This window comes from Typopeltis vanoorti, chromosome 24 (genome assembly GCF_054136105.1).
Source record: "Typopeltis vanoorti isolate ZY-2024b chromosome 24, IOZ_Tvanoo_1.0, whole genome shotgun sequence".
Classification (NCBI taxonomy): Eukaryota; Metazoa; Arthropoda; class Arachnida; order Uropygi; family Thelyphonidae; genus Typopeltis; species Typopeltis vanoorti.
The window spans coordinates 22,893,776-23,182,133 of record NC_143572.1 but is presented as its reverse complement, the minus strand read 5'-3'; the positions used below and the strand labels follow the sequence as shown (position 1 = coordinate 23,182,133).

The window sequence follows — 288,358 nt, the reverse complement described above, 5'->3', positions numbered from 1 at the left end:
TTTAAGACAATTTGGTGAATAAAGTTACCTTTGGTGTCTTCTTACTTTCCATACATGGAATGAAATAAATAAAAAAGAAAAAATGAAATAAATAAAAATAATAAAACGACATGTTCACTGAGCCCCCCCCCCTCACTTTCTAAATATCTACACATCATTCAGAGCAATCTGACAATAGAAATCTTGAATTTCATAATATACCATATTTCAGCAGTGAACCTTAGACGTCATCATAGCTAAAAATTCACTCAGCCTGATATTTAACAATTCAAGCACCAGAGAAGAGAAACTATATCAGAATCATTCTTATATTTCGGACCATTCCATCATTAAAACAATAACTTGCCTTATTCTCAAAACTAGTGTTCAAGTTGCGAAGTGTTGTAGCTGTAAATCATACTCTATGCATACTTAAAGGAAAAGCTTTTAATGTCATATGATCAACTTTTGAATCAGTCTACTTGGAATCTCACATTGTCATAAGATATGTGACTCTTATCTTCTGGAATAATGTGTTATATGACAGTTGATCGTCTCCACCACGCACAACAATTATAGGCATGGCTGGCACTATCATCAGATCACGACATACGTAAACAAATCTAGAGCAACCAACCTCTCAGTCATTCTGCCGCATAATTGCATAAGAAATACCGACTATTAATCTTATTCCTTACTAGGAAGATCGATATACCTATGTCTCATGAGGACCTCTTCTGCTGAATAGATTGATGAGACCTAATTAATAACAATCATTCAAAAGCACTTTTAGTAGGATGAAACAAGAATACTTCTTTGAAATCTTGAGAACATTTGAACATGATCCTGACATCTTTCTGATGCCAATCTCTATTATAAAGCAAGCCCTGTTCTTTTTTATACGAGCGGCATGATTGCTTACTTTTAAAGCACTCCTTCAAGTACGTCACCCATCCTTCCTCCCTTCCCTTCGTTTCGAAATCCACTGCTAGATGAGAAGAGCAACAAGAGACTATGAGAGTGAGAGAAAGGGAAGACAAAAGCGAACGAGTAGTGTATGTGAGTACTATCTTGGTACTGTATTATGGAGATGTAAAGAAAGGAGATGATTATAAACAACATGATCGTGAGAATGTGTAGGAAGCGAAGTCCGGAATACGAGAATGTTTGGCGTGCATTTGATGGCAGAAGAGAGCTATATCCAAAGGATGAGTTATAATTAATATGGAAGGATGCAAGGGTTTGGAGGGATTAGTGTATTCAAAGCAAGAGAACAGAATTACTTCAAACCCCCAACAAGTGCGAGCGTTGGAGGCAAGGAAACTGGAACTAATACGTTGAAGGGTAGTAGGGATAGGCCTCGTGTGTAGGAAAGGTAGCTTAGGTGGAGAAGACTATAATACATATGTGGCCAATGATGTGTACTGGCAGAGCTAGAATCGATATATAGGGAAAGCAGACAATGCATTGCTTTTCCTATATACAAATCCCAGAAGTATTACTAATAAACGGAATGAACTTCGAGCGTTGATTAATTCAATCTATCCTAAGATTATTGGTATTAACGAAACATGGCTGACTTAAGGTCCTTAGAGGAATAGAAATGGAAGAGTAATGCTATTTTTCGAGAGAACGAAACCAGTTGGTGGTGCGGTTGGTTACTTATAATTGTTGACGAGCTTTGATCTTTCAGGGTTGAGAACCAGGAAGGAAATGATATTGATTAATTTTAGAGTATGTTTAGTTTGAGATGGAGGTATTGATGGAACCAGATATTTAGTAGGATGTTGCTATAGGCCAGGGAATGTAGAGGATGAGGAGCAGAAAGTGCTTAATAAAAGCGAATGATCATTATGGAAGATTTCGCCTATGGCAATGTTAGTGAACAGAATACGTAGCATGTCACAATAAAGAAATAACCTTACTTTGTATAAGTAAGGAATATAAGTGCCTACTTATATTTCTTTGTACACTACACTGCAGAGTCTAATAGCTAGAAGGAATATTATAATGTCTTTCTTTCTTCAAATGGAACAGGCAGAACTCTTTTAGCCTTAAATAAAATTTTGGAAATCGGTAGGTAGTCACTCTCCGCCCTCATCATCAGCAGTGGAATTCCACTAGCATCATCAGCAGTGGAATTCACAGTAATTGGTGATTTGAAGATGACTCGTAAGATAGTGTAGTTGACAACTGTTACTATCCTGTATTCTTAAACCTAACTGTAAATTAATGTGTAAATCTTTCAGGAGTGTGAGTGTACAGTCGATTTTTCCAAGTTTCAATTTTTGAAACCTAGTTTCCAGGGGGAAAGATCCTACTTCCTGCGAAAGATCGAATACCTTGAGAACCAGATTAAAAAAGGTAGCATAGTAAACGTTCTTGTAGTCGCTGACTAGAATCGAACCTATAACGGCCATCCTTCTGGCTGTCTAGCAATGGGAGAGTTACTAGAAGACAACATGGGAAGTTTTTATTATTTTTAAATTTTATATAAATATAATTTTTAATTTATAATTATAACTGAAATTATTTTGTAATTTTAATATTCACATAATAATATGAACTACATCCATATAATCCTATTTTAAATCATAACTAGATTATGTATTCTGAACCATTTTTTTAATCTTTCAGGTTTTTCTATATATATTTTAAAATGATATTGAAATGTTTTAACACATAAAACTGACCTCTACTACCAGAAGAGTGTTACATCATTTAACTATGTCCCTTATTTATATAAAACTCAGAAAATTCTCACAAGATAATAGTAATTAAAATTTGTGAATTAGCCCCATCCATTTTGAAGTCATACATAGTACAGCATAATCAGTAAAAAAGAATATACAAAAATGAGGATAAATGGGGTGTTTATAAAATTTGACTAAGGAATACGGAGAATGGATTTTGGCTTCTGGCCTTATGTTCAATCCTCACCTTCATCTTGTGCATCCCATTAGTAGGGATCTACTGGATACTGAACGAACGAGAATTGGCCAGCAATGGGGACATATGATACTAGTAAATATAAATACATATGATATAAATACATACAAATACATATGATGGTACAACATGATGAGTGATCATTCTCTCTGGTAAGGAAGACTAAATATTCAAGGAGAAAAAACCTCTTGGTGAAATATCTTATGCAACATTAGAGAAAATATTATTGCAACCACTTTCTAGATACTTAGAAATAAATAATAGAACTAACTTACCCATTGATTTTCCATTCATTGGCCTTCTCACACTGATGTTTCTTTGGTCCCTTAAGTCTGTAGCCAGGATCACAAGTATATATGGCTGTTGTTGTTCCGGGCTGATGTTCCACAACTACTGTTGAGTGTGGCAGAACAGGTGGTGAACCACAAGTCATTTCTTCACAATGTGGAATTTCTCCTTCCCATTCTCCTTTGTGTGTGCATTCAAGTACACCTGTCCCTCGCAGTTCATATCCATCTTCACAACTAAACATTGCTTTGCTTCCAAATGTAGTACTTCCAGCATGATGTAAAGTTCCATTCGCCAACTTTGGAGGTGATCCACAGTCGATAAGAATGCAAGTAGGTGCAGAACCATCCCATTTTCCTTCTTGATTACACCAACGAGATTTCTTACCTTGAAGATGATAACCATTTCGACATTTATGCAAAATTTTCTGTTCGACAACGTATGGTCCCAAAGGAACTATCACATTCTTCATAACTTCAAGAGAGTCGCATAAATAGCGTCGACATTTTGGAATTTCAGAAGACCACTTTTTGTTGGCCTGACAACGAATTTCATCTGCACCTTCTAGCTTGTATAATGAATTACACCGAAATCGGATCACGGAATCAAAAACAAAGCTTGACCCATCTACAGAACCATGAGAAAGGGTGTTAATGGGAGGACAAGAAATTACTTTGCATGTTGGAGTTTTTAGGCTCCAAGATTGATTTGGTTGGCACGTGGCGTTTGCAGTACCATCGACCTCATATCCTTCTCTACATGAAAAATGAACAGTGCTACCTACTGTAAGAGTGCGGAAAAATACAGTTCCATGGGAAGGAGCCACAGGTCGTGTGCAAGGAAGTGGGATGCACTTAGGAGTATTTCCATCCCAAGTTCTACTGTCAAGACATTTACGTTGCGATCCACTTCCGCTTTCAAGTTTGTAACCTTCATTGCAGTGATAAGTCACAGAGTCCATAAACCGAAAGGATGATCCAACGAAATATCCATTGTCCAATTTAGGTGGTTCAGGACAAGAAAGTTTTTCACACCTTGGAGTACTGAGACTCCATGTTTCATTCAACAAACACGTTCGGACGTTAATGCCTTCTATTTCATATCCGCTGTTACAAAAATAATTCGCCATGGCTCCAATGAGTAGTTCTTTTGTCTTTACCCATCCATTATCTGGACTTGAAGGAGCTGGACATTCTGCTGGCTGACATACTGGTTCCTCGCCACTCCAAAATCCCTCCTGCACACACATACGACTTGATCCTCCCATGAGTCTATAACCAGGTGAGCAAGTGTAAGTAGCGGTGGCTCCATAGCGGAGAGAATTCCATTGGACATGCCCATGAGGAATAGGCTGAAGAGCTGAACATACCACTGGAACACAAGTAGGAGGGGAGTTCGACCACGAGCCGTTTGATAAGCATTCTCTACTCATAATTCCCACGATATGGTAACCAGCATTACAATGGTAATTAACCCGTGATCCAAATGTCACAGCTGATCCTATCACTTCTCCTTGAGTAAGCCTTGGCGGATTTCCACACGAAATAGGATTACAGGTTGGAAACTCATTTGACCATTGTCCGTTTTCTTGGCAGTTTCGTATTCGAGGTCCTTCCAGTTCGTATCCTGTAAAACACCGGTATAGTATTCGGTCATCTAGGTGAAAAATATCTGCTCTTGAGCTCTCTAGAATCATTTGTCTGTTTACTGTGATATCTCCTCTAGTATTAGCTGATGGCCATACCCTGATTTCCTTGCCGTCTGATCCTTTTGGTCTGTTGTGAACTATGATTTCTCCATATAGTAGTGGTTCTGGAATGGGACAAGATACCCTTTCACATATAGGAGGATCAGCAGACCAGTTTCCATTTTCTCTGCATTCAATACGTTGGGGACCATGCAATAAGTAGCCTCGTTTACAGACATAAGAGACACTGGATCCAAAGTGAAATAGGTCTCCATGCTGAGTTCCATGACTTATGTTCTTTGCCCTCGGACATTGAACAGGAAGACACTGCGGTTCTGTTCCACTCCACCTATTATCTATCTCACAAGTGCGGTTTGGTTCTCCTTGCATATAATAACCACGATCGCAAGAGTACACAATTACTGCCCGATAACGAAAAGTAGCAGCAGAAACTTGGCCATGAGGAATGTTTTCCGCATGTGGGCATGACGTTCCAACACACGATGGATAAGGTGCATCCCAACTGCCATTTTCTTCACACGTCAACGTCGACTCTCCAATTAGTTCCCATCCAGAATTACATTTAAAATTCAGATTGTTACTAAAAGTGAAATTATTCCCAAGTACCTTACCAAATCGTAATGAAGGTGGTTGTGGGCAAGTGACTATTTTACAGGTAGGAGCATGTCCAAGCCACTTTCCATCCATACCACATTTCATAGGCTTTCTTGGGTGGGCCACTAAAGTAAATCCTTGGTCACACTCATAAGTTAGATTGACTCCTGCTGGGAACACAGAACCCATAGGATGGCCATATGCTACTCTAGGAGGTTTGGGACATGTGATCCTTTCACATTGTGGTTCCCTATCACTCCAAGTCCGATCTGAACGACATCTTCTTCGGCGACTTCCAACCAACCTGTAACCAGGATCACAGGAGTAATCAACTTGCACATCAAATATATACTTCGTTGTGCTGATCTTTCCATGTTCCGGTGTAGATAGCTGGGGGCATTCGACAGGAACACAAAGAGGTTGATGACCTCCCCATGTACTATCTGCTAGGCAGGAACGTGAAACATCTCCAATTAGATTATAGCCTTTGTGACAACTGTATGTTACAGTGTCATCAAAACTGAAACAAAAATAAAAATAAATAATGAGAATTTATCTCTGGGATTAAACTTTGTATTGTAAGAAATATACACTAACGGGGATACATTATAATTATTATAAGCACATGAAATATTGCTCAACTACTAAATGGCAGAACTGAAACAATATGACACAGAGGTCGGAAAGACATCTAAGACTGTATACACTATTCCATCTAATCATCAGCAAAGTTCGCAAATCTAGAAATGGTGTTGTGAAGAGCAAACGGTGATTAATTTTTTTTTTTTCCCAGTTCATGTGACGGATGTGCAAATGGAGCGAAAAGTAGCTACTGAACAAACTGGCAAATGATTGAGTTGCGTTCATAAGATGGACGAGAACATCAGCTCAGCAGAAGTTACCTGACAACATCGTGAGTTTTATTTTTCATTTTAATTCAATACAAAAAATATTCAATTCAAACCAAAAAAATGTTATACCAGCAAAATATGCCATATATTATCATTCTTCTCCTGCTTTCATTCGAAAGTCCACAGCTTTGTGTGCTTGCCACTAAAATTTAACACTTTTGTTCCTGCACAGATATACAGAACACGTTATTTGATATATTTCACTTAATTATCCAATTTTTGAATTCCTCAATACTGAATTTTTCTGTATTTTAATTACGAAAAGAATTGCTTCCTTTTGTAATTTCTAGACACTCCCATACATTTCTAGACATTTTAACGACACATAATATTGCAGTCTTCAGGAGTATTATGAGGAAATATCGAACCAAGCAAGTATTTCGAGGTTTCCGTTTGTTCGTTTGTTTTCATTATTACTAACATTCTTTGATTTCAATTTTCTTGTAAAAGAAATTAATAATATGTAATGGTCCAGAAGTGGAGAGTTCCCCGCGGAAACTGGAGTTTTTCAGTCAGAATACAAGATTTGTTAATCCTATCTACATATTCTGTTATATGACTATCAAATCCTGTCAATATTCACTAAGTACATATGAAGGCAAGTTACTTCTCCATAATAAACCATTCAACCTAAGACATTAAACGAAAATTTGGAGTATTATGGCATCGGAAACTATTAAATGAGTGTCTAATGTTGTTCGATTACCTCATTTCATTCTCTACAAGGTTTTTTCAAGGGACAAGTGTTAATTGTATGCTAAAATCTAATGCTACTTTCAATTACTCTATTGCTTGTGGAGATAATTTGAAGTTCCTCTTTGAGTCTTCTCCAAAATTTCCATTGAGAGAAACAGCAGTTTATTTTACAGTCGTCTTGTTGTCTACTGAATACGGTAACCGGTTATTTTGAACAAAAATTATCATAACAGACTTTGTCACCATATCACTTACTAGATATGTACTATTTATCACATCTCTTTCGAATTTTATGAGATGTCATATTTTTCATTTTTCCTGGAACAGTTGTACTTTGCATATTTAGATATATGCAAGTAAAAAGTGAGCATGGCGACATTCACTACATAGATATGTTAATGAAAATATTGCACACACAAGTAAAGTAAACTATCAACGGAAGTTTACCACTTGCTTTCCAGGAAAACATGGCTGGCTGGTCGATTGTTTCAATAATGGTCGAAGCTACTGAGGATGAGACCTGTGTCTAATTGCCTTTGTTCTTTAGTAAATTTGATTGTTCTGCAGAGGAAAACCTGGCTAGCTCCATACGAAACCCGCTAACTTAGCTTTAGTAAAAAGTCACTATAAAGTTCTTTTGCATCCTAGATCCTAGATGGGATTTGAACCCAAATTATTCCATTCAAAGGCCATTGTTGTTACTGACTGTACTAAAGACTTGGAAAAGATAGCAATTTGACTTTCTTGTGTAGGAAGTGTAGAGATAATCTCTCTTTTTCAACTGATGAAGTCATAGAATAATTCTTTCAGATTTGATGAGCCATTTTGAATGTATTTATTTACAGTAAAGTAAAGAGAAGCAAAAGTAAAGTAAAGAGCAGTCCAATGTTGGAACCACCTATTTCAAGCAGACATTAAAGGGATAGTTCACTTCATTAAAACCTTTCTAAACACCTATCTAGTGTAAATTTGTACCAGTGAGAATCTGTTCTATAAGGTATTATTGTAATATTCATACTTAGCTGCTGTCTTTCACGTATTTGTAGAAGAATAAGTAGCATGGAGTGAAGTTGGGGATTTTGACTACGCAATAGATATCCCGATTCCTTTACGCCAGGTAGGATCTCACCGAAATAAACTTGAACAGTCAAACCCCGACGGGAACAGTGAAACTACACCCCATTTTGCTAGAAAATATAGTATTATGCGCAGTGGTGTAGCTAGAGCTTTTGCCGCCCGGGGTGGTCTTTGAGTTTGCCGCCCTTCTCAATACACTCTAAAATTACTACAAAAAGTCAAAATGACATATAGGGAAATAAATTAAAACGCTATGTTTATTTTTGAAGAAACTCTAATTTCAACATTCTAAAATGTTATATTTCTTGCTTTTCTGTTAGCAAAATCATCGATGACATTGGCGAGGTCTAATTCATAGTAATGTAGGTAATTCTTAATCAATTATATTTATAAAAACTCCTCTCACAATTAGCAACACTTACAGCAATTGTGAGGAAAATTCGAAGCAGTATTACAATATTTGGAACTGAGTTCTCTCGAGACTGTATTTTAGAATTAACTGTAAAAGGTCAGAAAGGTTCAAAGTGCCGCCCGGGGCGGACCACCCCCTTCCCCCCCTCTAGCTACGCCACTGATTATGTACCTGTGTAGCTTAGGTGTTTACACTCCTCAACGCTAAACCGCCTGAAGAAAGAGCGTCACGAGTTCGATTCTAGTCGCCGACTAGAGGAACTTTTTCTAAGCCTTTTTTCGACTAGTTCCCGAGTTAGTCGGTTTCTGGCACTTGCAAGCGGTTTTTTCTCTCTCTGAAACTTGGGTTTTTCGTCCCATAAACTCAAGAAAATCGGCCGTAGAACCTACACTATTTTCAGACATTAAAAATATTGTGTTAGGGTTAGGTACCACGAGATGGCGGCACTTATTGGCCGTCTCTTCACTGCGTGCCGCTTAATTAGTGATAGCCTTTGGACAGCTATCTCTGATTGGCTACCAGTGGAAATTGAACTGCCCACTCAGTTTCCAAACGTTAGATTGGGCTAAAACTGCCTCGCTTATCCCCTATATGGGAATAAAAAGGCGTTAGCTGATTTTATATATAATCAGTCTTCAGGAAAACCTCTTACAAACAGCCAGCAGTTTACATTCACATGGATTCATATGGTGGCTTCTTAGGATTTGCCAAACAGTCGACTGTGACATCAGCAACTTTCTATTCGTACGCACTGTTGATTTTTATGAGCAGGAGATAAACAATTTCCGTACACGCTTGATATTTTAGAATATAAGCTATTTTGGGGTATGTTAAAATAAGTTACATTCACAAAAATTGTTCTATGCTTCCTTATCGATGGCCAGGAAGATGCAGTTTTTTTTTTGAAACTCTCAGCGAAAGATACATTGCTAATTTTGTTTCATTAAACTGCAAAAGATATCTGGCTTTCTGAATAAATTACCATGGTAGATGAAGCAAAAAAAAAAAAAGTTAAAGGTTGATCCACTCAACAGGTGGCATCTTACAGTAAACGTACAAGGTATAAACGATCGGACTTTTTCCCTTTCAAATTTCCACATCACATATTTTTCCGTATATTAAATAATAAAATGGAAAGGCTGTAATGAATAACCATTTATAGCTGTTCGAGTCATATGATTTTTTCTTTTTTTTTTTGCTACGTAATTAAGTAGCTTTTAACAGATCACAGTAAAAGAAGGTTAGACATTCTATTTTGAATGAATACAAAGTCTATAATTTTGTAATAATTATAAAAATATATATGTAAATATTATAATAAATAGCTGGTAGTTTCAGAATTAAATAATTACAAAAATGATTTCGAGGATTTCGTGTATTGGTAATACAATGTGTTCGACTGGCTTCGCACACACGACAGTGTTAAGTACGGAGTATATTCATTAAAAAAGTAACCGATGCGTATTTCAAGTGTGTGCTACATATTTAAAACAGCAGGTTTAAAAAACCACTGGCTGCTGGGTTGCAGTCAGTTTGCTGGTTTGACATGAATAGTTTTTTTTCCCCCTCAGGAATCTCGGCATTTGTTTTTTTTTTTTTTTAATTTCCAAACAAAACAGAAGAACACATGCAATTAATTGACACACTTACACTGGATTTGTAACATTAGTTGTTTCTGTCGTATGCCGTAATAACAAATAACAACAAGAAAAGATAGGTAGTGTGAGTCAATGAAGGTAAAGTTTGTATTAAAATGGTGTTTTAAAATTGTCAAAAATAACTGGTGAAACAAGATTTACTCAAAACAGCACAGAGTCTATGTAAATACTGCAAAAGTCTTTCAATAGCTCTGTCCATTTAGAGCTATTGAAAGACTTTTGCACTTTTTAAAGAAGGAAGAATTTCAGTCGAAGGTGATCCACTCTGGAGATAGTAAAAGGACAAAATAGTGGAAACGTTTGGAATTTAGTTTCAGATGATGGACAAGTCAACTGTAGACTAGAATGCAGATGGGTAGTACTGTAACTACGCTTTTCTCCTCTGTTGCATCAAGCCTTAAGTGTTCTTCTAGAGAGCTTCATTAAGCCATTCTAATTTTCTTAGGATTCCCTGAATTCTGTCATTGGATCTCTCTCTCTCTCTCTCTCTCTCTCTCTCTCTCTCTCTCTCTCTCTCTCTCTCTCTCTCTCTCTGGGTGTTGCAACTTACAATTACGCCACTACCAGGGAAACTGGAATTTCTACTGTATAAATTCTTGAGATAATTTTAACAAAATATGTGAACATAAAGTTCATCCATGCGAAGTTCGTGCAGCATCCAGCATTTTTGATTAAAATAAATAAATAAATCAAACAACTTAAGTAGAGTAACATGTCGAAAACTAATTGGCATGCATCCGGAAAACTGAAAAATATTTCTGATAGCGCAAAAACAAAGGACAAATTGCTTGTTGAAAGTGCAGAAGGGGAAAGGCAAAATCTTTGGAAAAGGTTCAAGGACGAACAATAAATCTCTTATTCTTGGAACATTCGAATCATTTGGGGTACTTTTTTTAAAAAAAAACAAACGTCCTATATAATAATAATAATAATAATAATAATAATAATAATAATAATAATAATAATAATAATAATAGAATCTTACCTGTGACCTTTCCATACCACCTCACCATGGGCAGGGGAAATGGGAGTCGGACATTGAACTTTTTCGCAACGGGTGATCGTCCCATCCCATTGTTTATTTTCACGGCAGGTCCTTGATTTCGAACCTACTAGTTTATAACCTGTATCACACTCGTACTCGATTACAGTATCCATCAGGTCACTTTCTCCGATGAAATGTCCATTAGCCACATCTAGACCGCTCATCGAACAGCGAATAGGAAGGCAACGTGGTTCTGAATCGCTCCATGTCTCATCTTGCTGACAAGTTCGGTTTGCTGGTCCACGAAGTTCGTATCTTCTGTGGCATGCATACATAGCTATACTCCCGTAGACGATGTCTTTAATGGCTACATCGCCGTATTCTGGTGGGACAAGCATTGGACATTTAACTCTATGACAGCTAGGTTCTTCTCCTGCCCATTTACCGCTTCCTTGACATAACCGTTGCACAGGTCCGTGTAGACGATATCCTTCATCGCAATAGTATTCTACTACCGATCCGTACCTGCAAATAGACAAATGAAAATCACTACCATGCGGCCTTATATTTAAAATGAGAAATTCAATGAAAAATATTTCCACATTTCTTTAAACCTCTTGGTTTAAGCTTTATTTATAAATAAAACAATTTGTTTTATTTTTCATAAATGCATTTCTCAATAGCATTGTTATATATCATATAATGATGCTATAGGAATCATTGTCATACCAATTGATCCGTATTGCTTGTATATTCTGCCTTATTGTGTCACCTATTCCCAAGCATTTTAAAATATGGAAAACAAGAGTTATTATATGCGTTTGGATGGACAAATTTCTTTAAAAATAAAAAATAAAAAAATAACTAGAAAGCAAAAAGATGGCAGTGTCTTCCTTAGTCATCCTTGAGGTTGTGATCTACTTTGCCTATGCTAATGAAGTGTAACAGATACCGTATCCTACGACTAACAAGATCACAACCTAAAGGGTGACTAAAAAAGCCATTGCCATGAAGGATAAGACTCGATCCTTCAAAGAGTTGATCAACATCGTTCGGAAAGTTTCCCACTCCTTGAAGAGTACAAAGAACTATGGAGAAAAGCTAGATTCTTCTTCCTTTCTAACACCTAGTCATCTTCAGGAGTATTATCAAGGTCTAGTGATGGCATCCATAGATAGCTATTCACATATTGTAACAGGTTTTTTATATGCATTTTAGTTAAGCAAAACAGGATATTTTTTGGACAAACCCAAGTCTCTTGTTATACAATGTGTGACGCATAACACACATGGACCGTTCAATCAAACGAGATGACCGCAAAGCTTACTCCTTGATTACAAGCTATACATTTCGGGAATAAAAAAAATAATCATGAGGTATGTAAGGAGGTATGTAAGGAGAAATATATTGTGCCATACATTGCCACGGAAACTACGTAAATGCGGGGAAATTTTTACGTACATTCTTTCAGTTTCCAGGTCACAGAAGTTGTGAGAATTGGGTTAATGAAGACATGTACAGCCTGTGTAACGAAACACTAACTTCATTTTTACAAAAAAAAAAAAAAGCAAAGAAAATTTTATTGCTACCTGGTATCGGAGTATATGCGATAAGCATGCTGAACATCAAGAGGATCAGGACAGCGAATGATTTCGCAGCGTGGTTCTTGTCCACTCCACGTACCATCGTGGAGGCACGTTCTTGCTATATTTCCTTCTAGAAGAAATCCCTCCGTACATGAATAAGTTGCGACTCCGGTGAAGGTATGATTCGTTGATGATACATGGCCATTTTCTATCTAAAAGAAAATAAGTAGTAAATATAAAGAGTGCGCGCGAGCGAGCGCGCACACACACACACACAAAGAGAAAGCACTGTACTTTTAAATCTTTTTTTTTACAATTCATTATACAAATTCGTCCCTTTTGTGGATGAACTGAATGCAGTAACCTACATTTTAGTGACTGAACTCAAGCAAGCACAAGCATGTAGTTATCGTGTTATTATTTATTCTTTCGTTTAAATTTAATATCACAATTTCGCACAAGCAAGTAGGGGAACCCTGCTTGCTTGTGCGAAAGATGGACTAATTGGGGGACCATGGATAAAGTACCAAAAAAAAAAAAGTCCGTATAGTTGGCAACTATAACCTATAACTGGTTCCTTTGCAACGCCATCTCTACTAAGAGTATCATATTTCTATCTATCTATTCCTGAATTCTTTCCTTAACACTTTTACAGTACTTCACACCACTCTTGAAGTACTAATCGATCTATAATTTTCTCTGTCTTATAAATGCTTTAATGTAGCGAAACTATTTCTCTCTCTCTCTCTCTCTCTTTCTTTCCACTCCCTTGAGGCCCTGCCGAGGCAGAGACCTAAAATTCAACAGCCTGTTCAAAAGCAATACCAATTCTCTTGCACCTTTTCTAACAGAAGAGTCAATATTCCCCCCTTTAATCCCGAATCAGCATTCGCATTTAGATTTTGTAATATCCTGAACACCCCCCACTTCATCTATCCCATTTCTCACATTAGTGCCTGTCACATCTATCATTGCAATATCTTTACTTGGATATAAATCATCGTAAAGTGATCACTCAGTAATTCCATAAACCAAAGACAAATAATTGGAACTGAATTTTTATTTCAAGTTATCTATTACTAAAATTAATTTAAAAGCAGACAAGCTGATGATTTTTAAATTGAATGTATTAAAATGACTTAATAATTAAAATAAAATGATAAAACAACTGGGACACAAATAACTTTGTTATTGTTATTATGTTCCCCCCCCGCACTTTCGTAAAATTAGAATGTGATTTTACGAAGACCATAATTTTAATTTTACGAAATAAATCATGTTACATCGTTAGTTATATTAGATTTACCTGTGGAGGCGGACCACAGAGAACTGGCTTACATATAGGGGATTCAGGACTCCATCTTTGATCTTCCATACATACTCGCACAGGAGGTCCAACAAGTTTATATCCCGTATTACAGCGAACGGTCACTCGTTGACCAAAGCGAAAATCTTTACCTTGAATGACAGCATTATTGACAGACTCAGGAGGAGAACACTCAATGGGTTCACACCCCGGGATCTCATGAAGCCAATGTCCACTTTCTAGACAAATTCTGTCTGCCTCACCTACAAGGATATAGCCAGGATTACAGGAGTAAGTGACAGTGTTGCCCACTGTCCAGTCGCTTCCTATATATCTACAACAAAGAAAAATGGTTGCGCAATGAGTGAGAAGTCTGAAAAACTTCAAAGATTTTCATGACAAACACACGCAAATAATAAAAAATAAAATAATTCCGATAGTAAGTCTTACCTTCCATTGGAAATAGATTCTGGCTGGCTGCAGCTTACTGGGACACAAATAGGACTTTCTCCACTCCATTCTCCTGAAGGTCGGCACTTGCGAGACCGGATACCCTTCGAAGGAGATTGAAATATTTAGTATTTGATGGAATTGCTGTTTAAAGCAACAATATTAGCTCTTAAATTGATAAAGTAAGGGTTTAATATTCATATCATATCAATAATAAGGGAAGTATAGCCTCTGCAGTCGGTATCGAAAATATCCTTCGGTTGTAGAGATCTGGGTTCAAATCCCGTGTAGAACACGAAGAGGTGGAAATTCCTTTCCTCTCAGAAACTGAGGTTTTCATCCCGCCCTATATTTCTTAATACAAGAATATATTTATAGATATAAGGCTATAAATATATTTTTTTTTAAATTTAAATATCATCATTTATCAGATCAACGAAAGAGTAGTCGGACAGTTATCAGAAAATGCCAGTGAATATGGAGGTAATTTAGCTCCATATTCATACTTGGAATGTAGCTGTTGGAGAAACAACGGATACTGTACGCCGACAGATACGAGACCCTTCGGCACTTCTGTGCATGTCAGAAGAAGGAGAATCCATTCCTATAATAGGGTAATCAATCCGTCTTGTGGGATGAGTTGTTTATTATTACGCATCGGAAAATTAGCTTTTCTTTTATGAACATTCTAGTTTTTAAACTAGTAACTATTTTGCTTGAATAACAGTTGGAAAATTTTACGTATAAAGCACGCGATTTTGCGTGTTGATGACCAATTTGTACATCCTTTATTTCTTTTTTCCCTTCAACATGAATTGACTCTTCTTTGCAAGTTACCAGACTAGGGTCTCGGATCTGTGGTGGGACAGTAAATGACAGCAATAAAAACGCATCACAGAGTGAACAACGACCACTGTTATTTATTAATCATGTAAAGGTAGATCATACAATAATAATCTTCAACCACCTGTTATTCGCATGAATTGCCTATGATTTCGCTCATTACCGAGGAACCCCCCCCCCGAATCAGGGGAAAAGAGTTCTACTTTTCCCATGGTAACTCAGTTCATCTTAGGGCATCACCAGCATCCATGCTCAAAGCGGGTTCGAACTCGCAGACTTCCTGCGGAGAGTGGATACGTTCGGCTAACCCAGGTCGACCTGTTATTCACAAAATGGCTTAATTATTACAAACGGGGATGACACTATTTATTATTATTTTACATCTAAGAAGGCAAACAAACGTTTGCCTTTGAAACTTTAAAATCTCCTAAAATGATGAAGAACTTACAAAAATGCAAACGACTGGTAGTTATTGCTTGGTATTTCACCACTTCATCAACCAAAGTCATCAACTCTGCTCAGGACCAGTTTATTCGCTTTACTTTTAATAAATGATAAACTGAATTTCATAATTTATCATTTCTTGAATGAACTAATCATTAATTTAATACAGCAGTAGCTCATGTTGGAAAAGTTGTGTATGTTTCATAAGTGAACTTATGTAAATAATGCTTAGAATAAAGTCTAAACGACATCAACCTAACATTAAATCTTATTAAAATGAACAACAAAAATCAAAATATTTTTTATCTTCGGATTTTAATGAAGTTGAAGCCAAGTTTAACCCTTTTAAACCCCTTTCTTTAATGAAGTGACTTAACTTATTAAATTTCACTAAGAGTTTATTTTTTTTTTAAACCTACTAATGACTTACATTGTCAACATATGCTCTCTTCTCTTCTTAAATAGTAGAACTTACATTCGTGTAAATGGTGAACAGTGCTTGGAGCGTTTTAATAAGAATAAAACTGATTTTGTGCGTCGATTTATTACAATAAATGAGACTTGGATTTACCATTACACACCAGAATCCAAACAGCAGTCAAAACAATGGACAGAAGCCGGTTGTTCAGCTCCAAAGAAGAAAAAGTCAGTTCCATCAGCAGGAAAGGTCATGGCAACGGTGTTTTGGGATGTTAAAGACATTTTATTTATTAATTATCTTGAAAAGGGTAAAACAATAACCGGTGAATATTATTCCGATCTTTTAACCAGACTAGACGAAAAAATTCATGAGAAAAGACCCGGTTTGCAGAAGAAAAAAATCATCTTTCATCATGACAATGCACCTGCCTACAAAGGTGTTTTGGCAATAGGAAAATTAAGGGATCTGTACTATGAATTGTTGGAACATCCACCCTATTCCTCAGATTTGGCTCCCCCTGACTTTTATCTCTTCATAAAACTGTCCCTCGTTGGTCAGCGTTTTTCTTCGAATCAAAAGGTGATTGCAGCTGTAGAGGGGAATTTTGCAGATCTTGCTGAGAACCACTACAGGGACGGAATAAAGGCACTGGGGCATCGCCGCTGGAATAAATGTATTTGTCTTAAACGGAGATTATGTTAAAAAATAAAAATAATTTTGATATTATAAATTCGTTTTTTCATTGTTAGGCCGAGAACGTTTCAGACCATCCTCGTAGTTGACGAATCTATTTATAGAGTCAGCTTAAATTCATATATCATTCCTCAAAAAAAAAAGAAATTCAAACAAGGCAAAATGAAACCACAATATATCGTTTTAGAGAGAGAGAGAGAGGCTTTTCTCCAAATACGAATAAGTTATAAAGTAAGGAATAATTGTAGATAATCAAAAAATCGTGCTTTTCATCATAGCATTCTTGTATATCCACATCATGCATTATCACAAATTGAACCCGAAATCATCTTTGGCATTATGTATTGCAGAAATTAATGCAAATTTTAATAGTTATCCTAAATACTTAATTTGATCAAGTCAGGAAGGAATTATTATTATAATTTCAAATAATTTTGCGAATGAAAATGTTCAGTGATAGAAAAAAAACCATTTGATATTCCATTTTCAATTAAAACGGGGAAGAAGATTATCTTTAATCAAGCAGTCTTCGACCTAGGATTAGTTTAACAGCGAAAATTGCTAGAGTGAAGCGTACGGAAATAATCAAGTAGACCTTAGGCTTAGCAGCGTCTTACAATAATTTACATACAGTACAGTTTGAAATCATTCGGTGATTTCAAATTGACCCATATGTAACCCATATTTAAGTCTCTTTTGTAAACACCTATTAAGAATAGTTTTGCGGGCTTATGTATTTTAATTACATATATAATTTTCTTATGCCTAATTTTGCAACTACAAATGGAACCATCGAAACTAAAATTGAAACGATTCGACTAAACTGAATGGAAATGCTAAATACGACATACTATTAAAATGTGTTTAGGGCGAAACTATTAATATCATTTCGATTCACATGGGCACCTTACTGGTTTCATTCTAAATCCCAAATTTTATGGAGTTATTTTTATATACAATGTCAGCGCTGTGTGTGTGTGTGTGTGTGTGAGAGAGAGAGAGAGAGAGAGAGAGAGAGAGAGAGAGAAACCACAATTTTCTATAAACCAAAATGTTCTAGAAAAATAAACGAAAATAATTTGTTGTTTTAACATTGCAATACTTCTTTAGTTTATTATCTATTAGCCTTTTGGAGAGTGCACTAATATTTCGTGTGTTTTTTATTTATTTATTTATTTTTAATTAGCCTCGAAAACGAGGAACATTACCAAGTAAGATACGCGCCGAGTATTTTACCACTGCAAAGCATATCACGTGTCCTTTCGACACATGTTATTATCCATCATTGGTATGATGATGATGATGATGATGATCATTGGTACGAAAGATAATAACTGGTATAATTTAGTTTGACATATTAAACGCATAGTTAGAAACAAAATGCATCCACATCTAAAAAAAGTATTTTTCCAGTAAAAATGAAAACTATTATTTACATTAAAATTAATTAAAAACTGTATATAGTTACGACGTGTGATTATTCCGATGCCTGCTTTGAACAAAGATGTACGCTAAGTTTATTTGCTACATCTAAGAATATACCAAAAGAGATTTACATACCTGCAGCTCGTAACCCATATGACAGAAATATTTGGCCACTGTGTCAAAGATAGTATTGGGATATTCCACATCTCCATGCTCCGGGCGTTCTAAGGGTCCGCAACTTATAGGAACACACTCGGGAATGGTACCAACCCATGATCCATTAGAATGACAAGCCAGCTGACTATCCCCTTCTAGCTCATACCCACGTTCACATCGATAAGTGACAACTGCTCCATACCGAAGTTCACGACCTTCCACGGTGGCTTGAGGAACTTGGGGTGGTTGTCCACAAGAAATGCGTTCACACCGTGGTAATTCGCCTTGCCATCGATTTTTCAATGCACATAACATCTCACCTGATCCATGCATTTCAAAACCTTCATCGCAGCGATAGTTGACAGAGATTCCAACGTCAAATACTTGTGGTTGAGCAATGACGGTTCCATGAGGCACACGAGGAGGAGATTCGCAAGAACGCGGCTGACAAACGGGTTGAGACTGATTCCACTGTCCGTCGCTTCCACATACCATGACCGGTGAACTGTCCAGTCGATATCCATCATCACAGACAAACTGGGTGCGGTGTCCAGGCCGATATTTTGGAAGAGAACTTACAATTTGACCGTTCTCAACAGATTGAGGAACTTCACAAAGAACCTCTGGAAAAAAAAAAAATAATAATATTTATGCTGTGCAAGCTGCAGATATGAATGCTATTAGGCATTCATTTATAGTATTATGTCCAGGAAATGATTATCAGTTTCAATATAAAATATGATGATACCAATTATTTATATGCAGAGGCACAGCAAAACATCTTTACACCTCAGATATTAAAAAAAAAAGCATGGAAATGAAACTGATAAAAAGGTACAGTTTGCAATAGCATTCTCATATTATGTCACCATTAATTATTGTAGCAGTTGATCCAACGGCATTTTGACTCTTCAAAAATACTTCTACGTAAGTTGAAAATTTCCCTTACCTTCGCAGTGGGGATTGTTTCCACTCCATCTTCCATCCGATTGGCATTTGCGAGTTCCCTCTCCGATTATTCGGTAGCCCGGGTTGCAAGTGTACTGAACAGCATCCTGGTATAAATACTGGCGACCACTAATGTAACCATTCGCTATGTATCCTGGAAAGCCACAACTGACACCTATCAAAAGAAAGCAGAATGAGAGATAATATGGAATTTCTTCTTCGATTAAGATATTGATATAAGATTTTGAAGACTGATTTAAGAAAGAAGAGTAATTAAATTCTATAGATAAAAAAAGAAATCGTAAATTTTAAAGTAACATAATAATAATAAGAAGAAGAAGAAGAAAGAGGAGGAGAGATGGACTGAGCAAAGGCATAAACATGATTAGTTCATTACACAACTTTTGAACTTGCTGTTCAGGTCTACCTTTCTATTAGAGATAACACGAAGTCAAGTCAAAAAAACGGCTTCTTCAGGTTGCTTCGAACAGAACGTTAGAGGGAAGATGAACTTTTATGTTCTTTCTTTCCAACATTATTATGATATTTTAGTGAAAAAACTATTTTTTGGCATGAAGAATATCTTTATTTACACCTATATATATATATTACAAATCAACTTACGTTTGCACTTCGGATTTGGTCCCGACCAGTTTCCGTAGACTAGACACCGGCGTGACTCTGGACCATCAATTTCGTAACCGGAATGGCACATATAAGAAGCGACTGCTCTGGTCTTTACTCCATTTACCTCAAAATCTCCATTTTCTAAGTTCATGGGAGGCTGGCAACCTGAAAGATTAGTTAAGTTGAAGATATTTTAATAAAGTAATTTTTATCTAATAATTCACATTTCTTAGAGAGAGAGAGAGAGAGGGAGAGAGAGAGAGAGAGAGAGAGAGAGAGAGAGAGAGAGAGAGAGGGCTTTTCTATTTATTTGGTCGTAAATTGTATTATAATAAGAAGCACAGCTTTTAAAAAAATAAATAAATGAAAAGCAAGAGATTTTTTTTTTTTTTTTTTTTTTTGTTAGATAACACTGGCCAACAAAAAAAAAATTCTGCTGATTATGATCTGACACTTGTTTTTTACTAATTTGGGTGAGCTGATTTCAAATATCAAACCCATTTTTCTCAATCACGTCAGTTTTTTCCTCTATGGCATTTTCTTTTTGCTAATTTGTAAGTTTTTGATAGTTTTAAGGAGGCAGTACTATTTAGAGGATCAAAAAAATCGACTTTTTAATATTATTTTCTGAAAGTATGTACTTTTAAAAATCTGTTCCTAACTTTTTATCAAGAAATTCGAAAAATTCCCGAAGATATAGCCTATTATTCAAAGCGGTGCGCAGATCAGAATCAGAGCGCTCACCGCTCTCGCTTGTTAGTAAACGAATAAATGCGTAAGAACCTGCAACGGTACGTACTGGCGCTTTGAATGCGAGAGAGGCCGATAACCGACCTAATACATTTAGGTGATGAAAAGTAGGCGATGACAAACAAATGAATACTATATGCGTCATAGCGGACAAAGAACGAAAAAAAAAGAGGAAAAGTCCATACATTGAGTATAATCAATGTATGGACTTTTCCTCTTTTTTTTTTTTTTTTCAATTATATTTTCCTCTTCTTAAGAAGCATTAAATGTACGATGCGGTGAGAACTGAAACAAACTAAACTTGCTCGATTTGGGGTTTTACAAGTCGTACACTAAGACTACTCACGTACAGTTCTGCAATAAAATTTTCATTGAAAATGTGTGAATCCGAAGAAAATGTCGCGTGCTGTATTACCTAATTTCCTAATTAACTCAGAACTTGAGTATAACTTTCACTTATTTGTCAATGCTTTGCTATTTACTTGCTTTGAAGACCATGAGAACAACTCATGCTATTCCTCATTGGTTTTAATACGTTAGCCGTACCGCGTTTCCAAAATAAGTGAGGACATCTTTTCAACATTTTAACAAAATAAGTGAGGATATCTAGTAATGAATATATAAATACATTAAAATAATAACTATAAATCAATGTTATTAAACCTTCTTACCAGTACAGAAATGAGAATCGCGTTTCTCTACACGTCCTTTTATTCCCACCAGAAAATCTGGCCATGACCAGATATTTCCATGATATTTATCGCATCGTGTAGAAAAGAGAGTAATATCTTCTGGTGTAAGGATGTAGTCCCACAAGTTTACTAATGCTAGAGTTCCAAGAAAAGATTCCGGGGTGCTAAAACCTGCTCCTTTCGTATCCTGCTCCTGACCAAGCACAAAGATGCCATCAGCTGAAATATTACGTTAGAAAGGATAAAAGTCAAAAATTATCATAATTTAAATAATTTTCTACATTGAAAATGCATATAAGTAGTATAGAGTAGATTTAAATAATCATATTGCTGCTTCTCTAACAAGCCCAGTATCTCCAACTTCACCTATCTTCGCAAGACAAATTTTGCTCTTCTAATATGTGTATTTCAAAATAAATGTTGCAATCTCTACGAAATTTCAGAAACTGACGCCAATCTCATGTTAATTTGCCTTTCTCTACTAGTTTAAAATTGGAAAAAAGACACATAAATTTCTATCGCAGTAATACGCAGGAAGTAACGAAACCAATAGAATGAGTATGGAATGTTATGTTTAGATTTTTAACACTCTATTCTACATTTAATTTTTAAATTTGCGTTTTCTACATTTATTTGACTTTCTTTTTCTTTTTTAAATTTACGTTTTTATTTACTAAACAAAAATTATTTACATTGATTTCCTGATTTTTACCAATTTCATTTAATACATGACAGTATGCTTATTTTCGAATGTTCAATCTTGCGAAACAAATTTTATTGCTTAGTAAAAATTCCCTAAAAGTGCCTGAATAATTTGAACTCCCAGAAATTTTATACTTCTGTGAATAGAGTAAATCGTTACCGTGGTATACATGCTAATGTGAAATAAATTTAACTAAATTTGCCTTTTGATTCTCTTGCATTTTTTAAAATCATTCCAGATGTTGAATCGTTTATAGCGAATGTCCATCAAAACGACATTTTCAACATTCGTGAACTCTTGTTGTAATATAATGGACTTCTAGTGCAAATAGAAAAATCTACCTTACCTTTATACGATAAATACATTTTCAAACGCTATTGTATTTTAAGAAATTGGAAAATAAATGAAGCCATATAAACAAGCCAACTAAATAAAAATAATAATATAAAATAATCAGCTAACGCCTTTTATTCCCTTATACGGAATAGGTGGCCATCTTTTGGTACTTAACGCTAACAGGATATGCTACTGTCTGAAAATAATGTGGGTTCTACGGTCAATTTTATTGAGTTTACCGGACGAAACAACTGACAAATATGAAGCATTATATTTGTCAGTTGTTGTGTGGGATGAACCCAAGGTTATGTAACGAACTGTAGTATGTCAATTGACTGTGTTATCTGGCGATTTCGGGGAGAGGGGAGAAGAATAGCAAACTCCAGTTTGCTATTCTTCAGGAAAAGGCAGGAAAAGTACTGTCTTCCCTCTCTATGAAATCAACCAATCCACCTCCATTAAAAAAACCCTTATAAGTTGGATTCGAATCCCAACATGTAAACCAAAAGCTGTATCATTCGGCCGTTCCGAGTACATTACGGAGGTGTTGTTTGTTAGCTGCCTGCATTCTCAAACAAAATGAAATAGAAGAGAATAGAAAACAAATCTTTAGGAAGGATTTTTGCTGTTATTGTCAATACAGATTCACCATTTACGGATTTATGTACAGGAATGAAGGAAGAGACCCATCGAAAATGACTTCTAAACTTTGTATGTTTCGCCAACTTGTAACGGAAATGGTCTCACCATGTCAGTACCTATGGATATACAGGGTGGCCATAAAAAAACTTTCCCTCTTTGGAGGCATCTGTAGCTAAAACCAATAAACGGAATGAGACCAAATTTTATATTTAGGCTTTTGAAGACACGGGGAGATGATTTCCGCAAAAAAAAGATTCAGTACCAAAAGTCGCCGATAGGGGAAATTTTGGCGCTGGCAAAGCCGAAGACAAACGGATAATTACATTAAAGGCAGATAAAATGGAATAATCACATTTCGACGGTGTAAGCGACAGTCGCGTCACTCATTCCAGCTGGATATGTGGCGTGTTACAATGATAATAATAATAATAATAATAATTAAACTAAAACAACAACTTGTGAGAGACACAGAAATGAATGTAGTGATTGAATTCACAGGAAATAATGTTTTATTCATAAGAATCAGGGTCCCCTGGACCAAACGGCTGTCGCTTAAACCGTCGAAATGTTATTATTCCATTTTATCTGCCTTTAATGTAATTATCCGCTTGTTTCCGGATCAGCCAGCTCCAAAATTTCCCCTATCGGCGAATTTTGGTACTAAATGTTTTTTTTTTTTTTTCGTGGAAATCATCTCCCCATGCCTTCAAAAGTCTCAATATAAAATTTGGCTCATTCCGTTTATTGGTTTTAGCTACAGATGCCTCCAAAGAGGGAAAGTTATTTTATGGCCATCCTGTACTTTGCCCGACTTCCGTTTTTTTTTCCTTTTACAAAAAAAAAAAAAAAACGATAAACAAATTAACCCCTTAACGTACCAATTAAAAATCAGAAAGCAGTCGTTTTTCTGTCAATTTTTGGGCGAGGTTTGGGTGAGGGTGATTTGCTGGATGAAATTCATCATTATTTGAAAAATAATGATGAATTTGTGCAAACGCAAACGAAATAGCCGATACACGCCGTTGGCAACTTTTCTCGGCTGAAAGAAAATAGGTACAAGATTGTCTAGCGTCTATATTCGGTTGTATTTATATGTGAAACCAAAATTCAAAATCAATTTTGGTGCAATAAACAAAAGGCGTGTCACAGACGTCTTTGTATGTTAAGGGGTTAAATGATTTATTTGAAAAGTTGACATTAAATGGATAATCATTTTGCAATTCAAGAAATAAACAGAAGGTGAAGTTTAAAAAAAAAAAGATTGCCCTAACTTGGGATGTAGCTCCCAACTGCGAGGCCAGTTCCTTTGTCTGCTTCCACTCCATCCTTATAGATACTCCATGCACCATCAACAGAGATCCATGTCACACATATGTGATGCCAAAGACCATCGTTTGCAGTTACATCGGTCACCACTTTTTTCATATTAATGTAGAATACAAATCTGCGAAACAAAAATTGAAAAATAAGTAACATAAGTAATTTACTGTTTTAAAGCAATAAAAAAAAACCATGTTCTATTTCTGTTATATTTCAATTAAGTGTACTATTCAATCTCATATACTTCCTACAATTTATTTGAGTTATGTTTCCTGTTGGTAATGAGATGTTTATTTTAGATTCGCAGCCAATCAGAATTACATACCCACTATAATCAGTTAAGGTCAACAAATTATCAGCAGTCTCATTGGCATATGATACAGGAGTACCGTAATTCAGTTTATCGGTTGTAATCATCCATAAGCACAAGGTCAGTTGATCCAGATGTTTTCTAAGACCATCTAGTTGGACAAAGTCGAGAGTTCCAGCGGATGGAAAATGGAGAAGAAAGTCGGCCGAAAGTTCTGAAAAAAGAACCAATTTTCGATGGTAACGAAAAGCAGTGACGTCACAAAAAAAAGAAAAAAAAAGGAAATGGACTAGTGCTTAATGTATATTACAAGCATTAACCAGCGAAGCGTAAAAAAGCGTAATAAAAAAGTTCGTTGGTATTTTTGATGTAAACTGGATAGCAATGTAATGAATTAACTACAACAATTGTGGCTATAAGAACAGACTTACCTGTTTCACACAAATCTCCGGTGAAAGATGGGGCGCAAAGACAAGTAAAAGCGGCAATCTGGTCTAGACAGACAGCATTATTCATGCAGGGATGAGGTTCGCATTCATTAATGTCCTCTTCGCAGAATTTTCCACGAAATCCTGGTAGACATTGGCACCTAAATGCAAGAATATTCACAGAAATAGGTAGTTTTTCAGGTAGTAATTTTTACAGTAATTTTTAGGTAGAACTAAAACCTTCAATGTCTCTTTATGCATAACCCTGTCATACTTACTGGAACTGATCTATTCCGTCTATACATGTGGCATTGTTCTTACATGGATAACTAAAACAGTCGTCGATATTAATTTCGCAATTTCGACCACTAAATCCCGGCAGACAATCGCAGGTGTAATTAGCAATCAAATCTCGACAGATAGCTCCATTTCGGCAGGGATTGCTAATGCATTCGTCCATGTTATACTGGCATAACGGTCCTAAAATATATAATTATATATGAGTAAAAAGACACACCACACTTTCTTTTACATTTCATTTAAAATATAGTTATTTTCCAAAGAAGAATCTATTTAAAAGTCATTTATTTTACGGGTTGCATTTGCAACTAAAAATAAATTAATTCTATAATTGAATGCAGTAATAATAGCCAAAATTCATATTCCAATATGAAGTTAATATTCCTCGTAAAAGTGGCGTTTTCTTTATGTTATTTTTATTACTTTCGGAAGAGGTTCTTTGAATTTCAACTCTATCCACCAACATCCCGAGATCTCCTACAATATAATACCAATCAGATACAGCCTTACTTTTTCGGCTTCTTCAAGTGCCAAACCATATATTTATTGATGTTGAAGTGTCATTCTTTATAGTTTTTCCACGATAATATTCACGATATTTGAGAGGGCGTGCTGATGGTAGTACTGCATTAGAAGACTCTGAAAGATAAGTTATTTAGTTTTGTAAAAAAAATAGCGTTATTAGTTTAAAAATTGTGTTAGAATTAGAATATATTGCGGAGTTAATTAGTATAGCTTAAAAAATTTGTTATAAATAGTTAATTTAGTATTTTGATAAGACAGGGTAGATACGTAGCGTAGCACATGGCACCAAAGCGAAGAAAGGCAATGGCGTCCAAATCACCGTATTTGTTTGAAGAATTTAACCAAAGGGAATTCGTCCAGTGTAATGTCTGTGGAATGCATGCTTTACAGAGAGAGACTGGAGTTTGGTTTGAGAGCAATAGTTATGGGAAAGTGTCATGAAAGTGAGGATCTGAAGTGTGTCAGGTCGCGAGATTGACTTAATGGATGAAAGTCAGAATGCGGTAGAAAATTGGGTTATAACGTCAGATAGAATGGAGAGTGAGTTTAAAAGTGATACAGTTGATGGTAAAAGTAAAAGTACAGAGCGAGAGAATGGTTTGATGATAAAAAAAATGAAGAGTTAGCTGCAATGAGGGGAGATAGCTCGGTTGCGCGGAGTGATACATGGGGCGAAGTGGCAGCTGCAGTGATTACAAAAATTTCTACCGAATGGATCAGCTAACAAAAAGAAGCAAGTGCGTGATAAGATAAATGGGAACATGATCGGGAGAGAAAGAAAAATTAAGAAGCGAGTGTTATATGGTGATTCAGTAGTAAAAGGTTAATAGATGAGAGTTTGACAAAATCATGCTTTCCGGGTGCGAAAATTAATAATGTAAGTGAGGCTATTAGAGCACAGAAGCATAGGGTGAAAGAAATGATAATAGTGGCGGAACGAATGATTTTAAAGGTGAAAAATTTGCTATGAGAGAGAGAGAGAGGACTTGAAAGAATTACTAGAGGTAGCAAAAGGAAAGACAGAGAGTTAAGATAGTTAGTCTGTTGCCGCAGTATGACAGAGTAGAGTTGAGAAGGAGGCCATAATTGCAAATGACTCTATGCGCAGGTTATACAGGAGGAGTGGTGTGGTGTGGAGTTTGTTGATGTGTGGAGTGAGTCTGACCGGTTAAAGGATTTATACAAGAAGGATGGTTTGCATCTGAATGGATTTGGTGTGTGGAAACTGGAAAAATGTTTGCTGAATGAAGTGAAAATGGATTTATAGAATCAGGGAAACGAGCTTTTAGGGAGGGTGGAGATGCTGTTGAGAGGACATGCAGACATCAGTGAGGTAGTTGAGTGTAAGAATGTGTATAATATGCCTGAGTTAGGGCGAAGGATAACAAACTAAAAGGGAATAGTTAGTATACGGCGTCAAAGTAAGGGTGGGACTAGGGGACTTCTGCACTTTATGTACACTAATGCCGGGAGTATTCGGCATAATGAGGAAGTTTTGGCCTTGGTTAGTTCTTCCGGCCATAGTGAGACATGGCTAACAGAAGATGATATAGTTAGTAGGATAGAATGTGAGGGATATAGTGTGTTCAGGAAAGACAGAGAGAAAAGAATTGGAGGAGGAATGTTATTGATGATAACTGATGAACTGCAGCCAAAGAGAATAGAAGTTAAACTTCAGGATAATGAAAATAGCACATTTGAGGCTATCTGGTGTGAGATTGAGGTCAGCAGAAAAACATTTACAGTTGGGTGATGCTATAGAAAAGGCGATGGAATAGATAATGGAGACAGTATGCATAGGCAAATAGGCTCAATGAGTGGAGGACAGGTAATTATTATGAGGATTTCAACTATGGTTAAATTGACTGGAGAGAAGAGAGGACAAATGGGAGGAAGGAAATGAATTTTATGCAGTTACTAAGGGATAACTACCCGAGACAGCATGTAATGGAATATACTAGGGGTTCGAGAGTGCTTGACCTAGTAATTGCATCTGAGAAATTGACTATTATGAATATCGCCATATTGCCACTAATTGGTGAGAGTGATCATAGGATGTTGAACTGGGAAGTGGCTAAATGTGTGGAATTTTCAATTAAGACGGCACATGTGGAATTACCTGGCCTGTAAGTATGACAAGCTTAGGGGATTGCTTGGATCAGTGCCATTGCATGTTAAACTGCAAGAGCTGGATGTTGATAGTGCATGGGAAGTGGTAAAGGAGCGTTTGAGGGAGGAAATGGCTGACTGCATACCTAGAGTCCAGAGAGTAAATCAAGTGGTAGTTAAATGGATGAATAACACCATTAAGCTTGAGCTATAAAAAAAATAAACAATTGTGGATGAAATTTAAGGAGAAAGGTGTCCTGCAGGCACACGAGCAGTACAAAGCACAGGCTAGAAGGGTAACTAGTGTGGTACAAAAAGCAAAAAAAAGATCATGAAAGGAAATTAGCAATGCAAGGTAAAGTGAATCCCAAACAGTTCTTTCGATATGCTGCAAGTAAAAGAAAAAATGTATACGGCAAAATTATTTTAAGGAATGCCGATGGCAGGGTAACTGAATCAACTGAAATAGTAGAATTACTAAGCGAACACTCTGCAGGAGTATATCATCAGGCTGTGATATTGCAGGAATGAGAGAACAAATGGCTGATACAGGAAAATTGAAGTGAATGAAATGGAGGTGAATAGTATATTACAGAACCTTAATGTAAATATATCTGTGGGATTGAATGGTATACCAACTCGAGTCTTACGTGAAGCGGAATTGTCAGTTCCCTTGACCATATTGTTTAATTTAAGTCTCAGCTCTGGGTTAGTCCCGAGGGGGTGAAAAGAAGGGGAAAATAGCATAAAGGAGGTTCCAAGACTGCTGTTGCAAATTACCGACTGATCAGCATATCAGGAATCATTGTCAAGGTTTTGGAGATATTAGTCAAGAGCAAAATACAGGAATGGATAGATGAAAATGGGATACTGTGTGGAGGGCAGCATGGTTTTGTGAAGGGTAGATCATGCCTCAGTAACTTGCTCATATATAGTATAATAATAACGGCTGAACTGGATAAGTGTAATGGATTTACAGTGATACTGCTGGACCTTGCTAAGGTCTTTGACAGGATACCACATGGAATTCTAATCAGTAAACTGCAGCACATGGGGATGGATATAGGGTTAGTGAGATGGATAGGAGAGTGGTTGATGGAGAGATATCAGAGAGTAGTTTATTCAGGAGTGGAGTCCAAAAGAAGGCCTGTTACTAGTGGTGTGCCGCAGGATTCTGTTCTTGGGCCGACCACTGATATTTAATTTGTTCATTAATGATATAGGAAAGGATCTGAGAGGAACTATTCATTTATTTGCTGATGATGCAAAGTTGGGTAGGGCAATAGTGAATACACATGATGTCAAAATTTTGCAGGATAAGTTGGCTAGATTGGCAGTCTGGGCTAATGAGAATGGATATCAGTATAATGTAGCAAAGTGTAAGGTTATGCATTTTGGGGTGAATAAATTAACAGCAGTATACCACACTGATGGAACTGTGCTCCAGGAGGATGATAATGCCAGAGATTTTGGTGTGTTGGTGGATAGGGAGTTGAAAAGTTTAGGGGGCACATAGCAAAAGTGGCTAAATCAGCTCATCAGATCACTTGGTTACTGAAGAATACTTTGACGAGTAAAGATAAGAAAGTTAGTGTTCCTTTTTATTGAGCCTAGATAAGACCCTCATCTTGACTACTGTGCCCAAATCTGGGTCCCTGGGTTTCTTCTTGATGGGGAGGAGGTAGAGAGGATCCAGAGGTGAGTGACCAAGATGATAGCTGGTCTATGGAATGAACCTTACGAGAACAGGTTGAAGATCTGTGGGTTACAGAAATTGGTTGAAAAGGGGTGATGTGATTGAGACATTCAAATTACTGAAGGGTTTTTACAAGATTAATTCAGAGGAAAATTTTTAGAATAGGTCTGGTGATGGGAGAACTAGGGGCCATCCATGGAAATTGAGCAAGAGTGTAGTTAGCAAGGGTGGTAGTACTAGGTTTTTTACTTGGAGAGTGGTGAATGAGTGGAATAAGCTGCCAGAGATTGTTGTGGGTGTCATGACTGTAAATGAGTTCAAATCAAAGTATGATAGATACTGTGCGAATGCCGAATAGTTGTTCTTGATATGATGTTTAGGGCCTCCATCGATGAGTCTAAGGATTCCTTGGAGTTGCCCGTAATAATAATAATACTACTAATAATAAACTTCATAGATCATATTTGAGACAAACTATAACAAATGCCTTTCTTTCTACTTACCTACATAACCAGTAGCACAAATACATTGGAATCCGTTTACTTGGTCAACGCAGGTGGCGCCATTGTAGCAGGGATCGAATTGGCAGTCATTAATATCTTGATCACAATTAGAACCAGTGAACCCTTCCAGACAGTCGCACGTATAGCCATTCAGAAGATCCCGACAGGTGGCGTTATTCTGACAAGGCATGTTTTCACATTCGTTTATTCCACTCTCGCAGTAAATACCTAAGTGCAAGTGGAGAAAACAATAATTGCGTTCATCATATATATCTTTATTTATTAAAGTAAGGTTTAATTATTATTACTATACCATAGGTATGTACTTGATACATACGTATGGTATAGTAATAATCTGTTCTACTTAATAGTTGAACAGATTATTACTGGTCAACATTAATTTCTTTTCTTACCTGTGTAACCTGCTCGGCATTCGCATACAAATCCAAATTCCAAAGGACGACATGTAGCTCCATTTAGACATGGAACTGAGAAGCAGTCATTGATGGTAAGAACCTCACTAGAATGAAGGGACATGATAGACAAACTGTTGTCTGATCCTGCACAGAATAAATTTATGAAATATTAAAGAAAATGAGTGAAATATTTCTTTAAAGTAATGAATATTATTATTATTATTATTATTATTATTATTATTATTATTATTATTATTATTATTATTATTATGTTTTTTCATTTGTCTTACCTTCGCACATAGAAACTCCAATGTTTCTGCCTGTTTTTACATCATAAGGACACTGGAAACAAGATTTTTCCCCACCGTTTGGCTGGAAGAAACCATCAGGGCAAGGAAAACATGGTTGTAAGCCTGTCCTGGAAACATGTCCTGGAGGGCAGGGATCTATAAGCGAAATAAAATCGTTTTTTTTTTTCTTACTTGACTAGCATAAAACATAGTCATAATTAAATCATGCATCGTGTTAGGATTAAATCGAAATGATCAATGGTCATCACTTCGTTAAATATTAGTGATTGGTTAAAAATAGCAAATTTAGTTAACTATTATCGATATACAGTAAGTAGTCAGTTTCTTATTTTCATTTACATAATACAGCAAGTATCCTTTTTTCACTCATATAACAGTCTTAACTCATTGGCATTGGAACTCCACAAGCTACCGAAAGCGTTCCAGAATGATGGTCCATTTCGACCACATCGTATCCCATGGTTTCCTCAACTAGATTAAAGTTCAGCTTCAAACTTATCGAACCCTTACTCATTCTTCCCTTTCATTTTGTCTGCTTCTGTTCTCTGGAACAGCCTTTTCCGTATTCTCCAAAGAAACTCTAACTACACATGAAACATCATTCCACCTGATCAAATACTTATACATGGTACTGGTATTATCAGTTTTATCAACTCCACGTGTGTTTATAGTTAAGAAAATAACGACGAGGGGGAGCGGCTGGAAAGTTCTGATAAACACCTAGAACAAAAGATATTAAAGCAACTGATATAACCACAAGAAAGAACATATCTTAAAACCCTTTAACCTCTATGTTTCATCAAATTGTAATAATTTGTTCTTTTTCTTTTAGGATATATAAGAAAACAAAACAAAATTAATTCATTTTTGTTCTAGGTGTTTATCAGAACTTTCCAGCTCCGTTCCCCTGGTACATAATTTTATTTTCCTATACATAAATATGAAAGCAAAAAAAAAGGATCAAATATAAACAGACAAAATAAAAATAATATATAATAAATAACAAAAAAAAGAGATACAGATGGAAACCCCAGCATTAATATAGCAGCTTTCCATATTTTAACAAACCATTAAAGACAAAATAAATTATACCAAGAAGTCAACGAAAACACCGATGAATTCAATGAAGAATTCAATGAAACATCTAAAAAGAAAAAAAAAATGATATATAGGTACTTCCATTCATGAGATATGGAAGTGAAAACTGGACTTTGTCCATGAAACTGACTGACCAATTGAAGACTACATAGAGATTGTTAATCAGTATCACTTTTAAGGACAAAATACCTTGAACAGTATCACTTTTATTATATTACTTAAACAAGGTAAACAGGGTAAAGAGACATTGTAACAGCAACTACAATTTTATCCAAGTGGCGACGGGACGGATATATTGCAAGAAGCAACACTTAAAAATGGACAACAGTAATATCCGGATGATATCACAGAGATGGGAAGAGAACTAAAGGAAGACGAGATGAGATTAAGGAATGGTGGAGGCCGTGGTATAGAAAATCTCAACAAGGAGAAGAGTAGACGAATTGTAGTGGGCCTTAATAGTAGTAGACAGAAAATGGCTGATAAAGAGAAGGAGGAATATGTATAATCGTTTTTTTTTTCATATTATCATTATATAATTCATCATCAAGTCAAAATTCTGGTATAAACTTCTTTAATTGAAATGAATGCCTACTTTTTAAACCTGTTTTCTAATAAAGGTTTTTGAAGTGCCACCTACCTCTACATTCGTCCGCACGTCGTGTGCCTCTGCGATGAGTAGTTGTGGATCCTGGACATTGTAGACAGCTAGTCTGAGCGTAATTGGGTTGATAATATCCCTGAGGACATGTCTGACACTGCTCCAGACCAGTGAGGGAGAAGCTGCCGGGTAAACATTGGGCTGTATCAAACAAAGGCACTTTATCACAATAGGTACCGCATAATAGGCATTAAAACATTGAGACTAAATTATAGAAACTGTAATGGATATCTTAAAGTTTATTTATTAGACTACGCACTCAGTGAACGTTTAACAAAGGCTACTTAGGATTTTCTGTTACCTGGCTTGTTATTTCCTTTGCTGTTATTTATTTAGACAATGAATTCTATTGTTTTTTTTTTTCCCGCAGGATAAAAAGACCGAATTTTCTAGAAAGAAAAACCTTACTCATCTTCAGTTGAAAAAGTCATTATTAAAGTTCCTTGAAGTGTAGATAGGAATCGCTTTGGATCTTTCCAAAAAAAAAAAGAAAATGGCGCATATCGTTCTGGCTAGGTTGCAGAAATGCATCCATTACCTGATCTACGCACTCCAATATAAAAAATACATATATTATTCATGCAGCTGATTATGTTTACGTTTTAATGCAAGAGACATTCAATCTTCGTCATCGTGTGCCAATTAATGATGTTGATCCAATAGTAGATCGTCATCATCATAGTAAGTGAAGGATATTATTTCATTATATGGAAAATTTATATATCTTGACTTCTCTTGGGAGGCCTGTGTAGCTCAGTGGAAGTGGCTCTTGCATCCTCTGTGCTAGGCCGCACGAAGATAGACTTATTGTTCAAGTTTAGTCGCCGAATGCAGGAACTTTTTCTAAGCCTTTCTTCGAATCCCAACTTAGTCGATCTCTGTCACGGGCAAACTCTGAAACTCGGGTTTTTCATCCGCAGAACCCATATTGTTTCATACAGTAACATGTCCTGTTAGGGTTAGGTACCAAGAGAGGCATCACTTGTTTAGCGTAAACTTATTATTATTTATTTATAATACTTCTCTTGTAATTGGAATATTTCACTAGACCTATTATGGGCATCAGATTACTCAAGCATAATGTTTAGTTGAACTGTTATTTTGAGAAAACTTTTTCCTTTTTTTTTTTTATTTGAGATCCAAGAATCGTTCTTTTTAAGTGAACTGTTATCAGATTTATGAGTAACGTCATTTCTGAAAGGGTAATGTTTTTGGCAGCAACCGAAAGGTATAGAGATTGTAAAATAACAAACTCTTATACAAGGATGATTGTTATAGGCCTTCCCTTTTTTCCATTGGTAAGCACTGTACAGATATAATGACAATAGTTATTTATTTCAGTAACTAATTTTCTTACTATAATTTTGTAACTAATAATGTTTTCCTAACAGAAATCCGTAAGCAGCTGAACACTGTATGAATTTATGGGATTAATTCTTTTAACTAGAACTAATTATTATTATTATTACGGGCAACTCCAAGGAGTCCTTAGACTCATCGAGGGAGGCCCTAAACTACTCAATACCCACACAATATCTATCATACTTTGCCTTGAACTCATTCATAGTCATGGCACCCACAACAGACTCTGGCAGCTTATTCCACTCATTCACCACTCTAAAAGAAAAAAACCCAGCTCTAACACCCTTACTAACCACGCTCTTGCCCAGCTTCCATGGATGGCACCTAGTCCTCCCACCACTAGTCCCGTTCTGAAAAATATCCTCTGAATTAATCTTATCGAAACCCTTCAGTAATTTGAATGTCTCAATCATAATAACTATAATAATCCTAGAACTCCGTGAAGTATACTTATTAGTACCTCACGAAATTCTAAGATTCATCGTCGGCTGATAACTTTCATCCAAATGCTCATTGTCCCTAAACTCATTTACAGATGATGCACTTATCACGCCATCTGGCAACACATTCTAGTCACATACTACTTTCCATGAAAATAATTAAGTTCCCACTCTTGCTAACTACATTATTACACAACTTCTGCATATTTCTCTAAAATTCGTTTCTAACTTGCATATCTTATTATATCTCCCTTTTCTGATTTATAAAATTTGACTGCCTTATTCATTAAGCTATCTTCATGGCCAACATTCCAAAGCTATCCTGTTTACCAGTTCAATTTCTCTCCCATTCAAAACTCAGGAGCTCAAATCTGACTAGAAACAATGGCTCGTCAGTATTTTTCTGCGCATTGCTGTAATCCATTTTTTTTTCTTTCTTTGCCACTTTCGCGGGATACAGTTAAACTCTTTTGTTCACTTTTGCTATTATATCTCTAGATACATCTCATAGATCCCCGCATCATCAGTTTTTGACACTATAGATAGTCACGTCAGTGTAATAATACACTGCTTGTTATCTCCTCGAACCAAAATGTATATAACCTTACGCTTGGTAGCACTGAAACTTTTCTACCATCATCTGCTCACACTATTCTATTATAATCCTTCTAGAAGCCTGATATCACAATCATTTCTTAGTTCCCAACGTGGCATCATAGTCAAATGAATGAATATCTCCTCAGTATCATTGACATGATTTTATTGAAATAAGTTTTGGGACCTCCCTTATTTCAGAATGAAATACTAATGTGTACATTATTGTCGTCACACGTGTCTTGTATTGCTATATAATAAGGCAAACAGATATATATATCTAAAGTCGATCGCAAATCTGAATACTGTCAACAATACATGGAGAAGAATTTAGGCTTCAAAATAAACTCTGGAGGATGCCATACGAGTGGTCTGTCATTCGTGATGTTGATAATTGATTGGATCACACAAAACAACTGTTTTGATTTTCGAAAATCTACAGATATTCAAACTAATAAGGCATTGCAAAGAGCTGCACAGTCTTGATTATACAGAAGGGCAGTTTCATACAAGCAAAACATCAATCAGAACGGTAATCAACGCAGACAGATAGCATATCATGACTGATCCGCACAGTGTTAGAAGCCCACAGTATGGAGCAATGAATCACGCTAGACCATTTTTTTTCTGATTAGATGAGTGAGTGAGTGAATGTGAGCCTTGCTGAAGAGATGGGTGGGTGGGGCCTTATACTCGAATACATAAGCTCACCTGTGAAGTTTGATAGTGGAGGTGAAATGGTCTGTAGTCGTTTCCCTAGATAAGGACTAAAACCATTGGTAAAGCTAGGAAAAGCTGGGAATTGGTAAAGCTGACAGATATTTAACATCTGAATGATGTAATGCTTCCTGAATTGTGGCAGCTTTATGAAAACAGACTCGTGTCTCTTTCAATTCGAGAATGCCCCCTGTCGTACTTGCAGGTATCGTTGCAATATGATTAAAAGAAAATAATGAAAGAAATAAAAAACTTCACTGACATGACTAGGCTCCCGATCCCAGAAACCCACAGAATACCTTTAGAAAGAACCAAGCATAGGTTAAAGGTCAGGCTACCGCGTCCAACAACGATTACTTCAACATGATTATCATGTTGAGGTAATCGTTGAGGGGTGGAATCATGTTGAGGGTGAAATGTTCCAAAAGACCTGTCATATCACAAAATGTTGGAAGATATGCCCAGATTCAAAGGACGGCCCATATGCTTTTGCGATCTGTGTAATTTTGGTTTATCTGAAATACCTATGGGTTGTTTGATTAGTAAATATTCAGTGAAAGTGATGACCTTTTTTTTTTTCCCGTCAGTTTGATGATCGAAGAAGATGCATTACTAATGAGGATATACTTGTTGATAATTGGGATCATAAAAAGTTCATTTAGTAAAAATAGGCTATACTAAACAGCGAATGAAAAAAAAAACAACAGATACTGGAATTCGTTTGAGTTCATTTAGGCAGATCTTCTGAATTAAGTGATTATCTGCTGCAATTTTCTGCAAGACGATGATGTAAACGACTGCAAAGTGATTGACTTTGCAATATCAGAAAACTGGTAATTAGATGCTTACGTACCCTCTACGAAGAGAAAGATATTGGAATTCCAAGTTTCACAAACTAGAATGATAAATGATTTGCAATTCCATCCACACAATTTCTCAAAAGCAATGTGGAATATGAGAAGAGATATTCTTGTTTGATTTATTTTGATATGATACTTTACCATATGAAGAACTCAGATTCAGTGTTCCTGTATTGGGAGGGGGGGGAGGAAGACTAACAATATCCTGATTCTGCTTTTTTTTTTTTTTTTGAATAACGTCAAAAAGAGGAATATCTTGCAGTTAGGTGTGAACGCATTAGCATTCAACAACATTTTTTATCCGACTGTGTTTGGTATTGTAGTCAAATCACGGGTTAGAGAGTAAATGGATACAAGACAGATCATTTTAAATACTGAGCTGATCAAGTTTATACTGAATTTTCCCTTTCCATGCAATGATAACGGGTCACGCGTTTTTGGCATAATTTTTTCGACTTAACTCATTTGTTCGATAAATCAATTTTGAGTTGCAATCCCTTTTGTAACAGGAGAAGTTCTTCATGCTTCTTTTCATGCCAAGTTAGCTCACTTTAGACTATTGTGGAAGGTTTTAATCACCGCTCATTCATGTTTTTCTTTGCAGCAAAATAAAATTTTCCGTTGCCTGAATGTCGGTTTTTTTTTATAGATTTCTTTATCGTTATGATATTCTTAAAAAAGGAGAAAATAAACATCCGTTTTACAAATAACTTCTTCAAAGAAGAGCATAAAAAGAGTTCTACACCTCCGAATCAAAAAAATTAGAATAATAATAAAAAAAAAATGTTGAATGATTTGCAATTCTAATTTATTGCATAGAAAATAATTATTACCAATATTAATTAGCATAATCGAAATATACGTACTTTATAGATTATATAACCATGTAAACACATAAAAATGCAATAGAAATTATAAGAAAACTGTTATTTGAAAACATTCACAAAATTAGAATAACTTTTAACGTGGTTCAAAATATTAGAATATTCCAAATTTTTCCGATTGGTTTTGAGGAGAGCATAGAAATAGCATCTATTTTAGTAGCTGCGGGACTGACTCGTGTGTGAGGAATCGTTTTCGCATGGATTTCAGTTAATCATTTGCTAAACATGGGTCGAACGAGTGACATATCGGAAGCCAAGAAATTTCGTATGGTGTTTCTACTCAAAGAAGGCCAAACTCAACGGTTTATAGCTAAGGAATTGAAACGTTCTCAAGCAAGCGTGAGTAGAGTATTGAGACAGTATTCTAATAACCGGAGTTTTCAAAATAATCATTGCAATAGCGGTCGAAAGATAATAACTACATCCAGAGATCAGAGGAGATTGAAGAATATGGTGAAGAAAAACCGCTTCCGAAGTGTAAGATATTTTCACAGGAAATGGAAAGAACTAGCTGTGAATGTGTCTAAATTTACGACGTTGAGATGGCTGCACAAACACGTGTGCCGCTTATGACTTCCAAGCAAAAGGCAGCTAGAGTGATTGTGTAAGCTAAGACTGTTGTGAGCCCAAGAAGACTAGAAAAAGGTACTTTTTTAGCGATGAAAGTATGTTTTGTGTGTCCCATGGTCATCAAGGGATACGTGTTTGACGTCTTAAGCAAAAAGCATTTGATAAAGAATGCGCGAAACGTTCGGTGAAATTTGCGACCTCTTTCATGGTATGGGCTTGTATGACCACAGAGGGTCCAGGTGGGATGTGTACGAAAGAATCACTTCCAAAGTGCACCAAAAAATTCTTGAGCACTTTGTGTTACCGGCGTCGGAAGATTTATGTGATGGTGATTTCCTTTTTCAGCAAGATTCAGCTTCTTGTCACACTTCCAAGACCACCAATGTAATTCCTTGGCCGGCAAACTCACGAGATTTAAACTCACATTGAGAACTTGTGGGAATTATGAAGAAACATCTTCAAGAAGTTTCCTAAGAGACAAAAATGAACTTGTTTCTAGTCTGCAGACCATATGGACATGTTTTGATAAAAAAAAAAAAAGACTCTGAACCGCCAGTAAATAATATGCCAACCGTTTACGAATGGTCATAAAAGCTTATGGGGATGCAGCAAAGTACTAATTATCATCTTGTTTCCCTTTGATTGTAATGTTTGTGCATTTAATTTCGCATTATTCGAATATTGTGGATCACGTTAAAAATTATTCTAATTTTGTGAATGTTTTCAAATAACAGTATTCCTATAATTTATATTACATTTTTATGTGTTTACATGGTTATATAATCTTCAGCAAATCTTCAGTACGTAGATTTAGATGATGCTAAATCATATTGGTTAATACTTATTTTCTGTGCAACAAATTAGAATTGCAAATCATTCAACACATTTTCTTTGATTATTCTAATTTTTTATTCTGAGGTATCATATCAGAAGCGCGTACGTATAAATTGAAGTTCGAAAGTGAAATAGCACAGAAATGATTACGTAAATGTTCAATACTCTATCAACGGACTTCCAAAACACGTTTTTTAAGTCCTATCGGTAAACCGTGGCGCACGAACACGAATAACAAGGAGCATTACAGCGCGCGCAAACACACACACACACACACACACACACACACACACACACACACACACACACACACACACACACAAAAGCAGGCAACAGCTTACGTACTTGTCTCATTACTTTTCAATTTCTCAAATATGCCACTTCATTTCGCCTTAAATAAATATTTCCAGCCTCTGGACTTTCGTTACTAATATTCCTTTCCTTTCATATAGCGTGCTGGGGTGAACCTTCGTGGCTCAGTAGGTATTGACACCCTTTTGGTACACCGTTCCGTACGAACAGAACATGCTCCATACCATGACACCACCTCTGGAACTGTTAGTTGTGTTTACAAGACAAGCTGTAAACATGTTCATTGCTTCATGGGGCACCTGCCAAACTCTCTGCCTACTATCGGTACAGATCAAGGTGTACCATGACTCGTCGGACCACATGACTTTTCCCCTCATTCTTCCAGTGTCCAGTCACGGTATTTCTGACATCACTGTAGACGAACTTTTCAATTATTCGCAGAAATTATTGGTTTCCGTATAGGCATACATACATACGACTGCCAATACCGATCCTCTTCAATTCATTACGCATAATTCGGTGAGATGGGGTCAATTGCTGCAAACAGGAAGTTCTGCTTGTCCGTACAATCCTCAGACGACGACACTCTCGTTCTTGACCATAGTTATGCCTCTTAGACAAGCAATGTGGGTTATTTTTCCACTGATTAAACATCTCATCTTTTGGGAAACCAGTCAGCTCTGCTATTTTCAGAATCATGGCTCCAGCCAGACGGGCACTCACAATAAGCCCTTTATTGAACTCCGAAAGATCCTTTGATTTTCCATTGAGATCAGCACTATTGACTACTCTGACCAGCAGCTTTCTTAAATGGTTGCCTAGAACACGAGGTGATGCACATGACTAAGCATATACGCTACGTAAGTGACGTATATCTCATCTGTATAACGGTGTAATTCAGTGGTCGGTACTTACCTCACAGTTTTAGTCGCTTTAGCCGTAATTCCAACAATAACAACCACAACTATTGTGCGAGAACTAAATCAGCTTAACTCTGGAATTTAGAGTTTCAAACCACTTTCATTTTGGCATACTATATATAGATGCGTAAAATTTTAAGTCACTAAATTTTAATAGAATCAAATTGGCTGACAATCAATGTATTTCTCGTCCTTTCTTCTTAATGGTGATTTCAATATTGTATATGTGTGTGTGTGTGTGTGTGTGTGTGTGTGTGTGTGTGTGTGTGTGTGTGTGTGTGTGTGTGTGTGTGTGTGTGTGTGTAAAATAAAAATATTTATTACATTTGAGTTATTACTGTTCAGAGATGTAGAATAATTATCTTTACCTTTGCACTCTCCCACACTTTTTGAGTAGCCTGTTTCTGTAGATGTCCTTTCAGGGCATACCACGCATGACAGTTGCCCTTCTTCGAACTGGTAAGTTCCTTGAGAGCAAGGGATGCACTTCTCCACTACCACGTTGAAATATGTGCCTACTGGACATTTAACTAAAACGGAAAAGAAAAGAAATACCATAAAATAGCACATTTATAATTTTGAAATGTTTACAAATTTCGTTTAAATAATTTTCATTAAGAAGGAACATACCACAGTGATTATTCATCGGCACAGATCCTTGCTCACAAACAAATCCACCTTCTGCATCTTCAAATCGGACATATTCAATTTTAAGGCGATTACTTCCCAAGGCAAGATCCAATTCTCCACGTTTAGCTGATTCTTCGAGGTTATTTATAACATTCTGTAAGTTAGTGAGAAGGATTTTCTGATGGTGCTGTTGAGAAGATGGTGGACTCTCACTCTGATGTTCACCTTGGGAAAAAAATGGACAATCGAATCTGTTTAATACCTTTTCTGTCACTTCTATTCTGAATTTATTCTAATAATACATAATTTGTTTTTATTTGATATTTTTTATGGCGCAAAAACATCAAAGGTCATACTGCTACGCGAGGACAGTGCATATGGTAGACAGTTAGTAGGACAACCACAAAAATTCATGCCTTTGGCGATCGTGCTCCAATTTATAGGAGAGTTTAGAGGAAAAGAAAGCAAATGTTTTCTTACAGAATAATTTCTAAAAAGGAAAATGTCACATTCTAAATTAAACAAATTCTTCGGTAGAGTTGATAACAGTGTCGCTCTCAACCCAATAGGTCTCTTGTTCAAATCCCACTGTGGACATGACTTTTTGAAAGTCATGAGATGAAAGATAAGTTTCATCTTCAAGCGAGACACCCCCACCCTGCTTAGTGGATTGAGAAAGTACCATGTGTCTGGAGGGAGACTTCTAGATTACCTAACCCCTAACACATCCACAGTACTAATGTACAATAAATGTAAAGCATTTGATGAGTGAGATTCAAATTTAAAGAGAGAGAGAGAGAGAGAGAGAGAGAGAGAGAGACTAGTTGGAAAAGGAGAACACGAAACACACGCGATTCGCTGTGAATTTTGACATACTATTCTTTTTAGTTGTTTTCATAGTTATATTATTTAATAAATAAATAAAAATGTATAAAAATATCAACGAAATTAATATTTTGATATTTTAATGGCTCAATTTTATTTCTTCAGTGTTAATTTATGTTAAATAATTAAAACAGAATTATAAAACACAATTCTACAATTTCATTTTAGTCTATTATAAACAGTCCTTTTTTCAGCCTATAATGAGCCAAGAACAAAAACAGAGCAATAAATGTTAGGTGGCGTTATCAACAAATAGTATAATCACAAAATTGTAACAGACGACAATTTTATTTAGAACATTTAATGGATAGTGAAAACCGTTTTCTTCGCTGTAATGTGAGTAAATATGTTTCATATACTGTTTTATCTTTATTTTTTTATTGACATATTTTACATATGCTTTATTTACATATATTATTTAATATATGGAAATTTATTTATTTAATGTATGTAATTAATTTTATGAATTTTTTGCTTCAAAACGCTATCATAATACTGTATATATGCAAGGAAACTTCCAAATGCTATCTTATGCTGACAACTATCAATCTGTGAATAAACTGAAAATTTCGCATTTATAAAATACCACTAGAACTTCAAATAATTATATAATTATACAAAATTGACAGATACCATCACTATAATATACGATAACTATTCAAGTTATATTTATTTACAGTGAAAAGAGGTGAAATTCAATGTAATATTATACCACTTACTTGGTGCTAATTTTATTCAATGCAAATCAGTTATTGACAAGATTTAATTAATAATTTAATTAAAGGATGTTTACCTGGTATCTTTAGGCACAGAGCGATTATCTAATTAAAGGGAATTAAAATTTCTCATTCAATTATGCTGCTAGAATTTTATATATATATGGCAGAAACGGGAGTTAACGGAATTTTATTAAAACCTAAACTTAAATCGGTATTTGAAAACAAATACAAACTTTTATCATGCCATTCAATTAAATTTAATCTTAATGAATGACTCCATAGAGTCATTCATTAAGAAATGATTCTTAATGAATGACTCTATGGAGTTCCAAGGCTACATTACTGTACACCACACCACGCTACACGATTCGCCATCTACTAGTACTTGCTAACTTACAGTCCACTGTTTGCCTACACCACTCATATGCACTACACAGTATTTCTGTCTCTTATTTTCATGTTTTCTCGTGATGGTTTGAATGCTGTATAGCAGGCATGTCAAACTCGTTTACCTCCAAGGGCCAAATTAAGAATTATACATCAAGCCGCGGGCCGCAACAGAAAATCTCGAAATAAAGAGGAAACAGATTTTTTAATATTAACATTATTCATTAATGTCAACTGAAAAAGCCAGGTCCTTTATCTATTGATCATTTTTTTTAATATTTCACATTCATCAGTTTTCGATTCTAAAAAAAAAAAAAAATGGTAATTTTGTCCAGCAATTCGAAGAATCGCTTTAAAAGTTTATGACTGGAAAGCCTCGAATTTCTGTATAATAAGGTAGATCGCTATATTCACCTTCTATATCTCCTAGAAAGTTACTAAATTGGCGATGATTAAACCCACGTGCACGAATATAATTTACAATTTTACTGACATTTTTTAGGACATGTCCAATATTTAAAACTTTGGAGCACAGTTTGCTGATGAATAATGCAATGAAAATATTGAAAATTATTATTACCTTGTTCTTTGCATTTTTATTTTAAATTTGTAACAACTCCTTTAACAACACCAGTCATGGCAGGAGCACCATAAGTTGCAAGACAAACTAGCTTTTTTAACGGTAAATTGTATTCATTCAAAACTTCCATAAGGGCATCAAAATATCAACTCCAGTGGTTGTATGGTGCATAGGAATTTCTAGAAGTTCTTCACTTACATTTAAGTTCACAGCCAGCTGAGCGATATCCCGTACATCTGTACTTTCGTCAATTGCAAGGGAATTGACGAAAATTTTGACCTCAAATGTTGAATTATTGATTTTAGTTGATTCTGCTAGCAATGGTATTTCTAGATAAGCTTATATTTTTAAATTTCTTTAATTGATCAGGACACAACACTTCAACTGCTTCTCCTTCGGTGAATGGTTTCGACTTGCTTGCAATTAATTGTGATAACAAATAACTGGTTTTTACCGTAGCTTTATTATCTTCAATAGGTTTGGTAAATACACTTTGTTGATTTTGAAGTGTCAACTTTAATTCTGACAATTCACGAAGTTTCGCAACATATTTGTCATAGTTTTCTTTGTGATTTGTATCGTAATGCCTTTTAATATTATATTCTTTGCAAACTGCAATAGTGTTTCTACATATCAGGCATAAATTTTTTTTCCTTAAATACAAAACTATTGTAACTCCCATTTTTCTTGAAAAGTACGATGTTCTTCAATTAATCATGTTTTACTCATACTGGTTGAAGGTTTCGACATTATTTTTATAAATTCTTTATTAATTATAAAGAAAGCACTACGCTTTCTTACGACTTAAAATTACTAACGGCTAGCCTCCGATTGCTGTGGTCAGCGGATGTAGACGCGTACGTACTTGCTCGTTAAAATTCGGTAAAATTCGATATTTATGCAGTGGTGTAACAAGATATTTTGAAATGACAAATAGAACATTATTTCCTTTAGAAATTACAGAGTAGTTTGGCGTATAAAATAATCTTAAGTGGAAACGTTAAATTTTTAAATATGTTTATTTAATTCGGTGGTGTTGTCAAAAGTTAAATAACCATATTGGTTACAAAGTTTAGCGGGCCGCATGTTACTTGTCGGTGGGCCTCATGCGGCCCGCGGGCCGCGTGTTTGACATGCCTGCTGTATAGGAAGAAAAACTAGGCAGTTGGTACTTATGTAAAGTGCGTATAAGTCCATTATTTGAATGGAATAAAATATCTGATAAAGTATATGACATGTTAAAACTGGATATACGTATGCAGATCCTTATCGTATAATGTTCACAGGAGACGTATAATGAAAACAAACTGGATGAGATTGTCGAAAACTTCAGCATAACCGTGGGTTGAAACATATTTCTTTTGAAATTAGAATAACTCCATTTTCTAAGATTTATATATTTTCAAGAGGCTAAGGCTTCCAGACACTAAAGGCTTTCATATTTTAGAGTAAACATAATTTTCTTCTGAAATTAGGGTGCATGCTGCGTTTCCGGAATTGGTAAATATCCGGCCAAGGTCTTTTATGTGGGAAAATGGCGCTTTCACTAATCGGAGAGTCTGGTGAAAAAATTGAGAATTATCAACAGTTCAGATTAATATAAATGCAATAGAGGAAAAGAGAGTCAATGTGTATCCCATCGAGTAATATATAATAAAGTGTAATGAAAGCAGAATACGAATAAATGAATTGAGGTTTCCGTGATGCCTCTATTATTACTGCACAGAACCGTGTAATTATATTCAGAGAAAAAAAAAACACTGTTTAATGACTAGTTTCGTATACATCTTATTGCATACATATATCCTTGGATTACCAAATTAGAAAGAAAAAAAAGCTGTATTAACGTGGAGAGTGCCGAACTAATAAGTGTCATACATCGAATGCTATGTTAAATATAGTATTGATGTCAAACGCATGGTTTGTATAACTTCTCTCAGGCGATTCATCGCTGTGTAGATGTCTGCCATATTCCAACCATAAAATAATAATAAACCAGCTTTTAATAATAAAAGCTGGTTTAAGATGAGATCATGGTTTTTGTTACATTAGATTGTTACATTACCATAGTATTTCGGTGACTTCTTTAAATCTGCTTACACAGTTGTTCAATTCAATGTACGGCATTGTGAGATGCCAAAGTACTTGATGTTTTTCTTTAGTGAGTATGAAAAGACAATCCTGATTTATGTGCTAGCTTTATCTCTTTGATATGTTGAGATGGATTTCTCCTGATCGACCTGTCTGTCCAATATCAGATGCCGCATGCACAAAAAGAAATTCTGCTCCTGGTCGTTTGAGAGGAGAACGAGGCTGTTTGGATAATCACAACATAGTGGACACTTTTTGTAGCAGTGGGACTGCAACTTTTAAGTTGCACTGCTTAATTTATTTTTTTTCTATTTTATCTGTAACGTTTTTAATGTAGGATGCGCTAGTTGTCTTACTCCTGTGAACTCGCTGGAATGTGTAACGGTCTATTTAAGACATTATTGATGGTTTTAATGTTTTCACCATTTTTAGGAGTACCTCTGAGATATATTATTTCTTGCCTTTTGTTGTCATCACTGAATATAGTGTATGCTCTGTTCCTTGCATGTTTTGATGATGCCTATTAGGTACGATGTTGATTATATGGCGTAACATATGGATAGCTTCCGGTGTTGAATTTTTTCCTGTAGACTTTATATGAAAGTTCTCCATTGAAATAAGAACATCTAAAAATAGCGTGATCTGTTTCTCTCAACTTCCAATGTGAATTGGATTTTGTGGTTTAAGCTGCTTAGGAAGTCCGTGAAATTGTGCAGTTGCCTTCACGCCATAATAAAAAAAAAATGTGTTCATGATGTTAGTGTCTTCCGAATATCCCCCCCCCCCCTCTCTCCTCTCAAATGATCAGGAGTGTACAAATATTTTTTTTAAAAAACTTTTATGCATACGGCATCTCTGCTATGTTAGACAGAGAAGTCGAGCGGAGAGAAAAGATGGAGAGGAAAAAGCAAGCACAGAAATCATGACTGGCTTTCCATACCACCAAAGACAAACATCAAGTACTTTGGCAACTTAGAGAAATATAGTACATTGAATTCAAAAACTATGTAGGCAGATTTAAAGAAGACGCTGAAATGCTACGATGTCAAGCTCGATGTAACAAGAACCAAGGTCTTTTCTTTAACCAGCTTTGATCAGCATATATCAAAGACCTATACAGAGATGATGTAGCTTTTGACAGAAATTACTCAGCAGATCACTCTGCTAATGCTGCCCTTCCTTCCCCCTCAGAGACTTTGATTTCTAATCGCATATAGGACGAAAGTTTGATAATTCAACGGAAAGTGAGTCAGCCAGTCTCATACAAGGAATGACAGAGTTTTTCTTCCTAGTTAGGTATTTCATCCCACAAAACAGCAAACGGACTGAAGAACCCACGAGCTTAACAGCTATAAGTTTCATAGCCTAGTTTCTTCGTTTCTAATTTCAACTAAACTAAACTACATCCCCTTGTAGCTTTGGCGGTTTAATATCTCTGAAACAATAAATTACTTTCATATGACTACCTTATGTTTAAAGCGTGTGTGGAAAGAAATATCAATAGATAACATTTCGCAACAGCTATCTCCGTTTTTAGTAACGATGTAATTGTGAATTACAGAGCTTAATACACACGTATGAACAGTGGCGTAGCTAGGGGGGTGGTGGCGGTCCGCTCCGCGGCGTTTTGAATCTTACCCTATACGTCGTTTTGACTTTTTGTAGTATTTTTGGTGTGTATTGGGAGGGGAGGCAAACTCAGGGACTGCCCCGGGCGACAAAAGCTCTAGCAACGCAACTGTGTATGCATTTATAGATATGCAGTATTTCTGTATCATTTCATGTGGAATTTTTATCAGTTTCAACTTCTAATTTTTATTATCTATATTTTGAAATGCAATCTAGGTAACCTGTATTGAAAAATGCGAATATCTTTCTAGTCTTTTTACTTACCTTTCAGCTTAAATTCGAGTTCAATTCTTTTAAATGATCGTGAGTCGCCTGCAGTAGAAGAAAACTGTGAGTTCTGCCCTGCGTTTTTTACATCGACATCAGAATTCTGGAGTGAATTATTATAGCTGCCTCTTAAATAGGCAGTATCAAAGTCTACGATATCATCTGTATCCAGAGGTATAATTTCATCTGAAGGAGACTCCATAACATCCTTCACGTTGTTAGAAGAGGTGTAAGAAAAGGGTTGATAATGTTGATTTTCCGAAAATGGCACGTGGTCTTTATTTTTATTTAAATTGATCTCTGTCGATGATTTTCCTAAAGTCTGATTTCTTTTCATAGCTTTTGATTTAGCTAATACATGTGGAATGGGAACACCCCTTCGGGGTCTTAGATGGAATTCAAAATCTTCTGATTTCACATCACGTCTCCTTCGAAGTATACGATTTGACTCTTCTTCGGCCTCTGGGAAGAAATTAAAACGCATGTAATCCTTAAGTTAAAACTTTTTTCTTTTTTTTCAAAATGAATACACATGGATGCTTTAAAATGTTAGAAAAAACATGGACTTTTCTCACCATCAGGATTTTCTTTGCAAGTAGCAATCATGTTCTCTATAGAGCAAATAACATTATTCTTACAAAGACGAGAAACCTGAGAAAGAAAAAAAAAACTTTCTAGATGTGGGAAGATTTGTTGAAAAGTGATCATTAGACATCATTTTTTAAATCCAAGTTTAGTACTTATTTTATAAAGTGCAGTTTTATAAATTAATTATTTATAAAAAAAAAGTAGTAAATATAGTAAACGCTTTGTTAATCCGCCAGGATGGAACTCGCTGGATTAACAAAGCGTAAATCATATTCGTACCACGCACACAAACTGGCCAAAATATTAAAGACATTGCCGTGCTAAATAATGTAATCTCCTGGCCACACGCGGCGAGTAACGAAAAATGGCAGGCACTGGTTTTAAACAGGGACAAGCTGCCTTTAGGAGAATTTGCGTTCAGCCGTGTGATAATATGCAAAACTCAATTGGCCTGAGTAACTTCGAATGAGGTATAACAACAACATAGTAACAGACTGGTTAAGAGTATCCCACAGAGGCCATTGTTTTATATGAAAGTCCAGTAGGTACAACGGCATCACGGATATTCTGAGAAGGTGTGATAAACAGAAAACATTATAAGACTGTGGAAAAAAATGATTCATACGAGAAGAAGAAGAAAGGCGGTACAATTGGTTAAATAACTGCTTGATATAACCATTAATTGCAATTAAGAATATATGAATACACCATTCTATTCAACGATGGCCTGAAAGGGGTTTTAAAGCAGATGAGCATCGAGAGAAAGATTACATGGTGTGAATACTGATTCTTGTTATTTTCTACAGACGGACAATAGTATGGCGAGAAAAGTAAGGCCACAAGCCAACCATGCTTGGTTACAGCGATATAAAGCAGTGGCAATGGAATGATGGTACGGGATATGTTTTCCGCGTGATACCTCTGGACTTCTCGATATCATCAGAACAAAAGATAAACGATGAGTGACTTGCCTGAACAGCGTTATCGTTCAAATACATGCATGTGATGACTTCTATCTAGATAACGTCAGATCGCAGGGCATCTTTCATCAAAGAATAATTAAAGAAACTTCACAGTGACTTGACCTGTTATGACTAAGGAGAATCATCCCTTGAGTCATTACCTCCCTGTCCTATTCAGCTTCTCTGCCACGGACTCACAGCTACCATATTTGATGGAACTGCAGACTGTCATCATATCCGTCTGGTAAAAGACATTTGTTCAATGTTTTCAGAACCTCGTGAATTCGATATCACAAAATTTTAGAAGCACCGAGGCTGCTCTGAAAGTTTGATGGTTCGACTTCGGCCAGCTCTGTTGTGCAGGCAATTGGACCACTATTCACTTGCCATTTTATCGTTAATGCTTTGCCAAAGCCTTGTAACATTATGTACTGATTTATTTTTTTTTTAATTTGAATCCTTTCTCCAAAAAAGAGTGTAAATCTTTTGTAGATTAGTACCTTGGATAGGCTAAGGATTAGATACTCTAACAACCCGCTGCAGGGACCAAACAGAACTTTTCCATGTCGCTTACCTCCTTTGAAGTTGCTCCAAGCGTCCAAATAAGCAAAGTCTCACACGGGGTAATGAAATTCATGTACTTCCTGAAGACATTCATAAAACAACAGGATTCTATCCACAGAGTGTTGATTGAGTGGAGACACCGCCCACTCAGCCCATCAAGCCAGTAATGAAATAACAAAGTAACTTGCTGAATGAAGTTTATATCACATGCTTATTCAACTTTCGTCGAAGTTATTTTATCATTGTAATGAACTTCTTCCTAAGAATCATTTTTCGCTTTTATCCATAATTTTAGTTTTATTACACTGCCTATAATTTCGGTAATGTTAAAAATGTAAGCATGCTACTCTACTACTTCTTCCCCTAGTTCCTATTCCATGTCGAATATCTTATCCCTGCTTCCATTAATGTACTTAAATCCAGTCGCTTATTACAGCCGGTTACCTTGGCTTTTCATAAACCTAATTAATGTCGTGATGGGGAAGTTAATATGACCGTAATCACCCACTCTTAGTGTGTGCGTTCTCTGGAGGATTGTCTGTTTTTCAGAAGGAGAGATCCATTTTTAGGGGAACAATTTCTTCTATCTCTGAAGCCAGCTAATTCTTCATTAGTTGATAAACTCTCATAAAGGATCCTCGCATCCTACATGGCATTCGGATCCAACTGTTTCCGAATGTATAGGCAATACTACTTCCAATTGCACTACAGAAGCACAATCACCAGAACAGACTGCGTTTGTGAAAGTGGAAATCTTTCTAAAAAATTTGCAAAAGATCTGATCTCTCAGAAATATTGGTTTCTGGATTATATCCTGGCCTATATGTATTAAATAGGTTACATCAGTGGAGTAGAAAATGAATGCTAGTTACTAAATTATGACAGAATGCTAAATAATCGTGCTTTTACTGTATAAATTTTTATGAACTCTTTAGACCATTTTCTCTCCTTCTGACAGAGAAATCATCCGTATACATCTAGCAAATCGATGGATCATACTGCACGTGGTTTCATCGCTTAGGTGCAATGATGGGATTTTCAGTGGAGATTGAAATAAACATATTTTATCTTATTTCTCTAGATTTCCTCAAGATGGATTAATAATATGTATGTCATGTGCACATTATTAATGTGAAATACGTGGAAAATGAATAAAATGAACTGAATGTACTTAGTGTGGGCAGGTGATAGTATTCTGACATAGATATAATACTTTGATATGCTAAGATATATACAACTTAACAGAAAGCTTCTCCACTAAATTCCAGTTTCTATTAATGTCATTATTAGCCTTTACTTACTTTATTAGCTAATTTTCTTTGCATATGCTTCTCCAGTTGACTCAGGAAAAAGTGATCTTGGCAGCTAAGACCATCCGCAATTACAGAAACGACTCCTATCTTGGAGATGGTGTTGGAAAGATGAGTCACTAAAAATATAAATAATGTGCTAAAGTTCAGTTTGGAAGATATAAAACCACATATAAAAAAATCCTACCACATTATATTCGTTGAGACAAATTTTAGTTTAAAAGCAGAGTATGCACTTACACGAGCAGTCTGGGAAGGGGAGATGTTCCTTGGGCAACCACACACCATCATAAGCACAAAAGTAAGCAGATGGTGGACGAAATGCAAAAGAATATCCTTCGTTACAAGACAGTGTGCAGTATACTGCTTTCTCAGACTCAGTGCAATTAGTTTTTCCATTTACAGGATCCGGCGGAAAGGTGCAAGCATGTTCTAGAAAGGAAATTATAATTAGTACAATATATAAACAGCTGATAATATGCTTATGTTCCATCCTGATTAGATTTCATTTTCATGAAATCTGAAGAGATGGGGTATGACCAGTCTAAAGTTTTCTAGCATGCTTGAAACAAATAACAAAAACTGCACTTTAAAAAAATTTGTTTTTTTGTGAATCAGCATAGTTTTACTTTTGACGTATGAATTCTGCGTTATTTATCGCTATTAGCGTCAGTTCGAAATGTGGTGACTATCACAAATAGTGGAGCTGATGAAAATATTCCCAATGGCGAGGACTGTTTTGTTTCGGCAATACGCAGTATAAGATTTCATTCAACATGTTACAAGGGAAAGATTTTTAAAAAAATAAATAAAGGAACCTGATCTTTATCACACGTAGCCTACCACTGAACTAGTGCCATTCAAAAACAACCTTGAGAGTAAAAATAATTCCATTAACTCGACTTCCGAAAATAGAAGACAGATGTTTAATGCATTTAACATTTAAAGAGATAGTGAGATTATTTTAAGCAGTCCAGCAGCGAAAGTTTTGAGGACAAAAATATCACATCCCTAGTTTCCTACGACTCCAAAATATTTTGTGTCATTTTCCGCTCAGAATACTTTGGAGGTCATTTTATGCTCAAAACACTAAGTTACTTCTGAAATGTATGCCTGAGGAACCCGTATAAATCCCAAAGTGCCCAAGCTAGCCATAATTTTGTTCTTGCATTCGGTATGGTGCACCGAAAATTTCCATTAAAATTCTTGACGTTATCCAGAAGAAGGAAGTCCGATTAATTAATAGACCCCCGCCGGTTACATATAGGCTCACTCCAATCACTTTCTCACAAAAATTCTGTTTCTGTATTTGCAGATGCTGTCCCTATCCTACCAGATACTGGCTTCCATCGTTCCTTCACTTCCTCGAAGCTCATAAAAGCAGCTGTTGACCAACATCTATTCACAGTCCAAATTCGGCTCATCGAACTGACTTCTACTTTATTCTCTGGAATAATGCTCCTCACACAGTGTCCCCCCCCCCCCGTCAAGGACTGTAACCACAACGTTCGAAAAAGCATCAATAGGTTCCTTTCCTTCTCTTTTTTTAACCTCTTGCCGTCATGTCACTGATGTGATATAGTTTTTGAAGCCTCTTATACATGGGATCGATAGATATGAAAAAATATCATTACATTCCATACAGTCATAGGCGATTTATTACTATTATTTCGCCGAAATTTAGTCTTTTGAAATTTATATTGAAAGTGTTAAAACAACTTTTAGTACATATTCCAGATTTCAAATTTAAATAAAATCCTCCCAACCAAACTGCAGTTATACATACGAAGAAACAGAGTTAATACGTGCTGCAAATTTTGCGAAATACAATTAAAACTGGTTCGACTGTGTTAAACAAGGAATAAGGGATAAACCAGAAATCATCTCTCTCTCTCTCTCTCTCTCTCTCTCTCTATATATATATATATATATATATATATATATATATATATATTATATATATATATATATATATATATATGTTAAAGATACCAAGCTATTTTAAACCTGGTTTTACTCCATTTCCCAAGTAAGCAAACAGACAAACAAGTCAAGTTTGCGTCTGCAAGTCTAGCTGATCCTACAGGTAGTGCAAGACCAAGGCAACTCATGGTAAAAGTAGAATAAGCTCTGATCACTAATCTTAATATTTACCCTTAATGCAAAACACATCTCCTAGAGGAGATGTATGATGTATGATGTTTTGTATTAAATTTTGTATTAAAGGCAAGGGGGCCACTACCCAGACCGGTTTCGACCTTTATTGAGGTGTATTTAAGTAAAGACCTCTCTAAAAATTAGAACGATCCCTAGACCACTTCATATAGTGCCCTAAAGAACCGTCCAACTCAGCGTTGTTCCACTCAGTGACAGGCTCACCCCGTCACCGAGAAAAACTTCTCAGCGTTGGCTCTACCCAGTAGCAGGCTCACCCCACCACCAGCCAGAGCCATAATCTCAGCGGTGGCCCTATTCAGAGATAGGCAAAAACCTATCCCCAAGCGGAGCCTCTCAAGGCCATCCCCCACCAGTTCCGACCCCTATCGAGGTCTCTTCAGTGGGAACCAGGCCGGAAATACCAAGATTTTAGTAATACAGAGCTTATAAGTATTTTACCAGAACAAGTCACCATAAGGTATTTTAACCTTATTAAATAAAAATCTCAGGAGATATAAATGTAGAAAGTATTTTATCTTGGGTATAATAAATGTTAAAGATACCAAGCTATTTTAAACCTGGTTTTCCTGAGATTTTTATTTAATAAGGTTAAAATACCTTATGGTGACTTGTTCTGGTAAAATACTTATAAGCTCTGTATTACTAAAATCTTGGTATTTCTAGCCTGGCTCCCACTGATGAGACCTCAATAAAGGTCGAAACCGGTCTGGGTAGTGCCCCCCCCCCCCTTGCCTTTAATACAAAACATCATACATCTCCTCTAGGAGATGTGTTTTGCATTAAGGGTAAATATTAAGATTAGTGATCAGAGCTTATTCTACTTTAACCATGAGTTGCCTTGGTCTTGCACTACGTGTAGGATCAGCTAGACTTGCAACACTTGCAGGCGCAAACTTGACTTGTTTGTCTGTTTGCTTACTTGGGAAATGGAGTAAAACCAGGTTTAAAATAGCTTGGTATCTTTAACATTTATTATACCTAAGGTAAAATACTTTATATATATATATATATATATATATATATATATATATATATATATATATATATATATATATATATATATATATATATATATATATATATATATATGAATAAAAATAGTCAGTTGTGTGTTATTTCTTATCGTGTAAAGAAGCCAATGTTCATTTAACGCTTAAAAGTAAAATCAACACAAAGGAAAGGGGTTGGGGAAATGAAGAAAAATGTCAACATGTCGGAAAGTGTTCTAGGGAATATTTACTCTCATAGAAACGTAAAATTCTAGTTTTATCCTATTTACACCAGAAAATGCTGTAGATTTTATTGTAATTTATTTTAATGATTAAATTATATGCCTCTTACCTTGTACCACGACGGTGATAATGCAAGTGCTGTTGTTACCTGCCTCATCGCGAGCTGTGTAAGTAACTTCCGTTTCTCCTAAAGCAAAGAATCCAGGCTCATGAGACCTCCAGATTGTCAAAGGACTTCCTGAACTATCCGAAAAGATGGGCTCTTCCCATGTCACTTCTACTGGAGGGACACGAGATAGAAACTTAGAGGGCGAAACACACTTGTCAATCATTGGAGGTTGGACATCTACAGATTAAAAAATATAAACATTTTTATAATAAAATAATGTAATGCTGCTAGTGGATATCATAGGATGGCTGGTAAACATCACTAAATGCTTTTATTGTTAAATAAACTTATCATCCTACTGCTTAAAAATAGAAAGAAAAAAAAAAACGTATACCTCTAACAGTCACTGTGAAGTTACATTCTGCCCGATTTCGACTTCTATCTTCTGCTACATACGTGATCGTCACAGAACCTATATCAAATCTACGCACTGGTACCATAGCAGGGAATACTGATATCACTAATGGTTCTTCGCTGTTGTCGGAAGCAGAAGGCACTGTCCAGTTCACCAGAGCACTAGCTTCCCCATCTTCCGCATCTACAACTACGTCCTCCGGGCAGTGAATAACGGGAGGCATGATATCTGGGAAGAAATGTAATAAACGTTCAGATTTCTTCTTTTGTCAATTAAGATTATTGAACTGGCTATTTTCATTAAAACTACAAACAGTAAACTGTTTATATTATGAGTAACAAACGAAAAAAAAAAAAATCCATAAACCTAAAACAGCAATTCGAAGAAGACAAGATAAGCGAGGTATAAAATGAGTTCTCAAATGAATGTATTTGAGATAATCCCCTACCTCTGTGAATTATCATACAGCTAGATGAAATGATTAAAATCAATTTGCTAAAATGGTATGTTCCCAACACTAATTAACATTTACTTGGTTGTACTGGTGCATATTCTACGGTCAATTTTGCTGCGTTGCAGTTAAAACGAGATTCCTTGATGCAATGGTAAAGGTATGCTAATGTGAAATTCTAATAGCTCAACGATATTCTTGACGTTTGAATGGATTGGACTCCTTAGTTTCCATTACCAGCCGAGATTAGAGCATTTATTAAGTTCTGAAACATAAGCTCTAAAGCTAAAAGAAACCCTCTTTTTTAAATTATGTGAGTTTTGCCCACGAAACTTTTTCAAGACACTTCAGACCTTCCCCTTAAGCAGGGTAGTCTCACACCCGGCGAAGAAATTCAGCTTTGACCTAAAACGTATACAAAACATCCACGTCCATGGTGGAATTCTAACCCATAGCCTTTTGGTTGGAAAGCAGGTACGCTAACAACTCTGCTATATAACAGTAGCTATATAACTACATAATCTCACTACTGAATACTTCAGCTTAATCTTGAAATTGAATATTCAGTTAGAAATAAAATGTAAGTGGAGTATTCCAGCCAAATAGGCATAAAATTGACAGCTTTACAGTAAATCGTGTTTTATAGATTCTGAAATAATAGGGAATTCTTTTATTCTTGTTTCGCTTTGTTCTCTTTATTTAATTTCACTTCCATGAAATTTCACATCATTTCGTTCTTTCATTAGATTCCAGTGTCACTCTGCTGCTCGTCAGAATTATCTGTGTTAGTGAACTCTGCACTGAGACCTAGTTAATTGTATGTAAATTGACTAGGTCTGGCTCAGTCTTTCAACCAACATAAAGTTTAAAAGTTAGATATAAACGCAATATTTGTACCTAAATGTAAGCAATATCTTTCAGATTATTATTTGTATTGACTGTAATAAGTCCCTGTCAAAAAAAACGTTTGATTTTTTTCCTTGATATTAATCAAGAGGAACCGCTGTTCAGTCTGAGCTGTTATACTTCATATCGACGCAAGCTAATTATAAAGATTCAAATTTTCAGTTGCAAGGCTGATGAGGGGGATAATATACGATTCGAAATACATGCACATATTGAAATCCTCAATAAATACTTTTATTTCTATCGTTAATTCACTTAAACTTAATTTCATAATAGATGGCTCCTCACTTTGCTTCAGTCATTTCGCAAATCCCGTCATGAACTCATATAATGTGGAATTTTTACGAAGAAGTTTTACAACTTTTCTTTCTTACCTATCGATTCTATTTCCACCTGTGGACATATATGCGATTTGTTGTATTGGCCGACGATTTTCTATTGTCACTATTCAAGCCATTTAATTTTGACTAATTTTCATGTTGCTGACAGATTGCTTTGATGTTCTCGATTTAAAAATGTTGAACGCTTGATTTAATAAATTTGTCTCTTTTTGATAACACTGTCGTTTATATGCCGATCCATAACTAAACAACGGCTTATCGCTAACAATGAGTAAGAGGGAGCGGAAAAGCCTTCGTCTTAAAGTCTGTGCTATCGTTAAACGCTAGCCAGCTAATCTCATGAATTCAGTGGAGCTATAGCGAATGACCAAGCCTTAGACCAAATAATTTACTCCATGAGTGTTATCAAGGTGCATTAGAACAATACGGTACTACTGAAAACAGATCCGTTCATGTTCCTAGTGATAGGGTTGAAGAGCGTCTGCTAGAAGGGGCACTAATACCTAGTTATAACATAAACATGACTGCCATATTTAGCCCTCCGCTGATTGTTTAAGCAGGAACGGATTCTATTTCGTGGTCATAAAATATCAAGTTCAGGCGTATATGTACAGCAATAACAAAACAAAAAATAAATAAACTTCCACAAGATCGTCGATCGACAGTCTTTCAGCCAACAGAAACTGTGGCAAGCTGCCACAATTGTGACACTAGTTTATCCGACAACCAATTTATCTTGAACAAGATAAAATATTATGATCTTGCTCAAACTTTAATTCTCTGTATATTTGAATAGCAAAAGAGCATTTTGCTAAATTATAGATGAAAAAATAATATTGGTGAATTACTACTACTACTACTACTACTACTACTACTACTAATAATAATAATAATAATAATAATAAACTGATGAAGTATTACCAGCGGTGTAATTTTTGTAATTCCTCAAATTATGGCATTTATATATATTTTCCGTACATTGCAAACAAATATAACCAGGAATTAGATTATGGCACATTCCCCTCAGAACAACTTAAGAACGACATGATAAAACCAGCCCATAAAACGGGATGCAAAATTCTGATTATCGGATTTTTTTGAAGATTTTGGAACATTAACAAAAATTAAATTAATGAAATTTGAGAAAAAACTGCCTTCATTTTTCAAAAACTAGCTTGCTTTTAGTACTGAATGCGCTGCTTTATTCAAATTATTTACAAATTCAATTTACACTTTGCTAGATTAATATGAACTATCTTTAGCCATTTGTTCAATACTTATAGAAAGCATTTGACACGGCATCTCAATAACTAGAATTTCCTTTTCTATTTCAGACCTTGTAATGGATAAAATTATTTGAAGTGGAAAACCAAAATCAGATGGAATATGGTTCATGATAGACATTTCCCAGTAAGGTAAAAATAAATATTTTATAAAGCGATAATAAATTCAGGAATGGAAATATCGATAAGGTATTGTGTATTGTTAAGTGAAACGTCATTGAAATTATTTAACCATAAAAAAAGTCAGCTAGAGGGTTATGTGGAAAATAAAGTTCAGCCATTCAGTGTTGAAACACCACACAAAATGCAAAAAAGCAAAGGTTATACAGAATGAGATTTAACATAATCTGCATTGCACCCCTTTGCTAATAACGCTGACAGCAGAGCAGATCTTTTATAGAATTTTTTTTTTTTGTACATATCGTTTCTATGTCAACAGCATACTCACCTATACACTCTATTAATTCGCCATTTCCGCTCCAGATTCCTGGATCAACGCACTGTTTACTAGTTTGACCATTTAGCATGAATCCATAGTCACAGTCAAATTTACATAGATCACCATAGCTGGATTTCCCTTGTGTGCATTTAGATGGCGACGCTGTTGCATGAGGAATCGTTGCGAGCGGCGAACAGTAAATAGCTGCAATTAAAATGTCAACATTAGGAGCAAGTGAACAATTCGGCACATTGATCTTACAAAACCAGAAATGGTCAATTATCCATGATTTTATTGGGACAAGGAAATAATGAGTTCCATACTTACGTCGACAGAGGGCAGGTAGACCATCCCATAAAGCAATAGCAAGACATGTTCGTTTTTTGGAGCCAACAAGAGAGTAGCCAGGTTCACAGGTAAAATGACATTCTGTTTCGAATGCAAATGTTGTAGTAGTGCATAGAACAGACCCGTGTCGAGGTGCACTGAGAGGTGGGCACGTTTTCACTGCAAAATATAGAATTTATTAAAGCCAAGTTAATAAAAGAATTAAGAAATTTGATTAAACGGGGACTATAATGAACTCCTAAATAAATAAGCTCACACAAATCGTAAATATGTCACACAAGAGAGATAGGAGTATTTAAGCATTTCCCTGCGACTGATAACCGAACGATAACAAACTTACATTCACATACGGCTTCTTCTCCTGTCCAGTTTCCAGTCTCTGAGCAAAGGCGAATGCTGCTACCTTGAAGTTTGTAACCTGGATCACAGCGCATACCACAAGCAGCGTTGAACACGTTGCTGCAGAGATCGTTGACAAAGTAGCCATACTTTGGAGGCACCAGAGCAAGGCATTCCATCACTGTAAAAAAAATTAAAATAGGTTAGTTTAATAATTGCGAAATGATACATTCGTTTAAAGAAAATGATATATATATTGAAAACATCCCTAAGAAAGTGGTATGCGAAGGTAACAGAGACAAAAATATATGAAATATTTATAAGAAAAAGTTATTTCTGTTTTAATTTTTGACGTGGCACAAGAGACTTGAAAATCTAAGGCTTTTTTATATTTGCAACAAACTGTTATATTTTTTTGATAGCTAGCAGCCTGGAGGAGGAGTTTCAGAAAGTCTCAGGGAAAAAATATGATCATGGAAATAGATCTAAACCTCTGTAGAAAAAATAGTTTTCTTGCTTGGTTTCTTTTCAGTGAGATGTATTTAAACATAAACACAAATGAGATGTATTTAAATATAAAGAAGGTGGGAGCGGGAGAGAGAGGTGGTATTTAATATTATTATTTTCTATTAAAGTCAACTCTCTATTCTCTCCCCATAACAATAGGATTTCATTATTAACCATTTCTCTACAGGGTCTCCATAGAGCAGTCCATGTCAACCATCCTATTTGGTTAGAAAGATCTTGGTTCGATTATCGTCGTTATACTCCGAGGGATATTTATAAGAGGTTTTTTTATTATATTTAACTAAAGGTGAATTAGCCTATACAGATTGTGGATCATAGAGATGTCTAGTTTTTCTCCCCGGCAAATCGGCCAAAATCCACACAGTTATAAAATAATACATCGGCCTCTATAACTTTAGTCAATGTTGCATAATCTAAGGAACCATCCAATTCTGGGCAATCGTTATCATAAATTATACACTGCATAAGTGAGGCAATGCACAGTTTAACAGAGACGGTTTTCCTGTGCTGTAATGTGTTACTGCGGAGAAGAAAATATTATCACAATGTTTGTAATTATGCTATTGTGCAGCGTAGGATGCAGTGTTCTAGCTATGAGGGTATTGCTTTCGATGCTTAGAGGATTATTTGTAGTTCATCACCTTTAAAGGAGTAGGTTAATTTGTCTTGGATCGCAGGTTAGAGGGAGTGTTACACTGTAATGCGATATTTTTAAACTGTCTTCATTGGATTTCTTTTTTAAATCGATCACATATACGAAAGGTAGAAGAACCTATAGCACATCAGTACAGTGTGTAGGAGCGGGCATAAATAACGGTTGGGAAATAAACTCATTGACATTTTCTTGAAGAGTGTGAGATTGTAGTTGTTGGGGAACACGAGGAAGGTCGTTCCAGATGACTCAAGAGGAGAAGGTTCTGTAGAGCAACAACTATGGAAGTACCTGTAGAAAAGACACAGAACTGAACTAGTACATCTGTGAAATAGAGAAATCGTCTATGAGCGGAATTTCTCTCCTCTGGACAGCATCAAACATTTTTAAGGAAGTTTTAGGTGCGCCATATTGGATTTGTATAGAGTTAGTAGCGGGACGTTGAATAATAGCATATTTAGCGAGAAAATGTCTAGTTTTTTAGAATCTGAGTATACTATTGATGTGATACGATGTATTTGTGCCAGTAGAAACTGAAGCTAAATGCCATTTCAATGAAGAAGAGAGAGAGAGAGAGAGAGAGAGAGATCAGATCCTATTTGTCGATTTGTATATTACTATTGAGGGTAAAGGCAGGTGAACTGAGAAACTTTTGTAAGAGAAAGGGCTACCTTTTATTGGCATTGAAGGTGGCCAGGTAATCCTTGCCTCATTGAAGGATGGCATAGAGATCAGTGTTTGAGGCACTGGTTTCTGATGCTCTTGAAACTTGAGACGTCTGAGCACCACATGGTCTGAATGAGAAGGATGAGTAAAGTGTATTATCATCAGCATAACTGTGGGTCGGATTAGTGATGATTTATGTATACAAGAAAGTGGACGACTCTCCTGCATTGGAGTCACAGCTCGAAGAAAGAGAGTCATCGTTTATGAGATGCAGTGAAAGACAAGCGAGAAAGCTGGCTACCCAATTATTGTGAATTGCAGGTAAGTAGTATTGGGTCACTCTGAATCAGATCAAGATCAAGATAAGATAAGGCTTCGTGACGTCATTGTTTGCTAAGATCAGTGACATCATGAGTATAGAATGTTTGGAATTTCGCTGGGGGCCACATCTATCAGTAACGTCATGTTGTGTCTTTTGGTTCACGTATGGCATTCTGGGTAATTGTTCGCGTATGGAATTATGGGTGATGGTTAGAGATAAGATCGAGTATGGAATTCTTTGAATTTCGCTGGGGGATACATCTGCTCTGTGACATCACGTTATGTGTTTTGGTTTGCGTATGGAATTCTGATAATTGTTCATGTATGGAATTGTGAGTGATGGTTAGAGATAAGATAGAGTATAGAATTCTTGGAATTGCCCAGGGTGACACATCCGTCATTGACGTTACGTTGTGTCTTTGGTTCGACTGTGGAATTGTGGGTAAAGGTTCGCATGTGCATTATGGGTAATGATTAGAGATTGGAATTCTGGGAGGATATTTGGTCAAGTGTTGGGGTCTTTTGCTCGATTGTGGAACTATGGAAGAATATTTGTCAATATACCAGTAGACATAATTAAAAGAAACACACGTATTAACCACAGTGAAAATTATTTAATTGTAAATACTTCATCCTAAGTATCCTAGGACATCATCAGTACAGTAGTTTAAAACAATAATAGGAATAACATACAGTTAGGGCGCATGATTACAATAGAATCTCATTAAACGAACGTGCTACAGAAGTTAAAAAAAATTATTTAACACAATTTTGTATAACAATTTCCCATACTTTAGGAATAGCAAGAACGTCGTTGCGATTTAAGTTTGGTCTGTGTAGTAGGGCTTCCGAACTTTCTTTGTATAAACGTTCATGTTTATATAAAGATCTATGTAAAAGTTTAGACTTTTTCCAATGGATCCTATGGTTTGGATTTTCAATTCCGTGTTGAGAGAGGCCAGATTTCTGCGGTTTAAAAAGACGAATGTGATCTTGATGTTCCGAGATGCGTTTCTGAACAGACCTACCTGTCTGTCCAAAGTAAGACAATTTGCATGAGCATGGAATCTCATAAACGCCAAGCAACATCAAAGGTGAGAGTTTGTCCTTAGGAGAAGGTAACAAGTTGTAAATTTGGTTGATAGGTTTGTAAGTAGTGGCAAAATTGTATTTCTTCATAATTTTAGAAAGACGTTCGGAGATGTCTTTAACGTAAGGTATGGGAATCCTATGGACTTCTTCCTGTCTGGTTTGATGTGTGGAGAAGTGACTGATGATTTTTTTAGTTGTTTTAGGATTATACCCATTTAGGATGGCTGCATTTTTGATTACTTCTAATTCCTGGTTTAAAGATTCTTCAGAGGAGCAGAATTTGTGTGCTCTGGAAACTAGTGATTTAATAATGCCAGATTTCTGAGATGGATGATGATGGATGATGAGCGGAAGAATTGTGAATGTAGCGACCTGAGAATGTAGGCTTGCGAAAGACAGAAGTGGCGATGGAACTGTCTTCTTTTCTTTGGATGTGTAAATCCAAAAAGGAGATACCCTGTGGAGATTCTTTTTCTAACATAAAGTTGATGCGATGATGAAGGTCAATTTTATCTAGAAACAGTTGTAATTCATGTTCAGGATGATCCCAGACTGCAAATACGTCGTCGACATATCTTAACCAAATTTTTGGTTTGGGTTCAAAAGTGAATATTGTTTCCTCAAGGTGTTCTAGAAACAAGTTTGCTAGGCTTGGTGGTAAAGGAGATCCCATTGCTGTTCCTTCTTCTTCTTGCTTGTAAATTTAACCTTTCCAGGTGAAGTAACCTGATGCAATAACAAACTTGAACAATTCAACTATATCAGACGGAAATTTTTTAGTTAATAATTCTATTGTTTCTTTATGGGTAATGTTTGTGAACCAGTAGACATTTTCTAAAATAATTAGTTACTGGTGTCCCCCCCTCCTCAAACACACAAACACATTTTTTTTTCCTTTCATGTTTATATTTTCTAAAATAATTAATTACTGGATATCACTGGTATCTCCTCACATCCCCATCAAACACACATACACACTTTTTTTTTCATGTTCACATTTCTAAAATAATTAACTACTCGAATCTCAGTTTTACTGCTTCTTTTTTTTCTTTCACGTTTTTCTTGTCAGTAGGTTGTAGTTAGACATTTTTTTAAATAATTAATTACAGGCTATCAGTGGTGTCCCCCAAACACACACACACATTTGTTTTCTTTCATGTTCACATTTTCTAAAATAACTAATTACTGAAATCTCAGTTTTACTGCTTCTATGTCATTTAAATCTTAAAAACGTCATTACTTTTCTAATTAAATGTTACCTTTATTACAAATTCTAAGCGTAATAAATATTCTTAAATATGGAGAAAACATCAACGACACCTTAATCGTTCATTTAAGTTTACAAATACACATTTATTTCACTGAAATATTATTTACAAGTATATTCACAATGAAAAATTCAAACCTAGAAATATTTCACAAGATTTGTCTCTCTTGCTATTTTCCCGAAGAAAGAAAAATTCCAAAGGGTTTTGAGTTCGCTCATTTTTTTTTTTTTACTTTATGGGATACACAAAACAGTACAGTACAGTATACAACAGACACACATGCACAAGACGATCTATAGCCTGAAAGAATGAATTGCAGTAAATAAACTGAAAATGCATTCAATTATTGTTCCTATAGGTTTCTGTCCAATGTGACGTCATTTAGTTGAAATGAAAATGAACGTTATTGTCGTGGGTATGTGTGACTTCTGTGACTTCCTGTGTGTAGAATTCTGAGTGATGGTTAGAGTATGGAATCCTGGGTAATGGTTAGAGTATGGAATTCTGACAAGTGAGATGATTTTTTTTTTTGTTGTTCGCGTCTGGCATTATGGTTTTTTTTTTTTTTTTTTTTTTTTTTTTTTTTGCTATTCCTGGCATTTGATTTCACAGTAGTGATATTTTTTTTAAACTCATTTATTATGTGAGGTATTTTTTCCAACACAAATAAATAATTATTTATTCTTATTTCAACTGAATATTAGATCAGGTACTATAATTTTCAACTTAATTCCTCTGTTACAACTTCGAAGGATTATACTTTAGATTCCTGTATTTTTCTTTTGTTTAGTAAGTGTTGACTGAAAGGAAATGAGACAAACAAGGAATGGAAGTAAAGTCACTGCTATCAGCGGCATAGCTAGGGGAGGGGAAAGAAAGGGAGGTCTGACCCGGGCAGCACTTTGCATTTAAGAAATCTTGCCATACTGTCTATAGAGCCGCAACTGAGTGGTAAAATAGACTTCGACAATGTCATTGACGATTTTGCTAACAGAAAAACGAAAAAATGTTGAAATGAAAGTTTTACTTCAAAAATAAATATAGTGTTTTAATTTATTTCCTTAGGCGGCAAAAGCTCTAGCTACACCACTGACCGCTATCCTCTTCTGTTAATTTTCACACTGTAGTGTGAGAGATTGATAATTTGGTAATTTTAACTTTTAATTTTTTTCCGCATTCATAACTAAACAGAAATTAAGACTTTAAACTTAACAAGTATCTGAAAGTAGGGTTACCATATTTCTTCAAACAATATGCAACATCAATGTCGACCATAAAAAAAATTGTAAAGAAAAATAACATGTTTACCTTCAAATAAATATTTATGATCACGGCAAGCAAGAAATTCATCAACTTTTCAAAGTTTTGACATTCGCACCCATATTGTTTTCATCATTTGGAATACCGCAACCCGAAAATTTGCATCACTCGATGTGGGCTTTTGATATTCTTCTATATATTTTTTTTCAATCTGATTGGTTGTTTTTCTCTATTTTACTTTAAAAATTCAAAATATGCTTTTCAAAATCTACTTTTTAACTAGTTTTTGCTTGCAAAAACTGTGGAGATGAACTTGTCCCTTCAGACTATTAATTTTATCTTTGATTCCTTGTGCTTCAAAGCTACTTCTGTAGCTGAAATTTTATTTTATTTTATTTTTTCAAAATGCCGTAGGTTTCTTAGCATTAGTAAGTTTAAAAGAATATGAGACAAACAAGGTTTAGACTCTGTATTAGCATTTTGTTATTAGAAACTTCTTTTGCCAGCACAAATAAATAGTTATTTCTTATTATTTCAAATTAATATTAGCTCTGTAGTATACTTATGTTTATGTTTATGTGAATGTAAAACTCAACCATGTCTAATATACTCATATCCTCCCTTTTAATGTTTTTGCACGGTCCTTCTGTGATGCTAATGACACCAACATTCTAATTGAGATTATCAATTCTGGTTTTCGAGTATATAGACAAAATGTTTACAGATAACTCAAATATATATATATATATATTACATTTTTTATCATGATGTATTATGATCAGTGTTAATGATTCTGCTTAAAGATTTCTTTGTCACCGATTTTTACACATATGGTCTTCGCATAGATGTAATTTTCTAGATCTTAAAAGTTCATTACTTTTTCCTAAAGAAATGTTAACTTTTTTTAAAAATAATTAAACAAAATTGTATTAAGGTATAAAGTTATGGATTTATATATCAACTTCTAAAGAGAATAACTGAGTAAAAATTTCACTGTGAAAAACACACCAACAACACAAAACTTTTATTCCTTTAAGTTTACAAATGCATATTTTATTTTGCTGAAATATTATTTACAAGTATATTCACAGAGAAAAATTTGTACATGTAATTACCTAGAAGTATTTCACAAGATATTTAGTTTACACTCTTAACATTTTACAATGAGTTCAATAAAGAAAATGTTCGTTATTCACTGTTTCTTGATTACATTACATCAAAATAGCTGCTCACGCAAACTAGTCTTAAGAACAGACACCATAGGAAGCACAGCTCCATACGTCTGATAAGGTGTTAGCCTGGACATGACACCGTGCCTTCCTAAACTTTCCATGCATTCTTTTGTCACCAGATATTCACAAACAGTCTTCATATAGTGTTCATAAATGTCCCAAAATAAAGAATCTTTATCGAATTGAATAGTCTTGAAGGTCTAATTTAATCCCCGATGAATTTAAATGGATTGTGATACTTCTTCCTATGATATGAATAGGTGGTAATTCAATTTCCAAAAATAGTAAATGATTATCAATGTCATGCATTTTGGTGAAAATCCCTCAGCATCTTTGCAGGTAATAGAGAAAAGTTTATTTATGCCATTTCCTGTTTCCTCTATCATTAGTTCACCCTCTTGGAATTTGATAATATAATAATCTCCAATGTCCAATTCGTATTCTACTCTTTTTTGAAAGTATCCTAGGATATCACTCCACCGGCGGCCATGTGCTTCTTGATAACCATAACACAACATAAGTATCCTCTAAAATAATAATCGGTTTCCATCCTTTTAGAGCTATGTGAAGAGTTTTGTCTTGTGCTATTTTCCTGAAGAAAGAAAATTTCAAAGACTTTTGTGGCTCACCCATTATTTTACTTTACCAGATACAAAACACCACAACACAATATGATAGCTGCACTGTATGAACGAATGCAGTAACTGAAAAGGCACTCGACTCGATTGTTATTCCTTATAGTACTGTTTAATCTGACCGTTTCTTCAAAAATGGAACATCGTGCAGATGACTCATGGATATGTTTTCGCATACTGGTGGATATGATGTGATTTTATCTTACTTTGTGACATCATAGGGCAAAGCTTATATCTGTGACTCAAATGTTTTTTTTTTCTATATTATTTATCCTTATTATGTTAAGTATTTTCTCCAACACAAATAAAGTAATTATTTATTATTGTTTCAACTGAACATTAGGTCTGATACTATACTAGAATAGTAGGTTCGTAAAGTTTTGAAATAAGTTTCGACTGTCAGTCACATGATTTAAAAACTTTATCATGTGCAACTGTGTGAAAAGAAAAGAAAATGTACCTTCTCTTTGTTTTTGAAGACACCATCGAGAGTTACTAATATTACTTGCTCAAACATGTTTTTGATGTAAGAGCATGTGACTAGTTCTGTCATTCATATGTCCAAAATTGTTGGGAAGGGTAAAAAATAGCATTAGGTGGTGGAGGGTGACGGGTAGTCGAGAGGGTGACGGCAGTCTTCCATACAATGAACCCCCCCCCTTACCCCATCTCCTCCAGAAGATGTCTGTTCAGTCAAGGGAGATGTGTGACCTCCCCGTTTGCGGATATCTGTTAGTGATGTCACTTATCTCAAACCTCAATGGTTATCAGTTTGGGTGACATAATTGTGGCTTTTTTAACAGGATGTTTAACAGAATGTGGAAGAACAAATTGGTTGGACAATAAATTAGTGCATTGGACTAACGATTAGCTGTCTGATAGATAACAGCAGGTTGTGTATGGGGAGTGATATCCCAGAAGAGGAAAGTCATTAGTGGTGCAGCCCAGGGATGACTGTTTTGAGGCCATTATTGTTTAATTTGTTATGTAAATGACATTGAAAGGGTTTAAATAGTTGTTTGCAGACAATAGAAAGTTGGGGAGAGTTATGAGAATTAGAGCAGTTGTAACCTGGCAAAAAGACTTGAATAGACTGTATGAATGAGCAGGTGTGTGGGGGTGTCAGTTTAACGCAGCAACGTGTAAGGTTTTAAATAATTACTAAAGTAAAAGCCATAAGACTTCATTTCGGCGATGTAAAATTGCATAGCTGTCATTCCAGTGAAACCTTTATCAAATGCACTAATAAAAGGCGAAGATATAGACGCTTGGGCAGCGCTCATATCTTTTAAGTAGTGCAAGCTAATGCAACTCGGAGATGACGAGGATTGTATTCTCGTAAGCTCTCGGGTCAACTTACGAAACTTTCATAGTTTCTACAAACATTAGCCTTTGAAATAATGTTGGATCTAGTATCCACTTTGTCTATGTAATGTAAGGTTTTAAAATTTGGGAAGCAAAAATGGGATGCAGAGTATAGGTATAGGATTGGTGTGGATATTTTAGAGAAGATGGAGGAGATGAAAGATCTGAAGATAATGGTGGATAGGGACTTGAATATCGTGGACATTTTACTAAAATTGTGAGGATAACACAGCGGATTATGGAATGATGCGGAGAACACTGACGTGTAGAAGTAAGGATGTTGTAATTCCATCGTATAGGACTCTGATCAAGTCGCATATGGATTATGTGCACAGATTTTGTCGCCAGGTTTTCAAAAGAATGATGAGATGTTGAAGAGAGTCCAGAGATGATTGACTAAGTTGGTGTCTGGTCTCTGTAATGTGGAGTATGAGGAGAGATTGAGAGAATGAAAATTGCAGAGCTAGTGGATAGAAGGAAGAAATTTTTTATAGAATGCTTGGAAACAGAAGGAGAACAAGAAGCCATCCCTGGAAGTTGTACAAGGAGAATGTGAGCAGTAGGGTGAAGTGTAGATTTTTGGCATGCATAGCCTGAGAGTGTGGTGAGTGCAGGTACAGTGAATGCATTTAATTCAACGTATGATGGGCTGTACTTTGAGAGTGGGATCTGTCGTGATGAGTTTCTTGACTCTATGAAGATCTGATAATAATGTTAATAATAATATACACACATGTATATACACACATACACTAATTTCTTCATATACTGTCACAATAATAAACTCCATAATATAATAGTTAAAATTTTCTTACCCACGCACTTCTTTCCCATTTTTCGATATCCTTTCTTACAGTGGCAATGGTCAAGACTTGTACTTCCAGGATCTGATACCTGGTTTGCATCAGGACAAGTAAGACATGATGAAATGTCCCCTGGCCCACTGGTTGGACGGTACGTGCCCGCTGGGCACGCTGTAAAACAAAAATAATTTTTATTCATTTTAATAACTAAAATCACACTTAAAGAAATGCTCCCATTTTCTTTGATCAAAAATAAATGTAGTTAACTATGGTTATATAAATATGTACCGTCATTTGTTGCACATTACACTAAAGTACTGCTATTTGTAATGAGTATCAGATATCACTCAATAGCGATAAATAAGATAAGGTATAATTAACCATAGGGCTTTATTACCATCATTCCCCCCCCCCCGTTTTTTTTTTCTTTTCTTGGTTGTGACGTAGAAACTGCCATTAGATAATGCTGTTAATTCTCTATCTTGAGCATTTTACAATGACATGTGCATAAAAATTAAATTTAATAAAGCTTTACTTACTTATTTACTAAAATAAAGAGCCAAAGCTTCAGTTCGGTGATGCAAAAATAATAAAAATCAAGTGGATATCAAATCCAGTTATTTCAAAGCCGAATACAGAAACTATAACAGTTTCGTATGAAATTTGACCAGAGAGCTTATGGGAATACACTCGCCGGCATTTAAACTTTGAAATCCGATATATTCGACTTTCAAAATAATGCTAGATTTAATATCCACTTTATTTTTATAATTTTCTTACTTATTTAAATGAAATTAAGTTTTCTCTAAATTAAAATTAACTTAAAAAGTGAAATTAAATTAAAATTAAACTTAAATGAAGTTAAGACATAAGAATTATTCCGTATACCTGTGCTCTTTGGAACAATCTTCCCCATACTGTTTTCCCCAATGATTTCTACTCCCAGCCTTTCAAGAAATAAATTCTTTCTTTTTTCTCTCTGACCACACACACACACACTGCATTATTGTGTCATAGACTTTGACACGTTATTGTGCATTATTGTGTGTGTGTGTGTGTGTGTGTGTGTGTGTGTGTGTGTGTGTGTGTGTGTGTGTGTGTGTGTGTGTGTGTGTGTGTGTGTGTGTGTGTGTGTGTGTGTGTGTGTGTGTGTGTGTGAGAGAGAGAGAGAGAGAGAGAGAGAGAGAATGAGCTTCTTTCTAGATATCTTTCTAAGTAATCTGTAAGCACGCATTTATTTCTCTTTCAATATTTATCTCATATAATGTATGCATATAACAGTTGCACTCTGGTCGAATCGAATTTAATTGAATTTGGTATTTGAGATATGTTGTAACTTTTGTCATCTCAACATAAAGAGACTATATAATCTTACAATTTTAGGCAAAATGTTTATATACGAATTACAATATTATTATTATTATTATTATTATTATTATTATTATTATTATTATTATTATTATTATTATTATTATTATTATTTCTCACCTCCAGGGAGTCTAAAGACTCATCGAGGGAGGGCACCTACTCTCCATCTCTCCATCTCCGTCATCATCTACATTAGCGCCATCTATTGCCTACCACCACCACCACTGGTATTTCCACAGACAATCACAAACATCCATGCCCACGGCAGGATTTGAACCCGCAGCCTTTTGGCTGGAGAGCGGATACGCTAATATGGAATACAGTTTGGAATTACTGACAAAAATTTATTACTTTTGTCTGTAATTCGTATAAACATGGGCCTTTATAAGCATTCAATGAATTGTTATGCATAAAATTAAAACCTTTCTGGATTCGATTGCTGGTTACCGAGTGACGTCGGTATACAAAATTCTATGTAGAACTAAGGAGATAACTGACCAGATCAATCGACAGCGATGTAGTGCCATTTCGTATTTAAAATACAGTACATTATAGAGTCCGGTGGCATTAATATAACGCAGGCTCAGGGACATGAAATGCATCTTTTTTTGTGATGATTTCAGATCATTTCCACAAATGTTTAATTTGCGGAAAATTGTCCCATTTTCCCGGCGTCTTGATATATTTAAAGATTATTCCTATTTTACTGATCCTCTTATTTTTACATTTTTAATATTTAGGCGGTAGCAACAGTGCTTTTAACCAGAGCACATTGAAAAGGCATCGTAATATATTTTTGAAAGAAATAATGGAATGTTAATAAATGATTCTAATGCGAATTTTAATAATTGGTATGCATTTGCGCAATACCGTGCAATATCAAGTCTAAGATGTCTAAATGATGGCCTTAACAGAAGGTAAATGTGGCTTCTATGAAGAAATTATGTTAGTTATGGTGGCGCCGTCTCCAGCTTGCAAAGAAATACAGTATGTGAAACTAGTATCAACATCAGTTCTGGGAAGGACTGGCGGCTGTATGGCGGCTCTGAATTCTCTCCCACTCTGCATCTGTAAACTTAAAATTATCTACTTTTAAATCTTATCGACTCCAAAAAAGTCTACATAGCGAACATTTACTCCTTTTTCTTTAAAAAAATAGGCAAGACTACCATTTAAAGTTTAAAGCCTCCCAGTTAAACACTCAAAAGTAAAGAGAAATTTAGAAACATCTCTCTAATTAGAAACGTTGCATAAATCAAGAAAACCATACAGTTATCTTCTACATGGGATTGGATCAACAGAAAAAAAAAGAGGAAACTGAGAGAAGTTTATAAAAGGAATAGTTTATTTTTTCTTGAAATTTCTAATGGTCATCAAAGTAAATCCCCAGTTTTCGACACAGAATTGTAATGGATTAAATTCGGTATGGAAACACACTTAGAATATTTGTTGTTTTTTATGAACTAGGACTATATATTCTAAGTAGGACATCTATCATTTTGCATGTACTTTTTTTGGATGTTTTTTTTTTATTTCTTGTTCAACAACTTCTGCAAGGACATTCATTTAAAAACATTTTTCTGTATCTCGAAATTACTTTTTTAATATAAAAATTGTAAATATACAGAATTTATTTTAAAATGCTAAAATCGGAGCATTTGACTTTGAAATCACTCTGCTATAAACATTCGCAGAAAAACAATGAACGCATATTTCCTATCGAGACGCTATTTCTTGTTTATCACAACCTAGTATTGTTTTCAATTTGAAAACTATGCTAGCTTTAGTAACGCACTAATAATTGCTTTAATCTGTGTTCTTTTTGTTCTGACATCAGTTACCACTAGGCAACTAAGACAATACTCAGGGGCGGCAAGTTTGGAGAGCGACAAAAACCGAAAAAAATTGTATCTGAACAATGATCTCTTCTTCCTTTACGTAAGCCTAGCGGCCCGTTACGATTCGAAACCGGAAATCCTACGGAATAGGTCGGTCAATCTTTATTCCCGATGTGTCCTATGTCTGTAGATGTGTGTATTCACGGGGCCGGTTTGCCTGTTCTGGAGGGTGAAAAACCCGAGTTTCAGGGTGAACTCCCACTACCTCCATGAGACCAGGTAACTCACCTTTCGACCAGATAAAGGTTCCTCACGTCACGGACGGGAATCGAACTTGGGTCTTTCAGACCAAAGAGCTTCGTCTATACTGACTGAGCTACGGATGCTCAATTCTTCCGTTCCACCGTTTTTTGTTGTTGTTCTTAATTTTACTTTCTTTTAATTTAGGGGGAAGCAAAATAGTCCTTGCCTAAAGGCAGCATATACTCTAACAACGCTCCTGTCTGACATCCTTCTCCATAATGTTCCTTATGGGACCTTTATTTAGTGCTCGAAGTGGCTTTTACCAGCATATAATTCTTGTTCTATTTAACAGAGCACTTACTATATTAATTCTTACCTAAAAATATGGTCTGCTGCGAGGAGCGTGCATTTTGGAAAGCTCTACCTAATATAGACAAAAACATTAATCGTTCTTTTCATGATGTTAGTTAAAATAAAACAATTATTATCCAGTTTGAAGTTTCAGCGAATTGTCTGTTTTTTTAGAGTGAATTCGAATTGCTTGTCCAAATTGTTTGCATTGAGTTTGTCAACAGATTGACATATCCACTGCTAACAGATGCAATTCTAAACGTGCTGCTTTTTTTTATCAGAAAGCATAAATATTAATTCATTAAATCTTAATCTCTAATTTTATGTTAAAAACATGTGAACCAAATATATTTGCCTTGTAAAACGCATAAAAATAGAAATAATTATGATAAAACATAGCATAAACATAACGCCAATATTAAATAAATAAATATTTTTTACATTGGTTAATTAAACGGAAAAAATGTTATTATTGAAGAAAGTAAATTCTTGAGAATAATAAGCTTCGTGATAACAATTGAGAAAATGATGATAATTAAGATTTCTGGAATAAAAAAAGGTTATATTAGTATTTTTAATTGCTATGTTTGTGTGGATGCCATTTTTTGCCACCAGCTGATCAGATCTTAGTTCTTAGATCTTAGATCTCAGAGAGAGAGAGAGAGAGAGAGAGAGAGAGAGAGCAGCCAAAATCACTTTCAAAGTCCAAACTATTGCACAGCTTTGTTTTGGAGAGTAATCCATCGTTTATTCAACAGCTGAGATGAGCGATAAGCGAGAGAAAACAGCACAGGGCTCATCACATTCATGGCACATGGGTGATGTAAAATAACCTTGATGATATAATTGATTCATTGTTAAATATACAATCATTTAGAAAGTTTGAACCCTTGTTTTGGCTGTATTGTAAAAAAAAATACTATGTTGAGAAGGAAAAAATGCGCACTCAGTGCTTTTCTTAAAAGAAACTAAAGCTTAGAGGAAGGTAAAGTTTCGGCGAAGCTAAAAACATTTTTTTTTTAAGAACAGCAAGCGGCGTCTGCTCATTTCAGCTGGGACATTTGAAACCATATTATAATCACATTTTTATGTTTCTTCTTAGCTAAGCGCATGGACAGAGTTCGTGTGAGTTTATTTAGCACGCTTGATCTGTTTCATTTTCAGGGTTCACGCATAACTCACAGATGACATACTTAGGCCATGCTGCAGACAGTCAGCAATAAAATACCATTGCTTAAAAAAAGTTCTATAGATTTCGAGGCGATTTCTTTTCCCACAAAATGTTTCACTCTTTCCACCCTCCCTCGGAACATCTTATGAGAAGTTCGTTAAATTTTCTGATATGAGTTAAAATCGAAGGAAAAAAATTAAAATAGAAGAAAACTAAGGAGTTCGTTAAAAACCACTGGCCTTGAGCATCCGTTCATATATCTAGCATTGACTGTGCCTACCAACATAAGATTTCTTTTCAGATTACACTCAGGAAGAGTTATTCCCGTTTGAAAATTTGAAAATTTCCCGTTTGAAAATCCACGTGGCATATTTATCCATAAAGCGATAAATATCAGTTCTAAATTTTGACTGTCGATCATAAAAGCCTAGAATCTTTGTAGATTATAAATACATTTTACAGGTCTCTAGTAAGTAAAGTGATGATGGAGTCGTGTCAAAGCGGTAAAGCAAAATCATGTATATTCATAAAGCAAAATCATACAGTAAATCGACATGATTTTGCCATTTTCATAAAAATTTTAATTTGGTATTAAAACAGTTTGATACCAAATATTTTGCATTGCCGAAAACCACCATTGCTTCAAAGCTATATTAGCTATCGCATTCCAGTGAAGGCTTTCATTTTGATTTTAATCCAATCTTTTGATTGCTTTAGCATGGAACATCTAATGTAGGATTGACTATCATTTATGAAAGATTTTCTTGACACCAAGCAAGAAAGAAGCCTTCACTGGTTTAAGTTGTTAGTGCTTTCTGCTTTTTTCCCCTGATGTCGTTTCAAAATGACAAAGTGTGTTCTCAAGTTAAAAAAAAATGAAAGTTATGTTTTTTTTTGTTATAAATAATTTTTAATAAATTACATCTTATTTTGTGAACGAATTTCAAAAGAAATAATAAACTCCCAAGTAAGCTGTCGCATCAAGAAAAGTTATTATTTGGCAGAATAGACTTTTGATGAGGAATTCAACAGCTTCAACGAAGTTTTTTAAGTGTTCCTTGTGGGGGGGGGGAGTCCAACGTCGGCAGACGTCTTCAGACTCCAAAGTTAATCCTGGGAAGGTGAAACATTAGATTCCGAGTGGAATCTTTGTATGTTCCTTTGGATTTAACATTAATCCTGAAGATACTAGTCGAATTCAAAATAGCATCCCTAATATTCGTGAGGTATATTAGCGTAATGTTATTAATACCAATTTAAGAATTTTACATATTTGACAGCAAATGTTGGTAAGGTGATTTTTACAAAGATATAAGCGCAAATAACTGCTTTCGTCAGAAGATATATATATATATATGGAAGAATCATCCAAAGTTGAAAGTATGGATCTTCGATAGCAATGTGAAGGCCATACTCTTATATAGATCAGAGACATGGAAATTGAAACAAAGAGACAGTAAGCCAAATTAAATAGTTTTCAAACAAAGTGGTTACGTAAAATATTGAAAATATATTGATTACGAGGTATTACAAATAATAAGTCACATAAACAGAGAGAGCAAAAAACTAACACCAGTGAAATAAAAAGGCGCAGATAGAAGTGGATTGACATGCTGAGAATGGACGGAAGAGAAATTCTAAGAGTAACTTTGACATTAAGCACGGAAGGGGGGGAGAGAGAGAGAGATAGGCCTAAGCTAGCTCTGAAAATGGGGTGGGGAGGGGAAGGAGGATAACTGGAAGGATGGGAAAGCTGTAGAGATGATTTACAAAATGACTTGAAAAAGGCAGGGGTAACTGAAGAAGATAGATCTCGACCTTGTGTGTCAGAGGACATGAAGAGGATAGGTAGGTAAGTAGGTAGTAGACAGTTATATTAGTCTCATACATTTATGACTGCTAATGTAAGATAAATCATCAAGTTCAGTTGGAAGTGGTGATGGTTTATTTAAATACTCATAAAACGTGGTTCGTTTAGCAAAAGCATCTAGATATCCAAATGTTAATCTTCTTGTAGTGATCTTGAGAAATTTATAAAGGAAAGAAAGAGAATGAATACTTACGCTTGCAGTCACCTTTCAGACCTGTACCATAGAAACCCGCATGGCACAAGCAAGCGTAATGTCCGGTGTGGGTGCCACATGTGCAGTGAGCATTTGCATCGCAACAGTCACTGCCCTCTGAACAAAGTCCTGCGCAGCTTTTAAGAGCCTGGGGTTGATAGCTTCCAATGTGAAGATCTGTAAGAAAATTTAGTTATAAGTGAACAATAAGAAAGAAACATAATCTGTGTGATAATTACTCGAATACTCTTTCATGTAGTAAATTGCTGTATTATGCCTAAATTTAACAACAGTAATTTAGATGAATGAATCTTAAAACCCAGATTGAAGCAGGCAATAATTGAAAAACTGGGTGTTCAGTCGTTGCTTACCTCTACGTGATCTGACTTGTAAGTCAAAGAACAAATGGAAAAAAAAGTCACTACTACCATTCTAGTATCATAATGTTTCTTACGGAAATAATTGATCTTTTGCTTATTTAAATAGTTTGGAATAGTTAAACTGACCTGCTAAAAATCCAGTTCATTCATAAGAAACTTTTTTTAAAAAAAATTGTTTTTAGCCATTCCAAAATGTTATTCAGAGAATTTAGGACTAGACAACCATAATTTTTTTAATCAAATGACAGTGATATATTAATTATAAATTCATTCGAAATTCAATATCGTTCATTTGATTTTGAACGATAGTCAAAATCAAATGATTAGTCAGCTAGTCTAACCTGAAGTTAGACTAGCTGACTAACTTCAGGTTAGTCGGCTCATACGGACGTGAAAGATGTTTTCTCCCTGTAGGAAACTCGGGTTTTTCATCCCTCAAAATAGGCAAACCAGCCGGAAGAACGCGCATTTAACAGACGTAATACGTTGGTCCCATAACTTTGGTTGCTTAGGTTATAATTCCGAAACCCAGCCAATTAAAACACCATATTCATCTACTCCTTGCCCACCTAATGTCTTATTAGATAGATATGAAAGTTCACTGTCTTCAGATTGCAGTATTGCAAACAGAATAGTGACAAGCACTTCATTCAAGGAGACTCAGATACGCCCTTATATCGCCCTGAGAGTGAATCGCTAATTTCTCAATTGTCCAATTTTGGAAATTTAACTATAAATAGTTAAATACTTATTCATGTTTCAAGTGTATACTTTCAAAAAGCTTCAATGAACTTGAATTTCACTAACGTTTTCAGCAATATGTATGTCGTAATAGTTATGGCGATGATTTTCACAAAGACAGAATACAACAGTCATATAAACTGTTCCGTGTTTGTGAAAATTTAAACTATGTAGATTCAGTGTCTTGTTAAATGATGTTTTACTATTTAGCCCTTGAATTATATTTAGCCTTTGGTACAAACTAACCTACATACTAACCAGATACATTCCAACTACTGAAAAGAATGTTTTAGTAACGCTAATGGTGTACTTTAAACCCATTTAAGCTTAAAGGTACTACAGTATTTCGAATATTTGAAACTTTTCTTTTTCGATTCACTGTAGTACCTTTAAGCTTAAAAGGGTTTAAAGTTGAAGTGAAACACTTGTACCTGTCCTAAATTATTTTAGGACAGGTACAAGTGTTTCACTTCATTTATTTTCATGTTTAGTAGTTTACTGCATCTCTTCAACCGATTTGGGATCGTAAACTTTAATTTTAGGATCTTTTCTGTATATTTTGTCCACAAAAAAAAAAAACAGATCTCAGCACACATATCTAGCTGACAATTTAATCAAAGTAAAATGTACGTGAGAGGAAAATTTGACTAACCATTTAGAGTAGTAGCGTGGTGCCATTGCCACTCCACATCCATGAAAGCACCATTTATAACAGATCCGGGAGTTTGTATACTTACGATGTTCAAAGAATAAAGCACTTAACCTTGCCTGGCATTACGAAATTGTAATTTCCTTAATGGTGCCATTCCCGGATTTGCTCAATGGGTCTCCAGTTTCGATGTAAAGAAGACCTCTCTAAATTTAGTTAAATTGCTTTTTGCTTCTGTATCTTTAAATGAATCAATAGTATAGGGAATTTTTTTTCTAATTAGAAAATACAACAAAGTAGAATTGCATGATTAGAGATGTTGAATATTTTGTATATTATTCACTGATCAATACTGAAATATTTTGCTTTTTAATTGCCTCCATAGTTTTCGCCGCTTCGTCTGACGCATCAAATTCTCTTCAAACCGTTATATGCAAGGTACAATCAATACACACAATTTGTTTACTACGGACATATATAATGAGGTATGGAAATTTATTATGTAGCATAAGAGGACCATGGAATCACCTGATTCTATTTGCTTGTAATAGGTGATATTATTATATAGTATAATATAGTTATAGTCATCAGAAATTTAGAATGGTAGCATCGAGTGAGAAAAGATGCTCACTTAAAAACTAGACACCGTACTAGTTGAAATAATATCTAACGCTCGAATATAGAAAAACTTCTACTTAAAGTATTAGAATCACTATTTTACGCTATTTAACCACTCGCAAAGAATTTGAAAAGAAATTATGTTTTAATTCGACTAATTTCGTGAAAACACTTTGTTTCACTTCATCAGGAAATAGCACGAATAATTATAAAACTACAAGCAAAGTAGTCCGCGCGATTAGCCTAGTGCAGTGTTTCTCAACGTGGGGCGTACGCCCCACAGGGGGACAATGAGAAAATGTACATATTTATATTATACTTTTTCAGAACTTGGCTGACTATTATGCTAGAGGGGGGCTTAAAATCTTTGAGACGTTGAGGTGGGGCATGATCCAAAAAACGTTGAGAAGCACTGGCCTAGTGGCTGTGCGCTTCGCAACCATATGCCCTGGGGAAAGTGTCCTATGTTCGATTCCCGTCGGTGATGTGAGGAGCTGAAGGATCTTCCTCAGCCATAGCCAAGTTAGCCGGTCTTGGGCGTGGACAGTAGGTTTTTCCCCCCCAGTTTATTCTGGGGTTTTTCATTCCGCAAAGCAGGCACACCAGCATTGAGAACTCAACACTACAGGACATAGGATACATCGGGGCGTAGGGCTGACCACCTTATCCTGTGAACGGTTTGAGGTCGGTTGACTAATAAACCCTCGACACCGCAAGGTAAAAGAAGGTAAAAGGAAGATGAGATGAGATGAGACAAGCAAAGTAATAACAGTTAGCATTTCTAGTGAAGAATATTTGAAAACGTTTAAACAACGGAAAACTTGCATTCGCTGTTACGCTGACTGCTGGTTCGTAGGTTGCTTGTATACTGCTGGTAGACTCAAGTGTGGTTGATGGATTAAGGAGGACCAGATCTGATGTAAAATCATCCCTTGTTTTTTGTTACACTGTCGAGGATACTTCATCATTCGGACTCTCTTTGAATGCTCTTGCGTAAAAGCGGTAATTAATGTGATACATTTCTACTAAAGTGTCTGAAAAGGGAACGAGTTGACCACAAAAGCAAAACTTGAGCAAGGCGGAGCAAGAAGCTTCGTGTTAGCACAGACTTCAAAGTTGTGCCCTGAATGCGAACCTCGAGCAAAATGTGCTCCACGATCTCTTTAATGCATATTCTTATTGAACGGAGTAAATAATAGATGAAATTATGTAGTAATGACCTATATCGCCGCAATATAGCTTATCTACCTGAAATACTGTTTAGTCTGTTGATCAGGAGATGGTTCTGGTTTTTATATTCCGTCTCTTACACAGAGAATGAATGCATTACTGATATCATTCAAGGGAATTCCAGAGATACTGCTGTGAACCTCTTTCATTAAGCGGTCCGGCTGTCTTCTGAATAATACACAGAACTAAACCCGGCATTAAGGTATCTGGAGATTTCCCCATTAGCCAGTACATATTTTTGATGCTGCTGCTGCCTGCTCGTAAGATAATGTCGAGAGAGAGAGAGAGAGAGAGAGAGAGAGGAGTTCTTCAATGCCAACGATTAAAGGAGAAAAAAGTATGCATTCTGGTATAAAAAAAATCCCTCAAAAACAACACAAAAAATAAAAAAATCCAGCAAAAAATCACTTTCACAGCCCTACTTTATTACACTTGCAGCATAAACTCAAACAAACACAAATCGGATCTAGATGTCGCTTACAGACATCTAGATCAGACTTTCTGCTTTTCGTTGCACCTCAAATTGCAGCTATAGAAACCACGGCACATTTTTCCAAAATGGACTCTGTAGAAGAAGATTGCTTCTTCCATAACATTAACCATTATGGTTCGTGCAATCCAGTGTTCCTTGCCAGAGTACTCCAAATCTAGGCATTTCCTTTTCACTTTCTTCAACACGAAATTTCATTGCCCAATTCTGTAATACTTATTTGCTGTCTTTACCATGCTCTACATTCTGAAAATTATTCTGACTGCGAATTTTTATTCTGAAGTGAGCTGGAAACGATGCTGAAGTCTCTGTTGTAAGGAGTGATCTAAAAAGCATTCATTTATCCATCGGAATATTAGATAACATTAACACTCATGAGTTTTCTTAATAATTTCTTCTTCTACTTCTAAGTAAAATTCACCTGTCCTTTCGTTAATTTAGAACACAGCCATTGCAAGTTTCTATACAGTGTAGAAGATGAAATGTATTTCATTTTCCATTAGTTACTTTCGATCTCGTCCTTTGACAGGCGCCAAGTAAGCGATCTTTAGAACTTCTATTCTTCCCTTTCATAGTGTCAGACCATTGCTTCTACTCTCCTGATCAAAATTCTTATTCCCTGAAGAGATTACACAAATAATTCTTACTGGAAGTTCACGACATTTGCAGTAAAATCATTAACAAATCCAAATGAAGAGTCTTCTCCATTTCTCTCCATTTCAGAACCCTTGTAGAAGTACTCAAATTATTCAAGCTTCAAGATCTTCCATAACCAATGTCTTAATGTTGATCTCCTCACTAATATCAAGTGGGGGTGAAGATAATGTAGGTAATTTCATTGCTATTAAAACACACTCCTGTATTATTATCCGAAAGAGAGAAAGATACTTTACTCCCTCTTACTTTTGATAATGTTCCGATTCCCAGTCGAAAATAATTTCCCACTTCTTGGACTGGCTTTCACATCTATCTTATCCCAGGATAAACACATCACATCCATAGCCTCCTCATCCTCAAAAACCTTATCCTATTCTCGCATTTGGAGTGGTGCATTTAAAACCTCTCTAAGAATTCTTGATTGTATACAGAAGAGGACAGTTTGCATAATAGGTAACTTCTTTCTTAGATTCCCTCCAGATGCTTTCTCTTAGGCATTCTGTTTCTGCATTACGTCTTTTTCATAGCCAATTTCATGAGCGTTGCTCCACCGAACTGGACAGCACCATTCTCCACACTTTGCTCTAATCATATAAGAACACCAGCAGCCAGGTAAACATCGTACACAGTTCAACTTCTAACATATCTTCACTCCATCTGCCTATGTTCTTTGAAACAGCCTTCCCTGCACTGTTTTTCCCAACAAATAAACCCCACCTTTTCAAGAAACTTGTTAATAGATCTTGCTCTCTCTCCCAAACCACTTGCCCATACAGTACTGCTGTGTTATCTTGTGATCTCTCATGTGTAGGGTTAACATTATATATATATATAGGACCAAGAGATGGCGGCAGTTGTCTGTCATAGTCTCTTCTCTGGCTGCGTATGAAAATCATTGATAGCCTTAGCCACGATATATCGTAACCAAGTATATATTTGCAGAAATGATCTGATTATTTTATTGACAATGCCTGCAAAGTAAACGTCAAATTTCCAACGGAGAGAGAGATGCCATGTTCAAACAATACATAATATGAATTGTGAGGATCACATTGATAACAACCTCTGATAGTGAAGGATTAAATATGCTACAACTATACTACAATAATCAGAATTAGTGATCCGTTAATTTGATAGGACTCGATTCTCATTATTCCTAAAATTTTAATTTTAGTGACGTTGAGACGAATTTACCTAAGAACTCACGCATGGTGAAATTTACGATAGAATTATACACTACTAATTCACTTTCTTGCATCTCAATTTTCTGTAATAGTTATTGAAAAATCAGTTTTAATAGTTGTCTGTCATCCGCCATAATCGTCTGACGACTACTTTTTGTTGAACTAAAACATTCTTTAAACGAAGGAGACTTCCTGAAATTTTCAGTGTTTCATAGAACTGCTGCAAATGAAAATATTATTAGATATATTATAGATATATTAATAGTAAACAGCATTTGTTTCTGCTGCTGTCAACTCGGTGTTTAGTGAAGCTCGAAAACACCTCTAGTAAGGCCAAATATGACTACTTTTGGCCTCTAAAAGGCCAAAAGTAGTCATATTGTTATTCATATACGAGAAATGCGACTGTTGACATCCCAGTTGACTTGTAATATTTGTTATCTCATTGAATATTATTTCATTTTGTATTTTATCACCTAAATGAAGTCGCTTTATCCACTACTATTACTTTATTTGACACTTATGTAACATTTTTCCCTAGTAATACAGATCCATTATACTTAAATAATAAACACTATACATATTATAAGAGAGTTATTCAAAAAGAAAAATAATACGAGCAGCTGCATAGAAGAATGCATAAAACTTTTTCATTGTATGCCATTTATGAAGTGAAAAACAAGTAAAGGGATTTATTATGCTTTGAGTGTATTAGTTAATCTTGAAGTCAATATATATTTAGTCTCATGATAACCTTAAAAAGTCATCCATTGTTTCGTAAATAATGATCTTTCTTTGAATAACATTACAATATAATTATGCAAATCTCAAATTCAGTACAGTACATTATATATGTAAATTCAAGCAAACAAAAATTTTTTACAATAACCAAGAATTGAACATTTAGTTCTACTATTGATGGCTTTATTTTTATTCTGATATAATTCACCAAAAACACTGTACCCTATAATAACAAGTTTTAAATGGAATCCTCTTTCTAAAATCCATACATCGGCCATTTCGAATTAGATTTCTATTCCAAAAAAAAACGGTAGATTGGACAATTTATTATTATCAGCTCTCTGATAAGTATTCGTTGATCTGATTGCATCAGATATCAACCGCAGGGTGTTATTAAACTGAGTATCGATGAGCGTTTTCAAACACGTGAGCAATATTCAGCTAGAGAGAGAATACCAGATCTAGAGCTGATGAGCGTAAGGTGATAGCAGAGGATTCCCAAGAGGATCCACAACGCTTTTGAATTATGTACTCCGAGTCTTGATTTTGGCCGCTGTATTCTCCAGCGGCTAAAATCAAGTGTATTCTCAAGCGGCTATCCTACAGGTTTTTCCTGTAGGATAGCATATGGTCCCTTGTAACATCTAGATACTTGGGAAACTTTTTATGTCGTAATGCAGTACAATTTAGGATGACTTGAAGTTTTTTATTGTCAAGCCTATTGTTCAGATGGGAGCAGGAGAAAGAGCGATGTCATCTGCATAACAGAATTTTCTGGATAGCGTATCAGGAAGGCTGAAATATACAGATTAAAAGGAGAGGGTCTAACACTGATCCCTGGGGTAGACCATTATTTAGAATTTTCTGTTTGCTAATTTATTTTCTTAGAGTCACTTGAAAATATCTGTCGCTTAACATATTGTTTACATGCGAATAGTAGTTAGACAAGGGCTGACTTTAATAAGTTTATATATTAGACTCTTACTCCAAAACGTGTCATAAGCCGCTGTGAATTCGATGAATACTGCAGCTGTTTTCAGGTGTTTTTGAAGGCCTGCTTCTATTAATGATGTCAAAGATAGAACCTGATCAGAGCAGCTGTGGTTGGGGTAAAATCGGTCTGTTCTATGGGTATCCGGAGAATTCATCGAAAAAACAGTTAATCGAAAGACAATTCATCGAAAAAACAGTTAATCGAATGAACAATTCATCGAATGACAATTCGTCGAAAATACAATTCATAGAAAAAAAATTAAACGAAAATTTTAACTTTTCGAAAATGTTATGATAAAAGTGATCCATTTAGAACAAAAACTGAACGTGCAGAGTGAGATAGCAATGCTACTTTAATAGGGAATAATTATAGAACAATATGGTTTCTGATTGTCTTTCTTGTCCGATAACTGTTTCATGTCTGTTCATGGGACTGATTTGCCGGTTTCCGGGAGGGAAAACCCATCATACGCAGGCTTCACTATTATTATTGTTACGTAGTAATATGCGACTTCAATAGAGCAATTATTATGGGATGAATTTTACTCAGATTCGCTGTTTGAAACTTTTACAAGAAAATGTCGAACCGTTCAGTTTTCAGTTCAGCTATATTCAGGGCAACAAAGAAATCACGTGTCCAAATTACGTATTACAATAACTCTCTGACTTAGCGGAATTAGTAGAAGTTGTCGTTACAAGAAGTACCGACAACTTCTACTAATTCCGCTAATTCCACTACAAACACTGAACTGTGCAGACGACAAGAAGCTGTCTGCACTGTTCAGTTTTTGTTCTAAATGGATCCTTTTTATCATTACATTTTCGAAAAAAAGTTTCGAAATGATATTAACAATTCCGCTTTCGCTGGATCAATTTAATGAAATTATAATTAAAATTTTCGGCGAATTGTTCATTCGATGAATTGCCTTTCGATTAACTGTTTTTCAATGAATTTTCATAGAACCATGATAATGTGGTTAATCCTATTGAAAATACGTTTTTCAATAGGAGTTTGTATGTGCAGATACAATGTAACTAGTGCTGTAGGTCTGTAGCTCTGGGGTTGATTCTTTGGTTTACCAGGTTTTAGCAGAGCAATGATTTTTGTCTTCCTAAATTTTTTTAGGTGGGATTCCAGTTTTTAGAATATCAGAATAATCAGAAAAGAATCCTTCATACCATTTTTTGGCATATTTTTTCAAGTTCAGGACGAATTCTGTATGAATGCTATCAAACCTAGATCATTCCCAGGTTGTAATAACTATTTCTTGGTGACACGTGCCTTGTGATATGGTGTTTTATCTCGTCAAGAAATGTCTATCACATGCAGGGTAAATGGTGTATATGAATGGGTGTTTTTGTTGACATCAATATTCAGGTAGGCCGCATCATTCATGTATTGAATACTTAATCCAGGTACTTTTTTTCTGTTATCAGAAAACTTACGCAGTGTCCGAAAGACATGTTCCAGTCCATTATTCCTTTGCTTCTGCTGCTGCTGTTGTTGCCTTTCATGGTTGTGATCAAGTGTGATGGATCTGTGATCCATAAAATAACAAGAACTGGGATTTGTCACTGCAGGCGACTTTTCTCTCGTCCGGTGTCCAACACACACTAGCCCTAAGCTGTAGTTACTTGTTAACTTACCTTAGCCATAACTACTGATTTTTGATGGGCAGACGTGATACCTTAAATGGTCGTCTATTGTTACATCTCCCTTCGGAACAGTCTGTACTAAATCAACTAAATCATGAGTTTTGACACATTAACTCGCACACTGCAGTTGTAATGCGCAGCCATTTGACTAATTTGCATCTTTTGTCTGCTTCTCCGGTGATCACCTGTTTCCAGACAGATACTTGATGTTGTATTCGTTTTTTTTTTTCGCGCTTTCCATCCTCTAATAGTAAAGCCATTATCACACACACACACACACACACACACACACACACACACACACACACACACACACACACACACACACACACACACACACACACACACACACACACACACACACACACACACACACACACACACACACACACACACACACATTAATAATGACAACAAAATTTATAATGCATTTCAAACATATCCTTATAACGAATTCTGCTGAACTACACAAGCAATTTTATCAGGTTTTTTTAGCATTTTTAATCAGTTTATATCAATAATCTTCTTAGAACAAGAAGCCGTAATGAAGTAGAATTTTTCGTTATTCTATATTTTATAATTATGGCATGAGTGCCTTAAACAAAAACTGAACAAAATTTTCATTTTATTCCACTTTGGTACTCTATATTCCCACTATTATGGGGGAAAGTACTGTTTACTATATACATCTTTAGTAATAAAATATGAATTTCATTCTACATAATGTATAAAACTTCATTAAAATATCCATAGCACAAATGAACACATTTTTAAACCTATAATTATTATTTAAATTTATAAGTTGTAAAGATATTAAAGAAGCTTTAGTTAAAAGAATTCTGTTATGTGTATTTAGTTAACCATAACATTGTAATAGCGTAGAGTATGACTTCATTCGGTTATGGCATCGAAATTTTTGTTGTCTGTAAAGCGATGTTAATACTATTCATAGGCAAGAAATATTTGTTATATTGCACCAGCTACATCACTGCCGTTACTGAAATAGATGCTTAGCTCGTAACACACTGAAAAAAAGTATTTTTTATTTATTTTATTTATTTTTCAATACTAACCATAAGAAACCAAATACGCTCGTTTTCGGGTAGAGGAATATATTAATATTCATACATTTTACTTACAATGACTATAGTTGTATTGACTACCCACCTTCGTGGAGAGCTCTACGAGCCAGTGCTTCAAATTCCTCGAAGCTATCCAAGATGTAACTATGTTCCTCGGGAGGATCCGAGGCCATATCATATAATTCACGTACATTGCCATTTTGAATTCCAAATGTGAACATTTCAACTCCTTGCTCACGAAGTACATTAGCAGCCGGCCTGGGATCTCCTCCATTGGAATATCCATCTGTAACCAAGAAAACGGCCTTGGTAGATTTAGGACGAGCGTTTTCCAAAACTTCCTAAACAGAATGGAAAATAGTTATCAGTAACACGTACATTAAATGTGCATTATCTTTTTTTTACATACATTAACGTGTATATGTTACAAAAACAGAATTATACCGAATACCGAGAGGTGGGGCCAAGTATAGTATTTTCTCAGTTTCTGTATTTTAGCGTAAAAACAACATATGAATCTTAGTAAGACGGAGTCATTAAATGTATTAGAACCAATGCAGAGTGTTTGAGACTGTATTAATAATCTTTCATTTTCCCAAAATATTTTCATTTATGGTGTCCTGCTTAGCCAATAATCTAATATTACCGTTTATGAAACGATAACAATATACATAAACATCAAGTCTATTTACCTTATATTCCCTATACGTTGTGTAAAATTCATTCACACTGGATGAATTTCGTCATCCGCTGGAGACAGGATGTTGCTGAACAAAAATCCGAGTTACATCTTTAGAACAAGAAAACCTAATTCTCTAATCCCTAGCTAACCCATGCTGATATATGATAGGTTTGTAATCTTTGATAGGTGGAGGTGGGATTTTCCTAAAAAATTCACTGCGGTTATCATGATAATTACAAATAAAGAAACGGTTAGCATCCTCATCCCCAGTAAAACGTCACTAGTGTACTTCAATATCAAGGTGCATGTAACCATAGGCTAGCAGAGGTGTAATTGATTATATAATTGTGCAAATCAGAAGACTGAAGTTGGGATTATAATTAAAAAAATAATAATAAACACGGTAACAATGTCACTATTTTCGAAAAACACATAATCGTCGGGACTTGGGCGTTGGATACCTCCATCACGGATACAGCATAACTCAAACAGCATTCCTTCATATTTAGATAAGATAATTTCAACACATACCGGCTACTAAACTTGAAACTTTTATTCATCAGTGGTTTCCGTATAGGCATGCGACTGCCAGTACGGATACTCTTCAATACGTTGCGCATAGTTCGGTGAGACAATGGGTGGGGAACAGCCTTCATTAAATGCTTTAGTCAATTGCGGCACGCAGGATGTTCTTCGTGCAAGCCTTCTCAGATGACGGCAATCTCGTTCCTAATAGACTGTCTTAGGATTAAGAGTTACACCTCTTAGACAAGCAATGTGGGTTATTTTTCCATTGATTAAACACCCGGGATATCTCACTTTCGAGAAACCAGTCAGCTACGTTGTTTTCAAAATCGTGACTTCAACCAGACGGGCACCCATAATAAGCCCTTTATCGAATCCCGAAAGATCCTTTATTTTTCCTATTGTGATCAATATTATTGTAGATTACTCACCAGCATCATCATTAAATAGTTGCCACGTGGTGACGCACGTGACCAAGTATTTTGCAGATACGCTGCATAAGTGACGTTTACGAACACTTGCATGAAGGTTTCTAATTCAGTGGTCAGAATCAGATTCCTTCTTTTTTTTTCAGAAAACTGAAAACTACTTAACTAATGAATTAAAGTTCATAAGCAATACTATGATTGCTGATGGATACAGTCGTGAAAATTCCTGTATCTGAATTCGAGGAAGTAAGTTACTTTGAACTGTGATTGTATTAAATTTCTCCCGTATATTCTGGGTCTCTACAAAATAGGTGCTGGTATTTTCAATGCAAATATCTTTGAAGGGACTAGTTTAAGGATCAAAACTAGATTAGATAAGTGGGACCGCCACATAACTTTTTTTAAGAATACGAAGAACTGACTACGGCTTCTGACCTAATGTCCAATCCTCACCTTCACGTAGTACTCATTTAGTGGATATCAATTGGATATTGAACAAACTAGGATAGGCTGGCATTTTCGGGACTTAACCGGTCAAACTGCATTCATATTGGCTTAAATCACGAAACAACAATAACAACAAAATATGATGGTATGTCACCTGGAGAAACGAGTCCCATGCTGTTTTCGCCTAAGAACTAGAGTAAACACTGAAAAGGAGCTACTGGAACAAGCTCTCAATGTCAGTAGAAATGAAGACAGGTACCATCAACATTGGAGGAATCAACAAAAAGAAGTCGAGCTGGCAGGAAAACTAGAGAAGTACCACACGGACATAACTGATGTTACTGAGACGAAGAAAATAAAAACAGGTGAACTCCTGCTGAATAAAAAAAAAAATAAGATGTTATATTCTGACAATAGTGTTCAGGGAAAGGATTGAAGAGCAATAGCATTCATCACCAAACACGAAAATTAACTTCTTGATTGAGAGGCAATTTCAATTAGTTATGCAGGAAAAATTAAAAATCGCGAACCGGAAAATGGAACTAATTTGAACTTATGATCCCACAAAATGTTCTCCCTAAAGAAGTAGAGGAAAATCCTGGTCCTTTCATCGAAATCTAAACAGCAGAATAGAAAATGAACCACAAGCATATAGAAATGTTTTGGGAAACTTTTGAAGAAAGGATCAGGCTAATAATAATGCTAAGTGCCTGCTTTATTTCTGTTCAGGATATCGACTAGTCATCACTGACATCATGTTTCAACATAAAGATGTGCATTAATTCACATGAAGAGAAGACACAAGAAAAAAGAAAAGCCTTTTTGACTATATTATTTGACAGTGATAACCTCACACTGGTTCGGGACGGAAGGGATTTGAGATTGAAGGTCGGATGCTTGGAATAGAGCTCTTAGTTCCCATCTATAAAATGAAAAACAGAGAAGAAGAAGCTAAGAAAAATTGTGAAAGAGAAACACAAGCTGGGTTTAGGTGAAATATAGGTTGTGTCAAGATCTGATTTTTCACTTTACGACAAATAGTTGATGAGAAATCGTGAGAATATAACAAAGATCTATTTAAGTTTTGTACTGAAAAAAAAAAAGCACATGACAATGTACCTAAAGAAAAGGTGTTCAGAAAATGTGTTCTACGGTTACAAGGGGTAAATGGAACAATATATTTTCACTTTACGATAAATAGATGAGGAATTGTGAGAATATAATATAACAAGGATGCATTTAATTTTTGTAAGGAAAAAGCACATGACAATGCAAATAGAGAAAAGGTGTTCAGAACTCAGAACTAGAATTTTAGTCACAAGAGGTGTGACTAAAACAACGGCATTCTCAGTGGAGAACCTATAGAGCAAGTTAATATTTCAGCTATTTAGACACAATTTTTAGTGAAGATGGAAAATTATATATGGTAATAGACAATAGAATAAGCAAAGCTGGTGTGATGGAGAGCCAGTTGAATAAATGGATGTGGAATGAGAGATAAATTAGCTAAAACCCTAATCTTGTTTAGCTAACCAATTTTAACATACGGATCTATGCGTTGAGTTGTTAATAAATATGTTGATCGAAGACTGGAGACCACAGATGCAATAGTTCTGAGAAAATTAAGGGGAGTGAATAGGCAGCATCAATGGCAGAATCATATTAAAAATGAAGACATTAGGAAGGAAGTTGACATTGTAAGCATTCAAGAATGTGTGAGCAAAACAAAACTAATCTAAGGTGATATGATCACCTTAGATTAGCTTAAACGGAATGGGAGAAGTCAGGAAAAATAGGTGTTTGATGCCAAGATGGAACTAAAACGACCCAGAGGCATAATTGCATCATTTAACTTAGATTTTGATATTCCTCAAAATCTAAGTTGGGGGATGAAAAGTTCTGATAAACACCTAGAACAAAAATGACTGCTTTGTACAACAAGGGAAAGACTTTTTCTCAGATGATTGTATAACACTTCGTGGTGAATATGTAGAATAATGTGTAAGTTTCTACCTCAATTCATTCATGGTGATTATCAGAACTTTTCAGCACACCTTCGATGCAGTTAGAAGTGCTCCAGAAGATAGAATTTTAATAGCTGATTAGTGATACACTAATTTGGAGGAAACTTGTTGATATGAGATTAATAATAATGCGAACTTAATCGTGTGCTACTATCATAGTATCCTTACACCCTTTAAGAGTACATATCACAAAATTGATGACGACGATGATGATATTTTTGAAATTAAACAGTTAACTGTTACCTAACCCAAGAAGAATATACTGCTCAAAGATATTTGTTTGCATACGCGACTCTTATTCTATTTACATGTCAAGATGCTTTCAACAAAAAATGTGTTTTGTTGAAAGTGTTTTATGGTATACAACTTTTGATTCAGTCATTCGTTTTCAAGGAGGAGTTAGGAAGACAATTAGGCTAATCCACCATCTGATGATAAATGTAAGAAGTGCAGATATCTTTAGATGAACTGTCATAATAAGAGTCGAAATACTTCTCAAGAAACTTGAGCGTGTTGGTGAGTCACTTTTACGAAGTCACACACACAGTGGAATTTTGGAGTTCTACTTTGTTCCTTATCCACTTCCTTAATCCACCGTTTACATAGTGCTTCAATAAAGATTGCGGTATAATTTGCAGATCGTTCATCATATCACTGAAATTGATAGATAAGACCGTTTTGAGTTCACTATGATTACTGTGAAAAGATGGAAGTGGAAGGTAAATAAGTTACCTGAACTGCTCTGTAAATAAGTTAGACTGCAAAATACTAATTATGGGAAATACTAAGAATAGTGATCAAAGCTTTAACCACCTTTACAACGAGTTGCCTTAGTGTTGCACTACCTTTAGACTTGAACTACATTCAGGCGCAAACTTAACTGTTTTGCTTGCTTGGGAGAAGGAATAAAAAAATCAAGATTATAAATTTACTTGGTATCCTTAATATATATATATATATATATATATATATATATATATATATATATATATATATATATATATATATATATATATATATATATATATATATATATTAAAGATACCAAGTAATTTTATATATATTAAAGAATAAAGATTTTATTAAGGAATAAAAAAATCAAGCTTATAAATTTACTTGGTATCCTTAATATATATATATATATATATATATTAATATATATATATATATATATATTAAAGATACCAAGTGATTTTATATATATTAAGGATACCAAGTAATTTTATAAGCTTGATTTTTTTTATTCCTTCTCCCAAGTAAGCAAAACAGTTAAGTTTGCGCCTGAATGTAGTTCAAGTCTAAAGGCAGTGCAACACTAAGGCAACTCGTTGTAAAGGTGGTTAAAGCTTTGATCACTATTCTTAGTATTTCCCATAGTGTAAAACACATCTCACTAAGAGATGTATACTGTTATACATTATGGGTGGGGGATCACTACCCAGACCGGTTTCAACCTTTTTTGAGGTCTCCTCAGTGAGTAGCTAGACACTGAAATACCAAGGTTTTTAGTAATACAGAGCCTTATCAACTTTACCTATACAAGTTGCTTTTATAGGTAAAGTTGATAAAGAATATATTAAGGATACCAAGTAATTTTATAAACTTGGCTTTTTTATTCCTTCTCCCAAGTAAGCAAAACAGTTAAATTTGCGCCTGAACGTAGTTCAAGTCTAAAGGTAGTGCAACACCAGGGCAACTCGTTGTAAAGATGGATAAAGCTCTGATCGCTATTCTTAGTATTTCCCATAATGTAAAACACATCTCACTAAGAGATGTATACTGTTATACATTATGGGTGTGTGTGTGGGCGGGTAGTGACCAAGTTTATAAAATTACTTGGTATCCTTAATATATATTAATATATCCCCAAGGTAAAAAACTTTTCATATATATATATATATATATATATATATAGAGAGAGAGAGAGAGAGAGAGAGAGAGAGAGAGAGAGAGAGGATGTTCAGCAAGTCTATATTGTTACGGCTTATAGAACGTAACGTGGTAGAAATGTTCATTACATGAACAGCCGCAGACCTACTAGTTTATACGAAAGTTTATAAGCCACAAGTGCAGGGGGTGGGGGGTTGATAAACATCGGGTAGGCTAAAGTTTATCCTTTTCAGAATCTAAAAAGGAAGAAAGCCTATTAATTGTGCTAAAAGTTGCATCGAATCCAACAGATCGGAATAGTTTGGCGATCCTCTCAGCAACACCCTTCATATAAGCGATAACAATACGATCGATAACTTCCTGAGAGGCAGTCGACTTGGAAACTTCTTAATGTTAATGACTTTGTTAGCGAATGACTGTGAAGCCGTTAGAAAGTGGTTTTAGAACATTTATTTCTTGCGTCAACAACGCTTCAGTAGAGCATAGTGAATGAGCCTGATGAAAGAGTCTTAATGGTGCCAAATGTTTTGATAAGGATGGTAATGTGGTTGAGCATGGATATAAAGTAAAGTCTGGTGTGGGTTTTCTGAAAAGTACTTTAGATCGTTCCTCTCTGTCATTTACGTGTAGCTCACGTGCTATTGTTATTGAATCTTGGCTTTACTGCTTTGTGCTTAATTTGAATTGTATAACTGACAATGACATTGAAACTCGGGCGAAAATTTTATGGAATAAAATTCTCACGTAAGACTTCAGTTATCAATTTGTATTTAGTTATGTCTACTTACGTTCCTGTTCCTCGTAATAATCTTTACAAGATTACAAGATCTCTTGTAAAGGTTTCTTATATCGGAATTCGAACTAGAGGTTTTATAACAGAATTTAAACACCAGCATTCCTCTGTGGAAACTTTTTAAATATTTATGAATTTGTTCCATTTCGAATTCTAATAGTGTAACTACGCACTGCAACTGTGAACGAGACATGGATTATAAATGCGTGGCAAGTATCCCACTTTAAAACGTAGCTTTGTCGTTCGCAACATATTACAAATCCTTGTAATATGTTGCGAAATGTTAGCTCCATGAAATTTATTCCATACATATTTACACATGATTACTCTTTCTTCATTAATAATTATTAATATCACCACACACATGCACTACTAAGAAATCTGACGACTATGATTTCATTATTAGAACTCGAATCAATTAAATTTCTGTTTAAAATAGGAATAAATATCAATTTCTCACGCAAGAAACCGGAATTCTGAAAATGAACCATTGTTCATCTTTGACATAAGTTGTTTGAGGTTGAAATTTAAAGAGTACTCTACCAAATAACCTTCATTTTGCCTTTTGTTAGTGCGTTTCTAGGGTTTTCCTCACTTTACTATTTTCAAGTCTCTTTTGATATCGGCATAGGAAAAAAAAAATCAAAATTACTATAAGCATTCGTGTCGAAAATTCTGCAGCTTCATTGCCAAATGAAGATCGAAAAAAATATTTTTGAAAAAAGCCTTAAACTAACAATAAACTGTTTAAAATAACTATGAAATGTCAGTACCTCAGCTAGTACAGCCTCTGTATCTCAGTCGGTATAGAAGAAGACTTTTTGTGAGAAAAAAACGTGGGTTGTTCTTCGCGTCAGTGACGTGAGGAACCATTTTCTGGTCTCTTTCGTCGAAAGGTGAGTTAGCTGATCGCATACGGAGGTGTTTTTTTTTTTTTTTTTTTTTTTTTTCCACCCGAAAACTAGAGTTTTTCGTCCCCCAGGCCTATGGATGGGTCTTAAGTCAGGAATACTTAAGACCCAGCCATAGGCCTGATTCTTCAGCTATGTCGGTCCCAAGCCCGGATAAAATTAGGGAGGGGGGGATTGAGATGGTGCCGTACTTCCCGGTAAAAGGGGCCTCACGGCCGTTGCATCATCATACGAAACCAAATAACTAACTTCAGTTAATAACAAGTTAATATTTATTCTCAGAAAATGAGCACAAATATGGAGATCCAGCTCTGCCACGAATTTCCTCGGTGTCGCTCCTCTGAAAAGACGTGATCCCAAAAGATATTGTTTTTGTGTTTTTATTAGTGATTTCTAATTTTTTTTTTAAATAAAAACTCAGTTAAAGTTTTAATAGCTGAGGCCTCAAAATCCAAGATTATAAAACATAATTAACTAAAAACCCCAACTTACTAAAACTGAAAAATCATAAAAATACTGACTGTTTAATAATTATTATATTGCATATTTATTATTTCTCATACTACTTCATCGTACTATATGCGCTTATTTTTCTTATCATTTCTTATTTCTTGAATAACTCATACCTCGTACGGAGGTTGTAGGATTTTCTTTCATGAGGTTATTCCTCCCACAAAACAGGCGCAATACACTGGACTTTTAGCTTGGGACAAAATTCCAAACTAATACCAAAAATTGTATAATATGAGTAATCTATATATCTTGTCCAAAGTTATTTCTATCCATTTTTATTATCATAGATTACTCTGAACTTTATTGTTATATAAAAACATGAAGTTCAACTAAATTATAGTCGATATAATTATAATTATATTCGAAGTTTATCTTTACCTCGAGATTTTCTTATATTTTCGACCAACTGTAAAGTGCTCTTGTAAAATTTTAACACGTGAAATGTTAGAGTAATTCACACCATCTATGTTTTTTTTATAGGATTTCTGTTATGATACCTCACTCAGCAAAATGGATTTGGTATCATAATTTATCAAAGTCTTGAATGAGGCCTTTGTAAATTCTGTTTACTGTAAATCTGTAGGAAAAACAGAATGTAATGATTTCTGGAAGCCAGCCAGTCATATGACTGGACTTCCCCTTTCTGATTCCCTGAACTACGAATCCCCTCAATCACTTGTCAGTATGGAGAAACAGGAGAATTCCAAATCGAGACCGTGAAAATAAAAAGGTTTTGCTGTTATACAAGCATCAGACAATGCAAAGGCTGTTATGGCCAAGTCACACCTCAAATTATCTTGAATATTCTGTTTTTTTCCCTAGCTTGAAAAATATATTTCGTATGAAAGTAAGAATGACGATGCTGGTGGTGGTGGTGTGTGTGTATATATATATATATATAGGAGATTCCCAATCGGCAAATATGAAAAAAAAATCATTCCATCAAATATCAAATAATTAAAAATTATAAGTCATTTATTTTTCATATATTAAGTAAATAATTAATAACATGAATGTAATTAATATTAGTGTGTTACAGTATATTAGGGTAGTGTAATTATTAGTGTAAATAACATTAAATATTCACAGACAGAGAAACGTAGTGTGAATTCGCAACGTCTACGATGCACATTTCAAAAACCGATACGAAAGATAATACTGTATAGTATTTTAAAAAGAGGTAAGAATGTTGACTTCATTAAAGAATAAAATTTCTCGCTCGCAGTTGCTCATTGATGATTGAAATGAAAAAAAAAAAAAAAAAAAACCTTTTCATATATATATATATATATATGTGTGTGTAGAAAGTTTTTTTTTTTTTTTTCGGAAGAGTATTCAAAGGTTTGTCTAATTGACGAACAAGGTCATTTATTTAGTTCCACATTCTTACGTTATGCAGTATTAGTGTGTGTGGGTAGTGCTGTGCGTGACCTTGGTAATGAAACAGGTGCGAGAAAGTGGAACGAGAAGAGGAAGTAAGGATGATTGCAATTTTTAACAGCTAATATACATGTATATAAATATTATGCGATTTGGTTTCAACAAAAGGAAGATTTTCAATTACGAAAATTTAATATTTAGGGCTAGGAACTTTTTTTCCCCTTTTTTGTACTCCCAGAGGTTATGTGATACATTTTCTTTCAAATACCTTAATATTGTTATATGCGATGAGGAAAAGTGGTTCGCGATTATTTCAGAAAGTGAAATAACTCTACTGTCGATTAGATAATATTTGATGTCAGAAACTGAAGTGCACCATTCAGAAAAATCCTTGTGAATGGATTAATTTCACAAACTATGTTTCTTCTACTCCGGCAAGATATTTGTAGAAAATATTCTCTTTGTGCAGCTGTTTATTGGTGTGTGGATCAATACGGAGAAAACTGTATTTTATTCATTTTTATTTTGTTTGTAGATGACCGGATACAAATCCTTAAAAAAGTGCATGCAAATTGGTTAATGCTGGAACACAATTCGTGGACTGAGATTTTTTTTTATTTATTTTTTTTATGAAAACTAAAGTTAGTTTGGATTTTATTGTAAATTAACGCAGCTCTGATCGAATTTTGAATAGGTTTGATTTTTTTTTTTTTTTTTATTCCATCCTTTCATAGTAGTCTTCATTTCAGGGAGTGGTGTTTATATTAAAACTTTTTTGGACAGAATTTAAAATTTACTTTACTATATTGTCACTACATGTACAGTAAAACCTCGAATTTAGAACGCTCCTATTTCTTAACTTTCGCAAATCTGTGCACTTTTGTCAGTTTGCGTCATGGCCTTCATATAATGGAATTTCATTAATCCGGATTCTCGCAAATCCGGATCTGGACTGGTTTTTTGCAATTAGTATTGAAAAATTAACACGTCAACTTCCGGAATGATTCAAATATTCGCCAAGAACTTGTTGCATGTTTGCCTATCACATAGGATCCAGCTGCCCAACTACTTACCGCAAGCAGAAAAAGATCATTCTTTAATACGTTGAGGCATTGACTACTCAAGAAACTATTGGTTTCTCAAAGCGAAAACGAAACGATTTGAATTTGGAAGATTTATTTATTTATTTATTTATGCTTATGGCTGCATGAAAACTGGTAAGTGAAAAGTACAATCACAATTTCCAGAAACAAATAATGAAAATCTTAACATATAAAAGTTCATTACATAAAAGGCACAACCTGCTTTCTAAGTCTTTCCTTTTTAAAAAAAAAAAATATAAAGCAAAAGTAACTTGTCATAATTAAGCCAGGGACAATTATCGTCCTGCTGCACCAAGTATGACAAGACTGCATGTTCTCACAACACTTCACAACATAAAAGTAACTGTATCCGAGGTTTAAGTAGAAAGCAGTTGTGTCTTGTGTGAGAAAACTTGATCCATTAGAGGATGAGAGCCCATTTCACATTGTATCATCATCTTCTAACATGAGGAGTTCTGATACTATGACGAGGACTATGAGAGTAATTACGAGAATAACGTCTTCGTGATGAGACGGGACCGTGATCTTCTGTTTCCTCCATAACCACCGCCACCATCATACCAACTACAGGTCAAGGTCCAGGCTGGAAAGCCAATTCAAGGCCTCATCCGTCACTTTGTAGATGTCTTGTAGGGCATCACCGTGAAATTGGCGCCTTGGGCAGTCGTACACAATATGAGTAATCGTGTGAGCCACCACGGGAGAACAATCAGAATAAGGGTGATCTGACAGCCCCCATTTATGTAGAAGATAGCCGCATCTGCCCTGACTAGTTCTGATCCTATTTATGGATGACCAAATCTTCCTAGGAAGATCAAAACCAGGCTGCGGAGCACAGGGATCTTCTACCAGGAAGTCGTTTGTTGGGAGATTGTTGGACCAGTATTCTCTCCATATGTCAAATATTGATAGCAGCGCAGCTGAAGAGAGTTCGTTCATGGACCAGAGAGGCTTTCTAGATTTGAGGCGAATACTAGGTGAGTTTATGAGAGTCTGGTGTAGGGGTAGGAGTGGGTTGCTCATTGCTTTATTAAATTCCTTAATCGAGGCTTGTCTTCTCCGTATGTGTGGTGGAGCAATGTTGGATAGAACAGGCAGCCAGGAGAGAAGGGTGCTTCTCACTGTCCCACCAATTGTTCGCATGGTAGAGTTCAGCTGGGTGTCTATAATGTTAGTGTATGTACTTCTTTCCAAGACAGGGGCACAATATTCTGCTGCAGAGAATGTGAGGGCTAGTGCAGACGACCACGACCTAAGGACTTCTGCACTACAACCCCAGGTTGTTCCAGCAAGCCTTGAAATGATGTTATTTCTGGTTTTAATTTTATTGGAGAGGTTGATGATGTGTCCTTTATAGGTTAGGCTTCTGTCCAGGCTCACTCCAAGGTATTTTGGATGAGGCTCATGTTCTACCATTTTTCAACAGAAAGAAAGGTTGAGTTGTCGATTTGCCTCTGCATTGTACAGATGAAATATTGAGGACACTGTTTTCGTTGGATTTGGCTTCAAGTGCCACTGCTTGAAGTACTCTTCCTGGGTGTTCAAGTCTTTATTCAAGGTTGATTCTAGGTTGGTAAAGGAGGTGGATTGATGTAAGATCGCTAGGTCATCGGCATACATATACTTGCTTGATCTGGTATGAGGTAGATCATACACATAGATGTTAAAAAGTATAGAGGATAACACAGAGCCCTGAGAAAGACCGTTGTGAAGGAATCTGGGCTTGCTCTTTTTTCCGCCAATATGAACCCCGATTTTTCTGTTGGAGAGAATAGATTCAAAAAGTTGTAGAGTTTTTTCACACCTTATAATATTTCCTAGTTTTAAGAGGAGGGTCCCTGACCAGACAGTGTCATAAGCGGACGTTAGGTCAATGAAAGTGGCTCCAGATTTAAGTTTCTTCTGGAAGCCTGCTTCAATTTGAGTTGTCAGGGCCAGGACCTGGTCACAGCAACTTTGGAAAATGAAACTGCGTTACTAAAGGAATCGAACAGTGGATGGTCTTTTAAACATGTTCTTGTAGAATGCAAAAGTACTAAATCAGTTGGATACGATATTTAACAAAAACGCAGCATTCTTTTACAAATAAACGAAGCTAACAAATCTTTATCATGATGAATGCACCAGAGTTATGTTTCATAAATATTATACAGTAATGGCATGGCAAGCCTACAAATGATTTTCTCAAGCAATAGCAAAATAAGCCCGAAAGACGCAATTGCTATCATATTATTTCAGTACAAAAACAGTATTTGCTTCAAAAAGCAAAAACATAAGTTACAAGTTTTTACATTTTATGCTTGCTTTTGAAACAAAGGTGAGAACACTTAAACACTTATGATGGAGAGAAGAAACTAGTTGTAAACTATTATAAAAAGCTTGTATGGTGATATTATTTATTAGCACAACAATTGAAACCTAGAGTCATTTTAGGGGCGCCTCTCAGAATGAATTTAATACCCATCAGATTTTTTATTCCGTAATATAAGGTTCTGGGTATATCCAACCCATCAGGGGACTGTGTTTAAGCTTCGCGCATCGAATAGAGATTTTATCCAATAAAAGAGATGAATAACAACTTGACTGAACATAGTCAATAAGGAAGAAAAACTAACTACAGGTATCCCTTGATTAACGCGATTAATTAATCCTTCGATGTTACCGCATATATTAAAATCGCGTTAATCAAATATAATAATTAATGATAACAATTACAATTTGTTCGTGATCCATTACTGTATTAATAATTCGTTTTATGAGATTTTAGGAATTTTAGGAATTTTAGGAATTTTTAGGAAAGATAAAAAATTAATGCAAAGTAAATGTTTATTAAATGCTTGAACCTACATTAGTTACAGCAATTTTTTTTATCAAAAAAGTTATAAAGAGTCGTTTGAACAGTTTGTTTTTTTCTTATCAGCATAAATTCTACAGTAACAAGCAAAATGTCTCTGGACCTCGGCAAACAAGCATTCCTCGATTAACATCTGGATCCATATCCATTACTTGCTGCTTAAGTGATTCTAAACTGCGAAATATTATATCCAGTTCTTTGATTATCTCCTTTGGAACGTCATCTTCACATTCCATTTGTTCGTTGTCTTCATATGCGCGTTATTGTTCAATTTCAAGAAGATCGTTGTCACTGAAATCTTTTGAATTTGAATCCAATAATTCATTAACATTTTCTACATCAACATCATCAAATTAACCAAGGTCTTCACCGATTGCAACGATTTCTTCAACCACGTTGTTCACAGGATTTTGGAAACCACCTCAGTCATTAACGCATTCTGCAAAAGGTTTTTTCAACAGCTCTCATGCAGGTAGAAGACACTTGCTCCCACGAATCATGAATGTTTTCAATTGCGTGTTTAATGTTAAAATTTTTCTAAAATTCTTGGAGTATAATCGCATTTTGTTCTTGTTTCTACTACCGTTCTTGTTTCTACTGTCTTTGAGAATGTCTTTTTAAGAAAATAGACTTTGAAAGTTGCAATGAAGTCCACGTCCATGGGTTGTAGCAATGATGTCGTATTTTGTGGAATTTTGGTAAATTTAAAGGCGCGTTAATTAAAACTCTTGCCGCGTATATAAAGGGATTGTCGCAATTAATTTCGTCGCGTTACTCAAATCCCGCGTTAAGCAAGGGGATACCCGTATTTTAACTTCACCGTTGTTAGAAGCGATTTGAGTTTTCCGGTTGTAAAGGAGTCTATACACTTTCTTACAGCCAGAATAGTTGCAGTTTTGTTCGAAGGTTTTAATTAGAAAGTAAAATTCTTGGTTAACTCCACTTCATCATTAATAAGACGGCAAGCTTTCATTCCTTGAGATAAACTATTTGATGTTTATAATGGTGCGAAGAAGCATGGAGATATCTATTAGTACAGTTTAGTTTCCAGTAGATAGAGATTTTTAGTTTCTACATGATATGATCAGTTTTAAATCAGGAAAAGAGAGTAATCCATTCTGTTCTAGCATAGGAGTAAACCTTATATTGGGATGTTGGTTGTTAAGGTGCAACGCTATGACATGATTGCAAGACTCCATATTAAGGGCAGATGGAAAAGTCTGTTGAGCAAAGTATTGGAGAACATGTTAGACACATAGAATTCCAAAGCGTGCGGCCACAGTATTATCAACACGTATTATCCAGCCAACCGCACGACGCCCATAACAGAAAAACAAAGCAAGCTCTTAAATATTACACCACCGTAAAATCTGGACATCCATTCAGATTATGCTAGACATTGAAATATAAATCCTAGCATTAATCTATCTGATTCCAAACTTTAATCTTATACACAAACAACAACATGCAAGCGTGTACAGAACAAACAGATACACGGACACAATTTTGAATAACCAGTTCCTATATGCATAGTAGACACAGCTGGCATAGATTTGCATTGATATTTAAGGTGTTAGAATGATAAACTGTCAGCAAACCTGTTTTTAGTTCTCTGGTTGTTCATGTCTTATTAAGAAGAGTAGACACACGGATCTTGATCTACCATATGCATTGCGATATTGAGGTATAAATGTGCCTGTGGTCTCATAATATCAACTTCTCGCTGTATTCGTGCTTGAAGTAGTTCTGAGGAGTGCCACTACATGGCACTCCTCAGAACTACTCCTCAATAAGGAGCAAATGCTTCTATCACTGTGGTCTTGCTTCTTTGTCTGTCTTGTGTATTATCAGTTTCGATATTCTGGTTCACACCGATTTAATTTTTATAGAATTTGTACGTAGAAGCAGAGTCATAAACATTGAGTTTCATTATTCATTATTATTATTCATTAAGGGTATGTCGCATTTTTTGTTACATTCATTAAGAGTATCAGGAAAGACTAGAGCACTGTTATCAGAATAATGAAATGTGAGAAAGCCTTCGATAAAAAAAAGCCGTTTTCGTCGTTGATGTATATATTAAATAAGACTGGAGAGAGAGAGAGAGAGAGAGAGAGAGAGAGAGAGAGAGAGAGAGAGAGAATGATTCATTCCTTGTGGTACTGATGGGTTCACCTCCCTCGAGAGGCCTGCATCCTATTTTGCAAGAAGTCTTCAAAGCAATTGCATAATTTCCTTGGATGCCCACTGAGCCAACTTGTTTTAACGGTAGCTTTCTGTCAAGGGTGTTGAATGCTTTCTTGAAATCTAGTAGAATCAGTATTATGTACTAATTTTTATCGAGATTAATTGATTAGGGTAACAGTCTTTCAAGAATTCTATTATCTTTCTTTTATTTTTAAGAAATATTTTCTATTAGATATGATATTGCATTTTTCCGTGTAAACCCGTATCCTTGTCATTAGAAGTCGTGGCATTACTTTTTTTCAGTCCTAATAGATTAGCATTTATAACACACTTGGACCTTTTCCCGTTGATTTCAAGATATGTGTCCTTCTGCGTTTCTCAGTTATTGTAGCGAAATCGTCAAGAACAGCAATGCGCCACCTCATCCAGGTACTGCGCTTTGCCAATCGTTACGATGTAGTCTTCATATGAACTTACAAGTGTATGTTCCATCCTAGCTGATGTATAGTTCATGGTAAGAGCTAAGTTGTTGTTGTTGTTAGCCAATAAATCTAAGTACTTTCTAGCATTAGTTGAGAAAATGTCCTGTATATTGATAGTATAAAATTACAAGATAATTTAAACATAGCGGTGAAAAAAAACATAAAAAAAAAACAGATAGCAAAGCTATACAAAGTAATTTATACAGATTAAAGATGTTTTAATGGATGAAATTATAACAGAATGAAAAGAAGAATGCAAATGGAATAACTGAAATGAAATAACAAAAAGTGAAGTTAAAGAGGAATCATTTAAGGCAAACTAGATTTTTAGATGCTTAATCAGAATAGTATGGGAAAATAAAAATCTAAATATTGTAATTCTAAGCCTAGCGTATATAAAAGTATAATAAGAACAGTTTTAATTTTTTGCATCTGAAATAAGCTGAAAGAGATCGCAGACTGCTACACAAATGAAAACTCTAAGAAAAAATGTGGGGAAAACAAAATTTTATAAAATCTGAATGAAAAAATATACCTTACGATCAGTAAATGAATGGATAGTAAACAGTAAAAAGGAATGGCAAAAAGCACAGAAAAAAAATAGATAAAATAGAAAAATGGGAACAAGTACTAGAAGACCACGAAAAGGTGGCACGGTGCTTTGCAATAAGAATTGTCATAATAGGTCAAGGCTTAAAGCGAAGGAAGAAGAAGATTACGATGTTCTGTAACATTATAGTAACGAAAAAAAATTGACATAACCATAAATACTACTGCTAATAATACTAATAATAATGATAAGTAGAATAATAAAAACAGTAATTGTTCTCACAATTTTCACTCATCAGTGTTTCAAAATGGAAGTTGCTGTAGTTTTTAAAAGAAATATGTTAAGTTATAAATATAGCATAAAAGAAGGAAATGAATATAAAACAAAAGTGGAGGAATGAAAAATAAAAGAGACGTGTAGGAAGTAAAATAATAAGCGCCGTAATAAAGTTCGATGACGTAAATGAAAGAGCGATAGTAAATTTAATCTGAACTAAATAAAATAAAAGTAGAACAGAATAAAACAACAAAAAATTCAAATCGATTTGTAGAAATAACATACTGGTAGCAAAACTAAGTTAAGGGATAATAGTTAAGGATATTTTAAATATATTTTTATATGAACCTCACCCACGAACGGTTATAAATCTGTAGTGCATTCATAACGTGAGCAGGCTATAGTGCGGAAATTGTTCTAAAAACATGAAACTTTTCAAGCTATTCTCGGCCTCCAATAAGCAGGGTACCGATCTCACAGACGATGATATTCCACCTAAAAATACTCTCAAAGATTCATGTCTCAGCAAGATTAGAATTTAAATCCTATGGGAAAGCGATGCTATGAACTCGACAAAGCAGGTCGGCGGCTCGTATTATATACTTTAATAATAATAAAAAAGTAATTTCTGCAGTTTTGAGAATATATTACTGCTTGCCATCTACAGTGTTTGTTATAATCAAGAACTTTGATCTGATTTGAATGTTTGTGTAACATCAAACTTTGCATTAATGTCACGAGGGTTACCTGGCCAATGAAGCAATTGGATGTTGTGATTTTTGAGGAACTCTTCCACTTTTTTTGAAATGTGGCATGAAGTGAGATCCTGTTGGAAGACGAGGTCTTTGTCTTTCTGGGTCTGTGGGATCACTCTTTTCCAAATATTTTTGTGCATTGGTCACTTTTCATCATACCTTCAACAGGCACAAATGGTCCTGGACGGTCATGTGTAAAACAACCTCAGAACATCCTTTTAGTTGGTTGGTTAGGAGCTTGTTGAAGGTGGGCGGAAGAACTGTTCTCAGCCGTTGATTTGTGAACATAGGATAATCACTTTCCTTGGGCAAAGAAATGGATCTCATCTGAGAATGTGACTTTCTTTCACTTCTCAATAGTTCAATCTTTGTACACGGGAGCCTCTTTTTCTGCATAGCCTTCGTCAACAGTTCTTCCTTTTTTGGTCTGCGGGCAGTCCTCCCTGCTCCAATAATCTTAGACGGACTGTCATGTAAGAAACATTAATCCCACTAGCTGCCAAATCTCTGTTTAAGTCTACAGCAAACAATCTTGGATTCATGTTGCTTTTACTAACTAGCAAACGAACTTGAGTAAGTGTAGTTTCCTTTTTCGGTCATATTTTCCTTTGCTGTCAGGAGAAAAAGTAGCAATCTCCCTAAACCTCTTTAAAATCGCATTAACGACCACGAACACCATACTCATGGGCAATTGTCTTTGAGTGTCATGGATGTGTGTTGAGAAAGAGTCCATATTTTTGAACGCTTTCTTGGAGATGTATCTATTTTATAGCTACACAAAATGAATAAAATACTACGAATATCAACCTGTTTACACTACTAAAAACGCACATTATTAATTAAACATCATACAGACAGTTAAAACACGCAACACTGAACCAAAATAGTGAATTAAAACGTAAGATATTCAAAAATTCAGGAATTACTTCTTTTATTATTATTATTATTATTATTATTATTATTATTATTATTATTATTATTATTATTATTATTATTATTATTATTATTATTATTATTAATCATTACGAGGGTGGTCTGAAAAGTTCTCGGCCTAACAATGAAAAAACGAATCTATAATTTCAAATTTATTTTTATTTTTCAACATAATCTCCGTTAAGACACATTTATTCCAGGCGATGCTCCAGCAGCATTATGCCGTCCCTGTAGTGGTTCTCAGTAAGATCTGCAAAATACCCCTCTACAGCTGCAGTCATCTTGATTCGAAGAAAAACTGACCATCGAGGAAGAGTTTTAGTTCTGGGAAGAGATAGAAGTCAGAGGTTGCCAAATGTGGGGAAAGGGTGGATGTTCCAACAATTCATAATGCAGATCCCTTAATTTTTCAATTGCCAAAACACCTTTGTGGGTAGGTGCATTGTTCTGATGAAAGATGATTTTTTCTTCTCCGAATTTTTTCGTCTAGTCTGGTTAAAAGTTCGGAATAATATTCCCCGATTATTGTTTTACCCTTTTTCAAGATAATTAATAAACAAAATGCCTTTAGCATCCCAAAATACTGATGTCATGACCATTCCTGCTGATGGAACCGACTTTGTCTTCTTTGGCGCTGAACAACCAACTTCTGTCCACTATTATTTTGACTGCTGTTTGGATTCTGGTGTGTAATGGTGAATCCAAGTCTCATCCATAGTAATAAATCGACGCACAAAATCAGTTTTATTCTTGTTAAAACGCTCCAAGTACTGCTCAGAGATTTTCATGCGAGTGCGTTTTTGATCTGCTGTAAGCAAGCGCGGCACCCATCGTGCCCAAAGCTTTTTCATGTGCGATTCTTCATGAAAAATGTATCCTGCACGTTCTTTAGAAATGCCTATAGTCTCAGCAATTTCACGCATTTTTAATCGCCGGGCATCTAATACCATTTCGTGCACTTGATTCATCTTCAAGTGCACGATATGGTATTCCCGTGGATCATCTTCAAGGCTGGTGCGGCCACGTTTAAACTCGGCAGCCCATTTCTTAATTGTCGAAAACGAAGGAGATGAGCGCCCATAAACTTTCTTTTACCAAGAATTTTATAACTGCGCGATACTCAGTTTTATCCATTTCAAGGGATACAGACAACACTTTTGCTTCGGGCAGCTGTATAAAACAAACTACGTCATAGAATGACTACTTGCAATTTCACATGGATGCTTATGACAGATGTACCAACTTTGAAAAAAAAATCGTGCCGGTAAAGTTGCCATCTATGGTCGAGGTCGAGAACTTTTCATCCCACCCTCGTACAAATAATATACGATTTAATGTATGAAGTTCTATACCAAAGTGTCCGGAGGCTATTTTACTATTAGTATATGACAACATATTATGCAGTGGCTTGTATTTTGCAGCAGTGTGCATCTTCTTCAAGGCTAGGAGAAGTTTTTTTATATATTTTTATGATAACAGCGAGATTAATGTTTACAATTTGTTTGTTTGTTTGTTTTTTAAAAAAACATTATCACAGATAGTGCTTTCCTCTAAATCTCCTAAGTAGTTGACCTTGTTTAATGATATCTTTCTGTGTTTGTGCGAAACCGATGGGCTCTATTAATGTCGGGTGTACAAACTATGCTGTTGCAAATTCTACAGTTTTTATTTTAGTATGAGCCTCCATGCTTCAGTCGGTTTCGACAAAGTCCTTTGGTTAAAGATACTTGGCTGCGAAACAGGTTAAGGACCAGAAGAACCTGTGTCAAAATTTTTCAGCTGATGGTGAGTTATTAGCCGGTCTCATGCGAAGCAGTGGGTTTTTCGTCCCACAACGAGGAAATTGTGTGTGTGTGTGTGTGTGTGTGTGTGTGTGTGTGTGTGTGTGTGTGTGTGTGTGTGTGTGTGTGTGTGTGTGTGTGTGTGTGTGTGTGTGTGTGTGTGTGTGTGTGTGTGTGTGTCAGAATGATGCAAAGAACTTTTATTAGGAGTTTCTAACTAATGTGAATTAACTGATTTCATTTGGAGGTGGCAGATTTCCTTCCATTACCATATTTATGCATAACATAGCTGCAGTAGTTGTCTCAGCAGTAATTCAAACCCAGACTGTTTTTTTTTTCTCTCTTTTCATTGCGGGAATGAAAAAATAATGTTTCTCCGTATGAAATCATACGAGGAGGGGGGGGGGGATCTGGAAAGTTCTGATAAACAACTAGAACAAAATGATATTAAAGCAACTGATATAACCACAAGAGAGGCCATACTAGTAGCAGAGTTATGAAGGTAACTTATATAAGTACTTATATTCTTATATCCTCGTATGTTCTTTCTTGTGGTTATATCAATTACTTTAATATATAATTTTTGTTCTAGGTGTTTATCAGAACTTTCCAGATCCCCCTCGTGTATATTACACATGAGGGATCGTTCCTCCTTATCTTCTTCTCAATTTACTGTATTTCCGCTATTTAGTGTTAAAAAAAATTAAGTCGACATATTATTGTATTAGGTGCCTTTTTTTTTTTTTTTTTTTTTTTTGTATAACAAAAAACCGAGAACAACACGTGTTTCATTTTCAAACTATAAATTATTCCTGATACAGAATTCATATTTTTTACATATTTCGGGAAGAGTGCCAGCAACTTTTGTTTCTTGTGCCATAGGGTGGTCGTCCTTAATATAGGCGTTTTAGTAGGTTGCATTGTTCAGTACATCTCTGCTGTTACTGTTAGCTTTGTTGAAGTATAACTGCTTTAAACTGATTAACGAATTATTACATTTTATATAATAATTCGAAATTCTTGTCAGGCTTAGAATTTTATGCGTAGTCGTTATAGGATCGGTTAGTGATTGATTTTGTCTATTGGGACTCATGTAACAGTTACTGTGGAAACCATATGCTCGTATAATATTTCTACTTTTCATAGGCTATTTGCAGCGTTGTTGTTATGCCTGCAGCTGGCATGCATATATGCCTACATAAAAAAAATCAAATTAAGGATTAACGAAGAACGGCTGATTAACTGTTATGCATTTTAATAGTATAAAAAAATATTGAGAAAAATCATTTCATAGTTTACCTGCTAAAAGCGAGAAAATTATGAATTTTTGATTTCTTTATAATAGATTTAAATGAAATTTTGTTCAAACCAGTTTATATTCTAAATAAAGCCCACTTTACATATTTTGCGAGGCGGACTCTTTGGGCCTCGACGTGGCAGCGTATTACCTAGAGATAAAATTTTATTTTATCTTCATCTCCAGGAGTTTAAAAAAAAAAAAAAAAAAAAAAAAAAAACGCTATCCTTTATTTTAAAATGATACACTGGGCAACGAGAATGTTACCTGTTGTACGTTATATACACAGAACAACTTAGGTTTCGTTCATTATTAATTAATACTTCGAAGATGCATGCCTTATTATTTCTTAGGGTTAATATGTTCCATACATTTTGTGGGTTCAAGCCAGAATTACTAAAAATATGATTTCCGCTTTCGGCTGGTGAACATGAAGAAACTTTCCAAAACATTGCAGGATAGAAGAGAACAAGGTACCACCTCGGAATTTACGTAAGAGTGTGGTTAACAAAGGCTAAGTTTTGCGAGGAGAGCAGTGAGCGAGTGGAGTGGATTAGAGGCGGTCATGGGTGTTTTTCCAGTGACTGAGTTTAAGGAGAGAGAGAAAGAGAGATGTGACTAATGGTTAGTGTGGGCCTCCCACGGTGAGTATTCATACTCTATGCAGGTTCTAGTATAATAATAATAATAGTGAAAAAGAGCGGCCAATTTCATAGGCGACTGGCGCAATAATCTGCTTTTGTTCAGATTCGTGGTTCCAATTGAAATTAATTATGACTTATAAGATTTATAAGTCATAATTTAACAAAACAAAACATTAACTTTTGTTATTATATACTGCAGAAGATAGTTAATAGATATTGCTTCTTCTTTTTTTTCTTTCTTAAGCGTTTCGAATAAACACTTGTATTTTCAGTTAGTGCGATAAAGTCATTTTATGATTTATCGTTTCATCTGACAGCAGTAGTTATTTTTTGTGGAAAATGTAAAACGAATGTTCAAATTTAAAAAGAACACAAAATCTTAATTGACGAGGATATCAGTATTCAATGCTAATAATGGCAAATGCCTTTAAACAAGAACTATAAATGCCTATGTGTAGGTGGAATTATTTAACAATGCAGGCTACAAAAACTTTTTTGTGATACACAAGAAAAAAAAAAACCTCCGTGCAACTAGCAATTGCAAAATCACAAAGTTTAGAAAAATAAAATAAAATGAAATAAATAAATAAATCCTTGAAACCAGATGATACGAGATGTTTTGTCGTTGTAAGCTATCGTAATAGGAGGATAGAAAACCATTGCTGGAGAAAGTAAAATATTTTTTAATGGTTAGCAGAGAAACTACTATTCTCGTTTGTTCATTCATACTCTTTTTTCTTTTCTTTTCTTTTTTTTTTTTCACAAAACTAAACTTCGTGTGTTTTCTGTAAAAAAAATATTATACATTTTCTAAATGATTGTGATGATCATTTTCTAAATGATAGATGGTGAGGGCTGATAATTATATTCAATATCATCGTCGCCAGTATATCATAACACACAATTAAGGAATAGTGATAGTAATCTGATGGTGATCTCAGTAATCTAATTTTTTGTAAGATGTTTGAATACATAGTCACAGCCATCATTTTCGCAACAGTGAATTTAATCTTCGCTTCACATATGGACTTTTCGAAGACTAATTTAGTTTATTTACCATACTTAGGCTAGTATGTGTGTGTGTGTGTGCGTGTGTGTGTGTGTGTGTGTGTGTGTGTGTGTGTGTGTGTGTGTGTGTGTGTGTGTGTGTGTGTGTGTGTGTGTGTGTGTGTGTGTGTGTGTGTGTGTGTGTGTGTGTGTGTGTGTGTGTGTGTGTGATAAGAGGAATAATTAGTCTGATAATTGAAACCCTGATCAAAGAGACCAAAGATGGAACTCTTTTTTTTCGAGAAGATTTTTAAATTTGATTTTTTAGGGAAGTTTGCTGTTCTCCCAAGAATCTAATATTAGAGTTCAAAGATTATTCCGTATAGATCGGTTTGTAATTTAAGGTATTAGGTCGAAGATCATGAAAAATTAATTAACGCAGATTAATGACATAGCCCTTATTTGAGCAAGATGAATAAATCATGACCTGAAGGAAATGAGACAATGTTGCTTATCGGAACGAGATTAATACTACTGTTAGCTTTTTTTATTTTCTTGAAAAGAAACTTAGAAATATCTAAACCTTAGAGAAATATTATTCCTATTAAACACCAAACTATGAATAAAATAAGCCTTTTGAATTATTAAAACCGCTGTGAAATTGAACTTCGAACTTAGATTTCCAATGATAGTTCCTGAAAGAAAATCCATCATTGCCGAACACTAGGAGAGCGAGACATATATAATATATATACGTCTTTGGTGTATATGTATACCCTGTTAAATATGTTACATATAAAAAAATCAAATCTTATATGTCTAGGTTGGGTTTCAGGGTACATATGGATCCTCAGAAAATTAGCATTTGGCAAGCTGTTCAACTCAAGATAACTGAGGCTAAATGTTATTTTGATAAGAAGGCCAGAAGTCTTTTTCACCAAAATGTTTAAAACACGAAGAAAATTCTGCACTCACTGGGAATTTAGGAGCTTTTTAAATTTGAGCAAAATTTAAAAATCAAAAGTCGGTATTAAAATTTGCAATAATCAAGTCGGTATTCAAACACATCTGGATTGCACTATTATCTTAAACGTATAAAGAGTATTTCTTTATTACACTAAAAAAATTTCGTTTTCTTACAGTTAAAAGAAAAAGATGAAAATGGGCAAACCTGAGCTTGGAGTACAGCACCTAATGTATACGTTCCGCCTCCCTGATATGTGATTTTTGGCAGCTGATCTTCAAGTAGCGCACACTTGTGATTATCCGGGGAAGGCTTGGTCAGATGATCCACGTGTTTCACCACGCGGTTCCGAGAACTGAATGTGATGACAGCTACACGCGTTGTATTGTAATCCACAGTAAAGTCTGCCAGCAGCTTTTTCACGAATTTCAACTCGTTGAAGAAATTTTCAGCTCCTACCGAAGCTGAGCTGTCCACTAGAAACACCAACTCCACCTGTTTGTTCACGGTTTTCCTCAGAGCAGCCACATGTCGCTTTAAAACTGCTCCGAGAACGTCCACCTTGGACTTCTCTACTTGGTTCGGCAACTTATCACGAGTGGTCTTGTCCGGTTTGTGGCCACGATTAAAGAAGGTTTCGTACTCTTTCTCCAGTTCTTTTGGATCGTCGGGTATTGTGCATAGATAAGGTGCTATCAGGACCACCACAAACAGCCCGTAAGTGCATATTTTAGGGACCATGACTAGGGGCCCAATTCTGGTAGTCCTCTCACAACGTGCTTCTATTCCTTCGTTCTGTGGCTGTATTTCTTATGCGACACACTCATAGTTTGTCCGACTCCTGTGTCGGCTCTTGACACAGGCGCCGCTACTGGTAGCGCGGGGGTGGCGCATGAGCACGCTCTGGTGGCCGGCGGCCTCCAAAGTCGAGATCACTTTTCGCTTTGCTTCCGAGACCGAAGATCGTAGTGAACTGCATTTTGAAATCGTTCACTTACCGATTATTAACGAAGCTTTTGCATTCGTAGTACCATTTGATTAGATAAACCGCTTGTCCTCAGGCAAGTCTGGTTAATTATATCATAAAAGTTGATATTAAGATAACGTTGAGTTCCATGCACACCGAAGAATGAAATCACTAATGATCATTGCTTAGAGGTCACGTTACAGAGAACTTGACCCTACTCCTTCCCCGTCGCCGTGACGTAGTCAAGCTGTCAGACCTACCCTTGTCTCCATTATCACAGAGAAATCTTGTCCGACATTCGACCCGTAAGATTATTACAGTTCGGGGCTGTTATATGAGCGCAATTTCGCGATATTTGTTTCGATTCGCAAGCACTTCTGGTTCAACAGAGAAACACGTAAACATGAACACCAATATTATGTTTGAGAGGAAGGAAAGAGGGGGGGGGGGGGGAAGCACCCAATCTGCGCTTGTGTAACTAGCGCGGAGATAAAAAGAGACTTTTATTTCACAAATGCTGAAGAGTTCAACAGAGAGTATACATTCGAAAAAATTGAATCAGCAGTTCCGTGGGAAAGACTCTAGCACTGAATTCCGAAGAAATAATGTCACAAATCGTTGGTTAAAATAAGAATTTCTAGTAAAAATAAGAAAGAATGGCATTTGCAGAATTCATGTGTAATTTCATTTTCTTATAACAATAGGTGAATAACCAGAACTATTTTCATAATTTTAGTTCATTAATTAAAATTATGAAATCTTTTCGTCATGTTTTTAAATAATTCCTACAAAAAATGTAAACCTATTTGAATATTTCATAGGAATAATTATTTAAACTGTATTGAATAATAACATATGCAAAAGCACACGTCTCGGGATGATCGCAAGAGAAAGTTTCAGCTTCTTGATGAATCTCCTAAGACTGCTCCACTTCAAATGCAGTTCTTGTTCCCTTATTCAATCACTGTCTGATTCTTAACTGTTAAGATTAGAACTAAATAGTGCCATTATGAGAAGGGGAGGGGAGGCATGCAGAGTTTGAAACCAACCCTGCTACAAAATAGTAAAAAATAAAATTAAAAAAAAAAACCTGCTATCAGTAAAAAAAAAAAAAAAAACTAAAGTACTTATTTTAAGTATAGATCTCTAATAAAAAAAAATTTTAAAAAATGTGCTGCCCAATGCGCCAGGCTCCTACAACTTTAATGTTCTAGAATCTAGATTAATGCTATTAGCGCAAATTAGTTTAGCTACCTTTGCGCCAGTTATACGACAGTACTTGCGGTGTTCTGAGTCGGTTTTTGCAGGAAATACAACCGATTTATTCGAGTAAAATCCCTGACATCTGAGACTAAAATATCATATTCGGTCTCAGATGTAGTGGAAAGGTTACTACGAACCTATTAGTAATGTTGTACTATAAGTAAGTGGTCCTTATTGCCAACTGACCGGGCGACTCAGTAGCGAAGTCCCGAAGATAAAACATTTGCCTTTCGGTTGAAAGAACTGGATTAGAATCCCATTTAGGATGCAAGGAACTTTTATATAAGGATTTATCAACCGATCAGGTGCCTCCACGGGGCAGTGCGGTGTTTGCTCTTAGGATGGCAAGAAACCTTTCTGGAAACCTTTTAGGAGTGACTTAGAGAGTGACTTTAAGAGTGACTTTTAGGAGTGACAAGGCAAGAGTAGTCCTTGGTCGTAGTTTCTGTTTAATGATCACGTCATAGCACAAAGAATATATATTAAAAAATCTTGATTTAACTAGTAACTCTACTAGTTTTGTGGGCAATCAGGAGCTTAGTGAAGTTACAAAATAATAATAAAATAAAAAGACACTAGACAAATTAACACAACTTTAGGCAATGGAAGAATACAACGAATTAAAAATTGAACTCATCGATGAACAAGTAAAGCTAGGAGAATTGGTTTTTCCCGTTCTGTAATGTGTGTGTGTGTGTGTGTGTGTGTGTGTGTGTGTGTGTGTGTGTGTGTGTGTGTGTGTGTGTGTGTGTGTGTGTGTGTGTGTGTGTGTGTGTGTGTGTGTGTGTGTGTGTGTGTGTGTGTGTGTGTGTGTGTGTGTGTGTGTGTGTGTGTGTGTGTGTGTGTGTGTGTCATCATAGCCCAGGTCCGTGGATATCAGATTTTTGATAAATGAAGACTAAATCTAGTGCGGTATCAATCCTTGGTTTTTATCACACTGAGTCGAGGTGCGTATCATTTTCGAAGCCTCCTTGAATTTCCTTACAAAACGGTTATGCGGGATGTAAGGCATTTCTCCTTTTTTGCCACAATACTCAACGGTTAACATCGGTTGTGTGAAAGGCTAATCCGAACTTGAGTTGTATTTTCTTTTCAACATCTATGAAATGCTCCGACATGTACATATAGTCTCTTCGGAATGCTCTGTTTGGCAACATAGCAAATGTCACAAGAGTAGTGAATCTTGTAGACCTCTGATTACTTTAGGGAAACATGGGAAAATGGGAGTGGGGAGTTCAGAGGCCGTAAAAACATGACTATCTTCTAAGGTGAGTAAAATTCACTTTCATGTCATGATTCCGCAGTAAATAAGAGATTATGTTAGTGATGTTGCAGAGCTAGGGAAGGATTACAGTATCTTTGAATTCTTGCTTGTCAGTCGCCTGTTGTTAATTGGCTTGAGCCCATATCCTTTAAGGCAGCCCTTCCCAAACTGTGGGCCGCGGCCCCCCCCCCCCCCTTTGGAGGCCGTAGGTTTTGTTGAGGGGGACCGTGAAATAATGAAAACAAATTAAAAATGTTTTAAGACTAAGTATATTTTTTATCTTAAAAGAAACGTATTTAATTTTTATTATTTATTATTTCTTTTTTGTTATTTTTTATATTTTAATGAAAAAAAATCACACATTGGTGCGGGTTCACAAATTTTGCTTCCTGCGTATTTCGGCGCCTAATGAATATTAGTAAATACAGGGTGTTCGGGATAAATTTGACAGTTTCGTAAGGAAAAAGAAAATCTTCTTTGTATCTATTAAATTTAATGAATTGACAAAAAAACATTACAGGCAGAGTTAATTACAATACTATCAACAAGATTTACTCAAAATAACCACCATTAGCATCGATCACAGCTTCAATTCTGCTTCGGAACCTCGAACAAGCTGATGCTACAGTCTCCCTGGGAAGGGCCGCAAAAACTGTTTTAATTTTATCCATTAACTGGGCTTTTGTATTACTGGAAGTGCGATTGGTGTCTTTTTCAACTGCGCCCCATACAAAATAATCCATGGGGTTAAGGTCTGGGGAGTTTGGAGGCCAAACATTTGGACTGGTGAAGTCGTAGAAATTTTCAGACAACCATTTTTGACTTTTCCCAGAGGTGTGGCAAGGGGCCGAATCCTGCTGCCATACATACGGCCTACCATTGGCTACCCTTGTTATCCAGGGCTTGACTACAGTTAGCAACTCCACGAACAAAGCCCGAATTCCAATGCCAGGGTTCTTCAACACCTGTTCCTGCAGATTTGCGAGGAATTCTGCTGTACGAACGCAATCAGATCGTCTGCTAGGGATCTTTCTTCTTGCTACATCCTCGTAGTCACCATTGCAAGTCTCTAGTTCATGCCTGATTGTTTTTACTGTATTCAGGGAGCATTGGGCAGCAGTCGTAATATCCTTATTTTGATGGCGGGCACGAATCATCATGATACAAGTTATTCTCTTCCATGATTCAGGTGGGTTCCAGCTATCCATCCTTTCTGACATCTTGTATATGAATGAAGAAGGGTCCAAACTTTTAAATGAAGAGAAGTGTGTGTTAATACATGTAACTTACGGAAAAATATAATTAATTATAAATATGTCAAATTTATCCCGAACACCCTGTATATGCTTATTCATATAAGTTTCATTTCAAAGCAGAAATCTAAGAATTGCAGTTTCAAATGTTTCACCTGATATTGACTTTTTGTGTAGCAGTATTGAAACACGTCCATCACATTAAATTGTTATTAAACTTCTTTTATGTTTTTAATTCTTTATTTATCGTTTCACGTGCTTGTACGGCAAATGTACAATAACAATATATCTATTGTATCTATATAAAAATATGAGATGATGTGCCATGTCAAATGTGTATGTAAGATGCTAAAAATGTAATATTTGCATTTGATTTTTCCAATATTCGCTGTGTATGTTTTGTATTGAATATAAATACAATAAATATTATAATAATATATGTCTATATTACGACTTTTTTTCGAGGAGGGCCGTGAAATATTTTAATTTTTCCAAAGGGGGCCCTGACATTCAGAAGTTTGGGAAGAACTTCTTTAAGGGATAGGAATACGTGAGTTAACGAAGTTCTACGTTTCTTTTATCTATAGTAATGGAGATGTTGTAGGCTCTGTCCCTCTGTGTTTTGGTCATATCCATCTTTTGTAAGGGGTGGGGAAACCAGTGTTGGAGGGCTTCCTGTATACTGAAAAATTAAGTCTTGCATCCTCAGAGACTTCGTTATACAGAACATGGCAGTGCCAACTAGTTCTCCTACCTTTATTGTTTCATTTTTGAGTTTAATTTTTAATCCGTTACATTCTTTCATTAAATAAAGTTATGTGAACTTCTCTAGTGTTTTAAACTTTTTTTTTTTTGTAACATCACTAAGCTGCTGGTGAAGTGGGTCCGTAAGCTCGCCGAACTAGTGTTTCTAATTAAATAAAGTATACTTTGTTTATATACTTTACATTATGTAGTCATGTTTCAGAAACTACGATAAACATCTTCAAAACCATAGAAACCTAAATTCACAAGAGTGGTCCTTCTTGCCAGCTGATCAGGTGCTTCCGTAATTCTGTCACAAGCATGATGCGATATTTACTCTTCGCGTGGAAAGAAGCTGAGCTCAAATTCCATCTGGATCGCGAGGATCTTTTATAAGTGCTTTTCAGCTAAACGTAAAGGAGCTAATTCATACGGTGGCGGAAGATTTTTCTTTAAGAAACTTGAGTTGTCATACCACCAAACAGGCCGTGGGGCAATTATATCTACTAATTGCCAACGCAATTAATAGATATATAAGAGTTCCCAGCCGTAGTCACTTCTGCCATAACTAGACCAAACCAAGTTTACTGAGCTGATAAATTTACTTCTCAACTTTGCTCGTTCAACCTTTGAACTATCAAAATGTGGTAAATTTTGTGTACCGGTATACCATTTAAAAATATCGTGTTCGTCTTTACATTTTATTCTATCTTTTTTTTTTTTTTCCTATCAAATCCATCCACGAAAGGTTATAAAATTTATAGCGCATTAATTTCTTGCTCATGTATGGGAAGAAATTAAAGAAAAAGAAAGAATTTTTGGCGTGTTAGGAAAGACAAAAGGAAGGAAGGAGGCTATTCCAAAGGAGGAAAATCAAATGAACAAGTAGGAATAGAAATTTGTTGCTCTTGATTTACACTCTTTGAAGAAAGTGCAGGAATAATGGTGGCCTATTAAGCAGAACATTATTCATAGAAATGCTTGCGGAAGTTATATAAAGCAGAGACAGAGCATGTGTGTGTGTGTGTGTGTGTGTGTGTGTGTGTGTGTGTGTGTGTGTGTGTGTGTGTGTGTGTGTGTGTGTGTGTGTGTGTGTGTGTGTGTGTGTGTGTGTGTGTGTGTGTGTGTGTGTGTGTGTGTGTGTGTGTGTGTGTGTGTGTGTGTGTGTGTGTGTGTGTGTGTGTGTCAGTTAATCGGACTGTTCCTCTTGGATAGCATCAGTCATACAGAGCATTTTTGTACACTAACCGAAATGTATGAGCAGTGTTCCAAAGTGTAGTGGATCTGAGATTTGTGCTGTGTCACCAGTTGTACAGATATAAAGTAATATCTTGAACGGGAAGAGGATGAAGAAGAGGCTTTGGTAGAGATGTTTGTGCCAGGAAAGGCTGAAATGAACGTCAAGATAAGAAATCCTATCACGTTTGGAGATCTGTGTATTATCAAGAATAAGAGGAGGCGAAGTGAAATCTTTCTTGCAAGAAATAAGACAAGAATGTGTTTTGTTAACCGTGAAGTTCACAAGATTATCCTCGAATAGCAAGAGAATTAGAGAGTTTAAGGCATTGGTTACGAACAACTTGAAGTGCAAATACATTAAGGGCTTTCAAGTATACGTGAGCAATAAGAAATGTTTGGGATTAAAATGTGAGCAGCATTCACAGACAGGACGAAGAACACTTATATGGACAGTTGAACATTAGTTATTACCAATTATTGATATCGATGATCTCGTTGGAAAGAAATAGGTTCGAATCTCTTCTAGGACTCGAAGAATCCTTATGGGAACTTTTCAAGTGAAGGTGAGTTAGCTAGTCTCATGCGGTGGCGGAGGATTTTTATCCTGAAACTGGACGTTCGCATCCCGTAATCAGACACACCAGCCTAGAGAACCCAAGCAATTTATATACAAAGATATATTTATTGTTAATATATTTATATAAGATTATCTACATTACTTATTAAATTATGGTTAAGAATCCAAAGATAATTGGCAGGTTGTAAGTCCTAAAGACCTATTAGCACTTGAGGAATGACTGAATGATCATCTTCCCTCAAAATGAGGAAAGATGGGGAAAGGTGATGCTCGATAATTTTGTTTATCTTTATATCTGGAGACTAGTAGTAATATTTTTATATACAGATTTCTTTTCTCACTGCATGCAATTGTTTATTAATTTATAGAAAGTTCAATCTCTATTAAATCTGAATTTACAGAAAGTTTTTCTGGATTCTATATTAAATCTGAAAGCGGCAGAGTAATTTTAAACTGAAAAAAAAAATTGCTCTTCGGTTTTTATGGATAATAAATGTTTTGAAGCTTGTTATTAGGCTTCAATGAGTTACACACCAGCAGTGTATTAGGCCTCAGTTAATCGCATACTGGCTTCATCTGAGGCCTAATACACTGGTCTCATAGCCCTGGATGCTCTTACCGTAATTCCAATCAACCCAACCAAACTCAGCCTGCATTCCGGACTAACGCTTGTGTGTGTGTGTGTGTGTGTGTGTGTGTGTGTGTGTGTGTGTGTGTGTGTGTGTGTGTGTGTGTGTGTGTGTGTGTGTGTGTGTGTGTGTGTGTGTGTGTGTGTGTGTGTGTGTGTGTGTGTGTGTGTGTGTGTGTGTGTGTGTGTGCGTGTGTGTGCGTGCGTGTGCGTGTGTGTGTGTGTGTGTGTGTGTGTGTGTGTCCTTGTTCTCACCGTTGTTCTCCGATGATCCCATTTTCCTTCCTCTGTAGTTCAGTCGATATCGATGGTCCTTTGGCCGAAAAAAACTCGCATTCAATTATGGTAAGGGGGACACAAAGAAACTTTATGAAGCCTTTTTTAATTGAAGTTGAATTAGCCGGTCTCACCCAAAGATAACAGGGATTTGCAACCTGAAACTTGGATTTTCATCCAGCAAAAACAGCAAACCTGCCAGAAGAATGCATGCAATTAACAAAAGCAATACACCAGCCTCATAACCTTGGTTACTTCGGCCATAATTAAAGAAATAGAAGAAAGAAAAAAAAACTCAGCGTCAGTTTTCTTTATCCAAGGTGTCTTCTAAGCAGTCACCTTGCAAGTGTCATTTCTGTCTCCATCTTCCATGATTTGTTAGATTAAGCTTGAGCAGCTGTTTGGCCGAGTGGTTAGCTTATCCTCTCTCCAGCTAATAGGCTGCAAGTTCAAATCCCACCATGAGCATGGATGTTTGTGATTGTCCCACTACTGTGTAGAAAGAACTGCGGCCTTACCACTTCTTCGAGTAGAAGGCTTCATTCCACAAACCCTATGAGGTACGGAAGTGACCATATCATCCAGTGAATAATTAACTAGGAGACTAAGTATGATATCTTTAGCCTTCTCTAGCTACATCTGGTGCATATCTTCAGAAGAGAGTTTGAGTGGATATAAAAGCGTAATGTGAGCGTGCCAAAGTAGCTTTATATATTACAAAAGTTTTTCATTTGCACACATTCTTCAGGTTCACTGTCACATAATAAATTTGTTAACTCTCTGAGTGAAAAACATTCCAGATTCTCGAGGTTATCCAGAACGCGGACTTTTAGAGATAGCCATATCATTTATTATTTACTTCAAACAGTGTGAGTGCATGTTTGAGAAATGTAACTATTCCTCGTGATGGACTAAGGAATAGTTGTCTAAAGCATTCCAAACAATCTCCTCAGTGATGGCGGTGTTAGATAAGCAAAATGCCAAAGCAAGATGGTTTTATAATTGAGCCATGGTACGCTGACAACTTAACTATTGCTGATCGTGGGGTGGGGATGACTAATAGCATATCTATTGCAAGCAGGAGGAAATAATAGGTCTTGTATTTCTTCTCATTACTTGTTTGCATCATATGAGTGAATCGTGTAATCATTCTGAGAAATGATTACAAGAATAATGTGATATCCTTAAACACTTTCAGTAAATGGGAAAAATCACTGATATAAATTGCATTTTCATTAAAATTTCCATGTTATGAGGAGTGGTTAAATGTCACTAAGTTAGGAAAAATATTTTTTATTAAAACCAGCGTGAAAGTATCTTGTACCTTAAAACAAAAGCGTAATTCGTCCTTTTCTAGGAGACTGTACTCCTTTCTAAAAAATCTTGTACTCTAAAAAATCAAAAAGGTTCTCCTTTGTAAATGAAAGATCAAATATTTGAATCCAAATTGATTATAGGTTAAATGAAACCATTCATCATCATCATCATCATCATCAAATTCCTGCCATGTACCCTCAAGGGGTGTACAGGATATGACAGTACTACATGAAAAAATTACATCATTACTAACTTCCTATCTACAATTTTCCTCCAAATCAGTCTGTTACTTGTCAAGACTCCAACATTATCAGATCTTATATTTCTATCGTCTAAGGCACTTTGTACCGTATCAATCCACCTATATCTTGGTCTTCCTCTGGGTCGTTTTCCTGCCAACCTGGCAGAGAACACTTGTTTTGCTAATCTTTCCTCTCCCATTCTATTTAAGTGACCATACCATCTGAGATTAGCTCTGCTAACGCATTCCTGGATGCTGACAATGTCAAGTTCTTTCCTAATATCCTCATTTTTAATATGATATTGCCATTGATGCCATCTGTTCACGCCTCTAATCTTTCTCAGGACTCTCATATCTGCGGTCTCTAGTCTTTGGTCAAGTGTTTTACTTCTGACCCAGCTCTCAGATCCATAAGTTAAAATTGGTTTGAACACAGTCTTGTATACAGCTAATTTAGTGTTCCGACTAATTTCTTTCTTATTCCATATGAATTTATTCAATTGACTTCCCACGATACCAGCTTTGCTGATTCTGTTGTCTATTTCTATATTTAGTTTACCATCTTCAGTAAAAATTGTGCCTAAGTAGCTGAAATGTTTTACTTGTTCCACAGGTTCTCCATTCACAACAATGAAACCATTTTATCCTATAATTAGTAAAAATACTGGTATGTGGAAAATGGTTAGTCAGCAATGTCGTACATACCTGCTGATAATAAAAACAACAACAAAATAAAAGGCTCTGTTAGTGCACAATGAAAGTATCATTTTCATTATTATTATGAAAATCAAAATATATTTTTATCTAGTCTCAAAATAATTTACTTAATCGTATAAATGAAGCAGCCATGTTGTAAACAAAGTTTTACGGAAATAGTTTCACTTTTATCCAACTGTTAAACGAATTTCTCTTCAGTTAATAATCTACTTGTCCTGATTAACTGAGTATTAAAGACAAGAATTATTTTAGGCAGATCCTATGATCTTTGAAAACATTTTGTAATTTGGTATAGAGTGTAAAAAATTGCTTTGTAATCAAATCTTTGAACAACAACATGTAAGGATGAAAATGATTAGGCCATCTTAGATTTGTGTTGATATTGCCATGACACTATTATCAAACTAATGGGGTCAAGTATTATGGTTCACATCATGCGCTGTTCTAACTGAATGTATTACATGGTATCATATTTCTTAAAGATATTTACGAAATTTAACTGTTAAGGTAGGCGTATACCACTTCACATCATAAATCATGTGATGCAAATCCTGACCAAACTAAGTTGTTTCGATTTCGAGACGGAGAGAATCATGCGAGTTTAAGAAATGAACAGGCTTGTGTGCGATTGTTATGACACCTGTTCTGGTCGTTATTTTTATAAGAGCACATTTCCATACACATTCTTAAAAACTCTCCTGTAAAGAAAGGAATAATTTCCTAACACACGTATAAGTTTAAAAATTGTCTTAAGCGGTTTTGATCATTTTTAATTAGATATTGTCCCAAACCGAAAGTAAAAATATACACAATTCGCGAGCGAGTCACAAAAATGGATTTGGGTAATTCGATGATTTCTCTTACCGTTGCCACCGAAATTTTCCTTCATAGGCGTAATACGTAAGTCACATATCCGTAAAAATCTTCTTTGATTTCAACTACGCAGACTTTTTATTCTCTCTTTACATTTCAACTTTCTATTATGTTCACTCGCGAACAGCATCAACTTCAAAAAAATAAAATAAATAAATAAATAAGGATTTTTTTTTAAATAAAAAAAAATAAAGAACAAACTTTCCACATTTGAAATATAGAGTTTAGTACAGAAGCTTGTCCAATTAAAAAAAAAAAAACAATATAGTCAGTGAAATGAATTGCAGTTAAAGACTCGAAGAAAAGGAAATTAATTCAACCTGATTGACATACTCTATTTTATTTAAAAACAAGTACTAAAAATTAAAGAATTCTGAGAAACTGCCAAATAACAAATAGCGTAGGGGGTTTGTTAACTTTACGGCTTCCGTTAATGAATCAAAACTTAAGTCTTACACTGAAAGATCATTCAAAAATAATTTCACTGCGAGAAAGACTATCATTAATCATATTAACGATAGTCTCATTGTGAGTATAAAGCTTTCTTCATCACGTCATTCATCTGAACATGTACAGAAGATTTTCAAAAATGGAATGGCACGGAGATTCATCGTACATGGGCTTTATGGAGCTGATAGGGTCTAGTTAGGTGACCCCGACTTCCGGACGCATATCGAAGTGTTTATATAAACAACGCTGAATTATCGATAGGGTACGATGACACACGTTTGCTGGAAACGTAGTGGGAATCTGTGTCCTGACCTTGCGCAGGTCAGCCACTGTTTTAATCACGCTTAAAAATGGCAGTAAGGAAGGGGGTGCAGATTTTTACGAACTTGGTTAGCGAAAATAATAATAATACTGCAGCATGATATTCATCGAATTGATAAACGTTTTGCTTTCGCACGGTATGATGAGAATGGAGAATGACTATTTGTATCTACAAATAGAGTTTATATATATATAAACTCTATTTGTAGATACAAATAGAGTTTATATATATATAAACAAAATCGACCAAAATACGCACAATTTATAGACACTATATACTTGCCTCATAAACGCATAAGAAATGAAAATATTTATTATAATACTAAATTGTAACAATTTTTTCGCGTTTCGGAGGACTTTAAATTCGGGACTTAAGTAAGTTTATGCAAAAAAAAAGATATCCCTGTATACAAATTCAATATCTATAGCTTGCTGCTGAAATATGCTACTACTGGCATTAAAGTTGTTTTAAACCTGTCACTAATATCTGACTTTAAACTGATTTATTTGAACAAGCACAAAAAAAAAAAAAAAAATCCTCAATTGCTGAAAGTAATTTCAATCCGTAAGCAACCTCATCAGGTTTTTGTGTCGTCTATTTACAACAAAAACAAAAATCTTTCATTTATTTATTTATTAGTACTGTCCTTAAGTTTGGCATTGCTTTCATTGAAAATTGTTCCGAAAAAAATTAATGAATCGCCCCAGTGCCTTTTATTTTCAGAAGGGAGGTGGAACTCCTTTACAGTAGCTCTAAACTTTTGCGAATCGATAGCAGCTGGCTTCCACCCATCAAGTCTCCAAATCGCTACCGACGATTTGTAGTTTTTACTGGTGAGGTAAACAAGACAAAACTGCTCCTGTTTTCTTTTTTTAATCATAATTGGTATAATTGTCTGAAATAATGCAAATTATAGTCAATATTTCCGAGTTGCGAGTTTTAAACTTCAGATTACGAAAGGAAAAAAAAAACCTATTTGCTTTTTCCCGTGGTCGACTAACTCGGAAAGCAGCTGAAAAACCGTAGAAAAAGTTCCTCGAATAGACAACTAGAATCGAATCTAGCTGTCCATTCAACGAAAGATAAACATATGCTACGTTAAAGTTCTTTAACATCTATGTTACGTAATTGTAGGTGTGGTCATTATTCACTTATTTCCCTTGTACTTAATCAGTAGGGGATCGAAACGTTATCTTCTGACTAACTACACCAGTGCTTTCCAAACTTTTCGTGTTGGTGACACACTTTTTAGACAAACATAATTTCGCTCACAGTAATTCAGTCTGATGTGCCTCTCATGGGTCACGTGGTCCATATTAATACAGACCGTTCAACAGTTGATTCTTGCGTAGTTTCCTCTATAGTCGATACATTTTGTTCATCACAAACGTCACCTTCAGCTTTTCTTTTATTAATTAGAAACTTATCCATTTTACGGGTAATTCAACACCAATTTGATAAATAAAACTGCGCGAATTTATTGTAAAGCTTTAACAGTAACTAAACATAAAATACGAGCACCAGCTCTTCGTTTATTCACTGCAACGTGAATAAACGAAGAGCTGGTGAATAAGAATTAGAATAAGCATCAATAATAACATTTGTATGAATAAGTGGTGCGCTTTATTTTTATTGGTTGAACGATAATAATACGATAATAAGAACCGAGCGACTACTATGTGATAAAACCACAGGGATGAATTCAGCTGCATTCATTCTCCATTATTATCGAAATATATTGATATGAAATATTCTTAAAGGTTAAAAATAATTAAAAGATAGTTTGTATATATAATTTTGATGGCGCTAACTAAAAGTCGTACCGGTACTTTGCGAAATGGATTCCGCTGTGGACATTTTCAGCGATTATTCTGTTTAACGCTTTATGTTCGCGGAACACACAGTTTGGGAAGCTCTGAACTACACGCTACTCACTGCACAAAAGGCAGTATTCATAACTAGCGTCTTAATTGACCGGAAGAAAGTTAATGTTCTTGACCCGAATTCAGTTCCTTCAAATCTTAATTTTTACCAGAAAGTTTATTTTCTGAAATGGGTGTACACACTGTAACCAACACTTCATCTCTTTGTAAATATACTTCATCATTTGTCCATGATGGTTTGTTTTCAATCACGTTGAAATTTGCTGAGTGTGGGGCCATGTGAGTAGTTTCATTACCACCTGCTAGGTGAAATGTTTGTTTTCGATTCTATTTATACAATTTTTCCCGTTAAAGAAGCGGCGACTGGAAGTCAGTTTTTTTAAACATCAGTGTGTTGCAGTTCTGTATTTTTCTTATCCAAATCTAGCCTTTCCATAAGACTCACGTACATAAATAAACAGTTACAAAACGTTTCTACCGTGTAAGTTTATATTTATAAATACCCTAAGTAGAGGCAATTAATATGTACCACAATTTTTGATAATTTATTTAGGACAGTTTATTAAATCATTACTTCAAACATTTTTGTCATTAGATATTGACAAATTTTAATTTGAGTAAGCTATGATCAGGCTATTATGTAAGTCTACAGCACTCCAAGGGTGGGTGGAAGGAATAAATCAAACTTTGTAAGCCATTAAACACAACAAAAAAAAACTATATATATATATATATATATAAAGTCATAACGTGTATGTATATATATATATATATATAGATTTTCTGTAGCCTATTTTATTGTAAGAATACAGTACATAATATAACATACAAAATATGTGTTAATTGACTGTTTATGTTATCGGTAAGGCTTCCGGTCAACAGTAGCTTATTAGTAGTTAAGTTTTTGGGGAGTCAAAAGTTATACGCAGATTTTCGAACAACGCGAGGGGGTGAGCCCCTAACCCCGGCGTTGTTCAAGGTTCAACTGTATATATATATATATATATATATATATATATATATATTAAATCAAATTGTCCTCTACAAACTCCAAAAGATTTCTCAGTACAATCTTGAATAATCAAAGGAGTCAGAACTAAAGAAGTAAAACAGATATAAATTTCTAGAAAATTTTTTTATATTTTTTCTAAAACTTCGTCAACATTTCATATTATGCAAACATATTTCTAAAAGCCACAACAATAATTTCTTTTATATTCAGGAAAAGTCTGGATTGAACACTGGCGAGTTTTCCATCTTTGACCGCAGTTCTCTGATTCGCTCATTCTCTGGCTTGGGCTCACTCTAATGAAGTCTTGCGGGATGAAGACTGATTACCAACTATCTTCAAAAAGTTAGGGCTAGAGGAACTCTGCTTACTCTTTTGAGAAATAAAAGGCGTTGGAGCAGGACTGCAATTCTTTATGCTTGGAAAATAAATGGTTTATGCAATTCTTTGCGCCAGCTGTAAAAAGAACAACAAAAAAATCATTATTCAACCAGATCTTTAGACGGGATTACCCTTTCGGAAGGACACCAGCACGAACAATGAGTGTCACCGTTTCCTCCCCCTCCTAACGGGCAAACATATGCTGCACTGGTGGCCCCACCCCATCGTCCGGATCCAGGTTGTGCTGATCGATACTCGGCTTAACCTATCTTAAAGAACTAACCTGGCTCGTGGCTGCCAGCTCAGAAGAGCGGCTCTACACGGCCTGTAATATTGCTGTGACGAACCCCTTCTGGATGGGCACGTCAGATTTCAACTACGCAAGACGTTGTGTAGGAACAATGGCCGTATCCTCCAACTCCTAACGATCAAAATTCGACTACAGCAAAGTACTGCTCAGTTAGAACCCAGCAGGTCCATCGTTCATTGCATTTTTGGGCTTCTCAACGAATGAGAATGATCATCTTCATACAAAAAAAAAAAAAAAAAACGGACTATAAAAACAATATAAGAAAAACCTACACAACGTTGTCTTTCCTAATTAACTGATATGTAAAATTATCATCAAAGTGTAAGTAAAAACTACACAAATAAATTGCATGCTATTATTAAGAACAATTTATAAAATATGCTTTCTGCTGTGCACATAATTATGATTCCATTCATGTCACTCGTATGCAAGTTACCACCGCAACCCTGATCCTTCCACTGTTTTTGCCATCTTGGTGAATTCGCTTGTAACATAGCAACGATATCTCTGGAAAACTCGAGTTCTATCTTCTGATCTAAACACCGCATTCATCGCAGTTTGGATCATACAGTGATCTGAAATTGGTGAACGTGAATTTTAGCTTTCTTTTCAACAATGAAAATCATGCTTTAAATGAGACATGTGCCATTGAAGCAACAAGTGGGTATTTCATTGTTGAGATAATCTCTCTATTATCTACAAAAATAAACCAAGGGCTGATTTTAAGATAGATATGGTTTTTTTTTTTTTTTTTGTGAAAATCTACAAGTACAGAGAAAATGAAAGGTGAAGGCGGCTTGAAATATTTTTATTTCACATTGTTCACCTTGAATCATTCCAATAACTAATCAATAAGATTGATTTATGTTTCAATAGTCATTCGATTTCAAATACCTGCGCTCTATCTAAGACTTACGGAACTTTTATAGAGCCCATCGACTGAAGGCACGTAAAAATAACCTCAGGAGAGCTTTTTACTACCAGACGTTTTTCACCGTCAATACACTCACTTCATGGTTTAGTTCAGTGGTTCTCAAACTTTTCACCTTTGAGCCCACCTGACAAGAGAAAACACTGTCACCCCCCCCCCACACACACCACCACCACCGCCGGTTTTATTTATCAAAATAGAAGTCATATTTAGTTTGACGTTTTATTCAGTTTATTTTGTGTTTTCTACATACTATTTAACAGTTTTTAACAAAAAAATAATTAAAGTATCACAATATTAGGCCTACAATAAAAATTAGTTTTAACACTTGCAATTAACCAAAATATGTATTGAAATGAAACAATATTTAACTAACAAGTATTTAATTTTTCTCTGTAAAAATAATCAAACATTTAAATGTCAAAGTCTAATGTGATGAATTGGCCTACTTTTGAGAACAAAGTTTATCAAAATGTGGTGTATCAGATGTATCAAAAATGTATCAGAAATTGCCACTCTAAGTTCTTTAGCGGCCGCTGCCGAACTATCAACACTGCCTCTGGTACATGCGTTTTATTAGTGCGAGTGAAGAAAATAATTATTAGTTATTTTAAAATTCATGATAATTAAAACCTGTATCATCAAAAGTTTTTCTTTCTGTATTTTTATTTGTTGTTATTTATAAAACTGATTTAGGGCAGTTTTAACTTTTATCTGTAGGAAAGCATGCCGCGCCGCCCTTTCAAGCTATTCCCCCCCCCCCCCCCCCAAGGGGGATCGCGCCTCACAGTTTGAGAACCATTGGCTTAGTTGATTCGGCCATAATTCTGACCACACGCAACCAAAGCAATGAAAAAAAACTAATGGTTACAGAAAGTCTAAAGCTCCCAAAAGGATCAGTTTAAAAATAAATAAATAAAAAATATTTAAAAATTGATTATATTCCGCCCGCGGATTCATCAACGAATGAGCTTTCATTTCCTTAAAGGGGCGGTCTAAAATTTGCAAAAGAGGGTGATGCAATTTACATGGTACAGTTTATAAGAAATAAACATAAAATACATGTGCAACCAAGGCGATTGCCATTCTGGTTCCCAGAAGGAAAAAAATGCCTATGCGTAGGTTACACAGCGTAACTGATATTTACATGGTAGAGATGTATGATTGTTAATCACATAAATTATTACATACATAATTATATTACACACAATTTATACATTACAATCTGTTAAGGCTTTTTATGTTATGTGTTTGAAATATACTTCAGTGACATTTAAGTTCATAACATAATTCATGAAATCTTTTTTAAAATATGTAGTCCGAATGTTGTAAGTACTGTATGTTGGAAAAAATTGTGGAATATTTCTGTGTTAGCTTTGGAAACTAAGAATAAGTTGTACCTACAGTGCAGATTATAATCCGCATTGGGAGAAATTTTAATGTTTTTCCTGACGTATAGTAAACAGCGGTAAAGATAAAGTTTGCGTAATGGTAGGACATCAAGGATGGTATTCAGTTCATCGTTGGATAGGAAATGAGCAATACTTTTGTTGTTTTGGATTCTTATCAGGGGAATCAAGTTACTGTAATAATTTCCACCCCAGCAAGTGATTCTCGACCAGAGAAAGGAATCGACCCACGAGTGGTATATAGGCATCTCAGGAATGCTATACTGACACTTTTTTTTAACATAGATTCTGTTGATGATGTATCTTATTTTGTTTTCCAAAAATGGAACATGGCAGTTCCACTTTAACTTGCTGTCAATATTTAGATTTAAGTATCGTATCGAATTTTTATTTTATTTATTTATTTATTTTATTCAGCAATGACATGTTTGCCATTGCAATTTAAGTCGTGCCATATTATTGATAGATGGCGATATAGCTTATTTGTTAAGCTGAAGTACTTATATTTTGTTTCATCTAAATTTATTTTGAGACCATTATTACGAAAGCATGTTGAATTTTGACACATCATCAGTTATATAGTCTTTCTTCTAATGCATCGACATCTTCATTATAAATCAGAATGGTGTCATCAGCAAAAAACATTATTTTGCCAAATAAATAAGACCATTTACAAGATTAAAAACAGAACAGATCCTAATACTGATCCTTGCAGTACGCCATATTTTATATTTTGTATTTCGCTGTTGTGTTTGCCTAAGCTAATGAATTGTTTTTTGTTAGCTAAATTAGATTTAAACCAATTATTCGCAACTCTTTTCATACCACATCTATAAATTTTGTGTAAGAGTAGATCGTGATGGACACAGTCTAATGCTTTGGTACTGCCACACTTCCGTTTATTCAGTTGTGCATTGATTCTGCGGCACACTTCCGATTCCGTTGTGCATTGATTCCAGGGAAACCAAAAGCGCTTTTTTTTTCTTTTCTTTTTTTTTTTCCGTGTTCAGATCTGGTATAAAACCGTAATGATTGGGGAAATTAAAAAAAAAAAAAAAAGATATAGTGTTCAGGTGGTTATTTAAGTGTTATAATAAATCATAAAGCAGTTATGATTAAACGTTCATAAATATAAATATACCTTTCTCGTCTATAAAGTTTTTACACACACACACACACACACACACCAAGGGCGAATGCTGGTCTTGAAATTCACGCTTGCTCTTGTTATCATTCAGGGAGTGAGAGGTGTGATTGAAGTCTGATTAGCGGAATAATGAATTACTGACCATTTAAAATTATATATTTAGAAATTTATGTACATTTAATCATACAAATACAACATTTATTTTACAAGAAGTCCTAAAACCGAGCAAGCCAAGGTAGCTTTGATTAGACGAGCAAGCTTAAGACGTCTTCTGTCTACAAAAATAAAAGCCTAAATGGAATGCTTATAAATGCATGCATTTATTAACAAATAAATAGTACTTCTTTCTCAATTAATGAGCTTGCGCAGCATGCATAGCAAGCATGGAGAATTCGCCCCTGATACACACACACACACACACACACACACACACACACACACACACACACACACAAATTTATACTACAGAAAATCAACCATTCCTTACAGACTTCGACCGTCAACTCCATTCTGTCATTATTTTCAAACAATACGTTTTTTGAGATGGAACTTTTGAAAACCAACCGTAGATATTTCTTCTTTAAGCAATAATCACCAACCAGCCTAGCGATAAGATAAAGAGATAAACACAACCAGCATCTACTTACAGTAAACTGTAAGTTTACTGTAAGTAGATGTTTATCTCAACCAACATCTACTTACAGTAAACTGTAAGTAGATGTTGGTTGAGGCCTCCATAGCTCAGTTGGTATAGACGAAGCCCTGTGGTCGGAAAGACCTGGGCTCCATTCCCGTCCATGAAGTGAGGAACCTTTATCTGGTCTCTTTCGACTAAAGGTGAGTTAGTCGGTCTCATATGGAGGTAGAGGGAGTTTTCACCGGAAACTCCGGTTTTCCTTCCCCAGAACAGGAAAATCGTGAAATTTCCTCGTAATACGTGAAAGGAGGAAATGCTCGTTGACATTTTCTTAGTTTATTCGTTGGCCGAGTGGAGAATGATTCTGCTGTCCAACCAAGAGAATGTGGGTTCGAATCGGAGCTGATGTTTTGTGAATGTTATTTTAAGTGACAAACGAATTTCATCGTCTGCTGTATGACCACTACACCACCTCTGCTTATTAGACTTCTGAGGTGTCCTGAAAAAGTTCCATTTGGTTTGTAGAGCTACAAAATCTACTACGGCTCGGCTTGAGGATAACAACGCACCACGAAAGATTGATTTCGACCTTTGTTTGGAATACTGACAAACAATTCTGGCTCTGAGCAACATTTAGCGAGAGAAAACCCCCATCACTTCTAAATGTGATTGGCTGTTCACGTTCAGTTTAAAAGCAGGAAGTATTCAGGAAATAGGACATAATCTCGTCTCGAGTTCCGCCTTCGTATGTGTGTATTTTTGTTTCAAATTTTTATTCGCAAAAACAAATGCCAACAAAGAATAATAATATTGTTATAAATATTATTCTTTGTTGGCAAATTTTCCCCCTTCATTCTTTATGATTTTTACATAAAGGAGCTTGGATTTTTTTTTTTTTTTTTTCATTAGAGCATGGATATATAAACTATTGAAATTTTAGATACTAGTCTATTTTATCATTTACTACCATAAAGATACACAGATATATTATAAAAAAATTAAATTTATCAAATAATAATAATAATAAAAACTTACGCACAAAAACACTTACAGATCGTGCATGGTGCCATTCGCAGTCGAGAAAAATATAAACAGACGTAAAGATCCAGTGTTAAATCATCACTGCATAAAATTAATTAATCAGTTAAATTTATGTAACAAGAATAAAATCAAAATTTTATAACGATTCATGCATTAGTGTATAGGCTAGACTACCGCGAAGCAATTGTATTGATTGCACGAGGCTGCCATAAAGCAATCAATTGCTGCTTCTTCGTTATCAATGCATGAAGCGTTATACCTCTAGTGTTAGTAATACGTATGATATCTACAGTATTTTGTATCATATAAGACAATATTGATGTAGGTATTGACAGACAGACGATTCATCTTGTAAACAGACGACGTAAACTTACGGTCTCGATAAATATAGTACAATACAATACTGTAAATGTATTTTCTCTTATGATTTTATTAATAAGATTTTCTTTTCTCTAGCTTACTTTATTGTAAGAAGACAATATATAATACACATAACATACAAAATATATATTAATCGACTGTTTATGTCATCGGTAAGGCTTCCGATCAACAGTAGGATATTAGTAGTTAAGTTTTAGGGGAGTCGGAAAGCCCTGGTTCGATTCCCGTCAGTGACGTGAGGAGCCTTTATCTGGTCTCTTTCGACGAAAGATGAGTTAGCCGGTCTCATACGGAGATAGGTTTTTTTTTGTACCCGGAAACTCGTATTTTCGTTCCCCAGAACAGGCAAACCGGCCCCGTGAACACACACACACACACACACACACACACACACACACACACACACACGGATAACAACATGAATACTTGTCTTCAGGGGATGCAGCAAGCGAGTGACGAACCGGCTGCATTAATTTGTCGTGAGCCCCTCATTAAGGGGGGAGGATCGACCCGTCCTAAGGGACGGATGAGATGGGAAGGAAGGAAGGAATTGAAGGTGAGTTTGCCAATCTCATACGGTGGTGGTGGCAAGGTTTTTCTTCCGGAAACTCTGGTTTTTCATCCCGCATACAGAAAAATCAGCATGAGAATATACGCAATTTACCGACAGAAATACTAGTGATAGTAGTGGGCAGTAGATGGCATTGTGTGTAGATGATTATGGCAGTAATGTTCTTTGTAGTTAGTGGATTAAGTGGTGGAGATGGAGAGTTGTTGAGTAGAGTGCCCTCCCTCGATAAATCCTTCGAGATGTCATGTAATAATAACAACAATAATAATAATAGGTCAATTTGGCGAAGAAGTCTTGTCCTCTCCGATACTCCCTTTTCGTATGGGAAGTCCAGGCTTCTCTCCACATTTACTGGCAATTCATTTTCTTTCATTAAAAATTCGGAGGATTTCAAGAATAAATTATCGGGATTATCTTTAATTCTGATACTTTATTCTTGAACAGATCTTTTAATTAGTTTTGACACATAGTTTCGCAAACTCTTCACAAACATTCCATCGGCTGATGCATTAAAATTATTACGTAATGGTTTTGCTTCGGATATTGTGAAATTATTCAATTTTGTCATAAATTCGGGTTACTTTTCATGTCAAAACAAACTATGAGCAGATTGAAGGGACTGCAATGGGATCTCCTATTTCCCCAACTTTTTCGTTCAGGTTTTTTGCTTCCTGAAATTCGGTTTTCATTCTACATACAAGCAAATCGGCCATGAGAACATACGCAATTCGCAGACAAATATACTATTGCTTGGTAGTGGTGAGCGGTACACGGCGTTGCGTGTTGATGGTAGTAATGTCGTTGTGTAGTTGGAGGATTAAGTAGGGATAAAAAAAAGTGAGATGTCTGTAGTGAAGTAAAGGGCATTCAATAGTAATAATCTCTGGTTCCTAATATCGTCCCATTTATTAGGATTTCATGTAATCGTAATTGAATTGTCTAAATAGTGTTACTTCTGGAGCTGTTTTTTCTACATTGCGTGTTTAAAAAAACCAAATTTCTGAGGGGAAAAAATGTGCAGTTGGCTATGGCAAAGATTGACTAACTGGGGAAATATCAATAAGGCCTAGAAAAATTCTGTAGTCAGCAAACCTAAGATGGTCTTTCTTTTGACAGTCTATCATTATAGAATATGTGTCACTATATTACAGGCGACTTCCTTAAAATGAATTGGTTTCTTAAATTTAGATAAATAAATCTACTCATTATGGTAGTTATATGAAATTAATAAAAAAAAATGTCCCTCGTGCAGTGTGCGAGGTAGATACTACATAAAATTGGAAATCACAGTGTCTCAAGCCATGAACAGATATTAGAGCCCTACTGTGCATGAAGCAGTCCCATTCAGATTATTATTCATCAAAGTAATTCAAACTAGTCAGAAAACAGACATACGATTTTTGCACAATAATGAAATCCCGCTTAAGCTTGATGACAGCTGCTTAAATAATTTATGGTTAGTGCAGAGAAACTTAAATGCTAAGATACTTAAGATGCCGAGTAACACAATCATACAGTTTCCATAACATTTTGAGTCCATTAATTGAAGATTCATAACGGTTATTAGGAACGAGAAATAAATTATTGTCCAGAGAAGAAAATATGATTGCCAGGCTATAATTAGAATATTTAGTCATTGATTCTTTTTTATTAAATATAAGAGAATCCAAAAGTTTCACACACGTGCATGCATGGCCAGTGGAATGATAGAGTAATTCCGGTAATGATACAATAGAATGTGTAGAAACATCAATACTCGTTTTGCCTACTGGTTTGGATAAGGATGGGTAATCCAGCTAAATTATTACAATTGCATCCTTTGTATCCAAATTGGTGTGAAGATGGTCATTATCATGGAGGAGGTTCCCCTTCATGTTTCTAGTAAGAATTTCATATATGCGTTTTTTTTTTATATTTTTCCCTTTTCAAGTTCTGCAACGCCTACATGCAGTTCTGAATACCTCTCCAAAAGTGTAAAAGACCCCATCTTTGTAAGAGAACATCGTCATGACTTTATCCACTGTTATCTTTTGAATTTCTTGCATGGTAAACTGAGATGATGCCATCCACTGACTGAAAGCTTCTCTCTCATTCTAGTAGTGCTCGAGAAGTTCGATATTGATGAATTTACCCAATTACCCAACATTTTTCAGATCCACTATGCATAAATTTTGTTGTTGCTGAGGTCAGATTCACACTTCCGCACTTCAATCACTACGCTCTACTACACTGAATGGCCACTTTATTACCCTCTGTCCAAAAAGAAACCGAACTTTTCGAAAATAGAAGAAACTAGTGGCGCCACCTGTTGTATCTTTTGTCGAAAGCGGCATCCTTCATTAGTGTTTTGTCAACTGTTTATGACATTTGTTTCATTAGAAGCCGAGTTATAGTGCAAAGAGTGACAGTAGTTTTCATGAACGGTCGGAAAATGAGTTTCAAACAGAGAGCTGCGAGTGACTTTTGTGTTAAACCTGGTAAAAGTTTTACCGAAACGCATCAAATGCTTCAAAAAGCATACGGTGATGAATGATTATCCTTACTCAAGTTTACGAGTGGTTTAAGCGATTTCAAAGTGGTCGTGAGACGCTTGAGGGTGACGAAACGCCGGGCCGTCTAAAAACTGGACTGAGCTAAGTTACATCCAAAAAGTGCGTGATTTCATCAAAGAAAACCCTCGTCCGTGAGATTGATTGAAGATGAATTGGGGATTCCAAAATCAACTGTGCACAACATTTTGACGGAGAGTTGAAGCCTTCGTAAATTGAATTCACGATTTGTTCTCCACAAGTTGACCGACGACCAAAAAATGCATCGAAAATCCGCTCATAAGGACTCAGACTTCCTTGAAACGATCGTTACTGGTGACGAAACGTGGTGTTTTGAGTGTGAGCCCGAAACAAAGCTCCAGAGTGTTGAGTGGAGACCACCAGAAGAGTGCACCCGAAAAAAGAGTCGCTTAGGGAAATCAAAAGTAAAGACAATGCTGATTTGTTTCTACGATTCCAAGGTCATTATCCACAAAAAATTCGTTCCGCCTGGGCAAACGTTAATGATGAGTTTTATCTCGAAATTTTGAAGCAATTGATATCAAGAATTCATCAGGTACGGCATGAATATCGCGACGACCGACCGTTCTTCAAAACACACTGTCAATATAACTCGGCTTCTAATAAAACAAATATATATATATATATATATATATATATATATATATATAGAGAGAGAGAGAGAGAGAGAGAGAGAGAGAGACATTCACTAGTCACAGGCAAGTGAATTTTCAGCCTTCTAAATGCATTAAAAATATACTTTTCATTTTAAACATCATCTCATTCTCTGTCCATTTCTTTGATCGATAAATAAAAAAAGTTTTTATTTTCAACCAGGTGGTTGAAACATTATTGTTAATAATGATGGTCTAAAAATCCCAAGAATATGGAAGGCACATATTCTACCCACATAAGCTTTTGTCCAAGGGTTAATTATAAATAGGACCGCAAGTAATCCAGATCTTAACTCTAATATAAAAACTCTGTTAAATTAGGCCCCCCCCCCCACTTTTGCTGTAATAAAACTATATGAATTTGTTCTCTTATAATCACTAGAGGTCAGGCCAATAGAATAACAGTTGATCAAATCATTCTTTGGCATACTGTTTGAAATGTAATATACCTTGTCTCTCTCTCTCTGTGTGTGTGTGTATATATATATTCCAGATGATGACCTTCATGTGAAAGTCGAAACATCGGGAAATTAAAATAATTATTTCTAACACAGTTGTAGTCTCCATTTGTTTAAAATGAATGCTGATCACCGTGTAACACCAAAGAAAAGGTTGCATATTTCCACCAGCACAGACCTTAGCTCATCAAGTCATCATGATGGTGGCTGTCAGCATGCGATGCAGTACCTAAGGACGTCCCATACATGTTCGATCAGATTCAAGTCTTGTGATTGTGCTGGCCACTGCAGTTATTAGATAATTTCAATGTCAAGATACTCCTCCTCCAGCCCTTAAGTAGTGAGTGACATTATCATGCACAAAAAGAAAATCTGAACCAAATGAACCCCTACAGAGTTGCACATAGGATTCAAGGATCTGTTCTTGTTACCTCTGCATCTCTGCAGTTATGGTATCTCTATCAAAAATATGATGTAGTGCTGTCACTGATAGTTATTCCACTCTACACAAGAACAATGCCTCCTCCATAAGTGTTCTTTTCTCTGATGGTATCGTATTCCTCGTTCTCTCCAGATCAAACATCTAGAATTGGTTTCTAGGCTAAAACGAGACTCCAAGAATAGAATTGCATCTCATTTGTCAGGGGTACAAGTCATATGTTCATGGCACCAATTTTTTTCAATGAGCTCTTCAGTGGTTTGTGGTTTATAGAATAAAACCCACTGGCATCTTGCTTAGAGTACACGTGAATTGAGCCTTCTTAACAGTCTGGTTGAAATTATTCACATCTTGGTTACGGTAACATGAAGAAACAGTTGGTGATACATTATAGGGTTCTGTCTTGCTGTTAGAGCCAGCAAGACAGAATGTCTGCTATGGTTGATATAGCCCTCAAACAACTTTGACCACCTTTTCTTATAATTAGTTCTATATCCTGCAACTGTGTCCATGGTGCTGAGACATTTCATGACACATTAAGCAGGGGTCTTCAACTTTTCAGACAGTGCAGGCCACATTAAAAATTTCAATGAAGCACGCGGGCCACTAAGCTATACTGCGGTATTTAGAATTGTATGATGCTTTCCAGATTCACAAGGAACACTGTGCATTTGATACTTTACATAAAATCCTATCCTATAAAAATAAACAAACTCAGCTTTAAGAGCGTAGGTAGGAGTCGGGTCCACGATAAGTGAATACAATCAATACTTGAAAAAAGATAATTTAATGAAGAAAACATTCATTTTGTACAATGTCAACGGGCAACTTTTCAATGTTTTTCCTTGACCAGCATGTCGATGTTGGAACTATGCGCAGAGTATTTTCTCGAGATGTTGGTCCGTAATCTGAGTTCTTATCTTGGACTTCGCATGCTTCATTCTGGAGAAGAACTGCTCACATAAGTATGTGCTTCCTAAAAGTGCACATCTTCAAAGCATGCCAGCAAAGATTAGGGAATGCGTCCTCAGAAATGTAGTCTTGGTAAAATGTAAGCAAGGACACATTGAATAATTTTACTCTCAAAGAAGTTGTTTTGGAGTTCAAGCAGCTCCATTTGTACTGAGTCTGGCATTTTGGCAGCATTGACACTGAATGGCATTGAAAATAAATCTAAAGAAGACTGTTGGTAACGAAAATCATTTAATCTCTCTTCGAATTCACTTTGCAACACGGCTAATTTTGTAGCGTATTCATCAAGAGACAAACAATTGAACTCAGCGAGAAGCTGAAAATGAGTTGTCTTTTTTTTTTTGCGAGTTGTGCCTCCCAAAGTTTGGGCTTGGCCACAAAAGATTTTGTGATCAGTGTGCACCAGTTGATCTTTGAATTGTAGCCGCGTATTTAGGTCAGTCATATGCAACGAGATGTCGGTCACAAAGGCAAAGTCTGTCATCCACTTCGGATCGTTAAATTCCGCAATCGGATTCCCTTGGTTTGCATGAACTGCTGTATTTTTCTCCTTAAGTCAAAGACCCTTTTAAGAACCTTCCCTCTGCTCAACCAATGCACAGCACTATAATAAAGCACATCCCCATGATCAGCTTCGCACTCTTCGATCAAAAATTCTTGGAATTGACGATTCAATCCTCTTGCCCTAATAATGTTGACAACAGTCACAATAACTTCCAGGGCATTCTCAAATCCAATAGCTTTCGCGCACAAATTCTCCTGGTGGATTAAACAGTGGTAATGGACAAAATCTTTTCCTTCTAGTTCCGGTTCTTTCCATAGCAGTGCAATGAATCCTTCGTTCTCTCCCACCATAGCAGGGACACCATCAGTTACCACACCCTCGAGGTTGGTTAAGCTGAGGTCGAAACACTGGAGCGTTTTCTTGGCGGCTTCAAGAATACCAGTACCTTTCGTCATTCTCTTCATAGGTACGAGCGCTAGCAGTTCTTCTGTCACATTGAATTGTTGATCAATGCCACGGACAAAGTCAGTTGTGCTGTATCCTTCACATCTGTGCTCTCATCTAAAGCAAGTGAATATGACGTAAATTCGGACGACCGTTTTTTTAAAGTTCCTTCAGTGTACTTAAGTACCACCTGGTGTTGGTAGATGGCTGAAGAAGCATGCCTATTTAATATTTATTTTTATAGGATTTTATGTAAAGTATCAAATGCAGTGTTCCTTGTGAATCAGGAAAGCATCTTACAATTCTAAATACCGCAGTATAGCATAGTGGCCCAGGCTTCATTGAAATCATTTTTTATTTAATCGCCTTTTAATGTTAAGTAGTTATTTTTTCAAAATGGCCGGCGGGCCATGCATTGAAGACCCCTGCAACTGCACAGTTCCAAGTTGTCCGATAGCCTACCACTGGATGAATCAAAGAATCATCTGAAAAATGACTACTTGCCATTCTGAAGGTACTGGAGATACGGCTAACCCAGTATGTGGTCACAACCTGTGTTTTTATAGGCATGAGTAATTTGCATTGTATGTGTACCTATTAAGTGGCTGATCAATTTGTATTGGATTTCATCAAATATTTGCCATCAGACTGTTAAAAACAAAATATTCATGAAAAACATTTTGTTAATTTTGTCAAGCATGTGTATCAATCCACCTACACAAAAATCTGTTAAACAAACCTTGTTTTTTGAAATCTACACTATGTTGACAAAAGTATTTGACACCTACTTGTGGTAAAAAAAAAAGCATTTTAATTACATTTTTAGTACTGAGTGGAACCATCTTTGGCCTGAATGACAGCAGCTACCCCTTCAAGGCATGCTTTCGACCAACTTCTGATGTCTCAAGAGGAATATTCTTCCATTCCTTGCTCCAGACCACAGCAGATGGCTGCTGTGGTCTGGAGCGAATTTGACATTCTAATTCATCCCAAAGATGTTCAATGGGATTAAGGTCTGGACTCTGAGCTGGCCAGTCTAACACTTCAACATTGTTCAGTGGAAATAGTCTTGGACACACAGTACAGTATGACATGGAGCAATGTCATGCTGAAACATGCAAGTGTCACTGCCAAAGTACTTCCACAGCACTGGATGCATGAGGATGTCAGAAGCCAACAGACATTATGATTTGGGGGCACATCCACCAACGGATCAAACCCCATACCATTACTGAGCCTCCACTGAACTTGACAGCTGTAATGATGCAGTCCTGCTAAAACTATTCCCTGAGTAATCTCTAGATCCAAACATGACCATCAGAGTGAAACTTTTAGAACAATGATTTGTTGCCCCACAGAACCGCTTTTCCAATCATCTACGATAAAGGAACAGCATGAAAGACACTTCAAACATTGTTTGGCGATGGGGGGGGGGGGTTTGCTTGGTTGCAGAAGCTCTACCGTGGTAAACTAAAGGCATGCAACTCTCTCTGAGGACAGTTCTAGGGTTGGCAGATGTCCCTGTAGCATTTTCCATGTTGACTGCAAGGTCGTCTGTTGCTGATGACATGCAGGATGCTCGAACATCTTGAGAGCAAAGCTCATCAATCTCAATCAGCGAGTGTCAGTGGTCTCCCAGGGCATTTTCCTGCTGTGGTAGCACCAACTTTTCATCTACAAACAACATAAGCAACAATGGATTTTGGTATACTGAGATGGGTGGTAATGTCATGGACAGGAGTCTGTCAGTTCAGTTGAACATTGTATCTTGACATCAAGTACAGTGCAAAACATGCAGCACAATCTCACCTTTTATTACACAGATATTCCCTGAATATTTACGTGGCAGGATCTGAAATTTGCATGGCACGTAAGGTTTCCAAATACTTCTGTCATATAGTGTATACAAACTACAAAAATCGAAATAAGAGATATTACACTCATGCATGATGACATAATTTATATAAATCTGAAAAAATCTGTTACAAGTCTTTAACCTAATTATTGTGAAAATTTGATATGAAAATCAAGAATAAAAGGATTAAACCTATCTAATAGACAAGCTTAGCATTGCATGTTATTCATAACTTATTTTAATAGTAGTACAACACCAAACCAACTAAATTATATAAAAAAAAAAGCTTATTAATTGGTTTATATTTCATCAGATTTCAAACCAGCATCTTCAGAGCACATTACATGTTATAGATAACATGCAACAATGTGTAAGTGAAACAATTCAAATCGTAATAAATCAAAGATCTCAAGTCTTAATTTGGTGTCCTCTAATGTTGTAAAAAATAAGTATTACAGCTATGTAGGAGTCGATCTTAAGATAACAGTCTCCCAAATATTTGGAAAATTAATTTGGATCTTTTGTCCGTTACAATTTGAATTGTTTCACTTACTCATTGTCATGTGTTAACTATAACATGTAATGAGCTCTGAAGATGCTGGTTTGAAATCTAGTGAAATATAAGAGAGCTAAAAAAAATTTTTTTTAAATAATTTAGTTGGTTTGGAGTTATACCATTAAAATAATTTATGAGGACTAAACCATAAAAATGAGTTTGAATCATCAAACTCATCGTCGTCAGTCTGAATGGTGAGCCTATAGATTAGACAATTTTTTAGTGATCATGACAAATTAAATACAGAGAGAAAGAGAAAATAAAAGAAGTAAAGTTGGCATAGTGGGAAGCCAGCTGAATAAATTTATATGGAACAAAGAAGTTAGTAGTATACAATATCAGTGCCGTAACGAGGGTGTGGCGAAAGCGGTACCTGCCACCAGCGCAACTAGGTTTGGGGAGCAAAACGTAAAAAATAAAAATAAAATAAATATAAAAGTCTGCTATTTTATATTATTTTTAAATTTCGGCAATATGCCGCTTTAGACACAAATTCTGCAACACACTGCAACTCATTTTGATGGGATTAATAGTAAGTATTTAACATATTGCATTTAGTAAAATTTAACTTGTTACATTTAAAATTTTCAAATTTTTGGGTTGGGGGGGGGGGGGGGGGCACAAGTTAGACACTTGCCACAGGTGCTTCGTATCCTCGTTACTGTACTGTACAATACAGCATCAAACCTAATATTTTAACATAATGGAAAGTTTCACTGGGAGTGGAGAGGGAGTTGATCAGAGACTGAAGACTACAGATGAGTTTTATGAATTAGAAGGAAACTAAGTGACTAAACAGACAACAGTAATATTCTTTATATAGTAGAACTATATAAAGAATGAAGACATCAGGGAAAATAAGAACTGCACATCAATATTTAAAAATGTATAAGCAGAGTTAATCTAATGAGCCACCATAGCTCATTCAGTATAGACACGAACCCATCAGAAGATCCACAATATTCCATGACATAGAAGCGGGAGGACTTGGCTTGATAAACGTATGCCTAAAAACTCTAAGTGTGAGAGCAAAAATCATAGAGAGCTCACACAGAGAAAAAGTCGTGGAGTGAATACATAATACATTACAAGCAGAGGATAATGCCTGAAAATAATTTGTTCCCTTCTGCATTCAAATGGCAAAACACCAAAAATGTTCCATGAAATTGCAGAAGGTTACAACTTCATTAACAACTGCATAGGAGTAAATGAATTCTTGAAGATGAGATCTAAAGCAGCATACATCAATTACACATGAAATTATACCACCACCACAACACCAGGAGATTGAAAGAGGGAAGTCTCTAACGTACTTAAAAAAGTTAATGATATACTGCCAAAACATGTTTGAAAGAAATTATCATTACTTTACCTATGTATCATAGGTAAAGTAATTATATGGATAGAATATGTATTATATGTAAAGTAGTTATTCGAATGGCAAAAATGATCTATAAATATGGTATATAGAAATAGTATTTTAAATTTTCAGATTAGTTCATAATGTATAATCCAAACTTGATATGTTAAAACAAATGTTACACATCAAATCCAATATATAAGTGGTAATATACCACCAAAATATATGAATGTCATTATAATAGAAGGAACTATGATCTATGAAAATACAAATATGAATGTTAACTTAAATTCATAATATAGAATTGAATGGGTACATAAGTTATGTTACACTAAAAGAGAAAAAAAATACTGCTCAGATCATGTAAAAAGGACTTTAGGAAGAAGCAGACACTGAGCAGATTACCATGTAAAATAAAAGAAAAAATAGATTGTAGATGATACACATATTGTTAAGATATCAAGAAATGTAAATCAAAATGCCAATTAGAATAAGCATTCTATGTACAAATGTATATATTGTAAATAGTTGTATATATATTTATTTTGAGTGTACATAGATGCTTTAGTGTGAATAAAATATAAATTCTACAGTGTGGCCCATAAGTCATGAAGGGGTTGAAACATTTAATAACTTATTATTTTTTGTATTTGTATTTGTTAAGAAAATAAATAATGAAAATTCAGTATAGACAAAGCCCTTTGGTCAGAAAGACCTGGGTTTGATTCCTGTTCCAAGATGTGAGGAACTTTTATCTGGTCTCTTTCAACTAAAGGTGAGTTAACCAGTCTCATTCGGTGGTAGTTTTTTTTCACCCGTGAACTCTGGTTTTTCATACCCCAGAACAGGCAAATCAGCCCTGTGAACACATGCATTTGCAGACATAGGACACACCAAGTGGCACAGGGCTAACCACCTAATCTTCAAGACAGTCGCGGTTGTGAATTCCACAGCTAAAGAACCTTGATGGTTTGTGAAAAGCTTAAGACAAGACAAGAGTTAATCTAATATGGCACAATCACTTAAATTGATTAAGTGACGAAGGATTAGCAAAACAATGTTTTAAAGTGCTTGAAACAAAAATGGCAGGAAACAGACCTAGAAGATGAAAATACAGCAAAATAGTGGTTTCACATTAATAAATTTTTCTATCACCAAAAAACATTCACAAATCCTTACCCACACTGAGATTAAACAATTAAAAGTATAAAAAACAAATTTTATTACATATTAAAAAAAGGCAAATTAAGAATATAGTTTTGGAGAAGAGAAGGGAAAGCAATCGGATGGTAGTTTGTTTAGCTGACTTTGTCACATTATTTTAGAATAGGTTAGATGTAGGCCTATTTCCATGCCATAAATACATCTAGGGAATAAAATTCGATTATAGGGGAAAAAAAAGTTTCATTTAAAAAATTTAAAGCCTATTTCCAATAAACTTTTCAGTAAAAAAAAAATGTTAAAATGGTTCATTTTTTTAAGTATCACTTGTAAGTCAATCTAATCAAAATAAACATCTGCAATAAAAATGTCTTTTATTTATAATTCAATCAGACAAGTTTTATGGTTTTAAACCATGTGATAAAAATAGCAATACAAAATGGTAAACAGATGTAATTGCACAGTTCCAATGATGAAAGTAAATATCAAAGTAATGTCGTATTTCAATGAAATATAAAACAAATATTTAAAAAATGAAATACATTATTTAACATTCCAAACAGTCATCTTTTCATAAGATTTATAATTTTATTAATCAATACTAGGCAATCATGGATGTATGAGACACCATTAGTCTAAATATTCAAAACAGTATCATTTTTTGTATGAGTGCTAAGCACTAATTATTAAAGATTAGCAAAGGCTTGTAAAATACATAACATAAGAAAAATAAAACAGAAATTACTTTAAACATATTGAATAGACATATAGCCCAACTTTTCCAAATTAACTTTACAGTTAATGGGCCCATAAAGGGGTACCTTTCTAGGACATTAGTTCTGTGTCAATGCTAAAATTGAATTGTTTCTAATGTTTTAGTGTAATACCTGTGCTTGTCATAGTTATTGGTGCTCAGGTATTACACTAAAACATTAGAAACAATTCAATTTTAGCATTGACACAGAACTAATGTCCTAGAAAGGTACCCCTTTATGGGCCCATTAACTGTAAAGTTAATTTGGAAAAGTTATAGTAATAAAAATGACATAGTAATAAAAATTCAATAAATTAATTTAACTTTTCATCTTTTGGTGCTGTTTATACTGTGAAGCACTTTTATGAAGAGCAACTTTATTCATTTCTAGGAACTAATGTTTTGTAATTTATGCTGATGATAGCATTGGGGATACCACTGCAAAGCAAACAGTTAAGAACTTTTTTCCCTAAGTTAATTCCATCCAAAAAAGGTTGTTCATCCTCTCTTCTATCCATCCTGGGATGGGTAGGAAGTTAATGAGAATGTTTATATTGGATTTGAAAACCTGTAATTTGTTCTCTTTAGAAAAGATACATGAATTTTTTTTTTTTTTTTTTTGCAAGGAGTGAAACAGGATTGAAATTTACTAGTATTTTAAAATTAACAAAGCTATCAGAACCATGTTGAAGAATGGTCCAGATCTGCATTTAAGGCTGTATATAAGTTAATATTCTACAATTTTTGATCAGTGTAGTGCGAGGTTTGGCAAATGAGAAGTGAGGCATGCTGTTATTAGCAATTATGCACTGGATTTTCAAGTGTCATCAACTGCAGAAAGTCAGTGACATAAATATATATATATACGTAGAAAGTATTTTACCTTGGGTATAATAAATGTTAAAAATACCAAGCAATTTTAACCTGGCTTTACTAAAATCAGGTTAAAATTGCTTGGTATTTTTAACATATATATATATATATATATATATATATATATATATATGAGCAGATGAAACACTAGCATTAGTTGGAAAATGTGAGAATAAAGATCCATCCACCATCATACATAAAGTGCATTCAAACAAAAAAACTGGCAACTCAGTTACAGAAGTCAGATCATATGGAAGCTTACTTAATAAGATTTTGTGCCAAATACATCATTATTTATTAATTATTAGTTTGAGCGGCTTCAAGATAGTGTAGAAGTTCAATATTAATGGTCTTCTCTATCACTTTAGAAAGAACTGAAGCAAGTAAAAATTGAAAAGTAATTAGTTTACAAGGATGTTGCCATTCTTATGATGGGTTGAATATGGGCTAATTTCCAGCTGCATGGTAAATACCAATGGAATAAGAAAATATAAAAACATGTCATCTCTGGTGCAAAAACCTTCAGAACAACTGGAGGGAATGCCATCAGAAGTAACATACTTTTGGAACCTGATCTTGACAAGAATCTTCTGATATTTCTTCTGGCAAAAAAAAATCAAAGGAGACACATTAGAATGCAAAAAAACATTTATCAAGACTATCTATGCAAGAATTTGAGTAATCTGATATTAGAATTGAGATGTCAAACTTAGCTCTTTGCTTTATGCAGATGTTGTACTCCTAAACACATCTAGTCCAAGTCTCCAGGATTCACTAACTAAATGGAATAACAGTTGTAACAAATTTGGCATGAAAATCAGCAATAAAAAGACCAAAACTATGAAAGTAAGCAAGAGCACAGAAAACTTCAGCTGCATTCTGAATGCAGATCCTACAGAACAAATAAAATATTTCAGCTATTTAGACACAGTTTTTAGTAAAGATGACAGGTTAAATCTGGAAATAGACAACAGAATAAACAAAGCTGATATGGTGGGTAGCCGGCCGAATAAATTTATATGGAATAAGAGCAAAATTAGCCAAAACACAAAACTAGCAGTATACAAATCAAGATAAACCAGTTTTAAGTTATGGATCTGAGAGTTGGGTTAGAAATAAAGCACTTGATGAGACTAGAGACTACAGATACGAGAGTTCTGAAAAAAATTAGGGAGTGAAAACTAATTACATCAGCGGCAGAATCATATTAAATATAAGGATATTAGAAAGAAACTTGACATTGTTAGTTTCTTTCTAATTCTATTAATGTGTCAGCAAAGTTCACCTAAGGTGGTATGGCCACTTAAATAAAATGGGGTGAAGAAAGGTTAGCAAAACAGGTGTTTGATGCCAAGATGGCTAGAAAGAGACCTAGAGAAGACCAAGATTTAGGTGAATATTCAGTCAGAAGTTCCTTACAAGTATGAAATGTCAGATAATGAAATATTGGAGTTCTCACAAGTAATAGATTGATTTGGTGGAAAATTTTTGACAGGAGATAATAATACTGTAAACTTAATCATGTAGTGCTGTCATAGTAACCTGAACACCCCTTTGGTGTACATATCAGGAAATTGATGATGAGGTCAGAAGATTAATGATATTAGTTGATTTAAATTGAAGAGTAACCACTGTAGAGGAAAGAGCTGAAATACTTAACAATTCATCATATTTCATCCTCATAAGTATGACATAAGCAGAGACTGAGTACAAAAGGGAGATGAAGGAGACACTGAAATATACTGTACTGCAAGAATCTTTTTTTTTTTTTTATAGAGCCATTGCTGTTTAACTTGTATATTTATGATCAGGAGAGTAAATGGAAATGTGATACAAAGTTGGGATGAATTACGAGGAGTACAGTAGATGTTGTGGCTTAATATGAGGATCTGAACAGACTATGTGAGTGAAGTTACCAGTTCAATGTTGCAATGTGTCAAGTTTTGAAAGTGAGGATGGAATGCAGAACATACAACTGGCTTAAATATCATACAGGAAGTGGAGAAGTAAGTGATATAGGAAAAATGGTGGACAAGAATCTGAAATTTTGGGGTATGTTGCTAAAATTGTGAAGGATATCACAGGAGATTATGGTAATGATGCACTGACATGTCAAATTAAGTTATGATTTGCTTATATAAGGCCTTGATCAGGACATTATGGATTACTGAATATGGACCTGGTCATCTTGATCATTCAATAATTTATTTGGTTTTCTAAAATGAGGATATACTGGCAATGGTTCAGAAATATTAACTATAGTGGTTTCTGGAATTTTAGGTACAAAGAAAGATTAAGGAGATGCAATTGCCTTGCAGACATGAGGAGTGGAAGAAGATCACTACCAGATTAGTGTTATAGAGATTCTCATAGAATGGAGGAGACAGGTAATACAAGACTGTCCTGGAAGCTGTGAGCAGGTGAGAAGCATGTTGGCATGGAAAGTAGTTGGTGAGCAGAATGCGCTGTCTGAGGATTTGGTGAATGAATGTAAGGAATGGTTTGATGAGCTACATGTGTGACAGTATGACCTCCTGTGATGAGTCTTTTGACTGTATGGACATAGATAATGTTGACAATAATAACTACTGCTGTGACTGAAAAGTAGTTCCTTCGGTTTTTTGTCAATAGGCTGACTAAATCTTTTGAGAAAGAGTATGACTGACATTCTTGTTTAAGTTGGCCAAATGATAATGAAGATTTCAGGAAGTCTCTGTTTTCTTAAAGTTTCATATCTGAATTCAAGTTCTCTTATCTAGATTACAATGAAAAAATAATACATACACCTCCTTGACATCACCATATATATTACATACAGTACTTGGTTTTGTAAAACAACAGGTGCCAGTATGCATTCTCAGGTGCACAAGCTCTAGCTGGGACCCCCCCCCCCACATACACACAAAAAGAGAAAAAAAATAAATAAAAAATAGAGCCAATTCAAGGCTCTATTTTTTATTTATTCACCCCATTTTATTACCAATTCACCCCAAACAATGAGAGAGGGAGGGTCTCCAGAGCACTCTAGCACCTTGGGAAAAGTAAGTATGGCCCTGCACATGGCACTGTTAATAAAGTTGCTGGTATGATGTGCCATTGCATTCCCAAAGAAGCACTGTGTGTGTGTGTGTGTGTGTGTGTGTGTGTGTGTGTGTGTGTGTGTGTGTGTGTGTGTGTGTGTGTGTGTGTGTGTGTGTGTGTGTGCGTGTGCATGCACAAAAGCATTTATTTAAGGAAGTAGATGAAGCTATCCTACACAACATAAACAAGAATCTCAAGGACTCAGTCACCACTCTCAACAGTTAAGGGTTAAGCACATGCAGGACCTATGTGCAGAACCCACGAAGCAACTAAGGTAATGTCTAGGCATGGCAAGTTTGGAGCACAGCAAAAACCTGCAAGACTATATATCAACCATAAAAACACCATTTTTCACTTTTAATTTTACATATTTTCATGAATTTAGGAAAAGAAAATAGTGGCATATAACCTAATAATTGTACTCTGCATGTAGTGAATTTTAAGACAAGTGACAAGATCCTTATGCTTACCAATCAAGTAGATTCCAGATGATATCATCAGCAAAAAACACTATTAGTTATCTGTATCATTATATCTTTCAACTATTGTGAATTCTACAAGTCTTCAATAATTAGGATAATGATAAACCAGCCAAATATTCAACAAGCCCTTTCTAGACATAGCATTATCTAACAGTTTATTTCAATACATCAATTCCTAACAATAAAATGCAGTCAGCTCTGACTATAGTGAACTCATAAAACTGTATGAATAGTTTGAAAATTTTTTTTCACTTGGTTAGACTATAATAAATTTAGTTTAATCCTTTATCCAAATGTAAGCCAAATAAAGTTTGCACCTTAAGTATCTTCAGGACTGAGGCAACTCGTGGCAAAGGTGGACTATGCTCTCATCACTTGTCTTAGTATCTCCCATAATGCAAAACACATCTCCTTGCAGACATGTATAATGCTATGCATTAAGGGAAGCGCCATACCCAGAGGTGGTGATACTAAGGTGGAAGTAATGGAGAAGTCATATTTACTTATACGAGTTGCCAAAAGGTGTTTCACCTTATTATTAAATTACTCTTGATTAGAGAAAGATGTTGGAAGTTTTTTCAATCGGTTAGACTATAATAAATTTAGTTTAATCCAAGGGGGGAAAACTTCCAACATCTTTCTCTAATCCAGAGTAATTTAATAATAAGGTGAAACACCTTTTGGCAACTCGTATAAGTAAATATGACTTCTCCATTACTTCCACCTCAGTATCACCACCTCTGGATCTGGTTCCCACTGAACCTTTCCTTAATGCATAGCATAATACATGTCTGCAAGGAGATGTACTTTGCATTATGGGAGATACTAAGAAAAGTGATGAGAGCTTAGTTCACCTCTACCACAAGTTGCCTCAGTCCTGAAGATACTTCAGGCACAAACTTTGTTTGGCTTACACTTGGATAAAGGATTAAACTGAATTTATTATATATGAATAGTTTGTTATAGTGGAGTGGACAGTTTGTTACAGTGAATTTCTTTTGGTATAGTGCTTTATCTGCAACTATAACAATAGTTTGCTATAGTGAGAGTCAACTGCATTTAAATAAGTAATAAAATAAGTTTTTTTTTTATTTCATTAGAACTTATTCTTTTAGTGTTAGATACGGATTCTTAATATGAGAAATCTGACTTAGTTTCTTTGCAGTATCATTTTTTTTTAAATCAAAGTACTAACAATGAAAAAACTACACAATATTAGTTAATTCACTTGACATCAAAGTGCTCATCATAACGAAATGTATATTATCTTGCTTGGGATATCAGCAGATGCCAAATAGCATGCGTTACAGAAATAATACAGATATAATGTGCAAGTAAATATCTGTACTCTAACCTTCCAAGATGCATCGTTCTACATCACAATGTGTAAGCATTGTGATGCAGAAGCATTACACATTTGCAAGCATTAGGATGACCATTTGCAAAAATGGTCATCCTAAAGATAAACAAATTTACAGGTTTCTTATTTCAAATGTAACTTCAGAATATTCAGCTAATGGTTTCTCATTCATATGAAACAAATTTCTCAGTTATATTTACACACATTTATAGATAATGTAAGTTACATATCATTCTGATATAAAAATTCTAAACATGAGTATAAAACCAGAGGACAACAAAAGATGCTTTTTAGCATCTATATTAATGATAAAAATCCCACAACAAATAAATATAAAAACATATATTCATCTATCTTTCATTAATTGATCTAGAATAAATATTGCAGAGCATTTCCATAGTAAATACTAAAATATTTGAAATCTATATTCTTAATAAAAATTATTCTTAAATATAGGCACATTTTGGCAGTGCTAGGTTATGAGAAGAAATTTCCAAAGTTATCAGCTTATATGGAAAAGTTTCTACGGATGTAACAGTGGGATTCAAACTCTGCTTTAAGTGATGCAGAAACATTCACCTACTATTCCAATGAGACTTGCATGCTGCATATACTTTGATAGGGCACATTCCCTTAAATATTTAAGATCAAATGCCAAAATTTTTATCAAAAAAAAAAAATCTTTAAAGTTATACATCTTAAAATATGGAAGTTTGAACATTTTGAACTGCATCCTTTATTAATTTCATACTCTTCTTTTAAAATCTAACATTATCATTAAAGTGCTCTAAGAACTTTAGAATAATGAAGACTACTTCCATAAGTAGAAATCAGTCAACTATTAATTATCTGCAGGAAGTTCTCTGTTTTTTGTAGATGAATGAACATTTAAGAATTTAAGAGAGTTAATACATTTTGTAAAAGTACATTTATGCCTTACTTTCTACCAGTGAAAAGAAAACTATGATAGCTAAAATACTGTTTGACGTGAATGATATCAAATCACAACAGTAAATAAATAAAATTTCCTTCTTTTCATTACTGAATCCCAGTCTGGGATTCTTTATGTTCTGTGACTTTCCTTCAAGAGTCCTTTCAATTTCTTTACATATGTGTATCACCTTCTTACTGTTCTGATTTTTTATTCATTTTAAATATGTTTAGAAAATATATTTAACTCTCTTTAAATTGCATTTTACTAGGATAACATAATAAGAAAGCTACTGTGCTTTACAACCAACCATTTGTATTATTTCTATACACCTGACTTAGCAAACTGAAAGTAAATAGCAGAAAAATGTTGAGTTTGCTGGTCTCGGAGAATCAGATTTGCAACAGCATGTAACAGAGTTTCAACCTCACTTTTCTAATGAACATCCTACCATCTATCTTTTCACAAGATATGCCATCCCCCCACCATTCTGTAAAATTTGTAACTCTTCTGCTTTTTCACAGTTGATTCCTGGAATATTCTAGTTAGTTTTATTTGAGATAAAACTGGAATAATTACACAGCAAAGCACTGTGGCTATGTTTATCTCTTTTCAACTGTATTGACAATGGCTAGGAAACCTAGATGAAAATTTGAAAAATATTAATAATATTTTCCAACATAAGTGTTGTTCCATTACTCTATAATTTTATCATTATGTGATTCACACTGTTAATACACCGGCAAACTAATGTCCCCCCTCCCCACCAAAAAAAAAAAATTATTTTTACTAAAATGACCAGACATCCCATTTTTGAGTGAGGTACACCACTGTCTCAACAAAACAGATATAAAAGAATGCCAAATAATTTAAATGTGTTTTAATTTAGAAGTTACACATTTTCTAATTGGTACTTTGGTGGCAGCCACATGCTTGCAATTTGTAAAGCACACTATAGTGTACTTTCCATCCATCAGTGGCTTTAACAGGCACTTAAGCACCCACACCTTCCAAGTATCCTTGGACTTCCCAACTGTAAGACGAGGATAAGACAGTTACCCCCTATGCCTCTAAGTGTTCTTGTCTGTAAATTGCGTGTGTTTTATACAAACTAAAAGTCCCATGCAGTGCATTGCTGATTTGGTAAGCTCAGTATGTGAATGTTTTGATATATGCACTTTTGGGAAAAGAAAACTTATCAAAATAATGAAAAGAAAATGCATTTTAACTGAAAATTTAAAAAAGCTAAGTAGCAGCAAAAAAAAAATATTGTGTACTGATCGCAAATTACTATTCTTTATATTAACAGAGATCATTTCAATATGATGCACAAAAAGAGAGAGAGATTATTACTTTCTGACTGCTTACAGTAGTTAAAAATCAATCTATTTTACCAAACTAAAACAATTTTCATAAAGGTAAAACAGCTGATGTAGTCATTACATACATGATGAATACACTGCATAAGCACAGGCTATCAATCAAAATTACTGCCTTTTTAATAGATAACTGTTACAAATTCTGGAGGAGCTGCAAAAAACTTGACAAACCTAATGAGTAATAACTTAAAAATGGATTTGTACAATGCTTTTCAAACAAGTACCAATGTTCTACTAACTGGCAAATGAGACCATAGTGAATAAAATATTCCAGTATATGGTACAAGTGGAAGGAATGAGGGAAATTTTATAACTTGAAATAACACTGAACATAGCAGATTCTTACAAGTATAAAAATTAAACGTATAACTACAGAAATATGCTACTGGCATATTTCTGAAATTGTATTTTTTTTTATCAAGAAAAATATCTGATTCAAACAAACAATATTCACTGTTTTGGTTTTATTTCTTGGAGAGTAATTGCAATTTGCTGCATTTTAAGCAGTGAAGTAGCTGAAGAACTAGATATTTTAGCAAACAATGAAAAAATAGAGATGAAAATTTTTGTATGTCAAATCTTCAAAACAATGAATAATTCACTTCTCATTCCTTTTATAACACATTTCTGTTGTGCTCAGAAAAATTAATAACAAAAATCTTGCACAAAGAATTATGTACAATCATAACATCATCCAGCTAAACAATGTACCAATCCTGTAAACACCGACAAAAAAGCCAAGGCTATTTGTTTTGATGACACAGTTTTTATCACTGAATTCAATTATCTACACCACACTTTTTTTTAGCCAGTGACTACAACTCCTCTAACAGAGAAAATATTATATGCTCTTCTCCTCCTATGATATAAAAGATCACAGCAAAACTATCTCCATCTCTATATTCAGGTTACAAAAAATATCCTAAGTATTACATTATCTTCACCACTTATAAATCACATATCAAACTATCTATATTTACTGTTCTTCTAAGCTCAAACCCCACCCTTTAACATCTATGAATGTATAAAATGGAATTAAGAAATAAATATGTTATCATCATTATGTCAAATCAGACAGAATGTTGACACTTCATGCAACACAGAACTCATTACAAGTCTGAAAGACTTTTTGGAGTCAACTTTAGCAATAATGCATTCTGCTCATCTCAACATGCATGAGTATTAATTTATCCAAAATTTTGAATAATTTTTAACTGGTCACTTGACTGTAGTAGTGAAACATTCAGTGCAATATCATCAACTTATTTATTTTATTCTTATGAGTTGATACCTTTTTTTAAAGATTTATGTAATGCCGAAGGATGATTTGGAGTATTATTCAATTTTGTGCAAAGCAAAGCCATAATTTGCATAACTATTATTTTAAAAATTTCTTTAGCCATTCCTGTACAAGTGCACTTACAGAAAGGGCATTTTCTACAAATTATCTCGAGATGACAAAAAAAGAGAAGTTTCCTTGTAGAAACCATCAAAACAGTAGCAGTGGCAAAAATGCATTTCCCCTTGCATACAACAACTTCTACGCTTTCATTTCAAAAACCCAAATTATTGCAAACCAGGGTACCATATATTTGTCCATGAGAAGGGACTAGCTACTTCAATATCAGATAGAAATTAATTTCAAATAAACTTCTGTGAGTGTTAATGATAACATTATTAATCAAAAAAATCAGTGTATATAACTTAGCTGTGAATTTAATTATATAACTGGTATGGCATGATTTTAAATTAAAAAAAAAATACAGTAAACTCTCACCATAGCAACATTGTCATAACCTATTCGCTTACTATAACAAACTCCTGAAAAAGAATTAATCCCCATAAGCACAATGCTAGTCTAAAGAAAATTCACTAACAAACTGTCTGCTATGAGAAAATATTCATCTAGTCCCTAAAACTAGTGAGAGTCAACTGTACTAAATTTTCTTTCATAGGCTTCAAGTATCATTTGTCTTCCCCCCCCCCTTCCCTTTTTAAACACCGAAAAACTACAAATATTCCATTTTTATATTTCAATAACCAGTCACCCTAGTTTATTTCTGATGATCATCTGTGATGCTTTGTGTGTGTGTGTGTGTGTGTGTGTGTGTGTGTGCGTGTGTGTGTGTGTGTGTGTGAGAGAGAGAGAGAGAGAGAGTTATCAAAAATATGTAAAAATTGTGCTGGAATGCAGCAATAGCATTTAAAATGAACAGGAATGAATGTATTTTGATATGAACTTTTACTTTGTTGAGCAATAGCAGATAAAAGTGATAATTTGTAATTTTTTGGCTGCAGATGTAATATCATAATAATCCCTTTAAGCAATTTAATACCTTTTAAGCAATTTAAAATTAAAGGTGATAGTTAACAAATTATCAGATAGGGCTTGTTCTCTTTATTATATGATGTTTTTGCATTTAGTTAAAGAATTTAACTATGCAGTTCAGTAACTATTTCATATTCAAAGTGTAAAATTCAAAGATAAAAAGAAGTATATATTTAATCAACGCAACCTTAATATTTTAAGTGTTACAAGTTGATATTTTTTCAATGGATGACTATCACTCAATGACAGTCATTGTAATTAAACAATAATTAACTACGGTGAAAATCAAAATGACAAAAATTAAAATCATATCAAAAACTGCAGGTTTGGTAAAACTGGAATGGGTGGAGTTATAATTGCAGTGTGTATATATGACTAGACAATTTTCAAGGAAATACTAAGAAGTAAATTATAATTCAGCAAGACTTTAAAACTTGAATAGTCAAATTTTATATATGCATGAAAACTGGCCAAGGAAATCTAAAAAAAAATTTAAAAAATAAAAATCATGAAATGAATCAAAAGAGAAAAAGAAATAATTTTCACATGAAAAATGTAACTTTATGTGCCCTGTAGTATGTCACTAATGTTCAAATTTCTCTTCATTTCTGCTTCAGTTTAGTCAGAGATCTTGTATCTGTATATTGCAGCCAGTGATAATAAACTGCAAAACCAACGAAGTGAGCAAAGCTATAAACAGCATTCACCAGAGCATGTAGGTGTGGATACTGGCGAGGAGCTTTAACACATAGGGATATCACTACCAGTCCAAAGCAGCCAAGGATAGACAGGAAAAACTAAACAAAAGAAAAACATTTCTATTAATAGTGCTGAATATATTATTTGATGTGTTCTCTCTCTCTCTCAACAGATATACATATATATATATACATATGATATATAAATAAAACAAAGGAGCAGTGCCCCTGCTCAATGAACTCCAACCTTCAATACTTCATAATTTCAGATAACAATATGGGGGTATCATGAATTTTACATAAGGCACTCTGAAGCTCATCAGAAATGAAGATGATCAATGAATCAAAGTATCTGACCCTTTGTTATGATGGTACATAAAGGATTAGATCACCAAACACTGGTGCCACAAGCAAACACACACAAAATTACATAGCAAACACTGTTTCACTTATTAGTAATACCACAATTTAATCTTAGTCATTGTGAACAAGTTACCTAAGAACATATGTTGCTGCACTATAGTCAGCAAGTTAGAGAAGCCACACTTCAACTGGAAGTGCCTTTAAACAGTGTGAAAGGACCATGACTATACTGGCATATTAATATCAAGCACTATATTCTTTCTTCGAGGAAAAAAAAAAGATATGAAAAATAAGTAATCTGCAATTGCAAAGAAATGGCTTTACCAATATAGTATTTCTATCCTTATGCAATGCAATATATTTAAACTTAATTTATATTAGTCTAGATAACAGTGGGCAAAAATTTATGGAAATTACATTGGTGCACTAACCAAAAAGAAATTGTACAAAGAATACTACCTTGGATGGAGAAAAAAACCCTGCAGATCATAATATATAATCTGGTCACTGAGATCAACATTTTGGTTGCTGTATTACATGAAAGAAATTCACAATGGGAGTAAAAAATGAAAAAAAAAAAAGTAAATTAAAAAATAATTATTAATTGCATTGTCGATATTAAAATTACTTTTTCTAACATATTCCTTTACTGCAATAATGCTATTTCTATGTTGGACAAAGTTCAACAATTCTTAGTGTTTAATTCAGAGTATATATATTTTCAACCCCAATTCACAAGTTGAAGTACTAGAAAATATACAAAAGAAATATAAAACCAGAGGAAAACTCGTATAAAAAACGTTATTAGTGTATAATTTATGCCTAGGTATCATAGGCATTATCAGTACAAGATCACACAATGGCAATTAAACATTTACAGACAATTCTAAAAAATGCCACCTAAGTAGCTAATGTAAGATAATTAAAAGGTCAATAATTTCCTAACTTACTGAAAGGAAAAAAAAGTATATATTCAAAAAAGTACTATCTCCCACAAAGGGGATAGACATAGACCGTCAGATCTGTTTAAGTTGGGACAGTGAAGTAAAGTTTCACACTTTTCTTTATAAAGCCATTTTAAGAGGAAACAACTTTGGTGAAGAACTCTTGTCTTGTTCCAATGAACTATATGTTTAGTGTCGATAGCATGCTCTGCAAGTTCAGACTGTCAAGGCTAATGGTATTTAATATTTAATATAAGACTTTAGGGAGACGGCTGAGCGTATGCAATATGCCCAAGCGAGTACGAAAGACTATGAATCAGAATGGGATAGTTAGTATAAGGCATCAAAATAGGGATGGGACAAATGGGCTTCTGCAATTCATGTATACTAAGGAACAAGAAGGAAGAATTTTTGGCCTTGGTTGGCACTTCCAGACCGCAGGTTACTGGCATTAGTGAAACATGGCTGACATAAGATGATATAGCTAGTGGGATTGAATGTGTGTGTGTGTGGGGGGGGGGTATATGGTGTGTTCAGGAGTGACAGGTAGAATAAAATCGGGGAGGAGTGTTATTGATGATAGCTGATGAGCTACAGCCAAGGAGAATAGAAGTGGACTGCAGGATAGAGAAAAGAGCACATCTGAGGCTATTTGGTGTGATTGAAACTAGCAGAACAAAATATACGGTTGGGTGATGCTATAGACCAGGTGATGGAATAGATGGTGGTGACAGTATGCACAAGCAAATAGAAGAAATGGGTGGAAGGAGGGTGATTATTATGGGAGATTTCAACTATGGTAACATTGATTGGAAAGAGAGAACACATGGGAGGAAGGAATTGGATTTTATGCGATTATTAAGGAATAACTACCTGCGACAGCATGTAATGGAAAATACTAGGGGTCAGAGAGTGCTTGACCTAGTAATTGCATCTGAGAATTTGGCTGTAACGAATATGACCCGTTGCCACCAATTGGTGAGAGTGATCATAGGGTCTTGATTTGGGAGGTGGCTAAAGGTGTAGAATTTACAATTAAGACAGGGTACATGTGGAATTATCGGGCTGGTAAGTATGACAAGCTTAGGAGTTTGATTGGTTCAGTGCATGGCATGTAAAACTGCAAGGGCTAGATGTTGATAGTGCATGGGAGGCGGTTAGGAAGTGTTTGCATGAGGCAATGGCCGACTGTATACCTAAAGTTCGAATCATAAATCAAATAGGGGTTAAATGGATGGATAACACCATTAAGCTTGAGCTGCAAAAAAAGAAACAACTATGGAGGGAATTTAAGGAGAAAGGTGACCGGCAGGCACATGAACGGTATAAAGCGCAGGCCAGAAGGGTAACGAGTGTGGTAAGAAAAGCAAAAACGGATTATGAAAGATTAGCCATGCAGGCTAAAGAGAATCCCAAACAGTTTTTTCAATATGTTGCAAGTAAAAGAAAAATGTATATGGCAGAATGATTTTAAAGAATACCGATGGTAGGAAGGTAACCGAGTCAGTTGATATAGTTGAATTACTGAGCGAGCACTTTGCAAGAATATATCATCCAGGGTGGTGACATTGCAGGAATGAATGAACCAATAGATTATACAGGAATTGTGGTGACTGAAGTGGAGGTGAGTAGTCTATTACAAAACTTCAATGTCAATACATGTGTGGGATTGGGTGGTATACCAGCTCGTGCTGTAGATGAAGTGGCTAAAGAATTGTCAGTGCCCTTGACTTTTGTTTAATTTGAGTCGGGGCTGGGTTAGTCCGATGGGGTGGAAAGAGGGGAAAATAGTTCCCCTACATAAAGGAGGTTCCAAGACTGCTGTTGTAAATTACCGACCAATTAGCATATCAGGAATCATTGCCAAGGTCTTGGAGAAATTAGTCAAGAGAAAAATACATGATTGGATAGATGAAAATGGGATACTGTATGGGGGACAACATGGTTTTGTGAAGGGTAGATCATGCCTCAGTAACTTGCTCAAGTTTTATAACACAGTGACGGCTGAACTGGATAAGGGTAATGGGTTTACAGTGATTCTACTGGACCTTGCTAAGGCCTTTGACAGGATACCACATGGAATTCTAATCAGTAAACTGCAGCATATGGGGATGGATATAGAGTTGGTGAGATGAATAGGTGGGTGGATGGCTGATGGAGACATATATCAGAGAGTAGTTTATTCAGGAGTAGAATCCAAAAGACGGCCTGTGACTAGTGGTGTGCAGCAGGGTTCTGTTCTTGGACCACTGCTGTTTAATTTGTTCATTAACGATATAGGAAAGGATCTGAGAGGAAGTGTTCTTGTTTGCTGATGATGCAAAGTTGGGTAGAGCAATAGTGAATGCACAGGATGTCAAAATTTTGCAAGATGATTTGGATAGTTTGGAGGACTGGTGTTGTGTCCTGAATAAGCATTAAAAAGGTTTATATTAAAATATTCAGGTCACAACATTAATTCTACTCAGGCAGAGAACATGGAACGTTGGCAATAGAAAAAATAAATTGTTTGTGAATACAAGTCAAGATAAAGTTTAAGGAATTGTATAAAATTGTATAAAGTGTTTAAATATAATCTGTATTAAGTGTGGGCCTGATAATAGAAATCCATGTAAGCTGACAAAATCCATTTGAAAAACCAGCCTCTTGCTCTGAAATAGTAAAGCCTGTGAGTCCGGGTTCAAAGGTCACTTTTACCGTCCTGCATTATGAAAGTATTGGAAAGGGAAACCTAAGCGTCTTCCAGGAATAGAAGGCAGACACACATGCGAAGAAATAATAGAGGGAGCTAATGAGATTGACGTGGACACACGTGACCGAGTTGGTGCGTATTGCAAATATCAAGATTTAACGAGAGGAGAAAATGAAACAAAAAGGCCTTGCATGAAGATTCAACTCTTAATCCTTTTTCTTCCTGGATTCCTGATCTCTCGGAGTGGTCCTGCTTCGTCGCAGGAGGGAAGTCCCTGGCCAGTCGCGGAAGGCACTTAGTTCGTCCGTCGTGGCGTTCGTATTGGGCCAAGCTATGTCTGTGTTCTAGGATAGCTGTGATATTGTCGTACGATGGAGGGACTAAATGGAGCTGTCCATTCAAGGCGATGTTACCGTGCCACCTCCCATGTTTCCCTCGGAGATTCTACTCGCACAGATCTACGGAAGATATCCTCCAAAGCGATTACATTTGAAGGCCTTGATGATTAGACAAGGCGGGAACAAGTTTTAAGAGTTCAAGGACAGAAATGGTAATGTAGATTTTTGAAATACTAATTCCAAATCCCCATCTCAACATCACCAGAGTTAAAGATCGGTACTATCAACGTAAGAAGCCTGAATGGCAAAGAAATGGAACTAGCAGAGGAATTAGATAAGTACCAGATCGACATAATAGGGGTGACTGAAACAAAAAAGACCAAAACTGGTGAGATCTTTCTGAGCAATAAATACAAAATGTTATATTCAGGCAATGACAATCAAGGAAAAGAAGCTGTGATATTGTCGTACGATGGAGGGACTAAATGGAGCTGTCCATTCAAGGCGATGTTACCGTGCCACCTCCCATGTTTCCCTCGGAGATTCTACTCGCACAGATCTACGGAAGATATCCTCCAAAGCGATTACATTTGAAGGCCTTGATGATTAGACAAGGCAGGAACAAGTTTTAAGAGTTCAAGGACAGAAATGGTAATGTAGATTTTTGAAATACTAATTCCAAATCCCCATCTCAACATCACCAGAGTTAAAGATCGGTACTATCAACGTAAGAAGCCTGAATGGCAAAGAAATGGAGCTAGCAGAGGAATTAGATAAGTACCAGATCGACATAATAGGGGTGACTGAAACAAAAAAGACCAAAACTGGTGAGATCTTTCTGAGCAATAAATACAAAATGTTATATTCAGGCAATGACAATCAAGGAAAAGAAGCTGTGATATTGTCGTACGATGGAGGGACTAAATGGAGCTGTCCATTCAAGGCGATGTTACCGTGCCACCTCCCATGTTTCCCTCGGAGATTCTACTCGCACAGATCTACGGAAGATATCCTCCAAAGCGATTACATTTGAAGGCCTTGATGATTAGACAAGGCAGGAACAAGTTTTAAGAGTTCAAGGACAGAAATGGTAATGTAGATTTTTGAAATACTAATTCCAAATCCCCATCTCAACATCACCAGAGTTAAAGATCGGTACTATCAACGTAAGAAGCCTGAATGGCAAAGAAATGGAGCTAGCAGAGGAATTAGATAAGTACCAGATCGACATAATAGGGGTGACTGAAACAAAAAAGACCAAAACTGGTGAGATCTTTCTGAGCAATAAATACAAAATGTTATATTCAGGCAATGACAATCAAGGAAAAGAAGGAGTAGCCATAGTATTCAACACAAAATACGAGGCTAATCTTCTTGAATGGCAGTCAGTCTCAAGTAGAGTAATGTGGGCAAATATGAGAATGGGGAACTGGACAATGAGACTTATTTGTGCCTATGGTCCCACAGAAGGTTCTACTAAGGTAGAAGTGGAGGAATTTTTTGAGGCTTTAGAAAAAGCAACTGACACAATGAAAAAGGAAAAGTTGGTCCTTGTTGGGGATCTAAATAGTAGAGTAGGAAATGATTGTGAGACATACAAAAATATTTTGGGAAAATTTTGAGAAAAGAGCAAAGCTAATAATAATGGCAAATATCTGTTGGATTTCTGCTCAGGACATGGACTGGTTATTACTAACACCATGTTCCAACATAAAAATGTGCACAAATTCACATAGAGAGAAGAGGCTAGGAATAAGAAAAGTCTCATTGACTATGTTATTGTTGATAGTGATGTTTTCTCCCTGGTGCAGGACACCAGAGTGTACAGAGGATTTGAAATTGGAAGTGATCACTATTTAGTCTTGAGCAGGATAAAATTGAATTTCATATTGAAAAGAATAACATGTAAGAAAGTTTTAAAGCGAATAAAAGTCGAGCAGCTCTCAGATGTGAACTGTAGACTAAAATACAGAAATATTATTGAAAAGAAAATGAAAGAGTTTGAGAACAGGAATCAAACCTTGGAGATTCAATGGCAAACTCTGAAGGAAACATTGATTGATTCTGCCAGAGAGGCATGTGGTGAGGTTGTGTGCAAGGATAAAAAAATCAGAACTCCCTGGTGGACACAGGAAGTTAAAGAGGCAGTGAAGGAAAAGAAGAAAGCATATCAAAAGTTCCTGGCAAAATAAGTCAGCTTTTACTCTTACAGAATACAGAGACAAATGTAAGAAAGGTAAACAGTGTGTAAAACTAGCTAAACAAAAGTCATGGGAGGACTTTGGCAAGAATATAGAAAATAAATATCAAGAAGGTGGCAAAATATTCTGGAGGTTGTTGAAGAAACTTAGGAATGGAGGAAAGAGTGCTGTAAAAGGAATTAGAGATGATAAAGGTGAAATGAAAACAGGAGAAAAAGATATCCTTGAAGTATGGAGTAATTACTTTGAAAAACTGCTAAATGAAACAAGCAGTGATGACAGCACAGTGATAAAAAACACTGACCAGGCCTGCAGTCAGGAATACATATCCATACTTGAAGTAGAAAAAGCCATCAAAGGCTTGAAATGTGGAAAGGCAGCAGGAGTAGATGATATTCGACCAGAAATGCTGAAGTATGGTGGTATAAGAGTCTTACAGTGGCTGCACTGCATAGTTCAGAAAGCCTGGACAGAGGGACGAATTCCCGATGATTGGAGTAGAGCTCTCATAGTACCCATATATAAAAAGGGAAATAAAACTGAATGTAAGAATTACAGAGGTATTTCCCTACTGAGTGTTCCTGGCAAGATCTATGCAAGTATACTTGAGAAACGGTTGAGAAGAATTGTGGAAGAAAAGCTTGGTGAAGAACAAGCTGGATTCAGGCCAAGTAGAGGCTGTCAGGATCAGATCTTCACTTTACGACAAATAGTCGAGAAAGCATGGGAATATAACAAAGATCTGTATTTAAGTTTTGTCGATCTGGAAAAGGCATATGACAAGGTGCCAAGAGAGAAGCTATTCAATACGCTGCAGTTATATGGTGTCAATGGGGCATTATATCAAGCAATACTTAGTCTTTATTTGAGTTGTGAGTCAGCAGTTAGAATTGAAGGAAGTACAGGAAGATGGTTTAATGTTAAATCTGGTGTGAGACAAGGATGTACATTATCCCCTCTATTATTCATTATCTATATGGATCACATTATGAAGGAAAGTGGTATTAAACCTGATATCAAAATTGGAGATGTTAATGTCAGCTCTTTGCTTTATGCGGATGATGTTATACTTCTAAATAAATCCGCTAGAAGTCTGCAAGATTCTCTGACTAAATTGAATAGCTGTTGTAATAGATATGGTATGAAGGTCAGCAATAAAAAGACAAAGACAATGAAAATAGGCAGAATCATTGAAAATGTCAACTGTGTTGTGAATGGAGAACCTGTGGAACAAGTAAAACATTTCGGCTATTTAGGCACGATTTTTACTGAAGATGGTAAATTAAATATAGAAATAGACAACAGAATCAGCAAAGCTGGTATGGTGGGAAGTCAATTGAATAAATTCATATGGAATAAGAGAGAAATTAGTCGGAACACTAAATTAGCTGTGTATAAGACAGTGTTCAAACCAGTTTTAACTTATGGATCTGAGAGCTGGGTCAGAAGTAAAACACTTGACCAAAGACTAGAGACCGCAGATATGAGAGTCCTGAGAAAGATTAGAGGCGTGAACAGATGGCATCAATGGCAATATCATATTAAAAATGAGGATATTAGGAAAGAACTTGACATTGTCAGCATCCAGGAATGCGTTAGCAGAGCTAATCTCAGATGGTATGGTCACTTAAATAGAATGGGAGAGGAAAGATTAGCAAAACAAGTGTTCTCTGCCAGGTTGGCAGGAAAACGACCCAGAGGAAGACCAAGATATAGGTGGATTGATACCGTACAAAGTGCCTTAGACGATAGAAATATAAGATCTGATAATGTTGGAGTCTTGACAAGCAACAGACTGATTTGGAGGAAAATTGTAGATAGGAAGTTAGTAATGATGTAATTTTTTCATGTAGTACTGTCATATCCTGTACACCCCTTGAGGGTACATGGCAGGAATTTGATGATGATGACGATGATGATGATAATTCCAGTTGTAAGAAGAGAGTGAATTACCTGTGTGAACGTTTAATTTGGACTGAACTTAAAGAACTGTAAGAGTAGCCTACAACTAGATACGTGTCCGAGACAGTGTTAAGAATTGTTTGCCCAAGAGGCCGAATAGATACAAGATCATGTTAAACTAAAAGTGTAATTGGTAATTAGTTTATGGAATTAACAACGCATATAAAGTATATTAATTAAAGGTAACTTTAATGAAAAACTTCTATATTTTGGCAACGTCACATTGCCATCTTCAGGAACATAAAGATATGGTATGTGCACTCAGGAACTAACACAAAGCAAATGAGGAAGAAAGCAAGAAACTAATATTGTTCCTAAAGTCCTAATGGTGCCCTCTTGCGGGCTAATTTGGTAGTCTTGGCAGTTGGGCTGAAGTTCTCATAATGAAAGTCTCCCAAATTTGGGGCAGTTTCATGCACCCAAATTTGTTGAGGTTAGGAACGTTTTTTAGAGCTGCTGAAGATTCTTTGAATAATCTTTTGTATTTAAACTTGCTGCGATGAATTATTTTTGTTTTCTTCCAACGAATTTTATGGTGGGTATCTAAGGCATGGTCTGCCAGCCCAGAGCGGCTGTACTGGTGAAACCGGATGTAGTCTTGGTGTTCTGAAATCCTGATATTTGTTGTTCTGCCTGTTTGGCCAAAGTAGGACAATTTGCAGCTGCAAGGGACCTGGTATACACCAGGTAGGTCTAGGGGTGTAAGCTAAATTCTTTAGTACTAGACCGTACGACTTACCTCCCCATTGAATATAATCCGACCAGCTCTCAGATTAGAACTATCCACAGACTCCTTAAGAAAGTCACTTCTTGGCCTGTGGAAGTCGCCAACAAACTTAAACCTCATAACTCTAGACCCCCCCCCCCCCCCGATTATATGGACTCCCAAAAATACATAAACAAAATGTGCCATTGCATCCCATAGTGGATGGCATTGATTCCCCCACATATAAATTAGCCAAACATTTAACCAAAACGCTCACACACTACACTGGCAACACACCATCACACATAAAAAACTCAGCCCACTTTAAAGCCAGTATAGAAAACCTCAAACTCCAACACACTGACATAATGGTCAGTTTTGACGTCTCCTCCCTATTCACTAATGTCCCACTCAAAGAAACCCTTGAGCTCATCCAAGCCAAGTTTTCTCCCGATATCTCAGCCCTATTTCAGTTCACAATGAACTCAGGCTATTTCGTTTGGCAAGGAAAGTTCTACAAACAGATAGAGGGGACAGCCATGGGTTCACCACTTTCCCCACCCTTGGCCAATTTCTTTATGGAGACATTTGAAGAGAAAGCCTTAAACTCCGCCCCACAAAAACCCACTATTTGGCTTCGTTATGTGGATGATGTGTTTGCTATTTGGCCACATGGCTCAGACACACTCCATTCCTTCCTAGCACACTTAAACAACCAACACCTCAGAGTCCAGTTCACCCTTAGAACAAGAGGAAAACAACACCCTCCCCTTCCTAGACACTTTAATCACCCGCCAGCTTGATGGATCTTTGGTTTTCTCTGTTTACAGAAAACCCACCCACACTGGCAGATACATTCACCAGCAATCCCCCCCCCCCTCACAACAATATGGGGTGATAAAAACACTATATAACAGGGCAAAATTAATCTGCTCAGATGACAAGGCCCTGACTATTGAACTAAACCACATCAACACTTTCTTAGCCAATGGCTATAACCCCAAAAAAATCCAAAAAATACTAAAACCTGTAAACCACAACCCCCCTCCCCAATAAAGATTACACCAAGTCTATCACCATCCCCTACATCCAGGGCACCTCTGAGAAAATAACCAATATCCTCAAAAAATATGACCTTACTTCCTGTTACAGACCATATAAAAAGTTGACATCCCTTATCCGCTCTACCAAAGACCAACCACTTCCCCTAGACCTACCTGGTGTATACCAGGTCCCTTGCAGCTGCAAATTGTCCTACTTTGGCCAAACAGGCAGAACAACAAATATCAGGATTTCAGAACACCAAGACTACATCCGGTTTCACCAGTACAGCCGCTCTGGGCTGGCAGACCATGCCTTAGATACCCACCATAAAATTCGTTGGAAGAAAACAAAAATAATTCATCGCAGCAAGTTTAAATACGAAAGATTATTCAAAGAATCTTCAGCAGCTCTAAAAAACATTCCTAACCTCAACAAATTTGGGTGCATGAAACTGCCCCAAATTTGGGAGACTTTCATTATGAGAACTTCAGCCCAACTGCCAAGACTACCAAATTAGCCCGCAAGAGGGCACCATTAGGACTTTAGGAACAATATTAGTTTCTTGCTTTCTTCCTCATTTGCTTTGTGTTAGTTCCTGAGTGCACATACCATATCTTTATGTTCCTGAAGATGGCAATGTGACGTTGCCGAAATATAGAAGTTATTCATTAAAGTTACCTTTAATTAATATACTTTATATGCGTTGTTAATTCCGTAAACTAATTACCAGTTATGTCTAACCAACGTATAAGTCTTGCTACTAGAATAAAAGTGTAATTGTGCTGATGTGTTCACTGATAGCCACGTGTATCCGAATGGCTTAATGATAATCTATGGATTGTATTTAAGGTTATTAAGATTTAGTATGTGTGATAAGTACAAGTTGATTAGAGCTTTTGATCTGAGTTGAGTGCAACCATATTATCCTGTTTTGAAATGTATTATAGTGTATCACCTAAAAGCTAATTAAATTGTTTCATTCATGTACTTGCCTGATCTGCCTATATTATATGAATTCAAAACTACTGCTCATAAAAATAACAATGAACCAAGCGGGATAAACCCATGAATACTAATGCAATAAGTAAGCCACGACTGTAAGAGAGAAAAGGACAAGCGAGGGGGGAGATAAATTTATGCTTGATCAAATAATCATTAACTCTCTAAAGGAGTCACCCTGAACAAGAATCCTTTCTACCTAGGTATTAGCTGGCGCAGCATAAATATAAATGTGTTAATACTTATAGGGTGAACTTCTTCAGATTGTTTCTTTAGGACATAGAGAGGCCAATAGGACTGCAAAGCACTGAAGGAGAGAATACTTGATTGTAGAGTTTAAATTATAAGGGATGAGTGTGTATAAGTAAGGTACAGTGTTAGATGAGTTTTGAATTTAAGAAAGATAGGATGTTGGATTAGTTAAGAAAGGGTAGATAAAGGGTAAATAACTAATTAAGTAAAGAAAAAGCAAACAAGATAAGAAAAGGTCACAACATAAATAGTAGCTGGTAGGATAAAGGAAAGATATAAAACAATAGAAGTTAATCTAAACGATTAGAGTACAAACGTATTATAACAAATAAGTAGAGAGATAAAAAAATACAAGAAAAGCACATAACACTGGGCTAAGGAAAATGGATGTCGATTTAATGTGGCAAAGTGTAAGGTTATACAGCTTGGGGTGAAAAGATTAGCAGCAGTATATCACATTGGTGGAACCATACTCCAGGAGATTGATGAGGCCAGGGATTTGGGAGTGTTGGTGGATAGGGAGTGAAGTTTAGGGGGCACATCGCAAAAGTGGCTAAATCAGCTCATCAAATCACTTGGTTGCTGAAAAATACTTTAACAAGCAGAGAAAACAAGTTATTGTTCCTCTGTATCGAGCCTTGATAAGACCCCCATGTAGACTACTGTGCCAAGATATGGGTGCCAGGGTTTCTTATTGATGGGGAGGAGGTGGAGAGGATCTAGAGAAGAGTGACCAAGATGATAGCAGGTTTATGGAATGAACCTTATGAGAACAGGTTGAAGATTTGTGGGTTGAAAAAATTGGTAATAGGTGGAAAAGGGTGATATGATTGAGACATTCAAATTACTGAAGAGTTTTTATAAGATTAATTCAGAAGATATTTTTGAAAATAGGACTGGTAGTGGGAGGACTAGGGGGCCATACATGGAAGCTGGGCAAGAATGTGGTTAGCAAGGGCGTTAGAGCTAGGTTTTTTACTTGGAGAGTGGTGAATGAGTGGAATAAGCTGCCAGAGTCTGTTGTGGATGCTATGACTGTGAATGAATTCAAAGCAAAGTATGATAGATACTCTGTGAATGTCGATTAGTTGTTCTTGACATGATGTTAGGACCTCCCTCGATGAGGCTGTCAACTCCTTGGAGTTGCCCGAAATAATAATAATAATATAAGGCTTGTGTTCTTCTAGCCAAATAAAAGCAAATCTTCCTGTTTGTCCAAAATAAGATAACCCACAAGAGTAGGGAATCTGGTAAATGGCCTGGTTGGCCGAGTGGTTATCATATCTGCTCTCCAACTAACAGGCTGTGGGTTCGAATCCTGCCATAGGCACTAATGTTTGTGATTGTCTAAGTGGAAGATGAAAGTCGCTTGAAAAAAGTTCCATGTTTGGTCTCTAGAGCAGGGTTTCCAGACTATGTAAAAAAAAAATGAAAAATACAAAAAAAAAAAAAAATCTTTAGCCCACCCATAGTACAAAATGTACTATAATCTTACAAAATAACCTTTTTTGGTGGGAGCAACATAAAAAGACTGGATAATTGAGAGGTGTAAGCTTGTCCTTATGAGAAGCAAGAAAGGTGGAGATTTTCTGATGGTACAGAGGCAACAAAATTATTCAATTGTCATAAAACTTTCGCTGTGTGTTCATCAATGTCACGCACATAAGGGTTAGGAATGCGAGTTATCTCGTCTATATTTGAAGAGGTAGGGACACCATAACTGTTAAAAACTCTTTAGATAAAAACATGGAATTAATATGTCATAATTCTTTCTGCAACAGTTTGTCTGAAGAACATAAAGAATGGGCATGATGTACTAATGTTTTAATAGTTCCAGCCTTTTGACTAGGATGGTGATGAGATTCAGCATGAATGTAATGAAAACTGAAAAAAATGTAAGCTATATCTGGTTGATGAAGAATTAAAAGATCTAAAAAGGCTATTTCTTTTAGGCTTACATGGTGATCAGAATACATTTTGGAAAATTATGGAGACAACTACCGTGTTTGAGTAAAACTTTAGTTTAATATAAACCAAAATCTACACTCGACGTTTCGACCTTCATATCAAGGTCATCTTCTGGAGCATATACACTATATATAGAGAAACAAGCTGCACTACAATCTACATGATTTTTTTTTTTTTCACGAGAGGTCAGGCCAATAAGTGTTGTAATGGTTGGTCAGTAACTTTAGCAAACCATGTAGATTATAGTGCAGCTTGTTTCTCTGTATATAGTGTATATGCTCCAGAAGATGATCTTGATATGAAGATCTAAACGTCGAGTGTAGATTTTGGTTTATATTAAACTAAAGTTTTACTCAAACACGGTACTTGTCTCCATAATTTTCCAAAATGTAATCTAAAAAGGCTAATTGCTTATTTTCTTCTTCTTTGAACTGTTACAAAAAGAATTACAACATGTTGATTCCATTTTATGTAAGTTGGATCATAAGCTTGCTGCTCGTGCATGTTTGCATGGAGTTAGAGTAAATGATCGAAATAAAGATATGTGTAAGGAAATTGAGTGAAGTTCCGAGGTAGTTATACAGGTTATTCAAAATGAAGGAGCAGATTGTGCTGCTTTATGAATTCTATTTTTCTAGCAATATAAACATGAATTATACATTACTTGACAGGAAAACTGTCAGATATTCAGGCATATATGCACCTCCTGTAATCACACCTGATTCGAAGAAAAACACTGACCAACGAGGAAGATTTTTAGTTTCGGGAAGAGATAGAAGTCAGAGGGAGCCAAATCTGGGGAATAGGGTGGATGTTTCAATAATTCATAGTGCAGATCCCTTAATTTTCCCATTGCCAAAACACCTTTATGGGCAGGTGCATTGTTCTGATGAAAGATGATTTTTTTCTTCTGCAAACGGGGTCTTTTCTCACGAATTTTTTCATCTAGTCTGGTTAAAAGATCGGAATAACATTCCCCGGTTATTGTTCTACCCTTTTCAAGATAATTAATAAACAAAATGCCTTTAGCATTCCAAAATACTGATGCCATGACCCTGTCTTCTTCGGCACTGAACAACTGGCTTCTATCCACTGTTTTGACTGCTGTTTGGATTCTGGTGTGTACTGGTGAATCCAAGTCTCATCCACAGTAATAAATCGACACACAAAATCAGTTTTATTCTTGCTAAAATGCTCAAAGCACTGTTCAGAGATTTTCATGTGAGTGCGTTTTTGATCGGTGCGGCACTCATCTTGAGCAAAGCTTTTTCATTTGCAATTCTTCATGCAAAATATATCCTACACGTTCTTTTGAAGTGCCGATAGTCTCAGCAATTTCACGAACTTCAATTCGCCGGTCATCTGGTGTTGTTATACTTTTTGGATGTCTTTCACGTGGATCACCTTCAAGGCTGGTATGGCCACGCGTTTAAACTCAGGAGCCCATTTCTTAATTGTCGAAAACGAAGGAGAAGAGTGCCCATAAATTTTGATGAACTTCGAATGAATTTCCTTTGCCGTTAAACCTTCTTTTACAAAGAGTTTATAACTGCACAATACTCAATTTTATCCATTTCAAGGGATACAGACAACACGTTGGCTTCTGATAGCTGTATAAAAAAAAAAAAAACTTAATAAAATGACTTGCAATTTCACATGGATGCTTATGACAGATGTACCAATTTGTGTCGAGGCCGAGAACTTAAATTTTCAGACCACTCATTCAGGAATAGTCAAGGATGAATACTCGTTGCTTTTATTTATCTATTTATTATTATTATTATTATTTTTTTGCTAAAGAATTATGGTGCAGATCAGGGTTCATCATGTCTTACACTCTTTTGCTGTGTAAAATATAGTAGAGAAGAAAGAAAAAAAAAATATATATATATATATATTTTAAATTCTTTCTCCTCCCTCTCCAGTTGTAAGCTGCAGTCCCCCCCCCCCCCCAGTTGCTGTGGTTGTTTTAAATTATGGCCAAAGCAGCTAAGTCTACAATGCCAACTAAGAGGCTTCATTAATGCTAAAAGCTATGGACATTCATGCAAGACAGTATAGTTTGAGGAAGCAAGAGTTTTTAGAATATTAGTCTAATTTCATCTTATGTCCACAAAAAGTCTTCTGAGAGAAGTCCTTTGAAGAAAGAAAAGTATGCAAACTATTCTGGTAAATGCTTTTAGAATTATCTTATAAATGAATGTATTTAAGTAGTAAGTTAACTACTTTTTTCAAACCTCTGAAGAAGGACGAGTGCATTAAAGAGTGAAATCAGTCATCTTGGAAATTCAGTTAGTAAATAAAATTTCATAAAAGAATATAATTTGTATTGTTGTTTGTTTCTAATTAGAAACTTGCAATTTAATGAATCATAATTCTTTAGCAAAAAATAAATAATAATAATAATGAATAAAAAAAATAAATAAAAGCAACAAGTATTCATCCTTTACTATTCCTAGATAATTCAAACAGAACCACAGGAAAATAAAGAGATTGGCATTCCTATCTCATGTTCTGTATAGGAATGTAATCAGTGATTTATATCCTGAAGATGTCACAGTAATCAAGATGAAATATTAATAAGTAAATTTAATTTATCTAAGTAAAATACTCTTATCTGTGTTATTAATACTCATTCTTCTTCTTCTGCAGCTTGTCCCACTTAAGTAGGGTCACTGTTTGTGGTGAATCTCCTCCACATTCTCTTGTCTTGGGCTGTAATCACATCCAAGCTCTTCATCATCAAGTTCTCCTCCACCAGCTCCCTCCATCTCTTCTTTGGCCGCCCGTGTTTATTAATACGCATTACATTTTTAAAAATGGTGCATTTTTAGCAGCAGATAAAGAAGGATAACATTAGCTTTCAAATACTTTGAAGAATTATTAGCAATGAATTTTTTTATATTTTTTTTTTAAGCAAATAATGCAAGCTCCTAGTGTTTTAGGTGAAAATATAACATTTTCTAATTTGTAGTGAAAACAGAAAACACAATAAATCAAAAATATATGAAATGTAATTTCATCATACAATACTTACCAAAATGGTCTTAAAAGTAGTTCTAACATCAGCTTTAAGGGATAATGTCATAGTTCCATAAGCATTAAACACACCAACCAAATAAAGGAAAAGAAGCGAAAAGTAAGGAATCAGGAGTCCATCTTTTGCAAGGAGTGGAATGAGACTAAGAAATTGCCCAAGATAAAATCAAATATATGTAATAAAATACTACTTATGTTTATTAGATAAATAAGCTTATAATCATATTTATATAATCTGCTACATATTACAATAATAATACTAACATTTATATTCATATACTGAATAAAAAAGCTAAAGAAAAAAAAAGTCAATTTTTTTTAAATAATTGATTTAAAACTAATACATAACCTTCTTTTCTGCAGCAACTGATATTTTCATAAAAATAAAATAGGAAAGATGAATCCACTAGCTTCAAAAGATAATTTTTTTATGCTATTACTAGTTTTTAAAGATAATTTTTGATATGCTATCAGGAACTTATATATCCAAATGCACCATAATTTGTAACTGCAATTACTACAGTATAAAGCCAGAAGACTTCAATTTGGCAGAAGTAAGATATTAAAGGAAAGAAAGGAAATAATAAGTTCTGTTATGGGCCCCATATGGATATGGCATAAGAAACATAAATCGATAATCATAGACATGTTTTATGAATAAAATGAAAAAGCAAGGTATATGCAGAGATCTCCTGTGGTACATATACTAATCAAATAGATTTTAAAATGATCAAATCAAGATAAAGAAATGGAATAACAAATGCAAAAGCTATGCCAAGTGTTGACTGTGGACTGAAGCACAGACGTGAGAATTACAGTAATGTTAAAAAAGCTAACTAACATATTTAGAAGAACATTCAAGTTGGATAGAGCTAAACTAAATAAAAGTAACATCAAAACTATTTCAAAATGAGACAGCACAATATATTGAAAAGAAAGAAAGACTCCAACAAATAAATCAATTCGATTTATTTGTTGGATTATAGAAACAGCAATATTGGTTAGTAGAAAGATATATCAGAAAAACAAAGAGCAAATTTAAAAAACTATAGATGACAGAAGAGATACTAGAAGTAATAGATAAAAGAAGAACCCAGAAAATTAACCCTCATGCAAATGAAGAATAAAAGATTAGACAGACAAAAACTAAAACTAAAAATGCAGAAAAACATAGATGGATTAATAATAATAGCTCAGAAGTAAAGAAATTAAATAAGAAAATAAAAATATAGTAGTTACATTCAAAAAGAAAACATCTTAATAACCAAAAGAAAATAACAAGCCAACAGTTAAAAGAAGAATAAGAAATTATATATCCAGAAGACAAGATACAAAGATAGAAGGAATACATAACAGAACTGCATATTGACTATAGACCAGGCAAACCTGTGAGTGTTACTCAAACAATCCAGGTATACCTAAAAGAAGAAATAGTAAATGCAATAAAAAGCACTACCATTATTTGATAGGATATGATAGAATTTCATTTGAGTTTATAAAAGAGATAGGGGAACAAAGGATCATATTATTTAACAGAAATAATACAGAATATATATCATAAAGGCATACTATCAGAAAGCTTCATAAAATCTATTTGCATTCTAATACTAAAAAAGAATAATGCAGCAGAATGTAAAGATTTTAGAACGATTAGTATCATATCCTGTGCTTCGAAAATACTACTGAAAATAATAAAAAAATAGATGGGTTTCTATAATTAAATGCCATACAAGTAAACAACAAAAAGGATTCGTGCCAAGAAAAAGTACAAATTAATACAATTTATAAATTACAAACTGTTAATGAAAAATTAGAAATAAATAATAACATTATTATGCCTCCGTAGCGCAATTGGAAGAACGACAGTACGTTGTGCCCTTTGATTAGAAAAGGCCTAAGTTTGATTCTCGTCATGACGGGAGGAATCTTTATATGGACTTTTTCAATTGAAGGTGAATTAGCCGATCTCATATGGAGGTAGCAGGGTTTTTTCTCCCAGAAACTCGGGTTTTTCATCCCGCATACAGACAAATCGGCCCTTCAGAACACAAGCAATTTACAGACAAAAAAATACTAACTGTGGTGATGGTGGTTGTGGGCAGTAGATGGCATTGATGTAAGTGATTGGTAGTAGAGGTTCTGTGTAGTAGTGGAGATGGAGAGTTGTACAGTAGGTGTCATCCCGCAATGAGTCTTCGGACTCCTTGGAGGTATCACGATTAATAATATCCATGCTTAGTAGACTTCCAAAACCCATTTGGCACAATAAGATATTAAAAAAAGTTAATAGAATATTAAAAGACATTCAAATTGGTATAAAAGACCTCAGAAGAATAGCAGAATTATATTGGAATCAGAATGTACAAATTATAAATGAAATTATTTCTTTAAGGCTTACACAGTAATCAGGATACATTTTGGAAAATTATGGAGACAACTACTGTGTTTAAGTAAAACTTTAGTTTAATATAAACCAAAATCAACACTGGATGTTTCGACCTTTATATCAAGGTCATCTTCTGGAGCATATATACTATACAGAGAGACAAGCTGCACAACAATCTACGTGGTTTTCTAAGGTTACTGACCAACCGTTACAACAATTATTGGCCTGACCTCTGGTGAAAAAAAAAAAACCTTTACTACATCAACGCTAGAGTCCTATTATTATTATCTATTGGTTACAAAATTACATTGGGCTGGAGAGCATCATGTTTATATATATATATATATATATATATATATTAAAAACATGATTATACATATAAATTTCAACCAGTTGATATGGAATAGTTTCCAATACCAGCTGAAGGTTTCTTAGGGTCCTAAAGTCTTGAAATTTTCATACCACCATTATTGTTGATATTCGGGTGGTTAATCAGATTTTCGCAGGCTTCTTTAAATTTTCTTTTATACCAGGTTTTTGTATGGTGTAAAGAGCGGGTACTTTTCCAATCAATTTGGTGTAAGGTGTTGAGAGCGTGATCTGAGAGGCCTGCTTCTCTCATTGTTATATTAAATATAACAATCACCAAAATTGTTATACAGCCGGGTCTCTTTTTATGCGGTAGATACATTCCCCACAGAAAACTGCATATAAAAAAATCGCACAAAAAAGACCTAACTTACACTGAAAAATTAGGGATACATTCCATAATTTTATAAAACCGAAGCAATGAATTAAAATAAACCTAAAATCGCATAAAGAAGTTTATGAAAATTCAGGAAAATAAGAATACCTAAGTTTGTTTTAAAGCTTTATTCATTTCATTTTATTTCAAAGTAACAATTTTTTTTTTTTTTTTTTTTTTTTTGTCACCAGAATTATCATCGCTATTAGACAATATTCAGCAACGTTTGCGAACTGGTGCAAAATCACTTTCATCACCAGCGCATCAGATCTTATGGTAAAGGCAATGGTTCTTCACAAACAGAATTAGCTTCATCCTCGTTCTGTGCTGATTTTTTTCTTTTGATAATGTAATCAGTGATTAAACTTTGCAATGATGATTTCACTAATTTTTTATACAGCTAGCAATATCCAGACATACAGTTCTTCAGCTCACACTGGAATTTAAAGGCTCGTTCAGAATTTGTGTCATTAACAAGAAAATGATTTTCCAATTTATTGCACAGTTCAAGACCTTCTCGAATTATATTTGTAGTGAGGGGAACAGATTTTTCTTCCACTTCACTATCGTTTTCTGGATCTTCGACGATATCTAAAGTTAATCAATATCCAATAATATCATTATCACTTAATAATATTATGCTGGCTAAATGTATCAAAACCTTCTCCACCAATTTCATGTGCCAAAGTAATGATTTCAGCTGATAATGTAGATGTTTGAATGGTTGCACTGTTTGCAACACATTTTGGCCAAGCTACTTTCCAGCAGGCATTTAAAGTTTGTGATCTTATTTCAGCAATAGCAGATGCAACATAATTTAAGCAGTCCAAAATAGAAAATTTCTTCCAAACATCAGTTACTGTTAATGATTCATTTTCTAGTTTATCCAATATAAATTGAAAAGTGTGCTTAATGTAATATTTTTTAAAAGTAGCAATTATGCCTTGATCTAATGGCTGAATAATGCTTGTTGTATTGGGTGGAAAAAACACTACCTGCACATCTGGATGTTCTAAATGCGGATGACTTAGTGCATTGTCAACAATTAATAAAACTTTAAAATCAAGAGCTTTTTGCTTCATATATGTTTCCACTTCTGGTACAAAGCAATTATTGAACCATTCAGTAAATACAGCAGTTAGCAGTTGTTACCCAGGCCTTTGTATTAGCCATCCAACGTACTGGCAGCTGATTTAGATCTCTGCTTTTTAGAGCATGTGCTCTTAGAAATTGATTTACTAGGAGGGGTTTCAACATTCAATCTCCTGATGTATTGCTACAAAATAACAACGTTACTCGATCTTTGCTTGCTTTAAATCCACTTGCTTTTTTCTCAGACTTTGCGATGCAAGTTCGACTAGGCATTTTCTTCCAAAACAATCCTGTTTCGTCAGCGTTAAACATTCAATCGGGACAATATTCCCCATCTTCAATAATTTTGGCTAACTTCTCGTGAAAATTTTTGGCTGCCTCTTCATCTGCTGCTGCAACTTCACCTGTAATCTTCACTATGAAGTGCATTCTTTTTTAAAAACCCGATTAACCATTCCTTGCTAGCCGAAAATTCTTTATCAGCCTGGTAAGCGGAAGTTGACGGCTCCAATTGCTTCATCTGTTCATAAAACTGAAGAGCTTTTTTGTTTAATTAAATAACCACTTATAGGAATTCTTCTTTGAGTTAATTCTTCAATTCAAATTACGAGCACTTGTTCCGTGTTTTCTAATAAAGCATCTCTTGAGTACGATGATAATTTGTCACTTAGTTTTGTGCCAGAAATGACAGAATTTCTTATTGCTACTTCATTCTTTTTAATTGCTCTTATAGTATATTCGCCTAAATTAAAATGTTTACCAATCGCCATAGATCCCTCTCCTTTTGCTAAGTGATCTAAAATTGCAATTTTCATTTCCAAAGAAATTGCTTTTCTTTGGTGCTTTTTTTTCTCCATTGGGCCAAATTAAATCTTTAAAATAACAATTAGCAAAATTTAGACTTTCGATAATAAAAAGACAAACACTTACTCACATGCAAAATTAAAAATTACAACTTCATGAACACTCACTGCTTTCACGTTATGCCAGAATGTGCTGCAACATGCTGTTCATTATATATAACGGCGATGAACGAATTGGTCAACAACACGTGAAATCACATGCTTTATAGGTAAAATTTTCCAACTGTTATACAAGCAAAATAGTTATCACTTTAAAAACTACAATGATCATAAAAGAGAAGTTAATTTTCCGCCGTGTAATAATAAACAACACATCTCACAATACAGAATGATTACCCCAGGGTTTCCCAAACTGTGTTCCGCAGAAGATGAATAAGTGTTCCGCGAGTTCTCCTAGAATTTGTCATTTTAGTTTTCTAAGCATTTTTCATTTGTTATAGTGGAAATATTCTGAGGAGAATAACATTCGCGAATATGTCAAAAAGCTCAGACCCAGAAAGTCTAAATAACATCTGTGTAGCAAATGTTAGTGACCAAGACATGTATTTTTAAACGTGGAAGTATTCATGAATTATTGTTAATTTTCACACATCGAAATCTTTCAACAATTGGGAAAGAGAATACCGCTGTTTATGACCGATCATAAAAATTGCCTGCAAGCTGATTACAACAATGGGCAGCGTATCCTCTGTTCTCAAAACTGAACGAAATAACACCTGTGTTGCAAATGTTAGTGCCCAATCAGCAAGGAAGTATAAAGAAAATTTTTCCACTGAAATTGAAGATCAAGGTAGTCTGTATCCGGTTCTCAGATCTAGTAATACTGAATGCTTTCTTCACAAGTTCGTATTTAGGGTGAAAGTGCTTGTTTCGAAACCGTAGTGCTGTGATTTTTTAAAAGGCCTACAGATTTAAATTTTAATATGAATAAGAGACAAAAGACTGTTTTGGTGTCAAGAAATCTCTTATTGAAGGTGTTTGTGATGCCTACAAAGCAATCTCCAGGATGTACAAAGGGAGGGCAAAACTATCAGCACACAGGAGAAAAGTCTGCATTCACTCGTAAGTACTTATAATAATATAAATTTTTGGTGATCAGAATGGGATATCAATGAAAATCAGCACAAATTAATTTAATGATGTTTAATTAATAATAATAAATCAGCTAAATTAACAATTAATTATTAATTAATATATTACAAAATAACCAAGGTGTTCCATGAAAATTTCAGCATTTGTGAAGTGTTCTGTCGTAGGAAAAGTTTGGGAAACGCTGAATTACCTATTATTGGAATAGATTCTCCTTCTGTTGACATGCGCAGAAGTGTCGAAAGGTCTCATATCTGTGAGCATACTATACTGCATAACTTCAAATCATCTGCATAAAAAAGATCCACATAAAAAGAGACCCGAGTGTATTTAATGTGTCTTTTGTGTTCTTTTTTAAGTATAGAGATTGTATGTCTGGTTTCACCAATAAACTCCAGGATGTGCTAATGGGAGGAGAGGATCCGTAGAGGAGTTGAATATAATTTTTAGTTTTGTAGGTGGTTTAAAGGTGGCATTGAGATTATAATGGTGTAGGATTCTGTTGATTTTTTCTGATAAACCTTTAATGTATGGGAGGGCTATGGTTTTACTGTAATCTAGATTCTTTTAAAACTTCATCAAAAAAAGAATCTAGATTACAGTAAAACCATAGCCATCCCATACATTAAAGGTTTATCAGAAAAAATCAACAGAATCCTACACTATTATAATCTCAATGCCACCTTTAAACCACCTACAAAACTAAAAAACATATTCAACTCCTCTAAGGATCCTCTCCTCCCACTGGCACATCCTGGAGTTTATTGCATCTACTGCACCTGTAACTTACCTTATATTGGTGAAACTGGACATACAATCCCTATGCGTAAAAAAAAGAACACAAAAGACACATTAAATATAACAAATTTGGTGAAGCAGGCCTCTCAGATCACGCTCTCAATACCTTACACCAAATTGACTAGAAAAGTACCCGCTGTTTACACCATACAAAAACCTGGTATGAAAGAAAATTTAAAGAAGCCTGTGAAATTCTGATAACCACCTGAATATCAACAATAATGGTGGAATGAATATTCCAAGAATCTGGATGGCACATATTCAGCCAACTTAATATTTAGTATCTAGCATACTTTAGGACTCTAAGCAACCTTCAGCTAGTATTGGAAACTATTCCATACCAACTGGTTGAAATTTATATGTATAATCATGTTTTTAATATATATATATAAACATGATGCTCTCCAGCCCAATGTAATTTTGTAACCAATAGATAATAATAGGACTCTAGCGTTGATGTAGTAGAGGTTTTTTTTTTTTTTTTTTTCACCAGAGGTCAGGCCAATAATTTTTCTAACTGTTGGTCAGTAACTTTAGCAAACTGTGTAGATTGTAGTGCAGCTTGTCTCTCTGTATATAGTGTATAGGCTCCAGAAGATGACCTTGATATAAAAGTCGAAACATCGAGTGTTGATTTTTGGTTTATATTAAACTAAAGTTTTACTCAAACACGGTAGTTGTCTCCATAATTTTCCAAAATGTATAAATGAAATTAATAATGAAACAATAGATATCAAATGAGGAGTGGGACAAGGATGTATACTATACCCCATATTAGGAGAATATTAGAAAAAATTAGTATCATATCCCATGCTTCAAAATTATTATTGAAAATAATAAAAAAATAGAAGGTTTCTATAATTAAATGCCATATAAGTGAACAACAAAAAAAAGATTCATGCCAGGAAAAAAGTCCAATTAATTCAATTCATGAATTACAAACTCTAATGAAAGATTAGAAATAAATAATAACATTTTTTAGGACAACAGAGAGCAATATTAGAGGACAAAATCAAAAATACAAGTAAAAATATAGTTGAAACACTAATCAAAAAGTCAGAATGATGGCTTAGTATTAAATATACTATAACCAACTATATACAATTACCAAGTATATGGTAATAACAAAAACAGCAACAAAAGAAAAATTTAAAGAGTATCAACAGGATTCATTCAAAATGTTAAAGCTTATAATTACTTAGGAATAATGATCACAGAAGATGGAAGGACAGCTATGGAAAGAAGATCAAGAATAGCTAAGGCAAAACTTTTAAGCATTATGGAATAATGAAATTACTAATGATCCCAGAAATAAATATACTAAAATAAGAATAATAAAATCATATGTATGGTCCGTCCACATTGATTTATGGATGTAAGACATGGACATATACAAAATCCATAAACAGAAAATTGCGCATGCAATTTGAGATGTAGTGATATAGGCAAGCTGAAGATTTCTTGGAAGGAAAAATGAAATTAATGAAGAAGCCTTGAAGTTAATGAGACGTGAAAGACCTTATAAAGAGCAAGTGCAAAATGGCAGGACATACACTGCTTGGAAAGAAGTCAATGGACACCATAGTGTAAGGAACAAAAAACCATGTCCACCTTAATCACCTTAATAAGATGTAGGACCTCCTTTCACTGCAATGATTGCAGCAATCCTACAAGGGAATACTTTCCACAACCATATGATAACGATCAATAGGAATTTTGGACCCTTTTTCCTGTAGGCATGTAACGAGGTCCTGGACTGTTGTGAGGGAAGATGCCCCTTGACCTCATCTGAAACTCCAGTTCATCCTACAGATGTTCAATAGGGTTGGGATCAGGGCTCTGTGGAGGCCAATCAAGTGTAGTGATGTTCGTATCCACAAACCACACAGTAATAACAGCATCCTTATGACATGGTACATTGTCTTGCTGAAAGAGACAATGGTCAGTTCCATAGAAATGCCACAAAGTAGGAAGCATATTGTACAGAATGTACAATATGCTTCCTACTTTGTGGCATTATGCTTCAGATACCTCTCAGAGTTAAGTGTTCATGGCATCACAAACAGAGGTGCAAGGCCAAACCAGGAAAAAAAGAACCATACCATCACACTGCCACTTTCAAATTTCATAGTTGGGGTTATGCACTCTGGTAAGAGACGTTCACTAGGCATCCACCACATGTACACCATTCCATCTGCTTGATAGAAGGTGTAGCATAATTTGTTGCTCCATAACATAGCTTTCCAAGCTTCCATATCCCACTGTACATGCTCTTTGCACTGAAGATGACACTGCATATTGGTTCAGGAAGCATGGGACTTGCATATTGTAGTCCTACCATGGAAACCCATGTTGTGAGCCTCAGTTCTAAACGCTTTTGTGCAAATTCATGTTCCAGTTGATGTCTGGAATTCCACATTCAACATGTCGGCCGATGAACAGTGGTTTTTACATATCATTCATCATAGCATTTTACAGTTATGTTCAGTGAGTGTAGTGGGCTTTTCCACACGTGTAGCACTCACTGTTGACTCCTGCGCTTCCATCTCAGTATAATATCACTGACTACTGACATGGGGATGGCCCAATTTGTCAACAATTTGCCGAACAGATAGGCCTGCAACATGGCATACTATCATAACGCCACTTTCAAACTGTCAGTTCATTTCTTGCAACCATTTCACTTGGACACAGCTGCACTGACTTGGGAGCATCACATTCCTTCAATTTATACCAGTTGCAAACATGTGACTCTTTACATGGGACAATGCAGCATGCCCATGAGGTTATCCATTGACTTCTTTCCAAGCAGTATATATTAAGAGGATCAGCAGGATAAATGTTTCTGGAAAGAATGAAGGGGAAAAGATCTACTGATAGATTAAGAACTTCTTGGGGTGATGATTTAAAGAAATGGATGGGTAAGTAGAACTATTATGAGAATAAAAGGATAGGTATAAACAATATGGTGTACCATGATTGCTAACATCCAAATTGGACAAGCTATGTAAGAAGATATATTTTAATATCTTCTTACATAGTATATATTATCCTTTATTTTAGAAGGATAATATACTCATTTTACAGTCGAATATAGAAAAAGTTAAAGTTTTGAAATTTATCAGAGAGCCTATGAGAAGATAACCTTTGGCATCAGAGCACTACTTAAAAGAGCATTAGCTCTGCCCAAGAGTTCATATTTGGCTTTTATTAGGGCTTAAGTTGTCTCATAGAATATCATATTCATCACAACCAAAATCCTGAGTAGGTGAAAAATCATTTACTTAAGCATAGAGTTGAAAGGCTTTGATTACATTGAAAACAGGGTTTTTGCTTGGTCTCTGATGAGAATCAAAAGTTTGAAACAGTTGTCAGATTAATGAAACCTAATTTAAGCAGTAATAAAAGGTGTTCATATATGTTCTGGGCAGAACTCATCTTAAGCACATCAAAGTTATATTCTCATAACTCTCTGGTAAATTTCAAAACTATTAAGTTTCTATATTTGGTATAAAATATGGATGGATCCATAACATCCTCTATTGTAGATTACACAGACGAAGCTTAGTATGTAATTATTTTCTAATGAAATTGCATTATGAAGATAAAAAATGATGAAATCCTAACTGTATAAGAGGACCTAATATAACTGTATTAGAGGAACTAATACCCTGTTCTGATTGTTTCTTTTACTGTTTATATGGATGCTAAATAAATTATACCTAACAAGGGATTGTATTGTTGTTTACATCCTTCTTTACAATGAAGTATCCTCATGACTAGGCTACTCTAATTGTTGCCCTAGTATTCCACAATGCATGGCACACTTCCATCTCAGGCATGTAAAATGCCTTGCATTCACAGGAAAAGTCACTAACCAAAACAGCTTTGACCCTTACTGAGATCTCATCAATAGAATCCATGGAGATACTAAGCTAACTAAATGGCAGGTCTTTCCCCCAGCCCCCCCATGCAAGTAACAGTGGTGTATCACCATACTATTACAATATTCTGAATTGTGCATGCTGGTTTTGCATCAGGGGTGCTTAAGGGTCAAAGCTGTATAACTGAGAGGAGACCTCCACATAGCCTTTAAAGGAATGCGGAGAACCGACCAGGGCTTCTGACCTAATGTCCAATCCTCACCTTCTCGTGGTGCACCCTGTTGGGTATCTACTTTGATACTGAACGAACGAGGATGGGCTGGCAATTTGGGATTTAGCCGACCAAATTGTATTCTTATTGGTTAAACCAACATAAAAAATGATGGTACAACATGACAAAATTTCATGCCGGCTGGGGCGTCGCCCGGTTAAACAAGGCCCACGTTGTTTTCGCCAGGGAACCAGGGCGAACAGCGAAAAGTCAGCTACTGGAACAAATCTGAAAACAAACCCCAACTCAACATCACCAGAGTTAAAGATCGGTACTATCAACGTAAGAAGCCTGAATGGCAAAGAAATGGAGCTAGCTGAGGAATTAGATAAGTACCAGATCGACATAATAGGGGTGACTGAAACAAAAAAGACAAAAACTGGTGAGATCTTTCTGAGCAATAAATACAAAATGTTATATTCAGGCAATGACAATCAAGGAAAAGAAGGAGTAGCCATAGTATTCAACACAAAATACGAGGCTAATCTTCTTGAATGGCAGTCAGTCTCAAGTAGAGTAATGTGGACAAATATGAGAATGGGGAACTGGACAATGAGACTTATTTGTGCCTATGGTCCCACAGAAGGTTCTACTAAGGTAGAAGTGGAGGAATTTTTTGAGGCTTTAGAAAAAGCAACTGACACAATGAAAAATGAAAAATTGGTCCTTGTTGGAGATCTAAATAGCAGAGTAGGAAATGATTGTGAGACATACAAAAATATTTTGGGAAAATTTTGAGAAAAGAGCAAAGCTAATAATAATGGCAAATATCTGTTGGATTTCTGCTCAGGACATGGACTGGTTATTACTAACACCATGTTCCAACATAAAAATGTGCACAAATTCACATGGAGAGAAGAGGCTAGGAATAAGAAAAGTCTCATTGACTATGTTATTGTTGATAGTGATGTTTTCTCGCTGGTGCAGGACACCAGAGTGTACAGAGGATTTGAAATTGGAAGTGATCACTATTTAGTCTTGAGCAGGATAAAATTAAATTTCATATTGAAAAGAATAACATGTAAGAAAGTTTTAAAGCGAATAAAAGTTGAGCAGCTCTCAGATGTGAACTGTAGACTAAAATACAGAAATATTATTGAAAAGAAAATGAAAGAGTTTGAGAACAGGAATCAAACCTTGGAGATTCAGTGGCAAACTCTGAAGGAAACATTGATTGATTCTGCCAGAGAGGCATGTGGTGAGGTTGTGTGCAAGGATAAAAAAATCAGAACTCCCTGGTGGACACAGGAAGTTAAAGAGGCAGTGAAGGAAAAGAAGAAAGCATATCAAAAGTTCCTGGCAAATAAGTCAGCTTTTACTCTTACAGAATACAGAGACAAATGTAAGAAAGCTAAACAGTGTGTAAAACTAGCTAAACAAAAGTCATGGGAGGACTTTGGCAAGAATATAGAAAATAAATGTCATGAAGGTGGCAAAATATTCTGGAGGTTGTTGAAGAAGCTTAGGAATGGAGGAAAGAGTGCTGTAAAAGGAATTAGAGATGATAAAGGTGAAATGAAAACAGGAGAAAAAGATATCCTTGAAGTATGGAGTAATTACTTTGAAAAACTGCTAAATGAAACAAGCAGTGATGACAGCACAGTGATAAAAAACACTGACCAGGCATGCAGTCAGGAATACATATCCATACTTGAAGTAGAAAAAGCCATCAAAGGCTTGAAATGTGGAAAGGCAGCAGGAGTCGATGATATTCGACCAGAAATGCTGAAGTATGGTGGTATAAGAGTCTTACAATGGCTGCACTGCATAGTTCAGAAAGCCTGGACAGAGGGACGAATTCCCGATGATTGGAGTAGAGCTCTCATAGTACCCATATATAAAAAGGGAAATAAAACTGAATGTGAGAATTACAGAGGTATTTCCCTACTGAGTGTTCCTGGCAAGATCTATGCAAGTATACTTGAGAAACGGTTGAGAAGAATTGTGGAAGAAAAGCTTGGTGTAGAACAAGCTGGATTCAGGCCAAATAGAGGCTGTCAGGATCATATCTTCACTTTACGACAAATAGTCGAGAAAGCATGGGAATATAACAAAGATCTGTATTTAAGTTTTGTCGATTTGGAAAAAGCATATGACAAGGTGCCAAGAGAGAAGCTATTCAATACGCTTCAGTTATATGGTGTCAATGGGGCATTATATCAAGCAATACTTAGTCTTTATTTGAGTTGTGAGTCAGTTAGAATTGAAGGAAGTACAGGAAGATGGTTTAATGTTAAATCTGGTGTGAGACAAGGATGTACATTATCCCCTCTGTTATTCATTATCTATATGGATCACATTATGAAGGAATGTGGTATTAAACCTGCTATCAAAATTGGAGATGTTAATGTCAGCTCTTTGCTTTATGCGGATGATGTTATACTTCTAAATAAATCCGCTAGAAGTCTGCAAGATTCTCTTACTAAATTGAATAGCTGTTGTAATAGATATGGTATGAAGGTCAGCAATAAAAAGACAAAGACAATGAAAATAGGCAGAATCATTGAAAATGTCAGCTGTGTTGTGAATGGAGAACCTGTGGAACAAGTAAAACATTTCAGCTACTTAGGCACAATTTTTACTGAAGATGGTAAACTAAATATAGAAATAGACAACAGAATCAGCAAAGCTGGTATCGTGGGAAGTCAATTGAATAAATTCATATGGAATAAGAAAGAAATTAGTCGGAACACTAAATTAGCTGTATACAACACTGTGTTCAAACCAATTTTAACTTATGGATCTGAGAGCTGGGTCAGAAGTAAAATACTTGACCAAAGACTAGAGACCACAGATATGAGAGTCCTGAGAAAGATTAGAGGCATGAACAGATGGCATCAATGGCAATATCATATTAAAAATGAGGATATTAGGAAAGAACTTGACATTGTCAGCATCCAGGAATGCATTAGCAGAGCTAATCTCAGATGGTATGGTCACTTAAATAGAATGGGAGAGGAAAGATTAGCAAAACAAGTGTTCTCTGCCAGGTTGGCAGGAAAACGACCCAGAGGAAGACCAAGATATAGGTGGATTGATACGGTACAAAGTGCCTTAGACGATAGAAATATAAGATCTGATAATGTTGGGGTTTTGACAAGTAACAGACTGATTTGGAGGAAAATTGTAGATAGGAAGTTAGTAATGATGTAATTTTTTCATGTAGTACTGTCATATCCTGTACACCCCTTGAGGGTACATGTCAGGAATTTGATGATGATGATGATGGATTTGCATCAGTACACCATTCTTTTAAGGCATTTTTTCAAACAATTCAAAATATTTATTACCATTCTGAATATAGTCTCCTAAACTGTTTAATGTCAATTAGCATTCCAGATTTATGTGCAAATTTCCTAAATCTTAACTGTAAGATTCCCATACAAAACAAAGAATAAAATAAAGGTAGTGTAAATGGTGGAGAGAAGGAGAAGAGTACTTAATATAATAAAATAAAAAAAAAAAAGATTTTTTTGGTGGAAAGTTAAAAACTACATTCAAGTTAACAAACTAAGTTACTAATGCCTTTTATGCAAACCTGACTGGCCAAGTGGTTAGCTCCAGCCAAAGGCTGAGGGTTTGAATCCTACTGCAGGCATGGATGTTTGTGATTGTCTAGTGATGTTGGTGGTGGGTGGTAGATGGCACTGATGTGGTTGTGGTTGGTGGATTGAGGTGGAGACAGTTGTAGAATAGGTGCTCTCCCTCAATGAGTCTTTGGACTCCCTGGAGGTGTTACATAATAATAATATTGAAGGTCTGAATGGCTTGAAAAAAGTTCCACATTTGATCCAGATCATTCTTTCCAGACTATGCAAAAAATAAATTTAAAAAATACAAAAAATTATATAAAGTAAATAAATAAAAATCCTTAGCACACACCCACAGTACTAATGTATTGTGGGTGTGCTAATAACAAACAAACCTTTCGTGGGTGGGAGCCACATAAAAGATTATCTTCAGTATAACTTGAAATTCAAAAAAAGGCAGAATAACAATAGTGGATTTCAAGAGATATGAGTCACATGTAGTCACACAGTGGTGACTACATTTTTCTCTTTCAGTTGTTTTTGTTTCTGACCCTAGGTGACTTTGTAGGCATTGCCCACGAAGTGTTCCTAGTGAGATTTTTAAAGGGTAGTTCACCATTGCTTTCCTCAACCCCCCATCAATTTCATCCTGGCTCAGAACAGTACACAGTGTATGGCTCAGATGTATTCATGACTAATACCGTGTGTTCATGGGGTCGGTTTGCTGTTCTGGGGGATGAAAAACCTAAGTTTCAAGATGAATCCCCCCCCCACACACACACCTCCATAGGAGACCGGCTAATTCACCTTTCATCGAAAGGGACCAGATAAAGGTTCTTCACATCATTGATGGGAATCGAACCCAGATCTTTCCAACCAAAGGGAGTCACACAGTACTGTAGATACAAAGTCGATACATATATAAACATTACCATTTACAATTAATAAAGCTCACACTTTCTATATTTTTGGTAAGGAAACAGTCATCTGATTCAAGTTAGTGATGTTGTAGCGCTTCTGCACAGTCTTTAAATATGTGCTCAAATTTAAAATGGTATAAAAGATGGGTCTTTGACCAGAAGATTCTGTGATTATAACATTTTAAAAAGCTCAAAAATTGATGTGTTACTGTCCGACCAAAGATGCAAGACCCCTCGACACTTCTGCGCATGGCAGCAGCAGAAAGCGAATCTATTCCAATAATAGGGTAATCAATTTGTTTTGTGAGATGATTGTTTATTATTATATGCAAGAAAATTAGCTTTTCTTTTATGAAAATTCTAGTTTTTAAAGAGGTAACTATTTTGCTTGTACAGCAATTGGAAAATTTTACGCATAAAACGTGATTTCACGTGTTGGTGACGAATTCGTACATCGCCTTATTCCTTTCTCCCCTTCAACATGAATTGACTTCTCTTGGCAATCTGCCAGCCAGGGTTCTCACATTTGTGGTCGGACAGTAGGTGCTTTAGAAGCAGAAAGTAATATCTAACAATTTAGAGACCTGGAGATAGCATGCTTCAAAAAAAAAAAAAAAAAACTGTTTTATAGGAAGCTAATAATAACTCAACAGCGTATAAGTTAAGGGGTTTACAAGATATTATTATAGTATCCTACATACCCCCTTTGATGCATCAAAACATTAAATTTTTCCACATAATTAACTGCCACCCATCACTCTTTCAAGAAATAGTTTTCTACTATTATAAGATGCCTACAAAGAATATGTCCATCTTCCATATAGCTGGTCAGTCACATTCTAATAAATTTTAATTTTATAAATTCTAATAAAAATCAGAAAAAAAATCAAACCAACAAGTTCTGAGAGAGATAAATGAAACAAGAACTCTAATTAAATCAATCAAAATTAGAAGGGATAGGTGGTTTGGACATGTACTTTTATACTTTGACATGATGGACTTATGAAAAGAATAACTGAAGGCAAAATAGAGGGGGAAAGAAGAAGAGGCAGACTAAGGAAAAGCTTTCTTGACCAAGTCAAAGACAGCACGGGTTTGAGGAGTTACCAGGAGGTTAAGAAGAAGGCCAATGACAGAGCGGAATGGAGGAAATTGCTGCTGAGCCAGTCCCAAGACTGATGCAACTGATGATGATGAATAAAAATTCATAAATTAAGATTTTAATGGATGACAGCAGGGTGCTTAAGGATAAAAGCTGTATAACTGAGAGGAGAACCCTCGACATAGCCTTCTGACCTAATGTCCAATCCTCACCTTCTCATAGTGCACCCTGTTAGGTATCTACCTGGATACTGAATGAATGAGGATGGGCTGACAATTTGGGATTTAGCTGACCAAATGGTATTCTTATTTGCTTAAACCACAATATAAAATGATGGTACAACATGACAGAATTTCATGTTATTACCTGGGGCATCGCTCAATTAAACAAAGCCCCTGTTGTTTTCGTCAGAGCAAACAGCAAAAAAGTCAGCTACTGGAACATATCCTAACACAGACCCCAACTCAACATCACCAGAGTTCAAGATTGGTACTATCAACATAAGAAGCCTGAATGGAAAAGAAATGGAGCTAGCTGAGGAATTGGATAAGTACCAGATCAGCATAATAGGGCTGACTGAAACAAAAAAGACAAAAACTGGTGAGATCTTCCTGAGCAATAAAAACAAAATGTTATATTCAGGCAATGACAATCAAGGAAAAGAAGGAGTAGCCATAGTATTCAACACTAGATACGAGGCTAATCTTCTTGAATGGCGGGCAGTCTCAAATAGAGTGATGTGGGCAAATATGAGAATGGGGGAACTGGACAATGAGACTTATTTGTGCCTACTGTCCCACAGAAGGTTCTACTAAGGTAGAAGTGGAGGAATTTTTTGAGGGTTTAGAGAAAGCAGCTGACACAATGAAAAAGGAAAAGTTGGTTCTTGTTGGGGATTTAAATAGCAGAGTAGGAAATGATTGTCAGACATACAAAAATATTTTGGGAAAATTTGGAGAAAAGAGCAAAGCTAATAATAATGGCAAATACCTGTTGGATTTCTGCTAAGAGCATGGACTGGTTATTACTAACACCATGTTCCAACATAAAAATTTGCTCAAATTCACATGGAGAGAAGAGGCAAGGAATAAGAAAAGTCTCATTGACTATGTTATTGCTGATAGTGATGTTTTCTCACTGGTGCAGGACACCAGACTGTACAGAGGATTTGAAATTGGAAGTGATCATTAGTCTTGAGCAGGATAAAATTGATATTGAAAAGAAGAACATGTAAGAAAGTTTTAAAGAGAATAAAAGTTGAGCAGCTCGCAGATGTGAACTGTAGACTAAAATACACAAAACTTATTGAAGAAAAAATGAAAGCGTTTGAGAGCAGGAACCAAACCTTGGAGATTCAGTGGCAAGCCCCGAAGAAAACACTGATTGATTCAGCCAGAGAGACATGTGGTGAGGTTCTGAAAAATCTATCTGATGATAGAAAAATCAGAACTCCATGGTGACACAGGAAGTTAAAGAGGCAGTGAAGGAAAAGAAGAAAGCATATCAAAAGTTCCTGGCAAATAAGTCAGCTTGTGCTCTTAGAGAATACAGAGACAAATGTAAGAAAGCTAAACACCGTGTAAACTGGCTAAACAAAAGTCATGGGAGGACTTTGGCAAGAACATAGAAAATAAATATCAAGAAGATGGCAAGATATTCTGAATGTGGTTGAAGAAGCTCAGAAATGGAAGAAAGAGTGCAGTAAAAGGAGTTAGAGATGATAAAGGTGACATGAAAACTGGAATAAAAGATATCCTTGAAGTATGGAAGCATGGATGCAAAAACAGGTAATAACTTGAAGAATGAAAAAATTAGCCATTACTGAGGTATGCAAATTGGTCCTAAACTCATGGAATGGAGTTAAGCAAGTCATGGTTGTGAAGTCCTTCAAGAAATGTGGAATCAGCAATGCCATGGATGGAACTGAGGATGATCTCATATATATAGACAGTGACTCAGAAGACAGCAGTAATGCAGTAGAGGTTGAAGAAAGTGATATGTCTGGAACTAATAGTAATGAAGAAAATGATATGCCCAGAACTGAGAGTGATGCATAATTTCTTAGTATGTATCTTAAAAATATTACCTAATTACTAAATATACTTTGAATATTTAAAAAAAAATATGAAATGTGTTCTGTTTTATGTTTAAAATATTGATTTCTTAATTTTGGGTTTGAAAAAGTAGGGTTTGTCTTATACATGGGGGGTATCTTATAAACAAAAAAATATGGTACATAAATTATAAATGTCAACTATGAATACAGTACTCACCTGAAAGTAGAAACCGATACGAACCATGTTGTGATCAAAGGATGATCATCCAATAGTAATATTGCTGGACTGGAAAACAAAAATATAATAATGAACACTTTGATAATGATATCAAGAGGGAAGAGAGGAAGAAAGGAAAAAAAAAAAAACTTTTAAACAGAATGATTTTTTTTATCCAAAATATACAAAAGTCAATAATGAATCCTGATAGATCAAAGGCTAATTGAATCCTTATATGCTTTATGTTATTATAACCAGAAACTATATATTGAATATGGTAAACCTTTTAGCATTTAAGTAAAATATATAAAGAGGTGGTCTTATATGAAGGTGGGTAGGGTTTTTTTTTTTTTTTTTTTACTCTACAGAATAGGTAAAGTGGCCAGAAAACACATGCAATTTTAAAAGGCAGAGACATTTGCAAGGTAGACTACTTAGTGCAATATGAAGTGATGTTGCATCTTGCAATGAGTTTGGGAACTCAATGGACTACCATATAATAATAATGACCCATATCTCACTGAACTATGTGAAAGAAATTAAAGAGGATCAGTACTGGCAGTCCCATGCCTATACAGAAGCTACTGATTTCTGTGAAGAACCAGGAAGTTCATCTACAGTGGTGTCAGGAAGACTGACTGGACACTAGAAGACTAAAAAAAAAGTCATGTGGTCCAACAAGTCATAGAGCACCTTGTTCTGTATCGAAGGTAGGCACAGAGTTTGGCAGAAGCCCAAATGAAGCAAACTTGCCTTGTAAAACTCAAGGTTTTGGAGTTTTACCAGGTGTTTTGCTTTTTACATTATATACTAGTGTCATGGTGTGGGACATGATCTGTTGGTACAGAAGAGGTCCCTGATATTGCTGGAAGGTTGGGTGTCCTCCAAGGAATATCTGAACACTGTTGCTGATCATGTCCATTCTACAATGTTGATTTTTTATTTAGCAGATGATTGTTGTTTCATGGATGAAAACTCTATAGTCCATCGTACAAGAATTGTTCAGCAGGGTTCAGCGAGCATGATAGCAACTTCCACTAGATTCCCTGACCACCACAAAGCCTAGATCTGAACCCATCAAGAATGTATGGGACATATTAGAAAAACAGATCTGGGAGCAAAGTCCTCTTCCATAAAATCTGAGCCAGTTAAAGAACAGTCTGATGAACACCTGATGTTGTATACATAGATACAATCTAACACTTTGTGGAATCTATGCCAAACCACATGTGTGCTATAATTTAGGCTAAAAGAGGACAAACATGGTATTAAATAAAAATTTCTAATGCAGTGGCTGGTGTGTATTATTAGTAGTAATAATACACATAGCAGCTAGAGCCAGTATGTGTATTAGTTTTATTTATGTGTTTTAGTTTCTTTTAACTGTCTTATGAATCAAAACTGCTAAAAACTCAATATGAACTGCCAACAGAAATAATGCCTTTCTACATACACTTTTAAAGCTATTTTAAAGATCTACTCTTGTAAAGAAATAGATATACTATTCTAAATAGGAGGATATATTAATTAATAAATGCATTTACTTACAGAGCTACTAACAGGATGCTTTTTTCATGAACTTGGAAAGAGAACAGAAAGAACATCAAAGATGAGTTTATCTAAAAAAAAAAAAAATTAATATTAAACACATTTTATTTTATATATATATATATATATATATATATATATATATATAGAGAGAGAGAGAGAGAGAGAGAGAGAGAGAGAGATAAATGTAGTGTTAATATCAGAGATGAATGTGTAGCTTTCATTTTAGAGAATGAAATAATAACAACAACAATTATTAATTTTAGATTAAGCAACTCTATGATTCACCCAGAAACTGCGTATTCTCTTTAAGGAGGAAGACCAAAACACGATGTCTCCAATTTGTAGGATTCCCCCCCTCCCACACACAAGCACGACCACAAAAGCATCTAGAATTCTGTTGAAGAAGCATCCATGATAGATGTTGCTTGTACAAATTATACGACAAAATGTATCACAACCACAGATCTACAATCATCAAGAAGGCTTGTCCCCCCCCCTTATTCCCACCTATTCGAAAAGTTTTTATCTTCTGTCTTGCAGATGTCATGAATACAGAAGAGAATATTTTTTTAATCAACTTGTAAGATAATATTAAATAAACCACAAAGTCAAATCTATAGCTCACAAGTATTATGGATGGGTAGAGATAAAGGCAGCAAAAAAATAAAGTTTTTTGAATAATTAATTTAAAATGCTGGAACCAATTTATGTTATAAACAAATAATAACAATGAAAACTGTAACATTGTGCAATTACAGTCTCATAGAAAACCGAAAAAAAGTGTTATTAGATGATGTTCTTACTACATGATGACTCCAGGCATTAACTGCAGCATCCAACTTATTGAAGACAGAATGGTATAAAAAAATTTTGTTCGACTGCAAGAGGAGTAGGGTTTCCACATTAACTAATTCTTATTCCATCTGCAGCTCACATACTACAAGTTTTTAACCTTCTGGATGGGGATTCACATAAAAAATGCATGTTTTTTTTTTTTAAATAAAAGAAAAAATGTCAGTGATGATGAAAATGGTAGAATGTTATTTAAAAAAAAGCCACCATAATGAAAATGTGTTCCTGTATCTATTGACAATATCGTTATTAGAGAGAGAGCACAAGAATGATTTCTTATATAGTGCAATCTCAAAATATCTTTATAATGGTTGATCTCAGATGCAAAAAATATTTCACACCATATCATTTCTTTCAGGTGAAATTTAAACTGTACAGCATTTAACTAATGCCCATGATACTTCATCTTTTTTTTTTTTTTTTTAAATAAATTATGCACTTTTAAGAGATAAAACAGTTCATTCCAGAAGCATATTATTTTGTAAGAAATAACTTCTAGACACACCATTATAACAAACTTATCTCTATTGAAAATCAAGACACAATGGCATAACACTATTCTTGGGAAAATTCACTATAGCAAACACTATTCTTGTTGTACATAGGTGGACCTCTTCTCAAAATAGTAAATTACTCCTCAAAGATATTCAAGAAACTTCCCACTGTGATCAGAAAATCTACACATATTGCAAAAATCAGTTCAGTCACATTTTTTCCAGATTGTTTCTAAATTCAGCCTAATGAGATAAGCAAATGTTCAGGGTACAAGAATATACAGAGGATATGAAATATAAAGTGATCATTTAGTTTTGAACAAGATAAAAATGAGTGGTACAGTGAAAAGAAACACATGTACAAAAGTTTAAAAAGAAAAGAAAAGAATTTTCAGCGGTAAATGTATTTAGTTTTTGAGTAGTATCTATTTATTACTATTATTATGGGCAACTCCAGGGAGTCCTTAGACTCATCAAGGGAGGCCCTAAACATCATGTCCACACAACTATTCGACATTCTCACAAGTATCTATCACACCTTGCCTTGAACTCATTCACTGTCATAGTATCTTCAACAGACTCTGGCAGCTTATTCCACTCATTTACCACTCTAAAAGTAAATAACCCAGCTCTAACACCCTTGCTAACTACACTCTTGCCCAGCTTCCATAGATGTCCCCTAGTTCTCCCACCACCAGTCCTGATCTCAAAAATATCCTCTGAATTAATCCTATAGAAACCCTTCAGCAATTTGAATGTCTCAATCATATCTCCCCTTTTCCGCCTATCAACCAATTTCTGCAACACACAAATCTTCAACCTGTTCTCATAAGATTCATTCTATAGACCTGCTATCATCTTGGTCACTCGCCTCTGGATCCTCTCCACCTCCTCCTCCCCATCAAGAAGAAACCTAGGTGACCAAATCTGGGCACAGTAGTCGAGATGAGGTCTTATCAAGGCACTCGGTATAGAGGAACAACAACTTGCTTTTCCCTGCTCGTCAAAGTGTTTTTCAGTAACCAAGTGATTTGATGAGCTGATTTAGCCACTTTTGCAATGTGTCCCCTAGACTTCATTTCCCTATCCACCAACACTTCCAAGTTCCTGCCCTCATCAATCTCCTGGAGTACAGTTCCACCGATGTAGTATATTGCTGCTAATCTTTTCACCCCAAAATGCATAACCTTACATTTTGTCACATTAAATTGACATCCATTTTCCTTAGCCCAGAACTCCAATCTATCCAAATCATCCTGCAAGATTTTGACATCTTCTGCATTCACTATTGCCCTACCCAACTTTGCATCATCAGTGAACACATGAACCGTTCCTCTTAGATCCTTCCCTATATTGTTAATGAACAAATTAAACAGCAATGGTCTAAGAACAGAATCCTGTTGCACACCACTAGTCACAGGCCGTCTTTTGGATTCTACTCCTGAATAAACTACTCTCTGATATCTCTCCATCAACGACCCACCTATCCATCTCACCAACCCTATATCCATTCCCATATGTTGCAGTTTACGGATTAGAATTCCATGTGGTATCCTGTCAAAGGCCTTAACCAGGTCCAGCAGTATCACTGTAAACCCATTACTCTTATCCAGTTCAGCCGTCACTATGTTATAAAAATTTGAGCAAGCTACTGAGGCATGATCTACCCCTTCACAAAGCCATGCTGTCCCCCGTACAGTATCTCATTTTCATCAATCCATTCCTGTATTTTTTCCTTGACTATTTTCTCCATGACCTTGACAACGACTCCTGATATGCTGATCAGTCGGTAATTTGCAACAGTAGTCTTGGATCCTCCTTTATGCAGTGAAACTATTTTCCCTTCTTTCCACACCTTCGGGACTAAACCAGACCCGAGACTCAGATTAAACAACATGGTCAAGGGCACTGATAATTCTTTAGCCGCTTCACATAAGACCCATGCCAGTATACCATCCAATCCCACAGATGTATTCACATTAAAGTTCTGTAATAGACTATTTCATTTCCACTCATTCATCACATTCAGACCACCACTTCATTCATCACAATTCCCATATAAACTAATGGTTCCTTCATTCTTTCAGTGTCACCACCCAGATGACATACTCTTGCAAAGTGCTCACTCAGTAATTCCACTATATTGACTGATTCAGTGACCTCCTTACCATCGGCATTCCTTAAAATCATTCTGCCGTGTACAGTTTTTTTTTTTTTTTTTTTTTTTTTGCTTGCAGCATATTTAAAGAACTATTTGGGATTCTCTTTAGCTTGCATAGCTAGTTTCCTTTCATAATCCGCTTTTGCTTTTTTTACCACACTCGTTACCCTTCTGGCCTGCGCTTTATACCATTCATGTGCCTGCAGGTCACCTTTCTCTTTAAATTCCCTCTACAGTTGTTTCTTTTTTTGCAGCTCAAGCTTAATGGTGTTATTCATCCATTTAACCCCTACTTGTTTTACTATTCGGATCCTAGGTATACAATCAGTCATAACCTCCTGTAAATGCTCCTTGACCACTTCCCATGTTCTATCGACATCCAGTCCTTGCAGTTTTAATGCCATGGCACTGAACCAAGCAATTTCCTAAGCTTGTCATACTTGCCAGCACGGTAATTCCACATATACCCTGTCTTAATCGAAAATTCCACACCTTTAGCCACTTCCCAGGACAAGACCTTATGATCACTCTCACCAATAGGTGGCAACATGGTCATATTCATTACAGTCAAATTCTCAGATGCTATTATCAGGTCAAGCACTCTCAAAATCCCTAGTATTTTCTATTACATGCTGTCTCAGATAGTTATCCCTTAATAATTGAATAAAATCCAGTTCCTTCCTCACATTTGTCCTCTCCTCCTTCCAATCAATGTTACCATAGCTGAAATCCCCCATAATAATTACCCTCCTTCCACTCATTTCATCAATTTGTTTATGCATACTATCTCCACCATCTATTCCATAGCCTGGTCTATAACAGCACCCAACTGTATATTTGTTCTGCTAGTCACAATCTCACAATAAATAGCCTCAAATGAGCTCTTTTCACTATCCTGATAATACAAATATTACTCAAGAAAAAAAAAAAAAAATGAAACAGTTTGAAAGCAAAAGCCAAATCTTAGAAGTGCAGTGACAAAAAAAAAAATAAAATAAAACTGACTAATTCAATAAGGAAGGCATGTGGTGAAGATGTGGACTATGATAGAAAAATTAGTACTTCGTGGTGAATTCTACGTCTTCAAGCAGCAGTCCTTGAGAAGAAGAAATTATAAAGTTTCTGGCAAGTTGTTTAGCATGTATCCTGAGAGAATAAAGAAACGTAAAAAGCTAATATTTTTATTTTTTATTTTTTAAAATTTTATTTATCGCATGATACCTCCAGGGAGTCCACAGACTCATTGTGGAAGAGTACTTGCTCTATAACTCTCAATCCACCATCTACAATGAACTGCAACTACATCAACACCATCTACCACCCACCACAACTAGTATTTTCACAGACAATCACAAACATCAATGGCGGGATTCAAACCTTTAGCCTTTTGGCTGGAGAGCAGATACGGTAACCATTCAGCCAACCAGGCCATTTTATATATAATTATGTGTAAACGAGTTAAACAAAATTCATGAGAAGACTCAGGGAAGAATAGAGAAGATAAATATCATAAATGGTATCAAATGTTCTGGCTATTGCATACACTCAGAAATACAGGAAAGAAATGTACTGTAAAATGAACATCATAGACATTAAATGTGACATAAAAACTAAAAAAAAAAAAAAATAATAACAATAATATTTCAGATGCATAGATAAAATGCTTTAAAAAAAAATTAAATGACAAACTGAGACAAAATCATAAAATGCAATCAGAAGTATATTTCAGTACTTGTAGAAAAGTCACCCAAAACTTGAAATGTGGAAAGGAAGCTAGATAAAAATCATTATGTTATAATGTGCTCAATCATTGTGCTTGAAATGTGGAAAGGCAGCAGGGGTAGATGATATTCGACCAGAATTGCTGAAGAATGGAGGTATAAAAGTCTTACAATGGCTGCACTGCATAGTTCAAAAAGCCTGGAAGGGACAAATTCCTGATGATTGGAGTAGAGTTCTCATAGTACCCATATATAAAAAGGGAAATAAAACTGAAATGTGAAAATTACAGAGGTATTTCCCTACTGAGTGTTCCTGGTAAGATTTATGCACGTATACTTGAGAAACGGTTGAGAAGAATTGTGGAAGAAAAGCTTGGAAAGAAGAAGCTGGGTTCAGGTTAAATAGAGGCTGTCAGGATCAGATCTTCACTTTACAACAAATAGCTGAGAAATCATGGGAATATAACAAAGATCTGGAAAAGGCATATGACAAGGTGCCAAGAGACTACAGTTATATTGTGTCAATGGGGCATTATATCAAGCAATACTTAGTCTATTTGAGTTGTGAGTCAGCAACTAGAATTGAAGGAAGTACAGGAAGATGATTTGATGTTAAATCTGGTGTCGGACAAGGATGTACATTATCCTCTCTGTTCTATATGGATCACATTATGAAGGAAAGTGGTATTAAACCTGATATCAAAATTGGAGAACGTTAACTCTTTGCTTTATGCAGATGATGTTATACTTCTAAATAAATCCACTACAAGTCTGCAAGATTCTCTGACTAAATTGAATAACTGATATAATAGATATGGTATGAAGGTCAGCAACAACAAGACAATGAAAATAGGCAAAATCATTGAAAATGTCAAGTGCATTGTGAATGGAGAACCTGTGCAACAAGTAAAACATTTCAGCTACTTAGGCACAATTTTTAGTGAGGATGATAAATTAAATATGGAAATAGACAACAGAATCAACAAAGCTGGCATGGTAGGAAGTCAAATGAATAAATTCATATGGAATAAGAGAAAAATTAGTCGGAACACTAAATTAGCTGTATACAAGACAGTGTTCACACCAATTTTAACTTATGGATCTGAGAGCTGAGTCAGAAGTAAAACACTTGCCCAAAAACTAGAGACAGCAGATATGAGAGGCCTTAGAAAGATTAGGGGCATGAACAGATGGCATCAATGGCAATATCATATTAAAAACGAGGATATTAGGAAAGACCTTGACATTGTCAGAATCCAGAGCATTAGCAGAGCTAATCTCAGGTGGTATGGTCACTTAAACAGAATGGGTGAGGAAAGATTAGAAAAACAAGTGTTCTCTGCCAGGTTTGCAGGAAAATGACCCAGAGGAAGACCAAGATATAGGCGGATTGATATGGTACAAAGTGCCTCAGATGATAGAAATATAAGATCTGATAATGTTGGAGTCTTGACAAGTAACAGACTGATTTATAGGAAAATTGTAGATAGAAAGTTAGTAATGATGTAAATATTTCATGTATTACTATCATATCCTGTACACCCCTTAAGGGTACATGGCAGGAATTCGATGATGTGTTCAATCAGAAATGCTCAATGCTCAGAATGCCTAATCAGAAGTTTGAATTCCAGATGACTTGGAATAGAGCAATGATAACATCAGCTCTAAAAACTGAAATAAAACTAAATGTAAATTTGCTAGGAGTTTCCCTGTTGACTGTTCACATAGTAATATTTAGGTAAGGATACTTGAAAAAAGTTAAGAAAAATTTGAGAAATACAGAAAACTGGTTTCAGAGTCAAACAGGTTGCCAGGATGATTTTTTACTCTAACACCCATAGTTGAAAAATGATGAGAATATAATAAGCGACTGCATCTAAGTTTTGTGGATATGAAAAGGTTTATCATATGGTGCCAAGAGAAAAACTGTTCAAAACGTTACAATTAGGATGCCAATGAGATATTATACAGAGTAATATATAGAGTATACTTTATTTTATATGGTTTGATATAAAATTGAGTGCAAGACAAGAGCACATACTATCTCCATTGGTTCATACTATTACCATCTATATTAATTACATTATTAAGAAAAGTGATGTTAAACCTGATATCAAAATAAATAAATTTGCCAAAAATTTCCAAGAACTATTTAATTAAAACTGAATTAACTACTAAAACAAATGTGGTATGAAAATTAACACTGAAAAAACAGAAAGTACGATAACAGTCAGGAACAATAGGCTACACTGAGTGGTCAGTGTCTTTAGCACTAGTGTAAAACCGGTGATTTTCATCTGCTTTACTGTCGTTTTTGTGTTTTTATAAAATGGCACTAAAAATGCACAAGAAATAGAATGTTAACAAAGTTGAGAATAAGAAGACTTGTCCTGCTAAAGAGGATATCGAAAATGATTTAACTTCCAAAATCACCAAGTTAAAGCTGTTTGAAAGTTTTTTCACTTGGCTATACTATAAATTAAAGATGCCAAGAAATTATATTCTTGGTGTAATCCTTTATCCAAGTGTAAGCAAATAAAAATTTGTGTGTGAAGTATTATCACAACTGGGTTACTTGTATATTCTGCATTATTTCAACCTTGGTATCACTTCTGAGTCTGACTCCCACTAATGAAGCCTCAATAAAGGCTGAAACTGGTCTGGGAAGCCCTTCATATAATGCATAGCATTATACATGTCCATAAGGATATGTGTGTTGCATTATGGGATACTAGATGAAGCCCTTTGGTTGGAAAGACCCCGGTTCGATTCCTATCCATGACATGAGGAACCTTTATATGGAAACAGACAAGGTGAATTAACCTTCCTCATATGGAGGTGGAGATTTTGTTTTCACCCAGAAACTGGGGTTTTTCTTCCCTCAGAACTGGAAAACCAGCCAGCGAACACACACGGATCAGCAATCATAACATACTTTAGGAGGGCTCAACCTGTCCTAAGGGACAGGAGGACCATATGAATAAATAAATTATGGGATACTAAAGCAATTAATATTAAGTCATTAGCCTCTATATACAAGTAGCCCAGTTGTGATGATAACTTCACATGCAAATTTTTTACTAACTTACATCTGGATAAAGGATTCAACCACGAATATAATTTCTTGGCATCTTTAATTTAAAGTTAAAGCTGATTATTAGACAAAAAATACAGGAATTATAGAATATTGAGAGGCATTTAAAGAAACATAAAGAGGATAAGAAAATTCAGCATAAATGAGATACAATAAAACATAGAATCATGAAAGTAAGTAACAAAAATCAGGCATGTAAAGTTGATTGCAAAAAGTAGGATATTATTTGGTATGGTGACTATCAAAAAACATGCCACTGATGAGCAGGTTATAACTTCAAGTTTTTCATGAGCAAAAATTAAAAATATAGCGCATGCAATTGAAAAACAGAAAACCAAAGTCAATGAGATTGTAGATATGAACAACTTAACTAGTATATGAGAGAGAATATCAAATGGTTATCAGAAGATGCAAGAGAGAACAGTGAGAAAGTGAAAATGAAAAGTATATTACCTATGTGGGTGGTATGAAAAGTTCTTGGCCTCAACCATAAATGGCAACACTATCTGCAAGATTTTTTTTTTCCTAAGTTGATACATTTGTCATAAGCATCCATGTGAAATTGCAAGTCATTTTATCAAGTAGTTTTTTTTTATACAGCTGTCTGAAGCAAAAGTGTTGTCTATATCCCTTGACGTGGTTAAAATTGAGTATTGTGCCGTTATAAAATTCTTTGTAAAAGAAGGCTTAATGCCAAAAGAAATTCATTCGAAGTTCATGAAAGTTTATGGGCACTCTTCTCCTTCGTTTTTCGACAATTAAGAAATTGGGCTGCTGAGTTTAAACATACCCGTACCAGCCTTGAAGGAGATCCACGTGAAGGATGTCCAGAAAGCGTAACAACACCAGAAATCATTGATTGAGTGCACGATATGGTATTGGATGACAGGTGAGTCAAAGTGCGTGAAATTGCTGAGACTATAGGCATTTCAAAAGAATGTGTAGGATATATTTTGCATGAAGAATTCCAAATGAAAAAGCTTTGCGCAAGATGGGTGCTGCACTTGCTCATAGCAGATCAAAAATGCACTCACATGAAATCTGAACAGTGTTTGGAGAGTTTTAACAAGAATAAAACTGATTGTGTGCATCGATTTGTTACTATGGATGAGACTTGGATTCACCATTACACCCAGAATCCAAACAGAAGTCAAAACAGTGGACAGAAGCCGGTTGTTCAGCACCAAAGAGGACAAAGTCAGTTCCATCAGCAGGAAATGTCATGACATCAGTGTTTTGGGATGCTAAAGGAATTTTTTTTATTAATTATCTTGAAAACGGTAAAACAATAACCGGGAAATATTATTCTGATCTTTTAAACCAGGCTAGACGAAAAAGATCGTGAGAAAAGACCCGGTTTGCAAAAGAAAAATATCATCTTTCATCAGGACAATGCACCTGCCCACAAAGGTGTTTTGGCAATGGGAAAATTAAGGGATCAGCACTATGAATTGTTGGAACATGCACCCTATTCCCCAGATTGGCTCCCTCTGACTTCTATCTCTTCCCAAAACTAAAACTCTTCCTACTGTTCAGCATTTTTCTTCAAATGAAGAGGTGATTGCTGCTGTACAGGGGTATTCTGCAGATCTTACTGAGAACCACTATAGAGACTGGATAATGCCAGTGGAGCATCGTTGGAATAAATGTATTAGTCTTAAGGGAGATTATGTCGAAAGATAAAAATAATTTTGAAATTATAAATTTGTTTTTTCATTGTTAGGGCAAGAACCTTTAAGACCACCCTCGTACATACTTTTTTTTCTTCTAGTAAGTTAGGAAATTATTGACCTTTTAATTATGTTACATAAGCTACTCAGGTGGCGGTTTTTAAAATTATCTGCTAACATTTATTAGCTTTTCTGTAATCTTGTACTGACAATGCCTATGATACTTGGGAGAAAATACTATGTTAATAAAGTTTTTTAAATGCGTTTCTTCTGTTTTTATAATTCTTTTAATTTAGCATTAACAATCCCTTCCTCTTATTATGTTCTCTCTATCACTCTGAAAATATTGTACCCTTATATTCTATCCTTGTAACCAGGGCTGGCCCTACCATACAAGCAAACCAAGCATCACTTGGGGCAGCAGAATATTGGGGGGTGCAGATGTATGTATGTATGTATGTATGTAAATTTAATATTAAATTTCTGTAACCTTTAAAAGGTGCCCCAAAGGCTCCATGCTTGGTGCGCAAAAATACCTTTGGCCGGGACTGCTTGTAACAGTATTTTTCTCTGCCAACCAAGTCTCGCTAATGTCTATAATTTTTGGCAAGGTTAAGCTAATCAATTCCCCAAACTCCTTGCTCTTGTTCCTGATGTTTCTTTCTAGCATTATTACACATGCATTGCAATATCTACCCTTATACCTACAGGTAAACTTGCATATTTTAATGACAGACCTATTAAGATTTCTGACATGAGAAACTGTATTCAGCATTGTTCAATCTTTCTCATTTTCGTGTTGACCTCACAGATGCCTATACATATGCCTACCTCCATCCTTCCCTTTCCAATAGCTTTAGTTTTTCTGATTTTGCAATTCCATTCTCCTACTGAACAAAAATTTCCAGACATCTAATTCCAAATTCAATACTGATCCTTTCATATATCTAAAACCATACACTTTGATAATAATAAGATCAAATGTTAAAAACTTTTCCTAAGGTTGGCCTAGAGGCTATGTGCTGCGCAACCATATGTCTGGGAAAGGGAGTGTCCTGGGTTCGATTCCCGAAACTGATGTGAGGAGCTTAAGGATCTTTCTCAGACATAGTCAAGTTAGCCGGTCTTGGGTGTGGACAACAGGATTTTTCTCCACAGGCTATTATGCCTACTGGCCTGTAACAGGCCAGTAGGTGTAACAAGTAGAAAGGAGAAGAAGTTGAAAACTTTTGAAAGGGGGTCTCCACTTCAAAAGATGGGTATGGTGCATTTGAGGACATCCTAACGTCTGCCATTCTCCATTGAGATATATGCACATAGTTTGACCTAATGAAATCTGCACAATATATTTATGATATGAAGATGCAATACAAATTTGGTGACAGATGATTAGAATATCTGGTGGGCTGAGCAGATAGCATCTTCATTCGCTAACCAATAGGTGATAACCCTAAACCCACCTATGGTACAAATGTACTACAGGTTCACAAATAACTTTTTGCAAGTTTCAGCCACATAAAAAAAGTCAGTCTCCAATATTGTCAGATCTTTTACTTCAGTCTTCTAAGGCACAACTAACCATATCAATTCATCCATATTTTTCCTACAATCAAAAAATGTTTTACTAACTTTTCCTTTTGTTAAACAAACTGAATCACCCAATCTTAGTGTTTATCTGGGGTTTTTCATCCTGCAAGCAGGCAAACCGGACCTGTGAAAACACACATGGATACAGTCGTGAATGCCCTTAGGGGATGCAGCAGTGGAGTGGCAAACCGGCTGCATTAATACATCAGTAACCCCTCATTAGGAGGGGACAAAACCCATCCTAGACGGATAAGAAAGATAGAATAGGAGTCAGTGTCCTAATTTTCTTCAAAGCTTTAATATGTGTGGTTGCCGGTTCTTCAATTAACCAGTCAAATTTTTTTTCTTATTCCAGGCAAATTCATTCAACCAACTCCTGCTTATAAGTTTTGATCATTCTATTATTTATTTATGGAGTGAAAAATCCCTTTTACGAAAAAAAAAAAAAAAAAAAAAAAAAAAATATATATATATATATATATATATATATATATATATATAGATAGATAGGTAGATAGATTTTCCATTGTCACTTGTTAATACTGACTTCTTTGTTCCACTTTCAAATAAACTACCTTCCCCTCACTTCCACCTTTAAGTTCAATGGCTAGCCAGCCAAAATACCTGACTTTATATAAACCTCATTACTATTATGAGAGAGCAGTTAATCCTTGCATGGCCTACTGCATCTCTGCCAAAGTTTATCTCTCTGGTTTGTTTGTCTGTACGAAATATGAGTTTCTAGGAAGAAAAACTATGCACCTCTGTAAGCAACCAAGTAAATCACCCTCAGCTGAAAAGCTCTATAAATATTTTTGCACATCCTTGATGGGATTTGACCCCAAGTTTTTCCAATCAAAGAACATCCAACAATACTGAACAAGCTTACAGAGGCTCTTCAAAATAATCTAATTGGAAATAACATACAGATGCAAAATTATAAATAATATATGTAGAAATGTATTTAAAGTTTAAAATTGATTGAAATAATTTTCTTTTGATATTTTGGTATTAACTTTATAAACCAGAAACCTGTAATAGCAATTAAGCATATAACACAAAATTTAACTCTCAGCATTAACCATATATTTTCTTTTTGAATGATTTTCGACCTGAATTTCACATCAAAGTTTTGCATTCAAAGTTTTTCCAATCAAAGAACATCCAACAATACTGAACAAGCTTACAGAGGCTCTTCAAAATAATCTAATTGGAAATAACATACAGATGCAAAATTATAAATAATATATGTAGAAATGTATTTAAAGTTTAAAATTGATTGAAATAATTTTCTTTTGATATTTTGGTATTAACTTTATAAACCAGAAACCTGTAATAGCAATTAAGCATATAACACAAAATTTAACTCTCAGCATTAACCATATATTTTCTTTTTGAATGATTTTCGACCTGAATTTCACATCAAAGTTTTGCATTCAAATAGTTTTAAAAAAGAGGTTGAAGTCTCTATCAAAATACTTACTAAAGCAATTTTAAAAGTAGAAAAAGTTGGATTATATAACAAGTGTAGAGAGGAGGGCAACACTGCTACTAGAGTTGTAATTCCGCTGAAAGAGATAAGAAAAGTATTTTGTTTTCAATATTACATAAATGTTCCTTATAAACATATTAAAGAGCACTCTATATTTGAGGTGAAAAAATACCTTTGATAACAGCAATAATATCTTTAATTTATTATAAAGATTTATAGTAAATGAATTGTAATAGCAAAAGTTAATTTAAAGAATAGTGTTGAACAACAATTTCAAACCACAGTTCACTGGAGAAGATATACAAATTTGAAGTAACTATATTATAATAAGCAGTACCATCGACTGGGTGTAGCATAGAGGCAGCCTGCCACACAGCGTGGCTTAATAAGGGCACTCATTCAGCCATATTGCAGTAGGTACCATCACTATACTAATAATTCCTGTTAGAGTAGCAAGTGCAGAAAGAAGTTTTTCCAAGCTTAAACTGATTAAAAATTATTTGTGAACAGCAATGACTCAAGAACTTGGTTGGTCTAGCAACTATATCGATAGAGGTGGACATAGCTTATAATTTAAATTTAGAAGAGCTTATAAACAATTTTATTGTGCGATATTCCAGCAGAGCAAACATTTAATTAATAGTTATATAATTGTTTTGCATTAATGTTTCTCTTGTAATAAAAACAAAATAACAGTTGGAGGTTTTCTTATATTTTTGTCTTATAATCCATCAGGGGCAATATTTAATTGTTTGCCTCAGGGCACAATCTTATCATCAGGATGGCCCTGATGCAGTGCTGTAGCTAGAGCTTTTGCTGCCCGGTTCAGTCCCTAAGTGTGCCACTCCTCTCAATACACACCACAAATACTACAAAAAGTCAAAAACAACATATAGGGAAATAAATTAAAACACTATGTTTATTTTTGAAGTAAAACTTTAATTCCAACTTCCTAAAATGTTATTTTTCTTGCTTTTCCATTAGCAAAATCGTCAATGACACTGTCGAAGTCTATTTCATCACTCAGTTGTTGTTCTATACACAGTATGGCAAGATTTCTTAAACGCAAAATGTCGCCAGGGGCAGACCACCCCCTCCGCCCTCCCCTAGCTACGCCCCTGCCCTGATGATAAGCAATATATTATGACACTAATTTCACTTACCAACCCAACAGCTTCATCAAATAAATCTGTACAGCAATTAGAAAGCATAAAATAGAAAGATATTTAGAACTTATTATAAACGTGAATTTTCACTAAAATTGTGGCTTCCACATTTATACAGTTAGTTAAAAAATTGCAAATAATAAAAAAAAAAAACATTATTTCTAAAAAATATGCACAGTACTATATTTCATGTGGTACTGTGCATATCATGCTCAGTATTTCATGTGAGAGAGAAAATTCCCTTCAACATTTCACCATGACACAGAACACTTTAAATATTCAGCATCTTAGGCTTAGTATTTTATACCTCTTCAGTGTACTGAAGAGGTATGTTTACAAACAGGAAACTATATTAAAGGAACCATCACCCAACAAACATAAATCTTTACTTTTATTTTTGAATTCAATGCTGTTTTTAATATAAGAATCAATGTGGCCAGTGAGGTTTCAAAGAAAACAAAAAGATATTTAGTAAAACGATACTGGTAAGTGAGAGAGCCAATACAATTACTTATAAGACAATGTTGAAAGTTTTCTCACTTGGTTATACTATAAATTAAAGATGCCAAGAAATTATATTCTCAGATTCATCCTTCATCCAAGTGTAAGCAAACGAAGTTTGCATGTGAAGTTACTTCATGACTGGGATACTGGTATAGAGAGACTAATGACTTCACATCAATTGCCTTAGTATCTCATAATACAATGCACATATTCTTATGGACATGTATAATGCACATCTGTAAGGATATGTGCATTGCATTATGGGATACTAAGGCAACTGATTTATTAGCCTCTCTATACAAGTAACCCAGTTGTGAAGTGACTTCACAAGCAAACTTTGTTTGCTTAAACTTGGATGAAGGATGAAACCAAGAATATAATTTCTTGGCATCTTTAATTTATAGCATAAATTAAACCAAGTGAAAAAACTTTCAACATTACATCTTATAAATAACTGTATGTTTCAACAAACATCCTAGAGTATACAATATTCCATGTTCTTATGGCCTTTACATATGATGAACATCAAGTAGTTTAGAAATAAAACAAAAGGAGCATATTAGAGAATCAGTAACAGAGAAGGCAGTGTGGCATTCCATTTCTCCAACACCCACAACATTGAATGGGACAAGAGCTCCATGCCATACATAGAAGACAACTTCAGCACCCCCATAACATCAAAGAGGCTACAATGGTAATCCACTCACAAGGCATTCTCAACAGAAACTAAGGAATGATTTTGTGTGGCATTTGGAAGTTACTCATTAGATCTTTAAACACATCTGACTTTAATTTTTCTGCAATTTATTGGGCACACTTGCCGAACAATGACTGACCATGTGCCAGCTTCCACGCTTCACGTATTTCTGTTTTACTTGGATTTTTTGTGTAACGGTTCATACACATTCAGTGCTTTTAGTTTTGTAATGATTCATATTTAATGCTTGTTGTATATTTATTTGTGTGTGTTCTCCAAACCCAGATGAAGCCACTAGCTTAAGTGGCGAAACTAGTAGGTTTATTAAATAATTATTATGACCTATAAACTAAGTGTTAGTTATATTTTTATTACAGAATTTTTTTGGTCAAAAAAAATCAACATACTCACCAAGTTCCATTAATATTTTTTGGTTAGAAATTAGTGCAACATTTTTTCAGATTTTCATGCAGTTTTATTTTTTTAAATACAATGTAATCTATGAAATTAAATATAGTTTTATTATTTATTATATTTCAATGGAGGATATTATGTATTTATCTATATTTTATGTAGAAAGAAACTTAAGTTTCAAAAATTTGCCAAAGAGCTTATGAGAACTTCTTGTTGAAAGGCTTAGACGTTGGTTAAACATACTTATTAAATAATTTAAGGAATTTGCAACGTACACAGGATATAAATTAAATTAAACTTAATCTATATTTCCAATATTTCGGCAACGTCGTGTTGCCATCTTTAAAGGAACTTAAAATAAAGACACATGCACACAGGCACTACACACAGTAAACAAGGACGAAGCAGGAAGCTATTGTTTCTCCTAAAAGTCCTGATGGTGCCCTCTAGCGGGCTATGTAGGTATTCTTGGTTGTTGGACTGAAGGTTGTCTGATGTAAGTCTCCCAAATTTGGGGCAGTCTCATGCAACTAAATTTATTGAGGTTTGGACTGTTTCTTAGGGCTGAGGCTGATTCCATGAGTAGCCTTTCAAATTTGAATTTACTACGGTGTATTACCGTGACTTTCTTCCACCGTATTCTGTGGCATATATCCAGAGCATGGTCTGCAAGACCAAAGTGGCTGTACTGGTGAAACCAGATGTAGTCCTTGTGTTCTGAAATTCTGATATTTCAGAACACAAGGTCTCTTCAGTGGGAGCCAGGCCCAAGTGGAGATACCAGGCAGAAGCATTAGCAAGGTCATCTCTACCTATAGGAGTTGCCAAACGGTGTGCCACCTTTTTATCAAATTACTCTGGATTTAGAGAAAGATGTTGAAAGTTTATTTTTCACTATAAGCACAACACCGGGCAACTTGTTGCAAAGGTGGAGCAAGCTAACATCACTCCTATCTCAGTATCTCCCATAATGGCTCCCACTGAAAAGACCTCAATAAAGGTCGAAACTAGTCTGGGTAGTGGCCCTCCCCTTAATGCATAACATTATACATATCTGCAAGGAGATGTGTTTTGCATTATGGGAGATGATACTGAGATAGGAGTGATGTTAACTTGCTCCACCTTTGCAACGAGTTTTCCGGTGTTGTACTACCTTACCCCAGTCCTGAAGATACTTTCAGGCACAAACTTTGTTTGCTCACACTTGGATAAAAGATTAAACTAAATTTATTATATCTTTGAAAACCAAATATTACTGAACAAATTACATTCCATTGGAATTCACAGAACACTACAGTCCTGGTTCAGGAATTAACTGTCAAACAATTCAAACCAAATATGGAGTCCCTCAAGCTGCAATATTATCACTTATCCTTTTTGACATATATTATTATTTTTTAAAAAAATTATTATATGACACCCCCAAGGAGTCCAAAGATTCATTGAGGACATATACATAAACAATATTCATAACCTCCTCATACAGAGCCAGATATATCAGTATGCAAGTGATATTGCACTAACAATCCATCTACCATTGTCCTCTCCAAAGCACAAGATCTGAATGAATTAATGTGATATTTTCATAACAATTCAATCATAATAAACAATACCAAAATCCAAATGTTAGTTATTAAAAACCCAACAGTAGCATATATCCTGTACTAATTAAACTACACAAGTACACACACTTCATTGTATTATTAATACCAACAATTGCCCCTGTCCTGAAACTACACCCATAACATATGCTATTTTCATATCAAACTTTTCATATCAAATGTTCACCTTAAATGGACGAAACACAATGAATGTGAATTTTTAAAACAAACTTTGCATTATTGCAGTTAAATTATTCCAAGTAAAGGATATGACATCAATTAATACTAAGAAAATTATCTATCATAGTTAGAGATCCAAGACGTCCCGTAAAATACGGGATCATCCCGTATTTTACAGACGTTTTACGAAATTCATTCTTCAGAAAAGTATTGCAAGAGTGAGCAAGACTGATTCATTAATAAGAATATTGTCAGGAGAGAAGAGCATTACTGTATTAACAATCTATTTTGTATCTATAATAGTAAGTAAAAAACAATTTGAAGGCAACTTAAAGTGGCTCAATGAAAATATACAGCCTAACAATTGGATTTACTATTTGTTTACTTAGTAAAGTGTGTGCATAGTAAACCTTACCACGCATGCACTTGGAAAGTTAGAATCATTTTGTAAGACTGGCATATGTGATGGATGTGCATACTAAACTTTTATCCTCAGTCATAAGTGTCACGTATTTTTTTCTACTGTCTGGAATCCCTAATCATAGCATCTAAGAAACAGCATTAAGATATGGCATAACAATCTATGTGAACACTGCAAATAGTCACCTGTTCAAATTAGAAACATTGCACAAAAGAATCATTTCCATACAACACATTGAAGAGTCAATAAGCAGGAAACACTCGCCAACTCTAATCATTTCAAACAACTATTTTCAATAATGAATATTGTAAACATAGAAACATAACATATAATATAGCCTACTACTCTACCAGGCACTTCAATAATATATATGGTGCAACCATGAGAGAGCATATGATATCTACTTTGTTCAATAGTCTTCCATACAACTTAAAACATCTAAACAGTTGCCAAACTAAAACAGGAACTAAGGAAATGGTACCAACATTGTTAGCACAATATATCCATAGAACCAAAAGGCTACACATGATCAGTCATTTAGGACACTAAAAGGAAAACACGTGCATATATACACCAAAACACAAACAGTAAACCATGAATTACTGTCTTATAAAAGCTTAATCTTGCTTCAAAGACATTGGGATTATAAAGCCACACTATAATCTTATTACCATAATTAACAAGTGAATAACATTACCGTTAAGTGACTTCATCTACATGATCCATATCATCTACAGAGCACTGTCCTTGTACTTGACCCTTAAAGATGTTTTTTCTTATGATAACTGAGTTTCAACCCTGATTATATATACTTCACTCTCATTGTGTATATCATAATATTGGGATGACACATATCTCTGTATTCTTTATAACTAGATTATACATTTAGTTATAAAGAATACTGATATTACACAAATTTTTATTATGTGTAATAAAAATTTGTTATCATTAACAAATCTTTATTACACATAATCTTCTCATTACTTCTTAATTTACTAAAATAACTCACTTTTGGAGACTGAGAGGGAAGTTTAATCTCCACTGGCAACCAATCAGAGATATAGCTGGCCCAAGACTATCACTAGTCATACTCGGCAATCATTGAAAAGAGGCAGCTGACAAGTGCCACCATCTTGTGGTCCCTAATCCTAACACTATACATTCATTGTCTGAGATAGTGTGGGCTTATGGTCAATTTTCTTGAGTTTCAGGACAAAAAACCCACTTGCCCATGTCTGATTAACTCAGGAACTGGTCAAAGAAAGGCTTAGAAAATGTTCCTGTAGTAGGTGTAGACTGCCCAAAGAAAGACCTAGGTGACTAGGTCTTTCTTCGGGCAGTCAAGCACTGTAGAGCGCAAAAGTTACTTCCAATGAGCAACTAAGACTCTTCTTAATTTACTTCATAATAATAAATTACTATTATTAATTACTACTGTTCTGGTAGTATATATTCTCATAAAAAAAAATCTACTTTTTTACTCTATGTTTGTACTAAACAGAAATTATAACATGTGAATTGTATATATTGTAAATACTCTTTATGTTAACACTGCCAAACTCTGAACAAAAAAATTGTAAACTGCAACAGGTAATCATATTACTTACTCTGTGTAAACGAGAACTATAATTGTAAACTATTACTGTGATTGTTGTTGCTAATAATTATAAGTGAACTGTTTTGCTATATGAAATGCACACTGTGCAATGTATGATATTAACTGGAATCCAAATTGAACCAAGTGAGAAATTATAGTATTCTTGCCTAAATTGTATAATATATGTATTTAATTTACTTGAGGGATAATAAAATAATCAATAATGTGTGAGAATTTTAGTTGAAAGACGAGTTTTGGTTTAATTGTCAGTTTTATTTACATAATGCAGATTCTGTTTCATGATTTACATTGTAAACAGTTGTATGTTTACCTTACATTAGGGAATATTAGTCATTATCAATGCCTGCTTTGTTGATTCTCGTTGATTCTGATTTTGTCATAACAGAATACATCCAATGGAAGGATAGGATAGGCATGCATCATTTTATCTTTCGAAAGAATTCAGTCGTACTGTTAGGTTATCATTTAATTGTGACACAGCAACCTAAAATAGATACACAGCAGCAGCAGCAGACATCCGGTGATGGAGAATGCAGAATTTGAGCACTAATAGTGGATATTAAAACTTGGAAAGATTTATTTTCTCAAAATATTTCTTTATATTGAGATGCCAGAAAGTAAATTAGAAGTTGTTGCCATGTCATATGTCATCACTAGCCATGTCTATCTAATAATGTTTTGAAGCCAATCAGAATTCAGAAGCAAACTAACGTAGTTATATGTATAGACCTAAAGGTTTGATTTTCTTGAGTTTTTAATATCTGTTTATAATGGGCAGAGAAGAAATTATATGTTCTTTCCATAAAAGTTATTCTAAACACATAAGTGTCGTAATAAATAATACTACTACTAACATAATAAATTTTAAAAGAATTATTGAATGAATGAGTTTAAAGCAGAGTTTAATGAGCTTTGTGTGAAACTGTGTACCTCCCATGATGAGTAGTTTTGACTCCAGGAAGCCTGGTGTTAATAACAATAATCATAATAAAAGGCCTTGTATCATTTACAAAACATATGAATTTTTTTCTTCATAGACTGATAAACACAAATATACATAAACACAATAATACAATACAGGGTAAAAAATAACCATAACATTAACCAAAGCTTATAAATCGACCATATCTGGGATTAATTATTATTATTATTTTACACCTCCAAGGAGTTCGAGACTCATCAATGGAGGGCACCTTCTCTACAACTCTCTGTCTCTACCACTCAAACCTCATCATCTAGACCAATGCCATCCACTGTCCACCACCTCTAGTATTTTCACAGACAATTACAAACATCCATGCCCATGCCGTGATTCGAACCAGCAGCCTTTTGGATGGAGAGCAGATACGCTAACCACTCGGCAAACCAGGCCGGCAATTAAGTATGTGATTGTGGTATAGCACACCCAGGATAGCATCTGATTAGTGAAATATCTGCCTGAGTGGCAAGCTAGCACAAAATTTTTCAAGACCTGATTAAAGGTATTGTTAAACAACACAGCATTCAGATGGGCCTCCCTGTCCTTATAAACAAAAGCTAGAGTCATTGAGTTGGCATACTGCTTCCTTTTATTTTATCATAACTTAAAGAAACATAGGGATTAGGATAGACCTGCCAACCAAGCTCTTGAGAACTGTAACTAAACATTAACAGATAGAGCACTTAATTCCAGTACTTGCTAAAATAATTTTTTGATTACAAAATATTAAAATATATGTATTTAAATTAAGGGATATTACATCCCATATTGCCGGCCTGGTTGGCCGAGTGGTTAGCGTATCCGCTCTCCAGCCAATAGGCTGCGGGTTCGAATCCCGCGTAGGCATGGATGTTTGTGATTGTCTTCCACCTTCATACATTCCTTCACCCCAGTATAGATACACTCTCCCAATATGGACTGGGTCACCATGGGAGCAGTAGACCCAAACCTCCTGCAATGGGAGAGGCTTTCACCCTACAGTGGGTAGAAAAATAGGCTAATCATCCTCACATGCTGAACTATGAAGCTGGAAATTATGACCAACTTAGGAGAATACTACCTTTAGTCTGATTGATTTTGGAATGATATGATTTTCAACAGCCAATTATCACATTCCATCTGAAGCATAGTAACCCTGCAACCATGGTTACATATAACACAGTTTTTGATATGGCTGCTATGACAGGAAGAATATACATTCAACATTAAGTGAATGAATAATTTGGAAGCAAACTATCTGACATCAAAGTAAATGAAGTATGATATATTACTGTTGCTATGTAACACTGACTGGAATTTTTTTAGCAGCCCATTATGTTGCTTCATTTCATTACAATGCTCTTCACAGTGTACATCTACCATAACAAGATGCACCACTAGTAGGTTATTCAGTTACAAATACATACTTTTTTTTTATTTAGTTATTTACATTATTTAGTTACTTATAAATGTTCCACTCATATTATAAAGGGAATTGAACCCATGCCCTTCCAAACAAAAGGACATCAGCAATATCAAGGCCTCTAAAGGCATAGAAAGTGAAAACTGACATTGGATCAATGTGCAATTGTTCTACGGTATTTCTTATATGTGGAGGTACCCATTCCAGCTGTCTTTCATTTTTAAGTTACTCAAAAAAAAAAAGTTGTATAAATTAAAATTTATATTTCAGAATCAAGATATTTACAAATTATATAAGTTTTTATCTAATATCTGAAATTTACTTACCTGATTAAAGCAAGGGTAGCAACAGAACACAAAGACTTTAATTTCACCACTATTGAAAACACATACCAAAAATTGGCCACTTTGTCCTGTGAGAAAATCAAAAATTGTGAATTGTTATACCAGTCAATGTGTGTGTGTGTGTATATTTGTGTGCAATAAATGACATGCTCAAGCATTTCAACACTGCATATATACTTATATTCAACTAGTATGCATGCATACACTATACTAGCATGCAGGGCTCCAGAAATCCATTTGCCGCAGGCAAGTTATCAGACAGTGGCAAGTGAATTTACAGCCTTGTTCCACCTAGTCTTGCCATATATACTGTTACAACTTCTGCACACCCTAGCAGTACCCACAGAAATGCATGAACCTGTTTCCACTAGTGGCCCTTTGTGCAGTCAACATTTGTGTGTTTATCAGCAGAGAGAGTTGTCTAGTTGTAAGGGTTAACATGCAGTGGGGAGATTATGAGAACTATGTACCTGTAATAGCCCTTCATATGGTTGGAATACAGCCACTTGTTATTTTCAACATGCTAAAAACACTCGGGATCTGTAGGATGTTTGTGTATAGGACTATTAACCATTATAACGATACAGAATAGATGTATCTAACTGCCAAAGAACAGGTCAACCATACTGTGTTAGGACACAACAGCTTGTGAGAATTGTGAAGGTACACCCACCTCTGCAGTACTCCTGCAAGAATAGAGAAAGTAATGTCATGAGAGATGAACATTTTGCAGAGAACAATGTCATGTGTACTTACTAACTGATGACTGGGGGGGGGGGGGGGGGGAGAACCTATCATCGTTCTACTGGACACTTCCTAACACTACAACTTATGCTGTGGAGGGTGATAAAATCAAAGGCACTTCTCTGTTCTCTGGCACAATAACAACAGACACAGAGATATTCTCTTTACAGATGAGAATATTTTCACCATTGAAGAATCATTTAACCACCAAAATGTTTGGGTATGTGCCCGGATGGCTGCACAGCATATGCCATAATACCCAGGATACAGAGGTCATCACTCTGCATCAATGATGGTCTGGTGGGGAGGTGACATATCAGGGAATGTCCAAGTTGCATTTCTGTGAGAAAGGAGTCAAAAGCTCAGCCAAAATATATCAAGATACTGTGCTAGAGCCTGTGGTATCACCCCTGATCAATATCTTGTTTTACAGTAGGCAGTAGACCTTCCAACAAAACTCAGTCCCTGGGCATATTTGCCTCTAACCACAACAGTGGTTAGAGGCAAATATGCCCGACCACATATCGCCATCTGATTGACAGTCTGGAAGTCCCAATCTGAATCCATTGAAATTCAAACTGTGGTTGGAAAAAAATGACACCCCAATATTGCTGGCCCGAAGGTGAATTGGAGGCAAGCAGTGGCAACATTTCTGTTGGATGTTGTGTATGTGTGCCATCATCAATATGTGGCCTCAGAGGCTTCAGCCATGCATGAAGGCAAAAGGGGACATTTCAAACATTGAGTGCTACTAAATGCACATTATACATATGGTTTGTATGTGTGCTGAAAGTTGTAAATTATTTATTGATAGATTAAAAGCTTATGCACTGTTCAAGTTGTAACAGCATTTATGGCTAGACTGTAAATGTATTCAAAATGTATTGGTGGCATATTTTCTTTGCATAATTTATACTTTTTTTCATTTTAAAACATTTCATTTACTATCAGATTATTTGATCATGGGCAGCCTCCAATGAATAATAAAGAAATTTTATTTTTAATCAGGAGAATTTTTTTTTATGTGCATCCCACTTATGAAAGGTTATTAGTAAATTTGTACCATGGATAAACAAAGAATTTGCTTTACCCCATTTTTTTTTTTAATCAAACATACATTTTTTTTGTAATTTTCCACAAAAAATTACAAAAAAAATGGCTTCCAAAGCAAGGAGATGGTCGAGGTGATGAAATTTATCTCCCACCTATAGACAATCACAAACATCCATGCCATAGCAGGTTTTGAACTTGCAACCTGTTGGTTGAAGAGCATGTATGCTAACTGCTCAGCCAACCAGGCTAGCAAATAAGTTTTCTCAAAAACTCAGCTGCAGCATACTTTGATCGATGAGAGAGTGAAATGAAGAAGTTCTTCTTGTCATGGAAGATTAGTAATTGGTTAGCAGGCAGTAGAAGAAAAGTAGCATGTAACATGCTGGACAAAAATACAATGACTAGTGACAAAATTAAAAAGAGACATGCCAGATCTTGCAAATAATTTGAATTTGGTTGTTTTAAATTACGTTATTAAAGACGTTCTGTTTGTTGCCAAAATTGAAACAGTGGCAAACACACACACATGAGTGGGAAGTCTGGAAAGTTCTGATAAACACTTAGAACAAAATTTAATTTTATGTCTTCTTATATATCCTATAAGAAAAGACACTTTTCCGAAAAAATATTTTTTATGTGGGAAAACATTTTTGTTCTTGGTGTTTATAAGAACTTTCCAGACCTTTCCCCTTGTATATATGTGTGTATACAAGGGTGGTCTGAAAAGTTCTTGGCCTAGCAATGAAAAAACGAATTTATAATTTCAAAATTATTTTTATTTTTCAACATAATCTCCCTTAAGACTAATACATTTATTCCTGCAATGCCCTAGCGCCATTATCCCGATCCTGCAGTGGTTCTCAATACGATATGCAAAATACCCCTCTACAGCTGCAATCACCTCTTGTTTTGAAGAAAAACGCTGACCAGCGAGGAAGAGTTTTAGGAATAGATAGAAGTTAGAGAGAGCCAAATCTGGGGAATAGGGTGGATGTTCCAACAATTCATAGTGCTGATCCCTTAATTTTCCCATTGTCAAAACACCTTTGTGGGCAGGTGCATTGTCCTGATGAAAGGTGATTTTTTTCTTCTGTAAACCGGGTCTTTTCTCACAAATGTTTTCGTCTAGCCTGTTTAAAAGATCAGAATAATATTCCCCGGTTACTGTTTTACTCTTTTCAAGATAATTAATAAACAAAGTGCTTTTAGCATCCCAAAACACCGATGCCATGACCTTTCCTGCTGATGGAACCGACTTTGTCTTCTTTGGCGCTGAACAACCGGCTTCTGTCCACTGTTTTGACTGCTGTGTAATGGTGAATCCAAGTCTTATCCATAGTAATAAATTGACACACAAAATAAATTTTATTCTTGTTAAAATACTCCAAGCACTGTTCAGAGATTTTCATGCGAGTGTGTTTTTGATTTGCTGTGAGCAAGCATTGCACCCATCTTGCAAAAAGCTTTTTCATTTGCAATTCTTCATGCAAAATACATCGTACACATTCTTTTGAAATGCCTATAGTCTCAGCAATTTCATGCACTTCAATTCGCTGGTCATCCAATACCATATTGTGTATTTGATCCATGATTTCTGATGTTGTTATACTTTTTGGATGTCCTTCACATGGATCATTTTCAAGGCTGGTGCAGACATGTTTAAACTCAACAACCGATTTCTTAATTGTTGAAAATGAAGGAGAAGAGTGCCCATAAACTTTTATGAACTTCGAATGAATTTCTTTTGTCGCTAAACCTTCTTTTACAAAGAATTTTATAACCGCACGATATTCAATTTTATCCATTTCAAGGGATATAGACAACATTTTTGCTTCATACAGCTGTATAAAACAAACTACTTGATAGAATGACTTGCAATTTCACATGGATGCTTATGACAGATGTACCAATCTAGGAAAAAAAAAAAATTCTTGCTGATAGTGTTACCATCAATGGCTGAGACAGAACTTTTCAGACCACCCTCGTATATTTATATCTACCATCAGGTGTGTATATACATATATATATTAGGAGGGCTCCGCCTCCTGATGCCCAACCCCAGAGTTCCAGACTGGTAGGCTGGTTCTCCTTGAATTCTGATGACTTGAAAGGGGGGGGGGGTTGCACCCCTGGCTCCCATCCCCCACCGAGTTCCAGACTGGTAGGACGGTTCTCCTTGAATTCAGATGACTCGAATTTTGAAGACTCGAAAGGGGGATCCCCTGGGGCCTACCCCCCCCCCCCCCCCCCCCCCCACAGTTCTGACTGATAGGCCGGTTCTCCTTGAATTCTGATTACTCGACCCCCCCCTACGGTGCCCAACTCCCTGAGTTCCGGACTGGTAGGCCTGTTCTCCTTGAATTCTGATGACTCAAATTTTGAAGACTTGACACTCAGGGTAGTCCTGAGTTTCAAAACATTTCAAATAACTTGACAAAAAACGTAACACAAAAAGCCTTATTTTATATTAAAGAGTAGATATATATGTATATCAGAGGTGTGTATTCAGGATGTACTAGGTGTGCAGTGGACACCACAGAATAGTACTATCACCAATATTATATTGCTGCATTTACTCCTGTAAAAGACAAACCCAATTGTTTCCTGGCTTCATGTGATTCCTAAAATTAAACACAATATACTAATGCTTCATGAAGAGGTTACTTTTCAATGCATAAAAAATGCATCACATTAGCATTAATAGCCCAGGTGTGCAGTCAAAATACAGACACCTTTGAACAGATATACAGATGGTGCAATGGGTCAAATTCTTAGAATTCCAGTGATTCTAAACCACCCAGAAGGTGAGGCAGGGTGTGTGTTTAGACAATAGCATCCAAAAATCAGTTGCTGTGATTGGTTTTTGTGTTAAACAATCCAACTGAACACTGTCATGAGTTGCTGTTTTTGTTTTCTGAGTTTCATCTGTTTTGCATGTGTGAAGTGTGATCCGACATGTTTAAGACACTGATACAAACTAGTAATTTCCTATAAATAATTTATAATCTTTTTTTTTGCCCATATTTACAATGGGAAACAGTGCTGATTTATTGAATGTCCCATTTTCTGGCAGAAAATGGGACATTCAAAGTAGGTTGGAACTTGTATATAAATAAGTAAAACTAGCTATTTCAGCCTTTCATTGCTTCAATCTGAAAAAATGACACCTCCTCGTGTGACTTTTATGCTTTCCATATTTAATATTATATTAATTGACAAATTAAAGTATTCAAAGTTATCCTATAATTAATTGCATTAGACCAATTAAGATTAGCATTGATGCGGTGTGTACTCTTAAAACTTTCATATATCAGCAAAAATGCAATCATATGGTCAATAAATTGATGTGAATTTTGTAGCACAGTTGCATAAGTCACATGACAGCACACCTAGCCTAAATGGGTATGCGACACCAGTGAACGTTATTTATATATATATATATATATATAAAACGTTCACTGCAATTCATACTATGGGTAAGTAAAATTTTTTTCTGATCAGCAGATTTAAGTGGTATTTCTGGAGCCCTGCTGGCATGCATGCTTATAAACTTCTATATGAGCCACAGGAAAAATGTGAATAGTTTGTTTATAAATAAACACTTTATATTCAAATGCTTACTCTGAAACGGTGCTGGAATAAACATAATACCTGTACATTAACTACAAACAAGATTCACTTCATATTTGTTTTTGTATAATTAAGGAAAGCAGCTTATCTAATACATTTAAATAAAGAAATGCTTAACAGACAATATTTTTTTTTTAAATTCAAATTCATAAACATAGTGAGTGAATTTAATGTAAACTGAGGGGGGGGGGAATTAAAATCCCAGAGAGAAGGAAGTGGTTATTACCAAGGTTATATGTAAAATGTTGCCGAATGATAACTGAAGAAAGGTAAGCAATTTTGTAAATTCATTTACGAAATCATCTAAGTCGTAAAGACTAAATAAAAACTACTTCAAATTAAGCTTGATATTACAGATTTCTTTCCAGAAAAATCAATAATTCCATAAATCTTGAAAAAAAATTTCTATATGATATTTTAGAAAATTTATTAATGAAGTATTACTTCATACAATCCTCGGCCAAATGGAAACAGCCTGTACAACACATGCAATGCATCATGAATATCTGTAAGAAATGGGGCCCAGGTGACAGCACTAGTCATAATTACTACAGCAGACAGTTTCAAAAATCTTGGAAATCTGTACAAAATAAAAATAAGTAAATAAACACAGTATCCAAATTTATTATATGAACTTTTACATGTTATTAATCAAGTCAAAAATCTATATTAAATGTTAGAAGCTTTAAAAAAATAGAAATAAGTGAGATAATATGTTAATCCAGTAACAAATACAAGAAAGAGAGAGAAATAATAAAAAAAATATATATATATTATAATGGATAAAAAAAAAAAAGATTATTATAATGGACAAATTATATTCTTCTTTTAATCCTTTATCCAAGCATAAGCAAAGTAATTTGTGTGTGTGTGTGTGTGTGTGTGTGTGTGTGTGTGTGTGTGTGTGTGTGTGTGTGTGTGTGTGTGTGTGTGTGTGTGTGTGTGTGTGTGAAGTATCTTCACAATTAGTCTACTTGTATGATATATAATATCGTGGCTATTGAATTCATATCAATTACCTCAGTATCCCATAATGTAAAAACTTCCACACAGCTTGTAAGGAATGCAAAGAAATGACCAGGACTTTTATCCAATGTCCACTAAATGGGCAGGTATACATCCAGATAATGAATGAATAAATAAGAATTGGCAGGCAATTTGTAATTAACTGACCAACTTATATTTTGTACTACCTTAAACCTCACATGCATTGTGATGGTCGAAACATAAAATGTCATGGTGTATAGAGCACTGTCCAGCTATGCAAAAATGCCTCTCCTGTTCTGGTTTTCATCAGCTAACCAAAGTAGCAATATGTCAGCTAATGGAAAAGTCTCGACAGATTCAAAAATAGGCACATCATTAATGAAAAAAGAGGGGAACTACAGAAAAAAATGGTGAAATACTGTGTGGACATAAATGATGTTGCCAAAACAAAGAGAATTAAAACTGATGAGATCCTTCTAAATAACAATGGCAAGATGCCATTGTTTCAGTTACACAGTGATCGACATTCATTATGAATAACTATGAAGACAAACTATGGTGTTAGAGAATTTATTTTGATTAAAATAATATTCAACAATCAACCTTTATATCAAAGGTCGTCCTCAGGAATAGACCCGAGGATAAAGGCTGAAACACTATTGTTTTAATCTAATTAAACTATGTTCTCTGACATGGTAGTGTTAAGGTATTTTAAATATCTTAACACAGTTTTGTTTATTGAAAATATTGTGAATTTAGGTAATTGAAAATGAAATAAAAGATGTATCATATGTCGTTATGTTGATAAAAATAGTTGTTATAACAATATTTTACAAGCAATACAGCAGCCATGTTTGTAGTTTTGCTATTGGTAGCTGACTAGCAAGGCCATTAAGCATAACAATCCTTATGGCAAGGTTTCGGAGGAAATCAGGGGAATAGCTGGGCGGGGGGGGGTCTGCCCCGGGCAGCACTTTGAACCTTTTTGAACTTTTGCAGTTAATTCTAAAAAAAAACAGTCTCAAGAACTCATTTCCAAATATTGTAATACTACTGTGAATTTTCCTCACAATTGCTGTAAGTGTTGCTACTTGTGAGAGGAGTTTTTCTAAATAAAACTGATTAAGAATTACCTACATTACTATGAAATAGACTTCAGCAATGTCATCGATGACTTTGCTAACAGAAAAGCAAGAAAAATAACATTTTGGAATGTTGAAATTAAAGTTTTACTTCAAAAATAAATATAGTGTTTTAATTTATTTCCCTATACGTCGTTTTGACTTTTTGTAGTATTTTTGGTGTGTATTTAGAGGGGCAGCAAAAGCTCTAGCTACACCACTGGAGGAAGCAGTTTATCATTCAGCAGCATGAAGAATTGGCAAGATATATCTTCCTACATCACTGGAGTTAAAATACCTGGGTATGTTTTTTATACTGAGCGTAATAAAATAAATAAATGAAATAATCATCAAGTGAAAAAGAAACATCATTGCACTGCAAGTAAACATATCCAGTCTGTCATTACTGAAAAACTTCTCTTTCATGTGCGATACCTGGCCATCTGACGTCATTTCAAGCAGTCACGAATGAATACAGCATATGTTTGACTATGATAGGATATCAAACTGCTGATGGACACAAGAGAGAAGAAGAAATGGATGGAAGGATATAATAAAGAGTTGGAAATGATTCCCTTTAAAAAATAAGGAAAAATATAAGGGATGAATGGCTGTATTTTATGGATAACATGTTCCTACTGAGAAGTTTGTTTGTGTGGAAGTGACAACTGTCAAATAAAAATGCTGAAACATTCGAAATAGATTATTCCTTGCTTCAGTAAAGGATAACCAAGTTTTATGAAGAACACTGTTGATATTTTTGGTACTTGATCTAAATCTTAACTGAATATGCTTGCAGTTAGGCATACATTGGATGCACAAGTATGAATTGTAATTTTCTTGCATGGTTGTGAGCAAGAAACATTTGTTGCTGCTGTTTCCTTAAATGAAATTAAAGATTGATGAGAAACTTTGATCCCATTTTTCAGAATAATATTTGCCAAGTTTTTTGTGAATGTCTACTTGAGTTTCTAACTAAGATACATTAACTTCTGCCTTTACAGACATCTTGTATTTAGTGCCGGAAAAACTCATGCTTTAAGGTTATGAATGTACGTGTGACTGAGTAAAAGGGTCGTTACTTTTTTAATATAAACTTATTTTATATGTTCTGTATGTATGTATGTACATACACATACATGTGTGTGTGAATAAGAAATAAGAAAAAATATCAGGAATAAATGGCTGTATTTTGTGGTATAAAAAGAAAACTTAGTTTTCATGTATATAGCATAGTCAAACACTGAATACATAGGCCTGGGGAAAGAATCTGTAAAACGTAAAGGAAATAAATATATTCATATAAAAAAGAATCTCTAAATCAAAAAAATTAACACCAGCTTGTCTCCATAATTTTCATAATGAATATAAGATGCTATATTGCAATAACAGCGATACACAAAAAGTAAGAAATAGTTATAATATTCTTCTTCCTTTTTCGTATTAGGCCTATTGGCCTGTTACAGAGCTATCCTAAGTCCTTCCAAGCTGTGAATCTTTCTCTTCTGAGAAAGATCTGAAGCTCCTCATGTCAGCAAGGGGAATCGAACCCAGGACACTCCTTTCCCATGCATATGGTTGTGAAGCGCATAACAATGCGGACTGTTATAATATTCAAAATACTAAACATGAAACTAAACTTTCTGAAAGCAGGCAATTTCAAAAAAACTGGAATTAAATATAGACTGGAAATTTTTCACAATTGGAAATTGGAAAACATACCTAATTTGCGCACAGTTCCAGCTAAGTTACAGTAGCATAGAAGTAGAGGAATTCATTGAACCATTTGAGAAAGCAAACTAACACAAAAACAAGAAATAAATTAGCTTCCCTTAAACAGCAGAATAATAATTTATTTCTCATATTTGAGAAAATATGAGAAAGTAATATGACTAAGAATAACAGAAAGTAACTGGTAGAATTCTGTTCAGGATTCAGAATGGAGAGGATGTGCAAGAAAGAAAAGTCTTGATGCTAATAGCAATACATAGCAGGCCAGTTCAGGATACAAGAATATACAGGAAATTTAAAATAGAAAGTAATTACCATCTGCTTTGAGCAAAATAAACATATCACACTGAATAGTAAAATGTGTATGAAAGCTTGGAAAAGAATTAAAACTGAGCAGCTTTGAAATGAGAGAGCAAATAATGGTGGGAAAAATCAACCAAATCTCAGAGACCTAGTGAAATTGCCTGTAAGGACAAGAAAATCAGAACTCTATAAAAAAATTGAAAAGTTAAAGAGGAAGTCCTGTCAAAGAAGAATTTTAGATGGTGGATGGCCATCACTATACAATGAAACACTATCAACTCGCTTAATGGGACCATGAAGTGACTGCTACCATGTTTGATTTCCAGAGTGCCAGATCTCTGGTTTGTTTCCCCTACCATCATTCCTTTCTAGCTGTGCAGATGACACCATATAAGGGCATGCCAAACACACTATAGGGATCAATCCAAGATATATAAGGCCAGCTATTTATTATATATACATAGAATTAAACCTGATGCTAAAACACCATAAAGCATAATAGCCCTGCCACTTAAACTGCTGAATAAATCTGAGTTAGGAAAAATTGTTGAAACCAATGCTGCATAGGAAGGAGACATACCAGCAATTCTTTCGATGCCATATTGAATGCTTGTGCTCTTTAATTTGTCTTTCAAACCTAACATGGAAGACAACTTAAACATACAATATTTTTACAGTCGAGAAAAAGTTTTTTTACAAAAAATACAAAAAAAAAAAAAAAATGCAGTAAAATATCTCCCTTAGGTAATTCTGACCACAACCTTGTGCTTATCTCTTTCCCCACTGAGCAACACCCACACAGCCATTCTCAACCAAGACTCGTCTGGCATTATAAGAACATGAAGGATTTCTATGCCTCATTCCCATGGTTGGATTATTGCTTTCCCCTTCCAACCCAAACATATAGTACATCAAAAAGTGATTTCCAAAGAGCCAAAAGCAAAAAAAACTTGCATTGCAGCCAAATGGCAACCATGCATTTTGATCTCCAGCCAAAACAGTTGGCCACAACTTTTGCCTAACACTGCTCCCACCACTATCACACCCAGATGGGTCTATTACATCATCACTCACAGAAAAAGACAATCACCTGACATCATAATTTTCCTGAATACATGATTTTGGTGAACAGAAAAATCCTATCCAAATTAGATACCAAAAAGTCCCCAGGTCCTGATGGCATTCCTCAAACAGTCCTGAAGATTTATGCTGTGAAGTTTCATGGTAAGGGTGGTAAATCATTACCATAAAACTACTGCCCAATCTTTCTCACCCTGGGCTTCTCCACAGTAATGAAGGGAACCATCAACACCGAACTCCTACACTACCTTGAAAGTACTCAGACCACCAGTATGGATTCTGCCAATACCATCCAACAGAGAATCTGCTCACCTATGTCACCCACTTCTGGATAAGCACCATGTTTGGTAAATCCCAAGTGGTAGCAGTAGATAACTCCAAAGCTTTTGAATGGATCTGGCAACCCAGTTTTCCCACTAGACACACATTTTATGTGATGGTGGCAGTTCACTATCTTTTTTTTTTTATTCCAATAGTCCAATACACAGTTTTGTCTATGACAGTACACTACATCCTCCTCACTTGACAACCCTTGCAACCAACAAACCACCACAACTCACAGAGCAACCTCCACAAGCCTAAATTCTGATCTCCAAACCATTCTTCAATGGGGTTCAGATAACCCTGTCAATTTCAATGCCTGAAAAACACAATTCTGTCTTATTTCCCACAAAAAAGAACAATATTCTTCCAACCTTACCTTTGAAAAAACCCAAATCTCCAAGCAACCAAGAGATCTGTCTCCTTGGGATTACCTTGACATCAAGACTCTCTTGGCATAAACATATTACAACCATTGCCTCCTCAGCATCCAAAACATTAGGATTCCTCTTTTGCTCTAGGCATTACTTTATCTACAAACAGCAATAACCCTGTAAAAATCAGAAATTGCCCATCTATCGAGTGCTGCTTGCACATCTGGCGAGGTGCCGCCCCCAACCCCCAAGAGCTCTCTAAAAATACTCTACACAATACAGAAGAGAGCAATCAAACTGAGAAAAAAAGAAAGAACATATCTTAAATCCCTTTAACCCCATGTGTCATCAAATTGTAATAATTTGTTCTTTTTCTTTTAGAATATATAAGAAGATATGTCAGAGGTTTTGAAAAAATTAGAAGACACAGAGGTGCAGGCTGTCATCAAGTTTTTTTGTGGCGCAAGAAAAGTCCGCAACTGAGAGAGACTTTGGGGGACCGGGCCCCCAGCATATCGAAACTGGGCATCCTGAGACAAACAACAGATGCCCCAGTTCAGGAAGACCTTCCACAGTGATAACACCTGAAAACATCGATGCAGTGCTTGCCATGATCCTTGATTATAAAAAAATACCAGCCAAACACAAAACAAAAACTCTGAGGATATCCAGGGAATGAGTTGGAGTCATTATCCATCAACATCTGGACATGCAGAAGCTCTCAGAAAAGTGGGTCCCCAAATGTTTGAATGCCAACCAAAAGAGAGAATGAATGTGTGCTGGCATCTCAAGGGATTTTGGATCATTTTGAGAAATCAGGTGCAAATTTTTTGGCTCATATTGTGACTATTGATGAAACATTTAATGGAGTGGAGACAAAGATTCTTGGCTAAAGAAGTTCCAAAACCAAAAGTAAGCAGGGAAGGTTCTTGTCTTTTGGAATATGGATGGTGTAATCCTCCTTAAAAAAAGTGAAACGTTTACAGCAGCAGTTTATTCAACAGCTCTGAAGGAATCGAAGAAAAAGGAAAGAAGAAAGAAGGAAAAACGCTGTGGGAAACTGAGCAAAATCATGTTGCTTTTGCAGAACAATGCACTTTCTCACACTGCTCATGAAATTCAACAAACAATACACAGCTTGGGCTTTCAATGTCTGCCTCACATATCCTATTCACCTTACCTGGCTCCATCTGACTATTTCCTATTCCAAAATTTAAAGAAAAACTTGAAAGGAACAATATTTACCACAGATGATGAAGTCATATCTGTAGTTGAGGTCTGGTTTGTGCAACAAGGGAAAAACTTTTTTCTCAGAGGACTGCAAATGCTGCAGCAGCTATGTAACAAGTGTATAACACTTCATGGAGAAGATGTAGAATAATGTGTAAGTTACATAGTTCTGCCTCAGTTCCTTCATGGTGATATCAAATTTTCAGCACGCCCTTGCACTGAAAGACCTTAATTGCAGGAAAGTAATGACTGTGGACAGGAAGTTGAAGTTTACAGGGCATATTGGAAAGGTAGTCAAAACAGCACATCATATTATGCAGTTGTTGAAGAACACTTAACAAGCAAGGATTGCATGCAGATCTGGTCATCCAGATTCCATTAGGATGAAGACTGTACAGAGGATCCAGAGGCAAGTGACAAAGATTGTGGCAGGCCTATGTAACTCCCTATGAGAACAGAATGAATGTCTTTGGGCTTCAAAAACAGGAGACACGATAGAAGCATGTAAGTTCTTCAAGGGGTTTTATAGGACTGACACTGAAGGCCTTTCTCAATATATGGTAGGAAGGGAGAGAATGAGCGATCACCCAAGGAAACCGTGTAAGAGTTGGTTAGCAAGGGTGTCAGGACTAGAATTTTTGCTTGGAGGGTGGTGAATGGGTGAAATGGGTTGATAAAAGTGGTTGTGAGTGCTTCTCATCAGTGAGTGAGTTCAAGGTCCAGTATATGTATTGTGTGAATTGTAAATTATGTGGTCTCCAGGGTTGAGTCTTCTGACTCCATGAAGATACCTGTATTATTATAATAATAATAAATACTGATTATGAATTATATATATATATATATATATATATATATTAATATTAACTTCGAAACTTAAATCCTATGTAGAAGTTATACTTTGTGAAAACAAAGTGGCTTCTGAAAAGGGCAATCGTGTCATGTGTTGATTCAGATTTTATATTAAAAATCCTAATGGAAAATCATTGTGAATCCAACACTGAAACACAGTCTTTGTAAATTACAAGAAAGCCTTTGACAAAGTCATAATGAACAAACTATCAATCATACTCGAGCAGTTAAACATTCCAAATCAGCTGATCTCAGCAATAACTAACATATATCAAAACAAACAAACAAACAACAAAAGAATCAATGAAAAAGTTACAAAATGGAAACTAATAAAGAATACCCATAACAAAGAATGTGCCAAGGATACCCAATGTTACCACTCTTAAAATATGAAGCCAGCATTTAAACTAGATTGTGGAATTATACTTAACATCCTAAAAAAGTGAAGATAAGCTACAGAGATCAATATTGTCCTTAAACACAATTACTAAAAAAATTCAACAGACTGAAAATAAAAAATTTAGAACAGATTAACTGCTTCAAAAATCTTGGATGCTCTAAAACATATACAAAAGAAGCTGATATTGATACCAATGTCAACGTCCACTTTCAAACTCAATAAAGATAACAGGAATGATCAATATTTTCAAACCTAACCAAGTTCAAAAGCACACAAAAAAGTTACTAATGTTCAGGCAAAACCTTGTCTACTGTATGGAAATGAAACATGGACCATAAAAACTGAAGAAGAAAACAAATATTGGAAAAATGAAATTCCTAAAAAGAACAGCAGGTTATACTCTAGTGGACAAAAAAACGCACAGAAAAATATGTAAAAAAACTAAAAATACACTTGGTACTAGATAAAATATATGAATACAGAAAGAAACGGAAGAATGTATGGAAAGAATGGATAATTCAAAACTACCCAAAAAAGATGATGTTTGAGAAACATCATGATCCTTTGTTTTTCTTCCAGCTGTTTAAAAGAGAAAATCTGATAGTAAAATTTAAAATAATTTTTAATTAAAAAAAAAAAATTATGAACAATAGTGATTACTTCCCAAAATTTAGATATCACATACAGTCGTAGTTTTTGAATTGTCTCCTCAACATATAGCTTACTTAGAAATCATGGTAAATTTGGGAAGAGGAATTACATACAGAGAAAGCAAATAAATTACATTTTGAGACTGCCCAAATTCTATACAAATACAAAACAAAACTATCTCCAATAAAGAGCCAAGAGGTATAGTAAAGGAATGTAAGTTTGGTTCACTTAAACCTTGGTATTATCCAGGTCTACCTACTCACTGATGAAACCTCAATAAAAGTCGAAACCGGCCTGGGTAGTAACCTTCATCATAATGTAAAACAGTAATACATCTCCTAGGAGCTGTGTTTTACATTATGAGAAAATATTAAGGATAGTGATGGATCTTGCTCCACCTTTGCTCTAGTGTTGTACTACCAGATGTTGACTTATGCTTGGACTCGCCCAAAGTTCTTCGGAATGAAACTCTTAGATTTAGATCTCCGAGTTTCTTATTCGGCTTTAAAATGAGGGATTTATTATCCCCTTAACTTAAAACTATCTCCTTTAAATATATCCTTCTCAGAAGTACAAGCGCTTCACTCCCTACACCAGAACACCAATACTGTCATCACAAAGGCTGAAAAGGGTAATGCCACCGTTGTGATGAAAAGCCCAAAGTATAATATTAAAATTAATATCTTATTAAGAAATTGGTCAATCAACATTGTCGTCAGCAGGAAGTCAAATGAATAAATTATTAGACAATGTACAATCATAGTATGCCACTACTGTTGAGAAGTTACAAATTCATCATGCCTTTGTTTCTATGTCAAAGCCACTATACCTAATAGTGGACTGTATTGTTTCTCCCACTTACTACCTTGCAAAACATCTCACCTTGTCATCTTCAGAATTTCGTTGGCCACACTATCTCTTATATTAAAAACAGTCTTGACTTGAAAGAAATTTATTTTATTTCAAATATGATAAATAAATAAAATTGTGATTAATAATCACAGTACTTACCCATACTTTGGAGGCTGCTGCATACAAGTTCCTAGCAAATAAAAAAAGAAAGGAAAGGCATGATAGAATTCCATTTGCTTATAGTGAATAGCCAAAGTAAATGCAGCAGCTCCGATTAAATAATTATCCTTAGACAGAAAAAAAATAGCCCAAAGTGTAAGACCTAAGCTAATGCAATTGTATCTGACAAATGTTAAGTACAATAATTAAAAAATAAAACAAAAATGTACATACACACAAAATGTACAAGATTTTCCCCATGTTCAAATAAATCTTATAGAAAAATATGTTATAGTTAAATAAAGATTAGCAAAAGTATTGTTTTGCTGATCTTTATTTAACATTAAGAAATGAAAACAAAGCCTTTAAAATGTAGCAAATTATGAGAGTTGTTTGTTTGCAAGAAACTTTTCCAGTGCACTCAAAATTTGAATCTTGACTTGAAAATATCAGTTGTGTTCAAAAAGATTCATCAAGCCTCTCAAGAGTGAAGGAATGAACAGATTTTCGGCTGTGAAATCTTCTTCCTCAGCTTGTTCACATTTTGCCATCCTAAGGAGCAGTGGTGGCTCGTGGCTTGAAATCATGGGGGTTACACATATACACTGTAATTACAGTGTATACGTGTTTGGATAAAATATCAAAATTATGGTAAAAATTAAAAAAAAAAAATAAACATGAAAAAATATTGTTTATTATCAATAGAATTATACAGTTTGGTATAATTCAAAATTACTTAAAAATAAAATATATTCTTCTTGTTTTGTTTCATGGAAAAATATTGTTTATTATCGATAAAATTATACAGTTCAGTAGAATTCAAAATTACTTAAAAATAAAATCCATTCTTCTTGTTTTGTTTTAAGCGAAAAGGTCAATAACTTTTTCCTTGATATTTGTGTGACTGTTGAAGAATTTGTAGTTCACTTACAGTCACTACTGTCACAGAACTTATTTCTTGAGGTTGCATTTCTGAGATCAAAATTGTCAATAACCTCAATAATGTTTTAAAATAAAAACTATAACAAATGTTATGTCTTTAATTGTAATGTCCAAATATTTAAAGAGATGGAGTAAACATGATAAGCACTACGAACACTCTACTATTGGCACAAACTGCATATAAACAACAGTGGAACTGTGCAACGGACAGTGCAGCATTACGCTAGTAGCTCGCATCTCACTATGACGTGCATATGCTTGAGCGCGTAGCAATATGACACTATGGTAAACACAGTGCTGCTAGCATCCTTCGCCCTCCTAAGTGCTGCAAAGATGGATTTTTATTATTTTTTATACAAAAGAGCATTGTATAGGATTGTTGATGATAAAATTAAATATTATAGCAAATATAAATAAATTAATAAATATATTTATATATCGAGAAAAGTTGGGGTGATGCAGTTTCGCAGTGCCTATGCACGAGCCACCCCTGCTAAGGAGGTCTTCGTCTTTGAGCTCTCCACTGTGTGCTTGAAACAGATTAGTGACATAAGTTGTAGAAACTTCAAGCTGTAATTGGTTAGCAGTATTAATGACTGCTTCTGTTTCATTTTGTACAATCTCTGACAGTTTTTAAAATCCATCAATATTATCAATAAATACTCTACCTAATTTTGCATTTCCTTTCAGGTTATTTCCTATATCATTTATGCATAAATTAAACAGTAGTGGTCCCAGCACTGAAGCTTGCAGCACGCTAGTCACCTGCTTTTGCCTGGATTCTGCTCTTCCATATACCAATTTTTGATATCTGTCCAGCAGCCACCATCTTATCCACATAACCAGTGTCATATATCCATCCCATTTGTTCTTATTTGCATAACACAGCTCCATGTCAAATGCCTTTGCAAAATTCAGCAGAATAATCATGTAGCCATTTCCTTTATCCAACTCAGTTGTTGCTATTATAAAAAGTTAGTGAACTATTAAGGCATGACTGACACTTAGAAAAGCTATGTTGTCCCTAGTACAGTATCATATTCTTATCCAACCATTCTTGAATTCTCTTTTTACAGTACTTTTACCACCACTTCTGAGATATTGATTGTTCTTTAATTTGCTACTGCAGTCTTATAACCTCCCTTATGCAAGGGAATTATTTTACTTTCTTTCCACTCCCTTGGAACTCTACCACAGTCGAGACTTAAATTAAAGAGCTTAGTCAGAGAGATTGCCAGTTCCCTTGCACACTTACAAAACCAAAGCTGACATCCCATCTGTATTTACATTGAGAGTCTGCAATATCCTAAGAATCTCCAATTCATTCATCTCTATTCTGACACAATCTCTGTCACATATGTCACAGCAGTAATAACATCACTTGGATGATATACCCTTGCAGAAGTGGTGACTCAGTAACTCAACTATTTCATTTGCTTCTGTCACCTTGTCGCCATCAGCACTTATTTAATCTTCCTCTTACTTGGCACATAACAAAATAATTCTGAGATTTCCTTTGACCTGCTTGGTTTTTCTCATAATCTGATTTTGTCTTCCTTACCATGCTAGTCACTTTTCTTATCTGACCTTTGTTAGATAAATGACATATGAGTTTTCAAGAGTTTGCTAGTCACCCTTCTCCTTATATACCCTCCACAGCATTTTCTTCTTCTGCAGCTCATGCTTAATGATATTACTCATCCATCCAATTCTTACTTGATTAACCCTCCTTACCATAGGTATATAATTTAATATTGCTTCTTCTAGATGTCTCTTAGCTATCTCCCTTGTACTACTAACATTCTTCCCTTGCAGAGTTTTATGCCATGGCAGAGATTCAAGCTTCCTCCTAAGCTTTTCACAATCATGTGGAACTGCCTTGTAGTTCCACACATATACCCCTTTTTGACAGAATATTCCTCCTGTTTTACAATCTCCCAAGTCAAGACTGAATAGTCACTTTCACCAATCAGATACAATATGATCACCTTGTTTATGGATAGCTCTTCCGATCCTATGATCAAGTCCAATACTCTCACAACCCAAGTCCCCTCCATCACATGCTGCTCCAAGTAATCATCTCTCAGTAGGTGTATAAATTCCATTTCCTTCCTGCCATGTGATTTTTCTTCCTTCCAGTCTATATCGCCATAGTTTAATTCCCCCATAATAATCACTTGACCTGCACTCATCGTACTAATTTGCCAATAGATATCTTTCAGATCATCCATGGAACTTCCTGGACTATAGAAACAGCCAACTATATATTTTGTCTTACTGGCTTTGATCTCACACCAACTGCTTCAAATTAACAGCCACCCTCCTGTCTATCTCCTATTCTTTTTGACTGCAATTCACTGCTATCATCATCAGTATCCCCCACCCTATCATCTATCTTCTCTGAAAATACTGAACTCTTCACATTCTATCCCTGTAACTACATCATTTGCTGTTAGCCAAGTCACACTAATGCCTATAACTTTTAATGAGGTTGCACTAGCCAATCCCAAAAACTCCCTTTTGGTCCTGATACTACTGGCATTAGTATATAGAAATTGCAGCATCCCTTTAGGAACCTAATCTCCTTACTTCCTGAACTGACTACCCTATTCAATATTTCTGATTGAGAGATTAGATTCCACATTTGGTCATTCTGATGCTTACTCATCTCATAGTGCCTTCACACACACACACACACACCTGCTTCCACCCTAATTCTTTAAGTTTTCCTGAATTTGCACTTCAGTGTGCTCAATGAATAAAGCTCTCTCTAGTCACCTAACACGTGTGATAATTCCTCGTATATGTAAATATACTTCCCAATCAAAATATGACCACAGTTCTAATACTTCATAGGGTTCTTGCTGACAGAACTGCTACTTTGCACCATGGCATGGACTGTAAGACATTTGAACATTGCAAGAGATATGTTAAAATGTCCCCCCCCTGCCCCCATGGCATCACCGTTTATGGCCGATATGTGGATGATATTCTATGCATTGGAGAACCAATATGTATTACTGCTTTACAAGCATCCCTTAACGATTTCAGCAACAGACTAAAATTCACTATAGAAACAGAACACAAAAAATCCATAAATTTCCTAAACCTGACAGCCACAAAAATATTCCACAAACCCACACATATCAGAAATTACCTCCATTTTAACTCATACCATTCTTATTCTATCAAAAAATCAGTCATCCTAGCACAATTTATAAATGCATACAAGTTTTCGACTACACAAAACTATCTCAATATAGAAATAAAGAAACTAACACAGATTTTTAAAACCAAAATTACCCAACACATCTAATAAATTAAGCCAACAAAACAGCAAAAACCTGTGAAAACAATCCAGAAACCAAAACAAGCTTCCCAACAAAAAAGCATCAAACTACCATACATCCAGAACACATAGAAAGCCTACAAATATATTTTTAAACACATCTAAAAACAGAAGAAAAACAAAAAAAGAAAAAGAAAAAAAATGCAAAATACAGGAAAAGCAGAAATAGCAGTCTACACTCTTGAATAGAAGTGTATCCCACAAATTGACAAAGCCATAATAATAGACGTACAGGAAAACAAAACAATGCTTAGAATATCAGAAATGATAGCCATAAAATGTGAGAAAAACTCAATAAACGTTCACTGCCCCTATATAATCTTCGAGAGTTGGAAGCGTCAAAACAAAAATTAGGTCATGACTCTGACGATACAACAACAACACAGATGCACCCAAGACATAAACACCAAGTCAACATGACATAGCCTCCACTTTTCCCATGAGCTCCAAAGACGACGCAGCAGTCATACTCTATTCTCCTTTCCCCCCAAAATTTTCTATTTTTCACCTTCTTCCCAAAGAATTCTTAGTCCAGCCTTAAAGCCCAGGTTTTGAAATTCAAATACTTCTTGCCTCACCTGCAATTCTCCCTCATCTCTCTATCTTAACATTTCCACCCCCACCCCCTTTCTGTCATATTTCAGCAGTAGTACAAAACATATATCCATATACCATATGCTGCTGAATAAGACGACGACCCAGGAATATCCTACAAAAGTATGTCCAAAATTATTCTTCCCATATATTCTTCATGTATCTGTCTTTAAAACATTAGTAATACTCTAAAAAAAACTGAGTAAAAAGCCAATGACATTATAAAAAGAGGTACTCCTAAACAAAAAAAAAAAGATGACATTTTATTTCATTTTCACTGCTGATTCTCATACCAAACAGCAGTCATTCAGTTTAATTCAAGAATCATGAAGACAGTGGAGGATTACTTAGGAGTTTAACATCACCTGCATAAAGTAAAGAGCTAAATTCAATATCTTCAATTTTTATATTAGGTATGATACCACTTTCCTTCATAATGTATCAATGCAAACAATGAATAAGTGGAGATGTCTTACACCAGATTTTATAATAAACCATCTTCCTGTAGTTCATTTAATTCTGAAAAATTATATACAGACTATATATTGCTCTGCATATAATGGTATTTACATTATATAATTGTACATTTTGCAACTCTTCTGGAAAAAGCACACATTTGGTGACGTCTGCCTTTTTCCAGATTCAAAACTTAAATACCGATCCTTGTTATATTCCAATGAAATCTCAAATAATTGCCATACATAAGTAAATAATATCTTTATTTCCACTTATCATGCCAATGATTTCTTTTATAGTACTCTTGCCTGTATTTCTAATCTTTCTTCTATGATATTTATTTTCTATTATACTCTTATCAAAGGATAACAAGGTAAGGAATTAGTAAACATTTATAATTCATAAAATGACAATCATTTTGTTCAAACATTAAAAAATTCTTAAAAACTCAAAGCCAGATTCTCTGCCATTAGTTCAAAAAAAACATTTTAACAAATTATTTTTCTCCTTTCATAAAAATTCTAGCAGTATAATGCCAATGAAAGAGTTAAATTATAAATATAACTTATCATTTAAAATGTAGTATATATCTGCTCACATAATACAACAAAAAATTTATGAACTGCAATAATAGGCTTAATTCCTTTATTCTTATTATTTTTCAGCATCAGATCACTGCCTAAACAGATGGGAAATCATATACACTTATCCATTATAAGAAATGTAACAAAGGATACTGAAAATGGCCATGATCAATCAAAATGAGTCCAGGATACAATAACATCAGTGTAGCAGCTATAGCCTAAGGAGTAGGAGAAAAAAAAATGAAATTCAATAAAATATATATGTGGATATACAAATTGCTATACATATACTGGTATATTCTGGAAAGCAGTTAGTGGCCAGTGAGTTGAGGCACCTAACTGCTAACACTAAGAGTTAGTGGCCTCTAGTAACACTAATCAGCTAACAGCAGCAGCAGCAGCAGCACCTTGCTTGCCTTCTGTTTACAGGGTGGAAACAATTCCAGTAAAAAATACTGCATGTTATAGTCCTTTGATACTCTCATAGCATCTGATCTTGAAACAAAATGCATTCTGTCAAGCTTGCATGTTATTAAGATCATCAGACATGAAAGAGTGAAAGAGTTAGAGTTCATATATTTACTGAATAAAATATAAATCATGTACAGTTCAACTTGCAATCAGGTTTTTGAAAAACATTTTTTTAGGATTGCATAATGAAAAATTTAAGTTATAATAAAATCTGTCAGTGTTGACTTTACAACCATTTTAGTAGACAAAGAGAGAGAATAACCAAATTACAGAAATGTTGTTGTTGTTTATGTTCCATCAAGTTGTTTTCGACTCCTGGTGACTCCATGAACACACATTCTCCATTCAGATCTGTCCCTAGCCATATCTTTCAGAATTTCCAAGCGCATTCCAGTTGCTTCTTTAATTCTATCTACCCGTCTAATGCTTGGTCTTTCTCTTCTCCTGCTTCCATCAACTAGCAATCATCATCTTCTCCAGACTGTCATTTGCTCGCATAATATGTCCGAAGTATGACAATTTTTGCTTGATGATCATAGCTTCGAGGGAGCAATCTGGGTTTATTCTGTCTATCACTGATTTATTGATTTGCTTTGCAGTCCATGGTATTCTTAGTAAGCGTTTCCAAACCCATAATTCAAATGCATCTATCTTCCTTCTTTCACTCTTTCTCAGGGTCAAACTTTCACATCCATATGGTACCACAGGGAATACCATTGCTTTCACGATTCTGATTTTTGTTGAGGCTAATATCTTTAAAGATCTTGCTTAAATTTGTCATTGCTTTCTTTCTGAGTAATAATCTTCTTCTAACTTCTTCAGTACAATAACCATTTCTATCAATTTGGGATCCTGGGAGCACAAAATTGTTAACTGCTTCCATTTTCTCCCCATCTACTTCAAAATCATTAAGTATCACATGTTGCCATAACTTTTGTCTTTTTGAGGTTAAGTTTAAGACCATATTTATACTGAACTATACTGGTCCATAAAAAAAGGGGGGAGCAGATTTGTAGATATTCTTCTTAAGATAGCCAAGGGATAATACACAGTCTGTTTCACCAAGTTGAAAGTTTATTTTTCACTTGGTTAGAGTATAATAAATTTAGTTTAATTCTTTATCCAAGTGTGAGCAAACAAAGTTTGTGCCTGAAAGTATCTTCAGGACTGGGGTAAGGTGGTACAACACCAGGGCAACTCGTTTCAAAGGTGGAGCACGCTACCAACAATCCTGTCTCAGTATCTCTTATAACGCAAAACACATTTCCTTGCGGATATGTCTAATGTTATGCATTATACCCCAGTCCTAAAGATACTTTCAGGCGCAAACTTTGTTTGCTCACACTTGGATAAAGGATTAAACTAAATTTATTATACTCTAACCAAGTGAAAAATAAACTTTCAACATCTTTCTCTAAATCCAGAGTAATTTATTAAAAAAGGGTGGCACACCATTTGGCAACTCCTATAGGTAGAGATGACCTGCTAATGCTTCTGCCTGGTATCTCAACTTGGGCCTGGCTCCCACTGAAGAGACCTCAATAAAGGTCGAAACTAGTCTGGGTAGTGGCCCTTCCCTTAATGCATAACATTAGACATATCCGCAAGGAAATGTGTTTTGCATTATAGGAGATACTAAGACGGGAGTGTTGGTAGCGTGCTCCACCTTTGCAACGAGTTGCCCTGGTGTTGTACCACCTTACCCCAGTCCTGAAGATACTTTCAGGCGCAAACTTTGTTTGCTCACACTTGGATAAAGGATTAAACTAAATTTATTATATCTGTTTCACCAAGTTTAGTCATGGACATCTAAAATACTAATGGACTGATGTTATCACCATTATAATCTGAGTGTATACCTAAGTTCAGGAAAGTTAATCTACCACAAAAATAAACATATGCTGTATGTGTGTGTGTGCATGCGCACACGCCATGCCTACCTGCAGGGCATAGCACATTTAATTAATGGAGATGTGATGTAGCCGAAAGCCACATTTGGAACATTTCTAAAAATGCATAAGCATATATCAAATTAATTTTGTCTCTCCATTATATCCATCTGTACATGTTATTCTTCTGTTCTGGCTAGATAGATTTTAGTGAAATTTAACTTCCACAATTGTTTGTAAAATTTGTTATGCCAGCTCAATTTTGATTTCAATAAGACCATGTCAGTAAGCAAATATGGAGGCATAAATGCTTTATTGTAGCTATATAAAGTATAATACTTAGAAGGCTTAGAAGATTAAACTTCAACTGATCAGAGAGAAATTTAATTATACCAATTTATAAATTGTGAAACAAGAATTATTAAGTGTCCCCTGCTAAGTTTCAAGAAAGATTTATTATGCCAGAAAATAAGACTGAGAAAAATAGTTACACAGAAAATCATAAAGAATCAATCTGTGCTTAATCCAAATAAGAGTTAAGACTAGATTACTTTACAACATATTGTCATGAGATCATAGGAATATAACATGAGGATCTTGAAAGGATGTGAAATCTGAAATCGAAGTAAGGGATATTAAGATATTGCTGCCTTCAAATTTTTATTTGTTATATAGCTGATGTAATAAATCCAAAAAAAAGAAGAAAACAATATTGCATTCTGAATAGTAAAATCCTTTGATCTATTTAGGCATAAATTTCAGTAAATATCTGGATATATTTGCTAAAATTTTATCTTATCTATATGAATATAGAGAGAAGATAGCTGAAAAAATTTATATGGGTCAAGGGAAAAAGAAGTCAAAACCAAACTATCAAAATAACAAATGACAAGTCTTCTGTTAACTAAATTAGAAATACAAGAATTAATCAAAGCCTGCAGAGAACAAATACGAGAGTTCTGAAGAAAATTGACAGAGTGATCAGGACAGCAGAAGGTGTTCTCTCCTTGATGTTATCTTATCATAACATCAAGGAGAGAACCATATAACAGAAATAATCCAAAATAATCACAAAAAGAAGTACTTTATAATAGCATAACAGCATTCGCATTCCTTTGAATACTGATGTCAATCATTATCACAATTAAACTTAAATTCTCGTGCTTTGGTTTAATGGAGAGGAGATTGTACTAGGAATGAATGAATGGTTGTCTGAAAGCCTATATTGGAGAGTTTCGTCCAATCATATTTGAGGTTGGGCTGGTGTTTAAGATCTACTACTGATGCAAAAAAAAAAAAAAAAAAAAAACATGTTTTTACTTGTGGCAACAAAGCATGGTAGTTTTTTTCCATTTTGTGCAGGGTGTCCAAGGCACAGTGTGTTAGACCTGACCAGCCATGTGGTGATAAACGAACGTATTTCTTAGGTCTTCCAGACAAAAGTCAGGCAACTTTCCCCATTTGTCCAAGATCAGCCAACATCAGTCTAGATGCTGATCTGATGTTCAACATCCAGACTGTTGGCAAGAATGTGAATACAGGTAAGCAAAACAAGTATAGCAGATGGTTAACATTTTTCAAAACACAACTAAAAATGAAAATATTAATGACAAGGTCATCATCATCAAATTCCTGACATGTGCCCTCAAGGGGTGTACAGGATGTGATAGTACTACATGAAAAATTTACATCATTACTAACTTCCTATCTATAATTTTCCTCCAAATCAGTCTGTTACTTGTCAAGACTCCAACATTATCAGATCTTATATTTCTATCGTCTAATGAACTTTGTACCGTATCAATCCACCTATATCTTGGTCTTCCTCTGGGTCGTTTTCCTGCCAACCTGGCAGAGAACCCTTGTTTTGCTAATCTTTCTTCGCCCATTCTGTTTAAGTGACCATACCGAAAGCATGCTGTAAAAGGAGTTAGAGATGATAAAGGTGACATGAAAACTGGAGAAAAAGATATCCCCTTCAAGTATGGAGTAATTACTTCGAAAAATTGCTAAATGAAACAAGCAGTGATAGCACAGTGGTAAAAAACACTCAACAGGCATACAGTCAGGAATACATACTTGAAGTAGAAAAAGCCAAAGGCTTGAAATGTGGAAAGGCAGCTGGAGTAGATGATATTCGACCAGAAATGCTGAAGTATGGTGGTATAAGAGTCTTACAGTGGCTGCACTGCATAGTTCAGAAAGCCTGGACAGAGGGACGAATTCCCGATGATTGGAGTAGAGCTCTCATAGTACCCATATATAAAAAGGGAAATAAAATTGAATGTGAGAATTACAAAGGTATTTCCCTACTGAATGTTCCTGGCAAGATCTATGCAAGTATACTTGAGAAACGGTTGAGAAGAATTGTGGAAGAAAAGCTTGGTGAAGAACAAGCTGGATTCAGGCCAAACAGAGGCTGTCAGGATCAGATCTTCACTTTACGACAAATAGTCGAGAAAGCATGGGAATATAACAAAGATCTGTATTTAAGTTTTGTCGATTTGGAAAAGGCATATGATAAGGTGCCAAGAGAAAAGCTATTCAATACACTGCAGTTATATGGTGTCAATGGGGTATTATATCAAGCAATACTAAGTCATTATTTGAGTTGTAAATCAGCAGTTAGAATTGAAGGAAGTACAGGAAGATGGTTTAATGTTAAATCTGGTGTGAGACAAGGATGTACATTATCTATATCGATCACATTATGAAGGAATGTGGTATTAAACATGATATCAGAATTGGAGATGTTAATGTCAGCTCTTCATGATATCAGAATTGGAGATGTTAATGTCAGCTCTTTGCTTTATGTGGACGATGTTATACTTCTAAATAAATCCGCTACAAGTTTGCAAGATTCCCTGACTAAATTGAATAACTGTTGTAATAAATATGGTATGAAGAAAATAGGTAGAATTGTTGAAAATGTCAACTATGTTGTGAACGTTGAAACCTGTGGAAGGAGTAAAACATTTCAGCTACTTAGGCACGATTTTTATTGAAGATGGTAAATTAAATATGGAAATAGACAACAGAATCAACAAAGCTAATATGGTAGGAAGTCAACGGAATAAATTCATATAGAATAAGAGAGAAATTAGTTTGTACACTAAATTAGCTATATACAAGGCAGTGTTCAAACCAGTTTTAACTTATGTATCTAAGAGCTGTGTTCAGAAGTAAAACATTTGACCAAAGACTAGAGACCACAGATATGAGAGTCCTGAGAAAGATTAGAGGTGAACAGATGGCATCAATGGCAATATCATATTAAAAATGAGGTTATTAGGAAAGAACTTGATATTGTCATCATCCAGGAATGTGTTAGGGACAAGGTTGATATTAATAATATTCAAGAATATATGAAAAAGAGATTATCTGAATGGTACACCCTTAAATAGAAAAGATGAGAGATTTGGGAAAAAATGGTGGTGAAAGAAAGTGGGTAAAAGAAACCTAAAAAAGACACCAATATACAGTAGACATATTGATGCAATTAGGATTATATCAAAACACAAATAAGAGATGATCAAATCTAGAAGGATTTGAGAATATATATTAATGATGTTGATCTCTAAGGTAGTTCTTAGAGAGAAATTTGTAAAATCTATATCCTGTGTCAAACTAGTACACATTTTAACCATTCACACACAGTGTATTTAGGAAAGCAGACAAACTAGCAGGCAAACTAAATTATAAACTGCAAAAAGGATAAGCAAAGTGTTCATGATGGCAATCCAACTGAATAAACGTACATTGCCAAACAGAAATCAGCCAAATAATCAATATACACAAGACAGCATTTAAACTAATTTTATCCTATAAAAGAAATGCATATGAGAGTGCTGAAGTACAATACTGCAGTAAAATGGTTGACATCAATGGAAGAACTACACGGTCTTGCCATAAATACTGTTACAACTTCTGCACACCCCTGCACTGCCCACAGAATTGTACAAACCTGGTTCTGTTAGTGGTGCTGTGTGCAGCCAACATTCGTGTGTTTGCCAGCAGAGAGAGAGAGTTATCTAACTGTACAAGTTAACATGCAGTGGGGAGATTATGAGAACCGTGTAGCGGTAATAGCATTTCACAAGGTTGGAATACAGCTACCTATTATTTTCAACATGACATGCTAAGAACAATCTGGATGAGTAGGATGTTGGTGTATCGGACTATTAACTGTCATAACAATACAGAAGACGTATCTGACTGACAAAGAATAGGTTGACTGTGCTGCATTAGGATGCAACAGCTTGTAAGGACTGTGAAGGCACGCCTGTACTATAATCCTGCGAGAATGCAGAAAATGATGTTGCAAGAGAGAGATATGAACATTTCACAGAGAACAATGACACATGTACTGATGACCTGGAGGTGAGAGCTTATTGTCATTCTACTAGACACTTCCTAACACCACAACTCATGCGGCAGAGTGTGATAAAATCAGACACTTCAGCAGTATGTGAACAACAGACACAGAGATATCCTCTTCACAAGTGAGAAGATTTACACCACTGAAAAGTCATTTAACCACAAAATGTTTGAGTATGATGGTCACATGCTGTGTGACCATCATGCCCAAGATGGTCACACAACATGTGCCCTAGCACCCAGGATTCAGAAAGGTCATCGTCACCATGTCCGGAAGTGTCCTTGCCTTGTTTTACAGTAGACAGTGGATTTCAACAGGACTCAGCCCCCTGCACACAAGGCAAAGACCCACACAACAGTAGTTGGAGGCAAATGTCATTGACCACATGTCACCATCTGAACTTCAAACTGTGGTCAGAGCTTGAGTATACTGCAAGAAATGAGTTCCCAGCATCACCAGCCTGAAGATGGATTTGGAGTGAGCAGTGTCAGGCTACACAAAACCCACATGCAATCCAACAAATTCCTTTGCATTTATGTTAAAAATTTATGTTAAAAGAGAGAATGAAAAACTTACCTTATCTCTCGTCTTAAAAGGTTTCTTAATAGCATTCCAATAGAATATCACAGCAGGAAAGTATATCAGAACATCAGCTACAATAACTACAAAAAAATTATAATGATTATTCAAATTTTATGCATACATGAATAAACTGAATTTTTGTAGGCTAAGCATACGTAGATAAGTATGGATCCTTTGAATTTATAGGAGAAAAAAAAAAAGAAATACAATTTACAAAAACTTCAGTTATAAGCATGTCTGTAATAGCAAATATTTATTTATAAATCTAAAGGTTTCTTAAATTTCTCAAATCTCTTAAATCCAAGTCATCAATAAAAGTGAATCTTTACAAACTTGCTATTCCCAGCCTAGACGTATAATCTACAATATAATCTGTTTGAATAACCATGCATATTTTTCTAAGTGACAGATAATTTCCATTTCCAGTGACCATCCTTAGTCCATCCTACAGTATTTATATGCTATATGGCATTATCGTCACGTTAAAAAAAAAAAAAAGTATGGATCATCATGTTACCATCGTCAACCCAACTTTCCCTTAGGAGAGGTAGAATCTCCTGATTAGGGGGTCACGATGAATTATGCAGCCAGCACATCACTCCTGTGCTGCATCTCATAAGGGCAAGTATTTCTGGCTGTAGATCTGTGTGTTCATGGGTCCAGTTTGCCTATTCTGAGGGATGAAAAATCCTCCACCTCTGTATAAGACAGGATAACTCACCATTTGATAGAAAAGACCTGATAAAGACAGGATTCAAAACATGGATACTTTAAAATCTCTGACTGAGCTATGGAGTCTATCAAATCATCTTGCTTTGCTATAAAAGCTTTCTCTTACCTGTTAAATGCATTTAAGAAATTGATTTTTCTTGCAATACAATATACCTTCTCCAGAGTCTACAATGTCAATCAATTTCACAAGTTTGTTTACTAGAAGACATAATCAACTTGTAAGGAGAGAAAGCCCTGCAGGTCTCCAGCCAAATAAGCCAACTTAGCCATGTCTGAAAAAGCCTAAAGACTTAGTAAATGCTTCTCAAACAGGATTTGACTACAAGTTCCTTTTCTAGATGTGCTATCATCCTTTTATTTATAAATCTATTTCTTCTTCTACTTGAGTACAAGCTCAATAAATAAAGCAACAAATTATTTTCCATTTTACCCAGAGAATTCAATATTATCATTTGTAGATATCCCCCCCCCCCCAACACACACACACACACCACCCTAGAAAATATTTTTTTCTCCTTGCAAGCATTTGCTGCTGTTGTTTGAAAATTTTTATGGTACAATGCACTGTTCTGCCAAACTGACCACCATCATTCCTCCAACATTTATACACAGCTTTAAACATATCAACTTCTCATTCTTCTCTTTTCATTTCATCTTTGTTTTTTTGGAACATTCTTCAGGTTTTTTAATTCAAAGGCTATATATAACCTTCAGCTGTTCAAGAAACATATCACATGTTCCTTCCTTCCTTCTCAACTACTTGCCCACATAGCACTGATGAGCTATAGGATTTGTGTGTGGGGTTGATAAATAAAATAAAAAACTAAGCACCAATTTCAATATATATGTATAAATCATATACTGGGCTCAACAAATATGCTCATCCACTCACACAAGGCAAATAGATTTTACCAACTATGATAACTTCTTCTTTGATGGCTATAGCATATCACTGTTACAAGCACACACAGTGTTTCTGTCTGGCATGATTAAATGCAATTATGTTGTCCCTCTCTTTTGCTCAATTATCTATTCTTCCACAAAAAAAAAAAATTCTTATTTATGGATAGGGTGTAATTGATTAGATATTGTTTAAATAATCCATATTTATTACAAATTGTGTTATATTTGAAAATTATGTTTATAACTTTATAATTTACAAGAAAACCAAAATATCCCCTAATTGTTTTGAGCAGTATATTTATGAAAGGAGGGAAAACCCTTCTGGCAATGTGTAATACAGAACTGATAAAATTTGAAAACAGTATTATATGAAATTGCCAAAGAGGCACATTTGGGATAGGCAATCACCCTAAAGTAACATACTCTCAAATCTCTCCGAGTTCATTTAAAGATGGAATTGCAGGTATGAGTACCAACTACTCATACCTGCAATGCAAGCCAATTTTGTACAGCTCTCCATGCAAAAATTCTAGTTTATACTCCCGTGTTTGCAAGACTATTATAATTCTACAGGTATGACCTCTTGAGGAGGGGTCACTACCCAGACCAGTCTACCTACTCACTGAAGAGACCTCAAAAAAGGTTGAAACCAGTCTGGGTAGTGACCTCTCCTCATAATGTAAAGCAGTATTACATCTCCTAGGAGCTGTGTTTTCAAATTATGAGAAAATATCAATGATAGTGAGGGATCTTGCTCCACCTTTGCTTCGAGTTGCCTTGGTGTGGAACTACCAAGTGGTCACTTACACTTGGATTCGCCGATAGTTCTTCGGCATGAAACACATAGATCGTAGTTTTTGATCTTAGAGTTTCGCATACTGGCTGTAAAATAATAAGGGATTTTTATCCCCTTAATTTAGTTTTTGTTTTCTTAAATACGAGGGTGGTCTGAAAAGTTCTGGCCTAACAATGAAAAAATGAATTTATAATTTCAAAATTATTTTTATATTTCAACATAATCTCCCTTAAGACTAATACATTTATTCTAGCAAAGCTCCAGTGCCATTATCCCATCCCTGTAGTGGTTCTCAGTAAGATCTGCAAAATACCCCGCTACAGCTGCAATCGCCTCTTGATTCGAAGAAAAACGCTGAACAGCGAGGAAGAGGTTCGGTTTTGGGAAGATACAGAAGTCAGGGTGAGCCAAATCTAGGAAACAGGGTGGATTTTCCAACTATTTATAGAGCAGATCCCTTAATATCCCCACTGCCGCAACACCTTTCTGGGCAAGTGCATTGTCCTGATGAAAGACGATTTTTTTTCTTCTGCAAACAGAGTCTTTTCTCACGAATTTTTTCATCTAGTCTGGTTAAAAGATCAGAATAATATTCCCCAGTTATTGTTTTACCCTTTTCAAGATAAGTAATAAACAAAATGCCTTTAGCATCTCAAAACACCAATCCCATGACCTTTCCTGCTGATTGAACTGACAATGTCTTTTTTGGCACTGAACAACCAGCTTCTGTCCACTGTTTTGACTGCTGTTTGGATTCTGACGTGTAATGGTGAATCTAAGTCTCACCATAGTAATAAATCAATGCACAAAATCAGTTTTATTCTTGTTAAAACGCTCCAAGCACAGTTCAGAGATTTTCATGCAAGTGCATTCTTGATCTGCTGTGAGCAAGCATGGCACCCATCTTGATCTCGCAAAGCTTTTTCATTTGCAATTCTTCGTGCAAAATATATCCTACACGTTCTTTTGAAATGCCTACAGTCTCAGCAATTTCATGCACTTCGATTCGCCGGTCATCCAATACCATATCATGCACTCGGTGTTGTTACACTTTTTTGGACATCCTTCATGTGGATCATCTTCAAGGCTGGTGTAGCCACGTTTAAACTTGGCAGCCAAATTTCTTAATTGTCGAAAACAAAGGAGGAGTGCCCATAAACTTTATGAACTTCAAATGAATTTCTTTTGCTGTTAAACCTTCTTTTACAAAGAATTTTATAATCACGCAATACTCAATTTTATCCATTTCAAGGGATACTGACAACAACACTTTTGCTTCAGATAGCTGTATAAAACAAACCACTTGATAGAATGATTTGCAATTTCACATGGATGCTTATGACAGATATACCAACTTAGAAAAAAATATCTTGCCAATAATGTTGCCATCTATGCTTGAGGCCAAGAACTTTTCAGACCACCCTCATAAAGCAACTTGTGGGTCAATAATAGTCGAGAACCATTAATTAAGCAAATTGAATAAGTATACAAGTTGATAGTAATAATAATTTCAATGAACATACCAGTAGTTCTCATAAAAATCTTATGATGATAAGTGTCACATCCTCGTGAAACATGTAGCTTAACCCACTCTTCATTAAACCATCGAGCACTATGTAACAAAAATAGAGTAAAATAATACAATTAAAAGTCTAATTTTAACATAAACACTGATAACAGACAAGTTTATTATCTTTTTCTTTTAAACTCTCTAAAATAAAAATGATGATCTTGATCACCTCATTTATATTTTTAAGCAATATTTTATGCCAAATTTCTGAAGACCATACTCGGTGCAGTACAGTCATGAGGAAATAGAACAATCATATTAATTAAAATTTACAATGTCACAGTGCATATTTAACATGCAAAAAAGAGAACTAAATAAGAACTACGATTAAAATAGAACCCATAACTGTTTGGGATAAAATAGATTTCTCTTTAGGTTTGGTTTTGGTAATAACAGAGCTTCAGTTTTCTCTGAACAATCTTTCTAGTAGAAAATGGCTTTTATTAATTTTTTTTTCATCCATAAAAGGTTCCGAACTGAAATTATACATTTTTACCATGAGTGGAGAAAGACCAGATAAATCTAGAATTCCTGTCTAGAGACCAAATATGGAATTATTTCCAAGCCACTTTGACCCTCCATTAAACAAGGTTCTTACACAACACTGGGGAATGAAACTGATCTGTCACCTAAAGACTTTCACAAAGATCTATGCCACAGCAAGATTCAACCTATCATCAGTGAGCAGAAATGATATTCACTCGGTCAATCAGATTGGTAAAGAACATTAGTTATGTTCTAATGAACCCTGTAATCAGAAGTAATCATATGCTGGACAAGACAGATGCCTGATTCCTGTTATCTTTGGCAACTGTATGATTACAGTATGACAGACAACAGGATCAAGGCACTCAATAGATTCCTGCATGGGATAATGGTTCGAGTTAGTCTTTAGGAGGACATGAAATGGAAGCTATTTTGTAAATTGAGAGTGAAAAAAATGTAAGACCTCAGCTGATCTTTCTGATAAACCTTGAACATATGGAATGGAAATCTTATGTATTCTCAAGAATGGGACAGACTGAATAAGATAAGTTATTTAATTAACTTCATTATAAACTTATTTATAACCACAGAGGGTAAGAGAAAAGAAGATTTAATTAACTGAAGCTCTTGTTCTAAAAAGACATCAATGCAGCACAAACTTTGAACCTAATGACCAGTTTTTTTAACAGTACCCAATATTTGCTAAGGATAAGGATAGGACATCAGAAGATTTACATTTTATTTCCTTTATTTATACCAAAAACTGATTATCTTAAAATGAAGAAATGAAAAAAGGGAATTCATTTTAGCTCCACGGTAACTAAACTCTGTGTTGATCTTCCAATGGCAGTTTCCAAACACTACATTTCCTCATTAAAAGTTCCAAACTACAAAACTATCACTCACATAGTGGAATCATAAGGGTGGGGGGGTGGGGAATAACTGTCTGCTCAAAATGTTGCTACACCTTACCAACATACCATTATAAAATTAAGGTTATATTTTATATCTGTGTCACTGTGGCATTTGTAAAATTTGTCTTTATTTTAATTTTACCTTAATTACTGTATATACATATATTCTACATAGATCTAATGCTTTTCCTTAATGTTTTTCTAACTCACTTATGCTGAACTGATGTCCCCCCCCCCCTTTATTGCCTTGACTTAATCCTTATATGTATGACTGACTTTAATTCAAATTGCTGCCAGCCATATGTCTGCAACTTATTCAGTCCCTTATGCTCTTCAGACTGGCAAATTTATTTGATTTTTGACGGCACCAGCCAGACTGAATTCCCGAGAGTGAGGGATTGAAATGTGGAGTAACGTCAAATGCAAGAGCTCGTAACTTAAAGAGAAGTTTCTCATTATCTTACTCAACACCTAAGCTAGTCATGGCAATTTCCTATCAGCACACAGGTTTGTGGTTTTTCTTGGAGATAGAGCATTGACGAGTATCAGATCAGTGTATTGTTTACAAGTAATTTATTCTAACCAAGAATTGCACGTACATTTGAGACAAATAATTAGTTATGGCTACCTTTCCTAATCTACCTAAATCTTAATTATCATTCATTATTATTATATAATACAACATACAATATGCTATCAGACACAGCATTATACATAATTAAGACAACACTGAATTCATACCTTTACACAGTTGCATATATCCATAGCAAGTACCAATGTATTATAGTTACTTACAGATCTTCTTTCACAAACAGCCTCTTGTGTTCAGTGAAAGTTCCATTGGGGCATCTCATTCCTCTGTCTTGATTAGGACGCTTCTTGTTCTCTCTAGGACGTCACAGAAATACATCTCATCCTTGATGGTGGCATTGTGCGAATTCCGAATGATGTCCTTTCATTTCTCTATCTCTGTAGTCGATGCCTAGAAGCTATTCTATCGGGAACGACTCCTGGGGAGATCTGCAAGACTTTACCATTTGTTCCCAGCCACAGGTGCTGGTGGTCACGGAGAAACACAGCAACTCCACAGGGAAATTCCGGGGGGACTCCAGTGAACCTTGGTGAACCCCCGTGAATGAGTGAACGCCGTTTCCTACTCACACCAGGTCACTTCAATATCCTTTCCCGTTCTTTGTTTTTACCTCCGCAATTTTCACACCTATCCTCAAGCATGTTGACGTCACTTTTGCAAGCCTGCACCAGAGTCTTTGTTCTTGATGAATTTTCAACTTTTGCAAGTTTCTGCAATCTTTTCCCTCAGGGAGTTTCTTTTGTTCCTTACTAATCTGGGCAATGTTTGTGCTGATTCATTACTTTAACAAAGAATAATTCTTTTCCTTTGTGATGAGCACAATAGTTTTACTGGTAATTTCAAATCATACATACACTATACATTATAACTAGCTTTTCATTTATACCTTACATCAACTTCACATTACATTTTATGTTATATTCTGGTTTAAGACCCTTGTAAAATTGAGCTTGATAAGTTATGAAATAACTTATCGTGCATGACTTTACACCAATGCACTGGAGTGTTCAAAATATTTAGAGTCTTGCCATAAATACTGTTACAAACCTCTGCACACAACTGCACTGCCCACAGAACGGTGTAAGCTAGGTTCAGTTGGTGATGCTGTCATAGCTAACATTCATGTTTATCAGTAGAGAGTTGTCTAGCTGTACAGGTTAACATGCAGTGGGGGAGATTATGAGAGCAGTGTAGCTGTAATAGCAACTTATAAGGTTGGAATGCAACCACCTGTTATTTTCAATGTGCTAAAAACACTCAGGATCAGTAGGATAATTGTGTATCAGACTCTTAACTGTTAAAACAATATAGATGACATATCTGACTGCCATAGAAGAGGTTGATCATGCTGCGTTAGGACACAACAGCTTGTGAGGGCATCAGTTAGTACACAATGTCACATGTACTAACTGATGACCTGGGGATGAGAGCCTATCCGTTGTTCTACTGGACACTTCCTAACACCATAACTTATGTAGCAGAGGGTGATAAAATCAAAGGCACTTCTCTGGCAGTACGCAAACAACAGACACAGAGATATTTTCATGGATGAGAAGATTTTCACTGCTGAAGAGTTGTTTAACCACTAAAATGTTTGGGTATGTGCCCCAGATGGTCACACAGCACCACTGGATAGCACCCAGAATCAGAGAGGTCATCACCTGCGCCAGTGATGGTTTGGTGGAGGACGATGTATCGGGGGGGAGGTATCTGAGTTGTATTTCTGCAAGAAAGGAGTCAAAACCTCTTCCAAAGTGTATCAAGACACCATGCTGAAACCTGTGGTATGGTCCCTGAACAACAGGTTGTTTCATGGTGGGCAGTGGACCTTCCAACAATGGTTGGAGGCAAATATGCCTAACCACATATCACTACCTGATTGGACACATGGTAGTCCGATCTGAATCTGCTGGGCTTCAAATTGTGGTCAGAGCTCGAGAGAGAGAAGCCTGCAAGAAATGACACCCCAGCATCACCAACCTGAAGATGTATTTGGGGCAAGCAGTGGCAGCATTCATTTTTGTTGGATGTTGTGTATGCTGTCATCAATATGTGGCCTCAGAGGCTTCACATGCATGAAGGCAGAAGGGGAGACATTTCAAACAATGAGTGCTGGTATATGCACGTTATACATGTGGTTTGTACGTGCTGAAAATTATAAATTATTTACTGATAGATTAAAGGTTTATGCACCATTCAAGTTGTAACAGTATTTATTGCAAGACTAAGCCTATGCACCTTTTACATGCACATGAAACATGTGAATATGCATAAAAGTTATGAGGGGTACAAAAGTAATGCTTCTTATTTTTGTCCTTTCAATTCAAGCATAAAAGAAAGTTTTACAAATTATTGAGGGGAGAATAGTCATCTATTTCCACCCACAATGAGTAATGCAACAGTCAGTCACATGTATGCAGGAAACAAGTAATTCCAAATGACAACTGTTATACTAGATGCGCATGCAAACCAGAGAGTATGTGAGAAAAATATATATGAAGACATTACTATTATGCTGAGCATAGTTTCTTCTTTTTTTTTTTAAATACTGATCTCATACACAAGAGGTCGTAAAACCTATATATAAGCACGTCAGTGCTGAGTGCACAGTGCAGGTGAGGACTAAGAAAGATGAAATGACATTTTTCTGGAAGAGTTGTAGTTTCTGTAGTTGTTTTGGGAATACTTTATGAGGAAGGCTGTTCCAGAGGATAGGTAGATGGATTAAACGAGAAAGGAGGATAACCACATTCAATGTATTTGCAGTTGTGCTTGTTGTAACAGGTCCAACAGAAAGTGGAGGAATGATAATCAGTTCAAGACTATATCTGTTCTACATGGGAGTGCATGTAGAACAGATATAGTCTGAAACATTACATCTGGGAGATAGAGGTTGAAGTGCATCTGCAGGGGAAGGATCATATTGCTCTCCTCTGGACAGCACTAAGAATTTTTTTTTTGGGGGGGGGATAGGTGCACCATTTGAGATCTGTATACAATTACTAGCTAAGTGGGTAAGAAATAGCATCTTGAGCAGAAAATAAGTTTTTTTAGTGCTGAGGAAGTGAGTAATGTGATATGTTTGTGACAGGAGAGGCTGAAGGTAAATGTTAGTCTAAGATCTGATATCGTGTAGTGATTTGCATATTACTGAGGGTAAGGGTAGGTGAGCTGAGATCCTTTTGCGAGAGAAAAGGCAAGACTACATTTTGGTGGCATTGAAGGTGACCAGATTGTCCTTTCCCCCATTAAAGGTGTGGAGTCCATATTTAAGGCTGAGAAATCTAAGTACTGCATGGTTTGTGAAATAAGCAGGATGAATGGAGAGTACTATAATCAGCAAAACTGTGCATAGGATTAGTGGTGATTGAGAATAGCTAATTTATGTACAGGAGAGCTTTGAAGCATTTCTGCATTAGTGACAAACCTCAAAGAAAGAGAGCCATCCATTTGACTACCCAATTACAGAACGTGACAGGTAAACCAATGGATGGGAATTTGTTTAACAAGCCTTAATACTAGATGCAATCTAGCATCAAGGCTTGTTAAACACATTGCCATTCTGGAAATGCCACTTTGAAAATGTCAAGACAAACAAAACATTTCTCCAAACTTTTCCATGGCATGTGTCCAGTGGTAGGATGATATAGGCTAAGAATCATACTGTCATTACTGATTAATTAGCAAGCCTCCAAATAGTAAAGAAGTTGACTCTTGATGACTTTCTCCATTATTTTGAAAATGACTGACGTGATGATGAATGGTCAGTAGTTACACAGTAGATTTCTGTCTGCCTTTTTTGGAACAGGCTAGATACATGACTGCTTCACACTGGGATAAGTACCAGCTAAGTATAAAAGATTAAAGAGACAATACAAAACAGTTGTTAGCTCTGATTATTGCATTCCTCCAAAAGACCTTTTTTTAAAAAAAAAAAAAAAAAGTGTCCAAGTTATTTAGTAATATGCTGGAGTCTTTTTGGCAAAAATATTACAGGAGGCATACAGTGCTCAGATTCTGGTACGATAAGAGACAATTTTCCATGGTCATCTAATTCAGGAGTTTGAGGAAAAGAGTGATGTTAGAGGTGAAAGTGCGGGTGAGCAGAAATCGAGTCCAATAGTCTCAGCAAAGGACCAAAAGGCACAGCATCCATTTGGACAAGAGAGCGTTGGCTATTATGAAGTCCAATTTAGATTTGCTGATGAGTATTTTGTATTTATATGCACTTCATTATAGGCTGAACATGAAACTGGGGGGGGGGGGTCCTTGATACAAGCCATCTGTGGTAAACTGAGTTTTTTCTTCACCTGATTTTGTACACTTTCTTGTTGAAACTGCATGAGAATTTTGCGAAGAATGGGGAATGAAGGCCTTCATGCCATTCAGGATCATTTCTGTGGCATGTTCAGAGATGGTATTTGGATCAGGGGAGCAGAAGCAATAGTCATACCATGGAAAAGAAGAGTAAAAATTCCAGAGGTCATTCCACTTTGCACCTTTGTAATGCTAAAGAACATAAGATTGGGAGTGGGGGAAGAAGGGGTGTTCTGTGAGAGAGCAGACTTGTCAAAGGATGTGGTCTGCATTACCAAGAGGAGAAGTGAGCGCTATGATGTATCTGGAAGGAGAAATGGATAAAAAGAAATCAAGAGTATTCAGAAAGTGAATAGGGTTATCAATAATCGTAGGTATTATCAGAATACTCACAAAAGATGGAGGATTAATCACGTAAAAGCTACTGTTAAATACAGTTTCTAAGGGAGAGAAAAAGGCATTACCGCTTTTAGTTTATACTACTTATTGATGGAGATTTGGTATTTTTGTCAACCTCTATAATATAATTCATATCAGGCACTCTTTAGAAAGTATCCCAATGAAGTATAAAGAATGCCTTTATGAAGAATATAAAATTGATACCTATCATTCACAATCACAGCCAAAATAAGTGAATAGATTTGAATTTAATAAAAGTCAGCATAAAAACAAGGTTTAGCAGGCAGCTTTTTTTTTTTTTTTTTTTTTTTAAGAAAATCCCATATACAAGAAGTTGTTCAACACTAATTAGTACTGCATCCCATTTTTGTTTTCCAAATTTTAAAACCTTACATTTTGCAACATTGGACTCGCATCCCCATTCCCGTGCCCAATCACTCAATTTATTCAAGTCTTCTTGTAAGACCAAAACATCTTCTCTACTATTCATGGTTCGTTCCAACTTTGCATCATCTGTAAACAACTGAATATTTCCATCCAAATCTTCACCAATATCATTGCTATACAAGTTAAACAGTAATGCCCCCAAAACAGGCCCCTGAAACACACTGCTAGTGACTTTCTTTTTCCTGGATATCGCTCCCTCATACACAACTTGTTGATACCTATCAGATAGCCAATCTCCGATCCAATGCACTAAACTAATATCCAACTCCATCTACTCTAGCTCGACTACCAACTTATCATGCAGTAATCTATCAAAAGCCTTTGCGAAATCTAAGTATATTACTGTGTATCCTTCTCCTCTGTCCAAGGAAGCAGTCACCTTAATGTAATAAGTAAGTAAATTACTAAAACATGACCCCCCTATAGCAAATCCATGCTGTCCATCAAAGATAATACCATTGTTGTCAACCCAATTCTGGATCTTAGTTCTCACAAGCTTCTCCAACAACTTAACTACAACAACTGACACACAGATAGACCTATAGTTTGATGCTTGAGTTCTATCACCTCCTTTATGAAGTGACATAATCTTCCCATCTCTCCACTCCTTAGGAACTTGACCCAGTGCAACACTCGTATTAAAAAAATATATCAAGGCCGGCATCAACTCTCTGGCACATTCCTTCAGAATACATATTGATATATTATTAAGTCCCACAGCCTTATTAACATCTAGTTTGCTCAACTCCCCATACACCTCTTGCTCACTTACAGTCAGTCTCTCTCTCCTCCCCATCATCAACTGTTCTCAATCTCTCCATGAAGTCACATTCACACCTTCTGCAAGAGCTGTCTTTATACCATTTTCTCCAATCAATGTCATCCTTCCATACTCATTCTTTCTTTTGCTACATATTGAAAGAACTCCTTAGGATTCTTTCTGGCTTCATTAGCTAACTGCTGTTCATATCTCACTTTAGCTGCCCTCACCAACCAAGTCACCCACCTTGCCTGGTCTTTGTAATCCTCATGGAATTGATTATTTCCACTTCTCTTATGCTGCCTCCACAATGCCCTTTTTCTCTGTACTGCATGCTTAATCTCTTTATTCATCCATTTCACACCTACCTTATTTAACCTTCTCACCCTTGGAATACATTTAGACATAGCATCTACTAGATAGTTTTTTGAAAATCCCCCAAGCTGCATTGATCTCTTTTCCAGCTAACTCCTCATTCCATGCTACACCCACAAGCAGTCTCCCGAGCTCTTCATAATCGCCCTCCTTGTAGTTCCACATATACCCTTTTCTCATATGATTATGGAAATTATAATCAATAACTTCAGCAAAAAAAAAAAAAGGGCAGATATTTATGTTGCACAACTGCAGCAAATCTATGCTGCAGTTGTGCTAACAATTTGGTTACATATTTCAAGCTTTAGTAAAAACAGAATAGGATGGTGAAGATTTCAATGAAAGTCAACTTTTTTTTTATTTTAATATTTATGATATTAAATTTTTTTTAATATTTTAATATTAAAAAATATTTAATATTTTTTATTTAATATTGAGTTTGTTTTGACATTCTGTTTGTAACCTATTATTATAGTACAGGCAGTGGTGTGTTGGTAAATTTTTAACAACAAGCTCACTTTATGAAAAAAAATTTGATTCTTCACAAAGTTCTATTGTATCTTCAGATGTCTTTGTTTCTGCTTCTTCAAATTTTGTCCTTTTAATGTTTAAGAAGTTTCGTTCTATTTCATTTTTTCAACTAACAGCTATCCGCTTTTTCGACTGCAAAACTTTAATCCTGATTAAAATTATTTTAATTATTAAAAAAAAAGAAAAAACCAAAATAAAAACATATATTAAAGAAAATTTTCCTATATTACCTACAACTTACCTATTATCAAATGAAATCCTGAACAAAAAAAATGTAACACTAATATTACCACTCATAGTCGATCAAATGACCAGCGACTGTTACCGTCGCAACGAATTTTTGTGTTTATCGATAGTGCAATAATGTTGCATTTCCAAGAACTTAATGTTGCAAGTTCTTGGAAATTCGCTGAAAAATAAGGCATTATTGTTTATTCAAATACCCAGTTCAGGAGTTTTGATAACGTGTTTGTGTTTTAACAAATACAGACATTGTTTAGTAAATAAAATCGTTCCCAAATTCCTGTTCGTAAACTGAGTTTGTGTTTTGTGAATTCTCCTTTATGCATTTATTTTTGATAATAATAATAATAATATATGTAAGTGTTTATTATACAATTTCAAAATATTTAAGAGAAAAAGTATATAGCACCATTCATCATCTATCCTTTCATAAAGAATTTTAATAACCGGCTCATCCGACTTAAAAACATTAACAACTGGCTCGCATGAGCCGGTCCCAACACACCACTGAGTACAGGAGTAGTATTATTGTTATTACAGTATTACACTATTACAAATCCAACTTAAAGACGTTCTCAGGAATGTATCTCATTCGTAACCTGGAACTGCCTATAGTCTGGACAGAAGATGAGTGACAAATTGAAAATAATCCCCATTTTCATTCTCACACATAACCTTCTTAGTCGTTATGTGCAGCAGTTTAGATTATATTTGCAATCTCCATTATTAACTTTACTTTGCTCTTTTATTTGTATCTTTTTGGCAATTCTTAAATGTCTAATAAATACTAATCAAGTAATATGAGAGCCCAGTAAGGAAAAGTACAAGAACACAATGATCTGAGTCAATAATAATAATAATAAAGATACATTCTGAAATATCAGTCTTGCATACACTGAACTTCATTCAGTATTGGAGCAATTAACTTAATTCTGTTTTTGACTTATGTACAAAATTACTGCCATAATTACTGCCATTTATTATATAGTCCAGAAATCCTGCTATAGAGATCAAATATGGAACTTTTTTCAACCACTTTGGGCTAGCCTCTAATCAGCAGGGCTGTAGTATTACATTAGGTAATAAAACTTATTCTGCCTCAAGACTTCACAAACATCCACTGTGGCAGGATTCAACCCACAGCCTGCTTGATGATCACAAGTTTGCACATGAAGTATCTTCATGGTACAAGTAGCCTAGGTATGAAGTATCTTCACATTCAGACTTTGTTTGCTTTATTTTTTGTTTATTTTAATAAACAAATAGTATATATGCTGACTAAGCTGGCTTGTATAGTCAGAATGCAATTAGAATACAAGTTATTAAAATATTAGTAGAATAGAATATGAGCTAGAAGCATGAAATTAAACTGTGTAAAGCATACCTAACTTACTCATAAAATTGTTTGTGATTTGTAACATATCTGTCAATTACATATGTTTTACAGTGTAGTGTATTTGTCTTTTACAGGGTTAAAAATACAAGCTTCTAAAAGAAAAAAATCCTAAGAAAAATATCTCCATATTGGATCAGATCATTTACCTTCATTAGCCCATATAATAGTTCCTTACAGACTAGATCACAAATTACAAATGCTTTATCCAAGTGTAAGGCAAAGTTTGCACATGAAATATCTTCATGATACAAGGCGTGAAGTATCTTCACATTCAGACTTTGTTTGCTTTCTTTTTTGTTTATTTTAATAATAAGGAGTTACACCTCTTCTACTTATATATAGGAAATATATGACTTCTACATTACTTCAACCTTGATCTCTCTTCTGGGTCTTGCTCCCACTGATGTGGTTTTTCACATATGTCAAGCCCACTGAATTGGTCTTGATTGCTGCATTCTAATAGACACCTGCCTATGATATGGCCTCTACTGATGTAGTCCTTATCAGGGACCCTTCAGTGGATACCCTGCTATGGGAGATAAGCAGTTCTGGCTGGCAGCTTGTGAAGGTTGATGCTTGGCTCAGTGGTGGTGGACTTTTGCCTGCCATTGGGCAAAGCTGAGATTAATGTAGTGTAATGAGTTATAAGATTCTTTGGGTTACTCATTGAGATAAAGCAATCTGAAGGATTGCCTAGTTTTTGTAGAAGACCTTTAACTTATACAAAGGTTAAAACCAGTCTGAGTAGTGACACTGTCCATAATGCATAGCATTATACATGCCAGAAAACACGTGCTTTGCATTATGGGATAATAAGACAATTAATGTTAAGTTATTGGCCACTATATACAAGTAACCTAGTCATGAAGATACTTCATTCAATTAAAGATGCCAAGAATATAATTTTTTGGCATCTTTAATTGAATTTATAACCAAGTGAAAAAACCTTCAACAAGGCACTGTTTTTTCATTTACTCTCATCCTTCTATCTATCAACTGTCTTATCCTATTACCCACAAATCCAATCTGTGATTTTGCTGATGACAGTATATTGTATCCCTCTACTTTTTTCTTGATCAACAAACGTTTCACTACACAAATTAACAATAAAACTTTTACAATCTCCACTTCTGCAACAATACACTGAGTGTCAAACTCCTATCTTATTTCTTACAAAAAATAACCATTTTCTTCAAGGCTTACTTTTCATAACATGCAAATCTCTGGTCAAGACAGGGCTTCTTATCCCAAGAATCTCTTCTTGGGATAAGAACCTTAACTTTCAATCTTTCTTGGAATAAACATATTACATGTCATTTCACAATCTAAGAAATTAGGTTTTCCCTCTTGTTCACAGTGAAAGTAAAAACCCAACTAGTAATTCAATACAAATCACAAATCTATCGAACAAATGAATACTGCTCTCACACTTGGATGATGCCCCAACATGGGGAACTTCACTCAGGCCAGACACTGAGAGGACTGACAGATTAAGAGCTCTTCCTTAATTTAGTGGGTGAGGATCATTCATAGCTGGTGGAGAAATCTGTCTCATTAATTCCACTAATGAATGAATGTCCAGCCTATTAAACAAGGGAACAATTGCTGAAGTCTATCCATCTTTTGTATTATTATTATTACATCACACTTCCAGGGAGTCCAAAGACTCATCGAGGGAGGGCATCTATTCTACAACTCTTCGTCTCACTACTCCACCAACCTTCATCATCTAACCAATGCCATCTATCCCTGCTAGTACTTTCACAGACAATCACAAACATATCTTAGAGCTCGCTACTGAGATGTCATCTTATGGCAGCTCAACAGGCAACTTCCGAGATACCAAAATGACTGGGTTTCAGGAGGAAGTATGGTTGCAGAGCTGAAACAGAAAGATCAATTGTTCCCTAAAATTCTTGACTTAGCACAGAAAACAACACATCACCTAAAGGCAGGAGATGATTTTCGTCATTTGGTGTGAGATTATCACTCAGCTAATACGAGGCCTTAAGTGACTTAAAAGAAATAGCACATTTAATTTCAGCACTACATAATCCTTAATTCGAAATATTAAAAATGCTTCAATGTATTACTTTCTCTTTCGATAAATATTCATCTCCTGTTGCTTACACTTTCTATAGATATTTCCATGATCTTCATTTGAACTGGAACAGTAATTCCTCATTCTTCTCTACATCTGTTTGTTAGCATGTGTCTTAACACTCAACTTCTTCACAGTTCAAATTCACAAACTTCCGTTCAACTTTGTGTGTTCTCTCTACTCTTATCCATCGAAACAGCCTCCTATCTTATGTATTTCTTAAACAGTATAATCTGCAGGCTTTCAAATCCAATGTTAACAAGTTTCTTCTCAACCACAGTACTGATACTGTCAGTTGAAGAATCCTGTGTATGTAAGATAACCATAAAAAACAATACAAGTTCTAAAATTAAACGGAAATTTTATGATTTATACCAGTGGTTCTCAAATTGTGTACTGCAATACACAGCTCAAGAAGATTTTTTCATATGGCTACTAAGTTTTTAGAACAAATACTTAATAAGTAGTTGGATCTAACTACTTAGTAATTAGTTAGATCCTGAATGAAGGAATCTTGCAAAGAAATCATTCATTCAGGGTCTAACATACTAAACTACACAGAAAAAGAGAAATACCTGCACATCAGCTGAAATTAAAGTGAAACTTCTTCACAGATGTATAAAATTACATTATTTGTATGTATCATTTACTTTAATCTATTGTGATCATACCAAGATCGAATTAGAGAATGTCTTAAAAGAGGAATTTGTTAATATTATTTAAGCCTCACTTTAGCTGTATAGAATGATTGTGAGTCACCAGGTAGATAAAGTAACAATTCATAGAAGGTGTACAACTACACGTGTCCAGCGTAACGCCGGAGGCAGGAGCTTACGCAGAAGGTACGTCAATGCGAATTCTGTGAATAAAAGAGTATGACAGCAAAGGGGAGAGCAAGGGATGAACCCAAGGGGAGAAAAGATATAGGTCGTGTGCAAAGGGGACTCTGAAAAAGGGGACGCTCGAACAAAGAATATAAAGGAATGAGCGCCGCATCAGCTCTCTCTTGTCTTATCGTTTTCTGGTTCCTGGTTCAGAAGTTAGCCGGTGGTTCGAGAAAAGGGGGGGGGGATGAGGCAGGCATCAGTGCTACGATGTTGAACGGTGAACTTTCCTGAGAATGGGGTAGGATTCCATGCAGAGCTGAAGGTGAAATTTCCAGTCCTAGCAGAATCGAGCCCTCGCAGAGAAGTCCTATCGAAAGGAATAGAGATGTTTCCTGAGACTCGAAAATAGAGTCCGTGATCAGTAATTATGAAGATAGCTTAGCCCCTACACTGCCGTAAGGACAGCCAATAGACAAGAGGTAACCAGACGTATACATGGTGCTGAGAGACGTCGGAAAAAGTTCGATGAAGTAGAATTACTCTATTTTTGTGTTTAGAATTCCTTAAAAGGGAGAAAATTGTTTGTGAATGTAAATTATGAACATTACTCTAAAGGACTTTATGGACAGACTCTAATTAAATAGTTAGCCTCCTTTTGAGAACAAGAATTGTTTGGAAGAGATCTTTTGTGTTGTATGTGATTGATTTAACATAACGAGACTGGGATTGTAGATTTATAGTAACTGAATAACAGTAGAATGTTTGTTATATAATCTTATGAATTGTTTGCAGAAAAGACTTTTGGTTTAACACCATATCATTTGCTATCTATCCCAATTATCAGTTACTGTTTTTACATGCGTTATAACCTTTGATTTAAACTTGAAGTGTGTTGATCTTTTAACTTGAGTTTCCTTATTTAGTATTGAGATGAACTGAATGCATGAAATTCTTTAGTGTATTTTGCTTTGATATTCCAATAAACATGATTTATTTGCCTAGACCTGAGTCATGCCTGACTATGATTCCGAATTACCACTTATAAAAATAGAACTCTTTTGGCGGGAAGGAATTAGAAAGTGTATATAATCATAGATTTAGGTCATGACTGCAGTCTAAATCTATACAACCATATTAAAGTTAAACATTGTGTAAGAGCACTTCAGAATCTAGTATTGTCTCCCTAAGGATCTTTTCTGCTACAGGATACTGGCTGGTGCAGCATAATATAAATTTGCCAGTATCCAAAAAGGAAACAATCCTAGATGTAAGTATATTAGGCCTGATATCTGAAGAAGTAAGTTAGCAATTGAAAGATAGAAAGGGAAGATAAATAAGAAAAACAACAATATAACACAATCCTTAATAAACAAAACTGTTTGGTATTTCTTTTGGCCTAGGGTACAAGTAAACCTCTGGTTCTCAAACTTCTGATATGTTCATACAGGCACATATCATATTGATGAAATATTAAATTTACTGTAGTTAATATTGTACTGTAATTTCCAAAAAAACAAAAAGTTATTCTGTATCCACATACCTTGAATAATAACTTTCCTTAATGAAATAAAATACACTGAAGATAAATACTTTTCTTCTATGTATGATTTAATTCAACACAACAGTAATGACATGTTATAGGTCTTATGACCTTTCATGTATGCATGTGATAAAAAAAATGTTTTGTCATGACTAGCATCTATAGATAAACAACAACAAAAAAAAAACTTTAAAAGCATGGTAAGTTTAAAATCCTTTACTCTAGTCAACCTAAAGATAATCAGAAGATCACCCATGCAACAACAAAGACTAGTGCTTCTCAAAAGAGAAGTGTTTGACTTCTTGCTTGATTACAACTTTTTAATTACAATCAAGTAAATAGGTTGGAATGAAGGCTTATTTAATATTCTGAGAGATTTTCTCTCAGAATACTGAATAAGGATGCATTTGGACTGTAAATGAGCTATAAAAAGTGCTCCTTGTTTTTACAAAGAAAGATGTAAAGTGCTGATCTTCTGGCAAATGAAGTCAAGTTAGCTTTAGCAATACAATAGCCTATGATTGAAACTTTTATTGCAAGTCAGAAATGCAATTTGCAGATAACTTTAATTTGCTTATTAATAAAGAATTTTGATCTAAATACACATTAGTTTTAAAAAAAAATATTTTTAAAACTCTAATTTTAAACAATAATAATGAGAACTTCATTTAAAATCAATATAGGTTGGATTTGTTATTTCATATCAAATCAAATTAATATTTGACCTTAAAAAAAGTTATAATTTACTGAATATATAACTATCATTCAGTTATTTAAACATGTTTTTTTTTTCATTTTAATTAAATTAAAAGCAACTTACATGTAGCCACAAAACAAGCTATGATAAGCAGTCAATGGTGGGTAATCGAGTCCCCAGTATAAGAGATCATTATTTGTACTGTTTTGATACCTAGATTTGTAAAATAAAATTTTAAGAGACAAAAGAAAAAGAAATTTAAAGAAATTGATTTATTGATACAATCATCACATAAAACACACACACACAGAGAGAGCAACCAGCTTATTATAAAGACCTACCTATCAGTAAGTGGTATCTCCTTTGGTCCTTAAAACAGTTTCAATTCATTTAGGACATAGTCTCCATGCAGTGCCTGAAGTGTTCAACAGCAATTCTGACCCTTGTAGCCTCAATCAATACATCCTATGATCTACCTTATAACATGGTGCATTAACCTCTGAAAGTAACCATAACCATGCACATAAACTGTCAGCATGAACAGATCAACAATGTTCAATCAGGATATGGCTCCATTGGCATCATTTAGGCCTCATGTCAAGAAAACTCCCCACTTCACCACCAAACTTCATGTCACCACCCAGCACAATGGATCCCAATAATTCACACTATCTTCACATCCTAGCCCAACCATCAGCATGAAACAAATGGAAGTGGAATTAATTTTATCAGGCAACTTTCTTCCACTCCTCAGGTATCCAGTATCAATGCTTCTGTGATGTCATACCTGGCACCTTGCTGTTAGCTGTCAAGAACAAAACTCAGTGAGGTTGTCTATTGCTATATCCCATCTATGAGGGTCAAACAAACTGTTCAACATGCTCCTTTGCAGACCATTATTGTAATTTTGCACTGCATTGCCACTTGGCTAATTAAGACCCATCTCTTAGATTGCATGATTCTTGAAACCCTCCATTAGCCTTTCACATTGATAAGCTAACTCTGGCCACAAGATTGGTGTGGGCTGGATGTTTTCTGTTGCTAGATCATTCTTTACACTTTCTGTTATGCTATAGCAAGGCAAGTTTCTGTGGAACTTGCATATCTGGTGCTGAGCTGTCACATGTTCAAAGTCATTCACTTGACCCATTATGATAATGAATTGCCCACATGCCTTCTCTGTATCTATCATTCATTCATCACCCCATCATCTGATAAACTGGCCACTCAATAGTTGCATATATATAGTATAAACAAATAATTCACTTACCATTCTTTTACTGGAAGATTGATGGTAATTTCCATCCAATGTCTCTGTGCTTCATAATCTCCATACATGGGAAAATTTTTGTGCCCTATACAAAACATGAAAATCACTTTATTAATATACTGGTAATTTATATTACTATGCAAATTTCCGTTCAGGTGTTTAACAAAACACTTCTTAAAAAAAAAAAAAAAAAAAAGATTCGATTATCAAACAGAGTGATGTGGGCAACTTTTAAAATGATAAATTTGATGAGATTCATTTGTACCTATGGGATGACAATTTTTTCTTGAGACAAACGGTCCAAATGTATGAAGGGAAGAATTTTTAAAGTACAACAATAGAGAACAACTAATATATATCTCATATATTAGGTTTTCACAGCTATTGTACATTTTAAGGAAAAATCACTTATGACTATATAGCCAAATGTTAAAACAGAATATAACTTATTTATTTTTAAAAGGCACTACCAGTTTCATCTTTCTAGAAGACTTTGTTGGATGCGTAATACATAGAAGAAAAAAGATACATAAAAAACATTACTTTGGTACAATCACCAGTTCTAAATTATTAATGGACTGCTCACTTGGAATGAATTTGCTAACTAGCTGTGTTGTTCTCATGAACAAGGATGTGGTCTAGAGACCGCCATAGCTGAATAGCAGAGGAGTAACAATGACAAAGATTTTGGCTGGGGTTGACATTTCTGATTGTTACTCTGCTATTCAGCTATGATAGTCTCAAGACCATGTCCTCGTGTACAAGAACAACAATGCAGCTAGTCCACGAGTTCATTCTAACGTAAGCAATCCATTAATAATTTAGAACTTTGGTGATTGTACCAAAGTAATATTTTTTTATATATCTTTTTTCTTCTATGGAAAAAAAAAAAAAACTTTAACATGCAGAGAGAAACAAGTTGTTGTTCCTCTGTATCGAGCCTTGATAAGACCCCATCTGGACTTCTGTGCCCAGTTATGGGCACCAGGGTTTCTTCGTGATGGGGAGGAAGTGGAGAGGGTCCAGAGACGAGTGACCAAGATGATAGCAGGTCTGTGGAATGAACCTTATGAGAATAGGTTGAGGATTTGTGGGTTGCAGAAATTGGACGATAGGCGAAGGAGGGGTGATATGATTGAGACATTCAAATTACTGAAGGGTTTTTATAAGATTGATCCAGAAGATAATTTTGAAAATATGACTGGTGGTGGGAGGACTAGGGGCCATGCATGGAAGCTGGGCAAGAGCGTGGTTGACAAGGGTGTTAGAGCTAGGTTTTTTACTTGGGGAGTGGTGAATGAGTGGAATAAGCTTCCAGAGTCTGTTGTGGGTGCTACGCCCGTGAATGAGTTCAAGGCAAGGTATGATAGATACTGTGTGAATGTTGAATAGTTGTTCTTGACATGATGTTAGGGCCTCCCTCGATGAGTCTGTCGACTCCTTGGAGTTTCCCGGAACAATAATAATAATAATAATAATATATATATATATATATATATACACCCTACCTTGATGCCTTATATTAACTATCCCACTCTGATTTGTTGTCCTTATTTGCTCTGGCATATTATATTCATTCTTACATTCAACTGCCTCCCTAAGAATATATAAAAGAGAAAAACTTAATTCATGTTAGAGGCTAAAATAGCAGAATATGAAATGAATCCAGGGATGGACAGTAGTGAATAAGTACACACACAAACAAGAAAAGTTTTGTGCATTACGCTATTGTTGCAAACAGCAGATGCAAGAGTATATGGGAGCCTTGAAAAGGTAAGTATATATATAAGATTTAAAAGCATAAGCAATACCACTTTTGTTAAGCAAGAGCATTCTGGAGAAATCAAAACTATGTAGTAAATTTTGAAAAGAATCAAAACTGAAGAACTCTCAAATGTGAACTTTGAGTGAAATATATAATTATTATTGGGAAACAAATGAGTACCAACTATACAAACTGAAGGGAAAAAATTGAAGAAAATGCAGAATTCAGTAAAGAAAGCATGTGGTGAACTGTCTACAAAGATGGAAAATTAAGAACCGACTGGTTGAAGCATGTGCTCTTAAAGAACATAAAGAAAAAATGTAGAAAAGATATATGAAAAGGTGCTATACAAAAGAAACATTAGATTTACCAAATAACACAGAAGATGACTATCAAGAAGATGACAAAAATGTTAATAAAAAATTTTGGAGGAATAGTAGAAAGTGTAACACAAAAGATAAATCAAAGGTATAAAAACCTAACATAAGAAAGAATCCTATGGATGTCTGAAATAATTACTGTGAAAAATTATAAAACCGGCAGGAGGAAAATGAAATCATGAGCATTTTAATAGCTAGGATAGGAAAAAAAACTCTAAATATGGAAAGATAGCAAATGATATTGAGCCTGAAATATTCAGAAAGCTTGGTCTTAAGCATGAATTATAAATGATTGGGTAGTGCTCTCACATACCAATTTATAATTTTTTTAAAAATTTATTTTCATTTTTTAAAAAAAGAAATAAAACTGTATATTGGATAAAGAGGAAGAAAACAAGATAGCATATTTAGATTTTGCTAAAGCCTTTGATAGATTGTCACATGAGAAGCTGGTAATTAAACTGGAATAGATGGGGTTGGATAGAATTAGTGCGTTGTTTTGGACATTGGCTGTCTAATAGGTATTAGCAAGTTGTGTGTGTGTGGGGGGGGGTATCCCAGAGGAGGATGGTCACCAGTGATGTACCCCAAAGGTCTGTTTTGGATTCATTGTTGTTTAATTTGTATGCAAATGATATTTGGAAGGGCTCAAATGATGATATATATATATATAGTTGTTTGCAAATGATACAAACTTAGGAAGAATTATGAGGAGCACAATGGATGTTGTAGTCTTGCAAGGGGATTTGAATAGACTTTCTGAATAAGCAAATGAATGGAGTTACCAGTTCAATGTAGCAAAGTGTAAGGTTTTAAAGTTTTAAAGTTTGGAAAACACAAATTGGATACAGAGTATAAGATTGGTGGGATATCTTAGAGGAGGTGGAAGAGATGAATGATCTGGGATGTTGATGGATAAGGACCTGAAATTTCAGGAACAGTTTACTAAAATTGTGTGGAAAGCACACAAGTAAGGATGTTATGATTCCTTTGTATAAAGCTTTAATCAGACTGCATATGGATTACTGTGCACATATTTAGTCAGCAGGTTTTCAAAAAGGATGAAGGGATGTTGGAATGAGTGCAGAGATGATTGAAGGTGATTTTGTCTCTGGGTTAAGTATGAAGGCAGATTCAAGGAATGCAAATTGCAGTCTAGTGGATAGAAAGACGAGAGGGGAGGGGACATGATCGAAACATATAAGTTAGTAAGGGTTAATAACAGATTAATATGGATCAGATGTTTCATACAATGAGTGGAGACAAAGGAAGAACAAGAGGCCATCCTAGGAAACTGTATAAGGAGGGGATGAGGGGTAGGGTTTTTTTTTGCATGAAGAGTTGTGGGAGGTCAGAATACATTGCCTGGAAGACTGGAGATAGTGAATGCATTCAAGTCATGATATGATGCATTCACGATGTGTGTGTGTGTGTGATGGAGGACGTCCCATGATGAGTCACTGACTCCATGGAGGTTTACTACTAATAATAATAATATGAAAATTATAGAGAAATTTCACTATTCAGTATACAAAGATTTATGCATCCAAAGGCAGAAAAAGTCAGTGAAGAACAAACTGAATTTAGGCTGCAGAGGAGTTGTAAATAGGGAATAAATCATTGGAAATATAATAAAGATCTCTATTTAAGTTTTATAAATTTTGAAGAGGTATATGATAAGGTATTAAGTAAAAAATGTACTGATGTGATCTTCTTTTTCCTAACATTGATTTTAGGCCAGATGGCCTGTTCAGGTCTCATGCCATCTTTTTCTTGGTTTTCCAATTCTTCTTTTTCCACCTATTTTATATCTGTATATTTTATATCTGTATAATATTTTTGATGTGAAGTTAAGAGACTTTATACACAAGTAGATATGAAATATTTCACACTTAGACACAGGATTAAAAATGTATAATTTCTTGTCAAGTATAATATATTTGTGCTAAAAGTGAAAATCTGTCTGGGCTGAACAAACAGATTTTCATCATCATCATCAAATTCCTGCCATGTACCCACAAGCGGTGTACAGGATATGATAGTACTACATGAAAAAATTATATCATTACTATCTTCAATTTTCCTCCAAATCAGTCTGTTACTTGTTAAGACTCCAACATTATCAGATCTTATATTTCTATCGTCTAAGGCACTTTGTACCATATCAATCCACCTATATCTTGGTCTTCCTCTGGGTCATTTTGCTGCCAACCTGGCAGAAAACACTTGTTTTGCTAATCTTTCCTCGCCCATTCTGTTTATGTGACCATACCACCTTAGATTAGCTCTGCTAATGCATTCCTGGATGCTGACAATGTCAAGTTCTTTCCTAATATCCTCATTTTTAATATGATATTGCCATTGATGCCAACTGTTCATGCCTCTAATTTTTCTCAGGACTCTCATATCTGCAGTCTCTAGTCTTTGGTCGAGTGTTTTACTTCTGATCCATAAGTTAAAACTGGTTTGAACACTGTCTTGTATACAGCTAATTTAGTGTTCTGACTAATTTCTCTCATATTCCATATGAATTTATTCAATTGACTTCCCACCATACCAGCTTTGCTGATTCTGTTGTCTATTTCTATATTTAATTTACCATCTTCAGTAAAAATCGTGCCTAAGTAGCTGAAATGTTTTACTTGTTCCACAGGTTCTCCGTTCACAACACAGTTGACATTTTCAATGATTCTGCCTATTTTCAATGTCTTTGTCTTTTTATTGCTGACCTTCATACCATATCTATTACAACAGTTATTCAATTTAGTCAGAGAATCTTGCAGACTTGTAGTGGATTTATTTAGAAGTATAACATCATCTGCATAAAGCAAAGAGCTGACATTAACATCTCCAATTTTGATATCATGTTTAATACCACTTTCCTTCATAATGTGATCCATATAGATAATGAATAACAGAGGGGATAATGTACATCCTTGTCTCACACCAAATTTAACATTAAACCATCTTCCTGTACTTCCTTCAATTCTAACTGACTGCTGATTTACAACTCAAATAATGACTTAGTATTGCTTGATATAATGCCCCATTGACACCATATAACTGCAGCGTATTGAATAGCTTCTTTCTTGGCACCTTATCATATGCCTTTTCCAAATTGACAAAATTTAAATAGAGATCTTTGTTATTTTCCCATGCTTTCTCGACTATTTGTCATAAAGTGAAGATCTGATCCTGACAGCCTCTGTTTGGCCTGAATCCAGCTTGTTCTTCACCAAGCTTTTCTTCCACAATTCTTCTCAATCATTTCTCAAGTATACTTGCATAGATCTTGCCAGGAACACTCAGTAGGGAAATACCTCTGTAATTCTCACATTCAGTTTTATTTCCCTTTTTATTGGGTACTATGAGAGCTCTACTCCAATCATCGGGAATTCGTCCCTCTGTCCAGGCTTTCTGAACTATGCAGTACAGCCACTGTAAGACTCTTATACCACCATACTTCAGCATTTCTGGTCGAATATCATCTACTCCAGCTGCCTTTCCACATTTCAAGCCTTTGATGGCTTTTTCTACTTCAAGTATGGATATGTATTCCTGCCTGCGTGCCTGGTCAATGTTTTTTTACCACTGTGCTGTCATCACTGCTTGTTTCATTTAGCAGTTTTTCAAAGTAATTACTCCATACTTCAAGGATATCTTTTTCTCCAGTTTTCATGTCACCTTTATCATCTCTAATTCCTTTTACAGCACTCTTTCCTCCATTCCTAAGATTCTTCAACAACCTCCAGAATATTTTGCCACCTTCTTGATATTCATTTTCTATATTCTTGCCAAAGTCCTCCCATCACTTTTGTTTAGCTAGTTTTACACAGTGTTTGGCATTCTTGCATTTGTCTCTATATTCTCTAAGAGCACAAGCTGACTTATTTGACAGGAACTTTTGATATGCTTTCTTCTTTTCCTTCACTGCCTCTTTAACTTCCTGTGTCCACCAGGGAGTTCTGATTTTTTTATCCTTGCAGACAACCTCACCACATGCCTCTCTGGCAGAATCAATCAATGTTTTCTTCAGAGTTTGCCACTGAATCTCCAAGGTTCCTGTTCTCAAACTCTTTCCTGTTCTCATCTGTTCAACCTGTTCTCAAACAGATTTTGTCGAGCTTAATTCAACATATTGAGCCCAAATAAGGATTACCAGATTACTGTTCTTCTCCAAGTCACTCTTCCTTAATTTTTCTTAGTTTCTTCTCAAGTATGCTTGCATAAACCATGCCTGAAACACTAAGTAGGGAAATTCCTCTGAAAATCTTTGTTTTATTTTCATTTTTTATCGATGGAAACTATAAGAGCTCCCGTTCAATGGTTACTATGAGAGCTCCTTTATCTTTTGAAGATGGAAGTCATGCTGATAATTTGTTGATGGATGCTCTGTAGAAAAGAGAACACCAAACTTATATTACCGACAGGAAATGTGAAAAATAGCTTGGCACAGCATGGAATAGTTACAGACCATAACATCTTATGGTCTGAAACACACTTACTTCATTGATGTCGGTAAAAATTTGAATGCTTGTTTAAAGAAAGAGATGAGGCCTTACTTCACCATCCAAATTTAAATCAGAACGATGATTGCTTCTCTCTATCTAAGATATGGGAAAGTCTTATTTTAATCATACAGCAATCATTTTTTTAATAGCGTAATGAATTATCAATATTTGCTCAGTTATACCATTGTGTTGTTTAATGTATACCATCACACAGCTTTTACTTTTTCAAATCAATCCATTGTTCATGTTCTACTTTGTAATTAATTATAGTCGCCACTGATGATAGCCTGTAATATTCAGGGTGAGATATATAGTCTTAAATAAATAGCATTACTCATCCAATGTTATTTTTTTTTTATGATAATTTAAAGAGACCTCTCATGGCACAAGTATCTCTTAAACAACAACTGATATCAATCTGTTTTGCTTTTCTGCTAGTGTGCCTACACGGACGTACTTAGTTCTGGCTGCCTATGAAGATACGTTGGTGACCAACATGAAATATTGGCTTATAATTTAATTAGCTACATAAATATAACTACTTATTATTTTTAGATGTGTGTTTTCTCTATTAAACATACCATACCATTAAACAAACATATATCACTCTGCCTACCATTCAAGATTATCTTTGTGTTAAGTGTTGATAATATACAGTCTTGTCATAAATACTATTACAAGAACCACACACAACTGTGCTGCCCACAGAATTGCACAGGTCTGGTTCCGTTAGAGGCATTGTGCACAGCCAACATTCGTGTATTTATCAGTAGAGATTTGTCTAGCTGTACAAGTTAACATTCAGTGGGAAGATTATGAGAGCCATGTAGATGTAATAGCACTTCACAAGGTTTGAATATAACCACTTGTTATTTTCAACACCCTAAAACACTCAGGATCAGTAGGATGTTTGTGTATCAAACTATTAACTGTTATAGCGATACAGACAAGTATCGACTATCAATAAACAGGTCGACACTGAGTTAGGGTGCAACAGCTTATGAGGACTGTGAAGGCATATCTCCACCATAATCCTGTGAAAACGCAGGATTATGGCAGACCGCAACTTATGTAGTAGAGGGTGATAAAATCAAAAACGCTTCTCCAGCAGTATGCAAACAACAGACACAGAGATATCCTCTTTACAGATGAGAAGATTTTCATCACTGAAAAGTTGTTTAACTACCAAAACAATCGGGTATGTGCCCCATATGGTTGTACAGCACATTCTATATCATCCAGGATTCAGATAGGTCATCACCCCAAGAATTTATAACTGGGGGGGGGGGGTATCAAGTTGCATTTTTGCAAGAATGGAGTGAAAACCTTTGCCAAAGTGTATTAATAAACCATGCTAGAACTTGTGATATGTCCCTGAAGGAGTGAACCTTCCAACAGGACTCATACCCTGTACACAACAGTGATTAGAGGCAAATGCACATATGACCATCTGTTTAGCCATAGAAGTCCTGATATGAATCCATTAGAATTCAAATAGTGGTCAGAGCTCAAGAGAGTAGCCTGCAAGAAATGACACCCCAGCATCGCCAGCCTGAAGGTGGATTTGGAGCATTTCTGCTGAATGTCATGCATGTCATCATCGATATGTGGCCTCACAGATTTCAGGCATGCATGAAGACAAAAGGGGAACATCTAGAACATTGAGTGCTATGTGCATGTTATACAAGTGGTTTGTAGATAATTTACTGATAGATTAAAGGTTTATGTGCTGTTTAAGTTGTAACAGTATTTATGGCTAGACTAGGAGGTAGTTACTGCTTCCATTCCTTAATCATTACTGCCTGATTATCATGTTCTATAATTCTTATTTAGAAGGAATTCACCTGTTTGTTTGTTTGTTTTTTTTGTCTTCTTTTGTTTCAGCAAGAAGTTTTTTTTCTGCTTTTGTTTCTACTTCTTTTCCACTGATCTTCTCTGCTTATGTGATGTTGTGATTCAGCTGGTTCAAACTGGTTCCCTGACAAATATAGTGTGGAGCTTGTTTAACCAACAATGCTCCAACATTGCTTTATTATTTTTACAGGGTATGTCAAAATTATGTTAACACTTATATGGAATGAACATTTAATTATTTTAAATTATATATTTTTAAAAAATATTAATTTAAATTTTACAATAAATGGAGAAAAACATTTCTTGTAAAATTTAAAAAATATTTTTTAAATATAATTTAAAATAAAATTAAAATGTTCATTCCATATAAGTGTTAACATAATTTTGACTTACTCTATTTTATTTATGATTTATAATTTATTTATTATTATTTTATTATTGTTGTTAATTTATTATTATTAAATTATTTATTTATTATTAATTATTTTATTATTGTTGTTAATTAGTTTATTTTTTATTATTAAATTATTTATTTATTATTAATTATTTTATTATTGCTGTTAATTTGTTATTATTAAATTATTCATTTATTTTATTGTTAATTAATTTATCATTTATTTGTTTTATTTTTATTAACTTCATTTGATTTAAACAATACAGAAAAAACAATTTGTCCCATCCTTGTTTATTCATCATCCAGTAGATAATGAGATGCACCATAAAGTCAGGATGAGTAAGGAGCAAAACTGTGGTTGTTCCTAAAAGGCATGTCAACATCTCTTTCAATTACCTCATTTTGACACTTAAGTGAGACTACCTGATAGTGAGAAAATAAAAAATTACCTTAAACTTTCCATAATTTGCATAAAAAAGTATAAACCAATGATAGCTTGACAGATATAAAAAGCCAAACGTTTGTAGAAACTATGACGTTTCATAAGTTGACCTGAGAGCTTACGAGAATGCTGCATCCCCGAGTTGCTTTAGCTTGGACTACTTAAAAGACATGGGTGCTGCCCAAGTCCATATATTCACCTTTTATTAGTCCATTTGATAAAGGTTTCACTGGACTGACAGCTGTTTTGAACTGGTTGGTTCACTTCAGAGAGCAGGCAGAAACCTTAAAGAGAGCAAAAATTCTCGTGCATTACTAAGGAAATCGAAATGTCAGAGAAATGTATTTTTCATAAGAGACCTCTCGGTCAGTGTGTAAAAGTAATTATGACAGAAAGAGTCAAAAGGCTTCATTTTGGTGATGAAAAGAAAAAAAAAGATTTCACTTGCTAGTTTTTGTATGTCTGAAACTTCTCTATTATAAAAGCAAATTCTAGACTTACATACATGTATTGTATCATGATCTGCAGCTATTGTAATTGACCAAGCTCGATAATATCAATCTTAGCTCGCCAACTCCTATTTACTAAGCAGTATAAGACAGGGATGAAATCCAGAAGGAAGGCAACTGACTAAAAAAAGTGGGTTGTATAACTCTAAGATGTAAACTTAAAGTTTACATTCAGTTACATATGTTTTATGTTATAATGATATGTCCAGTACTTTATATGTTATTTTTATTTTGTTATGTCTGTAACTTTATTTTTATGTTGTAACTTGCAGTAACAAATTATGTGCAAATAACAGTTTTAAAAACTTATCTTTATCCTTTTTTTTTTATATACTGTCACACAAAATTCTTTTGTTGCATTCCATAAATTCTCGGACTCTTTTCTTCTTGCACTTTTCACTGGTGTTACTATCATAAACAGTAGTGACGGGGTTTCTTCAATCAGATTTAATTTTCCACATATACTTTCTGTTAATGTTCATAATAGGATTCCTTTTTATGTCATTGATATTACTGTATTTCTTCACTTGGAGGATTTCTCTTTTCTTTGTCCTACTCATGTTTCTATTTTGGATTTTCTTCACATTTTATTACAAGCCCCTTGAACTGTTTGCTGCTTTAGTTCTTGTTTCTTCATTTGCAAGTGGGTGTAGCGTTATAGGTAATATTTGCTTCTGTATGTTTTGTTTGTTTTGTGTTATCATTATTATATTCTTTATTATTATCATTGTAAATTGGACCATCATGGAGTGAAAAGAATAATCAGAGGAGATGCACACTCGTGGCAAAAAAGATCAAGCTGTGCAAATAATAGTCACAGTTTCTGCTCACCAACCACTCTCCCTGCAAAGAACCTCCTTATACAGATGGCAAAACAGGAATTCCAGGAATGGCCTCTTCTACCTTTGTCTCCCTCTACTCTAGGAAAACCTGCATCCACATTAATCTGTAACAACACAACCCCTCACCAACTTATATATCTCAATCATAACCTCTCCCCCTTCTATTCCCAAGGCTCTGCAGGTTGTATTCCCTCAATCTGTCATTATCATACATTCCACAGATCCTGACACTGACTTAGTGCATCTTCTCTGGACTCCTAGCATATCTTCATCCTGAAAATAAGGTGACCAAATCGGTGCACAGTAGTCCATATACAGCCTGATCAAGGCTTTCTACAAGGGAACCACAACTTCTTTGCTTGTGCATGTCAAGGTTCTCCTCATTATTACTATAATCTGTTATGATTTTTTTACCGTTATAGCAAAGTGACCCAATTTATTAGGTTTTTTTTGTTCAGCAATGTTATTATTGCTATTTCATTAATTTTATTATACTGTTGTTATTATTGTATGTGTTTAGCATCATTTGTTACCAAACACATACTAATTTTTTGAAGCTTGATACTGTTTCTTATCTCCATAATTCATTCATTGACATCACTCCTAGTGATATGTGACATCTCAAATGAAGAGATAAGTATATAAGAATTCTTCTTACTGGCTCCTCATGAAAAGGATTCACTTAATCATAACAGTACTAAATCAGGAACTTTAATTATACATTTTTAATTTTCTTAATTTTATTTTAATAATAACTCAAATGCTAAAGCCCCTTGTTAGTTTATTCTGTATTTTTAAAAATGCTATTTCGGCATTACAAAATATTTTAGAGGAAAAATCAAAATTAATTATTGTATGTATTACAATAATAATTTTATTCCAACTGCAATTGCCCAAATCACTTTAATAACTACATATAAAACTAAAATTATATAACAAAGAGAATTATGTACCAAAGAATATACCAAACAATATTTGGGGAGACAGATTGGAAGGAGGAAAGATCACATGGCAGGAAGGGAATGGAATTTATACACTTACTGAGATATAATTACTTGAAGCAGAATATGATGGAGGGGACTTGGGGTATGAGAGTGTTGGATCTTGTTATAGGGTTAGATCTGTCTGTAACTGAAGTAGCAACATTGCCTCCAATTGGGGAAAGTGATCATGTGGTCTTGACTTGGGAGGGCAAAACATGGAAATTACAGTTAATAAGGAGTATATGTGGAACTATAAGGTGATTATGTTACACTTAAGAGGCAGCTTGAAGCAGAACCATGTTCTGCTTAAAGCTGCTGGAACAAAGTTCTGCAAGAAAAGGATGTTCACAGCAGTGTATGAGGGGGGAGGGATAGTCAAGGGATATCTGGAGAAGGGTATACAATATCACACTGTAGACCCAAGATCAAAAGGGTAAATCAGCTAGGAGTTAGATGGATGAGTAGTATCATTAAGCATGAGCTGTAAAAAAAGAAAATGTTATGGAGGGTATATAACAGAGGTGGCCACAATATGGTTTGCAAGCTGCATGTGGCTTGTGTCCACACATCATGTGGCTCTTCACAATCTACCAGGAAAAAATAAACAAAAACGAGAAGAGGAGACAACAAAAAAGGAACAAAATTTTTTAAAAAATAGAAAAGATACAGAGAAAAACAGGGTCAATAAAAATTACTGCAATAAAAAAAAAGTTTAATTTGAAACACATTAAATGAAGTTTACTTTGAACAATTGGAATAACTTTAAAGGTGAAACAATAATTTTAATTACTTATTTACTAGTAGAGGCCTTCCTTCTATCCATTTTCTTAGTAAGCTCCTTAAAATTAGGTATGTAATTAGTCAAAGCAGTTCTTACAAGCTCGCCATGCACAAACTCACTTACTCCCATACCATCACATCGGTCAAAGGTTACAGCTCTTCTAAGTCTTACCAGAATTATTTTGGCTTCAAAAGGATGCATAGCTGGCCACCCCAGGTATATAAGGAGAAAGGTGACCAGCATGATAAGGAAGCAAAAGCAGATTATGAGAAGAAATTAGCCAAACAGTCAAAAAGAAATCTCAAAGAGTTTCTTCATACGTGGTAAGCAGGATAACTTTAATGAGTACAGATGGTATAAATGTAACAGAAGCAGACAAAATTGGTTAGCTACTAAGTGACCATTTTGCAAGCATGCATTATCCAAGTGAAGATATTGTTATGGTAGAGGTGATGGGGATTGATGTGAGAACAGAGGTTGATGAATTGGAGGTATTTAGGATATTACAGAATCTGAATGCAAATACAGCTCTGGGATTGAATGGGATATTGGCTTGCATTGTAAGAGAATGTGCAGGAAAACTAGCAATGCCTTTGACTAGGCTGTTTAATTTAAGTCTCAGCTGTGTAAAGTCCCAAGAGAGTGGAAGAAGGGTAAAATAATTTCTTTACATAAACAAGGATCTAAGTCTCTGATAGAAAATTATAGACCAATCAGTATTCCAGGAGTGGTTGTAAAAAGTACTAGAAAAGTTGGTCAGAAAGAGAAATCAGGAATGGGTGGATAAGAATAAATATTTTCTCTGAGGAGCTGCATGGGTTTGAGAAGGGTAGGTCATGCCTTAGTAATCTAAGAACTTTTTATAATAGGGTGACAGCTGAAGTGAATAAAAGGAATCCTACACAATTATACTGCTGGATTTTGCAAATATTTGACATAATATCACATGGAACTCTGTTATGCAAATTAAAACAAATGGGGATGGATATGAAACAGATGATATGAATAAAAGGTGGTTGATGGTCAGACACCAGAAAGTAGTATATGGAAGAGCAAAATTCAGAAGAAAGATGAACTAGTGGTGTGCAGCAGGGCTCTGTGCTTGGACCACTGCTATTTAATTTGTACATAAATGATATAGGAAATAATTTGAAATGAGATGTTCAGTTGTTTACTGATGATGCAAAGTTGGATAGCGTAATAGTTAATCAAGGTGATACAGACAGCTTGCAGGATGATTTGAATAGGCTGCCAGTATGTACAAAACATAATGGATGTCAATTTAATGCAAAAAGTTGTAAAGTTATACAGTTTGAGATACAGAGATTAAAAGCTGTGTACAACATTGGGAGAAACTGTACTCCAGGAAATTGATGAAGCCAGGGATTTGGGGGTAATAGTAGATAGACGGTTGAAGTTTATAGAGCATATTGCTAAAGTAGCCAGGGTAGCTGACAGGATTATTTGGTTACTGAAGAACACACTAACAAGCAGAGATAAGGGAGTTGTTACTCTTCTTTGTAAAGCCTTGATATGACCACACCTGTGCTCAGATCTGGTCACCTGGGTTTCTTAGGGATGAGGAAGTGGTGGGGAAGATCCAGAGACGAGTGACCAAGATGGTGAGTGGTCTGTGGAATTCTCTCTATGAAGATAGATTGAAGGTTTGTACTTGATAGACAAAAAAGTGAGGATATGACAGAAACATCTAAGTTACTTAAAGGATTTTATATGATTTATGAACAAGAAATGTTTCAGACCTTAGCTAGAGGGGAGCAGAACAAGAGGTCATCACTTGAAATTGAGTAAAGGTGTGGTTAGCAAGAGCACGAGTACTAGCTTTTTTGCTTGGAGAGTAGTGAATGGTGTAATGGGTTGCAAATTAATTGGTAAGTACTTTGTCTATTAATGGTTTCAAGGAGAGGTACAACAGATATTGTGTTGATAGTTTGGGTCTTCCACAGTGAGTCTTGGGTCTCCATGGAGGTGCCCATGCAATAATAATTCCAACCTCTCAAAATTTATACACATGCAATGTGATGTCCACATATTTCCATTCATAGACTCTCTCTGGCATAATGTCAAAGAGTCTTATCTTAATGAAAATTATTATGCCAGAGTCTATATGCCTCTAATCTAATAATTAATATGATTCATAATAAAAAATGCTGCTGGAGTGACTTACATTCAAATATGAAAACTACCTAATGGGGAAAACAATTTCTTGATCCTATGTTTTTCTCAACATAGACGTGTGTGTGCGCGGACGCGCGCGCGTCTCTTTCTCTATCATTCCTAGTAGAGGCAAGCTAGGGCCAACTGAGTATTAATATAAATAAGTAATTAAAATCTTAATAATTAATACAGCTGAGAAGCTCGTAATTATATTTACATTCTGAACTTCGTAAAAGAGTCGCAAATGAATTTCTTAAATTCGTAATCAGGTTACTTAAAACTTAAAGTATGAGCCGGTATTTTAAACATTATAATACGGATTAATAAGACGGCTGTTCATCCTGTGGAGTTTAGTGGGGGGTCTAAAACGGCATGCATTCTATACATCTTTTGCTGTATACGTCTAAATAATTTAAACTTGTTTACTCTCACCTGAATAAGGAAACAGCGAAACACACCAGCGAATAAGTAGCGAGAGCAACACACCAAAATACAAAACATCATTGAATAATAAACTTAAATCAAGATCTATAAACATTTTTTCGCCTGAAACAGTCCCAAATGCAAACGTAGCGTCCGCTCTCTTATGGTCTACTAGCGACATCTACAATATTTTATAAATTTCGCGCGTGAAGTACCTAGGACAGCAGTAATAAGTTTTACTTAGAGGTGGGGGGACTTTTAAAGTATAGTCAAAAGGGATGGCATCCACATCTTTCCAGACAGGCCAGAAATCTAATCACTCTGCTATATTATGAACATCTGTTTTTTCCGCAAATGGGTAATGAATGGTTGATCGTCATACGAAACAAAGCATGTCCCTTAACATTTTTTATAGAAGACTTAATAATGTCTACATCTTGGTGTCTAGAAAATGTTGTCTTCAGACAACTCTGCTTGTCGTAAAGCACCTACAATTACTCACAGTATTTTAACATTGCTTTTGTTTACTCGTAATTGGTCTGAAACGGCAAGATGGGGGTAATAATAATAATAATAATAATCAGTGCCGGCGCTAGGGTTTTTGCCTCACGCATGCAATTTCTATCTAAGCGCCCCAGTAACGATCCGGGCGTGTGTGGTTCTTTTACGATAACAAAAATTTAAATTATTTGAAATTTCTTAAATAAATTTTGACAGAACAGCCACACGTTGGTTCGCTAAATGTAACGAACCGGGGGTGTTGACTAGGCAGGATAATCGTTAAAAATCCGAATATTCAAAAAATTCTTAAAAGTTAAAGCAAATTTTGATAAGCCACTTCGCTTTAATCGTTGAATATAATGATACAGGGATTATAGCCTTCTCACCGATCCGAATCGCTAACAAAATTAAAATGAATTTTTATTAAAGTTAAAATTTATTTGCGCTAAAGTTTAAAAAATTCTTCCATTTTACAAGTTACTAAATTCTTAGTAACTTGTAAAATTTTTTTAATAATTTTTATAAGTGGAACTATCTTTCAGAAAAATAAAAGAAACTCAAGATAGATGAGAAAATAAGAAAAGAATTCGAACATTTAATAGAAGTATTCAAAAAATACAATCTTTACAGAATAACAGAAAATAAATTAATTTACATAAATATACTTGAAATTTTGTTTATTAAAATTTTAGGGTTTTTGATTTCATATTCACAAAATTAGAAATAATGGTCTTAACGTCTAATTCCGCACATATATCATTTTCAATAGCTATTAACGCCAAACTAACAAGCCTATTTCGTGACATACGTGTTCTTAAAGTAAGTTTTAATCAATTTCAACTTGGAAAAGGAACGTTCACCGCTCGCTACTAACAGTTAAGGTTAATAGTATTCTTAAAGCAATTGAAAAGTTAGGGAAAGATAAATTATGGGACACAATGAAATTAAGAATATCGAAAGGGTTTTGAATATTTAAATTATCCTTCCGAAAAATATCCCAGAAAGCACATAACTCGTCATATAGTTCTATTGCATTTACGTCTTTATTGTCGCCGTCCTTCAAGAGAATCTCTAAATCGTCACAATTTTTTCGTAAATCTTCGTTATTAATATGTAGTAATCTATACAAGAAATTGAAATTATCATAATATGTTTTTAGTTGTTCAAAACGTTCTATTAACGAACACATTGCAACGTCTAGAAGTGTATAAAACACATTCACTCTAATTGTAAGTGGAGGTTTCTTTGGTTTAGAAGTTCACATGGCATATTCCGGTAATTGGACCACATATTTTCATTAAGCTATAGAAAACACAATGAATAAAACCCGACAAGTTTCGTAAGTCGTTTGACTTACATTTTCAGGGGTAAAAGGTAACTTAAAATTTAAAACACAAAGAAAAGAGAAATTATTAATAATAGTTGATGCTATAGAGTTGTAGCCGTCGGACTATTCATAAAATTAAAAATCATAATGCAGATTCAAAGCAGTGCTGAGTTTAAACAATGCGGGATGATGCCACGTTCTGTTGTTCACGTCCATAATGTCCGAGGTCTGACTGAGGTATATTTTTTATTAAAGCTGACAAAACTTGGTGGAGAATTAAGCCTTAATTTTTATTGCATTGTGTTGGGATTTTAAGCATGTTTGCAGCTTCTTTAAATTTCCTTATGTAACAGTTTTTTCTATGTACGACATGTTTGTTTTCTGCCAGAGTACATTGTCGCTGATGGAGGTGGTATGGTATGGAAGCTTAATTCTCCACCAAGTTTGGTCAGCTTTAATAAAAAATATACCTCAGTCAGCCCTCGGACATTATGAACGTGAACAACAGAACGTGGCATCATCCAGCATTGTTTAAACTCAGCACTGCTTTGAATCTGCATTCTGATTTTTAATTTTATAAATAGCCAGACGGCTACAACTGTATAGTATAAACTATTATTAATAATTTCTCTTTACTTTGTGTTTTAAACTTTAAGTTACCGTTTACCTCTGAAGATGCAAGTCAAACGACTTACGAAACTTGTCGGGTTTTATTCATTGTGTTTTATATAGCTTAATAAAAATATGTGGTCCAATTACCGGAATATGCCATGTGACCATTTATGTGCAACAATTCACTCTAAATTTATCTTATGGCGATTGTGGCGTTTCGTCATGATGCTCGTAGTCAAACAGTCGTGTCTTCTTTCGTCGTCGAACTTCCGTACCAGTTTTAAATTCTTGTTCTCCTTTTCCACCTCTTCACTCAGTTCTTTTGCCGTTTTTAGAACTTCTTTAAAATTTGTATCTGATCGATACTCTTTGTAAGAACATTCTTAAGTTTTCGATAGATTCTAAAGCAAGTGTGATGTTCATATTTTTGTCTTGAAACATTTTACGCACAGGGTTTATTCTGTTAAGTAAATCACGCCAAGTTATAAGAGAGCAAATAAATTTGTAGTCCTTTATTTTAGCGCATAATGTTTGTGCTTCATGCTGAGTTTCTTTATTAAAATTTTCATTATTTAAAATTTCAAAAAGTGCATCGTAAATTTCTCCTAACTGATATCGTAGAGGGCGGATTGCATTAATTTTACTTTCCCATCGCGTTTCTGATGGCTGTTTCAATGTTAAATTTTTTACGAACTTTAAAAGGATTGCCCAACGTTTGTGAGAGAATGAAAAGAAATTGTATATTTCTTGAATAATTGCAAAGATACTAATTGTATCTGCATTCACTTTAGCTGCATCGTTAATGATTATTTTTAGAGTATGAGCAGCACATGGCACGTAAAATGCTCGAGGATTTTAGTTCAAAAGCAAATTTTGGAGCCCGTATTTTTTCCCTTTCATATTTGCCCCATTTTCATACCCTTGACATCGCATATCTTCAATGGGAATGTTCCATTTTTCCAGTTGTTCCATTATTGTTGCACATAAACCACATCCTGGTTTATGTGCAACATAAACCAGGACGTGGTTTATGTTGTTCTGACTGAAACGAAAATTCGTTTCTGCGCATAAAAACTGTTCATTGTTTCACTTTAGATAGACTGCAATAGACACAACCTTCTGCAGGCAAGCATTTAGCCTGCTCTCGCTGCAAAATTGTAAATAGCCGGCTGATCAAAGAGGCGACAATATACAATTTTTTAAAATTTTTATTCGGTGTATCGGGCCTTATTTATTTTAATATTGATCATTCTAAGAATTTTTTGTTTTTATGATAAAAATGTCGTTTCTTAAAAATGAACTTATGAACCTTTCCCCGGTGGTGGCGCTCCCTTCATAGCAGCGCCCACATTCTCTGAATATCCGCTTCCGCCGGCCCTGGTAATAATAATATCAATTCTAGAGGGCTTCATGTGTGAAATGTGGAAAAGAACAGACAAAACTTATCTGAAATGCTCAAAACAGCATGTTGATCGTTTTTAAGCAAGGGGAGCGGAGTGATATAGATACGTTTCAAACAAAGAATTATTATTAATAGTATTACATTCGATATATTATCGAACGTAATAGTATATCGTTCGATGCTGTTGGCACACTCTCCCTCGATGAGTCTTTGGACACCCTGGAGGTGTCACATAATAATAAATAAATAAATAACAAATCAACTAACGCCTTTTATTCCCTTATAGGGGTAGGCGAGGCCTTTATACCCTATCTAGCTTTGGGAGACTGAGTGGGCAGTTCAATCTCCACCAGTAGCCAATCGCAGATAACTGGCCCATGTCTATCACTAATTTTTTGTCACATAATAATAATAATAATAATATTCTCCCACCACACACAACTACCACCAGTACCATCTACTGCCCATCCCCACCACCACCAACAACAGTATATTTTGTCTGTAAATTGTGTTTGTTCTGATGGCCGGTTTGACTGTATGTGTGGGATGAAAAACCCTAGTTTCGAGGAGAATAAACCTTGCTACCACCGCTTAAGATTGGCTAACTTACCTAACAATTAAAAAAGCTCATATAAAGATTCCTTTCGTCACAACAAGAATTGAACTCCTGCCCTTTTCCAATCGAAGGGGCGCAATATTCCGCTGTTCTTCCAATTACACTAGGAAGGCACTTTCTCCTGAACAGAGCCGTCCCTAGGAATTTTGTCTCCCTGTGCAATAGCATATTTTGCCACCCCTACCCCCTAAAAAGAAAAAAAATAATTAATGACGTCTTAAAAGCCATGATGTTCGGTTAGGCTTCACATTGTCTGATCATAAATTCTAAATAGTAGCATTAGCTAATGAATATTCAAAATAATAATTATAAACTATATTTTTTACAGAAAGAGAGAAAGAATTAACCCTTTAACGGTGGAATTTTGTTCTGAAAATGTGCATCTGCATGGGTAATTCAAGAGAAGACGAATATACTCATCAAACGCAGAGTAAATGCAATTTTGCCCCCCCCCCCCCACACACACACAAATAACTTGTCGCCCCGTGCAAATGCACGTGTTGCACCGTCGGTAGAGCGGCCTTGCTCCCTGGAGTGACACAAGCAAAGTATTTTCAACAGTATCTACAACATGATCAGGTCAGGGTATTGTGGAATATGTATCTAAGCAAAAAAGTCAGACTACAAAATATTTATGCCTGATAATTAATGTTTTGTGCAACTCGAAGTACATTATGGTTGATTCTCCGAAAATTATTATTATTATTATTTGACACCTCCCTTCCAACTACTAACCGCGCTCAAACTTGCTTAACTTGTTGCGTGAGCCATTAGGAGCAGAGGCTCTAAATAAGCGAATGCTTTTTTCACACTGTTTTCCATTAAAATATTATTTTTACTATTACTTTGTTCGTTTGTATTAAGCGGGATGAAAGTGGAATTCATGTTTATTATTATTATTTTATAAATACTGTATAACAGGTCATTGCAACCGTTTGCCAGTTAGTACTTTTTTCAATACTTTAACTAAATCTACTTAGTTATTTTATAGAATAAACGAATTATATACTTAACCGTCACACGCGTGTGCGTGCAGTACAGGCATAACACTTTTTGACGGTGTTCTGGAACGTTAGGTTCCAGAACACTGTCAATCAGTCCTTTTTTTTTTTTTTTACTTACTTGTATGCATGTAATGATTTAATATTCAATTTGTGCGTAATTGATATAAATAAAGAATTTATTTAAGTCAGGTGGGCAAACCAAAAATTTAGAATAATTTTTGCAAAAAAGCAAAAAAAAAAAGAGTTATTTTGAATAGCTCGCTAGGTTTAAGGCAACACGCCGACTAATTTGGTCATATATTTCTATCAATAAAAGTTTGTCGATTTCGGCAATAAGTTTTCACGTTTACTGATAACTGTAGTATTAATTAGTGTAACGCTTTTTACTTCACTAAGAACTTCATGTTTTAACAATGTGAGAACAGTGCTACGAGGTAAGTATAGCCTATGGCCAATCTCAGTGTATTTGAATACTTTTAATCTGAGTATCTAATTAACAGATTTATACGCCTTCTTCTGCTCACTGGAAACATCAGTATCCTTAATTTGATTGTGCCATTATTAACAACAATAAATTAATAGTTATAAACTGTTTATATAATTCACATCGAAACCATACACCCACCCACCCACCCCTAGACACACACACACACACAGACACACACACACACACACACACACACACACACACACACACACACACACACACACACACACACACACACACACACACACACACACACACACACACACACACAGAGAGAGAGAGAGAGAGTGCAGCAGCAATATAAGAGCAGTGGCACACAAGCCGAACATTACAATAACGAACAAGGCGGCTCGTCTGGCGTGATGCAAAGAGCGTGTGAACTGGACAATTGACCAGCGGAATGACAGGATGTGGGTGTTAAGGCAGCCTGGTGAACGCATGTTACCACAGTAAAGTTTGGTAGTGGAGGAGTAATGGTGTGGGGTGCATTCAGCTAGTTTGGAGTGGGACCACTAGTCTTTGCCCGTGGTTCCATGAAGGCAGTTAGGTACCTTGATATTCTGGATAATCAGGTGCTGCCTACAATGTGGAGTTTTTATGGAACGTGCCGCGTTACTATCAAGACGACAATGCCCCATGCAACAAAGCTGCAGTTGTTATGGAATGGTATGAAGAGATGAGCGTTAAACGACTGCCCTGGCCTGTGCAGAGTCCTGACCTCAACACCATGGAACATCTGTGGGACGAATTGGAGCGGCGATTGAGGTCCAGAGAAGCACATCCTCGATATGTCGCTGAACTCAGTGCTACTCCGATGAAGGGATGGAGAAAAATTCCATTTGATGTCTGATGCACATTGGTGGAAATCTTCCCTCAAAGGGTGCAATAGGTAATCAAACCCAAAAGTGGACATACCCAATATTAGTGTTCGCCTGCTGGCATGAACTGTAAATTGCTGAGTCCGGACAATTATTGGTAGAGAGTGTGTATATATATATATATATGTGTGTGTGTGTGTGTGTGTGTGTGTGTGTGTGTGTGTGTGTGTGTGTGTGTGTGTGTGTGTGTGTGTGTGTGTGTGTGTGTGTGTGTGTGTGTGTGTGTGTGTGTGTGTGTGTGTGTGTGTGTGTGTGTGTGTGTGTGTGTGTGTGTGTGTGTGTGTGTGAGGAGGGATCTGGAAAGTTCTGATAAACAACTAAAACAAAAATGATATTAAAGCAACTGATATAACCACAAGAAAGAACATACGAGGATATAAGTATATAAGGACATCCGTTACCTTCATAACTCAGCTACTAGTACAGGGTGTTCGGGATAAATTTGACAGTTTCGTAAGGAAAAAGAAAATCTTCTTTGTATCTATTAAATTTAATGAATTGACAAAAAAACATTACAGGCAGAGTTAATTACAATACTATCAACAAGATTTACTCAAAATAACCACCATTAGCATCGATCACAGCTTCAATTCTGCTTCGGAACCTCGAACAAGCTGATGCTACAGTCTCCCTGGGAAGGGCCGCAAAAACTGTTTTAATTTTATCCATTAACTGGGCTTTTGTATTACTGGAAGTGCGATTGGTGTCTTTTTCAACTGCGCCCCATACAAAATAATCCATGGGGTTAAGGTCTGGGGAGTTTGGAGGCCAAACATTTGGACTGGTGAAGTCGTAGAAATTTTCAGACAACCATTTTTGACTTTTCCCAGAGGTGTGGCAAGGGGCCGAATCCTGCTGCCATACATACGGCCTACCATTGGCTACCCTTGTTATCCAGGGCTTGACTACAGTTAGCAACTCCACGAACAAAGCCCGAATTCCAATGCCAGGGTTCTTCAACACCTGTTCCTGCAGATTTGCGAGGAATTCTGCTGTACGAACGCAATCAGATCGTCTGCTAGGGATCTTTCTTCTTGCTACATCCTCGTAGTCACCATTGCAAGTCTCTAGTTCATGCCTGATTGTTTTTACTGTATTCAGGGAGCATTGGGCAGCAGTCGTAATATCCTTATTTTGATGGCGGGCACGAATCATCATGATACAAGTTATTCTCTTCCATGATTCAGGTGGGTTCCAGCTATCCATCCTTTCTGACATCTTGTATATGAATGAAGAAGGGTCCAAACTTTTAAATGAAGAGAAGTGTGTGTTAATACATGTAACTTACGGAAAAATATAATTAATTATAAATATGTCAAATTTATCCCGAACACCCTGTATATATCAGTCCCAACCAGCTGCATTCTGCCGTTGCACACACTTTACGAAGGATGCAGTTTGTGGTATACCAGGAAGGACAGCACATTGTACAGTACAGCTCGTAAAAGCATAAATAATAGAAGTGAATAAAATCATTTATTTATGCTTGTTTACACACACAACGCACGCACGCGCACACACAGAAATATTACACCTACATTCAGTACCTTGTATTGAGCCTCTAGTGGTGAGTTTTGGAACTAACTTTTTTTCACAGATATCGCTCCCAAATGTACAATATATTTCTGCAAAATGCTGCGGTATTTGGATCACTGGGTGGCGCTCCGCAAGGCCTTAAACAGGAATTTTTTATATTTTGATTACCCTTTATTTCTAATTGTACGTTGCATTGTTCAGTACGTTGTGCGTAGTTACGCATTCGTGTGCACGTGTTTGACTAATGATAGTAGGAGTGTATTCAGATAAGTTGATACTTGAGTTAATATTTAGATGTTTAGGATCTAATGGCATTTCCAGATTTTTCTTTCTGTTGTTTCATAGCAACTGTGTAGTATGTACTGCCACTGCTTGGAAAGAACCGAACAAACACCACAGTGTGAGGAACAAACAGCCATGGC

The 288,358-nt window shown here is 35.3% G+C and overlaps 2 protein-coding genes across 2 annotated transcripts in view; both read right to left on the bottom strand.

The window, feature by feature from the left end:
• The window catches only part of LOC150093017 (sushi, von Willebrand factor type A, EGF and pentraxin domain-containing protein 1-like), a 154,957-nt gene extending 43,147 nt beyond the window's left edge, over positions 1-111,810 (bottom strand). The window contains exons 1-32 of the mRNA XM_090414101.1: positions 110,993-111,810; positions 86,465-86,720; positions 75,959-76,135; positions 68,937-69,095; positions 59,104-59,283; positions 58,743-58,922; positions 58,425-58,619; positions 54,975-55,223; positions 54,581-54,817; positions 51,302-51,493; positions 51,053-51,180; positions 48,213-48,288; positions 47,635-48,099; positions 41,080-41,304; positions 40,818-40,979; positions 32,936-33,097; positions 31,177-31,332; positions 30,884-31,030; positions 30,471-30,698; positions 25,616-25,817; positions 25,341-25,498; positions 24,925-25,123; positions 24,551-24,723; positions 21,578-21,817; positions 20,154-20,321; positions 19,531-19,704; positions 18,561-19,204; positions 14,600-14,703; positions 14,150-14,483; positions 12,847-13,055; positions 11,258-11,782; positions 3,204-6,038 (exon numbers count right to left, since the gene is read on the bottom strand). Coding sequence (XP_090270227.1) covers positions 3,204-6,038; positions 11,258-11,782; positions 12,847-13,055; positions 14,150-14,483; positions 14,600-14,703; positions 18,561-19,204; positions 19,531-19,704; positions 20,154-20,321; positions 21,578-21,817; positions 24,551-24,723; positions 24,925-25,123; positions 25,341-25,498; positions 25,616-25,817; positions 30,471-30,698; positions 30,884-31,030; positions 31,177-31,332; positions 32,936-33,097; positions 40,818-40,979; positions 41,080-41,304; positions 47,635-48,099; positions 48,213-48,288; positions 51,053-51,180; positions 51,302-51,493; positions 54,581-54,817; positions 54,975-55,223; positions 58,425-58,619; positions 58,743-58,922; positions 59,104-59,283; positions 68,937-69,095; positions 75,959-76,135; positions 86,465-86,720; positions 110,993-111,526 — 10,073 coding nt within the window. The 5' untranslated portion in view covers positions 111,527-111,810. The remainder of the gene's footprint in view (positions 1-3,203; positions 6,039-11,257; positions 11,783-12,846; positions 13,056-14,149; positions 14,484-14,599; positions 14,704-18,560; positions 19,205-19,530; positions 19,705-20,153; positions 20,322-21,577; positions 21,818-24,550; positions 24,724-24,924; positions 25,124-25,340; positions 25,499-25,615; positions 25,818-30,470; positions 30,699-30,883; positions 31,031-31,176; positions 31,333-32,935; positions 33,098-40,817; positions 40,980-41,079; positions 41,305-47,634; positions 48,100-48,212; positions 48,289-51,052; positions 51,181-51,301; positions 51,494-54,580; positions 54,818-54,974; positions 55,224-58,424; positions 58,620-58,742; positions 58,923-59,103; positions 59,284-68,936; positions 69,096-75,958; positions 76,136-86,464; positions 86,721-110,992) is intronic.
• Positions 111,811-155,064: 43,254 nt separating this feature from the next.
• gny (ALG6 alpha-1,3-glucosyltransferase garnysstan) lies at positions 155,065-279,631 on the bottom strand. Its single transcript, XM_090414126.1, has 14 exons — positions 279,583-279,631; positions 264,515-264,599; positions 263,368-263,457; positions 247,573-247,661; positions 243,613-243,698; positions 236,452-236,516; positions 230,374-230,556; positions 220,757-220,892; positions 214,868-214,953; positions 205,551-205,635; positions 192,486-192,556; positions 190,938-191,006; positions 171,983-172,127; positions 155,065-155,575 (listed from the first exon to the last, which is right to left on the bottom strand). The coding sequence occupies exons 2-14, from the start codon at positions 264,580-264,582 to the stop codon at positions 155,381-155,383; spliced, it is 1,368 nt and encodes a 455-aa protein (XP_090270252.1). The 5' UTR covers positions 264,583-264,599; positions 279,583-279,631; the 3' UTR covers positions 155,065-155,380.
• Positions 279,632-288,358: the final 8,727 nt, after the last annotated feature.

What these genes read in the sequence shown, in the direction of transcription:
- gny (XM_090414126.1), bottom strand. Translation starts at nt 264,582, where the DNA reads ATGTATGGAGATTATGAAGCACAGAGACATTGGATGGAAATTACCATC. An exon ending in CAGCAGCCTCCAAAGTATGG is followed by an intron (nt 220,893 to 230,373) that starts GTAAGTACTGTG and finishes TATTTTGTACAG; the next exon opens with ATTTCCAAGATTTTTGAAAC. An exon ending in CTACTTTTAAGACCATTTTG is followed by an intron (nt 155,576 to 171,982) that starts GTAAGTATTGTA and finishes TCTTTTGTTTAG; the next exon opens with TTTTTCCTGTCTATCCTTGG.